Source organism: Schistocerca serialis, chromosome 2 (assembly GCF_023864345.2).
Source record: "Schistocerca serialis cubense isolate TAMUIC-IGC-003099 chromosome 2, iqSchSeri2.2, whole genome shotgun sequence".
NCBI lineage: Eukaryota > Metazoa > Arthropoda > Insecta > Orthoptera > Acrididae > Schistocerca > Schistocerca serialis.
Window position 1 is genome coordinate 320,783,344 of NC_064639.1, and position 288,358 is coordinate 321,071,701.

The window sequence follows — 288,358 nt, forward strand, 5'->3', positions numbered from 1 at the left end:
GGATGACAACAAAAGAGGCCCTTCTACGAAACAAGGTGGCTCCCCAAACTGTCACTCCTGGCTGTCGGATTGTATAGTGGGAAACAGTCAGGTTGGTATCCCACTGCTATCTGGGGCATCTCTCGACATGTCTACATTGGTCATCGGGGCTCAGTTTGAAGCGGAACTCATCACTGAAGACCTACTCCAGTAAATGAGGTTCCAGGCTGAAGACGTGCCTGGAAATGCCCCGGACAGAGGTGGGATACCAAGCTGTCTGTCGCCCATCGTTGGTCATTGAGGCTCAGTTCGAAGTGGAACTCATCACTGAAGACCTACTCCAGTAAATGATGTTCCAGGCTGAAGACGTGCTTGGATACGCCCCGGACAGAGGTGGGATACCAAGCTGTCTGTCGTCTGTCATTGGTCATCGGGGCACAGTTCGAAGCAGAACCCATCAATGAAGACCTACTCCAGTAAATGAGGTTCCAGGTGGATGACGTGTCTGGAAAAGCCCCGAACAGCAATGGGATACCAAGCTGTCTGTCGCCCATCATACGGCCCAACAGGCATGAGTGATGGCCTCAGGTGCCATTCCTTTTCATAACAGTCCCTCTTTCGTTGTCATCCTCGGCACCCTTGCAGCACAGTGATACGTCGACGATATTCTACGCACCGTTTTGTTTCCCTTCACGTTAAGCCATCTTGGGTTTAAATTTCAGCAAGATAATGTGTGCCCACACACGCCAAGTCTAATGCTTGTCTTCGTGCTTTCCGAACGCTACCTTGGCCAATAAGAACGCCAGATCACTCCCAGATTAAGAACGTTTCTAGTATTATGGGCAGGGCTCTCCAACCAGCTCCGGATTTTGCCGATCTAACACGCCAGTTGGACAGAGTTTGGCAAGATATCCCTCTGGAGGACATCCAACAATTCTGTCAATCAGTTACTGTATGCATTAGATCCAGTGATGGACCATTGCGTTACTAACTTGCTCTATTTGCAAAGCTCTTTCTCTTCAATATATCACTCAATTTTTTTGAAATATTAATAGTTTGTTTATCTATACATGTACATCACATCTACCGATTTTCGTCCCATTCGGACAATTCCTTCATAGTGTGTAGGTTTCTTTTTTATAGCGCTATCTCGTGTAAGACGGAGAAATTACCAGCCCCTTTTTGGCATTAGACAGCAGCGAGACTACAATTGATGGTTCTGCCATATTGCTACTCATGTTGGTCGGCGTCTCACGGCTGTCATGCGAATATTGAATCGATTGTTCAGGTAGGCTATGTAATGCATATGTGCATTTCCATCACGAGTTTAAGCCAAGTATTACGTACATTTATGCGAGTGGGAATGCTCAGTAGCAGCCAGGTTACATGTACATTTGACAATTAAGCGCCAGCAAGGAGCATTAGTGATGAAATCATAGGAGGTAATGTTGTGCAACCTTAGTAGGGACAGGATCCGCCTATTCGGGAGTAGGATCTTACAATCTGAGACAGTATTCCGAGACAAACTTCCGTCATAATGTCCGCAAACGTGACGTCAGATACGCCTAGCAACAGCGAGCTGAACGTCCATCGACTGAAAGTTTGGAAACGAGAGAAGTGTCCTTATTGGCAGAGGGAGAAAGGGGCGGGGGGGGGGGGTTTCTCTTGTCCTTCGGGAAGACAGGCGAGTTAGTAGCGATGCGCCACTCAAAAAGCACGGTCGAGTAACCGGGATCGGCTCCAAAAGAACGGCCGCGAGTAAATATTCCAGCTGTGAAACATGAGAGAAAGTGAAGGTTAGTTACCTTTGAACGCCACGTGTCGTGGTCAGTGTGTATCACGATTATGGAAAGTCAGAAAGCTGTTAATGTGTTGTAAAGCGTTGAATAACGGCGTAGCCAAGAGCCGCCATATTGGAAATTCTGTGAAGTGTGTTTCAAAGTATTTTCTTTATTAAAACGAGTATATTAATAATCGTTGTTGACATTTAACAACTGGCATCCCAAAACACTCCACTTTAGCAGGATCACCTACATTGAACCTGCGCCTGATCGCTGCTACTGTGTGACGAGGGACAGACTACCAAAGCAGCAAGACATCAGGTTAGTGATATAGAAATCAGAGAAGTAAAGCGGAGTAGCTTCCTTCTCGCTACAATGCCATTGCCACTGAGGTCGTTGTAGCCATAACGGCATGCAGGATCGCAACATGCACACACGATTAGCTCCCGAGAGGATGGACATACTGTTTGCTGAGCCTTCCAGGATCGTGTAGCTACATCACGTAAACTGAGTCAGGAAATGGGCTTGTTTGCAGCGAGGCAAGGATCCATGTGGACAATGTAAGCGTTTTTGCAGCACCACGGACTGCCGACGCGGTGACCATTGTTGCAGCTTATCTGCGTACAGCAGCAAGATGGACGTATTCGTGCACGAAGGCTCCAGCAAGAACGGATGTTGTCAGATTGTATCCGTCATCTAAAGGCCCATCACTTGGCGTGATGGCATGGGATGCCACTGCATACACATCACGTTCATCTGCACTTCGTGGAGACAGTAGTCTGGACAGTATGTGTTACATTTTAGCCAGGGGCTGTGCCCTGTACTCGAAGTCTCCATGATCTTATCTTACAAAAAGGTAAGGCAAGACAATATGTTTCTGGAGCTATCCAACTGACCTACCTCGATACATAGGGTGTTCAACTGGCCCTGCCCAACACATTCTCCAAATATCTCCACCCATTGAAAACATCTGGTCATGGGTTGTCTAGAGACTGCCTCTACTTGGCAGCCATCTCAATGATGAATTCTGGTACAGAGCCGAAGCAGTGTGAACATGGAATAACTTACTTGTATATGTCATCGAGGGTTAATTACACTTGATGCCCAACTAAGCTAGACCATTGTTGTTGCCACAGATGGCAACCCTGTGCACTGAATTTTGTAGCCTAAATATCTCAGATCACCTATAAATTTGACCATATATGAGGTGCGACAATAAAGTAATGAGACTGATTTTCTTTGCAAAATGTGGCAACCCTGCAGGCTTGCATAGGCACAATATTTTTGACCTTGCTCTATAAGCTGCTTCTAGTCCAAGCGACACATCGATGCAACTGCTCAGTCGTGAACTGTGTTGTAATAAGTTAACACACGTTTGTGTCTCTCATCATGGAAATGGAACCGCATAATATTGTGCAATGGTATGCCATTTCTTTTTGCGTTGAATTGGTTGAAAACGCGGCGACAACTTACAGTAAACTTCAGAAGGCTTTTGGAGAGCAGGTTATGTCAAGAGCTCAAGTTTTTTTTGGCATAAAATGTTTCATAAAGGCAGAACGAATGTTGAAGATGAAGATCGCAGTGGACGACCATGCATGCTTGTGTGCTTCTTTGATTCCAAGGGAATTGTTCTTAAAGAGTGGGTGCCTCCTGGACAAACAGTTAACCAATATTACTACAAAGAAATTTTAGAAAGACTTCATAAAAGAGTTCTTCGCGTCTGTACCAACATTGCTGATAGTTGGATTCCTCATCATGATAATGCGCCATTCCTTACTGCTCTGTCAGTACAGCAATTTTTAACCTCAAAACAAATTTCAGTACTAGCACAGCCATCTTATTCACCAGATATCGCTCCGTGTGACTTTTTCTATTTCCAAGAGTCAAAACGGCGGTCAAAGGACACCACTTCCAAACAGCGCAAGATGTCCAAAAAGCTGTGACGAGGGTCTTGGAGGATATTACAGAGGATGAGTTCCAGAAATGTTACCATCAATGGCAGAAGCGCTGGACAAATGAGTGCAATCAGAAGGGAACTACTTTGAAAGATACAACACTAAACTTGACTATAACGGTAAGCAACATTTTTTTCACATCAGTCTCATTACTTTATTGTCGCACCTCGTATTTCCTATTGTACTTAATACTCGGGACAAGTAAAATCTTGAAACTTCCTGGCAGATTAAAACTATGTGCCGGACCGAGGCTCGAACTCGGAACCTTTACCTTTCACAGGCAAGAGCTCTACTAATTTTTTTCCCATTGTGTTCATTATTGTTCGTTGTATTTGGACGCAGGGGACGTTACATGACATTCGTTGAAGTTCGTTGTTCATCCCTTCACTCAATTTTTTTCTCACAGAGACCAGCCAGGTCTCTGACCGAACACACTGAGCTACCGTGTTGGGGGCAACCAACTGAGCTACCCACCCTCACAGTTCTGCCAGTACCTCGCCTCCTAGCTTCCAAACTTCACAGAAGCTCTCCTGCGAACCTTGCAGAACTAGCACTCCTGGAAGAAAGGATATTACGGAGACATGGCTTAGCCTCAGCCTGGGGGATGTCTCCAGAAATAAATTTTCACTCTGCAGCGGAGTGTGCGCTGATATGAAACTTCCTGGCAATCCTGAGGACGGGTCGTGAGTCGTGCTTGGGTAGCTCAGTTGGATCTGGCACAGTAGCTCAGCGTGTTCAGTCAGAGGGTTAGCTACTCTCTGCAATAAAAGCCTGAGTAAATGGATCATTGATGAACTTGAACGAGTGTCTGGGACGTCCGCCCTGAACAAATGCAACGAACAATATCGAACAAAATGAGATTAAACAAGAAAAAAAAGATAAATAGCGTTTTCGGTCAGAGGGATAGCTACCCTCTGTAATAAAAAAACTGAGTGAAAGGATCACAGGAAAGGCTGAACGGGTGTCATCAGACGTCCGCCCTGAACGAATTCAACGAACAATATAGAACAAAATGAGATAAAAAAAGTAGGTAGAGGACTTGCGCGCGAAAGGCAAAGGTCTCACGTTCGAGTCTCGGTGTTGTAGACAGTTTTAATCTGCCAGGGAGTTTCATATCAGCGCACATCCCGCTGCAGAGTGAAAATTTCATTCTGGAAGTAAAACCTTATTTACTAGCCCTCCTATTGTTTCAGTTTTAATGGCCTTGGTTGTGTTCATACCTTCATAGCACATATGGGTCTGGAAAAAATCTTCAGCAATGAGGAATGAAAACGTTCTCTGCATAATATTAGTGGAAGGGAATATGTGACAAGAAGAAAGGACAGGATGATAGGACATCTGTTAATGTGAAGTTTACTATCTTTTGGTTCAAAAAATCGATTTTTTTAAATTGCATTTTTGGATTCATAAAACTGGTTAGAATCCTCCCCTGAAACGGTTTTTCCGAATATGAAACGGAAATGTTTGTTATTCGCGGTTGAACAAAAAAATGCACCTGCCTGAAATGGGCCTTTTTCACGCACCAGTTTTTTTCGGGAAATTCGACTTTGTAGCCGCGAAAAATTATTCTATGTGCTTGCCCATGATTAAAACTGATAAAGTGATCAACGAGTTTACGACGTACTACGGCTTGGCAATCCGACGGCATTCCAATTCGGTGGAACAAATGAAGAATGCAATTTGGGCAACGTATTTCTACAAGTGTTCGACGGATGACCACCCGCAACACCAAAATTGTCTGGCTGGGGAAACTTGTTGGTGCAAGTGGCGCATTGCAGAGGCTACTGGACATCTGGACGAATATCAACACGACCAACTGCTCTCCAAAGAAGTTCAAGAAGTGATTCATCCGACATACGAGGCCATTTCGGAGGACGAGTTATTGTACCGGTGCTTGGAAGGAAACACACAAAATGCAAATGAAAGTTTGAACGCATGTGTCTGGAAGTTAGCCCCCAAGCATTTGCATTCTGGTGCGAAGACTGCGGAAATTGCGACTTTCCTGGCAGTGAGCAGCTTAAACGAAGGTCATTGAGTCATTCTGAAGACCATGATTGCGTTGGACGTCACCCTGGGACTCAATTCGACGCAGTTCGCCAAGCATTCGGACGACCACCGGATTCAAGCGGACGAAAACCGCTTGTCACCGGCCGTACGAGCGGCTCTGGAGCAGCGCAGAATGGCCCAGATCGAGCAGAACGCCCTCTATGAGGAAGAGGAAGGACTAGTTTATGGACCCGGAATAGCAGATTGAACGTAAGTTGCATAATATTGCATTTATATACAGTTAAAACTTCAAACGCGTTTTTCTCGAAATGACTTTTTTTTATCTCCCGGTATGGTAACTTCAAATCTACAGAACCGATTGGCATGATTCTTTGTTTCCGACGAAGCTAACTAAATTGTCTAGGAGTTGTACCACTTTTATTCCAATCCATCAACTATAAATATTTTTACTTGGCCGACGAAGTCGAAAAATCGATGAAAAAAACCCTTTTTTTTCAAATCGCCGTCATTTTGTTTCCTATGGTCCAAATAACTTAAGCGAGCTACAACTCCTAAAGAATCTTATATACTTCGCTAACGTCAACTCAATTTTAATTTCAGACAAGCCGGCTGGCCTGTGACATACCGCGCGTGGAGATCTACATCGAAATTTTGTTTCGTTCCGACGGCACTTCCTTCTTTGCTCTCCGATATTTCCGATCGAAAAAATTCCAGTTTGTAGAGGAGATATTAATAAACATTTTGACCAAATTTGACATTGATATCTGTAACACATCCCGAGAAAAAATTCTCAAAGAACATGCTTTTTTCGGGCCAAAGATAGTAAACCTCCTCTTAAGACATCAGCGAATGACTTTCATGGTGCTAAGGGAGCTGTAGAGGGCAGAAACTGTAGAGAAAGTCAAGATGTAGGTTACAACTGCTAATCTGAGACGATAAGGTTGGCACAAAAGAAGAATTCGTGGAGGGCTGCATCAAGCCAGACAAAAAGAGAAGAGAGAGATCCTGCACAGAATCGGGATAAACTGCAATGACAGCTTATCGGCTGTGCTGTATATCTACAGGTAGGAACGAAAGAAGCGATAGAAAACTACAGGGAACCACTAATGTTGGTGGAGAATGTAGGGGGGGGGGGGGGGTTGGACAAAAATGTGGAAACACCAGAAACACAACACACTGCCGTGCCTCATACGGTGTAGGAAACCCTTTGTCATTTTAAACATCTTCCAGTCGTCTCGAAATGGTTAAATACAGGTCCTATATGATTTGCAAGTGAATCTTATTCCAGTATTCCTTTAAAATAGTGGCAAGCTCAAGGAACAATGGTGGAGGTGTAAAGCCATCACACACCCTTCATTTCAAGGTAGACCACTAAACGAGCTCCTCGTCCAGGCCGTGAAGGCCCAAGGATGTCTACCAGTCGCCTTGGAACGTCATGTGGATGCAATGTGGAGGGGCATGTCGTCATCACGCAACTTTCCCGTCCGCTTTGCACACTTTTAAGACCGTAGAGCCGCAACTACTCTGTCAAATAGCTCTACAGTTGGTATCACGAGGCTGAGTGCTTCTTGTACCAGTGCTCCCACCGAGGAAAAGCCTTGCTAGTCCCAGTAATAAAACCCGGGTCCTCTGCACTGCAGCCATCTATGTTGGCCACTCAGCACAGAGGCAGTCAAAGTAGACTACGAAGACTCAATAACGAGGAGAGACGGTGAGTTTGGTGACCAGGGGAGATGCAACAATTCGCCCTCAAGCTCACGAAACCAGCCCCGGACGATATGAGCCGTGTGAATAGGTGTCTTTCGTCTTGAAACACATCACGATTGGGGACCAAACACTCTAAAATGGGATGAGCCTGGTCAGCCAAAATGTTCACACAATCCTTGGCTGTAACGTGACCTTGCAGAGTACCCATGGGAACCATGGAATACGGCGACGTGGCTGCCCATACCATTACCAACACTCCAAAAGTTTTCATTCATGGGTAGTAAACTCGGCCAGAAGTTGGAAACAGTGTGCAAGACTCATCCGATCAAATGACTTTTTCCCATTGCTCCATTTATGGCTTTGGTACCGAGTGCTTGGTTGGTTGGTTGATTTGGGGGGGAGGGGACAAGACAGCGAGGCTATCGGTTACATCGGATCAGGGAAGAAAAGGGAAGGAAATCGGCCGTGCCCTTTCAAAGGAACCACCCCAGCATTTGCTTGAAGTGATCTAGGGAAATCACGGAATACCTAAATCAGGATGGCCAGACGGATTGGTTTAAATCGTCGCCGTCCGAATGCGAGTCCAGTGTGCTAACCAGTGCACCACCTCGCTCGGTTCATAGAGTGGTTGATGCAATATGGGGTCATACCACGTCACACCAAACAGGAGTTTCGATTTTTTAATGGATACATCGGGAGTAGAGTCATTGTGTTGGATTATTGCAGATTTATTGGCTCAGGGACGGACTGGCCTCCATATTCCCTAGTTTTGACTCCTTGTGACTACATTTTGTGGAGCACATTGTGAGAGACTGTCCACCGTAACAATCCCAACGGGCTGGACGAGCTTGAATCGGCAACCTGTGATGGATCTGAACCCATTTCCGTTAGGATACTAAGGGATGTGATGGTACATTTCATTGTTCGTGTGCACCACTTCCGTGCTGGGAGTGGTGAACGCTGCGAAAAGATTATCATGTGATTGCAAAGACTGCTTCTAACTATGCTCGCTGGCACTGTACGAGTTGCACAGCGTACAGCGACAGTTTTCGCTAGCTTTCGAACTATTTCGAAATTTATGTTTAACATTCTTACAGCTTTCGCAATAAACTTACCTTTGGCTGCACTCGTTCATTGATCTTATTTTTCGAGATATGTAATTTAGAAATCAAGGACTCCTTCGCTGAACACACTGCAACTAATGAGGAAAATAAAGAGACCATGTAAGTAAGTTCTTGTTTAACATATCCATCTTCTTACTCGCTGATCAAAGGACTTGGAAGAGCAGTTTAACGGAATGGACAGTGTCTTGAAAGTAGGATATAAGATGAACATCAACAAATGCAAAACGAGGATAATGGAATGTAGTCGAATTATGTCGGGTGATGCTGAGGGAATTAGATTAGGAAATGAGACACTTAAGTAGTAAAGGAGTTTTGCTATTTGGGGAGCAAAATAACTGATGATGGTCGAAGTAGAGAGGATATAAAATGTAAACTGGCAATGGCAAGGAAAGCGTTTCTGAAGAAGAGAAATTTGTTAACATCGAGTATTGATTTAAGTGTGAGGAAGTCGTTTCTCAAAGTATTTGTATGGAGTGTAGCCATGTATGGAAATGAAACATGGACAATAAATAGTTTAGACAAGAAGAGAATAGAAACTTTCGAAATGTGGTGCTACAGAAGAATGCTGAAGATTAGATGGGTAGATCACGTAACTAATGAGGAGGTATTGAATAGAATTAGGTAGAAGAGGAGTTTGTGACAAAACTTGACTAGAAAAAAGGAGCGGTTGGTAGGAGATGTTCTGAGGCATCAAGGGATCACCAATTTACACTCCTGTAAATTGAAATAAGAACACCGTGAATTCATTGTCCCAGGAAGGGGAAACTTTATTGACACATTCCTGGGGTCAGATACATCACATGATCACACTGACAGCACCACAGGCACATAGACACAGGCAACAGAGCATGCACAATGTCGGCACTAGTACAGTGTATATCCACCTTTCGCAGCAATGCAGGCTGCTATTCTCCCATGGAGACGATCGTAGAGATGCTGGATGTAGTCCTGTGGAACGGCTTGCCATGCCATTTCCACCTGGCGCCTCAGTTGGACCAGCGTTCGTGCTGGACGTGCAGACCGCGTGAGACGACGCTTCATCCAGTTCCAAACATGCTCAATGGGGGACAGATCCGGAGATCTTGCTGGCCAGGGTAGTTGACTTACACCTTCTAGAGCACGTTGGGTGGCACGGGATACATGCGGACGTGCATTGTCCTGTTGGAACAGCAAGTTCCCTTTCCGGTCTAGGAATGGTAGAACGATGGGTTCGATGACGGTTTGGATGTACCGTGCACTATTCAGTGTCCCCTCGACGATCACCAGTGGTGTACGGCCAGTGTAGGAGATCGCTCCCCACACCATGATGCCTGTGTGCCTCGGTCGTATGCAGTCCTGATTGTGGCGCTCACCTGCACGGCGCCAAACACGCATACGACCATCATTGGCACCAAGGCAGAAGCGATTCTCATCGCTGAAGACGACACGTCTCCATTCGTCCCTCCATTCACGCCTGTCGCGACACCATTGGAGGCGGGCTGCACGATGTTGGGGCGTGAGCGGAAGACGGCCTAACGGTGTGCGGGACCGTAGCCCAGCTTCATGGAGACGGTTGCGAATGGTCCTTGCCGATACCCCAGGAGCAACAGTGTCCCTAATTTGCTGGGAAGTGGCGGTGCGGTCCCCTATGGCACTGCGTAGGATCCTACGGTCTTGGCGTGCATCCGTGCGTCGCTGCGGTCCGGTCCCAGGTCGACGGGCACGTGCACCTTCCGCCGACCACTGGCGACAACATCGATGTACTGTGGAGACCTCACGCCCCACGTGTTGAGCAATTCGGCGGTACGTCCACCCGGCCTCCCGCATGCCCACTATACGCCCTCGCTCAAAGTCCGTCAACTGCACATACGGTTCACGTCCACGCTGTCGCGGCATGCTACCAGTGTTAAAGATTGCGATGGAGCTCCGTATGCCACGGCAAACAGGCTGACACTGATGGCGGTGGTGCACAAATGCTGCGCAGCTAGCGCCATTCGACGGCCAACACCGCGGTTCCTGGTGTGTCCGCTGTGCCGTGCGTGTGATCATTGCTTGTACAGCCCTCTCGCAGTGTCCGGAGCAAGTATGGTGGGTCTGACACACCGGTGTCAATGTGTTCTTTTTTCCATTTCCAGGAGTGTAGTATTGGAGGGCAGCGTGGAGGGTAAAAATCGTAGAGGGGGACCAAGAGATGAATACACTAAGCAGATTCAGAAGAATGTAGGTTGCAATAGGTACTGTGAGATGAAGAAGCTTGCACAGGATAGAGTAGCATGAAGAGCTGCATCAAACCAGTCTCAGGACTGAAGACCACGACAACAACATTCGCTGATATGGGTATGTTACTGCTGCATGGACTCAACAAAAGGAAAATCTGCCTAATCACAACACTTTATCTTTATGTGAAGGCGTAGGAAAACATCTACAAGAATGCGTGAAGCACCCTCAGGAGCCAGCTCAGTGCGGAGTCGTGATTAAGACACTGGACACTCATTCGGGAGAAATGAATTTGATGTCCGTACGACATTTCCTAACTCCATTAAAGCTGTCAGCATTTTCTGTGCCCGACTGAACTAGTGCTCTGTACCTTCTCGTCGGCAGAACGTTGGTCTCTGACGTTGCTTCGCCTTGACTCGCCTGCTGGTTTGTTATGTACTCTACATTACGAATCCAGAAACCTACCAACGATCTTGCTTATCGCTGACGTGTGCTGAAACGACTTAGTTGAGATCGTGGAAAACGATTTCGCAGTGTAAATCTCGCAGTGCTGACAACCTTTTGCATTGGAAAGTCGCTACTGTTTCCGCCAACTACGGTGACTAGCTGTTTCGTTTTCACGGCGCTAGCTCGCAACGCTGCGCGTACTAATCCTTCAAAGACCCTCTTTCATACTGCGTTTCGCACTTTCTGTGTGAGCTGCTCATTGAGGCGCTCTGTAAACAGACCTGACACAGGCAAACAATGCACCCCTTGATCGGTGAAATTCCGAGAACGCAGCTGTGACCGATTCTCCTCCTCCTCTGGTTACGGGCGCTTTCCTCGAACTTCACAGATCAAGAAAACATGGATGTGCACCGTAGCCACGTTGTTTTCTATTATTAGACGAGCACGGAAAAGTTCTTTTTGTCCTTCAGGCATACTGGTACTACACTACTCGCCATTAAAATTGCTGCACCAAGAAGAAATGCAGATGATAAACGGGTATTCTTTGGACAAATATATTATACTAGAACTGACATATGATTACATTTTCACGCAATTAGGGTGCATAGATCCTGAGAAATCAGTACCCAGAACAACCAACTCCGGCCGTAGTAACGACCTTGATACGCCTGGGTATTGAGTCAAACAGAGCTTGGATGGGGTGTACAGGTACAGCTGCCCATGCAGCTTCAACACGATACCACAGTTCATCAAGTGTAGTGACTGGCATATTGTGACGAGCCAGTTGCTCGGCCACCATTGACCAGACGTTTTCAGTTGGTGAGAGATGTGGAGAATGTGCTGGCCAGGGCAGCAGTCGAACATTTTCTGTATCAAGAGAGGCCCGTACAGGATCTGCAACATGCGGTCGTGCATTATCTTGCTGAAATGTAGGGTTTCGCAGGGATCGAATGAAGGGTAGAGACACGGGTCGGAACACATCCGAAATGTAACGTCCACTGTTCAAAGTGCCGTCAGTGCGAACACGAGGTGACCCAGACGTGTAACCAATGGCACCCCATACCATCACGCCAGGTGATACGCCAGTATGGCGATGACGAATACACGCTTCCAATGTGCGTTCACCGCGATGTCGCCAAACACGGATGCGACCATCATGATGCTGTAAACAGAACCTGGATTCATCCGAAAAATGACGTTTTGCCATTCGTGCACCCAGGTTCGTCGTTGAGTACACCATCGCAGGCGCTCCTGTCTGTGGTGCAGTGTCAAGGGTAACCGCAGCCATGGTCTCCGAGCTGATAGTCCATGCTGCTGCAAACGTCGTCGAACTGTTCGTGCAGGTGGTTGTTGTCTTGCAAACGTCCCTATCTGTTGACTCACGGATCGAGACGTGGCTGCACGATCCGTTACAGACATGCGGATAAGATGCCTGTCATCTAGACTGCTAGTGATACGAGGCCGTTGGAATCGAGTATGGCGTTCCGTATTACCCTCCTGAACCCACCGATTCCATGTTCTGCTAACAGTCATTGGATCTCGACAAACGCGAGCAGCAATGTCGCAATACGATAAACCGCAATCGTGATAGGCTACAATCCGACCTTTATCAAAGTTGGAAACGTGATGGTACGCATTTCTCCTCCTTACACGAGGCATCACAGCAACGTTTCACCAGGCAACGCTGGTCAACTGCTGTTTGTGTATGAGAAATCGGTTGCAAACTTTCCTCATGTCAGCACGTTGTAGGTGTCGCCACCGGCGCCAACCTTGTGTGAATGCTCTGAAAAGCTAATGATTTGCATATCACAGCATCTTCTTCCTGTCGGTTAAATTTCGCGTCTGTAGCATGTCATCTTCGTGGTGTAGAAATTTTAATGCCCAGTAGTGTACATATATGCGGAAACGGAGCAATTTATCTGACGACCGAAAGGGAATGATCATTGGCTTTCGGGACAAGAGTGGAAGCATTTCCGAAACGTCTAAGTCTGTAAACTGTTCGCGTACCACCGTGCTTAAACTATACCGTGCATGGCAAAATGGCGCTATCCAAAACCGGCTCCGAGGCAACTGTGGTGTACCAGGGGATGAACGACAGCTGCGGAGATGAGTATGGGCGAATAGACGTGCAACCGCTCAGACGAATAAAGAGGCTGCCAAAAGTGACTCCTCGGCGACCGTTCAGCGAAGATCGCTGCATAATGGGTCTCCGATGCAGGCGCCTGGCTCATGCACTCATCTTGATTGCTGTTCATCAGCGAGCAATGCTGGAATTTGCATGCCATCATCGCAACTGGACGCCCACGAAATGGCAACTGGTGCCCTACTCAGATGAATCACGTTTTATGCTCCATCGGACAGATGGATGATGGCGTGTACGACATGAAACGTCCGAAAGCAAACTCACTGCCCCAATCGTCGGAAGGGTTCAGGGTGGAGGAAGGAGCGTTACGGTCTGGGGAATGTTTTCGTGGCATTCCCTGGGTGATCTCGTCATTCTGGAAGGCACAATGGATCGACACAAGTATGCATCTGTCTATTCCTACAAGCTGCTTGTTTTCCCTCGGCACAATGGTATTTACCAGCAGGACAATGCAACGAGTCACAGAACTCGCAATGTACATGCACGGCCATCAAACTCCTCGAATATAACTCCAATTGAGAATCTTTGGGGCCTTCTCGACTGGGCTGTTTGTGCCACAGATCCTCAACCGAGAAACCTAGTACAGCTGGTCGTGGCACTGGAGTCGGTATGGCTCCACATCCCTGTTGGTACCTCCTGGAATGACAGTGACACTCTTATTGTGCTCCTCGCAGCGGTCTGCACTGCAAAAGGTGGTTATTCAGGCTTTTCGCTAATGGTCACATTATTGTGACTGGACAGTGTGTGTTCAAACACGCATTTGTGACGGTGTTTCTACATTTTTGTCCAGCGCCCTTATATGTCAAACAGAAACACAATATAGTTATTTGGTGCACTGAGGTCTGCCAGTCGAGTATCGGCTCATTTGACAGCCACTGGTACACACTGTTTCACTGGCGGCCACAGTGGCTGATGAAAATTCTTGACCGGTGTCCAAATGTTACGTCATCTTTTGTATGGTATAGAGTGAAAAGGATCCAGTTATGAAGGCCATATAAATATTTGCTTGATTTTCGAACTGCAACGATTAATCTCCTTTTGCGAGCATTTACCTGCAGAACTCGGCCATTATTTCTTCCAACTTGTGTTCAGTGCTAGGCACACTGGACGTGGCGCACTGATTACCACACATGACTTGCAGTCGGGAGGACAGCGGTTCAAACCACTGTCCGGCCATCCAGCTATAGGTTTCCCGTGGTTCTCTCAAAACACTTTAGACTAATGTCGGAATAGTTCCTAAGGAAAGAACATAGCCGAATTTCTTCTACTATTCGCACTTACGTACTTTCTCTGATGGCCTCGTCGTCAACGGGATATTAGACCTTAATTTTCTTTAGTTGATATGGTGTTGCATCTGCCGGACAATATCGTCTAAATGGTTGGAAGGGAAATCACCAACTTGACGTCATATTTTAAGAAGAAAATAGGACGCTGCTAAGATTTCAGGCCCAGCAGTCCATCTCACACGAACCTTTCGGCCAAAATATTGACAGTGCGCAGTAATGATCTTCTGAATGTACAGCGTTTACACCTAGCACTCGCCGGTTGCTTGTCACTGACTGCGCCTCAGTGAAACCACTACGAGCGCGATGTAAGTGGTCTGTGTCTATAATGTCGAAGAACCAACAAACAATAGTACTTTGTTCATTGTGTCAAAGCGGGTAGTTTATAACCAGTAACTGGTTGACTGAAACACTTTTATATGGCGACTCACAAATGCAATGTACATTAATGAAATGAATGACTCTGTCATTAGAAACGCAAATTGGCTCTGTTCAATTATTACAGATGTGCGTAACTTTCTTTGGACTGAAAAGCTGACACCGTTAAACTGAAGAACTTGCGTCATTTTTCACCGTGATTAAATTGTAAATCACAGATTATCAACTCTATTTCATAATAATTCTTCAGTTGTAGTCATTTTCATTTCGAACTAATATGGAATATACACACTGACGAGCCAATACATTATGATACCTGCCTAATAGCTTGATGGGCCATCTTTGTAATGCAGTGTATCACCGATTCTGCGTATCATCGATTCTACAGTTCTTTGGTAGATTTGGAGAGGTACGTGGCACCGGGTGTTTACGCACAAGTCATATAATTCCCGTAAATAACTGGTCGCTGATTTGTGTACGATGGTGTTCGATAGCGACCCAGATGTGAACCATCGGATTCACATCAGGCGAACGTGGTGGCCAAGACATCAATATGATTTCACTACAATGCATCAAGAACCACTGTAGTACGATTCTGGCTTCGAGACAAGGCAGTTATACTGCCGAAAGATGACATCGTCATCAGGGGAGATATCAAGCATGAAGGAATGTAGGTGATCCGCAGCTGACCTGGCGTCTTCGATTGCTGCCATACGCCCCAAGCAATCACATGAGAATGTCTTTCATAGCATAATGCTGCTCCCATCAGTCTGTGTCGATGGTGCAGCCGTTCGCCTGGATGACGGTGTTTTGGAGACGACCATCGACCTGATGTCGCAAGAACGTGATTCATCCGACGAGCCAACACGTTTCCGGTGATACGCGGTCCAACCTCGATGATCCCGAGCCCACTGCAATCGTAGCTAACGATGTCGTTGAGCCCTCCTGTGAACACGAAGGAGTCGTCCGCTAAGGAGCCCTTTGTTCAACAGTGTGCGCTGAATGGTATGTCACAAAACACAGGTGCAGTATCGGCTTTGTACTTTTCGCCAGAGGTGCCACAGATCGCCGTCCACCCTACTTTGCAAAGCAGACAAGTATCCAAACCCCACATTCTGTGAAGAATCGTGCCCGTGCAACCACTTAGAGCCTAGAAGTAGTTTCCCTGCCCTTCTACCATTTCCCGTAGTTGCTCAGGACAGTAGGACGTGAACAGTCGACCAGTTTCGTCATTTAGAGATACTCGTTCGCAGGCTCTGCGTAATAATAATCTGCCCCTTTGGCAAAGTCACTTATCTCAGTAGATTTCTCTATTTGCAGCGCATATCTTCGCTAGGGTAATCCCCCATCCGTCTCTGCTCGGCTTACATGCGTTTCTTACAGTGTCACGTGCCCGCAACGCCACGAAGCGGCATCCAACGTCACGGTGGGAAGTGATCACAATGTTTTGGCTTATCAGTGTATGTGCGTTAGGTTGACATATTAACTATTCTTTTCGCGTAAAACAACGTGTACTCAAAAAAATTTCAAGACCCTTCGGCAGACGTGTTCCCCCGGCATAGCCTTCCCTCACCTTCAAGATCCCGCGAACAGGGGGTTGGGGGGGGGGGGGGGCACTGGTTGTCACTCCTCTATACAGTACTTGGCGCTCGGGCATTAGGCGGCTGCAGTGGGGCGGAGCGAGTGACAGACAACCGGCGCGTGCGAAGTACATTCAGGTCACAACTGCATTCTGTCAGAATTATGGCCCAAATTTTCGCCCGAGATCGAATGTTGGGGCTGGTATCTTGGCAGTGTGGTTTTTTCTCCTTAAAATATGAGGTCAGTTTGGTGATGCTTTCTTGTTAGTTGAAGTCTGCTTGACGTGCTTGCTTGACTAAAGATATTCAAGAAAATTTCTTAGTCAAACAGACACGTCAAGAATCTGATAATGGTACCCACAAACAGCTCCTTTCGCTTTCGGGATGGTGGACATGGGTGCAAATAGGGGCTGTAAGGTGGAAGTGGACGTTTCTGTATTCGAAACATGCAGACGACCAGTCAGCAGCCACTTGGTAGTACTCCGCCTGTATCTGCTCTGTTGTTTATAAAAAATTAGAATCTCAACAGAGAGAAAGTAAACACAAGAGTCTAATTAGGCATTCGTTTTTTGAATGATGCCAGCAACGTAAAGGTGTACAAGACGTCCTCAGGCGTAAATATAGCAATCGCCCCTTTAAAGTATTTTGAAGCCGACAGTGAAATTAATGAGAGTAAAATAAGAGAAATCAGAGCTCGAACGGAGCTCCCACGCGCCATTCGAGAGTGGAATGGTAGAGAAGTAGTATCAAAATGGTTCGATGAACCCTCTGCCAGGCACTTAAGTGTGAATTGCAGAGTAACCATGTAGATGTAGATGTAGAAACTCTTATAAATTATTCGTCTGCTTATCATAAGCTTATTTCTTGAGTGCGGTATTTTTATGTATCCTTGACATTTTCGTGACGTTTCTCTTTTGTATACCATTGACACAGGTTAGTTCTGCCCTATCGCCAAAAATGAAAACTTTCTTAAGCAAATTGTGCACTCTGGTTCCTCCTCAAAAATTTACTTTTCTCTTGATACACTCTGTACACAGGCGACAGAAAGGAAACTGGTTCTGGTTAACCGTATCAGCCTAGTCGAGAAGTGGCGTAGGAAGTCGCGAATATTATAGCTGTCTTCTGGGGCGATAGCGTTCTTACGTGCAATACCCTTGACTACTTATCACCTTTCTTTCATTTCGCGGCGTATTAGAATAAACCGTCAGAGTTTATACTAGACGCTTACCTTATCAGTTTTCAGAGTGGTTCATAGTGGCGTAATCTGAGTAGGACCCAGCGGAGTATTAAACGACTTCTTAATAGTCACGTAATATTACAGCAAAGTGTTATGCTGCAACTGTGAGGCCACATGATGATGTCAGAATGATACTTAACCTCTACAAAGACTAAACACCGAGCAGTCAGGTCTGAGATAAACCATCGGTAATCAGTTGACGCTAATCACCGGTAATAAACGCCTTGGTTAGCACTACTACACTTATGGCTTGTTACTGTTTTAACACACTAGTCCACGCACCTAACAGACGGCAATAAGCCAATCTCATAATTGTTTTTGTGTAACTCACGAGAGGACCGTACCTTCTCGTCATTAGCGATTTCGTCCAAATGCGTGGTTTTCGCACCTGGCCAGAAATGAAGTGGACAGAAGTGGGAAATCCAGACGGTCAACCGTTTCGAAAAACTAGCATTTTTGGCGCAGGTCGGGCGAGGCATGACTCATTTACGTTAGCGTAATTCCCAGGCAGTGGGTAGCGCAGCGGAAAGAGTATGGAATGGTAATCCAAGGGTCATGGGGTCGAGTCCCTGCCGGCACGGTAGCACAGCGTGTTCGGCCAGAGCTACCCTCTGTAATAAAAAACTGAGTAAACGGATCAACGAAGAACCTGAACGGGTGTCATCGGACGTCCGCCCCGAACAAATTCAACGAACAATATACGAGGGTGGTAGTGGTGGTTGGTTGGAGGATTAAAGGGACCAAACTGCATAGGTCATCGGTCCCTTGTTTCATGAACACACAGAGCACAGTGAAACCATCCGGTAGTCATGCAAAACACAAGATAAAAATTCCAGGGGAAGAAAATCCCCAAGGTCAATAATAAAGAAACATGGAAAACGGAGCACAGCAACAAAAACAACAAAGAGAAGAAAGGCAGAAAGAAGTAAAACAGTTCAGCAGAGGAACGTGGCTGGCTGATCACGAAAAAAATAGGATGAGCCAGCCACTCTGCAACACGTTAAAACCTTCAGCCTAAAAGTTTAGGGTGGAGTCGAAATACAGCACAAAACAAATTAAAAGATACAGCTCAAAAGAGGGTGATGTGAAAAAAATTTAAATAGACCTATAAAAGCCGCTTGCGCGAATAAAACTTAAAACCCAATCTGCCAGAGAGACATTGTCACCTAAAAGACACGATAAATCACCCAGAAGGTTAAAAGTTTGCCTGAGGGCGGTTAAAAGAGGACATTCCAACAATATATGGGCCACCGACATGGTTCCACCACAGCTACAATGAGGGGGCTCCTCTCGACGCAGCAGATGACCATGCGTCAGCCAAGAGTGGCCAATGCGGAGCCTACAGAGAACAACAGAATCCCTGCGCGAGGCCCGCATGGAGGAACCCCACACAGTCGTTGTCTCCTTTACCTGCCGCAGCTTGTTGGGTACAGACAGAGTGCGCCATTCGTCTGCCCACATCCCAAAGACCCGACGGCGTAACACCGATCGGAGATCAGTTGCCGGGAGGCCGATCTCCAACGGCAGTTTGCGGGTGGCTTCTTTAGCTAACTTGTCGGCAAGGTTACATTGTAATGTTTACTTTTCCCTGAAAGTGTTTCTCTAAGTACGAGGGTTGCAGCTTAAATAGTGACAACTATTTTTTCACCACCGGTACAAAAGAGTTGCATGTTTGCACCTGTTACTGTCCTTCATAGTAGTCACCAGCGTTTTGTAGAACCCGTTGCCAGAGATGTGGAAGGCGTAGTATACCGTTAGTCTGTTCTGTTGATGGTGCGAATGAGGCGGTCTACTGCCTGTCGAATCTCTGGAATAGTTCTGAAGCGAATGCCGCGAAACCAAAACTGAAACGCCAATCTACGAATGGCGTCATTATGTGTCGCCGCGAAAGTCGAAAGTGCGTCAGAGCCCCGGTATGGTGAAAGTTATGGTGATTCTCGTATACGACTGTGATGGTATTGTCCTAACGCATTACGTTCCTTCACGGCAGACCGTCAATGCACGGTATTACTGTTCGTTTTTCGAGCATCACCTGCGACCAGCTTTGCGAAAGAAGCGGCGACACTTTCTACGCAACCCACCCAGCATTTTGCACGACTATGCGCGGACGCATACAGCGCAAGCTGTGGCTGCTCTGTTCGGTCGGTGGGACTGGAAAGTAGTGTACCATCCACCATACTCCCCGGACTCAAGTCCTTGTGACTTTGATTTGATTCCGAAGATGAAGGAACCACTTCGTGGCATTCGTTTCAGAACTTTTCCAGAGATCCGGCAGGCAGTAGACAGCTCCATTCTCACCATCAACAGAACAGGCTCTGCTAAAGGTATACTACGCCTTCCATATCGCTGGCAACGGGTTCTACACAACGCTGGTGACTACTCTGAAGGACAATAACAGGTGCAAACATGTAACTCTTTTGTGTTGGTTGTGAATAAATAGTTGCCACTATTTAAGTTCCAACCCTCGTAGAACAAAATGAGATCTACAAAAAAAAAAAAAAAAAGTCCCTATGTGGAACATATTTCATTTTCAATTTTTCCATTACTTTCACTGCTAAAACTTAAATTATCTCCAATATATTGTGTTTATTAATATTTTCGTGGGAGATGTGGAAAGGTAAGGCAAAGCAAAATTTGCGACGACAAATAAATTTTCAAGAAGGGATTGTAATTAAAGTGCAGAGGACTTCGTATTCCGTTAATTTAATTTTGGCCATCGAGCAACAGTCGGCAGCTGCACAAGAACATTAGCTTCCCGGTGCAGAAGCCAAGAGAATAACTGCTTGCCCTGTTTTTACAATGAACATCACCCCAGCATGTGTAACTAATCAACAGAAAAATAACAAAAGAAGCTAATTTTAGATGCTAGTTTTACATACGAAGCTCTCATGTACGCCTTACAAATCCTTCCTGGAAATTTAATTGCAGCCCCAAATTTTCCTTTGCTTTTAATGAAAATATTAATAAATCCAATATATTGAGCATTATTTAGGTTTATTTACTGTGCAAGTAACGTAAAAATTGAAACTTCCTGGGAGATGAATACTGTGTGCCGCACCGAGACTCGAACTCGGGACCCTTGCCTTTTGTGGGCAAGTGCTCTACCATCTTATTATTGTTATTATTATCATTATTTTTTTTATTTATTTAGTTTTAATGTCCCAGAAGAAAAATCTATATGAAAAAGAAAGGAAAGAAATTTAGGGCCGAAGTGACACCCACGTCCCTTCACTGGGAGTAATATCCTATCCCTCGAAACTACGTAAACCTGGGATTCCCCCCCACTTAGGGTGGGGGGGGGGGAGGTCATAAAACATGCTGCCTAGAAAGTTCGCAAAGTGCGTTTTATATTTAGAGTGGCGTCGCATGATTTCGTGTTGTTCTAGTAGATAATGCCAATAGTCCTTGCCCGATATCAAGGTCCGCGAAAGCACATAGTGCGATGCGTGTCCTCCAATCCAGCGGATTGCCGATGTTTTCTGTGAGAGTAAAAGGACAGCTCAGGGAAAAATAAAGCCTCCGTCGTGATAATGGATTCGTCGGTGCGTCGGAGGAGTGCCATGATGCGTTGCGTCAGCCGCCAGACATCCTTTGCCTCACCGCACTGCAGAGAATGTTCGTCGGTGTACTGCATGTAATGCAGTGTACTGCATATAATGCAGAGCGGGGAATCTACCATGCGAATGTCGTACAATCGTTGGCGGTTGACTATCTTGCGGGTGATTAACGTATACCAAGATGATCTCGCTGTCGTGGTGAGGAGAGGCGTATGGACAGCTCGCTAAATTTGTCACCAGTTGGGTATTTAAGTTCGACAACATTGCTGCCATGATGACGCCTCAAGTATCGATATATCTCACGGGTAGTGGGGATTCTTGTAGAAGGTATCTGTAACTGAACATAACTAAAATCAATAAAGAATAGCGCGACGTGAGTAAAAGGGGGCGACATTGTGCCTACCGCCACCGGCGGTTCAAAGGGCGGGGGAAGAAGCACGTCCAGGATCGCCGACATGATGGCTTGTTGCCGTTGGTTCCATGTTCGTAGCGTCGCTCGCAGGTATAGAGCTAGAGCCTTGTTCCGCGCGTTCATGACATTAAGTCCTCCAGAATGGTGTGGGAGAGTTAAAGTCTCGTATTTGATTTTAAACAACATCCCTTGGCTGACATAGTATCCAAAGACCACCCTTAATCTGTCAGCAATACCATGTGGCATGGGCAGTACCTGTGCCAGGTGCGGCAGTCGCGAGGCCAGATGAACATTATTGTGTTCCACCCTTTGGAGCAAGTCGCGGGTTCGGAGTGAATTGTTGCGTATGTGCAGTCGGACGTGCTGGAGTAGACGTCGGAAGCTCGCCGCCGCTGATTGCCGTTGCGATCGGGTGAACAATACACCTAAGCATCACAAGATGTCCACTGTCGTAAACGGACTGTGCAGAGCGTCCACCCCTCGTCCAATGTGCATAATCTTGGTTTTATTCATGTTGACCCTGCTTCCCGCAGCTACTCCGTACGTAGTAAGAAGGGTAACAACATTACTTACTTCGTTCTCTATTGCAAACAGCATCATCGACAAACGACATCCTTGTCTAACTGAGCTGCAAACAGGAATCGTTCCCACCTCCCTGCCATTGACTCTCACCGTTGAAGAAGCACCGCGAAGGAGGCGCATGAGGACGGCAATAAAATCCTGAGGTATCGCCATGCGTCGCATAGTTGAGTCAAGGAAATTATGGTTGATCCTGTCAAAGGCACGATCAGAATCCACTAATACGAACGCCTCTCGCATGCGACAAACTTCCGTCAGGGAAATTATGTCACGGTATTCGCCTAGGATAGAATGGATGTTGCTCCGAACGGCTAGACAAGCCTGGTCTGGTGGTATTGTCTTGGATATTACAGTCTTGAGCCTTGCCGCCAACATTCGCACAGAGATCTTATAGTCAGTATTGAGCATTGTCAGCTGTCTAAATTGATGGCCGCTGACACTCGCTGTCGATTTCGGTATTGGTATAAGCAGTCCCGCCATGAACTGCGACGGTACGTCTGTGCAAGGGCTCAATAACTCCTTATACATCAGCACCAACTGGGACATCATTAAATCCGAAAATGCGCGATAAAATTCTAGTGTCAACCCATCTGACCCAGGGGATTTATGCACCGCACCCTTCGTGAGAGCCCTCCGTATGTCATCTTCCTTTAGGGGCTCCAATAGCGCCTCTGCAACCGGACCATTCAGCTCCGTTTGAATCTGTCGCAAAATGTCTTCTATCCTATTGTCCGTCGGCGTCCCAGTGAAAAGGGGGCGGCAATGCTCCAGAAACCCAGCAGCAATGTCTTGTTGTGACGTCAAGGGCCAACCATTGTCATCAAGGAGCACTGTGACCAAGGATAGGCGATTACGCGCATGGCCCTTGGACACATGATGCATGCTAATACGTTCTCCATGGACGTTGTCCAAGCACCGAGCACGGATCGAAAGTTCCTCCAGTCGACGTCTCGTGATCGATAAAATGCACGCCTGAATCCGATGGACTTCCGCTTGACGCTCGCGGAGCACCACATAGTAATAATCTTGGTTTAGTTTTAGTTTTAGTTATGTCAGGTTCCGTAGATCATTTTCGCGGTTATTTTATCGATATGATGTGGAACAAGTCAGATTACAAGATATATATACACGCATGAATAGTGCTAGTATTAATATTACAGATTTTTTTTTTGTTCTACACATGCAACTACATCTAGAGGTACAATTTTTTTTACCATTTCTGAGACAGAAACTCGTCCATAGAGTAGAAGGAGTTGTCCAAAAGAAATGATTTTAAGCTAGATTTAAAAGTTGATCTGCTACCTGCCAGACATTTTGTGTTGTTGGGCAAACGATCAAAGATTTTTGTTGCTGAATAATGTACTCCTTTTTGAGCAACTGTCAGCTTCAATAACGGATAGGAAAGGTCATTTTTTCCTCTAGTGTTGTACGTATGTATATCACTGTTCTTCGCGAACTGAGATGGATTATTTGTAACGAATTTCATTAGCGAATAGATGTACTCTGATTTTGCAGTTAAAATACGTAACTCCTTGAAAAGGTGCCTACATGACGTCCTTGGGTGAACACCACTAATTATTTTCACTGCTCTCTTTTGTGCAATCAATACTTTATGTCTACATCGTGAGTTACCCCAGAAAACTATTCCATAAAACATTATTGAGTGGAAATATCCAAAGTATGTTAGGAGGCTGATCTGTTTATTACCAAGACTAGCGATTATACGAAGAGAGGAAGAAGCTGAACTTAGTTGTTTGAGAAGCTCAGTAATATGCTTCTTCCAGTTCAAGTTGTCGTCAATTTGAACACCCAAAAATTTGGAGCAATCTACCCTGTTAACTGAGCCCTGTTCATATGCTACATCAATTGTTGGTATGACTCTATTCTGTGTACAGAACTGGATATAGTGAGTTTTTTCAAAATCAAGGGAGAGTCCATTTTCTGAGAACCACTTAATAATTCTTTTAAAGACATCCTTCAGCTGCTTTTTCTGGAATGGAATTTATTATAACACTCGTGTCATCTGCAAAAAGTACTAGTTCCTCTTGCTGATGGGACTCCCTTTGTGATAATTCGCCATTTACTAGAATTTACCACCCTCCCAACATTATTTGTGCTATTGAGCACAACTTTTTGCTTTCTGTTCATTAAGTATGATTCAAAACAGCTGTGTGTATAGCCTTCAGTTCCATAAAACCTGAGTTTTTCTATGAGTATGAAATGATCCACACAGTCAAATGCCTTAGAGAGATCACAAAAAATACCATCTGGGGATAATTTGTTATTTAGGACTTGTACTATTTGATGGGTAAATGTGTAGGTAGCATTCTCAGTCAAATAACCCCTCCGGAATCCGAACTGTGACATGCTGAGTAAATTATTTTCACTCAAATGTGAGACTTCTCTTGAATACATAACTTTTTCGAATATTTTAGAAAATGAAGTCAGCAGTGAGATTGGTCTATAATTACTTAAGTCACTCTTGTCCCCTTTCTTATGAAAAGGTTTGACAGTTGCGTATTTCAATCTGTCTGGAAAAATTCCCTGTGCCAGCGAAGCATTACATATATCGCCAAGGACTCCACTTATTAAATTAGAACAACACTTCAAAATTCTCTTAGAGACTCCATCAACACCACATGAGTTCTTGTTTTTCAGTATTTTTTTAATTCCCTTAATTTCTGTGGGGATGGTGATGCTATTTCTAAAGGCCTAAAGTCCCGGGGAATGACATTTTTATCATTTTTTTTCTTCTTCAACTGAACCCTTTTACCTAACATTCAGAAAGTGATTGTTAAAAATACTATCAACTTGTGTATTATCACTCGCAACTTCATCATTTAGCTTTATTGCTATGGTATGCTGTGCACTGTCAGACTGCCCTGTCTCCCGTTTGACAATATTCCATATAGTTTTAATCTTATTATATGCATTATTAATTTCTGTCAGAACACATAAGCTTCTCGACTTCTTAATGGCTTTCCTTAAAACATTACATTATCTTTTGTAGTAAGCAAGTAACGTCGGATCCTGACTTATTCTGGCCTGTCCATATACACTCCTGGAAATTGAAATAAGAACACCGTGAATTCATTGTCCCAGGAAGGGGAAACTTTATTGACACATTCCTGGGGTCAGATACATCACATGATCACACTGACAGAACCACAGGCACATAGACACAGGCAACAGAGCATGCACAATGTCGGCACTAGTACAGTGTATATCCACCTTTCGCAGCAATGCAGGCTGCTATTCTCCCATGGAGACGATCGTAGAGATGCTGGATGTAGTCCTGTGGAACGGCTTGCCATGCCATTTCCACCTGGCGCCTCAGTTGGACCAGCGTTCGTGCTGGACGTGCAGACCGCGTGAGACGACGCTTCATCCAGTCCCAAACATGCTCAATGGGGGACAGATCCGGAGATCTTGCTGGCCAGGGTAGTTGACTTACACCTTCTAGAGCACGTTGGGTGGCACGGGATACATGCGGACGTGCATTGTCCTGTTGGAACAGCAAGTTCCCTTGCCGGTCTAGGAATGGTAGAACGATGGGTTCGATGACGGTTTGGATGTACCGTGCACTATTCAGTGTCCCCTCGACGATCACCAGTGGTGTATGGCCAGTGTAGGAGATCGCTCCCCACACCATGATGCCGGGTGTTGGTCCTGTGTGCCTCGGTCGTATGCAGTCGTGATTGTGGCGCTCACCTGCACGGCGCCAAACATGCATACGACCATCATTGGCACCAAGGCAGAAGCGACTCTAATCGCTGAAGACGACACGTCTCCAATCGTCCCTCCATTCACGCCTGTCGCGACACCACTGGAGGCGGGCTGCACGATGTTGGGGCGTGAGCGGAAGACGGCCTAACGGTGTGCGGGACCGTAGCCCAGCTTCATGGAGACGGTTGCGAATGGTCCTCGCCGATACCCCAGGAGCAACAGTGTCCCTAATTTGCTGGGAAGTGGCGGTGCGGTCCCCTACGGCACTGCGTAGGATCCTACGGTCTTGGCGTGCATCCGTGCGTCGCTGCGGTCCGGTCCCAGGTCGACGGGCACGTGCACCTTCCGCCGACCACTGGCGACAACATCGATGTACTGTGGAGACCTCACGCCCCACGTGTTGAGCAATTCGGCGGTACGTCCACACGGCCTCCCGCATGCCCACTATACGCCCTCGCTCAAAGTCCGTCAACTGCACATAAGGTTCACGTCCACGCTGTCGCGGCATGCTACCAGTGTTAAAGACTGCGATGGAGCTCCGTATGCCACGGCAAACTGGCTGACACTGACGGCGGCGGTGCACAAATGCTGCGCAGCTAGCGCCATTCGACGGCCAACACCGCGGTTCCTGGTGTGTCCGCTGTGCCGTGCGTGTGATCATTGCTTGTACAGCCCTCTCGCAGTGTCCGGAGCAAGTATGGTGGGTCTGACACATCGGTGTCAATGTGTTCTTTTTTCCATTTCCAGGAGTGTATTTCCCTCTTCCTCTTACACGATATCTTAATTCCCTTAGTAGTCCATGGCTTACTTGACTCTGTAATGGCTTTTTTGGATAACATTTCAGGAAAGCAACTTTCAAATATTGAGACAAATTTACGGTGGAATAAATTGAATTTGGCATCAGCCTAATTTTCTGTGTATACTTCATCCCATTCTACCTCTTCTAGGCTGCACTTCAAGCTCTGTATCCTGTTCGCATTAATAAGCATCCCTGCCTTGTATGAACCTGCCTGAATCCTGTAAGGTGCTATATGTGTTATTGCCATTAACTGTGCATCATGATCAGATAGCCCATTAACAACTGGGTACACATTAATTGTTCGTGCCTGAGCACTGTCTATGAAAATGTTATCGATAAGTGACCTACTATCCGGCTGCACACGAGTTGGAAAATTTACAACAGATACTAGATTAAAACAATCAAACAAAGATTCTAGCTCATTTTCCCTATCCCTATCTTTTAAGAAATCTACATTAAAGTCACCACAAATCACTAACTGCTTCTTTTTGTCTGATAGGTAGGTCAATAATGCCTCAAGATTTTTCATGAATAGCTGAAAGTTACTTTGAGGGATCTGTAGATTGTTACAATTACTATAGAAGTATATTGCAGTAGCAACTCACAAGCACATACTTCAAGGATCTGATCTACACAAAAGCTATTTGTTTCAATATTTTTGACTTTGTGTCCAGTTTTTATATAAGTCGCAACTCCTCCTTTTTCCATGTTGACTCTACATGAATAAGATGCTACTCTGTAAGCCCTTAAATTTAACTTCTCCATCCCTGCAGTTACATAGTGTTCAGAGAGACACAAAACATCTATACCTTCAGAATTTACCCATTTTTCTAGGTATACAAGAAGCTAATCTATCTTATTTTTCAGTCTTCTAATTTTCTGACGAAAGACACAGATTTTATTTCTTTGGATACTGCTACAGCCATTATGGCACTGTTCTGTTTTAATCTCATTCAATACTCTCTGTCTATAACCTGACTCTAACCTAAAAAATGTGTCCCTCCGACTCCAGTAATCACAGGTATTTTGTCTTGTGTGCATGTGGCCCCCCTTACATGTTCTGCAAGAAGATCAACTAATCTATCCTTCCTCCTCCTATTCAGGTGCAGGCCATGACTAGTGTAACGCCACAGGCACAGCACAGATATGAGATTTAGTTTCTGCCAACAATACCCCCCCCCCTCCCCCAGCGCTCTGTTAACACGCCTGCCAGCCGTATTAATCCAAGGCTGGTCATGGCGCTGCAAAACATCCACAAACCCCACACGAGTGTGAGCTGCTGCTGCACCTATTACTCCCAGGTCACACCTAATACTATAGTACGAACTGCTAGCCAGGCTGTTTCCTGCTCCTCCTATTATAAGAACATGGTCCTTGCCATTAAAATCTTTGTACGAGGCCCCTAGGTTTTCTGTAACCTGGTTAAGCTTAGCACTAGCTTTCACAATGCTTGTGACCTGGTACTCGACTCATAGCCTATCCTGTAGCAACTGGCCTACACCTCTCCCGTGACTGCTACCTAACAGCAGGACTCTTTTCTTTCTACTTGACTGTTGATTGTTGATCCCGCCAGATCGTGTTCAATGCGTGGCAGGAGCTGAAATTAGGAGTTTGATCCTTCGGTGTGAGAACACAGTTAAAATCCCCTCCTACCAAGATGTGGTCATATCTCCCATGGAATATGGGGGCAATCTCCTCCGAGTAGAATCGTACTCGCCCCCGTCGATTGTCAGATCCGGAGAGTGCAGAGATGTTGACGATACGAATACCGCTCACGGACATAGGCAAACACTGAGCCGAGGGGAGGTAATCGAGGTGGCACATCGGAAGCCTTTCCCGGACTATAATCGCTGTGCCACGTCCTCCATCTGGAGTCGGCGCTAGATAAGTGTTGTAACCACGCACGTCAGGAAAAGCAGCACTGCAGGTTTCCTGCAGCAGTAGAATATCCACGTCTGTGGCGTAAATCATGTCCAGGAAAAGTTGATCTTTGCAAGCGAACGTGCGGTGTTAATGTTCACTGTTCCCACCTTATATGCTTGGTCCGTTGTCGTTGTCATGCTCGTGTCATGTCATTGTGAACTCCAAGGGCTTTAGTCCACTATTCGTGCTCAGAGGGGCCCCCGCCAGCGGGTTGCCCTCCGTTGTTTTCGTTCCGTGGTGTGCATCCTGTAAGTGAGTTGCCATCAATCGGGGGTGCCAATTCCTGTATCTCATCGACTGGTTCCGCCCAGTCGCAGAGGTCATCAATCCCAGAAATGCCCTGTGATGTATTTCGACGTGGCTGCCGGGACATTGACCCTGATTCCTCCGTCGGCAGTGCTGGGTCAGTCGGTGTCAATGAAGAGGGACCGTCTGAGAGGCAGGACATCTGGCCACCATCTGAAGGAATCCTGTCAGGGTCCTCTACAGGCACGTGTTCCGTGTCAGACAGTTCTTCGGCTAGTGTAACTTCCGTGTCCCCTAGGCTAGGGGGAGACGTGTCACCCGAACTATGGCGACGCTTACGCTTTTTGCAACGCTTCGGCGATCGCTGTTTGCGTGCCCTGCCCTCTGCTGCCTCACTGTGTTCGTCGATCGTTCGTTGGTCCGTTGCTGGCGCCACTGTCTCGACCTCTACTTCCACGCCTCGTGCTACATGTTGGGGTGCGGAAGGTTCCTCCCTCATCTGACGTGGCGTGGGTCTAGGGGAATTCTCCGTGTCACCTCCATGCTCCCCTAACTTGGTCTGCTCTTGCATCAACATGTACTTGTCACGCTCCGAAATTGGCAACACCTCCCGGCGGGCCACCGACACATACGTCATCGGCAGTTAGCGTGGGAACTTCTCGCTGTGACGCTTCTCCATGTGGCAGTTGCATGACGTGGCGTTGTTTGCACTCCGCGCGGATATGTCCTTCTCCACCACAGCCACAACATGTGCGTGGCTGGACATCGTAAATCACAGTAGCTCGACATCCTTCAATGTATAAATAAGAAGGAGGAGGAGGATATTAGTGTTTAACGTCCCGTCGACAACGAGGTCATTAGAGACGGAGCGCAAGCTCGGGTGAGGGAAGGATGGAGAAGGAAATCGGCCGTACCCTTTTAGAGGAACCATCCCGGCATTTGCCTGAAGCGATTTAGGGAAATCACGGAAAACCTAAATCAGGATGGCCGGAGACGGGATTGAACCGCCGTCCTCCCGAATGCGAGTCCAGTGTGCTAACCACTGCGCCACCTCGCTCGGTATAAATAAGAAGGGATATGTTTGTTAAGGACGATCCGCACCTGTCGGACGCCGTTTAGCACGGGATAGGTGCTAAAACTTGCCCAGCGCTCTGGCGTATGACTGAGTACCGTTCCATATGGTCGCAGCGATTCAGTAACAATCGATTCTGGTACCTCAAACGGCAATTCAATGGCTTTGAGAGTGTTGAAATTTAAATCTTCTTTGAGCATCGGCGAGAGTTCAACACACGCACCTTCATCGGTCATCTTGACGTACATGGTACTGCTTACAATTGATAGGTGTATTCCAATTAGGTCTGTAGAAGATAAACGAACTTCTTCCCTCAAAAAATTCTCTATGTCGAAAGCTTTGGGTCTGGCATATTCGTTGTCAAACGTAAACTGGAGCGTAGTCTCTAAAATTGTGTGCCATGGTGAGCGAGTCAGACAACAACACGCGCGAGTAGCGGCGATGTAAACACATCCTCGTCCACGCGCGCCCGCGGCCGGGACAGCAGGTCCGTGCCGCGCCACCGCCTAAAGCAGACTGTCCTTCTGAGCTACCCAAGCACGACTTACGACCCGTCCTCACAGCTTCAGTTCTGCCAGTGCCTCGTCTCCTAGCTTCCAAATTTCACAGAAGCTCTTCTGCGAACCTTGCAGCACTAGCACTCCTGGAAGAAAGGATATTGCGGAGACATGGCTTAGCCACAGCAGAGTGAAAATCTCATTCTGGAAACATCCCCCAGGCTGTGGCTAAGTCATGTCTCTGTAATTTCCTTTCATCCAGGAGTTCTAGTGCTGTAAGGTTCGCAGAAGAGCTTCTGTGAAGTTTGGAAGGTAGGAGACGAGGTACTGGCAGAATTGAAGCTGTGAGGACGGGTCGTGAGTCGTGCTTGGGTAGCTCAGATGGTAGAGCACTTACCCGCGAAAGGCAAAGGTCACGATTTCGAGTCTCGGTCCGGCACACAGTTTTAATCTGCCAGAAAGATTCATATCAGCGCACACACCGCTGCAGAGTGAAAATCTCATTCTGGAACGTAAAAATTGATAATGGAAAAAGAAAAAGTATTTCTTCTTAAGGAGTCGCCCCCACGACCTTTAGATTACCATTCCGTACACTTACCGCTGCCTGTAAAATTCGCTAACATACAGTAAGTAGCTCATGCATCGCACGATCCAGGCCAAAATGTCATTTTTCTCGAAATTTTTGGCCATCTGCGTCTCACACTTCTGTCGCTTTCATACGTACCGGGCCCTGCATATACCATAAATTTGAACAAGATCAGTGATGACGAGTGAGCACAGTCCCCTTTCCAGAGCAGTAACATCAGAGGGTGAAGGACAGCTCACTTGAAATATTTGGGCACATAACGGTCGAACTGTGCGCGGAATCGAAAAGTAGCCACGAAGAAAAAGGGATAGCCTGCACAGAAACAGGACGTCCAATTTGTATTACTCCTCACGGCAACATGCGAGCGTTAGTCATAAGATATCAGTTACCACCTTGAAAAATTTAGCACCTTGAAAATACACGAGGGTAAAAAAGTCAGAAAAGCTTGTAACGGTCTTGTAGGGAAGGTTTTGCTGAGGAGTAACTGAAGAAAAAAATCGATACGTTGCGCCTTTTCTGACTCAATTAGCTTTGGAACTAGCCAATCAAGCTGTTGCGCGCGAAAATTCAAGCGGCTCGCCAGAGATTTGTCGTTAAACGTGTTCTCCATTTTGTTTCCTAAAACCGAGCAAGAGAGTTATACAAAAATTGGACATGGGACGGTAGTGCGGATCGAACCCGAACCAAAAGCTGAGCAGTTTCGTGCACAATTATCTACGCCATTAGAACAGTTGGCGCTAATTGCATACGGTAGGCCACTTGAATTTGAGCACACAACGGCCTGATTCGCTAAATTCAATGCTAATTAACGCTGAAGCGACGCCATGTATCGAATTTTTTTCTTAACAATTATTTCTCAGCACATCCTACACCTCAACACCCTTAATTGCTTTGCAGACTGCTTCTGACCATCCTGTATAAAGTTATGAAATAATGTTCTGTTGTTTATAGGTACCTGTGTGCAGGCAGGGTACACAGTGAAATCCCTGTGCCACAATACCTGCAATACCTGTGCCGCCAGGCCGCTAGATCGCCAGAAGCGACATAAAGAAATAAATAAACAAAAAATGTTGGAGCCTGGTGATGAAGTGGGGAATCGTGCAGTAATTCGCTGAGTTTGAAGGGGAACAACAACGCTGCAACAGTCAATTCTGAGTTGGTGAACGACAACAATGGATCATCGTTATGTGACGCAGTGGTTAGGTAGTGCCGGCGCTTCCAGCTTGATCAGGCAAGTCTGGAAGTCGATGAATTACATAGCAGACCATCTCTCTATGGAGAACCGGGAGTAGCAGAGGTCTGGTGCTTGAAGATCGGCGTATGAAAATCCAGGCGGTAGTGGAACAAATGAAAATCATTCATGGATCAGTTTTCATCATCAGGCATGACTTTTTAACATGATATACGTCGTTACCCGCTGGGTTCTGGGACTCTTCACACTCACTCAGAAAGCGCACCTAGCCGAGGCATGGTCGTAAATGCTGCAGCTGTGTCAGGACAATCCAAATGCTTTGGCCGACTGATCACCGGAGAAGGGTTCTGGGTGTATCACCATGATACCGAGACAAAGGGGCAAAGCGAGCGGTACATATGGATCCAGTACTGCCGAAAATGGCGAAGATCCATCCATCATCGGGCAAGGTCATGCTGTTTATTGGTCCTAACAGATTATGCCCGTAAGGAGAAAACCGTCATTTTAATGTACTACGAAAATCTTCTTATGTGGTTCCGGGAGGCTGTAAAGACGAAGCACTCAGGAAGCTTTCAGATGGGATGGCTTTACTCCACAAGAACTCCCCAGCTCATTCTGCGCAAAATATAGTCACACATGTTGGTTCGTTGTGCGCAGACTTTGCAACACGTCCGCTTTGGTGGAAGGTACGAGGCGTACCCCTATTGAACTTCTACCCCGGAATATTCTACAGCACAGAACCATTCTTCAGTTACATTACTGTAGAATGTTACACAACCGAAAGCCTATTCGCAGATGACTGATAGCGGCCCTCAGCAGCGGAAGCTTAAGTTGACACTCCAAAATATTTCCTATCACGTCCCACATATATGAATATGGTAAAAATATCTTCTGAGATGACAGATGAGATTTTAAGTAGCTATAAATTTATCGCACCAATAGGAAATGACATTGGATATGGAATAACATAAACAACAATGATTACATCCAAGTTCTCTTATAACGATATGAACTGTGTGTACTGGTGCACTTCTGACAAAGCTAAGGGGTGGGTGGAAAATTCACTCCTACTCCGACATTAACTATGATAATGCGACCTGGTTGAAACTAATTAATTGACAGTGATTCCGAATTGCAAAAGTGCTACCTACCACGAAATGCAAATTGTACACCGACTACTGCTGTTTGAAAGCACTCATCGGAATGCTCATCATTCCCCAGCTGGAGTCAGCAATGCAGTGAATAGAGCATCTCTGTGTCGACTCGAACGTTGGCCTTCCATCTCGTTCTCCACTACCAAGTCCCAAGCCCTCGCCTGCTAAGGCCCTTAGGCGAACACTCGATCTCAAAACCTTCTGCAGCCTAAGCCCGAATCTTACTGGTATCTTGGTCTCCGCCCGAATGTCGTCTCCATCTCTTCACTATGCTTTTCCAAAATCATTCCATGTAGGGTACTCTCAAAAAGCTGAAACAACCAACAGCAATACGTCAGCATTTTCAGACGTCAACCGCAAAATTCTCCACCCTCCGTACAGCTTCCCTCCAGAAGACGGGCAAATTCTCCTTCTCCAATGCTACGTGACAAGGAATCGATGCCCACCAGCACGTCCTCTGACGTCACAGTTGGCGTCCCAATCAAGAAACTGTTACTCCGCACGCGTGGGAAGCAGCTGGTCGAGGGTGCCTACGTGATTCAAGGACGCGAGAGCTACCAGGCGACATTGTGAAGGGCGTTCTGCCGTGCTAGACCGTTTCTGCCATCCTAGTAATGTTTTTCACGATCCTATCGAATACGGATCTCGGCAGCCTCGAGTTTCAGAAGAACACTCTCTTCCCAACCAGGAACAAGTATCAAGGCATCGGGCCGTCGCTGGAGTAAAAAAGTTGTAAAAATTCTGACTGAGCTTCTGGGACAATGCACTGTGGCCTGCTAAGAGCTCCTCTTTCCGTGTGGCCAGGAACCCCTCCCCCCCCCCCCCCCCCACCTCAGCTCGCCTTTGTACGCCAGTGTGAGTTCCACTACGTGAAAGAGAAGAGGCAGCAGCTGGGTCTCTTACGCCCATCCAACATACATGCGTTCGCACATCCCCTTGTTCCACGATGTGAACTTTTCTTCGCCTAGCCGCAGCCGTAACTGTCCACCAAAACATAAATGCAATCCCATCACCTCTAATAACTCGACGTAATAACCTACTAATGAACTCAGTACTCAACCACTGTCAACTTTCCTTAGTTGCCGGCCGCGGTGGCCATGCGGTTCTAGGCGCTTCAGTCCGGAACCGCGAGACTGCTACGGTCGCAGGTTCGAATCCTGCCTCGGGCATGGATGTGTGTGAAGTCCTTAGGTTAGTTAGGTTTAAGTAGTTCTAAGTTCTAGGGGACATATGACCTCAGATGTTAAGTCCCATAGTGCTCAGAGCCATTTGAACCATTTCCTTAGTTAAACAATGGTAATGCACTGGAATGCTGCTATAATTGTTCACTCCTATACGTTGCACATTAGCAATAGGCCTATTTCGGCATTATCGCCATCTACAGGCTATCTACAACCAAAAATGCTTTGTTAAAAGTTGTAACATTATAACTAATAACAATTTTGTTTTACTTACTTCCATACTGCGTCGTGGCGGTGTTGCTGTCTGATAATCTTATTGTTGCATAGGGTGTTTCCAACTGCAGTCAAATTTTTAAATATTTAACTTAATTACCTCTGTTAATTGTTGTTGCTCGCAAATGTAACCTAGGTCTTTTATCGCTTGTATACACTCTTGTGGTTTTGACAGCTGCAACTGACAGGATGGTTACAGTTTGTTTATTCATTGGTGTATGTATCGTAATTATCTATGGCGTGGTATTATAAACTCTGTTGTGTTTTTGTAGTGTGTGAATATCTATGTTTTATTTTATTACGACTAACCCGAATCGAGCTATGATTTCCATAAAATATCTAGAATATTTTTACGTTTTAGGTCCGTTTGTTCGTTTAAAATTTTATCAGGGTCTGTTCGTGAGTGTATATAGATTTCGATTTCTTCCAAAACGTTCATTTTAAATTCCTTTGGTGTTACATGTAAGATTTTCATTGCCTTTATTATGAGATCAGCTTCATGATTTTCTGTTTTTAGATGGTTGAAGAACGTGGATTCGTTTGTGTCACTTATTCTTGTGTGTTTTCCGTACCTGATTTCAAAGTTTCCGCCTGTCTACCGTATTCATAATTTGTCATAGATTTCACAATTTGTTTTATATGTGCCTGTTTGTACGTGTAATGGTGGTTTTGCTTTATCCGAATGGATTAGTGTTTTGAAATTGTGTCTGGTTCTGTAAGCGAAATTAACTGCTGTCTTCTTCAGTAGGATGTGTTCAGTTCGTTTGATATCTGTCCTACGTAAGTTAACGGTATGTATTTGGAATTTGGGTTTTTTTCTCGTTCATTTTATGTCCCCATGGATCTTAATGGATTTAGGTTTATGGCGTCTGTCTATAGTTTTCTCACTATGATTGGATCAAAGTTATTTTGTTGAGCTATTTCTTTTGGAATGGCTGTGTGTTTGAAAGGTAAATTTATTAGTCTGTTAATCATTGTGTTAAAATATGCTTGTTTATGTGTTTTCGAGTGGCAAGAGTTTGCTTTAATAATGGCTGACGTTGTGTGGTTTCGGTGTATTTCAAATTTGTGCTCATTGTTACTATTTTTGATTGTCAGATTCAAAAAATTTATAGTTTTATTGGTTTTAGGTCATCAGAACTCGATACAAGTACTCTAATTGCATATGTGTTCATGGTCTGAATAATTAGAGTGAAAGGCATGCGATCCCAAAGAACTTACCACCTTTCAACTTCATCTTTGACTTCAGCCCGGGGAAAAATATCCACTGGCGTCAAATCAAACGGAGGTGCAGGTCAACTGATAACGCATTCACGTCCTATCCAATGAACTTTCCTCGCCACTAGGGAGTAGTGAGTCGGCTTCCCATAGTTCTGGTACCAAATGCATCTACGTATTTGAAGTGGTGCTTCCTCTGTCTGCTACCCAATACAGTAGAGCGTCGATTATCCGAAACAATGGGTTTGGCTAACTGATTTTTCGGATAACCGATCGTTTACAAAAATAAGTGTACCATTATCACGGTAGCAATATGAAACAAAGAAACTAGTGTATGTATTAAACACGTAACTGCATGTATTTTATATGTATTACAACTATTGTACATATCTTACATAAAATGATCATGTACTATTAAAACAGCTCTACAGTTTATGAAAAGAAGTCCAAAATTAACTTTTACTACAGAGCTGAGGCATACTTTTTTGATGCTAAGTATCGCTCATGTCTTAAACACAGCAACTGGACATCACACTCATGTTTTTCAGACCACTTAATGCCATCTCCTTTGATCCTTTTACGGTAAGGCTGTCGCAAGTCTCTTCCTCCTCATCGGAGAGGTCTTGGTCGTCGATGACCCTAGTAACGACATATCATCCCTCAGTAACTAATAATCAGGACTATCGGCATCAGATTCCATCCAGTCTTGAAGGTTTTCTGGTCCACGATCTTCAAATCCTGAAGGGTCTTTAATCAACCCAGCCAGTTGTCTGAGGTTCTTGCAGTGATAAGTTCGCCCCTGATGGGAGGAGATGATTTCAGCCTTTTGCTAGAGTAGTGTCCTTCACAGTACCCCAGGCATCTGGAATCGTGTTCACAGTGTCCTTCAAGTTAATTCCGGTGTACACTTTCTGAACTGCATTTCACATCCTTGCCCAGTCATAAATACACGCAGCAATGGCTTTCTATATCGTTTGAAGCTTTCAACTGTTCCCTGTTCCATCAGTTGAAGGACTGAAATAACATTGGGATGCAAAAAAATGACTTTCTACTTTTAGCTTTTCTTTCCATTGAAAAATTTGAAAGATGACTTGGGACGTTATTAATCAATAACAAAACATTTCCAGGTTTACCAATTGTATGCTGATGTTTTTTGATTACAGGTAAAAGTATAGTGTCATATTATCCTCTAAAATGAATCATTATCCATGAATGCTTTTGATTCTTGTAGATGACAGACAATTTTTTTAATTCCGTAAAGCACCGCGAATTCTTAGACATTCCTATGACCAGCAAGGGTAGCATATGCCTTCCAGTAACATTTCTGTATACCAAGCGGTGATGCGAGATTTGCTTGCCTTAAAATCAGGTGCTGACATTTCTTTCTTGGAAACTAGGGATTTTGTTTGGCATTTTCTTCCGTTACAAACCAGCTTCGTCTGGATTGGAGACAATGGTTTTGTTATAGCCCTCCTTAGCAAACAGTCTGTTAAAATACTCTTTAAAATATTCACCTGCTTCAGTATCAGGCGATAGTTCTTCATCTTGAATGTCCGATTCTCTAGCCCATGACTAGATTTGAAACGCACAAGTGAAGGGGTAGCGTATATATCTGAGCACGCGAAAGCTCACACGCTGCTAATGGGGGACGACTTGTCAAGTAAGTGATTGTTCATTAATAGGAGGAAGAGGAAAAGAACTGCGACTGCAAAGAAATAGCGGCCGCTGGCTGAAGCGTATGGCGCGCTGATTTAAATTTACGGATTGGAACTCTCTCGGTTAACCGATGTTTATGTTGATCGATATTCGGATAACCGAGGCTCTATTGTAATGCATATTTCCTACATACCGATTTTCATGATTTATTAACTTCGTCGGTGACATACCCTTTGAAGAAAGACGTCGCATCAGAATCACGAAGCAGAATTCCACGCGTATTCCGCAATCCCGTTAGTTAATCTGCCGGTGGAGTAACGCATAATAAGGACGGTGTGCACAGCATACGAACAACGCTGGATTGATTTGTTCCAGAAGCATTGGCAATTTCTCTGAAGCTGCTATGCTGAAACATCTATTTCGTTCGCTGCGCTCGTTGCAGATTTGCTCCTTACCCTTTGTGTGGTACTTCAATGCCCTTCAAATAATTTTTTGCACATTCGCTGTTTTGTCATTCTCGTTATACACCGTTTGTCGGGATACCTTTATGCGTACAGCTCAACAGTTAATTTCGCGTTTCCTGCGCATTCTTTGTAAACATGTAGCATATCTAGTTTCCTTTGATTTGTGAAAGACATTTGTTCGTTCAAACTAACCAGGACTCCACACACGACAACGACACAGACAGCATGAAAGCCACATTCTCTCTATACTCTTTTATAACGATATCGTGCTGGTGTATCACTATTTCCTACTTATTCGACGTGACGCATTTCTTTATTTGAATATGAAATTATGAACTTCTTCATAGGACAGCTATCTGTTACGTGTTCAAAACAGATAAATTCTAAGTTCTAAATACTGCAATTACTCCGAAATTATGACTTGTATTCTCAAGAGTGAAACGTCGTTAATTGGTGTCGTGTAGAATCACAATACTAGCAGAAGAAATTACTGTAGTCTCACATAAAAAAGCGAAGTTAATGCAGATATCTTCGTAAGAAACAAAGCTATGAAAAGAGACAGTAAATCGTATAGTGAAAACTTTCTCATAGTTCATCTGGGTAAAAACATAATTAGTTCTGCAAGGTTCGCAGGAGAGCTTCTGTAAAGTTTGGAAGGTAGGAGACGAGATACTGGCAGAAGTAAAGCTGTGAGAACCGGGCGTGAGTCGTGCTTCGGTAGCTCAGATGGTAGAGCACTTGCCCGCGAAAGGCAAAGGTCCCGAGTTCGAGTCTCGGTCGGGCACACAGTTTTAATCTGCCAGGAAGTTTCATAATTACGATATTTCAATGGGTTCCGGAAATTTTTGAGTGTAGCTGAATCAGCTTATATGTATCTAGCTTACTAGCAATCAACAGTTTCGCTTCAAAACGATTATCAACTTGAAAAACTTTTTAACAGTATGGCGGTTTCTGGACTTACTTGTCGGCCACTGCCACGGTGCGGGGGATTCCTTCATAACCAAGTGCTAACTACGCGAATTTAAGCAGTTTAAACATTGACAAAAGTTATGCAACCTACTGCAACTGAGAAGTGGTGTCATTAACATGCAAGCGCTCACTGAACCGCTTCAGCACGCGAAACATTGTATGATTTAATCGTACGTTTTTGAATGCACTCGGCTACCTTATGATGATAAAAAAAATGTGCTTTTTGTACAACTATTTTAACGCATTCAGAAATTTTTCACGACGTTTCCATTAATGGATGTTTTTATTTGATACTAAAACTAAGTTGGACAGGAAGGCGTCCTTGGCGACTGATTTCAGGCAGCTCCTCTTGTTATACACTGTCTGAGGATTAAACTTTCATTCATTCATTCACACATCTTGTTCAGTAAATTCCATCACGAAGAAGAACTTTCAGGAATATGGAACGAGTCAAGCCATTCATTAACGGCTGCAAGCAGCCACTGCACGCTACTTCTGTGAAGTGTATTAAAAGCAACTTCTGATTTAACGGCAAATCATTAGGGAAGCTAAGTTCTAGTTCCGTCTCGTTCAACAGGTGGCAAGTGCATTAGTTTACTCTCCCTGTCGTGAAGGTGCTGGTTTCAAGTATGGAGTCTGCACCAACCTCACACGAAACCAGCAAACAAGTGGTTGTGGCGACTGGATTTCAGTTGTCAGCGAGAAACGGAACCGCAAAACACCAGAATGTGATAAGTGGAAGCCCCACGTTAAGCCTGGTCTACACGTAACGTAATGACGTCAGTCTTGCATGACCATGAAAGATTTGTCACATAAAACGTTACTTATGGACAGAAGTTTGATAGCCTTGCATGAACTGAATGAAGTTTGACAAAGTCGCAAAAGACCGATGGGTTAGAGGTTTGTGTACATGCAAGCCTGCCGACAAGACGGTTCATAGAGATGCACATCAGTCTGTTAATTTCATAGTGAAATAAAATGATACATTTACGACACTGGACTCACGAATTTTTCACGGAGTTCATAGAGCTGTACCAAAGTTTTCGTTTCCTCGTCTCAGGTAAAAAAATCTGAGGATTACAGCGACCGAGACAAGATGAACCAGGTGTACGCCGCTTTAAAAAAAAATGGCTCTGAGCACTATGGGACTCAACTGCTGTGGTTATCAGTCCCCTAGAACTTAGAACTACTTAAACCTAACCAACCTAAGGACATCACACACATCCATGCCCGAATCAGGATTCGAACCTGCGACCGTAGCAGTCACACGGTTCCGGACTGCGCGCCTAGAACCGCGAGACCACCGCGGCCGGCACGCCGCTTTAATTAATAACTACAAGGAAGTGTAACCTAAAGCAACAAAAGAGTTGGTCACCAAAAAGATCAACTCTTCTGGAACAGTTTACTGCAAAGAGAGGGCTGGAATAATAGCGTCCACGCGGTCTGGAGCTGGAACGGAAGAAATTTATAAACATTCTTTGCGGTACTTCGCTTTACTTTCCTAGTTGAATGTCGAAGACTAACGCCCGAGAAGATCACGGTCAAACATAGAAAGCCATTGAAACTTCTTGCAGATTAAAACTGTGTGTCCGACCGAGACTCGAACTCGGGACCTTTGCCTTTCGCGGGCAAGTGCTCTGCCATCTGAGCCACCGAAGCGCGACTCACGGCCGGTTCTCACAGCTTTACTTCTGCCAGTATCTCGTCTCCTACCTTGCAAACTTTGCAGAAGCTCTCCTGCGAACCTTGCAGAACTAGCACTCCTGAAAGAAAGGATATAGCGGAGACATGGCTTAGCCACAGCCTGGGGGATGTTTCCAGAATGAGATTTTCACTCTGCAGCGGAGTGTGCGCTGATATGAAACTTCCTGGCAGATTAAAACTGTGTGCCCGACCGAGACTCGAACTCGGGACCATTTCTGGAAACATCCCCCAGGCTGTGGCTAAGCCATGTCTCCGCTATATCCTTTCTTTCAGGAGTGCTAGTTCTGCAAGGTTCGCAGGAGAGCTTCTGTAAAGTTTGGAAGGTAGGAGACGAGATACTGGCAGAAGTAAAGCTGTGAGTACCGGGCGTGAGTCGTGCGTCGGTAGCTCAGATGGCAGAGCACTTACCCGCGAAAGGCAAAGGTCATGGTTTCGAGTCTCGGTCGGGCACACAGTTTTAATCTGCCAGGAAGTTTCATACCAGCGCACACTCCGCTGCAGAGTGAAAATCTCATTATAGAAAGCCATTCATTGTAACCATGAACCTGATGCTCACGGGAAATACGTAACCAATAAATTACATGATCTTATACGGAACCAACATATATTTGCGCGAAAGCTCATTAATGATGTTATTTTTTAAGCTGAACTGAAAGCATTAACAAAAGACTTTACAGTTGTTAACACTGCTGGTGCTTGCAGAGGGCGGAGTATAGTGCAGCAGAGTGTGTCTTATAACTGTCGGGGAAATCTCTCCAGTAGCACAGTGGGTTATGTACAAACAAATGATCCAGTTTAGCCTATTACTAGGTAAATTAAGAATATAATAACAAAAGATAATCCCTCAAGCTTACCAGGAATTTCTAAATACTTTAATAACTTCCGAAATGATACCTACAATTATGCAGAAACTAATCAATTTATGAAATATTTTCTGCAAATAGAAGTTCCGTGTAACTCCGGCCAGTCGCTAAAGGCCTTAATGTCGCGGTGAGTCTCTCGTAGACACCATCGTCTTTTTAAATTTCCTGGGATTAAAGGCTTTAAATGTGTGCAGAACGTTTCTGTATCCATTTGTAAATAATCGCACAAATCTTCTGTTTCCTGCTATTGCTCTCGGAGAGGATTCACATGGGAGAATGTCCCTCTCCTCAATTATAACAACAACAACAAAAAATGGGAAAAAAGCTTAGCGAAAGTTTGAATAGAGTCGCTGCGCGATTTGTGTCTATCGTGCCGTCAGTCTTGAATGATCGTGCAAGACTGACGACAAAAGTGTAGACCAAAGAGATTAGAGCCTCCTCGGCGTAGACCAGGCTTTGCTACACGCAAACGAGGACGACAGAAGCGCTGTTAGCGTCGTGGCAGCGACTTTGAATACGAGAAATATGGCGAGAAAATCCGTACTACTAAATAAGCTATTTAACGTAATTTCTTAGACTTTCCTCGCGATTTTGTGACATCTATTTATTTTATTTATTTATTTATTTATTGTTCCGTGGGACCAAATTAAGGAGAAGTCTTCATGGTAATGGAAAGAGTCAATACATGAAATTATAACACGATAGTAGAAGCAGATAAAATGAAATATAAGAAACGTATTCAGGCGACAATTCGTAAATTTAAATAAAGAAAATCAACAATGTAACACTGGAATTTGCTTAATTTTTTAGCTCTTCCAGGAGCTCCTCGACAGAATAGAAGGAGTGAGCCATGAGGAAACTCTTCAGTTTAGACTTAAAAGAGTTTGGGCTACTGCTAAGATTTTTGAGTGCTTGTGGTAGCTTATTGAAAATGGATGCAGCAGAGTACTGCACTCCTTTTTGCACAAGAGTCAAGGAAGTGCATTCCACATACAGATTTGATTTATGCCTAGTATTAACTGAGTGAAAGCTACTAACTCTTGGGAATAAGCTAATATTGCTAACAACAAACGACATTAAAGAAAATATATACTGTGAGGGCAATGTCAGAATTCCCAGACTATTGAATAGGGGTCGACAAGAGGTTCTCGAACTTACACCACATATAGCTCGAACAGCCCGTTTTTGAGCCAAAAATACCTTTTTTGAATCAGAAGAATTACCCCAAAAAATAATACCATACGACATAAGCGTATGAAAATATGCGAAGTAGACTACTTTTCCTGTTGAACTGTCACTTATTTCAGATACTGTTCTAATGGTAAATAAAGCAGCATTTAGTTTCTGAACAAGATCCTGGACATGGGCTTTCCACAACAGCTTACTATCTATCCGAACGCCTAGGAACTTGAACTGTTTCGTCTCGCTTATAATATGCCCATTCTGTCTGATCAAAATATCGGTTCTTGTTGAATTGTGAGTTAGAAACTGTAAAAACTGAGTCTTACTGTGATTTAGCATCAAATTATTTGCCACAAGCCACGAACTTATTTCATGACCTACATTATTTGATAATGTTTCAATATTACACACAAGATCCTTCACTACCAAGCTGGTGTCATCAGCAAACAGAAATATTTTAAATCACCTGTAAGGCATATCATTTATCCAGAATTTATATAAATAAGAAACAGCAGTGGCCCCAGCACCGACCCTTGGGGAACGCCCTACTTAACAGTGCCCCATTGGGACTGAACATCACTACCACTCTCAATATTGCGGAGAATTACCTTCTGCTTTCTGTTCTTAAAGTAAGAGGCGAACCAATTGTAAGCTACTCCCCTTACTCCATAATGGTCCAATTTCTGCAGTAATATTTTGTGGTCAACACAGTCAAAAGCCTTCGTTAAATCAAAGAAAACACCTAGCGTTCGCAGCCTTTTATTTAGTCCGTCCAAAACCTCACAGAGAAAAGAGAATAAAGCATTTTCAGTTGTTAAACCATTTCTAAAACCAAAATGTACATTTGACAGCAAATTATGTGAATTTAAATGCTCCAGTAACCTTGTATATACAACTTTCTCGATAACTTCAGCAAACACCGACGGCATAGAAATAGGTCTATAATTGTCAACATTATCCCTGTCTCCCTTTTTATAAAGTGGCTTCACTATCGAGTACTTTAATCGGTCAGGAAACCGACCACTCCTAAAGGAAAAGTTACAGATATGGCTAAGTACTGGGCTAACATACATAGAACAATACTTCAGTATTCTGCTAGATACCCCGTCATATCCATGAGAGTTCTTGGTCTTTAGTGATGTAATTATTAACTCAAATCTCGTTGAATCGGGTGTACTGTCGGTGGTCTGCGTTTATCTAACACAATATTTCGACGTCGTACACGGCGTCTTCATCAGGTGCTTCCTGTGACTGAACGACAGGCTGACCGTGTCCCGTATTTGTCTGGGGACATAACAACATAAATATGGGACACGGTCAGCCTGTCATTCAGTCAGAGGAAGCACCTGATGAAGACACCGTGTACGACGTCGAAATGGTTCAAATGGCTCTAAGCACTATGGGACTTAACATCTGAAGTCATCAGTCCCCTAGACTTAGAACTACTTAAACCTAACTAACCTAAGGACATCACACACATCCATGCCGGAGGCAGGATTCGAACCTGCGACCGTAGCAGCAGAGTGGTTCCGGACTGAAACGCCTAGAACCGCCGGCCACAGCGGCCGGCTGACGTCGAAATATTGCGTTAGATAAACGCAGACCACCGGCAGTACACCCGATTCAACGAGATGTCAAGCTATTTAACATTTTTCATTTACTAATAGACTACGTGGCTCAACTATAAATCATAAAGTGCGCGTCTCTAAATCGAAAGGTTTTTGTGACCTTGCAACATAACATGTTCGAGAAATCTCAATCAAAAACTAAGGTTAACTTCTTGTGGCTGGTGTTCACAGTCATATACAATTTTGTAAATGATGTCGTGGTCACTTTCTGATTCTAAAATTATTTATTTCATATACATCTACATCTACATGATTACTTTGCAATTCACAGTTAAGTGGCTGGCAGAGGGTTCATAGTACCAGATTCAAGTTACTTCTCTACCGATCCAACCTCGAACAGCGCATGGGAAAAACTAACGCTTAAATCTTTCCGTGCAAGCTCTGATATATCTTATTTTATTGTGATGATCATTTCTCCCAATGTAGATGGGAGCCAATAAAATATTTTCACAGTTTCAGGAGAAAACTGGTGATTGAAATATTGTGGGAAGGTCCTGCCGCAGCGAAAAAAGCTTTTGTTTTAACGAGTTCCACCCCGATTCGTGCATTATATCTGTGGCAGTGTCCTCCCTGTTTCACGATAATACGAAACGAACAGCCATTCTTTGAACTTTTTCGATGTCCTCCGTCAATCTTATCTGATGCGGATCCCACACCGCGCTCACAATACTCCACAAGAAGACGGACAAGCTTGATGTAGGCAGTCTCTTTAGTAGATCTGTTACATATTCTAATGTTCAGCCAATAAATCGCAGTCTCTGGTTTGCTTTCCCCACAACATTATCTATGTGATCGATCAAATTTAAGTTATTAGTAATTGTAATCCCTAGGTATTTAGTTGAGGTTACAGCCTTTAGAGACTTGTGTGATTTATCCTGTAACCGAAATGTAGAAGATTCCTTTTTCTACTCATGTAGGTAACCTCACACTTTTAATTATTTACAGTCAATTTACACTTTTTGCACCTTACAGATATCTAAATCATTCTGCAATTTGCTTTGATCATGTGATGACTTTATAAGACGCTAAGTGGCAGCATCATCTGCAAACAATCTGAGAGGGATGCTCATATTGTCTCCGTAATCGTTTACGTAGATCAGGAACAGCAGAGGGTCTATAAGACTTCCTTGGGGAACACCAGGTATTACTTCTGCTTTACTCGATGAGTTTCCGTCAATTACTACGAACTCTGACCTTTCTGAAAGGAAATCACGGATTCCTTCGCACAACTGAGATGATACTGCATAGATACATAATTTGATCCGAAGTCTACTGTGAGGAACGGTGTCAAAACCTTTCTGGAAAATCTAAAAGTATGGAATCAATTTGGCATTGCCTGTCGACAGCACTCATTACTTCGTGAGGATAAAGAGCTAGTTGCATTTTACAAGAACAATATTTTCTGTATCCGTATTGGCCATTTGTCAATACATCGTTTTCTTCGAGGTAATTCATATTGCTCGAGCACAGTATATGTTTCAAAATCCTACTGCAAATCGACATTAGTGATATGAATCTGTAATTCAATGGATAACTCCAATTTCCTTTCTCAGGTATTGTGACTTGTACATATTTGCAGTCGTTTGGTACGGATCTTTCTACGAGAGAGCAGTTGTATGTAATTGCTATGTAAGTGTGGAGCTATTGTATAAACTTTTTTTTTTTGAAGTTTGTGTTCTGCCTTACGGCAGGTTTTGTCATGGGGGAAGCCTCGTCAGGAAGGTCCACCGCATGAGCGTCTAGGGGAGTGATTCCTGTGGTGGTTTCCCGGTGCCTTCCGCTGATGATGATGAAATGATAATGAGGACAATACAACAGCCAGTCCTTGAGCGGAGAAAACTCTCCGACCCAACCGGGAACCGAACCCGGGCCCCTTGGCGTGGCAGTCCGCCGCGCTGACCACGCAGCTAACCGGAAGGACGCCATTGTATAACCATACTTTGAAAGGAACCTGACTGGTATACAATCTGGACCAGAGACCTCGTTTTTTCTGTTTAAGCGTTTTCGATAAACCGAGGATATCTGCTTTAAGTCACTCATGCTGGAAGTTGTTCTTGATGCGAATTCTGGAAAATCCAATACTGTGATATCGACCGTGCGGTCATTATCAGGTGGAAATAATTGGACCTTTGCACATGTCAAAAACTAAATATCATCTCACATTTCATGACACAGAAGCTGGTTTCATCACATTGTGTTTCCTTATTAAACTTCTTGTGTGAAATTCAATCTAAATTGCGTAGTGAGTATGTTGCTTATATTCTGCTTTATTTTTGCGTGCACATATGTTATTGGTGAAGTACGAGATTTGGTGTTTGTCTTTGTTTCGTATGAAACAGAAGTTGTTGCCATCACATAGTGGTATGTGGACATCGGTTTCACCCATAGATTCGTGTGTGAACTGTTCCATTTAAATGCATTGTAAGTTTACTGCGAGCGTTTATCGTACTTTCTCAGATGTAGTGGAGAACTTCATGTTAACAGCTTTTGACAAGAATGGTATTCAACTTCATTACATCTTGACATTTGGTAGTTGCCTGGCAATACGGGCGAGCGATCCCCAATACTACTATAGAAGCATGGGGCGGCCGGTATTGTCGTCGCGTTCAGAATCTGTTCCTAGAGATGGGCGGGGGCGGTGACTTGGGCTCTGTGTGTGTGTGTGTGTGTGTGTGTGTGTGTGTGTGTGTGTATCTTGCATCCAGCGCTTCCCTTAGGGCCAATGCGAGGTGTTTTTTAGTCTTCGCGCTATACGGCCGGCTGTGTGTTTACGGAAAATATATGTCAGTACCGCTGCATAGCGAACGTCGGCAGGGATTCTGTACAAAGTTGCCCATGTTCTTATAGTGCCCTTAATTGATTTCGTGTGTGGTTGGTTACGCTTGGTTATAAGTCTTCTAAGATTACTTAGTGAAATCCTTGCAGTAGTATAGGGTGAAGCAAACTGTACTGTGATTTTACACTAAAGAGCCAAAAAAGCTGGTACACCTACCTAATATCTGAGCATTCAGAAGTGCCGCAACTTGACGTGGCATGAACTCGACTAATGTCTGAAGTAATTCTAGAGGGAGGTAACACCATGAATCCTGCAGGGCAGTCCATAAATCGGTAAGAGTACGAACGGGTGGAGATCTCTTCTGAATAGCACATTGCAAGGCATCCCAGATATCCTGAATAATGTTCATGCCTGGCGAGTTGGTGTCCATCGGAAGTGTTTAAACTCAGAAGAGTGTTTCTGGAGCCACTCTGTAGCAAATCTTGACGTGTGGAATGTCGCATTGTCCTGCTGGAATTGCCCAAGTCCGTAGGAATGTACAATGGACATGAATGGATGCAGACGATCAGACAGAATGCTTACTTATGTGTCACCTGTCAGGGTCGTATCTAGACGTATCAGGGATCCCATATCACTCCACCTGCACACGCCCCACACCATTACAGAGCCTGCATCAGCTTGAACAGTCCCCTGCTGACATGCAGGGTCCATGGATTCATGAAGTTGTTTCCATACCGATACACGTCCATCCTCCTTTTTCTTCTTCTTCGGACTACAGCCACTGGTGGGCCTTGGCCTCCTCAACAATCTGCCACCATATATCTCTGTTCTCAGCTTTTTTCTTCCATCCAGGAATTCCCATCTTGGCAAGGTCAGCCAGCACATTGTCCATCTATCTAGCTCTTGGTCTGCCCTTCCTTCTGATGGAATACAGCCTGGCATTCACTATTCGTTTGGGCATCCTGTCTTCCGTCATCCTCTATATATGTCCTAACCAACGTTTTCTTTGAGATTTGATAAATTTCGCTATGTCTTTCCCTTGTATAAGCTCTTGTATTTCATGGTTGTATCTCATTCTCAAATCTTCTGCCTCTCTCACAGGCTCATATATTTTTCGTAAGATTTTCCTTTCAAATGCCCTTAGGCTTTTACTTTCTGCTTCTGTCATTGTTGACGTTTCTGATCCATATGTGGCAACAGGTCGCAAAAGGGAATAGTACACTCTCAATTTTGTTGGTCTTGTAATTAGAGAGTTCTTGAGTATCTTTAGGTTTGCATAGTAGTCTTTGTTTCCTGCTTGTATATTTTCTCTGATACATTGTCTCATAATATTATCATTTGTTAGGAGGACACCTAAATAATGGAAGCATGTAACAGCTCTACATTTCAGCGTCGGTGTTGACGGGTGCAGGCGAGGCGTAAACCTTTGCGTGGTGCAGTCATCGAGGGTACATGAATGGGCCTTCGGCTGCGAAAGCACATATCGATGATGTTTCGTTGAATGCTTCACACGCTGACACTTGTTGATGGCCCAGCATTGATATCTGCAGCAATTTGCGGAAAGGTTGCACTTCTGTCACGATGAACGATTCTCCTCAGTCGTCGTTGTTCCCGTTTTTGCAGGATCTTTTTCCGGCCGCAGCGATGTCACAGATTTGATGTTTTACCGGACTCCTGATATTCACGGTATACTAGTGAAATGATAGTACTGGAAAATCCCCACTTCATCACTGCCTCTGAGATGTTGCGCCTCATCGCTCGTGAGAAGACTACAACACCACGTTTGAACTCACATCTTGATAACTTGCCATTGTAGCAGCAGTAACCTATATAGCAATTGCGCCAGACGCTTGTTGTCTTATACAGTCGTTGCCGACCACAGTGACGTATTCTACCTGTTTACATATCTCTATATTTGAATACGCATGCCTGTATCTGTTTCTTTGGCGCTTCATTGCAGTTCATCTGTAAGACAAACGCGTTTTGGGCTAAATTAGCCTAACAGTGATGGCTACGTTATTATTTCAGGTTTTCATTTCATTGTTAACTTCCAGGACTCAGCTTGACAGACTAAAGCCCAGTTATTCTTTGCATTGTGTGCTCGAGGTTCTAAGCGTAATTTATCAATTTTTGGTATCTTTAATGCTGGCTTTTCATTCATGATCTTTTGTCTGGTTCATTGTAGATTCGTAAACCTTAATTACTGTATGAGAATTATACACTGCGCAAAGGTAACTTTTTCGAAACTCCTTAACTGTCTCCCATTGCCACGCAGAAGTTTTAAATTTGCCTCAAAGGTTCCTACAACAAAAGGGCAAAAAAGGTGGCGCAAAAGGGTGGCGCCCTACGACGTTATACTCGAGCTCGGCAGCTCTTCAAACAACAAGGCGTCGACACGTGAGGAAAAAAAAAAGTCCAGAGCCCAGAAGTTCCTGTGAAGTGTAAGGTGGGTTAATGATCACACATTGGCACCAAATTTCTCCACAATTCTAACCAACGTCTCCGTGGACGTATCAGACGATGAGGAGATCGTCACACCTCGTATCACTCATATTTCACTCCTTTTGACGCCTCTGCGGTGGAGATTGGAAGCGCGACCCTCAGCGTTGAAATCGTGCGGTTTTCTTACGGGTGGCCGGTCAAAATATTTCAGGCACACAGACGCTCAAATTGGGCACGAATAGGCATCAGTGGGTCCGCAACTCGTGGTCTCTCCGTAACGTTCTCGCTTCCTGAGCACAGGGTCCCACGCTCGATTCCCGGCAGGGTCGGGGATTTTCACCCGCCTCGTGATGACTGGGTGTTGTTGCGCCGTCTTCATCATCACCATTCATTCCCATTACGGTCGGAGGAAGGCAATGGCAAACCACCTCCACTAGGACCTTGCCTAGCACGGCGGTGCGGGTCTCCCGCATCGTTCTCCTACGCTCTGTGAAGGAATATGCGACTTCATCATCATCATTAGGCATCAGGGGAGTAGCAAAAAGGGCTTAAACGAAACCACTCGTTCCCGTGGAGCGTTGATTCCCATACATTTAGTGGTCTAAAACGAACCACTCAACTGAATGGCGCTACGCTGGTGCTGTAGTTCACGCTAGCGGGCGTGTAGAATCAGAGGGGTGTTGAAGGTGTTGCAAGCGTGCATGTGCCTGGGAATCCGTCATTGGCTGGTTTTGATCAGATGACACTGCTTGTAAAAACCAAAAAGTCTGCACGATCGTGGAGGCTCGTCACGCTGCAGAGCTGGAAATCCCCACTGTTTTGTATGGATGCAGACCGAAGACCTGTGTCGCGTCACTTTTTTCTCTATGTAGGCCTGGACGCCAGTTTTCACAGGGCGCAGAATGCGAAAAACTGCCAGAATATGGCAGCCAGGTGCCAAGACCGAACAGGGCTTGGGCTGTGGCTTGTGCCTGCTATGAGCGGACGCTTCACCCCATCCCCCTCGCCTATACCTCTGAAAGATGACCTTAAACTCCCAGGGGAACCTCACCACACACCAAGACTTTGGCCTGGATCTGTCTACCAACCCTGGGTCATCACGGACCCAGCTAACATACAGAAAATATCGCTTGCAAAACAGCTACTAGGAAAGAGAAGGAATCAATACAAAAGGTAGATGGCTTAATCCTCGCAATCGCTGACGTTACTTATTACAGGCATTAACTATTTTATTAATTGTCAGAGAACGACCTCAGATTGTCATGAATTGAAATCTGATATGAATGACATATGAGATGTGACAGTCCAACAATGGACTGGTGCTTAGCCGGCCGATGTGACCGAGCGGTTATAGGCACTTCAGTCCGGAACCGCGCGACCGCTACGGTCGCAGGTTCGAATCCTGCCTCGGACATGGATGTGTGTGATGTCCTTAGCTTAGTTAGGTTTAAGTAGTTCCAAGTCTAGGGGACTGATGACCTCAGATGTTAAGTTCCATAGTGGTTAGAGCCATTTGAACTTGTGCATATCAACTGTCCACGCTTGAGCTCCCGTACAGCACAGAGGCCAGCGTTCATTGTCTCCGCAGTGTTTGTAACATGAAGCGAGAGATTTAAAAGTGATCCGATCTTCAAACGTATTTTATATCCAAATGGTACATTTCCAGACATGTGTTCCTTACCAAAACTTTATCTATAAAGTCCCCTCCATCACACCTAGAAGCCTGCAATAGCAATTCTGGAACACCACGTATATTGGCAAAGTAAATGACTGTTCAGTCCAAACGTAAGAGTTACCACGTATGTTGTCAAAGTAAATAACTGTTCAATGCAAACGTAAGAGTTACACGGAATTTACATCCCCAAATCTAAGTATTCAGAGTAGAGAAAAAAGTGACGCGACACAGGTCATATTCACTATTCTCGATTAAATCTCACTTTGTCACAGAAAGGGGTGAACTATGCTGCCACAAAAATCTTTGTATTAAAAGTCTGACAGATAGCCAACCAACATTTAAAAGCAAATTAAAAGAATTTCTTAATGACAACTCCTTCTACTCAATAGATTAATTTTTAGATATGAAGTAGTGACTGTAAAAAAATTAATTGATTAATTAATTAATTTGTGAAAAGAATACTTATGTTAAAGTGACACGTTCCACATCATTACGATATGTTGTATTCATGATCTATGGAACAAGGATTAATGTATGTATGTATGAATATTTGTATCAGATAAATTGTAGATAGTATGGCTAACGAGGCACTCTTTTAATTTTTTTTTCATTTTCCTGCCTGATGTCTACCGGATAACAGTTTTAAACTTTTTTGCGAGAGTTTAAAATGAAAACACCATTCGGAAAACTAGATACCTTTGAATAGTCTACATGGATATTCCAGAATGAGATTTTCACTCTGCAGCAGAGTGTGCGCTGATATGAAACTTCCTGGCAGATTAAAACTGTATGCCGGACCGAGACTCGAGCTCGGGAGCTTTGCCTTTCGCAGGCAAGTGCTCTACCAACTGAGCTAACCAAATACGACTGACGCCCCGTCCTCACAGCTCTACTTCTGCCAGTACCATTTTTCATGGATATTTTTTTACCTCTGGTATCGCGGTTGCGAATTGCAGCTCTCACCCTGATTCTTAATTTTTATAGACCTCAAATACCATTTGTCAGCTTATTTATTGCCACGTAAGTGTAAGAATCTTTAGGTCCCCGAAGAGGCATCTGCAAGATGTTTAGTTACCAAATTTAGACAAAATTCCTACTGTACGTTTCTGTAGACTGAGAACTGTCTTGACCTTAGTGGCATGGCCCCAAAATAGAGTGGTAGCGAATGAAATTCTCAGAAATATGCCGGCAATTCTGTTTCCAGGCCAACACAATGAGAGCTATTTCTAACGGCAGACCAGGCAGAATCGGGAATTTTGGTTAACCAGGTGCTGCAACCTCAGTTCTTTGTCCATCTGGATAAATTTTCATTTGTGGAACATCCAGAACTGTTCTGCAATATGTTCGTGGTGGACAAATCCGCGATAGTTGTAAAATACTTTATTGACTGAAGTCGTGCACGACAGAAGTCGCTATACACTACCACGGTTTCGGGGTCTTAGCCCCCATCATCAGGTGTATCTGAAATATGAAGTAAAACGACAGTTGCAGCCTACTCCATTAAGCAATTAAGAAATTTTAAAAACATTAAAAGATTGACATTTAGAAACTGAAAAGCAGATAAAATGATTGAAGAATAGCCTACCTAGCACTAGTAGGACGTCATGCCATGCCCTATCAACTAATAGGCTGATTCAAATGGTTCAAATGGCTCTGAGCACTATGGGACTTAACATCTGTGGTCATCAGTCCCCTAGAACTTAGAACTACTTAAACGTAACTAACCTAAGGACATCACACACATCTACGCCCGAGGCAGGATTCAAACCTGCGACCGTAGTAGTCGCGCGGTTCCGGACTGAGCGCCTGAACCGCTAGACCACCGCGGCCGGCCTAATAGGCAAACATCTACCTTCGGTGTACCTTCAATTAACACCCCAAATTGTGGCTGTGAAGAACTCCAACTTGCAGTCACAAACGTATAAGTACGTGGTATCACGTAACATTCCGCCAGTGCGGACGGTATTTGCTTCGTGATACGTTACCCGTATTAAAACGGACCGTTTACCAATTGCGGAAAAGGTCGATTCGTGTTGATGTATGGATATTGTGATCAAAATGCCCAACGGGCGTGTGCTATGTATGCTGCTCGGTATCCTGGACGACATCATCCAAACGTCCGGCCGTTCGCCGGATAGTTACGTTATTTAAGGAAACAGGAAGATGTGAAACGTCAACCTCGACCTGCAACAAATGATGATGCCCAAGTAGGTGTTTTGGATGTCCGGCGGTTGAAGCGGTACTGAATAGCATATTTCATGACAGGTGGGTTGGTCGTCGAAGCACCATACCATGGCCCGCACGTTCACCAGATCTGACGTCCCCGGATTTCTTTCTGTGAGGAAAGTTGAAGGATATTTGCTATTGTGATCCATCGACAACGCCTGACAACATGCGTCAACGCATTGTCAATCCATGTGCGAACATTACGGAAGGCGAACTACTCGCTGTTGAGAGGAATGTCGTTACACGATTTGCCAAATGCGTTGAGGTTGACGGACATCATTTTGAGCATTTATTGCATTAATGCGGTATTTACAGGTACTCATGCGTTTTCAGAAATGATAAGTTCACAAAGGTACATGTATCACATTGAAACAACCGAAATAAAATGTTCAAACGTGCCTACGTTCTGTATTTTAAATTAAAAAACCTACCCGTTAACAACTGTTCGTCTAAAATTGTGAGCCATATGTTTGTGACTATTACAGCGCCATCTGTCACAAAGCGAAAGAAGTGGTCCAACTAAAACGTTCATATTTCTTTACGTACTACACGAATATGTAATAAAAATGGGGGTTTCTATTAAAAAAAAAAAACGCAGTTCAAAATGGTTCAAATGGCTCTGAGCACTATGGGACTTAACATCTATGGTCATCAGTCCCCTAGAACTTAGTACTACTTAAACCTAACTAACCTAAGGACATCACACAACACCCAGTCATCACGAGGCAGAGAAAATCTCTGACCCCGCCGGGAATCGAACCCGGGAACCCGGGCGCGGGAAGCGAGAACGCTACCGCACGACCACGAGCTGCGGACAAAAACGCAGTTGATATCCGTTTGACCTATCTAGCGGGTCAATCATAGCGCCATCTGGTTTCCTCCTTCAAGCTAGTGAGTTTCGTGCTTTGTAGTTTTTTTTCGTTCGACGCTTATTTCGTGAGATATTTGGCCCGGTCACGATCAATGGACCACCCTGTATAGCGACTTCTGTCGTGCATGACTTCAATGAATAAAGTATTTTACAAGTGTGGTGGATTTTTATTGCCATGAACACTCATCTGGATGCCTAGGAACATCATATATGCAGCCACAGCCTGTATACATTTGATACCTGTAAATCACTTCCATTTGTCAGGGATAGCATATATGAGTATTACCAAGATTGAGGGTGACGCCTGTTCCAATTGTAAGACTGGCTGTGTTTGTTATGGATGTGTTTGGGTCCTTCATCAGTATAATTACACTCGTGTCGTCGGCAAACATTTCTGTTTCCAGAAAAGTCTTCCAGTGTCCCGGGTAAATAATTCATGTAAGTCAAGAACCGGAGCGAACCAAGCACGAAACGTTGTGGAACACCATGTTTAATGTTTCCTCGTTTTGAAATTAGTGTTCTTCATATCATTTCATTTACTAATATGATCCTCTGCTTTCTATTGTTAAGATACGACTCCATCCATGCAAGACGAATGCCGTACCATTTTGTGATCTACTCAATCAAAGACCTTGACAAGATCGCAGAAAATGCGAAGACGGTCATTTTACTTTGTTTACTTCTTCCATAACTGAGTTCGTGAGATCATAAATTGCTTTCTCAGTAGAGAAGCCTTTAATTATTACTTTTTTTATTCTTTTTGGCGAGGAGCGGGGCTGCCGAGTTAGCACAAGATTTTATTACTTTGGTTGAAATGTGATCATAGGCGGGATCAGTGATCTAAAGACTTTTGTGATCTGCCTGACTGATGATTTGACAAAAGTGATGGTTATCAATGGACCATGCAATGCCCTTCATAAGGAATCCAGTTTCCCCACATCCTCTCTGAAAGCAACAGCACGAGATTGTTAGCTTTAGGAGGCTTATGACTGACACCGCGGGGAGAGCCTACCCCAGGTAATATAATAGAATCACTTTTACTTTATTGATAAATTTGACAGATTAAATTTGGAGAAAGTACCCAGTGTTACAAGAAAAATCACAATGTCTTGGGACGAGTGAAATCTTCCTCAATGCGTAATACCATGTTTTCATACCGAACTTTTCATCGATTTTCCTCTCTTTAACAATTCTCCAAGTCTTCTTAGTTTTTCATTATTTCTGTATGTCTTTTCAAAATCCACGAAGTCTCTCTGGATACCTTGATGGACCACACGTATTTTTTGTAAAGGTCAAGATTTCTGGTTTGATTCCCAACCCAGTACGAGGTTTTAATCTACTAGAAAGATTCTTTTGTGATGTCTATAAGGTAACAAATTAGTGGAAAAAGTTTAATACATTTTTAGAGCTCTGGAAAGGTTAGGACGACAGTTTTGCGGAGTCAACAAATCATGACCTGCTTCTGTGCATATGTAGACCTGTCCTGCTGTGAAGAGCTTCGATTCCTCTTACCTGAGGTATAACACCGTAAAAAACAGGAGTGGCAGGCAGATTTACGATGTGGTTGTTTTCGAGGGCTGACAGTGAATGAGTGCTTGGAATAAACGTGACCAGTGCCTGGCGACACCACGTAGCTCTTTCGCATTCAGAAAGTTTCGAAGAAGCAGCTTCTACCTCTTGGGCACATCCTGCTGACTACTGACTACTATACTGTGCGTTTTTACGATGTTGTCGGGGAAAAGTTTTTCATTATCTCCGTCTATCTTTTCGAAATCCGGGAAGTCTCTCTGAATACCTTGATGGACCACACATATTCTTTGTAAAGGTCAAGATGTCTGGTTTGATTCCCAACCCAGTGAGCACATTATTTCAGTATATACTCAAACTGTTTTTCTTTATTAACTATATCGGTTTCGACCTTTTCAGTCATTATCGGTAGCCCATCATGTTTCTTGCCAAAGACCTTATCGCAGTGATAACACCTGTTCCCGTCAGATCACCGAAGTTAAGCGCTGTCGGGCTGTGCTAGCACTTGGATGGGTGACCAACTGGCCTGCCGAGCGCTGTTGGCAAGCGGGGTGCACTCAGCCCTTGTGAGGCAAACTGAAGAACTACTTGATTGAGAAGTAGCGGCTCCGGTCTCGTAAACTGACATACGGTCGGGAGAGCGGTGTGCTGAGCAACTGCCCCTGCATATCCGCATCCAGTGACGCCTGTTGGCTGGGGATGAAACGGGGGCCGGTCGGTACCGTTGGGCCCTCATAGCCTCTTCGGGCGGAGTTTAGTTTTTAGTTGCATCACGTTTCGTGGCCGATAGCGGCGTCAGGGAATTATAGGTCAGATTGTGATATGAGGGAACATATCCTCAAAGCACCTGCTACTGTCCTCGTTGAAGTCCAGCTTGAGTTCAGCGTCCTCTGTCTCTGAATACCGTCCTCCGCTGTGTTGAAACTATCGGAGGATGTCTAGCCTATCGCTTTCCGCCAGACAGTAAAATATTTGGGGAAATCTATATCTGCAACGCCCACCACTCTTCAAGAATCAACATAAAAGCCTTCAGATTTCGTATTTCGTGGTTACGACTTTCAACACGAGAGGAGGCAGTGCACTGCGTTTTCAACTTATATGCCAGAAAGAGAATGCTTATTATCTTCTTTGCTGTAAGATAACTGTCGAAACAGGCAGTGTTAGATCGGAAAAAGATTAAATAACATTTACCGAAGGTCGCAAACACACGTAATATTTATCGTCCAAGTTTGGGACCTCACAGTTTCAGTTTTTTCGTTATGACAACTAACTAGCACCTAGATGAAGAATTCGTTCTGAATTTTTAGCTTTCGTAAACTTGAAAGAACTTGAGTATACTTCCTGTATAGCAAGTGAGATTTCGCAGTTGTTTGCTCACTGGACTCGCATTGGGCGGAGAGGGGGGCTGGGGGCGTCTAAATCCCCGTCCGACAATCCAGTTGTAGGTTTCCGGTGGTTTCCCTAGATCGTTTAAGGAAACTGCCGGAATGATTCCTTTAAAAAGGACAAAATCGATTTCGTTTTCAATCCATCCGCGATCCAAACTGGCGCTGCCTCTTTGAAGACCTCGTTGTCTATTGGTCGTAAAGGACTGATGTTTTTTCCTTATCTCAAAGAACAGTGATATTAAAAACACAAGTAAAAATAAAAAAGCTGACAGTGGGGTACGGCACATGTGTCCAACTGCCATAACTAAACTCTTCCCGATCAGGCCGGTCCAACGGTACCGACCGGCCGCCGTGTCATACTCAGCCTATAGGCGTCACTGGATACGGATATGGAGGAGCATGTGGTCAGCACACCGCTCTCTCGGCCGTATGTCAGTTTCCCTGACCGGAGCCGCTACTTCTCAATCAAGTAGCTCCTCAGTTTGCCTCACAAGGGCTGAGTGCACCACGCTTGCCAACAGCGCTCGGCAGACCGGATGATCACCCATCCAAGTGCTAGCCCAGCCCGACAGCGCTTAACTTCGGTGATCTGACGGGAACGGTGTTACCACCGTGGCAAAGCCGTTGGCCAACTGCCAGAACAATTAGGAGAAAAAAAAAACGGTTTGTTTCTTGGTTTGAGAGGGTAAAGAGATGAATCGAAAATACTGGGGATTATATGGAAAAAACAATACACGTGCGGCTATGCAATAAAAAAACTAAACTCCTCCCGAACAGGCCAGTGTGTTTCCAAATTCCCATGAAATGCTCTGTGAGTTCGTAATGGAGGCTAAGAAGGTATCATTCTCAAAGGAAAATATTTGAGTGAACGCAGTGTTCCAAAGCTTCAGAAGAAACCATACAAAATAATGTATTTCAATCTCAGTCGTCTGCGCGGCGAGAGATCTGTATTACTTTGGTAAATATTTCCGTTTTAACGAACTAATTAATGGGAGAGACTGCCCAATACTAAGTGTTAAACGACATATACATTCTGAATGTGTTACACTGTCCTTTTGTCGTATTTTCTTCCAATATCGTACGGCATACCGTTCTACTATTACAGAGGCTTTTTGTGGTCTTCAGTCCAAAGACTATTTGATGCACCTCTTCACGTTACTCCACCCTGTGCAAGTTCTTCATCTCTGCACAACGAGTGCAACCTAGATCTATTTGAACCAGCTTACTGTAGCCAAGCATTGGTCTCCCTCTACAATTTTCTAACCCCCCCCCCCCCAACCTCCGCCACCAAACTTCCCACCATTACCAGATTTATAACTCCTTGATGCTTCAGGATGTGTTCTGCCAACCAGTCCCTTCTTCTAGTCAACTTGGGCCATTTTTTTTCCACAATTCGATTCAGTGCCTCCTCATTAGTTACCTTATCTTCCCATGTAATCTTCTGTACTGCCACATTTTAGAACCTTCTATTCTCTTCTTGACTGAACTCTTTACCGTCCACGTTTCAGTGCGGTACAAGCCTACACTCCAGAAAAGTACAGAGACCACTTCCTAACAATTTATATTCGACGTTAACAAATTTCTCTTTAACACAAACGCTTTTATTGATATTGTTAGTCTACATTTTACATTCTCTCATATTCAGCTACCGTCACTTATTTCCTGGCTAAATAACAAAACTCATGCACTGTTTTTAGTGTCTCATTTCCCTGTCTAACTCCCTGAGCATAGCTTTATTTAATTCGAGTACATTCTATTAACCTTTTTTTTTTTTAAATTGATTGATATTTATCCTATAACCTTTTCTCAAGGCACTGCCCATTCCGTTCAACTCATCTTGGAAGTCTTCCTTCGTCTGTGACGGAATTACAGTGTCATCGGCAAACCTAGAAGTTTGAATTTTTTCTCCTTGAATTTTAATTATCTTTCCAAATTTTTCCTTGGTTTCCCTCACAGCTTGTTCAGTACACAGACTGAAGAACGTCGAGCATAGGCTACAGCACTGCATCACTCCCTTCTCCATTGCGGACTTCTGTTATCCTTTAATATCCTTCGACTCTTATAACGGCAATCTGGTTTCTGCATGTTATAGAAAACCTTTCCCTGATGCCGTCAGAGTTACAAATAATGTTTATTCTCAAAAACTTTCTTTAAATTTACGTATGTTTAACTTCCGTCAGTCTATCTTCCAAGATATGTCGTACGTTCATTATTGTCTCGTGTGCTCCTACATTTTGCTTGAACCCAACCTGATCTATTCCGATACCGTCTTCTACCAGTTTTTGCACTCTTCTGTAAACAATTCGTGTCAATATTTCGCAACCGTGACTTATTAAACTGAATGTTCGGTAATACTCACACCTGACAGCATTTTGCATTCTTTGGAAATGGAATTATTGCATTCTTTTTTAAGCGTCAGGGTATTTTTTCCGTCGCGTATACACTACTCGTATTTTAGTACCTTTTGCATATTTCATCAAGTACTAAACAAACTAGTTCAGAAGCCACGCTACAGTTTGAAACTAATTAAATGCGTGCCTGTGTCGTGGATTTCTTGGGGGGGAGGACGTAGCATGTTACCTGTGTGCAAAGTCGTCGATAGAAGTAGAAGTAGAGATAACTTCAAGTTTACCACGGGGAAGTGCGTTTGCGTCCTACTCTTAATGTCGTATGTTAATTACATAACAGAAGTGGCCGTACGGTTCTAGGCGCTGCAGTCTGGAACCGCGAGACCGCTACGGTCGCAGGTTCGACTCCTGCCGCGGGCATGGATGTGTGTGGTGTCCTTAGGTTAGTTAGGTTTAACTAGTTCTAAGTTCTAGGGGACTAATGACCTTAGAAGTTGAGTCCCATAGTGCTCAGAGCCACTTAATTACATAACAGACACTTAATACTAATCTCATGCCTTTTTTGCAGGTAATGCAGTTATCTGCATCTAATTACTGTCTGTAAAAGCTGCACATATATCCAAGGACATCTTGATCAGATTTAAAAGTGGTGCAAAGATTTTCAGCTTGCTTGAAATGTACAGAAATGAAATATGTGCACATTATCAACTCATACAAATACTTGAGTGTGACATTCTGTGGGATACATAAAGTGGAATGATCACATTAGTCGCAGGTAAAGTAGATGTCTGACTCCGGTTCATTGGTAGGGTACTAGGAAAACGTAATCAGTCCTCTAAAACACTCGTACACCCCAGGTTAGAATATTGCTCAAGTGCGAGGGACCCATATCAGAAAAGATTTGATACAAATAAGCACCATTCTTTCTCTGCTCCAACCCTAAAAAAAAGAAGAGAAAATCATCTGGTGCAGTGGAAATTATCTACTGCACTTTACAGTGATTCTGAGTGAGCAGGTATAGTTGTAGACGTAGGTAAAAGATCGTTTGCGATCATAAGTAAAATTTCGGTTTAGCAAGATATGGGGCAAAATACAATCGAGCACAAAAGAAGTACCATCGCCATTAGTACAATACATACAGATTCGGGTGACGTGCGTGTGATCGGGTGTATCTGCATGAATGTACATTTTACATGGGCTGTTGAGTGTCGCACTTAGCCGCTAATCTTAACCATATTACAAGAAGATAGTCTCTTATCGGCTAACAGATTGTGTGACGCTACCTTACATCAGTTAGGACAGACACGTCATCTGTGAAGTCTTACCTCTGATAACGATCCATTGTGCTTTAATTCACTTGCTGACTCGCTTCCAGCACTGAATACTGAGCACAAGTGAAATCGCAGCTACAAAAAACAGCATGAGCGCTTTATGCTGCTGTTAGCGTGAGCTTTTCTTTCTTGACTTTATATTCATTAAAAGATTGGGTCGACTGATTAGAAAAAAAAAATCAAAAATGTAGGGAACCGTAATTCAATCATAAGAACCACACGAAAATGTGAAGTGTTTTGCTACACTACAAAAAAAATTTTGAGCAACGGTAGGTCACACAAACGGAATAATTTTGTTGTTGTTAACGATCAGTTTTAGAATAGCATGACATTATTTTCTGTCGTGGAAAATTCGTGACCGGAGTGATATATTTTATATTGTTTATCAAACGACGATTCAGCTGTCAACAGCAGTTATCCCCATGTCAAATCCACAGACTTAATGACCTCGTGAACTGAGGCCAAGTATTATGTGCTGACTAATTTGTGATTGTTGCCGTTTAGTAGACAGTATAAAAGGCACCAGAGAGGCAGTTCTGACGTTGCGGTTGATAATGGAAGCAAGGTTGAAGAAAAATCAAGATACGCTCATAGGATTCGTAGACCTAGAAAAAGCGTTCGACATTGTCAAATGGTGCACGATGTTCGAAATTCTGAGGAAAATATGAGTAAGTTATAGGGCAATATGTACGAGAACCAAGAGGTAACAATAAGACTGGAAGACCGAGAACGAAGTGCTCGGGGATACAGTCCTTCTGTTCAAATCTACGTACACATCAAAGAAGAAATGACGGAAATAAAAGAAAGCTTCAAGAGTGGGATTAAAATTCAGGGTGGATGGAGATCAATGAAATGATTCGCTGATGACATTGCTGTCCTCAGTGAGAAAGAAGAGAAACTGCAAGAGCTATTGAATGGAATTAGGGTCTAATGAGACAGAATATGGCATGAGAGTAAACTGGAAGAAGACAAAGGTAGTGAAATGAGAATAGCGAGATACTTAACATCAAAATTGGTGACCGCGAACTAGACGAAGTTAAGGAATTCTGCTACCTTGGAAGCAAAATTACCCATGATGGACGAAGCAAGGAGGACTTAAAGAGCTGACGAGCTCAGGCAAAGAGGGCATTCCTGGTCAAGATAAGTCTGTTGGTATCAAACACGGACCTTACTTTGAGCAAAAAATTTCTGAGAGTGTACATTTGGAGCACATCTTTGTACAGTAGTGACACATGGACAGTGAGAAGATCGGAACAGAAGAGAATCGAAGCGTTTGGGATGTGGTGCTACAGAAGAATGTTGATAATTAGGTGGACTGATAAAATAAAAAATCGGCGAAGAAAGGAACATATGTTATTTTATGCTTTTTGAATTAACTTTGTGGTGTGCTATCAAGAGCTTGCATGCATTTAAATGTGCAGTCAAGAATTATTAAAGTCATCTAAAATAAAACTTCCTGGCAGATTAAAACTGTGTGCCCGACCGAGACTCGAACTCGGGACGTTTGCCTTTCGCGGGCAAGTGCTCTACCATCTTTTATTTTTTTTTTTTAATTGAACAAACGGAGAGTACATATATATATACATACAAAGCAAAAGTTCCTCAAGGTACCAGTTAAACATATACAAATGAGTGTTAGGTAAACAAATTATTAGAAGAACATGAAATACAACAAATTAGAATATATCCTGTTCTCCTTTTTTTGTTTTTGTGTTTTTCTTTTTTGTTTTTGTTTAAAAATTTGTATTGAACAAACTAAAAGTACATACATATTCACTATGCAAGAGTTCTTAAAGGTACCATTTAAAAATATACAAATGACTGTGAGTTAAACAAAAAAATATATTAAAAAAGAAAAACATTAAATACAACAAAATATAACATATTCTGTCTTCTTCCTTTTTTAAAAATAAAAAAAAAATTGTGTTTGTTTTTGGTCGATGCATGAGAACGTGGATAAGGGTGTTGCATCATGTGACAGGTAGGCATGGTACACCCCAGCTTTGAGGGGGGTCAAAGAAGACGCTGCGGAGATAACCGGCAAAAGTTTGTCGGTAAGATGGTTTTTGGGTGAGGGTGCTATGCGCGGTCACAACTTTGTACCAGAAGTCAAGGACTGTATGCGGACCACTCCGAAAGAGATATTCTAAAGCCTGTCCTCGAAACCAGATTAGGGTATGGTGCTTAGCAAGAGGGTAGTGAAATGTCTGGGGCAACAACAGGAAATCCGGGGTTACCGTCGTTGGCGGGGCACGGAGGTAAAAGCCCACGATTCGTTGGATGAGGAGCCATATGTTTTGTTTCAGGGGGCACGTAAGACGGTGCTCGTCGGTGTCTTCGAGCTGACAGTCAGGGCAGAGTGGGGAGGTGGCCAGTCCTATGCGACAAAGTCGACTATTAGTCGGGAATTTCCCATAGATTAAAACATACCAGAGTGCAGACACAGACGACGGTAAAAAGTGTGCATGCACACACCCCCAAACCGTGCGCCAGTTAATGTCAGGATGCTGCAGCACCATGGGGTCGCAAGGGTTGGACAGCATAAACAAACGATAATAATCTTTTGTACGGGGAGGACGGGTGACTGGAAGATCGGCCCGAACGTAGCTGAGTTCTATGAAACAATTGGCGACGTAGTACAATAATGGAGAAATAGGTGCCACATTGATCGGTGGATCGAGAGAAGCTGGTCGGAGGATATCTAAGAGACTGCGTGTTAAAGACGGGACCGGCCCCTGCCAGTGCCGCAACAGAGTGTGGACAAAGAGTGCAGAAGAGCGTGCCCGCACGTTGATGAGTCCGAGGCCACCTTTTGCAGGAGGCAGTGTTAGAGTGTTGTAGCGGACTTTGAAAAGTGCCCCTGCTGACACGAAATATCCAAAGGCTAATTGGATGCGGCGGCCAAGGAGTAACGGCATTGGGAGGATCTGGGCGACGTGTACCAGTTTAGGGGCGACATAGATGTTGACATAGGACACACGTTGGAGTTGGTTTAAGTTACGGTGCACTTGACCGCGGACATGGTGCCGAATCGACTGTAAAAGCCGCCGGTAAGCCAGGGCCATTGTGCGGTGTGTGGAGCTCGTAAATTCGATACCCAAGTAACGAAGGGTGGCACTGACTGGGAGTGGGGTCGGCACCATAGCCGGGAGGCCGCGCCCAATGTGCATCATAGTCGATTTACGGACATTAAGAATGCTACCAGAAAGACGTCCATACTGGTGGATCCATTGGATGGCGTCATTGAGTTCCGTGGAGGAGCAGGTGAGAAGGAGGAGATCGTCCGCATAAGCCCTACAGTGAAAGGTGTGGTCACGCAAAGTGAGGCCCTGCAGTCTAGAGGTAAGTCCAGTGATGAGGGGCTCAAGTGCAATGGCATATAGTAAAGTAGACATAGGGCATCCTTGACGCACAGAGCGGCGTATAGGAATCGGTCCTACAAGCCTCCCATTGACTTGTACCATCGAGACCGCGGGAAGGAGTAACCGGCGAATGGCATCGACAAAAAGCAATGGGAACCCCATACGTGTCGCCACCATGAGGAGGAATGGGTGTCGAACGCGATCAAAGGCACTCGTGAAATCGACGGATACCAGTGCTGCACGAAGGCGACAAACCGACGCCAGTGCAATGAGGTCACGGCATTCTCCTAGGGCTGTTTGTAAGGTGGCCCCACAACCACGTGCAGTCTGCTCAGGTGAAAGGACCGTAGGTAAGACGGTGCGTATGCGCGCTGCTAAGAGGCGTGCATAGATTTTATAGTCTGCATTCAGTAGTGTAAGGGGGCGATATGCAGAGACATGAGACCCTCCCTTCGGTTTAGGCACAGGTAGAAGAATGCCAGTGACGAATTCAGGTGGAATTGGGAAGGACGGAGTAAAGAGTTCCTGAATCATTTCCGTCCAGCGAGGAAGCATTAACGTGGTGAACGCCCGGTAAAGCTCCACTGGGAGACCATCTGGTCCGGGTGATTTGTTCTTGGCCCCTTTGTTGATCGCATCTACCACCTCTTCTGCGGTGATTACAGACATCATGGACGTTGACTCCGCTACGGTGAGGGTCCGATCAGGGGAAGGACGGAGATCATCAGGAATGGGCGTCGCCATCGGTTCATCATCATAAAATTGGCGATAATGTTCAGCAAAGGCGGACACGACTGCCGCCTGTGTTGTGTGGTGAACACCATCGGAGGTCGTGATGTTGGGGACGAAAAGCCGACGTCGACGACTATGGTCGGATGCGGCATGGATTGTGGATGGGGTTTCGTCGTGGAGGAGGTCTTGTCGTCGGGAACGCACCACGACACCATGCAGTCGTGCACGTTGAAGAGAGAGGAGACGAGCTTTAGTACGTTGTCGTTCCCTGTGGGTGTCAGGTGATGGAGGGAGCGCATCGAGCTCACGGAGGACGGCGTAGTGAAAATTTGTGGTGTCTCGATGCCATGCTGCTGCTTCCTTGCCACATTCTATGAAGGCCTTTCTGATCGCAGGTTTGGCACATTTGAGCCACCAATGGAACGTGGATGTGTACTGCGGAAGGCGTCTTTCGCAAGACGCCCATGTAGTGGCAATACATTGTCGTCAGTGGGGATCATTAAGGAGGGAGGTATTAAACTTCCAGTAACCTCTGCTGCGCCACACTGACTGAGGTGGCAGAGCCAGGGAGCAAATGACGGCGCAATGGTCCGAAAATGCGAGGGGCCATCGTTCAGCTTGGGCGACTTCATTGCCGAGGTGAGCAGAGACATAAAACCGGTCCAGTCTGCTCGCAGAATGTGCTGTATAATGGGTAAAACCGGGGGTATTGCCATGAATTTTCTCCCAAACGTCCACTAGATGAAAATCTTCGATTAGGGTGAGCAGCGCCGGGCATGGCGAATAACCAGGTACTTGGTCCTACGGATGGAGGACACAGTTGAAATCGCCTCCCATGATAAGGCGATCATAGCGTCCAGAAAACAGGGGCGCCACGTCATGTCCGAAGAAAGTGGACCGCTGCCGACGGTTCGTGGAGCCAGACGGAGCGTAGATATTGATGACGCGCGTGTCGAAGATGGTAACAGCCATGCCTCTTCCACAGGGAAGGATTGTCGTGTCCGTGAGTGGGATTCCTTCGCGTATGTAGAAAGCCACTCCAGGCCCTGATTGATCACATGTGGACGTGTATGAGTCGTAGCCGTAGACTGGTGGTAGTGTGGCAACGCGTACTTCCTGAAGAAGGGCGACGTCGACGTCAGAGGCCCGAAGCATGTCACTTAGGAGTTGCAGCTTGGGTGCAGTGCCGATCATGTTGATGTTCAGTGTGGCAAACCGGTATGTTTGTTTCAGTGGTGGTGGGCGCGCATCTACCATCACCAAGGGAAGTAAGAGGAGGGCACCGACAGGAAGTCCCGTCCCATCAGCTGCAATGCCTCGCTTTTGATGTTAACAGGCAGCCTCGTCCGGCGGAGGTAACTCATCCGGAGGAGGGGGCGTACCTTCCTCAATGTCGTCGGCCCATGCTCCTGTGCCGTGGGTCTGTCCAATGTCCATGGGCATTGCGTCGTGGTGAGAGAGATCTGGAGTTGTCGGCGGGGAGACAGGCGTCTCAACCGGCGCACCGATCGTAACATTGTGCATGGCGACCTCCATAGTGGTCCCGTCCTGCGAAACGTCTTGTTCATCGTGAAAGTTGTCCGCCGACCTCTGCGTGGAAATGTCGGCTGCTTGGGTGTCGTCTTAGTCGTCGCGGGTGGCAACGCTCTGAGAGCCCGTGGGTGAACGGGGACGGCGTTTGCGCCTACGTGGCGAGCGTTGTTTGCGCACGTGTTCCTCAGTGTCGGACGACGGCAAGGAGGAGCGTCGACCTGGTTCGAAGGCGTCGGTGGGTACAATGAAATTGTCAAACAGGTGTTGTGAAGATGTACTGGTCTCCTCAGCGTCCGGTGCGGGAGCCTGTTCGCCGGCAAGGTTGTCAGGTGGGACGTCCGTTGGTGACTGGGACGGTGGGACGTGCCGATCGGAAGGACCGGGCGACGGACTGGACGAAACTGTAGACGTGGCAAGAGCCGCTGCGTAAGTGACCGGTAGGGCGGTCATCGTGGGTGTGACGGACGCTTCCGATAACGGGAGCTGCGCGACACGTCGTTGAATGCATTCAGACCGTAGGTGACCTTCTTTCCCGCAACCGGAACAGGTCCGAGGTTGGCCGTCGTACATTATAATGGCACGGCAGCCTCCGATACGTAGATAGGAAGGCACGTGTTTCTGCAACTCGATGCGGACCTGTCTAACACCGTTTAAAACTGGATAGGTCTGAAATTGGACCCATCGTTCGGCAACATGTTCCAGAACGTTGCCATAGGGACGGAGCGCCTCGATGACGACGTCTGCAGGTAGTTCGAACGGCAGTTCGAAGATCCTTCTCGTCCGTGTGCCGAGACCTGCGTGATCGACGGTAACGGGTCCGACGTTGCCGTCGGAATGACAGAAGCGCAGTCCACGTTTTGCCTCTTGAAGCACCTTGTCGCACGCCGCATCGTTAATCATTTTGACGTAGACGGTACTGCTAACTATGGACAAGTGGATACCAATTAGATCCGTTGGTGGTATTTTAACTTCATCGCGTATGAATCGTTCTACCTCCAGGGCCTTGGGTCGGGCGAAGTCGGAACAAAAGTTGAAACGTAATGTCTTCTTCCGATAGTTGTGCGCCATGGTGGTCTAGAAGGAAAACGGCACTTACAGCGGCCGAAGTAAACACAAACACACCGTGCGCGCCTCGCCCGCAGCGCTCTGGCGCGTGACCGCCTCGCAGCACTGCCGGCGGCAGACTGAATTATTAAAGTCATCTAAAATAAAACTTCCTGGCAGATTGAAACTGTGTGCCCGACCGAGACTCGAACTCGGGACGTTTGCCTTTCGCGGGCAAGTGCTCTACCATCTGAGCTACCGAAGCACGACTCACGCCCGGTACTCACAGCTTTACTTCTGCCAGTATCTCGTCTCCTACCTTCCAAACTTTACAGAAGCTCTCCTGCTTCGGTAGCTCAGATGGTAGAGCACTTGCCCGCGAAAGTCAAAGGTCCCGAGTTCAAGTCTCGGTCGGGCACACAGTTTTAATCTGCCAGGAAGTTTCATGTCAGCGCACACTCCGCTGCAGAGTGAAAATCTCATTCGGGAATCATCTAAAATAGTTAGTCGCTCCCTGCCGGAGACGACTGCTGGCACTCGTAAGACCTGCAGTGTCACGTACTCTGACGTACGCGCCACGACCCATTTTTCCCATGGACCTCGACGACAGTCCGCAACTATATCGAATGCTTTCCGCGAAAGTCGAGGAACACATCAATCTGGGCCCCTTTGTCTACGGTGCCCTGGATTTCATGGACGAACGGAGCGAGATGAATTTCCCAACGAGATCCATGTTAGTTTCTGCACAGGAGACTTTTATTCTCCGGAAACGTCATAATGCGTGGGCACGAAACATGTTCCATAACTCTACACCAGAATGACATCAGCGATATAGGCCTATAATTAAAGGCATTTGTCTGACGACCCTTGAAGAAAATGGGATTGACCTGCGCTTTTTTTTCAGTTTTTGTTGCACCTGAAACCTATGATAAAATGCTGCTAGAAGGGCAGCAAGTTCTTTCGCACAATCACAGTAGAACCTCATAAGTATCTCATTCGATCCAGTTGCCTTTCCATTATTAAGTGTTTGTAGATGCTTTTCTATTCAGCGATCACTTATCTCAGTATCTGCCATTACGGCATTCCTGCGATGATGAGAAAGTTTAACCGTATTGCTACCTTCCGCTGTGAAACACTTTAGGAAGACTGAATTCAGTATTTGGGCCTTATCTCCGTTATCTTCTGTTTCGGTACCAGTATGGTTCAAATGGTTCAAATGGCTCTAAGCACTATGGGACTTAACATCTGAGGTCATCAGCTCCCTAGAACTTAGAACTACTTAAACCTAACTAACCTAAGAACACCACACACATCCCTGCCCGAGGCAGGATTCGAACCTGCGACCGTAGCAGCCGCGGGGTTCCGGACTGAAGCGCTTAGAACCGCTCGGCTACCGCGGCCGGCACCAGTATGGTCATTGAGTGACTGAACAGATGATTTAGATCAGCTTATTGACTTATTATTGTTTATCGTGTCAAAAGTATATATATATATATATATATATATATATATATATATATATATATATATATATATATACTCCTGGAAATGGAAAAAAGAACACATTGACACCGGTGTGTCAGACCCACCATACTTGCTCCGGACACTGCGAGAGGGCTGTACAAGCAATGATCACACGTACGGCACAGCGGACACACCAGGAACCCCGGTGTTGGCCGTCGAATGGCGCTAGCTGCGCAGCATTTGTGCACCGCCGCCGTCAGTGTCAGCCAGTTTGCCGTGGCATACGGAGCTCCATCGCAGTCTTTAACACTGGTAGCATGCCGCGACAGCGTGGACGTGAACCGTATGTGCAGTTGACGGACTTTGAGCGAGGGCGTATAGTGGGCATGCGGGAGGCCGGGTGGGCGTACCGCCGAATTGCTCAACACGTGGGGCGTGAGGTCTCCACAGTACATCGATGTTGTCGCCAGTGGTCGGCGGAAGGTGCACGTGCCCGTCGACCTGGGACCGGACCGCAGCGACGCACGGATGCACGCCAAGACCGTAGGATCCTACGCAGTGCCGTAGGGGACCGCACCGCCACTTCCCAGCAAATTAGGGACACTGTTGCTCCTGGGGTATCGGCGAGGACCATTCGCAACCGTCTCCATGAAGCTGGGCTACGGTCCCGCACTCCGTTAGGCCGTCTTCCGCTCACGCCCCAACATCGTGCAGCCCGCCTCCAGTGGTGTCGCGACAGGCGTGAATGGAGGGACGAATGGAGACGTGTCGTCTTCAGCGATGAGAGTCGCTTCTGCCTTGGTGCCAATGATGGTCGTATGCGTGTTTGGCGCCGTGCAGGTGAGCGCCACAATCAGGACTGCATACGACCGAGGCACACAGGGTCAACACCCGGCATCATGGTGTGGGGAGCGATCGCCTACACTGGCCGTACACCACTGGTGATCGTCGAGGGGACACTGAATAGTGCACGGTACATCCAAACCGTCATCGAACCCATCGTTCTACCATTCCTAGACCGGCAAGGGAACTTGCTGTTCCAACAGGACAATGCACGTCCGCATGTATCCCGTGCCACCCAACGTGCTCTAGAAGGTGTAAGTCAACTACCCTGGCCAGCAAGATCTCCGGATCTGTCCCCCATTGAGCATGTTTGGGACTGGATGAAGCGTCGTCTCACGCGGTCTGCACGTCCAGCACGAACGCTGGTCCAACTGAGGCGCCAGGTGGAAATGGCATGGCAAGCTGTTCCACAGGACTACATCCAGCATCTCTACGATCGTCTCCATGGGAGAATAGCAGCCTGCATTGCTGCGAAAGGTGGATATACACTGTACTAGTGCCGACATTGTGCATGCTCTGTTGCCTGTGTCTATGTGCCTGTGGTTCTCTCAGTGTGATCATGTGATGTATCTGACCCCAGGAATGTGTCAATAAAGTTTCCCCTTCCTGGGACAATGAATTCACGGTGTTCTTATTTCAATTATATATATATATATATATATATATATATATATATATATATATATATATATATATATATATTGACACAAAAGAAGACCAAAAATTGGACACTTCAAGTGCATTTGGTGTAACTTTCATACGCTCTTGCATGGTGCAGGTGGTTGGTGCTGAAGGAAATGGTTGTTAGTCTGCTCAACGCCACACTGGCAAAAAACTGAGTCCACAGAGAAACCCCATGTCCGCAGATTGGTCTTGCATCTCGTTGTGTTTGATCGTAATCTATTGAGAGACCTCCATATCGGCCACTTCTCCGAATGTCCAGGGGGAAGTTCTTCCTTTGGAGCCATCCATTCTTCCAAATACCGGCATTTCTCCCGCTATCGCGAGATCCTTGCCGCATGTGGATTCTCGATGAGAGCCTCAGTAGCTGTCAAGAAGCTCTTTCTTGATTTCAGCCTAGGATGTGCGGGCTGACGACCATATAGTGGACGGGCTTCCTTCGTTGTGGTCTTACTTTTCTCATATCTCGCAGCTACCTCACGTCTGATTTCAGGAGGAGCTATGCCAGCGAGGCGATGGAGTTTGTCCAGAGGAGTAGCAGCTTAGAGCCACATCTACGTTTCTGGTATGACTGGACTTGTACCATACCGAACATGCATATTCAGCAGTGGACTAACGTAGAGCAAGCGCGCTTTAGCGCACAGTGCATGGATTAGCACCCCATGATGTATTTTCGCACTATTTTATTTCTGGCTGCCACTTTCTGTTTGGTGTTTAGGCAATGCTTCTTACATGTTAGCGCGCGATCCAGAGTTACTCCAAGATATCTGGGAGTAGGATTATGTTCGAGTACGATGCCTCCCCAGGATATATTTAAGGATCTATTTGCCTGTTTATTCTTCAGGTGGAAAGCGCAGGTCTGAGTCTTGGCAGGATTAGGTTTCAAGTAATTCCCATGATAGTAAACAGTGAATTCTTCCAAAGATTTTGTTAGCGTATCTTCTACAGTCTCAAAACAATACGCCTGAGAAGTGATAGCGCAGTCATCAGCATAAATAAAGCTTCGAGTTCCTTCAGGGATAGGTTTATCGTTGGTATAGACGTTGAATAATAGCTGCGCAAGCACGCTGCCTTGTGATAGCTTATTTACTTCACATGGCACAAGGATAATTTGTCAGATCGGTTGATAACATTTTGCTTTCGAACTCATTAAATGTGTTTCGTATTCTCTCCTTACACTCAATTAGTCTTCAGGTTTGGCAACTAGGCTTTGACTTCGTTTAAATCTGTGATGAATCTTTCTAACACGGCTATTGATCCACGGCAATGCTTCTCCATCCCTCAAAATCTTTGTCAATACATACGGATATAGTTGGGTTGGGTTGTTTGGGGGAAGAGACCAAACAGCGAGGTCATCGGCCTCATCGCATTAGGGAAGCATGGGAAGGAAGTCGGCCGTGCCCCGTCAGAGGAACCACCCCGGCATTTGCCTGAAGCGATTTAGGGAAATCACGGAAAACCAAAATCAGGATGGGCGGACGCAGGATTGAGCCTTCGTCCTCCCGAATGTGAGTCCAGTGTGCTAACCACTGCGCCACCTCCCTCGGCCACACACGAGTGCAATTACTTTTGCATACTGATATACCACACACAGACGGTGTCACCTCTAGAAATTTTTATAGTATGTTTCTCTCTATGCCTCTAAAAATCCTACTACATTTATTCAGTGTGCACTATCTTTTCAAAAGTATCTGGACACCTATTAATGGACATTAATATGGGATGTGTCCATTCTTCTCCTTTATGATGGCTTGAACTTTCAGTGGGGTGTCTAAATGTTTGTTGAGGAATGGCATCTCATTCTTCCTTAACAACCCAAACCAGTCCAGGTTGTGATATTGGACGATGGGCCTCGGAACGAAGTCACGTTATAACTTATCCTAAAGATGTTTCATTACGTTCATATTGAGACTCTGGACAGGCCAGTCCATCTTGGGGATGTTACTGGACGCAGTCGATTGCCTCACAGATGCTGCTTCATGACAGGGTGCATTGTCATGCTGATACAGTCATTTTCTCCGATCTGTTTCTCTACTGTACCGCGTATATTCATATTCTTCCACATTTCGAATTTTCTTAAGCGCAATAATGGGACCATATCCCAACAACGAAAAACACCCCAAGCCACAACAGCACCTCCTCCATACTTCACTGGTGGCACTACACTTAAAGGCAGGTAGCGTTCCCCAGGCATTCACCAAACCCAAACCCCTCCATCGGACTGCCATAAAATATAGCATGATTCATCGCCAAATCACTTGTCCCCAGCCATCCATTGTCCAGTGACGTCACTCTTTACACCACCTCAAGCGTCGCTTAGCATTGACTACAGAAATGTGTGGCTTATGAGGAACTGATCGACCAAGGTACTCCATTCTCTTTAACTTCCTATGCGAAGTCCGGGACTGCTGTTAGGACTTTGGAACTCACGTGTGATTCCTTCTGTTAATTTCAAGCAATTTTTTACAACGACCCTCCACAATGCTCAGCGGTTGCCTGTTTTTGTTTGGTATAGTTGTTCATTCGCATTTTAACTTCACGATCACTTAATCAAAAGTCGACTTGGAGAGCCTTAGAGGGGCTGAAATGTTCCTGATGGATTGGTTACTCGGTTGAGATCCAATGACTAGTCCACGTTCGAAGTCACTGATTGCTCCTGAGTGGCCCATTCTGCTATTACTGCTTCTCTACTGACAATACAATACTCCCCGTCTCCTTTTATGCTCTTGTGACATCCAGTGGTCAATTCCGCATTACATAAATGTGTCCAGATACTAATGATTAGAAAGCTTAGCTTCGTAACTCATGGACTTGCTCGCACCACCTTCGATCGAGTGAGAAGGCATAATGATAAGACCTAGACTTACACTATGTGATCAGAAGTATCCGTACACATGGCTGAAAATGACTTACAAGTTTATGGCACCCACCATAAGTAATGCTGGAATTCAATATGGTGTTGGCACACTTCACTTCCTTGATGACAGCGGGATGTCGGTGTTCCAAAACAACCAGCCTATTACAGGGATGTTATTGTCGTGTAATTAATCCGCCACAGGCCGTGCATTATGAACATGTGCTCGATCGTATTGAAAGATGCAATCAGCATCCCCGAATTGCTCTTCAACAGTAGGAAGCAAGAAGGTGCTTAAAACATGTGTAGGACTGTGATGTGGCAGTGCCACTGAAAACAACAAGGGGTGCAAGCCCCCCTCCATGAAAAACACGACCACACCACAACACCACCGCCTCCGAATTTTACTGTTGGCACGACACACGCTGGCAGATGACGTTCACCGGGCATTCGCCACACCCACACCCTGCCGTGATTAGTCACTCCACACAACGTTTTTTCACTGTTCAATGGTCCCATGTTTACGCTCCTTACACCAAGCGAGGCGTCGTTTGGCATTTACTGGCGTGATGTGTGGCTATGAGCAGCCGCTCGACCATGAAATCCAAGTTTTCTCACATCCCGCCTAATTGTCGTAGTACTTGCAGTGGATCCTGATGCAGTTTGGAATTCCTGTGTGATGGTCTGGATGGATGTCTGTCTATTGCACATTACGACCCTCTTCAACTGTCGGCGGTCTCTGTCAGTCAACAGACGAGGTCGGCCTGTACGCTTTTGTGCTTTACCTGTCCCTTCACGTTTCCACTTCACTTTCACATCGGAAACAGTGGACCTAGGGATGTTCAGGAGTGTGGAAATCTCGCGTACAGACGTTTGACACAAGTGACACCCTATCAACTGATAACGATCAAAGTCCGTGAGTTGCGCGGAGCGCCCCATTCTTCTCTCTCACGATGCCTAATGACTACTGAGGTCGCTGATATGGAGTACCTTGCAGTAGGTGGCAGCACAATGCACCTAATATGAAAAACGTTTGTTTGTGGGTGCCCGGATACTTTTGATCACGTAGTGTATTTAAATTGCAATATTAAGTCGTGCAGGAGGTCTGCGACCTAATATTTGACTACTGAGCACGTCTTTCTCACCGCTTTTTTGTCGCTGATAACAACAGTTCACTTGTTAAAACTTTGTTTATTCACGCGTTTCGGGTATAGCGCATCATCAAAACATCAGATAGAAGAACTTAATGCAGAGTGACGTGTCACTTGATTCAATCTCAACTGCTGAGCCCTATTGGGATCATCTAACACGATACTTTGTATTAGGTTCCTTTATCTCGTATTCTGATATACCCGAAATATGCAAACAAATAAAATTTTAACAAGTAGACTTGTTATTAACGCTCAGAAAGTGGTGAAATAGCGTCACTGTACACTCAACACGCGTTCAGAGTAATGACGGTTCGAAACAACGACATCCAGATTTACGTTCTCCGTGATTTCCTAAAATCGCTTAACGCAAGTGACGAGATAGTTCCTTTCAAGAGGACAGGATTATTTCTTCCCCAGTTCGAGCTTGTGCTCCGTCTCTAATGACTTCGCTGTTTTTGTAACGTTAAATCCTTCTTTTCTTTTTTTTCTGCAAGGAATATGGTATCATAGTCACTGTTGTTGTTTAACATATGTTGCGTATTAGACAAACGCCTTTTATTTATTTTAAGATACATCTCATGATGTTCAGTACTTGAACGCTGAAAACGTGTAAAACAAGGACGACATTAGACTGTAATAAAAGACATTAGGGGAAAACAGTATATAGGTGCATATTTTCTCTACGCTCAAAAAATATAATTTGAGTAGTTATTCAACAAATTATGATAGATAGCTGTTATTAAAAAGTATTAGAATGTTTACAAACAGTGAACTTTGAAAAACAGACAATATAGCTGTAGATTAAAAGTACACGATGAGAGCATCGAGGTTGGCTAAGAGTTCTCGTTGGGTTAGAATATTATTAACTCAGAAATGTGTGAATATGAACAAATGTTGAATTTTGTTTCGTTTACTGTCGCAAATCCTGTACACATGCATAGTCTTGTGTGATCTGTCATTCCAAAAGGACCGCTTCTGTTAGGTTACAGTGAGCAGCAGAAAGCAACTCTCATTGTTTGGCTCTTGAGTGCTGACTACCAGGAAAGCTTTGCCAAGCAGATATCTGCCTTAACGTGCAAGTCATAACAGGTTGGAAGCTGAGCGTTACTCGAGGGTTCCGCAAGATCATGTTGTACACATCTGGCTCATCGGAAGCATGGGGTGGCCGTTATTGTAAACTCTCATAATTCTCTGTTTCCAATTGAAATGTAAAGGAAGAACTGATATGTCCACGGTACTATTTCTTTCACTCTACAACCACACGTCAGAACCAGTTGCTAGACTGTAACACTAACAAATTCATGATCATTGTATGGGATGATGCTAATAGGGGGACTTTTGAGATGCTCCGTGAAAGTCATTTGCAGCTGGTAAGGTTATAGAACACAAGACATTAGCAAAACGCTGTCGGTATGGAACACTAGAATAGGCAAAACCGTATTTACAAAATATAAATGTTTTACAAAAACAAAGATAGTTTGGTCAAATGCTTTCAAATTGTAGGAAAGAGTAAAAAATAGCCGATTACGAATTTCAAAAAGATTGGAAAGGATTTAAGAAAGAACTTCATCCCATCTTACTTTTCCCATTCGCTTACTATCCTCTATGTATAACTATTCGCCAGTCCATCAAATTCCTATCCTTTCTGGCCCACAATGAACATTTCTATATATCGTATAGACTACCTACATCGCTCAAATTCGGTTCCAACAACCCTATCGATTCTCCACAAATTCCCCACACATCCAACATACCTACTCATTAATTCCATGACCACTCCACGCCATACAGCGCTACAGAACCAACTCGACTTTCCTATCAAATTTTCCTCTCCAGGTGTGGATCAGTAGTTTATTATGTGTATCAAAAAATTGTTCAAATATCTCTAAGCACTATGAGACTTAACATCTGAGGTCATCAGTCCCCTAGACCTAGAACTACTTAAACCTAACTAACCTAAGGACATCACACACATCCATGCCCGAGGCAGGATTCGAACCTGCGACCGTAGCAGTGGCGCGGTTCCGGACTGAAGCGCCTAGAAACGCTAATTTTTAGCGTCAAGAAATGAAAACATACATACCGGTAAGCGAGAACAATTAATGAAGCGTTTCCGGGTGTTCAGCTGAGTTGTTTCCATTTTATAGATAAAAAGCCTAGAAAACAAAAGAGATCACATAAGCGAGGGCAGTGTTTTACTGGACAAGCTGTGGATGTTACGTGAAAACCATTTTCACATAACACGTTACGTGGACTAGCATGACCGTCGTTAGCGCGCAGACATCAACTCTCGTGTAACTCACCTATGGTCCTTACAAAGCTGCGTGGTTACGGTATGCAATGCAGTTTCGTCGGGCGGGATCATCGGACACTACCTTTTCAAAAATCGCAACCGGTGTCACTATGGACTACCTTAACAGTCGATCAACGCTTTAATCTCTCGTGTTTTATTCATTTGGCCCGAACGCGAGGTATGTGATGTATGCAGCAGAACCGTTGCAGTCTTTCTTCTAATACATTATAGACGAAATTTCTCGTTGGATTTCTCTAGAGATTCCGATTTACTTTTCATCAACATTTCTGTTCTGATGGTCTGTTATGACCCTAGCAACGCGTCTCTGAAACCATTCCATGCCGGCTTACGCCTACTTATCGGGGCTCCAAAAACTGGAACAATATTCAAGAACTGGTCACACAAAATGTTACACAATTTCCTTCGCTACGTACTTTCAAAGAACCCTGAATCTAAAGGCTCGCGTCCTGTATTCGCCTTCTTTCACGTATTATTCCAGTTAGTATTTTACACCTTGACATTTAAGCGATGTGACAGGCTTCAGAAGTTTGCCACTGATCTTGTAATCGAATCTTATCGGAATCTTTCTCGTTGTTATGGCCATTACCTTGCTGTTTATGAAATGACAGCGGAATGAAAAAGCGAAAGTAGAATCCGTAAAAGTAACTTATTAGCCTTCTTGAATGTGAATGTTTTCCATTTTTTGGTGTACGCTATTTTAAAAGACTCACACAAACTCAGTGATTCTCTTTCCGACTCACTTGCTGTCTAGCGTATACACGTGTCATGTAACAATAATGGATCATACGTGAAGCGTGTTACTCATAGTATCTCGTTTCACCTCTATGCAGATTTATAAAAGACGCCCATAGTTCGACATTATGAAGGTTTTTTTTCTGAAAATTTATACAACTTTGTGGTACATTGGGTACACCGCGCAATCAGGCTGTGATACAGCAGATTCTGCCAAGCTTAATAAGATGTTGACACTCGAGCTGTCTATAAGCATCACAATTTTATTCTAAAATTGTTGTCCATCACAAATACATCGTCTAATGAAAAATGCGGATTTTATTTAAGGTAATTCTTGGTCACTGCTCAAATCACGTGAATCTTTACAGTGTAACCATGACTTGCATATTCTAGTTTACAGTATGATTCACGGCAACCTTGACTGCAATGTTTGGCCGGCAGTGGAGAGGATAAAAAGCAGTGACGCCGTAAAACGACAGTACACACGCTCCGGCTCTGCACTGCGTTTGTAGTCGGTTGCTGTGCGCAGTTCGATAGTCATTTGTATTCCATTTCGTGTTGTGAATGGAAGGACGCAGTGTTTGGGCATAATTGTATTCTTGCCAAATCGCCGCCTTACGCCATTAATTGCGTCATAGTGATTTGCGTGTGGTTTGATACTACGGCGTGAGCTACAACATTAGGTCACACTTTATTTATTTGTGAAGTTTTGGTGCATTGTGTCAAAAATTATTCGTCAAACCTACTTTAGAAGTGCGGAAATTCAGCTGATAATGGGCTTACTGACAGAAGGCAGTCCATTGACTTGGGAAGAAACGAAAGCGTTGGCCGGACATGTGAGAAAACATGGTGTTACGCAGTTTATAAATTTATTTCACCGCCTAAAAGATCGTCAGGGTGACATACTGAAATGGGGAGATGAGGTAAATATTGAACTATACGTAATAATTGTTTTGTTTGAATGTGGCGTACAATATTAACGATAATTGGGGTTGACGAATAATCTGATACATCTCATACAATACTTGTCAAAAATCCACAGGTAGAATACATGATAGTAAAGTTCGATGACGTAAAGAGGGAGGCGAAATTGTCACTTCGTGCTGACGATGTTTTGCCGAAATTGCAAGAGAAAGAGCATCGTGATCCAACGTAAGCAAATCTTAAGTTGGCCAATTCTCCTTCCTACTTTGTAAGACAACTATCACTGAATTTTGTATCTTAAATTTCAGAGGAGTGAAATCGCTATGGAGGCCAGAATATGCGGCGTATATGATCGAAGGCACTCCAGGGAAGCCTTACGGTGGTCTTTTAGCTCATTTCAATATTGTTGAAGCCAATATGAGACGTAGACGTGAAGAAGCAGAACAGTATTTGAAAGAAGGGGAAGTCGTAATGTCACTCACAAGTTTTCCAAGGTATTATTTACTCTGTCCATATGTTTGTTTATAGTTACAGTCAAAACGAATTAGCCTTCAAAAAATATCCTTCATAGAGTGATGATAGGAGTCATGAGTATTTTAAGATATTTCCAGTCAAATAGATTATGTGACACTGAAGTATCTATGCTGAAAATAAGTGTTCAAATCTTTGTTTGGGGAAGATACTCCTACATAAGTCATGAGGAAAGCCCCTATTAGGAGAAAGCAAAACATGCATGTGGAAAGATGTTCTAGTTTTAATTTGAAACATATCATGCTACATTATGAGTCTTTGTAATAAGAACACATTAATGTTCTGTTGGTGGTTGTTAAATATGCTGCTCATTCACTGAAATGTGTGTACACAGTGCTCGGAATTATCATCTTGATGCTGAAGGATCAGTAATTGCTATCCCTTCCCCATAAGTGACCCTAAATAACTTTCTTTTAATTGCAAATGAAGGAAGAGCCATTAGCATTAGCTGTTACTTTCCTCACATTGTAATGTGGTGAAAGAACTCTCTTGTTTCCTTGCTGTTAACAGCATAGTGAATTGAGAAACAGAGTATTGTGCATCAAGGTTGTAAAATATAGAAAGCTCAAGCAGCATATTTGTTGTGGACTGTCCAGAGTATTTTATATCTTGATTCTTAAATATTCAATAGTCATTGAATTTAATATGGACAATTTTGTTTATTTGTACAAGGTAAAGTTGATCAAAAACAAATAGTTGTCAAAAGACAGAAATTAAATATTTCAGCCGGAGCTTTCTCAAAGCTGCACTATGTAGCTTGTGTAGATTGTTGGAAACATTTATCCTCTACATTTTTTTCTGTGTTATTTGACATGCTGCACAGTGTCATACTAAATTAGGTCAAATAACATGTAATGCTAGAAATACAAATATCTTTCTTTTGTGTTTCATAAAGTAGCTCCTATGAAATAGTCGGTAGTAAATGTCTATCTGTTAGTTTTTGAACCAAAGACAAAAGAATTTAGTCAGTCTAGTCCTTTACTTTGGCCTCTTAATGAGTTTTCGATGTCTCCAGTTGCAGCTCTGTGCTTAATTTAAATTGTGGTGTGGCATGGGCTTGATTGAGTTTTGTTTGCCGAAAGCCATCTAATTTCTGCATCTTATAATATGCTGTAACAATTTTTGATGACAGACCTAACAAGTCTATAAAATAGAACTGGAAATTGTTTTACCCTGATTTTGATATTGGGTCATTCCATGTCAATTCAACCAATTTGAGAAAATGTTCCAGCTGATAGTCCCAGATTTGGCTGAAATTTAGCACCACAATGCTACCAAGTGTGGAACACTCATGTACAAAATTTCCCCTGCCAATTAGTTCCAGAATTATGGCTTGTGAAAGAAGGTGGCGTGACCCGGAAGTTGCAACCCGCATCTGGCAATCTAACTTCAGTCCCAACTTCAGCTCTTAATAACTTTGGAAGTATACCACACACTCCAGTGAAATTTTACAAACCAGTAACATCCACTTAGAGAACACACACTATGAATCAAAACACCAACAACATATTTCTGAGGGAAAATAAAAAAATTCCAAAATGTGATTAAAAAAATGTAATACATTAAAAGGTACATATTGTAGGTGCCCTCTATGCCAAATATAATTCACTCAAAAAGGGTATAATTTTTTTTTGTGGTAGGCTTAATGTGGCCTAAACACACACAGAACTCATCATGCCCATATCAATCACAAAACCTGAGTTACATGCACAGAAAAAAAAAAAAAAAAAATTGAAAAATTACCTGAAAAACATGGATTTTTGAAGTGTGGTAGCACAAAAGGGACAAGTGGTATCCAAGCCAAATTTCAAACACTGCATAAGTAGACCATAATATAATATGTGGCAAAATTTCAACATGTTATTGCAAGGCATTTGTGTACAATTAAAGTTGACAGAGATGTAGCCTATTTGGTTACGTTTCTTTTAACACGATTTAGCAAGTAATAGTGATGATGCAGACAGCTTGTTTCAGATAAAGCTGCAGCAATTGTTGGGAACCATTAGGCAACAGAAAGTTAAACAATGGTAGTTTTCAGGGACAGAATGAGTCATTGTTAGGCAGGAACAATAAAGGAAACAAGCAACAATTACAGGTTACTCATGGTTTTAAGATTCTAGTTCAGACTGGTCAGTACTGCTGTGGAAAGTCAGTATGGAGGCAGAAGAGTGTACTAGTGGTCCTTTTGTTCAAACAAGTTGCGGTATTGGTAGAGGACAAGCATCTGAATGTCATAAAACAACATATGGAACAAAATGTGGCATTCACTTTGTACTGTATGATCTGGATGAATCTGAGCAAGATTTGTTGCTATGGAGGTCCGGGATACACCCTGTGGGCACAAGAAGTACATTTCCAGGAAACTTTAGTGTTTGTTATCATCATATGAAAGTGTTTCTGGATAAGTATTCTTTCCTACAAAGAAGTTGTTTTTATCCATTTCGGTTTCATGAGAAGACAGTGAAGTGTAGCCTCAGAGAAATTGATATAAAATCAGTATTGAAAGTGAATCAGTGCATGGGACTTAACATGAAACCAGAACAGAAGTTATGTTCCAGGTGTGTTACACTGCTAAAAAATGAAGAATATTCTGATAATTTACATGACAGTGACGAAGAGTATCAACCACCTACAACCACAGCGGATGAGCAGTTAAATACTTCAGTGACTGCTCTTGGTTTGTCTCCCATGAAGACACACAAATTTGGGAAAAGAGACAGGCCCAGCTATGGTAGAAGAAAATTACAAGAAGCTCAAATGGAATTAAAACACAAAATAGCTGACACACTAATGGTGGAAGAGGAGAAACCATCTGCTCCAACAGAACAGAAATCATGCCAGAAATGCTCTGATTTGGACAAAATTGTGCGTGATTTGAAAGAAAAATGTGCCATATCCACACGCCAGAAAAAAGTAGCTATTCTTACCCTTGCACCTTCCAGCTGGTCTATTGACTACACTGCAAAGGAATTCAGTGTTTCTACTTGTATGGTAAAGCAAGCTAGGAAAATAAAAGCAACCCAAGGAGTGCTTCCACAACTTCAGCAGGCTCAGGGTAAGCAATTGAGTTGAGAAATAAAGGTGCTAGTGTCAGAGTTTTATGAAAATAATGACTACAGCCGAATAATGCCTGGAAAAAAGCCTATGTAACGGTGAAAATGGGAAATGTATGTGTACAGATGCGAAAAAGACTGTTGCTATGCAACATATCAGAACTATATGTAGAATTCAAGGAAAAGTATCCCAATACCAAAGTAGGTTTATCATCTTTTTTCAATCTTCGGCCAAAATGGGTTGTGCCTGTAAGTGCAAGGGGCACATACAATGTTTGTGTATGTGAGACCCATCAAAATGCTAAGCTGATGCTTGCTGCTATAAAGGATTCTGGTCTGAATTACAAAGGTGCAATGAAGCTGCTAGTGTGTGACATCAGTTCCTACCCATGCATGATACACAAGTGTGAAAAGTGTCCTGGTAAGGCAAATCTTGCAGAACACATGAACAACAAACTGTAGAACTCCTTATGGATGACAAACTTGTTTCTTATAAACAATGGACACATATGGATCGCACAAGTCTTGAAACAAAGCGAAGTACAGTGGAAGATTTTGTTGAAATATGTTGTCAAAAAACGGACAAACTGACCACACACAGCTTCACAGCAACAGCACAATCAGCTTATCTCCAGTTTTGTAAGGATAATTTGAAACAAGATGAAATTATAGTAATACTAGACTTTTCTGAAAATTATGCATTTATAGTTCAAGATGCCGTCCGAGGATATCATTGGGACAACAGTCAAGCAACTCTCCAGCCATTTGCAATTTACTATAGAGGTGAATCAGATGATGTGTCTGTCATGAACCTGTGCGTTTTTAGTGACTGTTTAATTCATAATGCCATTGCAGTTCATGCCTACATTTGCACTGTCATGGCATATGTGAAAAACAAGCTGCCTCACATACATTTTGCGAAATACTTCAGTGATGGGGCAGCTAGTCAGTACAAAAACTGTAAAAATCTCAATAATTTATGCATGTGTTACCATGATTTTCAGATTCACACAGAATGGAATTTTTTCGCAATAAGTCATGGTAAAAATATATTGATGGTATTGGTGCTACCATTAAGTGCATGCATCACGAGCTAGTCTGCAGCACCCTACAGAAGGTCACATTCTAACACCTCTTCAATTATTTACCTGGGTACAGAAAATATCTCTGTCGTACAGTCCTTCTATGTTTTGAAAGATGAGGTGAAATCAGTCGAAGAGTTGCTAAAAAGCAGACTAGAACACGTTAAAACTGTTGCGGGCACAAGGAGCCATCATCGCTTCTCTCCAGCGGACTCTGACAATGTGCAGATGAGCAGACTGTCCCGTTATAACTATAAGTTCATGCACAATAAGTGTCTTCACAGTGTGTCTGCCTCAGGATTCAGAAGCAAAAGTAGCAACATACAACCAGGTTGCTATGTTATTGCTGTTCATGATGACAAATGGTACTTAGGATGTGTTACAGAGTGCTGTGAAGCAAAAGTTGATGTACTTGTGAACTTCATGGCGCCAGCGGGACCAGCAAGATCATTTCATTGCCCACGTTTGGCAGACAGGTTTTGGATTCCTTTTGAACATATTCTTATTACAGTTCCAGTTCCTACCACAGTGTCAGGAAGACAGTACAATTTGCCACTCAATGTACAGAGTACAGTAGCTAAAGTGTGGGAGAACTTCTGTTCGAAGCACAGTCAACTGGTTTTTAGCAGTTGAGGTGCAGTAAACATTAATGATAGGTTGTGTTAATCTGTCTATATGTTGTTGCTTAGTGATTAAACAGTTGTGGGGAGAGGATAAGAAGAGGCAGATCAGTTTATGATATGTTTTTAGAAAATTGTGTTGTGGAACAATGGCCACATCACCAAATAAATCTGTCAACTTCCATTGTGTACAAATGTGTTACAATAACATGTTGAAATTTTGAGGTAGGCGTATATATTATTATGGTCTACTTATGCAGTGTGTGAAATTTGGCTTGGATACCACTTGCCCCCTTCTGTGCTACCACACTTCAAAAATCCATGTTTTTCAGGTAATTTTTCAAATTTTTGTTTTTTTCCTGTGCATGTAACTCAGGTTTTGTGACTGATATGGGCATGATGAGTTCTGTGTGTGTTTAGGCCATATTAAGATTACCACAAAAAATGTGTACCCTTTTTGAGTGAATTATATTTGGCATAGAGGGCACCTACAATATGTACCTTTTAATGTATTACATTTTTTTAATCACTTTTGGAATTTTATATTTTCCCTCAGAAATATGTTGTTGGTGTTTTGATTCATAGTGTGTGTTCTCTCTAAATGGATGTTACTGGGTTGTAAAAATTTCACTGGACTGTGTGGAATAGTTCCAAAGTTATTAAGACCGGAAGTCGGGTCTGAAGTTAGATCGCCAGGTGCGGGTTGCAATTTCCGGGTCACGCCACCGTCTTTCACAAGTCATAATTCTTGAACTAATTGGCTAGGGAAATGAATACTTTATACATGAGTGTTCCACACATGGTAGAATTAGTGTACTGAATTTCAGTCAAATCTGAGACTAAGAGCTGGACCCCTGATTGAACTGACATGGAATGACCCTATTTTGTGTCAAACTAGGGATGTGGAGGCATGGAATCTGACTAAAGGTTGATCTTGTGGGCTTTCTTTTATGTTGAAGTGACTTCTGTCTTAAACTCTCCAGCCTTAAAGAGCCTCAGATATCATTCATGTGGTATGAAACATGCAAAATAATACTATGAGTTGTTGTTGATTGTAGGATATTTTCATAGCCAGTGTACGTAGTACTGAATATGGTTAAAGAAGGAAAAAAGCAGAGTTGCTGACGAAGAGTGTATGTAGAAATAATGATAACAATATGTGTAACATAAGAATTGGAAATGAGTGATTGTGGAAGAACTGAAAGATTGTCTCATCTTGGAAGCACCATGTGTGCATGAGTCAAGACAAGAATGATATCTGAAGTAGTTGGCACACACCAAGAAAACTTTCTGCAATAAGAGCTCTACTCATATCCGGTATGGAAATGAGGAAGTAGTTCATAAAAGTTTAGATCTGAAGCATAACATTGGGTAAAGAGGAAAATTTGATTCTAGTGGATGGCTTTGACAAATGATGTAGGAAACGTGTGACAAGCCTTAAACAACATGGCAACTGTAACATGGTATCAGTGGTGATTTTTACAGATCAGTTTCACACAACCAGGCTTTTTGCTTTCAAATTTGTTAGTTTTGCCAATTAACAACCAAACTGTCACCTTCCAACCTAACCTCGACTTTGGACTAAGCTACAGATTGCTTTGCTCCACAACCAGGTTTTTTGCTTTAACATCCATCAGCCAAGGTCTCTCCACACCAGGAGTAGATGTCGCAGTAGCCAATAGCGTTACACGATAGGTGAAAGCTGACGACTAATATCAAATATTCATATTGACCCCAGCATTGTGTGGAATTGCAGTGTGAATAATCAGATGCCTATAAAAGGAGGTAGAAGTATGTGAAATGGTGAATGTTAAAAATTAAATGAACAGGTAAAGTATGAAATGAAGTAGTATTGAAACGAATAGGTAAAGGAAAAAAGTCTATGGGAAACCTTTACCAGAAGAAGGGAGTCATTCAGGATTACGTAACCTGTTTCTGCTGGAAGGAGCAGTCGAGTGGTAGTGGTGGTGGTGGTGGTGGGGGGGGCATTATGAAAAACTTATTATAGAAGATATTGGATGTAGTTACATAGAAGTGGAAGGATTACTGCAAGTTAAAAAAAAGAGGTACGGAATTAACCCTGTTGAGGACTTCAGAGAGAGAGAAGTCCAGCATAAAGTATTTCAACATTTGAAAATTTGATACCTGATAACATATTTCGTAAGATATATGATGACCACGTTATAGTTGAGGCCACAGAAGAATGAACTTTGTAATATTACACTACCATTGGGTACCTTACAGCCAAAAATAAATACAACTACTGATCACGTCAACTCAATTACATTGATTCAGAGATCAGTATGATTTAAAAGGATTTTGTGTGTAGCAGCTGCCATCATCCTAAAACTCTTAACTTCATCATCTTGCAAAATTTGAAGAGTAATGTGATTTTTATCATGCTTTGATTCACATGGTATGAAGTATCTCGTTAAACTCCAAAGTTGACAATGTAAGTATTGTGACACTGTTGGAAGAATGCTCCTGTGAGACTGTTGATACAGCCTGCATAAAGAATGATGCTATCGGAAACTTCTCTTTCCGACCACAAGATATGACACACAGCTGAAACTTACATAGTGTTTCCTTTGATTGCAAACACTGCATATAAAATCTTTTTTTAAAAAATTGGGATTTTTTTTCCTATTGAATTCAGATAGTGATACATGCTTTGATTAATTTATGTGGCATCAATACAATAGTGCACTTAATATGTAAAGCTTGAAAATTCTTTTATTGTAAGCAAATGTGCAGAAGTTTGGATTACAGGAAAGTGGTGCATCAAGATATGGACAGTTTCATAGTCTGTCAGTGTAAAATATTTAGCTAATCTACAGTATTGTGGAAAAACAACACTTGTGGATCTTGCAGAGGAAACAAAATATTTAGGATATCCTAAAGGAACACAATAACTGGTTGTAGGAATGGATGGAATCAGCAAGTAAAAAGTTTTTGGGGCTGTACCAAGTTGTTGTTGAGGTTGTTGTAGGTGTTCGTGTCATCGTCTTCAATCTGCTTACTGCATCCATACAGTTCTCCATGCTAGTCTATCCTGTGCGAGCCTCTTCAGCTCTGGAAAACTATTGGAACATACATGCCCCTGAACCTGCTTACTGTAGTCGAGCCTATGGTTCCCTCTACAAATAGCCACCTCCTCCTCCCCCCTCCCCTCCCCTCCCCTCCCCTCCCCTCCCCCCCCCCCTTCCTTCTCCCCACATTCTTCCCTCCATAAGAATATTGGCTATTCTTTGATATATCAGAATGTTTCCCATCAACTGATCCCTTTTAGTTTTGCCCAATGAAATTCAGTGCCTCTTCATTAGTTATCTCATCCACCTATGTAATCTTCAGTATTATTCTCCAGTAGAACATTTTAAAAGCTTCTATTCTCTTCTTGTCTGGTGTATACTATGTTTTGATTAAATTTATATGTTCGTTCATGTGATATTGGAGTAGTCACACACATCACAACCATCCGTAATCATTTTGATTGTAGTTCTGCTGGGTTTGAGATTTGCAAATGAATATGAAAGTTAACATGAATGTAACAGTACTTTGTTAAAATAGTTCAGTGGATGCTATTGATTTACGAAATTACTTACACAGCTAGTTGTGAGGAGGACTACAGTTTGATGTGTAATTTACTCTAAAATTACTCCTAAAATTAGTAGTACAATTGTGGAAGGAGCATGATCTACTCTTCTCATTATTCTTCCAAAGATCTGGTGACAACTTGATAACTGCATTTCTGTGCTTGTGAGCAATCAGTGTATACTATCTTTGCCTTGGGGTATGTTGTTGGATGTGATGGTACTTCTTGCACATCAATGTTTATTTTCTAATGTGTGTCCTAATGTCTTAATTAGTATTTCATAGTGTCATGTCTTTGCATGTCTCTGTGTCTTTGATATCCATGTCTATGCGGAATGTGCTTTGCACTGGTTATGGGAGGCAAATTGGATATGTTTGTTCCTGTTGGGATAGGAAATAAACTTGTTGAAGAGCTTGCTTAACCAGATTTTGCACCCTGAACTAACAATGCTCATCAGCAGACACACAGCAAAAGCCTTTTGTAAGCAGTGTTAAGTGTCTCACAGCTATCTCCCTCCCAGTTGATTCACTGACATCATAACATTGTCAGTTGGTTCACGGGCATCGTAACATTGTCGTTACAGAGTTAAGAGCTGCTGTTGGTAATTGCAATACACTTCAACTGTATGAATGAAAAATATTGACATAATGTGAAAATCATAAGCAATTAATATAGTAGCAATTAACCCTGCAAGTGTCTCAAACTTCTCCTCAAATTATTGGGGAGAAAATGTCAATGTACAGTTAGTGTAGCCAGCTGCTATGCCCTGACAGTCCCCCCCCCCCCCCCCCCCCCCCCCGTGTGCGATACGCGCGTGCGCCCGATCCACCCACCCACCCCCCCACCCCCCCCCACACACACACACACACACACACACACACACACACACACACACACATATATATATATATATATATATATATATATATATATATATATATAAAGAAAGATGATGTGACTTACCAAATGAAAGTGCTGGCAGGTCGATAGACACACAACCATACACACAAAATTCAAGCTTTCGCAACCAACGGTTGCTTCATCAGGAAAGAAGGAAGGAGAGGGAAAGACGTAAGGATGTGGGTTTTAAGGGAGAGGGTAAGGAGTCATTCCAATCCCGGGAGCAGAAAGACTTACCTTAGGGGGGAAAAAAGGACAGGTATACACTCGCGCGCACACCCACACATATCCATCCGCACATACACGGACACAAGCAGGCAAAGAGTTTGGGCAGAGATGCCAGTCGAGGCGGAAGTACAGAGGCAAAGATGTTGTTGACAGACAGGTGAGGTATGAGCGGCGGCAACTTGAAATTAGCGGAGGTTGAGGCCTGGCGGATAACGAGAAGAGAGGATATACTGAAGTGCAAGTTCCCATCTCCAGAGTTCTGACAGGTTGGTGTTAGTGGGAAGTATCCAGATAACCTGGACAGTGTAACACTGTGCCAAGATGTGCTGGCCGTGCACCAAGGCATGTTTAGCCACAGGGTGATCCTCATTACCAACAAACACTGTCTGCCTGTGTCCATTCATGCGAATGGACAGTTTGTTGCTGGTCATTCCCACATAGAAAGCTTCACAGCGTAGGCAGGTCAGTTGGTAAATCACGTGGGTGCTTTCACACGTGGCTCTGTCTTTGATCGTGTACACCTTCCGGGTTACAGGACTGGAGTAGGTGGTGGTGGGAGGGTGCATGGGACAGGTTTTACACCGGGGGCGGTTACAAGGGTAGGAGCCAGAGGTTAGGGAAGGTGGTTTGGGGATTTCATAGGGATGAACTAAGTGGTTACGAAGGTTAGGTGGACGGCGGAAAGACACTCTTGGTGGAGTGGGGAGGATTTCATGAAGGATGGATCTCATTTCAGGGCAGGATTTGAGGAAGTCGTATCCCTGCTGGAGAGCCACATTCAGAGTCCGATCCAGTCCCGGAAAGTATCCTGTCACAAGTGGGGCACTTTTGTGGATCTTTTGTGGGAGGTTCTGGGTTTGAGGGGATCAAGCTTTCGCAACCAACGGTTGCTTCATCAGGAAAGAGGGAAGGAGAGGGAAAGACGAAAGGATGTCTGCTTGTGTCTGTGTGTGTGTGTGTGTGTGTGTGTGTGTGTGTGTGTGTGTATACCTGTCCTTTTTTCCCCCTAAGGTAAGTCTTTCTGCTCCCGGGATTGGAATGACTCCTTACCCTCTCCCTTAAAACCCACATCCTTTCGCCTTTCCCTCTCCTTCCCTCTTTCCTGATGAGGCAACAGTTTGTTGCGAAAGCTTGAATTTTGTGTGTATGTTTGTGTTTGTTTGTGTGTCTATCGACCTGCCAGCGCTTTCGTTTGGTAAGTCACATCATCTGTGTGCAACTAGAGCTCAACATGTGCAGGGGCTAAACTTAATAAATTTCGTTAGTAAGTGACTGCGTCTTGATATAGAGGTACAGCATTAAGATTGAGTTATTATTCGTATATGTATGTACGTCAGGAGGGCTAATTACTGCTTCAAGATTTACTACATAATGATGAATAGCCCTTTATTTTCTCTTCTGTATTATTTTGTTAAACTCCTCATTGCCTTCATTTGCTTTCCCTTGTTATTTTAATTAATGGTAAGAAGGGTTCCCCTTCAGTTTTGCCCTTAACCGTTTCGTTAGGTGCCAAAAGTGAGGTAAATCATTTAATACTAATTCAGTATCTGGAAATAACTTGGCCCACTGCGTAGAACTAAGCGTATTTCCCCACTTGTTCCTTTAACTGCTAATACAGGATTGTTGTATGTGCTGAATGACTGTTCAGTAATTCCCTACGCCGTCATATTGTTTAACTTGTGTGCATACAGCATTTCTTACACTGAGGTATGTGGTAAGGATGTTCAAATGAGATTTGACTTTGTTTGCATATAAATTATTCAATGATAAGATACTTCTCCAGGTTCTGTTAATAATTTTTTGAATTGCTTCTTTTCACCTTCATCTAAGACAATAATTTATTACATTTTCTTACCTCTTTTTGTTGGTAAATTCTATTGTCTGACATATTAATTACCACACCATTTTCTGCTATCCAATCTGCATCTAACAATACCTTCACATTCATACCTGTAACTACTAATGTAACACTTTTGATATTTGTGTCCATTAATTTCAAAACTAATTGAAATTATTTATTTCCCAAAATTTCTTTGAAATAGTGCGCGTCTCTGATCCAGTGTCGAGCAAAAAATCTACAGGCTCTCCCAATATTGATTCTCTCAATATTGATATTGAAATTTTTGTTTTGGTTTTTTAACGTTCTTTCAGTAATTCGTCCCTTAAGAAGTTCTTGTCTTGGTATCTCGGAAAGGCAGTGTAGTTATAGTTATAATGACGTTGAAGGGGCTGATGGTTTAGTCATTATAGCTGATAGTTGCACAAACTGGCTTTTTGCTTTGGTTTCTGATAAAAATTTCATATCTGTAAATTTTAGGCTTCCATAGAGGTTAACACTTACAAAAGTTGAAGAAAAACACTATACTTACAGTATTTACAACATACAATTTGCGGAGCAGGACTAAAGAGGAATTTTTCTTATGTTTATGCAGTACACACAGCAATAAAATGTCAACAAAACATAATAACCTTAAATATGTGAAGAAAGAAGTAGCAACAATGCAAATTGTCCTGTAATGTCGAACGCTTTCTTGGATAATGAATGAGATAAAATGTTGAGCATGTTTAAAACTTACTGTAAGTGCTGTATAGTATAATAGTTGCGAAAGACACAACTTTGTTCCAGTTACTGTATTGCAAAAAGTAACCAGGAGTAGCAAAATGAAAAGACAGTATTCTGTTCACAAATTACATGAAGGGCTACACTTTCTCTTATGTTTCTCTTTAAAATGTTATAAAAAAACTTGATATAACTGCACCTAACACATGGAAAATATCTAACACGCACTTCCACAGAAGATCAGTAATGAATACACTATTATTCCTCTTCTGAATGTTGAGAAAACAACAAGTATTGGAATTTAATTTTTTACAATCGCATCAAAGACAGTGTTGTATAGTTTTTTAACCAGTTGCTTTAACTTTAAAACACATGCTACAGTATACTGCCCTGCTTAAGGTAATAATCAGTTATCTTTGTTTGCTTTTTACATTTCCGATGTGCGAACATATTTTTCATTTTTAATGCCACATTTGAAACCAACAATCTGCAGAAAACAAAATAGGTGTACATTGTTGTTAGTAATTCACAAATACTTTTCAAACAAAACTGAATGTTGGGTGTCATAACTGATATATTTGTCCTAAAAAGTGATAAAAAATGTTATTTTATACAATAAGTGAAGTCATATTAAGTGATTTTTTAAATATAGTGTTTGCGTAGGGTTTAGGTAGGACTGTTATATTTCACTGTTATAGCCAAAACATCTTTAAAAGCAATGTTGCTATCAACAGTATAGACTTAGTTGTTTCAGTTATGTGGAGGGATGGTCCTATAATTGGACTGTTACTTCTCTCCTGTGTTTCTTCTCTATTATTACTCTGATTATTTCTAGGTGTGAAGCATGAAATTTCTTTGTCTTTCACTGCCTCCTCTGTATCGGTTGCCCTGATAACCACACAGGTTTCCCTTCTGTTGCTTATTTCGTAAATAATGGTTTTGATTTCTATGTGTGTTGTTGTTGTTGTTGTTGTTGTTTCACCTTTCATCTATTTATCACACAGGATTAGTGTCTGTCTTCTCTTTGGTTTCTGTTTGATGTAAATAATTGACCTGGACCAGCAACTCCAGTAATGGTTACGGTTTCCACTATTGCATGCTGACTAACAAGCTATCTGTCACTCAACCAGGTAAATGTCTAATTAGTATCTCAATATGATGCACCTCAGTTATCATTTCATCGAGGTACATGGCTCGATTTAAATGGCATTCTATAAAATTCCTGTAACTGCTCCACAAATGGCTAGAGAGGAAATATAGGGATATAGAAGCATGCACTGATCAGCCAGAACATTTTGACCAACAACTTCTATTGATATAAACCCATATAGGTGATAGCAGCGTCACCTAGCAAGGAATGACTGCTAGTTTGACACACACACACACACACACACACACACACACACACACACACACACATTCACATTGTGTGTAGTATTGGTGAGCATGCTGTCTGGGGAAGGCACACAATGTATCTGAGCCTGACTGAGGGCGGATTGTGATGGCTCAGAGGCTAGGCAATTTCAGAAATTGCACAACATGTTGTATGTTCGAGTAGCGCTGTGGTGAGTGTCTTCAACATGTGGCAAAACAAAGGTGAAACTACACCCAAACGTTGTGGGGTTGGGCGGCCATCGCTCATGACAGATGTTGGACGTCATAGACTGGGTCGACTGGTAAAACAGGACAGCTGGCAGTCTGTGGTGCACCAACATCAGACTTAAATACTGGGCAGAATACAAGTGTGGGGGAAAACACAGTGCACCGAACATTCCTAACGATGGGCCTCCACTGCCGACTATCCATCCATGTGCCAATGTTAACACCATGACATCGGCAACTATGACTGAAATGGGTATGTGACCATCAGCATCGGACGTTGATGCAGTGGCAGTGTGTTGCATGGTCAGATGAATCTCGATACCTCCTTCATTGTGCTGACGGGAGGTGCGAATCTATCTCCCTCCCGGGCAACAGCTCTTGATACCTGTACTGCGGGATGGAGACAAGCTGGTGGCAGCTCCATTATGTTCTGTGAAACAGTCACATGGGCATTTGTGGGTCCAGTGGAGCTCATGTAAGGCACCATGATGGCCAAGGAGTGTCATACACTGGTTGCAGAACCACATATACCCCTTCATGACGGTCATGTTTCCCTACAGCAGTGGCATTTTTCAACAAGATGCTGTGCCTTATCACAAGGCCAGGAGTGAGGTGGAGTGGTTCAAGGAATACAGTGGTGAGCTCCAATTGACATGCTGGTCCTGTCAACTCACCAGATCTGAACCCGATTGAACGCATCTGGAATGTGATTGAACAGGGCATCAGAATTAATCCCCCACCCCTTTGAATTTATGGAAATTAGGCGACTAGTTTATGCAGATGTGGTGCCAACTCCCTCCAGCGACCTACCAAGGCTTCAGTGGTTTCATGCCAAGATGCGTTGCCTTTTTCTATCTGTGCCAAAGGTGGACATATTGGATATTAGGTAGGAGGTCATAATATTGTGGCTGGCCAGTGTATATCACTGGGAGAAAGATAGATACTGCCTGCAGTAAAATTAAAGAGGCCTTTGGAGAAAAGAGGAGTAGCTGTATCAATATCAAGAGCTCAGATTGAAAACCAGTCTTAAGCAAAGAAGGGAAAGCTGAAAGGCGGAAGGAGTATAGAGGGAGATGAGTGGAACACTCTCTTTGAATTTCTGAAGGTAGAAGGGTTAAAATAGAGGGGGCAAAAGGCTATTTACAACTTCTACAAAAAGTAGGTGGCAGTTACAGAAGAGTGGAGGGGCATGAAAAGGAAGTGGCGATTGAGAAGAGTGGGAGACAGGGTTGTAGCCTGTCCCTGATGTTAATCAGACTGTACATTGAGCAAGCAGTAAAGGAAACCAAAGAAAAATTTGGCGGAGGAATTAAAGTTCAGGGGCAAAAAAATAAAAACTTCGAGACTTGCCAATGACACTGTTATTCTTCTGTCATATTATCTACAAACTTCACTTTGGATGTTGTATTTCTTAATGTACCCTTGATTAGATTTTCTGGTCTTGTTGTCCACCTTCATTTTGTCTGGTGGGTTAAAGTGTGTTCCTGTATCTGTAGAGCTGTAGGCCTTCTTGAAGTCAGTGAATGATTTATTGTAAACCTGATACATTTTTTATCATCCCATGAGGAAGTAAGTCCACTTTGAAAAGATTTTAAAAATATCACTGAGTGACATTTCGCTTTTGGCTTACATTTAAGAAAATTGGCAGCCGCACTTCTTTTCAAATCATTTGCTGGACTTTTTACCCATCAGTACTCTTACTAATATGACTTTTTTTATAATTTTAACTGTGCACAACTCAAACCCAACAAGCCGTGAGCTTCGTGATTTCAATCGGTCAGTGGTTGCTTGATACAGCAATACAGCATGACCACTGAGCTATTTGTATACATCAGGAGAACTGATTACTGGTCAGGATTTACTATATAATGACGAATAGCTCTTTATTTACTTGTCAGTGGAGATTTACTTTGTAAGTACATGTATTTTTCATGTGCTGGCAATAATCCTACTTCTGCCAGTGATAATATTTTTAAATCACTGTGCTGCTGTTATTGCAGTTTTACTCCAGCAGACCTCTTTGACTTTATGTTTCTCTATGTAATAAAATTTAAATATAAAACTAAATTCATCAGCCTGGACATTACGCATCTGACTACTATTTTTGAAAATGGATCCGCTCAGGGGCTCAGCATTTGTATGTTGCATAAGGGCTTGGTGGCCCCGGGGTTCCTGAGCAGGGGACTGGTAAGGGCCACCAGTGATGCAACGGTGGAATATTGTGTGTTTTGAAGAACAGGGGTCTTTGCTTCATTGCCTGGACTGTGAGGAAGGTACACACTTCTATAAAAAAAATAAAAAAAAAAACCCCTCAACCTCAAGGTGTGCTACGTGCTGATGAGGTGAATGGCTGTTGAGGTGAAACAGTCTCTAGCAGGCAACCTCTGGGGCACCTGCTGCCCCCCAGCTGTATAAGGCTTGCTCAGGCATGCAGGGTTCTGCATGGGTCAACAGTTGTTTCCCTTTGTTTCCCTAGTGTCTAGTGGGATGCCAATGGAATGGTTTTATCAAACTACTACTCCTGACGGGACGGGTGTACTGTCAGGTAGTACCTACGCCTTGTGATCAAAGAGAGCTCGGTTGGTCAGTCCTTCTGAAAAGAAGTCTCAGAATCATAGTAACAGGGCATTAGTGCACCATAACACTTTCATTGTAACCAAGTGAAGAGGGGGAACCTTTGAGAATGTCTCCCCTTTCTGTATTCACAAGGCATTGGAAGGTATTGTTGGTCCTCTAAAAAGTGTCAAATGACTTCGTAATGGAACACTTCTAGTTGAAACTGCTAATTCAACCCAAATATGTAAGCTCCTGGGTTGTAAGGCCTTAGGTGACTACCCAGTCGAGTCTGAGTTACATAACATTCTTAACTTTAGTAAGGGTGTGGTTACCTGCTCTGATATAATGGAGGTGGACTCTGCGGAGTTACATGAAGAATGGAAAAATATGGGTGTCACGGAAGTGCAGAACTATATGAGGAGAGTCAATGGCAAGTTGGAAAAATCAGCAACAGTTATTTTAACATTTAGTACTCTGGAATTACCTGAACATATCCTTGCAGGTTATATCCATCTTAAGGTTCGCCTGTTTGTTCCTCATCCAACGCGGTGTTACAGATGTCAAAGATTTGGCCATACCACTATGGGATGTAATCGGAGGGCAATGTGTTGCAATTGTGGAGGCTCAGCTCACAAATCAGGCAATTCTTGTACACTTTCTCTGAAATGTGTAAACTGCTCCAAGGATCATTCAATGTGGAGCAGAAAGTGTGTGGTTTACAACGAGGAAAGGAAAATTCAGGAGTTGAAAGTCAAGAGACGCATACTGTATGTTGAAGCTAAAAAAGCTTTCAAAGCTATGCAACCTCCAGTTTTTGCTACTTCTTTTGCTTCAGCCCTTAAGATGCCAATCGCCAGGTGTGATGCCTCACCACAAACTCAGACCACAGATTCAAGTACTAGCACATCGCTTGTCAGTTTATCTGTTGGGGAAATGCACCACTTGAAACTGAAGTCGTTCAGAAGCTGTCTGCAGTGGGCTTACCACCTAAGCCACATACCACTAACCACCATCAGAAGCCACTAAGCTGTCCCCGTAACCCAGGCAACCATTTCCTCCCATCAGTAAAGAAAAACATCCTTAAAAAAGTAGTTCCAGGTCCAAGAAAGCGGCAGTTAAACCTTCAGATTGGTGACCTTTCTCCCTCTCTGATGGGGTACTATGCTTCGGAGGACATGGACTTACAATTGGAGGAACTGGAGAGCCTGGAACTGGCTTACGTTCCACCTGACCTCCCTGGTAAATCACCGCCTCCAAGAGAGAGAGAAAAGAACAACCATCACTAAACAATGGCTTCCACAGGGACTTCTGAATTGCAGTAGAATTTAAATGGATATAACTCACATTTGGAAGAATTACAGCTCCTTGTCCAGGAGAAATGGTTCTGCACCCGTTTACAAGAAATGCATCATAAAGCCATCAACACACCTGCATTACAGGGTTACCACCCATACAGGAATGATGATACTACTGGGGACAGGGCTAAAGGTGGAGTGGCTGCTTTCATTGATGGCAGATACCACTCCTCTCTTGTCCCTCTTACCACAGCCATGCAAGCAATTGCCTTGAAAGTTCTCGCACTCTTTAATATCACAGTGTGTTGTTTGTATCTTACACCTAATGATGCTTTGGATGCAGATGCTCTGGCAGAACTCTTCCGGGCACTCTAATGCCCATTCCTCCTTGTGGTGGATTTCAATGCACACAATGTGCTGTGGGGCTCGGCTACCTCTTGTTCCAGGGATTGGATGATCAAGCGACTTGTCCATTCAGAGAATATCTTCCTTCTGAATGCGGGTCAGATGACACACTTTTCCACAGCTACAGGGTCTTTTTCAGCCATTGACCTTTGTTTTTGTTCTCCAGCTATTGCAGACTCAGTTCAGTGGGAAGTGGCTCCAGATATTTACATTCTAGTGACCACCTTTCAGTGTGGATTCATCTGCTGACTAGGACTGTGGCTGACAGGAGACCATGTAGATGGATGATACAAAGGGCAAATTGGTTGCAGTCTGGTTGACAGGCTAGTTTTGAACAGAAGGATTGTGCACAGGAGACAGTGGCCCATATCACTTGTGAGATCCAATGAGCTGCCACAAAGTCCCCCCCCCCCCCTCCCCCCCGCAAGCCTAGAAACCATCTCAGGCTTGTACCTTGGTGGAGTGACAACTGTAGATTGGCAATCAGGTTCAGATGAACAGCTCTGCAGAACTTCAAACACTGTACAACTACAGAAAACCTTCATGCCTTCAGATCTGAGAGAGCACATGCGAGGCGAGTGATAAAAGAACGGAAGAGGGCTTCCTTGAGGGAATTCACAACTTCCATTAATCAGTCCACTTCCACTGCGCAAGTTTGAGAATCAATAAGATGGATTTCTGGCAAGGGCAGTACACATCCCCTTACGGCCTTTTTAAGTAATGGGGTCTTTGTGGACATGCCAGATGATGTGGCTCAGGTTTTAACTGAACACTTTTTTACTGTTACTACATCATCCAGACAAGCTCTGCTTTTCAGATGTTCCTTAGGACTGCAGAAATGAGGAAGCTCAATTTCTTCTCCACTAATGAGGAAGTCTAAAACCTTCCGTTCTCCATGTGGAAACTGGAATCAGCTTTGTTTGCAGCCAGACACTGTTCTAGGAACTGATGAGATCCATTGTGCCATGCTTCATCATCTGTGCCCTGGATTGGAAGGACTTCTCCTCTTGTTTCAGTCTGGTTTGATGGACAGTACCCCACAACTTAGAAGGAGGCAATATTAATTCCATTCTGGAAACCAGGCAATTACTGTAGCACCCATAACAGTGACCATTTACCAGAATGTAGCCCTTACCAGTTGTATGGCTAAGACTCTTGAACGCATGGTCAACTGCTGCCTCGTCTGGCTGCTCGAATCGTGAGGTCACCTGAGCCACTCCCAGTGCAGTTTCAGGCCCTATATGTGCTACCTTTCCACCCTTGGCTTAATTCTACTGGAGACGGTGATATGGGAGTCCTCCTTACGCTGGAACCATTTTGGTTTGTGCGGTTTTTTTTTTTTTACCTCAAAAAGCATATGACACTACTTGGAGGTACAACAACTTTCACCAACTTCGGACGCCTGCCACTTCTTATCCAATCCTTTCTTGAGGACTGTCATTTTCGATATTGTGTTGGCGATGCTTTGTCTGACTGCTGTGTTCAAGAGAATGGTGCCCCCAGCCAGTGTCCTCACATTATTTGCCATCGCTATTAGTGGTATTTCCTCTGCAGTCAGGAGCCCTGTCAAATGCCCTTTGGTTGTGGATGACTTTGCAATCTTCTACTCATCCTCTGAACTTACAACAACATTGAGGCAGCTACAGCTGACCATTAGGAGGTCGGAAACCTGGGCCAGTACATCTGGTTTTCATTCTCAACTGAGAAGACTACATGTGTCAATTTTAACTGTGTTCATCAAAGTTTTAACCAACCAGTGCTCACAATGGGGGACAATATTTTATGTTTTCAAGAAATTGTGCATTTTTTGGGTTTATTATTTGACTCGAACTTAACTTGGCTCCCACACCTGAAAGACCTACTAACAAAGGGCTTCCAGTCATTGAATAATTTGAAATGCCGTAGTGGAAAGACATGGGGAGCTGACAGGTGCCGCCTCCATTTTTATAGAGCATTTGTTCGATCATGTTTAGATTATGGCAGCATAGTCTGCGGATCAGCCCATCCTTCCTACCTTAGATGCTGTCCACCATGAGAGCATTTGGATATCAGCTGGAGCCTTTCGGACCAGCTCTGTTCCGAGTCTGTGTGCAGAGGCTGGTGAAGATCACTCTGGATTCGGCAATGTATCCTTTTGGCTCGACAGGCACTGAAAATCTCAGCATCACCTCAGTCATTGACATTTAGTTTAGTGGTCCAACCCTTCTTTGAACGGCTGTTCGGGTATCGGCCTCATGTGACCAATCCATTTGGGATACATGCCACAGACTGTCTCAAGGATATGGATCTATCAGGCATCTAAATACACAGCCAAGGATGGAATGCATTGCTGCCTTAGTGTCTTCAGAGGCCCAAAGTGATTTTAAACTTGACACAGTACAAGACAACTTGTACTTCAGATTTTATTTTCACAAAATTGTTTTCATCCATTTTAAGTATGTACCACAGTTTTATTGTTGTTTAAACAGATGAATCCCAGCAAGAGATTGTCGGTTGTTCTGCTGTTTTTCCTGACAGGATTTTTAAAGTGCATCTCCCAGAACAATTTGCAAATTATGATATGGAATGATATGGCATTCTGATGGCACTGGAGAGGGGTCACAGACATCACAGTGCAAGGTTTCTTGTCTGTTCAGACTTGCTTAATGCACTGCAAGCACTTCACCAAATGTATCCAGTAGACCAACTGATGATTCAGCTTATGCATGACCCCTTACAATGGCTCCAGCACTGCGACCAGGAGGTGGTCTTTTACTGGGTACTTGGCCACATCGAGATACGGTGCAACGACATGACTGACCACTCTGTGAAGTTTGTGGCGTGTCACTTTCAGTTCAACGTATTGTGGCAACAAGTGTCCTGTATACTGATGTTAGGGCAGCCCTCAGTCTCAATGGAGATCTGCCACCCTCGTCGCAGATACTGATTCCAGTGTTACAAGGGTGGTGAAATTTTGTGGACTGTCAGTGCTCATTCCTAAATTGGTGGGGAAGGGAGGCAGACTTTAATACATTATAAACTGCTCCACATGTGGGGGCAGCCTTCGTCCCCACCCATGAGATTAGCATGCTGACTTTTTCTCAGGGTGCTGATAACCATGATGTCGAGCACCCCCACCTCAAATCATCATCGTCATCATCATCATCATCATGAAAATTAGTAACTTATCTTTGAATGAATCTGAATTGCTGCTAGAACGTGACAAATATTGGAAGCCTTTTCACCAAATACTTCTTTATAGTGAACCATTAACTGGCATGTAGTTAATAAAACTTCCTGCTTCAAAACCCTAAAATGAATGTATACTTGTTCTTTCTTTTTTGACTGTCTTTAAACTGAACAAAATTCTAGTGGGCAATCAATTTCTTTTCTTTTATACTTTATATTATACATTACGTTGAAATTGTAATAACATAAAACGTAGTTATCATTTTTGTTTGTGCCAAAATGGTAACTAAAAAATTCAACTATAGTCACATAGGGTCGCTAACTACATATTTAAGTCCATCTTTTAAATTTAACACAAATAACGGTTTTATTATTTCCTTTTCATACTCTCGTGGTATAGTGTTCTGAGTCACTTAAATATTTTGTTCCCCATATGCCTTTGCCTAGTGGTTACCCTATAGAGCAATAATGCAAAAAGCACTTCTGCCTGAAGACACCCAATTTAGTTTACCAAACAAAAATTGCTAGGCCACCACAGGTGCAAACCTTCTGTCCTATTCTCATCCCAATAAGTAACTACATGTAATACTCTGCTCAGAAGCTAATCACACTTATTCGGCATGGCGAAAGTGTTTTCTTTCAGAAGTATTTTATGCAAACAGCTATATATGAGCAACACTCTAGCTACACGTCTTCTGTAGACCTAAGACAATAGGTGTAACAAAAGTCTTAAACAAACTCTTCTGTACATAGTATGGGAAAAAAAGCAAAGGCTTCACAATTTGTGGCCATATATCTACTTTTATATACACTGTTTTGGGGCAGCTCTGTGGCGACAACTTGTCGTACTGTCTGCCAGTTACTGCCATTTCTGCAGCCAGATAGGATGCGATTATCATTATGGCCATGAAACATTATCTCCATATTCACATAAAAAAATATTACAACATTTGAATTGCACACTTATCATCTTAATAACAATATTCTCTCTGCTCGTGTACATTCCTCGATGTATATGACTCTTGGAGTGAACAGCCTAGAATATACAATATTATGACATATGGTTGATGACATGGAAGTTTTGGTCTGGCTGTGAGTCATGCACAGATAGCTAGATGGTAAGGCAATCGCTTGCGATAAGTGCGAAGTCTGGGGGTGAGTCCTGGTCCGGCACAAATTTTGATTGTTGTCATTCCATTCAAAAGTTTAGGAAAGTGTTCTGCATCTATTTTTATTGCATATTTTTGCATTAAGGTATTAATTTCAATTTCTGTAAATTGATAAACAGTACAGATCATTCAATAAATGAAAGAATCTAATCTGACAAGAGAACAACACTTTGGCTACCAAATTGTGATGAAACTGGAACAACTTGAGGGTGCATATTTTAAATACATCTTGCTACAGACACACACAATTTTCAGCATTTAGGACATCTTGCTTAATTACTCACAATCCATGTATTATGGCATAACAATCTTATATAAGTGTAGTCATGACTTTAGTGTTTTCAGTTCATAATTTTACTGTAAAGAACAGGGAATGTTTGAGACTTTGGCCATAATCAAATACTTTTAGAGGTGACTGTTTGCTACTCAGCTCCTTTATATAGAATATTTGTCTTTGTCCTCACCATAAGTGAAATGTGTTAACATAAAAATGTATGAACTATTAATCATTTCCAATGTGTGTTTCTTTTCAGTCATGAGTGTTGAATAATTGTTGTTGCTAATAACAGATGACATGTTTTATTTAGGCTGGGTTGCCCAAACTTCACAGATCCTCCGACAGTTCCTACTCCAAACAATGGAGCATCACATTCGCTCTTCTTTCCTGATGATGTAATTTTTCCAGGCCATCCACGATTCAAAACTCTCACAAGAAATATAAGGGAAAGAAGAGGAGAAAAAGTTGCAATTAACTTGCCAAGTAAGTTGCGAATTTTGTAGGCAATGATATCTGTAGGCTACTGTTAAAAAATTATGGAGACTCTTTGTAGTATACAGTAAACAACACAGAGACATTTTTATGTTAATGAGAGGTTATGTCTATATTGTATACTACTCAATATTCTATAATGGAATATTTATAATATAAAAAAATTACAATGACATACCAATTCATTACATTTCTTCTTTGCCTCCTAGCATATACTCCCAACAAATGAACACACAAGGATATCAGAGTCAAAGGATCTAATTCTGAATAGGGTTTTCAGAGCTCGGAATAACTGTTGTATATGACTAATCAAAGGCTGATGAGACGAGTATCCATATGCTACAGCACCTCAAATGTTATTTCATACAGTAATATCTCTCTGAGATTATCAGTTTTGAAAGACATGAAGATTGGCAAATTAAACAAGTTAACAAAAAGCTGGATGTTAATGGAAAGAGAACTGGCCAATAAAAATAAACTCCACTTCTTTAACATTTTTGAAATTGTTCTACTTTTTCTTTTTCACTTGAAACCACTTTGGATGAAAATTAATGACATCTGAACTTCTCAGCACAACTTTCTGAAAAGTTAATTTCCATTCTCTGGGAATATGTTAGTGTAATTGATTTCTGTGCTTGCAGCATAAAGTGTTACGTAGTTCTAGATCTTCCAAGTCTGCAGTTGTTTTCTTAAGAGTCAGTACAGTTGATCATGCGAAAAAGGCATGGCATGTGTGTTTATTTCATTTGCTAGGTATTTTTACACAGTTTTTTTAAAAGTTTGGTGATGGTTATTTCATACAGCAGTTTCTTGCATGTAATTGCTATTTTCATCTTTGCTTTTCACTTTAGATAGCTGTCCAGTTTTAACTCTTCATCCCAATATTTATTGTTCCTGTACTCTATGCTGCTAAAGTAGATCATAGATACAAGGTGGAATAGCAGTGCTGATTTACTGTAGTGTGAAAATTAAATGACAAAATGGAAGATTTTTAGAAGAAGAATAAACCTTAATTTGCTCTGTAAGGTTGGCAAGTTTGCCTAATATGTTCTTCAACAGACATTTTATTCAGAAAAAGTTCCTTTTCATCACTCTTCATCGTTTCTTGCATTCAGTTTGAGTGTCGGCACTGCCTTTCACTTCTGTTTGGATATCATTCTTGTCATAATCCTCTTCATCACCAGTTGTTTGACATGTATTGCTGGATAAAGAACTTCTAGACTTTTCTTCACATTGTGTTTCAACTGTACACATTAAAGCTGCCATTTTCTGATGTTGTCCCCCCCCCCCCCCCCCCCTTTCCATTAGGTTGTTGTCAGTCTTTGCATGTATCTTGGAAGAAAGATGTATCCCATTTAATTTTGTTTAATTTCTGTTCCAATTCCACCAACCTTTGTTTGGATTCTAAAGTTCTGTGTTTATTCGTCCTAAGTAAAAAGTAGTAGAACCAACTGGTTTTTTAAGATTTTTGCAATTGTCTGTGTAAACAGACTCCATGTGGCATGATGCAGGCACAGAAGTAACTGGGTAAGCCTTACAATCTGAAGCCATTGTTTCAACTCTCATAGTCCACCACTCTCAATACTCTTTCGGACACACTCACAGGAATACTCCTCTCTCAGGAACTGAAATATGTCAGCAGGGCAGCCAGTAAACTTGCCCATAATATACTATAACCTGAGTCACAAATGATGGCCATCAGATTTAGGCTTGTTCTGTGTACCTGCATCGCACATTCTTCAACAGCCAATGAACGTACAATAGTGATCAAAGTGGCCCTGCTGTGAATGATGCAGCTGATGCAAATGTCAAATGTGATCATAGTGAGTTGTTTAGTGAACTTTTATTCCATTTGTCATGCTTTGTTATCGCTGAGGATGGTGGTAAGTGACAAATTCTACATAAGCAAGTGAGAGACATAATTTGCAGGATTCACACTTTCTTAAAGCACGAAAGTTATGTATGCACATACTGAAACTGTCACTTGGAGCCAGCAACATTACAATCCCCACCCGCACCTTGACCTGTGGTACCTGTCATCATCGTGAGTCGGTCTGTAGCCAGCCAGAGCCCAAGAGTTTGGCAAGGTACCAACACAGTGCTACACTTTGCAGTCTCAATTGTGCATTGCAATAGTTTTCAATAAATTCATTCAGAATTACATTTCCTTTGACAATCTTTTGAAGACTATTGCACCAAAGCACTTTACCCTTAGCAGTAGCATTTTGCTTTGGCTAGAGTACAATTACTCTGTCCATGGCTCTTGTGTGCTGATGTTAGTCTTAGCCAATGTAGCCAGTGAGAAACACTGAATCTAGTGATTTCTTTTGCTGGAAGATATGGATTGATTACATTTGTTTTTGACACGAATGGAAAAGGCTAGATGTGCTAACAGCCTTGTAGTGTAGCCTGAGATGTAGATTAGGTTGGAATGTGACAATTTGGTTGTGAGCTGATAAACCTGAAGAATGTAAATGGAGGAAACCTTGATCTGCTGATGGACTAACATCTGTAATCCAAGGCCTAGGTCAGGTCAGTATGTGACAATTTTCTTGTGAGTCGGTATAGCAAACGAATGTCAACATGAAAATAAAGTTTCTGTAATAGATTGGTGTTTACTGTAGCTCAAGACACTTGTCTCATTGCAGCAATTCAAACAACAGGAAGTCTAAGTTGGAATATCAACAATTATGGAAATGATAGATAGCAACTCACTGTTAAGATGACAGGAAGAGTTGCAAGGCACAATGAAAAAGACTATTACACATTAAGCTTTCAGTCGAAACCTTCATCACAAAACACACATGCGTTCACACAAGCAAGCACACCTCTCTCTCTCACACACACACACACACACACACACACACACACACACACATCACCATTATTTCTGGCTGCTCGGGCCAGGCTGAAAGTGAAATCCATTGAAGGAAGCAACAATCGCTAGTGGGGCAGGATAGGGTGATGGATAGGAGTTTGGTGAGGGAAGGGGAAAGAGGTAGCAGTGCCGTATGGCAGAATGTGTAGGAACTAGAGGTGGCAGACAGAGCTACCTGGTGCAGCATCTGGAGGCTGTGGAGCAGGAGGAGAAGGGAGGATGAAAGAAGGGAGGCGAAAGGAAAGCAGCAAAGGAAGGAAAAAGATCAGTAAGTTTAATAGAAAGCATCGCACAATGAGGATGAGGACGTGAGTTGGGAGGAGGTCATAGGACAGTTGGGTAGAGACAGTTGGGTAGAGACAGTTGGGTAGAGACAGTTGGGTAGAGACAGTTGGGTAGAGGATATGGGGAAGGTAGGTTACTGTAGCATGAGGGCGGGATGATTTTGGGAGTGGAGAATTTGTTCTAAAGATAACTCCCATCTGCAGAGTTCAGAAAAACTGGTGGTAGAGGGGAGGATCCAGGTGGCCTGGGTTGTGAAGCAGCCATTAAATCAAGCACATTACAGTCAGCAGCATGTTGTGCTAAATGGTGGTCCACCTTCCTGTTTGCTGAAGCTTGGCAGTGGTCATTTGTCTTGGTGGATAGCTGGTTGCTTGTCATACCAATATAAAAAGTTGAGCAATGATTGCAGCAGAGCTGGTACACCACATGGCTGCTTTCACAGGTGGCCTGGCCTGGCCTATGGTGGGGTACAATAGGCTTGTGCAGGAATGGCCAAAAGCTTGATGTGTAACGGTCTTTTCATTGTTCCTGTCTGCAACTCAGTCTGTGATCTTAATGGTGAGTAGGAATTTCTCTTTTCCATAATTGTTGATATTGCAATAATTTCCTTGTATGTTTTATTTCTGAATTGCCAAAAATTCTGACAATGTAGTTGAGTTTTAACCTAATAGTAAACTATACCAACTAATTATATTTATGACCCATTGGAAATTATGAGCAAGAATTCTGATTGGCTACTGACTTGTGAATCATATTCAGTTCCCATTCTTCATAATACGAACTGTTACCAATATCAGCATGCAACCCAATGGTTGTGGACACTGAAGGTACACTTTTATCCTTTGGTTCTTGCAGTAAACCCTGTTCCTAACAACTGGACCTGTCAATGGTGTGCTTCTGGGTGTTCAGAGTAGTTCTTTCCATTTTATGCAAAATATTTCATCGTCCGATCCTGTCATTGTCTTCAGGTGCTGCTGTGTGCTCACTATTGGAGCACACACAACAGTGCAACATATGGCACCTGCAAGGATGACTGGTTTGGTCATTGTAATATTGTGCATAAAATGGAAACAATTAGGAATCACACAATTAATCACACCGAGAAAATCTGAGAGGTCACAACTGGACATGTTATCAGTAAAGTTATTCATTGACTGTAGATGCCTTAACTTTTTACTGTTTAAGTAATACTGAAAGGTATCAACGAGAGAGAGAGAGAGAGAGAGAGAGAGAGAGAGAGAGAGAGAGAGATTTTATCAACTAGAAAATCTGTAGTGCTTAACAAACCAAAATACCTGAAGGTCACTCTCTTGGTTGTGAGTTCCATTATAGTGTGATTTTGCAATTCGCAATGGAAGCGGGGGTGGGGGGGGGGGGTCATTTATAATACAGGGATCAAGCTTCAGTAGTTCATGCTGCTGAACGAACTTTAAGTATATACTTTGGTAACTTTACAATGTTTCACAAATATTTTATTCATGTTCTTTTGTACACAAATGAGTATGCATCAATTGTTCAATGGCTACATAAAACCTTATGCTCAGGGTTCAATCCCAATTGGTCCAAGGATTTTTTTTCTGTCTCATTTTGATTCTTTCACTTCTTTGCAATCATCTTTTTATACGAAAAATGTCAAAATGCACTGTGTTTTGGGGTTCATGTTAAACTGTAGTTCCGTAGTAACTGGCAGGGTAAGTCTGTTTGAAGGTCAGACGAGGGCGAGAGCATACCACCTCCAACAGGGCTGTGACTGGTAAAGCATTTCAGTGTTTTAACCAGCATTTGTGATGAGGGCAGCTTTATTTTAAGCCTCTGAGTGTACATATAGATTATTGATGCATTTATGCCATTTTTTGTATTGAGGTCATTTACATGTTAATTGTCTAGTGGTTTGGTAATGAATTTTGTCATTTCAATATCAGTAATTTGCACTTAGAGTTTGGAGGCAGCTCTAGAAACATAAATTAAATCAGCTGTTGATATCGTTTGATGTTTGTGCTGGTGTAAAAAATGACAGCCAGGTTTCTCTTTTTTGTCATATCTTTTGCCCTCCTTTACAATGACTTGTGTTGTTTAGTGATTGGTATGTGGTGATGGTGCAATAAGTAATGAAAATATCTTGTCTCTTTGTTTCGATACCATTATATTCAGTTGATACCTAAGGTGAGAATTAGAAATTTTTGCATAACGTGATTGTATCGTGTGGTGGTATGCTGAATGAAAAATTAACTTTTTTCGTTATGCTGTGATTTTAGTTGCTCAGCTCAAATTCATTATAGAAAAGATACTTGCCTGTGTTCAACATAACGAGTCTTGTGCTGTCACACAAACATACCTATTTTCATGCACTAATTTGAGAGTCGTGTTGTCATGTGTTCTGGATTTGTTATGACTGTTACAGTTCAAAAATTATAATAATGTAACGGTACATCATCTTTATGGAAGTGTAGTAATATTCTCAAATATTGTGTTTGGAAACTCTTGTAACTTTAAGAACTTATTGTCTTTGTATTCATCAGTGTAAAAACTATGTTAGTATTAGTAAGACTAGTAATGTATTTCCCATTGTTTGAGGACTCGGTTGAAGTGTAAATTATACCTCATAGTTGTTTATATAAAACACAGGTTTTTCTGAAATTAAATAAGCCATTTGAGATGTTTGATAATTATATCACTTAAATAATAATAACAGTAACCAGTTAAGCAACATCATGGGTTTGTGGGTTGGAGGTGCCCGATGAAGAGCTTATCAGTACCAAAGCAGCAGTTGTCATAATCCCTTAACTGTTGTGGCACTACTGAGACTAGACCATATTGGTAGTGGCTGTTTAGGGAAGAGGTTAGACACACAACCAAGGTTCCAACCATTTATTTATTTATTTTAAAAAACACCACAGTAAAAATTGTGCATTTGTTGTTTTGAAACAAAAATACCCCTGCAGAATTTACAGTAGCAACTTTACCACTTGGAAGTGCCCATTACATTAACAAGACAACTTCTTACTATCACAAATTTGACAGAACTGATTTTAAAAGGAGAAGAAACTCTGCAAAAAATTACCCTTATGTTAACAAATGAGATAAAATACTGACAGATGCCTTTAAATCACATTTGATTAAAACTTCAGCCGTCCAAAAGAAATAAAAAAAATCACAGTGGGGAAGAGTACAATACATAAAAGGGTTGCCCATGTCGGCAACGTATCTGTAGTAGCTCACTCTTACTGCAATTGCTCCAAATTTGCTTCAGCAGCTCTGCTGATCGGAATCTATTACTTTTGGCTATTCACATCAACAAAAACTCAAGTCCGTGGCCATGCCCCTTATTCACATGAACAAGTTTGCTTTCTTACTTAAATGCAGAACATTCCTGGGAACATAAGTACTGTAGGAGCAATTCAAATGATTGGTTTACACACACCCACAGCACCGTTTTGCAGCAAGTAATCTCAGACGAGATGTATGAAATAGCAATGCCTGTGCTATTAAGGAGTACAATGCAGTGTTCCTTCAGACATGGATGCGTGTCTGAAGGAACACTGAATGATACTCATTCACAACACAGGCACTGCTAATTTGTATTTATTCGCCAGTACCAGGGCCCCAGCTCTAACTAAATATGCCCGTCCTGGATCAGAATATGCATAACATAAGAGTGCTGGAACTTTGGGTGTGACTGTGATTTGTGTAGGACAGCTGAAGTGGTTAAGGTGACTGTTTACGTAAAGTGGGAAATCCAGGTTTGAGTTACAGTCCGGCTCAGAGTTTCATTGTCGTCATTCTAATATACAGCTGACAAATATTCGTATTGACAGTTGCGAATACATTCCTGTAAGATATCATGCTCCACTAATTCCTTGCAATTGTGAGAGCGAAGCCAGAAAGGTAGTCATGAAACAGTCACATGTAATTGATAATTGTTCTAGTCTGACAAGGTGGTATCCATATAGGAAGAATCCACAACTTGCCCTGTCCTATGTACACACATAAAATGCCACCAATGCCTGACATACAGAACATACCATGAATATACAGTCACATTGAGTCCACTTAGTTATAACATGCTTTGGTATGGAGTGAACCAACGATCATATATTCATATCCATCACATGATGCTGGACACACCAGTTATGCTTGACAGAGGGTCCTAATGCTCCGCTCGAGGGTAAATACTCTTAGTATTCTTGCCATTACATTTGTCTCTTGCACTACTTCTACTCAGAAGAACTAGCACCCTGTACTACACAGACACTTCTGAAACTTAGGTGACACACAAACAACTATCCAACAGCCACAATCAAGAGCAGCAACTGTACCATTCGACTCACCTTTGTGCTCGCTCAACATCAAAGTCCAGTGTACTCACAAAACCCACTTCATATCTCTGTTTCAGTGGTGGTACCAACATTTGTCACACTATTAATTTCAGTTCCTGCGTCTTTTGTTTCTGAAACTTAGCGATATCACGGCGTACTCGCTTGAAACAATTTTTTCATCAACTATTTATTAGCAAAAATCCAGTTTGCATCTCACACTTTTTTAATGAAAGAGGAATAGTCCTTAAATGTTGCTGTTCAGGATTGATTCTGTTGAGTGATGATGTTTACACCAAATACTTGCTGTAAAAAGGTGAACTCTGATTATTGAAGCCCCATAAAAGACAGCTGAGAGTTTTCCACACATTGTCTGAACAGAACATTCAAAAGCATTTTATTTAGCTTTTTATATTCTCCAAATAATGAGTACCAATAGATTATTTTATTTATTCATTTATTTATTTTGGTTCATCCAAGGATGATAGGAATTGTCATGGCAATACAATGAAAAATAATAACTCGAAATATAAATGTACATGAAGTACATGACTATGCTCTATAAAGATAGGACAGGTGGTTGGTTGTGGCCTTGTTGAAGGTAACATCCTGGGATTTGCCTGAAGACACAGAAAAACCACACAAAATCCAAATCAGGATGGCTGAACAGAATGAACTCCAGCCTCCCAAATATGAGGTCAGTGTCTTAACAGCTGCACTAACTCATTTGGTTTGTTCCTTTTATACATTGGTCTTTGATTTAAACACATTTGTATAAGATAACTTGTAATATAAAACATTATTTTGCTCTTTGTCACACAAATTAAGGACACTCACTGATGGCTTCTGGAGCATGAAGGTGCTGCAACAACCATTACATTACCTCCAGTCTGATTGGAAAACTTGACTCCTAGGTCACAAATATTCAACTATGCTCCATGTTTGTCTTCCTGTCCTTCCCTTTGTCTACCTGCAATTTATTACACACTGCCCAATTGTAAACACCCTTAAAGGTTTCATTTACTTTCTGTAATAGGAAGCTATTGTGTTTTATCTGTGACAAAAATGTTACTGTCATCAGTGAAGAGAACTTTTTCTCTATGCCTTATACCACCTGGAAAGTCATTGACATTTGTTAATAGAATTTGACCAGATACACTTGCCTGAGGAACATCTATGTTTGTGTGCTTCTTGTTTGACAATTGGTTTTACTAAACATTTATCATCAGTCTGATATGAGTGTGAACTTTTCTCTACCTTTTGCAACTTGCTTCCCAGAAAAGACTGGAACCAGTTGTTTGCTATTCCTCTTAGATTTAGCATTTCTTGCGTGTTTGGTAGTATTTTATGGTCAACAGTGTCAAAAGCTCTGGACAAGTCTAAAAATCTGCTTATAATACAGTCATCCTTGTGAAGAGCTTCAAGTACCACTTTTGTAAACTGTGTAATGATCAGTAATTGTACTTCTTCCACTTCGGAAACCGATAGCCTATCTTTCATGACAGGTTGTTATTTTTAAGACTGAAGACAGTAATGAAACTGGCCTTCAGCTATCAATACTGTCCACAGTACATCTCTTTAGTAAGAGCACAACTTTGGAAAAATACTTGAACTGAAGGTCATGGACGTATAGGCTATACATGCACCTCTTCATCTACATCTGCTGACTTCTTATTTTTTAATTTCTGTGTTGTCTCCCTGACTTAGAGCTCTGTTGTGGGAGAAATGACATCATTGTGCTTGCTGTGTAAGTTTGCTACATTTGTTTGAGGAAGATTTTGCTGTAACTTATCAACAACACCAGAGAAATAGTAATTTACAAAATTTGCTAATTCCTGATGGTTTTCTATTATTCTAACACATCTTTGATTTGTATATTGTTATTCTAGTACCTGCATTTGTCCATATTCTAAATTGTTTGATAAGTATGAATAATGAATATAAAAATTGTAGTTTTCATGATTACAAGTAACATAAAACTTGAATTGTAGGGATGTTATTTTGCTGCTGTGACATCATTTTCCTCTGCCGTGACAGATAAATGATACGAATCTGAAGGGAAACATAACGATAACATGTTTAAAACCAAGTTTTGCAGTAGATTGTAGAGAGAGGACGTGACTTGGTCATACTGTGATGATACCAACCATATTTTTAAATAGTTAAATCACTTGCACATCTTCCTTCTTTACAATTTATAAGGTTTCAATGGTTGTTGTATGAAAGGTAAAGAGTGAGGAAATATTTTGTTGATGCAGAGAATAGGGAAATGAAATTTAATAATTTAATAACAAAGACTTACTTAGCATATTAAATTTTTCATAGCATATCCACAAACAGTCTACAATAAAAATGCTCACAAGTGATCTTATAATTGTCTTTAATTGTTGTTGAATATTTGTACACATTTGTTAAATATTTGTGTCAAGTTTTTGTTTTTTTGACTTTAAGTTATGGTAGTTGTAGGAAACTCTGCAAGAATTAGAATTCTATTTTGGAGGTTTCTCATATCAGCTGTGTTAATTAGTAATGGTGGTAGCAAATCACTGTTTTAAACAGTTCGCTCTCATAAGTAGGTGTGTGATACAAACAAAATTTCTGTTGAAAGTTTCCTGTTATTCCCACATATTTTCTTCTTTGGGATATGAAAGTTGTTTTGTAGTTAAAATACATTGACCAAGCAAAACTAATTGTTTTTTTAATATGTGACAAAATTAACTCTGGAAATGAATAGTTGAAATATGTATAGAAGGGCAAGCAGATTTCTCTTAGTGACAGGACAGTGTTAATACTTATTGCATGGTGAACATATGTTGTGTATCTGTTGGTTTACAGTATTTAAAGACAAGCACACACCGTCACCTTTCAAGGAGGAGCTGAATGATGGAGAGAGCTCCAGAGCAGCTTTACCTGACCATGTGTATATGGATTGTATGGGTTTTGGCATGGGATGCTGCTGCCTACAGCTCACATTCCAAGCATGCAACATTAATGAAGCCAGAACTTTGTATGATCAGCTAGCACCACTGTGTCCAATAATGGTAATATGCTACTTTTTGTCTGGCATATTTATGTGCTTCCAGTTAGTAGTATACCCTTCTAACATCTTCAGAGTAAGCATAAAATTTCAGTGTTAAAACAGATATTCCTGTTAGGGTTATAAGGAGACCAAAAGTGTTACATATTTTGATATCTGGAATGCGAATAATGCAAAGAATAAAGGTAGTGCCTGACCGTGTAGTTGAGTTGGTAAGCTGTTAACAGTCACATAAACAAGATTTATGTTGTCACTTAGCTCACATTGTCTGAAAGCTTAAAGACAATTTGTCTTTTTGATGTGTTTCTTGAGTGCTCAGTGCCTCATCTAAATGGTAAGTGGGCATAATTGCAGTTCTAATTAGAATACCTTTAATTGCAAAAAAAAAAAAAAAAATAAAAAAAAAAAAAAAAAGATAAGTAAATGTGCTAGAGATCGCTGATATTGAATTGATGGATATCTGGCAGTGTTGCATTATACCTGAAACATCAGGAAGTGGTATAATCAGGTGTTTGGAGACATAGATTCCAAAAAGATTCAGAGAAGCTAATAACTTGGAATAATGACTGTCACCAGTAGGACTGATGAAGTGAAGTGAAATAGCTGCATACAAGGGGTGAGATAAAGTGTTGACGGGATCATTAAAATGTAGGAGTGAGATCAGCTAGGACACACTTATCATAACTGTACTATTCATTCTATTCGTAATTGCACATTTTTGATGTGTTAGCTATGCTGTTGCATATTACTGTATTTAATTTCACTACTGAAGCTGTTTGCTGTTTATGGGAGGGATGGCAGCAACCCTTTCTACCCCTCTGAATCTGTATGGGGAATTGTACTTATTGATCAGGAATTTACCTATTTCTAATTTATTACTTTATTTATTTATTTCATTTTTTTTTAATGTTAGGTGTCCTCCTGTACAATCATATGCTAGCAATTTTGGTTTACTGGTCTATAACTATTGTTTCGTCTTGTGTGTGTTCTATACTTTCCCAGGGATTTCAGTAAGTGAAAGTTAGAGAAAACTGGAGACTGAAGATTACATATTTAAAGTCTAACAACCAAATCAGATTCATGTGGTGGTTGTTGTTTTCATAATCAGTTTACGATACTTGGAAGACCATAATTTAAGTTATTATTTCATAATTGTTAAATATTTCGTAGGTATCACGTATTATAATGGCAAAAACTGATGACCGGAATAGTGCAGCAGTGACTAACTGGGAAGGAGTTTTTAATAAATGAATACTGATGAGAAACTGAGCTTTAGGTAAACAAGGGAAGGTTAATAATCAAGTGTACTGAGAAGAATACACTGGGATATATCTCCAATGTAAATTCAAGTGACAACGCAATGCGGTAAGCAGTAGTAGTGTTGAACAAACAAGATACAGAAAAAAAAGAAATTTGAAAGGGCTCTGAAAAGTATGTATATTTAAAAGTATTTAAGTACTGAATAAGACTTTGATTGCAGTTCAATAAATTCAATTGAATGTAGTAGTAATCTAAAGAACTACATTCTAGAAAAGTATGTATAGGCAGTGGTAATGAGTTTCCATATTGATTTGCTTGTTGTGTTTAATCATCTGTAACCTTTTGCTTAATTTAATAATGCTATTATTAATACACGATAACAGTTGAAAGATCACTCCTTTTGCTAAACACAGGCCAGTGTGACATTCCATCATATAAAAGGTAATGTCCTATATCTGCTTAGGTTTCTCACTGTTTCCTTCTCAGCATTTCACTGCAGCTATTGTCATCTGTTTGACTTCACAAGAGATAGGAATCCTTTGCACAAGCCCAACAGGAAGAAGTCAGATGGTGACAGATAAGAGGTATTAGGGATAACACATTATTTGACAATGTCTTCAAGAAAAGGTATTAGTTTTACTTGTGAACATGTGACAAATTTCAATATCTTATTGGAGGTAACTCTTAGTCACTCTGAAATCTCTGAGTGACAGATGTGATGAAAATGATTCACATCCACTTACTATTTTGTTGCATACTGCCTGCAAGGCACAACTGATTTACTGCACGACAGACTGTTCTGGGAACTGCTATGTGAGTGTGTTATTATATTGTAGTATAGACCAATGTTTTTGCTACTGTTGCAAGTGATTTGCATCAGGAAAGTGTTCAGGGATCAGTTTAGCAAGATGAATGAATGTCTTGTCTGTGAACCAGGTCAGCGCAATATCAATTCTTTTTATGGTAGTAGTTTGTTTGGAAACATTCACAAGTGCCAGGTTTCTCTCTCAGTCTTTGGCATATTTCGTAAGTAAAGGCTAAGTCACACTATAAAAGTTTCTTCTCTTGTTGCTGCCTTCTTATATGAAGAGTATAATCAGCCCAGTGAATTGAGATGACGTAGCATATAGATGCTTTTGTGTGGCAGGTCTCAAAAGAGTCTTATAAATGGAGTAGAAACGTATGTAAGAAAACAAGACTTTGTTGGCCTTAAGCTTACACATAGAGCCAGTTCATAGGTACATAAAATATGCTTGAGATTTGATAATACACAATTTAAACATTTTCAGAATGTAAAAGGTAAGGAAACAGTTTGTAACCTACCACACAGTGATGCATCACTGGAAAGACAACCATGTTATATTATTTTAAATTAACACCTTTCATTCCTCTATGATAATATAGCATTTGTAGTTTCCTCGGTTTTTATCATACCTAGTTTCCTTTTCACTCTCCTGCAAGTATCGTAAACACAACCCCCCCCCCCCCCCCCTCCCTCTCTCTCTCTCTCTCTCTCTCTCTCTCTCTCTCTCTCTCTTTCTCTTTTAACTCAACCTCTTCTTCAAAATATCAGTGGGCTGACCTGTCCATTTAGGTTTTACAATTCTTATTGCATGTAGCTACTTTTTTAAAATAGAAGCAACAACAATCTCAGAAAATTTATAATTTCTATTGAAAAATAGTGAAATAGTGTAACCATGTCCATTATCATATCTGTAGTTTGGAGAATTGCTATCCACGTTGTCGTCATATATGCTAAAGCTCAGTGAAAAAAGTTTAACCTCTTTATATTTGTGAAAATTGGAACAGTAAGGGTAGTCAAGACTGTGAAGTGAACTTGGTAATTCATATGATTAGGATTAGAGAACAATATGTGATCTGTGATGTTAAAAATTTGGTATTTAGTGAAGTCGCCAGAGTGGCCGAGCGGTTCTAGGCGCTTCAGTCTGGAACCGCGCGACCGCTACAGTCGCAGGTTCGAATCCTGCCTCAGGTATGGATGTGTGTGATGTCCTTAGGTTAGTTAGGTTTAAGTAGTTCTAAGTTCTAGGGGACTGATGACCTCAAATGTTAAGTCCCATAGTGCTCAGAGCCATTTGAACCATTTGAAGTCCCCGTGTGCTGCAGTGAAGGCCTGTAAACTTCATTACACAGAATCATTCAAGGTGTGGATAAATACCTGTGGCATCTTCCTTCTTTTGGTTTGTATAAGACAGCAGAAAACACCAACAGTGTTTGCTAGAAGACCGGGTCTAACCGTTTGCTTACCAGCACTATCCTGCATATTTTTGATAGGCAAATGGTGGTAAATTTGTGTGACAAGGAAGCTGTCTTACACAAAGATCTTTGAAAAATGTGCAAAGTCACTTTTGAGCAACACTGTGCAACTGAATAAGGCATGTGAAATTACCTGAAGGAGAAAGACTTCAGGCTATAAAACCTCTGATGTGTAGCGGTCACTGTTAAGTGTTCCCTGATGCATAGTTGTCAAAATTGCGTGTCATATCCAAACCAACAGTGTTGCAGCAGCTGTGCCTCTCAACAGTTCAAGGTTCCAGATTGCATTCTTAATTGTAGGTTCTGAGATGTACTTGACCATCACTATAGATCTGGAAACTGTACATTGACTGCTGTAGTGTAGAGTAACAAAGGCGGTCTTGATGAACTTCGAGGTCAGTAGGAAAGAGAATGTCATAAGGTCTGGTAACATGAAAGACAAATGTACTAATATAGAATCTTTAAGGCTCTCAGGAGTGATTCATGGAAATGTAAGTTGTGGTACACAGCATGTTCAGTGATGAATTTTAGAATCTTGAGTTATTTATTTCTATTGTTCTCCCAACATCACAGGTTAACACATAATTACTCAGCGTGGTGAGGTTGTTAGATTATGTATTCAGGATTTGTTCTGCTACGCACAGTGGATGCTGATGGCTTGGTTTTTAAAGAAACAGTTTTAAATAGTTTCTTTAACAGTAGTTGTCACCAAAGACAGCTGAAATAATGAGTGCTTTCAGCTCTCCTCTTCACTCTTCAGTTTCATGTGCCACATGTTTAGTTTAATATATATTCTGAAAACCAAAAATACTACTAGCTGCACTAAATTTTAATAGAGACTACTACTTTTCTGGTGAGTCCATGCCGAATTAATGTAAAACTTGGATGTCTGAAAACCATTCTGTTACATGATTCAAGCTAATAGTGTCATGTTCAACAGCCAGTAAATGTCGTCAAGCCAGTATGAGAGCTCATACCAGACTCGACTACAACCAATGTATATGAAATTCAGTTATTCCACCATTAGGATATTTCTTCATGTAATTTCTCTGTGGCCTATGTTGGAGAGGCTCCCAGACATGAATAATGACACCCCAAACCATGGAGTGATGATCCGTGCACCAAAACATCAACACCTATTCTCAGTTGTATTTTGTCACTCCTGTTGTCCAGAAGCCTATACATATGTATTTAAAGATGTCGAGATAAGTACCAAAGTACAGCAAATAATAAGGTAGTTAAATTTGCTTTCTTAGTTAAATAGGATTAGGTCTCAGTCAGTTATATTTAATGTACATGAGTTCCGTCCTGCTACTATTTTGTTGATGAGACATGATTCTTCTTTCCTATGACTGCCATTTTAATTTCCTCAAGAAGCAAAATTTTATGAGGTAGTAAGATCACATTTCAAATTTGATCAAGAAGTCCCTACCAAGAGCTGTTGTTGAGACTCTAAAAACAAGTATTATGCATCTTTCGGATATCAGATTTTCAAAATTGACTTTACACATCTGGCATCAAATACATTAGAATAACCTTTTAAATGATATACCAAATGATGCACTGTAAAAAAGGAAGTTGATATCTTTGCAGTTTTTTTAATTTAAAATTCTACCTCTGAATTGGAGAAAAACCTCACTCATACTGTGAATTTAGCAGTAAACTGAATACAATGTTTGAAGCTTTTAATCTGTAAGCACACCTTCAGCTGTTTAATTATATGTAACAATAAAATATTTCTACAGCTCTCCTACATGAATCTTGCTGTTACCTGATGTGACAGTTTGAAGCTGTAGAACAGGGGCTACGTAAGAAGCTTTTTGGGTCTGGAGAGATGATCTATGTCTGTTTCTAAGTGTATGACTGCTAGGTGTCCCAAAAGAACACCATTAACCCTTAATATAGTGGTCGGGAAGGCAAACTGATTGGTTTTCAAGAAGGAATCCGTATTCAGAAACGCACACAGCCTGCGTACTAAAGAGCTTCGAAGGTGGAGAACGAATGGTTCCAATTCATTTTGATGTCTGAATTCAGAAGATATGCCACACTACCCTTTAGCCACCTGTGTACTGCGTACTGTGGATGGATGATCGGATCATAACAACATTCCTGTGAGTGCGCTACATTCCTCCACACGGCCCTTGTGCACATACTACTACGAACCTTGTGTGTTCTGCAAGAGCAGTAATGTTGTTAACAGATGTGTGACATGTACCAGTACACAGCTGCAGAAATGACCAACGTGATGCTTGCATATGGCAAAGCAGATTGGAATGGGAGAGCTGCTGCAAGATTGTAAGCGGAATGTTTTTGAGAAAGACAGACCACTACACTAAGGGTTGTTGGTGTTCAAGCGGAATGTTTTTGAGAAAGACAGACCACCACACTAAGGGTTGTTGGTGTTCTTTTGGGACACCCTGCAGAAACAGACAGAGTTTATAATTTGTGGCCATTGAGAGACACATAAGAGAAGCTGGAAAGTTGCATATAAGTATTTTCTGCCTGATGTGTGTCCATGGTGCAATAAAGCAGTAGCATTTTGTGCTTTGTACTTGCAAATGCTATCCTCAGTCTACTGTTTGCCCTCTGGAATGAGCCGAAATGTGATGCGGGTCATCCGTGCTCAGCTTGAACACTGTGGTTGCAGCACGTGCTGATGGTGTTTGAAGAGGACACAACAACCAGCACTTGGCAGGTGGCACAGGTGCTGCACATGAGTAAAAGTGCTGTGTGGCATCTTGTCCATTGACACTGGCTCCTTCCATACCATCTGCAGAAAAGCCAAGCATTATGGCAGGAGGACTACCCATGATGGGTACAGTTTGTGCAGTGGTATTTACAGCAATGCAGTCTAGCCACAATTCCCGAGATTCTTGCTATTTGGATAAACACATGTTTACTAGAGACAACATATTGAACTTACACAACACGCATGTTTGGGCAGATGAAAATTCACATGTGCAGGTGATTCAGAATCACCAACACAGGGTCAGTTGTAACATCTGGACCAGGATAATTGGGGACCGTATCACTGGGCCATATCTACTGCCAGAGAGACTAACAGCACCAATTTACCGCCAATAGAAATGTTTTGCCTGCTCTATTGTGTGTAGTGCCATTAAATGTTTGTATGGACATGGGTTTAAAACATGACGGAGTCCCATTACACTTTGATGTCGATATGTGGTATCACAGCAATATCTCATATTGGTTGGGGTGGACCAGTTCCATGGCCAGCAGTCACCAGATCCGACAGCTTTTGATGATTTTCTGTGAGGTAGTGGGAAGAGCTTGGTGTATGGCACAAATGTAACATCAGAAGAGGACCTTATTGCTAGTGTCCATGGGGCAATTGAAATACTTCAAAGACAACCGCACGTATAGTGGCTCGTGTGTGAGACTCAGCACCGCCGATGTAGGGCTTTGCATTGATGTAGGAAGTGTGCATTTCAAAGCCTGTTTGTAATGTAGACAGCATGATCTGCTGCTCATGTTGGGTTTATTGACTTAAAGTCAAATGTACACCCATCTCGGATTCATTGCTCTCCAGCACCCAAGCTGTGCCTTTCTTGATATGGGTTCTTTTTTGAAAACTGATCAGTGTTCCTTCCCACACAACATACTAAGTGTTTTCAGTGTTTCTTTTCTAGGCACCCTGTAATTTTAGATGTATGTTTGTTCCCAGAATGATAGCCATATTTAATGTTTTACGGTAGTAATTTATTTGTACATTAAATAAGTGTGTCTAAAGTTAGTTGCATATTTTTGAAGCTAACACTTTTTTGTCAGTGGCTTCTGCTCCCACTCCTTGGAAAATATTTCAAGTTTCGTAACATGTTCCTCTTCTGTTGCATGTATTAGCAGACACACAGACAAAGAGTTGATGTGTATATTAATTGCAGAATTTGTTTTCTTGAGACTGATGAAAAATAAACTCCTATATAGGGGTGTGGCATGAGTCCTAAAGGGAGAAAAATATGCTGATCATCTGAACCATATGAAGCAAAGATTCAGTGAAATGTAATAAGATTAAAGTAGTAGGTTAAGGAGTTGCAAAATAGTTACAGTGGGTGGGGCTTATTACACTCTTCCATTGAGATGTTAAAAGGGAAATCAAGAAAATGAAAGCTTATGGCACATTATCAACTTCTGTTAAGGTGCCTTTGTAGAGTTCTGTCCCATTGTTACAATCATTTATTAGACCTAGACTATTTAGGTGCTGCACTTTTTGCACAATTTTCTAGTGTCACTACCTTTACCCACACATTTAACTCTTAATGACAGATTTCTTCTACCCTAGTTTTGAAACCCACTGCTGCATGTTTTGGGTTTGGCCTGAAATTGCCCGACATTTTGGTGTTTGAAACATATTGAAAGAGACGGATACATCCCACTAGACCACAAGTGGATTGTTATACAGAAGAGTTAGTTTGAAAATTTCCATTAATTAATAAAAAAAAAATATTTTTAATCATGGCTATGAACTGCAAATATCAGTGACATTTCATTGGTGTATTTTCGTGCCTTAATCACGTTGTTTTTGTAGAATATTTTAAATTGCCCACATACCCCCCAAAGTTGAGTACTTTTCTTCTTGATTATATCCCAATAGTAAATATGGTCCTTCCTCCCCCCCCCCCCCTGTCTCTCTCTCTCTCTCTCTCTCTCTCTCTCTCTCTCTCTCTCTCTCTCTCTCTCTGTGTGTGTGTGTGTGTGTGTGTGTGTGTGTGTGTGTGTGTGTGTGTGTGTGTGTGTGTGTTTTTCTCACTCACTCTGTCTGTCTGTCCTTCTCCCCCTCTTTCTCAAAAATAGCTTTTCATGTTTATGGGCTTAGGCATACTTTCTTTCATCATAGTCTGAAATGTTCCTGCCTCCCTTCTCAGGGTATTCAGCATTATTAGACCATTTGTTTTGACAGTAGTAAGCTTAAAATCTGATCTTCAGTCTCCTCATCACCCTCCATCTTCAAACTCACATTCATTCTGAGAAAGAGAAGAAAGATACTCTAGAACATTCTTGCCTTTCTAGTGATTTATTTCTACTGAAAGATTTGCTATTTACATGTCAGCCGTGGTTCCAACAGTGCTTTCTGCAAGAATGTTTTGACACTTGGTGGTGTATAATCAAGAAGTAAATGTAATTTGGTAAAGCAAGACATTGCTGTTACAAATAGCAAACCAAAATAACAATACAGGGTGTCCCACTCAAACCTCCCTGATTTCAAGGACCCAGGAGAGAAAAACAACAGTAGATACGACAGTGAAAAATGCACCACATTGTAGAGCATCTCAAAGACTTTATATTCCCACGTCAGAAGTGCCAAGTATCGTTGCCAGAGTGCAGCATGGTCCATGGTCGCATGAAATGAAAATGGCGACTCCACAGCAGAACGTGCAAGCAGTAGTGTGGTTTGCAGAAACAAAATCGCCGATTACTGTGCAAAGAAATTATCGTCGTGTGTATGAATGTGATCCATCTGAAGTGAAAACAATTAAGGAATGGTATAGGAAGTTTTTGGCAACAGGAAGTGTTCCAAAACATTCTGGCGGTGCACATTACGTAGTTTTAGAAGAGACAGTGGAGGACATCAGACAGATGTTTTTCAGAAGCGCACGTAAGTCAATTAGTCAAGAAGCTAGACAACATGATGTACCTCTGTCAACATTGAATCATGTAGTTCACCATCGTCTTCATATGTGTGCTTAAAAAATGCAAATTCTGTAACATCTGACGCCGAATGACAAACCACACCGACACCAGTTTGCTGCCGATATGTTGCAGTGTATTGATATGGATGCCAGCTTCCTGGAAAGATGTTAATTCTCAGATGAGGCAACCTTTCATCTATCAGGAAGGGTTAATAGGCATAATGTTCGGATTTGGAGTTCACAAAATCTGCATGTTGTCATTGAACATGTTTGTAATAGCCATAAACTAAACGTCTGGTGCGGGCTAATGCACGACAGGATTGTTGTATTGTTCTTCTTTGCGTAGCAAACATTGAATGGATCAGTGTATCTGGACATGTTGAAGCAGTTTGTGTACCTTCAGATACAAGACTTGCAACTCAACATCATTTTTCAACAAGATGGAGCTCTGCCACATTGGTCTACGGCTGTTCGCAAGTTCCTGGATAGGAAATTTTCCAGTCGTTGGATCGGATGCGAAGGACCCATTGCCTGGCCACCACATACGCCTGACATTATGCCACTTGATTTCTTAATGTGGGGATTCTACATCTACATCTACATGGTTACTCTGCAATTCACACTTTAGTGCCTGGCAGAGGGTTCATCGAACCATTTTCATACTACTTCTCTACCGTTCCACTCTTGAATGGCGCGTGGGGACAAAAAAAGCACCTAAATCTTCCCTTTCTAGCTCTGCTTTCTCTTATTTTATTATGATGATCGTTTCTCCCTACGTAGGTGGGTGTCAACAAAATACTTACGCATTAGGAAGAGAAAGTTGATGAAATTTTGTAAATAGATCTCGCTGCAAAGAAAACCGCCTTTCTTTCAGTGACTGCCACCCCAACTCGCGTATCATATCAGTGATACTTTCACCACTATTGTGCGATAAAACAAAATGAACTGCCCTTCTTTGCACTTTTTTGATGTCCTCCGTCAATCCTACCTGATAAGGATCCCATACCGCTCGGCAATATTCCAGCAGAGGACGGACAAGTGCAATGTAGGCTGTCTCTTTAGTGGGTTTGTTGCATCTTCTAAGTGTTCTGCCAACAAAGCGTAGTCTTTGTTTCGCCTTCCCCACAATATTATCTACGTTGTCTTTCCATTTTAAGTTGCTCGTAATTGTAATTCCTTTGTATTTAGTTGAATTGACAGCCCTTAGATTTGTGTGATTTCCGTATACCCAAAGTTTATCAGATTTCTTTTAGTATACAATTGGATGACCTCGCACTTTTCTTTGTTTAGTGCTAATTGCCACTTTTCGCTCCCTACAGAAATTCTGTCTAGATCATTTTGTAATTGGAATTGATCGTCTGATGATTTTACTGGACGGTAAATTACAGCGTCTTCTGCAAACAATTGAAGTGGGCTGCTCAGATTATCACCTAGATCATTTATATAAATCAGGAACAGCAGAGGGCTTATGACACTACCTTGCGGAATGCCAGACATCACTTCTGTTCTACTCGATGATTATCGTCTATCACTGGGAACTGTGAGGAAATCACGAATCCAGTCACACAACTGAGACAGTACTCCATATGCATGCAATTTGATTAATAGTCGCTTGTGAGGAACGGTATCAAAAGCCTTCTGTAAATCTAGGAATATGGAATCGATCTGAGATCCCTTGTCAACAGAACTCATTACTTCATGAGAATAAAGAGTGTTGCACAAGAACGATATTTTCTGAATCCGTGTTGGTTATGTATCAATAAGTCCTTTTCTTCAATGTGATTCATAATTTTAGAGTACAGTATATGCTCCAAAATCCTACTGCAAACTGAGGTCAGTGATATGCGTCTGTAATTCAATGGGTTACTCCTATTTTCTTTCTTGAATATTGGTGTGACCTGCGCTACTTTCCAGTCTTTGGGAACAGACCTTTCGTCAAGTGAGCGGTCGTATATGATTGCTAAGAAAGGCGCTATTGTGTTTGCATACTCTGAGAGGAACCTGATTGGTATACCATCTGGACTGGAAGACTTGCCTTTCCTAAGTGATTTGAGTTGTTTCGCAACACCTAAGATATCTACTTTTATGTCACTCATGCTAACAGCTGTTCTGGTTTTGAATTCTGGTATATTTACTTCGTCTTCTTTTGTGAAGGTATTACAAAAAACTGTATTTAGTAACTCCACTTTAGTGGCACCATCATCGGTAAAATTTCCATCGCTATCGTGCAGTGACTGTATTGATTCTTTTTTGCCATTGGTGTACTTGACATATGACCTGAATCACTTTGGGTTTTCTACCATATTTTGAGACAATATTTCATTGTGGAAACTATTAAAAGCATCTCGCATTGATGTCTGCACAAAATCTTGGGGATTTTGCGTTCTTCTGAATTTGGCATGCTTTTTTCGTTCCTTCTGCAACAGTGTTCTGACGTGAAGGACCGCGTGTATGCGCCCAAAGTGGGCATTATTCCTATGTTTCAGCATTGTGTAACTAATGTGATTGCAACAGTAACAGAGGAAATGTTACAAAGAACTTGGCAAGAAATTGAATATAGACTCGATATTCTTCGTGCTACAAATGGTTCACATGTAGAGGTGTATTGATGATAAGTAGATAAATTATTTGAGATGCTCTACAATGTGGTGGATTTTTCATTGTTGTATCTACTGTGGTTTTGTTTTGTGGGTCTTTGAAATCAGGGAGGTTTGAGTGGAACATACTGTACTTGAGAAAAAAGTCAGAGGAAACAATAAAGTATGCCCATCTTTATTATTTTCATAAATAAATTTTGAAAACACCTGATGACGCAGATTAAAAAATAATCTCTGTGCTGATTGTTTGCAGAGTGCGTCTCTCTTGATGATTCCATGAGCGGAATCAATGTGAGGATCAGTATGTCTCATACACAGGTCTGAGTGTAGTTTGCAAGTCTTATGGCACTTTTCTGTTTGTTTATTTTGTCTGCAATAAAGATGCCAGTGTCCACAAAATGAGCACTGGGGAATGCCATTAAACAGTTATTGCTTATGGTATTCAGGATTACAGATCTGTTATAAGATAAGGCATATTTAACATCTCATTTGCAACTGGTGAAAGCACCAACGAATTCGTGTTTAATACCATACGGAAAGTGCAAAACACCCCAAGAATAAGGAACTGTAACATGACAACATGATGGTGAGACTGATCTTGATTGGTTATTTAATGGAACCTCCAAGACCAAAAAGAATTTTTTTTTTACAGTGATGGAATGTGGCTTCCCAAACTCAGAAATCCTGCTATAAAATCTTATCTAGAGATGTATATTGCAAAAGCAGTTTCCAATGAGAGTACTTCAAAACGTTATGTCTTCAGAAACTATATGAAGAAAGTGTCATAAATCAGACTAGTTGCAGCTGATGATACAGTGTAGTTTAGTCTATAAGTAACCACTGACTGATATAAAAGATATGTGTTGAATACTTCAGTGGGACCCTGTAATGGGAAACAATTGAAACACATGCTTTATTAACTTGGTTTCTTGAGAAAACAGACAATGCTATTATGGTAGAAAGTTTTAACAGTGTGTATTTTGAAACATCCTGATGGGTTAAAATTATATGCTGGTTCAGGACTTGAACTCGCAAGCGTACCTCATGCAGGCAATGCTCTTATTAACAGAGCTACCTGTGTACGACTCATGACATGTCTACACAGCTCTGCTTCTACCAGTACCTCTCTCCTAATGGAAAGCATGTTTTGTGTTGTGGTCTGATACAGTGGAATGTGATTAAATATGGATAGTGTGTAGGGATCAAGCTTCTTGCATGGTACTTGCATTTTCCATTCTAAGTCCATGTCTGCAACTTAAAACATGTGACATGCATCGTGCAAGTTATTCGTCAACTTGGGGGAACATTAAAAGAGAAGTACTCAAACATTAATGAATTTGTACGTTGCATGGAGAAAATCCTGAAAAATTAGCTGCTTCCAGGATATAAAAGCACGTACAAATTACAAGTATTTCTTTACCACCTTCCCCCATCATCCGTACATGGTGTACTCTGTTGAAAGCTGCATTGTGTGTGTAATAATTTTCATTCTGTATGTAGGTTTTTGTATGCAGATGTAAGAAAGACTAAAGAATTACCCTGTAAACAAGAACTGCAAGATGAACTTTGTCATCCAAGGACACTGCTTGGTGGAAACAACTGTAAGAAAACTGCGGGAGGGGTGTTTTGAGAACGAACTACAGTGACACATTTTGACAGATATGAAGGATGTGCAGAATTTATTGGAAAATTGAAGCTCATTCAAAGCTTGGCCAAAAACTCATGATATAGTTTTGAACAAGAATATCGATTACCATTTAAAAACAAAGTATCAATGGCAGGCAGTGGAAACCTCATAACTCCTCTGTCTGTGAAAACCTTGTAATTCCAGTAACCAGTAACTCGATTATCAAAGGAAGATTTGAAAGTGCATTTTTTAATCTATAAATAACTGGGCTTCTACTACATAGTTACACATGCAGCAAAACTATCTGTATCACTTCATATATTTTTTAAAAAGCCATTTTTGCTTCTCCTGTAATGTCTAACAAAACGGAGTTACAAGCTTTTCATTCCCTACTATTGATATGCTCCTTTGAGGTCAGTTGATGTAGAACTTGCCTTTTCTCTTTACAGATATTGGCCAAGTGATCGCTGATGTCACTCCCCTCCCCCCTCCACTGCAAGATAAATTGTTTCAGCAGTTTTCTTAGTTGAGAGTGGATTAGGTCAGTGTGTTCAGTAATGAGATTAATTTGATTTTTCAGTGATTGAGTGATTTCTTGTGAGAAGTTGATGTTTTAATGACTTAAACTTGCATTTCACAGCAAATTTTCATGTTTGGAGTTGGCACATTTTCTGCCTGACAACATAGCACCTGCTTTGCGTCCATTTTCTCTCTTCTTTTTTCCACCTAAAACTCTTATTTCTAATCATCATCATGAAAATGATAGTTGCTACTTGCCATATAGCAGAGATGCTGAGTCGCAGATAGGCACAACAAAAGGCTGCCAGAAAATGAGCTTTTATCCTACAAGGCCTTAGTCGAAAATAGAACACACACACACACACACACACACACACACACACACACACACACACACGAGACCACAGTCTCTGCCAGCCAAAGACAGACTTTTTGTTGTGCCTACCTGCAACTCAGCATCTCCGTTATATGGTCAGTAGCAAGTATCCTTTTCGTAATATTGTTACATTCCATCCAGGATTTTCCATTGTTTTATTTCTAATCATCACCATCTTCAAGATATGTACTTGGTTAAGTGCTGTAGCTATCTTTTTTGTTAGTTTGGTGCTTCCATACCTTGTGTTTTCATTCAGTCGATCAATCTGTTATCGTGACTACTGGCTAATTTCTAGGGACAATAGCGTGACTATGTTTCGATAATGTGCAGTACTGACAAAACCTTTGGTCCATGTATGTGCATACCTATCCTTTTTTTTCCTTTTTGAAATTGTACTACCATTTACATTCCACTAGTAACTCGTTCACTGGGAGTTATTTAAGTGGCTCTGAGGACTATGGGACTTAACGGAGTTATTTAAGTGTGGATCCCTAATTTTGACATTGTTTTCAGTTGATAGGTTCTTGCAGGCAACTAAACTGTTGACTGCCAGCTCAGTATATTCGCTTCTTTGACTTGTACTTGGCATTAACCTTGTTATGATTAGTTTTAAATAGGTCTCCAGTTCTTTTGATAATGTGGCAGTACAGCTACATAAGATTGCTTTATCCATAAGTTTTTGTAACTTGCCAAACTTCTGGTACCTTGTCCCTTCCAATATTCCACAACTTTCTTGTGAAGTATTACTCGGATTTCATCAGTTTGTGGTTTTATAGAAAAAAGAGTATCCTTTTTAATTTTATCATTGTAAATTGGAAGATACTCTATTTGGGTCAAAGGGATGTGTATTAATTGTAGATATAATGACTGAAAAAACTGTATATTAAGATATGAGAGAGATTAGAATTTAGTGTTAACAATAGAGTTCTAAAGTAATTTTCTTTTCTCCTTTCAGTTAGCCTTCACTGCTGCTAGTCCTCTGTATCGAGGTTATGTGACTGATGTAGATTGTCGATGGAACACAATATCTTGCTCAGTCGATTGTCGAACAAAAGAGGAAAGAGGATTGGAACCATTAAAGCACTGCAAATTCCAAATTCCAAAGTCACGATATGATTCCATAGACTCATACCTTTCACCAGAAGGAGAAAAGTAAGTCCTATTATTTTATTTAAAAACTGCTTTTGTAATGAAGTAATTATTAAACTACAATATGAAATAACAAGCAGGTATTTAAGAAACTGAGGAAGCAGCAGCTTTTTTTCAAAGGGGCATCTTTCCTTCTGATTTGATAGACTGCATTTACAGTGTAGAAGTACAGACAGTATAAATCATGTAGTGGTAACTTACTGTTAACACAGTGTACAGATTATTTCTTAAAGTAGCTTCTATTTTGTTAATATGTTTGTTGACTCATTCCATATCTAATATTTTTATGCTTGTGATGGGATCGACAGAAAGTGCAAATGGATGGATGAAAAAGAAATAAATATAAAATGTAAACTTTCATGGCTGGAAAAGTCACAATTATATAACTACACATAGCATTATTACAACTGTGTGTGGCCGGATCGGATTCATATATCAAGAATTCGGCACATTTTTTCAGTGACATAAATGACATAGTGGTACAGCCGGAGGACATATTAGTTAGTTTAGATTTAGTATCGCTATTTATCATGGTTCCACTCATTGAAGCTTTGCAGCAGCAGAATTGGATTTTTCTTCAGGAAGTTGCAAAACTGTTCAAATATTGCCTCAAAACCATTTATTTCGTATGGAACAATGAGTTCTATTAGCAGACGGATTTTGTCGCAATGAGCCCCTTAAGCCCAGTTATAGCAAACTTATTTAAGGAAAAATTTGAGGTGCAGGTGTTGGAAACTGCTAACAAGAAACCAAAAATTTGGTTCCGGTTTGTGGATGTTAAGTTTGTTTTGTGGTGGCATGGCAGGGAGGAACTGGATTGTTTTCACAAACATCTCAATAGGATCAGTCCGAAGATTCAGAGTACCATGGAGTAGGAGGCAGGAGGAAAATTGAATTTTCTTGATGTGCTAGTTTTCAAGACAGAAGATGGTAACTTGGGGTACACAGTTTACTGAAAACCCACGCACACAGACCATTGCCTACACTGGGATCTGAACCACCATCCACAGCAAGAGCGAGGCATCATAAGAATGTTGGCAGATAGAGCAAGGAAAATCTGTGAACGAGAGCTGCTTGATGCAGAATTAAAACAACTCTCCACTGCGTAGAAAATACAGCAGTGCTCAAGTGCCAGTGAAATTAAAAGTTTTCTTGCCTTTCATTAAGGACGTTACTGATCACATAGGAAAAATCTTGAAAAAGTGAAATGCTGCACTAATATACAAAACCAACCAGAAGATACATCATCACCCAAAATTGGCCAAGGGTGGTCGCCAGCTGCTGGAAAAAGCAGGAACTTATAGGATTCCGTGTAGTTGTGAGGAGATGTATGTGGGCACTACAAAAAGAACGGTCAAAAAACAGCTAGAAGAGAACAAGAGCAATTGCAGAAGAGGGGAGATAGACAGATGAGCTGTTGTGGAACATGATTTGTAGCTGGGAGACCACCACACTTATTTTGATAGGACTCAAATGCTGGCAGCCACAAGCGGATACCATGAAAGGTTATGTAGGGAGGCCATAGAGATTGTGAAACACCCCGGGAATTCAGTAGGAAGGAGGAGGGCGTGAAATCAGGATTCTGGTGCTGAAGATGATGTGTACTAGTCTTTCACCAGATGACTGCAGTCGACGGTGGCCAATTGCACTTGCACATTCCAAATGTGATGTCACGCCACTGCATGGAAGCGGAATTTAGCTGTAGTCAGTAGCCAGCCAGGGTGTGAATCAGACATTTAAAGAGCTATGATCTGTCTTGAAAATGTTTTCTGCAGTTGGGGACAAAACATTGGCTGGTAAGGTGAAATCCATTCGACCACAGCATAATAGCCCAGAATGTTTTATTAATTGTGACCTCTTGGGGTTAAGACGCAGGTGGTGTGTGGTCTGGAGGAGGCACTGCTGGGGAAGGCAGTGGGTCGAAATCCTTATGCATTGCTGCAGGAGGCCCAGGCAGGATGAGGCTTCATAAAAGAGGGATGAGCTCTACCTGATGCTCGGGATACTGTAATCTCTCATTACTCACAACGCAGTCCTCTCGCCACCATATTGGTGCCAGCACAAGAACTGACGCCACCAGGAGACGTGCCCATCCAGGAACCAGATGACCATCATCTGTCGTAGCAACTCTACTCGCCTCCTTCTCCTACGGACGCGGACACATCGCCCATGTCTCCTGTTACAACAACCAGACAGATGCAATGGGCAGATTGGTGCACGGGGCCCCAGCAGATTCGACTGTGTGTACTTGATCTGTGACTTTCATGTATTGCGTCTTCCTTGAAATATATTTGTTCAACTTGATGTTATCACAGTTATAAATTATAATGAATATTATTTTATGCCTCTTCTGTTTAGGTACATCTGTCACAGCATTAATTTAATTTTTTGTGGTTGTGTTGCTTGTTTGTAAATGTTTAGAAGTTTGTTGCCAAGAAAACTGTAAAAAGGTTCATGTTCTGACAGGAGTGTCTCCGTGTACACAGCATTATTAGTGTTGGTCTTTTGTAGACCAGTTGTCTGTTTTCATTTTCCATGTTTTAGCACAAAGTTAGAAATTTTATTGCAATTTTTCGTAAGGCTGTAAAAAGTCTTCTTAGTGCTGCTGAACTCTGTCATAACCTCATTGCAGAAGCAGTGGCTTGAATTTTATGAAGCATTCTCATTTTATCTTCTAAACTTGACTATTTGTATTTACTTCTAACACTCAGCTTGAGTACTGTATTATACTGTACAACACTTTCAGGTTCTCACAGAAGTGGAATTTAACATAATTCATCAAGTTGGCTTCAGTACGCAAACTGAGCAGGCTTTGACTTTGTTGATTGCTTATGACCAACATACATATGTTACTCATTATCAGCCACAGGTGAATAAAATGGGCAGGAAAGAGATGTGTTCAGTGTTTTACAATAAATAAGCTTGGGTAGATGATGTCCAGTAGAGTGCAACGTTCAGCTTCAAAAAAAAAAAAAAAAAAAAAAAAAAACCCCTCACCCTAATTACCATGAATATCGAACTAGGCAGGGTTTGCTGTAGACACGATCAGGACTTCTGTAAACGCTGCATGCTCTGAAGATGAAAGACGCCATTGAAAATGTTTAATATACACTAGTCTTTGAAGATAACATGTGACTCTTTGTTTGTCAGGTATGATATTTTCCACTTGTGATGTGGCCTTGCTGCAAACCTTTATTCTGCTGTTGGTGTCTCCTTGAAGAAAGTTTATTGGACTGCTGTAAAACAGGTGATACAGGAAATATACCAGTGATGTATGCCACACAATTTTTAATTAACATGGCTTTTGCCAAATTTATTGTCACTGTGTAGGGTATGATGACTAGTTCCAGTTCCCACAACAAATAATTTTCACAGGCAGGCACCTTCACTGTACTACTCATTAGTGAGGTATCAACAGAATGTTCATAATACACATTCTTAATTAAATTATGATGCAACCATAATGTAATTACATTAGTTTCAATCAATGCAGGCAGTGGACCCACAATATCTCTTGATTGATAAGTGATACAAGTAAATGAAAGTTCACGTTGGTGCAGTACAAAAGTGGGGTCCAAATTATTCGCATGTTAACTCAGAAGACACTCAGAAAAGTTAATACAAGTTATTAGATCAGTTTAATATATTAAGTGAGTCACACAGATACCCTAAGTGTCAGAATATGGGCTACAGGCATGTCCTTGTTATGCAGACTTGTGACGTAAATGTTACTGCTGAGATTTCCGAGCCCACACTTTCATAGAGATCTTAGCGAGTTGAGAGGCTTATACAGACTGGAGATTTTTGGGTGGGTTTGGCTTATAAAGACTTGTGTATGAACATTTTGGTGTTTTGGAAACTCTATAATGCTTTGAAAAACTGATAAGTTAGATTTTACCAATTGGACTGAATTGTTTGTTTGAGTAATAATTTTGTTTACAAAATAAACACTTTGTTAGTAATGTACAAATTTGCAGAACTAATTTATCTTCATTGTCAATTACCTTTTTAGGAGTACAGCAGCCATTGATAATCGATGCAAATTCTTGGTAAATTGCTTAATTTATTTGTCCAGGAAAATTAGAACAACAAAAGTATAATCGGAAATTCTTCCAATCCATATGTGGCATACAAACCAGTGCTTAACAGTGTTGGTTAAAAACAGTCTTGGTTGCAATTTTAGTTTTTCTATTTTTCAACGACACATTCTGCCTTATTTAGGTATTTTCAGGTTGTCTACATAGAAAACGGAGAACAAATACATCTATTTAAGAATCGCGATTGTGTTGTGCAGACTTGTATAACCTATAAGCATGTATAAACAGATCAAATATTGTAAGAGCAAATACCAAATACCTTAATTTCGTATTTCTTAGAAGAATCCTTTAGTCAGTGTAGCCAAAAGGTATCGTCGAGTATATCAGGCCAACATCGCCTTCGTTAAACTCAGTAAAAACTAGAAATATAAAATAGTAAAATCATTACCTTTTCTAGATGGAGGTGAGAGGCACCAAGCTACGCATAACAGGTTACCGTTCACAAGAGCGAGTAACAGAGTAAGATGGGGGCTCAGGTAGTAAGCATAATGCACCACAGCGTCGTGTGCTAGTACTGAAGCCTAATACAGAATCACCTCAATAGGTGGCGCTGCAACGCAGCATTGACAAGAATGCGAGATCATAAACTGGATATACAAACCCACTAAAACTTTATAAATGTAATGCACATAAAACATTGATAAGATGGAATTACTAGGGGCAACACCTGTGCAATAACTTATCCTAAAATTTTGCCAAAGTAAAATGTAAATGAAGGCAGTAAATTTAAAATGAGAAGACAAGGTGTATAATACGACACACAGATGCAGTACATAAACAGATTTTTTGTATCATATACCACTAGAACGAGAACATTAGAAACACAGGACCGTAATTTCAGATAAAGGGGCTGCCCATATAACACTCAATACTGCACCATTCGGAGCTAGGACTTCTAGCAAGAAAACGTTTTTTATAAAAGACAAGTAAAATTATTAGGCTTAAAAAATACACACAAACGTGGAAGACAGATGTTGTGCAGGTAAACTCCCCCCCTCCCGGTGTATGGATTTTGTTTTTTACATTGAAATGTATAAAATGTGTTATCATTTAAAGCAACAAACTCAAAAGTATCCTATTTGAGTTAAAAAAACCCTAATGGCTTGGCTAAGAAGACGACATAAGACCAGAGAGGAACAGGGCTCATATTTAGGCAGAGTTACGAGAGCTCCAGGATTACATTAATAACACTGATTTCATAACTTCTAAAAAGGCCTGATTGGCACCAAATAGTATAATTTCAAACTTGTGAATCTAACAGATGTAATGGCATAAATAGAAACTGTGGTTTTGTATGTTTCTTAACTTCAGTACCAATGACCTTTTAAGATAATTGTTTTGAGGAAAATTAGAACTTGTTACTGTGAAAGATGAAGTTTCTGCTTCCTGCTAGTATTTGTCAGCATGTCTAATATGACAGATGTGATTTGATTTATGCAGAGAGACAAAAGCAACAGTGATCTCATCCCATTGTTGGTCACACTGAAACGGAGTTTATTGTGCAGTTTCACTCCCTGTGATTCTGCTAAAGCTAACCACTACCCTTAAGTAGTAGTAGTAGTAGTAGTAGTAGACCCATTACTAGACAGTCCAGTCACATTAGTGTGACTGTCACATGGCTTCAGCTGCCAGAGACTGTGTGTGTGTGTGTGTGTGTATGTGTGTGTGTGTGGGGGGGGGGGGGGGGGTCATGTCTATTTTCGATAAAGGCCGTGTTGCCCAAAAGCTCACTTTCCGACACGCTTTTTTTCGTGCTCATCTGCGACTCAGCATTACACTTTATGGTGAGTAGCAACTATCCTTTTCATAATATTGAACACCACTTATGTTGAGCATCAGTGTGCAATAACCACTTACAGACAGCAGTGGTAGCACTAGCAATGGAGGGTATATGAAGCATCTCAGGAGGGGAGTGCGAGGGTGCAGGGGGGGGGGGGGGAGGGGGGGATGTGGAAAATAGTGCAGTCATTGTCCTATTGTGGAAACGGAGTGATTTGTCTGACATCCAAAAGGGCATGATCATTGGCTTTCAGGTCAAGGGTGGAAGCATTTCCTAAATGGCTAAGTTTGTTAAACTGTTATTATGCCATGTGTTAAAGTTCATGATTACAGAACGTCTCTTGAAATGTTGCTTCAGCTTCATTAGTTTGCCATGTTTTTGTTTTGGACTGTAGTCCAATATGCTCTGAGCTGCCACCAGATCTAGCTTCATAGTTTTGAATTTACTATCGCCTTAGTGGTTGTTAGGTTCCGGTCCAATAATTGGAATCTGTCTGGGCCAGTCTTATCAGCTTGTTCATTGTCACTAATTCCTGAGTGATCAGGGACCCACAGCAGGTTTATCCTGTTGCTTTCCCGTAGTTATCCTAGGGCTTCATGGCATTCTACAATGATCTTTGATCTTGTTCCAAGGGTTGATAGATACTTCAGAGCAGCTTGGCTGCCTGAATAAATGTAGATGCTAAAATCCCTTAACACATACACAAATTCTCCTCTGATAGTGGATATTTCTGTCTGGAATATTGTGACCAGCTTCCCTATGGAGACTGCTTTCTCTCTAGTCTGGCTGTACCCTGTATACTACAGCTCCAGTGTGTACCTCTGTTTTTGACCTGTCAGTAAATCAGACACTGTCTCCTGAAGATGATGTGGTTCATTCTTCCATTGCTCCCTTCTTCAATTGTTACATTGAAAGGTTAATTGAAGCAGATGGAAGTTACTGTACAGTCAGCCAGCATTTCCCTGACCATTCGTATATTTTCCACACTCACTATATTTGTGAGAGATTCTGGATATCCTAAAGGAATCCAGTTATTTACAATTTTTAACCGGTATGCCCCTGCTGCTGCCTGCAGTGTAACCCAAAGGTGTAATGGGGGCATGTGCAGCATGGTCTCCATTCCAGCTGTTGGTGTGCTGCTGACTCCGCCTGTTGTGGCTTAGCAAGCCAGTCTTCCCTTGCAAAGCTTATAAACAACCATCTTCTGTTTTGTTTTATTCCATCTTACTGTATTTCCATAAATTATCATAGGTTGTACTACAGTGATGTATATCCAGTACAAACTCCTTGGATTTAGACACCAGTTTTTTCCCATAGCTCCTTCTAGTGCTCATAAGAGTACTGTTTGCCTTGGAACATATAATCCGTGTATGAGGAGTTCCATTGAGCAGTTTGAGTTTCCAGTGTGTGTGCTGGATTTGCTTCCTTGTAAATGGTACTAAAACAGTTTTCTTGGAACTAACCCTTATAAACTATTTTCTGCAGCAGTTTTCTACAAATCTAGTGCATATTATGCCGCTGTTCTAACAGTACTAGCAAATTTGCCAAGTATTACTATGATTTAACCATCTGTGTATCCTTGACAAAAGTAGCCTGTAATATTTAACTTGTGGCCAAAGCTTTTGTCCTTTCTTCAGGCCTAACTATGCCAGTTATGTACTACTTGGCCCTGTACCTACAAGATTAGAATTGTAAATTTTCACATAAGAGTGATCTGCTTTATATTTTTCGTAGTATTGTTTATCAGTTTTAACTATAAAAGGACATTAGCTTAAACGCCTGGTGTGGTTATCACCACATTAGATTAGATTCAGTTTTCATTCCATAGACCCAAAAAAAGAGATGATTATCGAAAAGTTTTTGAAAGTTTGTTTAAACAGTGCTTTATCTGAAACAAAGTTTTTAGTGGTTCCCGGCAATTTATTGAAAATGTGTGTCCCTGAATATTGGACTCCTTTTTTGGACCAAGGGAAGTGATTATAGGTCTTTTATGTAGACCATTCTTATTCCTAGTATTGATACTATGTATGTAGTTATTGGTTGGAAATAGAGATGTATTACTTGCAACAAATTTCATTAAGGAATAAATATACTGAGAAGCAGTGGTTAGAATATAAAGTCCCTTTAACAGGTTTCTACATGATGTTGAATTTACACCACAAATGATTCTTATCACCTGCTTTTGCACCCTAAAGACTTTTGCTCATTTTGACGAGTTGCCCCAAAATATGATCCTATATGACATAATAGTAAGCAAAGTATGCAATTTTTTTTTTACATTTATATCTCCTACATCTGACATCATTCTCACTGCAAATACAGACTTGTTTAAGCAATTCTGTGATATGCCCTTCCCAACTTAATTTCATTATCGAGTTGTAATCCCAGGAATTTAACACTGTCAACCTCTTCGATGTGCATGTCTTCAAATGGTATACAAATGTTGGAAGGAAATCTCTTACAGGTTCTGAACTGCGTGTAGCGGGTCTTCTCAAAGTTTAATGACCGTGAATTAGCTTTAAACCACTTATTAATGTCAGTGATAATTTGATCAGCAGCTATTTCTAAATCTGTACTTGACTTGCTACTTATTGCAGTGTTTGTATCATCTGCAAACAAAACAAACTTAGCATCTAGCAATGTAACAGATGAGAGGTCATTAATGTACACAAGAAAAAGCAATGGAATAGAGATGGAACCTTGAGGAACACCACATGTAATTAATTCCCAGTCAGATGAAGACTGACTGCTTACTGCACAGGTATTTCGCAACGACACCCTTTGTTTTCTGTTTGATAGATAAGACTCGAACCATTTCGCAGCATTACTGGTGACACCATAATATTCGAATTTACGTAAGAGAATAATGTGGTTCACACAGTCAATGGCTTTTGACAGGTCACAGAAAATGCCAGTAGCCTCTAATTTATTATCTAATGAATTAAGTACATTCTCACTGTAAGTGTAAATAGCTTTCTCTGTATCAGAATCCTTAAGAGATCCAAATTGTGGCTTGGACAGTATATTATTTGCAGTCAGATGCTTAAGGACACACTTGAACTCAAAGCTGGCAAAAGTGAAATTGGTCCATAGTTTGATGATACCTCTTTATCCCCCTTCTTGTAAAGAGGCTTAACTTCAGCATATTTTAGCCAGTTTGGAAATGTTCTGCTAATAATAGATCAATTACACAAGTAACTTAAGATAGAAGTCAACTTGCATGAGCATATTATCATGCCCACTGAAATACTTAGATTTTAAGGATTTTATGATGGATGCTACTTCTTTGGGAGACGTGAGTGTCATTCCATTTTACTAAGTTATTTTTAAAGACTGATCTCGGATACTCCATTGCACTGTTCACCTAACCTGATAACCCCAAGCTGTCAGTAACAGAAATGAAGTACGTGTTTAAGAGGTTTGCAACACTGCATACATTTGTTACCAAAGTCTCATTTATTTTTAGAGCTATCTCTTCCTCTTCCTTTTTGGCCCCACCTGTCTCTGTCTTTACTATATCCCATACAGTTTTTATTTTGTTACCTGAAGTAATTATCTTTATCTCATAATAGTGCTGCTTCGATTTCTGGATTACTTGCTTCAATATTTTGCCGTATTCTTTGTAATGCATTACAATTCTAACATCGGAGCTGTTCCTAGATACTCGATACAGTCTCCTCTTTGTCCCACATGATATCTTTATTCCTTGTGTAATCCACGGTTTATTTTTTGACTTCTGTGTGTGATTTGAGTTATCTTTAGGGGAAAACAATTTTCAAAAGTGGAGGTAACTTTATTACTGAATGCTTTGTATTTTCCATTCGAGTCAGAAGTATTGTAAACATCTATCAGTTCATGTCTTTGAGCAATTTCCTGAATTTCTCAATTTTTGACTTATTTATTACCCCCCCCCCCCCCCCCCCCCTCCCCTGTACTCAGATTTAATAGATTTGTTTGTCCTGACAAGTTTAAACATTTAACACAAGATGCTGCATATCATGATCATATAGCCCACTAACTATTGGTTTGTGATACGACTTTTTTCCCTACATTTGTCTACAAAGATGTTATCAATGGCAGTCTCAGAGCATTTACATATCCTAGTAACAAAGTTCACAGTAGGAACTAAATTGAATGATAGTGTTACTAACTGCAGTAATTGTTCACTGACAGAGTTTTTCAATAAATCCACATTAAAGTCACCAGCAACCACTATTTCCTTGTTTTTATTTTTTATTTTTTATCATGAGATGGGACAACAGAGCTTCCAGATTTTTTGTGTAGATGTTAAAATTTCCTGAAGGTGATCTGTATATACCTACTACTATAAAGGACTTATTATGAAATACTACTTCTGTTGCACAAGCTTCTAAGTGCTGCTGTGAGCAAAATTTATTAATATCAGTATTCTTCAAATCAAAACGGTTTCTGTCAAATGTGGCAACTCCTTTCTCCATATTTTCTCATTGCTTGGATTGTGTTACCATCCTCCTTCCGTGAAGTACATCCTGGATTAGTTGGTATTCTAATGAGGACTTTATGAAGTTTAGTGCTAGTAACTTTTTCTTTCAGTTCCTCATAGAATACCTTCCAGGAAAATAGCTTCGCTAGCTTGATTGTCAAGTTCTGTTTGACAAAGGTGCCCTGATATTTTGCCCATTGTCCTTTTTTCCTTACAAGGCTGAACAATCTTCTTACCTGCTTCTTTTGCACTCACAGATAGCAGTTCCACCAAGGCATTTTCCTACTTGTGCAATTCTTGGTGTTCGGGCATTTTTCTAAATATGAGGTCGTGATGGCGGATGTCACTATGTCTGCCATTTCCTCAAAATATACTGGGTTCTGTATTGAAGTTCTGACTTCAGATAAGCGTGGGTTTACGTCTTTCTTATACGAGTCCCAGTCTGTTTCCCTAGGATTCTTGTAGGGCATGGTTTAACACCCATTTCAACCTCAGTATATATATTTCTAAAACAAAGATGATGAGACTTACCGAACAAAAGCGCTGGCAGGTCGATCGACACACAAACAAACACAAACATACACACAAAATTCTAGCTTTCGCAACAAACGGTTGCTTCATCAGGAAAGAGGGAAGGAGAGGGAAAGACGAAAGGATGTGGGTTTTAAGGGAGAGGGTAAGGAGTCATTCCAATCCCGGGAGCGGAAAGACTTACCTTAGGGGGAAAAAAGGACAGGTATACACTCGCGCGCGCGCACACACACACACACACACACACACACACACACACACACACACACACACACACACACACATATCCATCCGCACATACACAGACACAAGCAGACATTTGTAAAGGCCAACCAGCAGTTGTTCATTCTACTATAAACAGCTATCTACCAATCTCCTCACTTCCTGGGAAGGAGAAGTACTGTCCTCAAAAGGAAGATAAGTTGAGGCCAATACTGTTTCCCTCATTCTTCCTTCCTCGTATTTAATCCTGATGGTCACTAAGTCCCTGGGACAAAAGTCCAGCATCGACATAAATTAAATTCCATTCTTAATGTACAGACATGTTCGGTAGGAGCTTTAGATTTCTGACATAAATCAGTTTGTCTCCAGTTCCTCAGAGACTGAAACACCCCCTTTTTATAGATGGGGTTCCTGGATCAGTGTGACATCCACCTCTCATCTTCCAAGAAGATGACTAAGGGTGGCAGTTTATCTGCAACAGTTGCAGCCTCCACCTTGTCACCGTGGTCATTTCTGATCTCTTTGAGTATCCTGATGATAAATGGTGAGAACCCTAGGTACTATTTCAGGTCCTGTTCTTGCATTGCTGCCAGGGATTTTTCACAAACTTCCACCACAAGGATTTTGCCATGCGGTACAACAACGTTTTGGTTGATTATCCCCCCCCCCTCCGCCGAACCCCCTGTGGAGCCCTCCATTTGTGCACTCTTATTTTCTTGAATGGAGTCTTTGGAGGAATATCGTTAAGGAGTTTTGGTACCCACATTGATACCTTTGTGATCTTGAGAGCTCAGCCACTCTCTTGGTCAGCAGCTTCGCCTGCTCCCATGGAAATATCTTTGACATCATCTCCTTAAACCTCTCTGCTGTTCCCATTCCCTCACAAAGATAAGAACACCTTTGCAAAACAGGTCCTCCTGTCATCTGTGGTACCACTATTTTTAATCATCATTGTCGTCATCCTATTGGGATAGCACTGAAAGTCATATCTCTGTTGTCACAAATATTTGACTGTTTCTTCCAAATGTGTTGCGATATCTGAGGTTGCGGTTACTCTGGAACTGAGAAGTTAGTCCCCCCCCCCCACACACATACATTGATATAGTGCATTTTGCTTCAATATTGATGTGAGAATGTTACGATGTCTCTTTCCTACGAATATATCATCTGCCTGTCGAGAATGTTACGATGTCTCTTGCCTACGAATATATCGTCTGCCTGTCAGTCTTTCGTTGACTGTGTAGACCCAGCAGCTGACACGCACCTAATTGTTCCCTTCGTGCCGCATGATGGGCAACGACAACATTGCTTACGAAACATATAAGTACACCACTGGCCTCCATCCACACTTAGCATCTCCTGCAGACATGTTGCTATTGTTGAGTATTTGTTCAATTTTGAGGTCAGTTTGATTCTGAGTGCAGACAGTGTCAGGCAAACTACATCTGAAACATGGTAGATGTTCATAAAAAGTCAAAGTACACAGTATACTTTCCCGTGGTTGGCTGCTCGATGAAATTTCCGCCTGCTCAAGACTCCCCTCCCCACTCTCATCTAGTTATCAGCCAAGCTATGTCACCTTTCACTCGTCCCGCGACCTAGTGAAGTCTGTTCATACTATCTCCACAAAGGGTCTGTCCACTGCAATTTATTGTCACAACAACAGTTACTATCAGTGTAATATGATTTGTGTCATTTGTTAGACATTTCATTCTGGATCATTTCTCCTTCCTGTTCCATCTGAATATCATCATCTTGTTCTAAACCTGATAAAAAGCTGGTAATTTTCTCCGGTATTCTGGTGTGACAGACCAAATTTCTAATTTGCAACCTACTTGGTAAATTGTTAATTTCTCATAACCAAATAAAATATTGACTTGGGATCAGAACCGAGTAATGGTTTTTGAAGGACAGGATTTTCGCCTTTGAATGTTACTTTTACTTAAAAAGCAGCATAAATGTGTGTATACAGTATGCTTAAATTTATGAGAATATTCATTGCAACCCTGTTCAGATACAAAAGAGTTTGCAAGTTGATAAAAATGTTGTTTTCTCCTGTGTGTCACAAAATTGTGAATCTTTAAGTACAGCAGTATATTGTTGTAATGGCTAGTTCATACTTTCTTGCATATCCCTTGCACTAGCGATGCGAGTCGAATGTCACATTGTCATTCGAGCAAGGTCGATACTGTATCGAGCACTACGGCGTATCAGGAAATCTCAAGCCTATTCAAATGCAAGTATTGTTCATATGCCCTATCCTTTGAGATTGTTCAAAATAAATTAGAACAAAACCTCAATAGCCAAAGCTTCACCTGTAAATGTAAGATGGCCCCTATATTAATCTATTAAAGAATGTGAAAAACATTGACCTCAGCAGCAATAGTTTAATCTGCAATACGAAAGGAACCCATATTTTTTGAATGACAGATTTGGAGAAAGACCTCAGTCTTATAATCAGGTAAGTACGGTAATAAATTATAATAATTCTATATGTAAACATTGTATTATTGAGCTGTTTTGGTTGAACTGAATTTTATTATTGAATAATAATACCTCCTTGTATAAACTTTTATGTAATTGACTAGAGTGGTCTAATGAAGGCAGTAAGTAATAAAAAATATTTTGTTTATTGATTAGGTACAATGATGTCCCAGTAGTGAAGGATGAAGAAATTTATGAACAACTTCTACAAGCTGACATAGACCCTCTTCTTGCACAGCATATTGCACACTTGTTCATTCGCGATTCAGTTTCACTCTTCAGTGAGAGGATCCATCAAGATGACAAAAATGATACTGATCACTTTGAGGTAAGCTATTGTTAACTTGCCTTTACTGTCACTGTTATACCAGGGTAAGATTTTTGGAAGTGTAGACCTTGACCTGGAGTAATTGACTTAACAAAACTAATCATTGTTAATGCACTGGATATTAGGGAATTCCTACTTTATTCTGTCTTATTGAAATTTAGTTCAATGTAAAAACTTCTGGCAGGCTTGTCTAGTACCTACTGGCTTGTGTTTTTGTGTAACTTCAGTCCTAAATGAGAATACATTTGAAGATCAATTAGATACCTGAGTGTGACATAGTCTGCTCAAATAGATCCTGAGAGAATTACGTGAGAATGACATATTACATACAACTCTTTTAATTTTTCATTGATTATCAGGAAACAAATAACATTTTGGTTCTTACAGTCATAGAATATCTTTGCATAATTAAAAAGCCAGATAAAAACCACTATAGTTAGTGAGATTTTGTAAGTTCTTGATAACCTTTTAGGAGTTACTCAGGAAGTTAACTTGTAAATACTTGAGATTTGGTATCATACTCTTTGCTGCCATTTAAGAGTGCCGCCATGAGCCAACAAAGCATCCTGGAAATAACAGTTGACTCATATGGCCAGAAAGTACAAAATATACTTCGTGAAAGGGGGAGGGGGATGTAATGGTGGTAATCTTCTACAGAGATTAGCTTGCTGAAGTTATTATTCATGGATTAAATGCTAGTAAGTATGCCATAATGGTCAGAATCATGATTGACCTGAGTGTTGCAGATGATAATTTTTAATGCAAGCATTATAAAAGTTGTAAATTATTTACATGGGTTGAAGTGGAACATTAGGTTTACTTCATTTGCCTCTTCACTTAGGAACTGTCTAAAGCAACATTCAGGTCTTAATGTTAGTTTCATGTGAGACAATGGGAGTGTGATTACGAAAGTTTACGTAAGGGTGATGGATATTTATGGTTGTGTGTGAGCAACTGGCTGTGATATTGTAAAGTAATTAGGCAGCACAGCCCATAGGAACCCCAGGCGAAGCAATTTTCTCTCAATCATCGAGAGAGAAACATAGACTAAATGTAGAAGGAAACACTGTTGCATTATGGAAAACAGCAAGGACAATTATTTCAAGAAGTTACGCATGTTATAAACTCTTTCATAAATGTACTGATTATTGGAAACCACACTGAAGGAACTCAGGGAAATGTAGAGGTGACTATTGGTGACTGTCACAGCGTTGGGTTCAAATACCGGTATACCAATCTACAAAAACATTGCTGTTACTGTCGTATCCACTCTGTTTTCAGCATAGTAACATGTATCATGGTTAAAAGTACCAGAGACTTCATTTTTTGAGAAATAATTCCTGGAACAGTTGTTTATCTACATTAGTGGCAGTGTTACCATTCCTAAGACTAATAAACTACTGAAGACCTATTTTCTGTGTAATGTGTAACTGCTCATAGCAATTTTCTAAAGACACTTTAACATTCTCATTTTTCATTTTGTAAATATTTCTGTTATCTGCTTGGATTTGATGATTTTTGTTATAGATACAAGCTGTATGGTGTCTGAAGAGTGTTCTGCATAGTTGTTACTTTACCAGAATCAGTAATTGTTAGGAACAGATTTTTTTGTTGTTGCTTGGCTTAAGGGTGCATGGCAGTGTTGTCTCGGGTATAACATAATAATCTTGAAAAGTCTATATTAGTTATTCTTACCCAACACTTTTTGGAGAACCCAGGAAGAGATGCAAAAGTTCAGTAGCCAATTCATATTTTCAACATCAAACCATGGGATGCCCTCTCATTACCTGACTAGGTGTACCAATGTTTGTACATTGTGGACATTGGACAGTAATGAACATCTCCTCAAAGGAGGAATTAATATGTCAGAGAGTAATATCAATGTGGAGGTGAATTAACAGGACTTTTTTATGTGTTAGTGAGTGAAAAGAGCTACTCCATGAGTGGGAAGTGGCCTTCACCACCTGCTGCTTGTTGCCTACCACTTCAACATTTTTCCTTTCAATGACACAAGGCCATGAAGGCCACTGTGAGTATTTTACAATTCTCCTTATCTGCTCCATCTTACAGTTTGACATGACTTGGTACCCAACAGTGTAACATCTCCTTCCTTTGATGCTGTTTACAAAGGTAGGTCTCTGGGATGTTCAGATTTCTCTGCTCGTTACATGTGTTCGGTCATTTGTAGTGCACTCAGGAGATTGGAGCAGATAAGGAATTTCATAACTTGAAGACTCCACATCTGATTTAAGATAACACGCATATTTGCATAACAGATGATGAATTCATTTGATAATTTGATCTTGAGGGAACTATCAGGGTAAACTACAGACCAGGAATGGTAGTCCTCTGCTTAGAAACATCAGATGTACTAGCATAAAGTGTTTAAAATGATATTGTTTTACAAATAAGGTACTTTCTCCCTTACACCATAGGAGGTGGTACACGTGCATCTAAGCTCTGCAAGCTTCCTTACTGTGTATGGTGGAAGGCATTTTTGATACCAGTATCATTCCTGCTCTTTCCTGTTCCAGTCACGAATGGTATGTGGGAAGAATAATTGTCAGTAAAGCTCCCTAAGACATCTAATTTCCTTGATTTTCTTGTTGTGATCATTTTGTGAGATATTTGAGGGAGAGAGTAATATGTTGCCTAACTCTTATTGGAACATAAACTCCTGAAATTTCAGTAGTAAACCTCTCTGTGATGCACAAAACCTCTTGTAGCATCTGCCACTGGAGTTTATTGAGCGTCTCCAAAATGCTCCCGTGCCAAATAAATGATCCAGTGATGAAGTGCACTTCACTTAGATGGTCTCTCTCTCTCTCTCTCTCTCTCTCTCTCTCTCTCTCTCTCTCTCACCCCCCCCCCTCCCCCTCCTCCCTTCCGCCATTAACCCAACTTAGGTAATGGTCCTAGACTGATGAACAGTACTGAAGCATCGTTTAAATGAGTGTTTTGTGAACTAGTTTTTCGTGGGTGAATTACACTTCCTTCAAGATTCTCCCAGTCTCTGTCTGGAATGTGCTTTTCCTGCTGTTTGTTTTATGTGGTCATTCCACTTCAGGTAACTCAAGACAGTTGGCTACACATTTTTCTTTATGGTAGTTACTGTTTCCGGTGATAAACCCACCCAGATAGGTGAAGCAGCCACAGATCAAAGAGGTAAATACTGGGCTGATACCCTTCTACTGCATTTTCTAAATGTTTGTGGACATGAGATTTACACAAGATACAGACAGTTAGGGTACACAGATTCCTATTGGGGAAGAGTAGTGATATCAGGAAGGGCATTTGACTACCAGATGCCAAAACTGATGTAACTCTAAGACAAACAAAGGAATTATCTGAATGGGGCAGAAATCAGTAGATGTAATATACATGTACAGACAAACAAATAGTTATAATTTCAGAAAAATTGTATGATTTATTCAAGAGGAAGAGCTTCACAAATTGAGCAAGTCAGTAATGTGCTTGTTCACATCTGGCCCTTGCAAGCAGTTATTTGGCTTGGCATTGATTGACAGAATTGTTGGATGTCCTCCTGAGGAATGGTGTACCAGATTCTGTCCAATTGGTATGTAGATGGTCAAAATCCTGAAAGGGTTGAAGGGTTCTGCCCATAATGCTCCAAACATTCTCAGTTAGGGAGGGATCTGGCAACCTTGCTGGCCTAGATAGGGTTCGACTAGCACAAAGACAAGCAGTAGAAAGTCTCCCATATGCAGGTAGCTGTTAGCTTGCTGAAATGTACACCCAGGATGGATTGTAAAATATGAACTATCATGGCCGGAAATGTCACAGTTAATAAAATTTTCCAGGATATTGTGCCAAGGTTGAATGGGTTTCACCTTAAAACCTGACTTTTTGTTCCGATCTGCAGAGGACATTTTCAAGGGGGCTCGTCACACTTTTGAATGTCCGATTCACAGCCTGGCTCACTGCTGACTACAACAAAATTCCGCTTCCACAATCTTCCGCACAGTGGTGTGATGTAGCATGTTTTGAATATGTGAGTGCAATTGTTGTTGACTGATAACATCCACATTTGCTATCTTCCCACGCTGGAAGACTGGTACACACATTCTTCACCAGAATCCAAATGTCATTCAATTTCACGCCCTCCTCCTTTCTATTGAAATTCCTGGGGTGTTTTACAGTCTCTATGGCCTTTCTGTACAGCCTTTCATGGTATCTGCTTGTGATTGCCAGTACTTGAGTCTTATCAGAAGAATGTTTTGGTCTTGTGGCTACAAAGCATGTTCTGCAACATCTGAGTTTTCAACTGTAGTATCGGCAGACTTGCCAACACTACGTACACTAATAGAAAGAGGCGGCCAAGATGCACGCGCTAACTCACGCAGGGTGGCGTGAGGTCTGAAACAGGATACGTAATGAATGCTATAAAGAAAAATACGTAGCTGCTGGAATACTTAACTTTAATCCATCATTTGTATACAGCGTTCTTGATGATACAAGTGAGACACTCTCTAGATAAATGCAATGTAATGCTAATGGCGCCTTGCTAGGTCGTAGCCATGGACTTAGCTGAAGGCTATTCTAACTAGCTGCTCTGCAAATGAGCGAGTCTTTGTCCATGTAGTTGCTAGCAAAGTCGTCCGTACAACTGGGGCGAGTGCTAGTCCGTATCTCGAGACCTGCCTTGTGGTGGTGCTCGGTCTGCGATCACTGACAGTGGCGACACGCGGGTCCGACATGTACTAATGGACCGCGGCCGATTTAAAGCTACCACCTAGCAAGTGTGGTGTCTGGCGGTGACACCACATCAACCTCCCCTCTTCTGTACTTGCCCTTGTGCTTTCTAGTTGTTTTTTGACAGCCCTTTTTGTAGTACCCACCAACAAAAGTGAGGCATCATAAAAAGTTGGTGGACAGAGAAAGGGTAGTCAGTGAACCAGAGCTACTTGACACAGAATTACAACATCTCACCAATGCACTGGTCAAGAATGGTTATTCGTTCGCTGGAGTGAAAAGAGCATTAAGACCACTGTGTAGAAATCATAGCTCTGCTCAAGTGCCAGTGAAATTAAAAGGTTTTCTGCCCCTTTATTAAGGAAGGGACTCACTGCACAGGAAAAATCATAAAAAAGCAGAACATCATGGTGATCTACACACACCCACATGGAAGGTAGATCACCTAAAATTGGTCAAGGGAGCTCGTCAACAACTGGAAAAAGCTGGAATTTATAGGATTCTGTGTAATTGTAGGGAGGTGTACGTGAATACTACAAAAAGAACTGTCAAAAAGTGACTAGAAGAGCATAAGGGCAATTGCAGGAGAGGAGAGATTTACAGATCAGCTGTTGCAGAACATGCTTTGCAGCGTGGAGACCAGCACATTCATTTTGATAGGACTCAAGTATTGGCAACCACAAGCAGATACCATGAAAGGCTATACAGAGAGGCCATATAGTTTGTAAAACACCCCAAGAATTTCAATAGGAAGGAGGAGAGCATGAAATCGAATGAAACTTGGATTCTGATGAAGAAGATGTGTACCAATCTTCTACCATGGGACGATAGCAAACGTGGATGATGGCAGTCGACAACAATTGTCCTCACATGTTCAAAACATGTGACATCACACCAATGTGCGGAAGCTTGTGGAAGCAGAATTTTACTGTAGTCAGCAGTGAGCCAGAGTGTAGAATATGTCGATGTACTGCTTTGCTGTTAGTGTGCCACAGATGACAACCAAAGGGGTCCTGCTGTGAGAAGAATGGCACTCGAGACCATCGTTTCTGGTTGTTGAGACTTATGGCAGGCAATAGTCATGGCGTTATCCTACTATTGTTCGGGACGTCCTCCGAACACATCTTTGGCCTGGAATCTCATTGACTGGAGCAGAACTGTCTACAGTGTTGAGTCGAACTTCGAATTGAGCCCCAATGACAAGTGAAGACATGTCTGGAGATGCCCCGGACAACGATTGGATACCAACTTGAATGTTGTCCCCCATACAGGTTGACAACCAGGAGTTAAGGTCTGGGTTACCATTTCTTTTCATAGCAGCACCCCTATGGCTGCCATATGTGGCACTCCTACAGCACAGTGGTATGTTGACGATATCCTGCCAGCTGTGTTGTTGCCCTTCATGGCAAGCCATCCTCGGCTTACATTTCAACAAGTCTGAACACGGCGAGAGTGCTTTCCAAACCCGAACTAGGTCAGCAAGGTTATCGGACCTCTGCCCAATTGAGAACGTTTGGAGCATTATGGATAGGTCCCTCCAAACAGCTTGGGATTTTGACAATCTAATATGCCAATTGGACAGAATTTGTCATGATATCCCTCAGGAGGATATCCAACAACTGTATAAATCAATGCCAAGCCATATAACTGCTTCCATAAAGACCAGAGGTGGACCACTGTGTTACTGTCTTGTTCAATTTGTGAATATCTTTCTCTTGAACAGATCCTCCAATTTTTTTTAAAATTGTAATAATTTATTTGTCTGCATATGTAATCACATCTAACATTTACATTCCATTCAGATAATTGCTTTGTGGTGTGTTGTGCTTTTTTTCTATGTTGTAAGAGTATATAACAATGCTGAACATGTAAGGAAACTGGGAAAGGCAAAATGGAAAAAAGAAGAAGAAGGAGGAGACTGAAACTTCCTGGCAGATTGAAACTGTGTGCCGGACCGAGACTCAGACTTGGTACCTTTGCCTTTCGCAGGCAATTGCTCTACCAAGTGAGCTACCCAAGCATGACTCAGGACCCATCCTCACAGTTTTAATTCTGCCAGTATCTTGTCTCCTATATTCCAAACTTCACAGAAGCTCTCCTGCAAACCTTGCAGAACTAGCAATCCCGGAAGAAAGGGTATTGCGGGGACACAGCCTGGAGAATGTTTCCAGAACGAAATTTTTACTCTGTAGCAGAGTGTGCACTGATATGAAACTTCCTGGCAAATTAAAACTTTGTGACAGACCAAGACTCGAACTCGGGAACTTTGTCTTTTGCGGCAAGTGCTCTACCATCCGAGATACCTAAGCCCGACTCGGGACCCATCCTCACAGCTTTAATTCCATCAGTCTTGTCTCCTACCTTCCAAACTTCACAGAAGCTCTCCTGTGAACATTGCAGACCTAGCACTTTACTCTGAAGAAGAAAACACTTCCAGTGATTAGTCACCGATAATGTAATTAGAGTCGTGGATCTTGTGGCACATTTATGTGCAGTGTGTTACATTTATTTGCATTCAGGGTCAGCTACCATTTCCTTGCACCAATTGTTGATCCTCTGCAGATCGTCTTGTGTTTCATTACAGTCTTTAGGTGTTGCAACTTCCTTGGGGTACTTAAGAAATAAAATTTACATCTTTGGTTTTGTTCCATTAAGGCTGACTGTTGCATTCTACGTGCAAGGGAGCCTTGTATCCAGTCAGAAATCTGGTCCAATACTCGGCAAGTTTGTGATTTTGTTTGCCAAAACAATGGTGTGAACCTGTGTGAAATACATTTCGGAAAGCAAGGGACTAGGCATCAGCCTGAATGCCTTTGTCTGTGGTGCTATTGATCTCATGTACAAATGGACTGAGCTGAGTGTCGTAAGTTCTGGGTTTGCAGAATTCATGTTGACTGTTGTAAATGAGATATTCATTCTCAAAAGATGTCTTAATGTGTGATCACAAAGCATGTTCCATAATTCCACAACAGATTGACAACAGCAGTATAGGCCTATAATTATTCGAGTCTGCCAGATGACCCTTGTTGAAAACTGGAATAACTTGCGGCTTATCCAATCACTAAGTACACTTTGTTGCTCCTGTGTCTTACAAGTGTCTCATCCAGTTCAGTTGTGTTTCCACTGTAGAGCAATTTGTTTCATTTCTATTATACTATTGGCTATTTCAATATCTGCCGTTGGCATTCGTGCAGTGATGAAAAGGGGGAACCCTATTACGATCTTCCATGGTGAAAAGATTTTGGAGTAGTTCACTCTTCATTGTCATCTTCTCTTTCAGTGCCGGTATAGTCACTGAGTACTGAATAGTTGAGTCCAATCCTCATTTTGATTTTACTTAAGATAAAAATTTCTTAGGACTTTTTCAGATCATTTTGGCGTCGTGCAGCTTCTGTTCTGTTTGCCTGAGAGGTTTTGACTTCACGTAAATCAGAGTTGTGGTGGATCCTTTCCATCTGTCATATCACTTGGTACATACTTGTCTAATGCATATTGTACAATGCTTTTGAGTTTTAACCATTTGTGCTCCACAACTTTGTCTTAAGAGCTGAATATTTGATGTTGACCACTTGATACTGTGCAGTTTGAAATCAATCACTCTTATGAACAAATAATACTATCCATACCCAGAGTCACTGATACTACCGCAGCCCCCGATCACATTTTGTTCCTTGATGTTACGTGTTTCGAAAAGTTGTGTCTGGACTTATTAGGGCTCAAAGACATTGCCGTAAACATTGGTTCTTTAACTGTATTCTCAAACTAAGTTTCAGGCAAGACATTCAGAACAATCTTGCATGACTCCCTTTCTCTGGCATAAGTTGTTATGCAGACTCACCCATTCTATAGCTGCCAAGTTGAAGTCTCCAACTGTTATGGTAGTATGATCAGTAAACTTTGTAGTGATATTTTTGAAATGTCTCTAAAGTCCTCTCCTGCTACAGCTTCTGATGTAGGGGGCCTTTTATAGCGCCCAGTTACCACATTTCATCTGTCTTTGGTGTATATCTTTACCTATACTTTTCACATTTGGCATCTGTAGTAATTTAACAAGGTGCTATGGAGTTTGAAATCAGTCCTTGATGTTTTGAGGGTTCAGTGTGGCAGATAGCTCCACCTCCGTGCAATGAATGCAATCTGATACACGCTAAATGCCACTAGGTCACCTTTCACATTAACCACAAATAGTTTTTAGGAATCAAATGACAGCACCAGCTGCACTTTTATTTTTGCTTACCACAACTGGTTTCAGCCACCAACACTCTTCTCCAGTGGTTACATGTCTTATCATGGAAGTACACAAACTGAATGATGTGTAGAGTTCTGTCTGCAAAAGTCTTGTATTAAGCTTGTATTTTGTTCACCAAATGACAGTGTGGAATTGTATTTGAATGCCTTCTGGAAGAGTTTGTCTATGTACTATGATGACGATAGACATGCAACTGTCCCAATAAGTGTTTTTCCTTTACAGCCATCCATCCCTTAGGAATACAGCACATCTTTAGGTTCAGGTTTACTTTCTAATAGTGTGTCCCATCCTCTGGACATGTATACTTCAGCAAAGATCCTTATTCACAGTGTTGTTGTTGTTGTTGTTGTTCACAGCACTCGTTGAATATCTCTCAGATTTTGTGATATTACAGGACTAGTGACATTAACACTCTTCCAGCTTGAGAACTTGGCTGCCCCAAACCCTTAATTAAACACTTTGGCAGGCTTTCCTGAAGAGCTGCTTGTCATTTAGAACAACCCAAGTTAAATGGGGTGTGTAGGCGATTTGAAGGGAGGGGGCTGGCATGTATACCACAGGTGTCGTAAGTGTTATGTTTCTATGAACAGTCAGTCAGTAGCCAGTTCACCTGGGTTTTAGAAATTCTAGAGGTCAGAAACTGTTTGGTTGCAATCATAGATAATATTAAAAGATCACAGGTGATGATGTTGCTATCCCAAGAAGTGGGCTAAATTGGAGGGAGGTTGTAACGTCTTTGTAAATATGATGATCAGTTTCAAATAAGAAAACGATTGTTCTGAAGGCAGCCTTACCATTATTGTTATTGATACTCTTGAGATGACTGGAAACTGAGACCAGAGGAAATTGAGGTCTGGACAGTTGTTGGAACAACAGGTATGTTGGAGGGAGAGTTCCCAACTGTGCAATTCAGAAAATGTGTTTTTAATGGAGCAGGATCCAGAGAGCATGGATTGTCAAATGACTGAATTGTATAGAGTAATGTGCTCCACAACACATTGGTCAGTTTGCCCCTTAGTTGCAGTTTGGTAGTGACCATTCATCTAGATGATTGTTTAGGGTTACGTTGTTGTGGTCTTCAGTCCTGAGACTGGTTTGATGCAGCTCTCCATGCTACTCTATCCTGTGCAAGCTGCTTCATCTCCCAGTACCTACTGCAACCTACATCCTTCTGAATCTGTTTAGTGTATTCATCTCTTGGTCTCCCTCTACGATTTTTACTCTCCACGCTGCCCTCCAATACTAAATTGGTGATCCCTTGATGCCTCAGAACATGTCCTACCAACCGATCCCTTCTTCTAGTCAAGTTGTGCCACAAGCTCCTCTTCTCCCCAATTCTACTCAATACCTACTCATTAGTTATGTGATCAACCCATCTAATCTTCAGCATTCTTCTGTAGCACCACATTTTGAAAGCTTCTATTCTCTTCTTGTCCAAACTAGTTATCGTCCATGTTTCACTTCCATACATGGCTACACTCCATACATATACTTTCAGATACGACTTCCTGACACTTAAATCGATACTTGATGTTAACAAATTTCTCTTCTTAAGAAACTCTTTCCTTGCCATTGCCAGTCTACATTTTATATCCTCTCTACTTCGACCATCATCAGTTATTTTGCTCCCCAAATAGCAAAACTCCTTTACTACTTTAAGTGTCTCATTTCCTAATCTAATTCCCTCAGCATCATCCGACTTAATTCGACTACATTCCATTATCTTCGTTTTGCTTTTGTTGATGTTCATCTTACACCCTCCTTTCAAGACACTGTCCATTCCATTCAACTGATCTTCCAAGTCCTTAGCTGTCTCTGACAGAATTACAATGTCATCAGCGAACCTCAAAGTTTTTATTTCTTCTCCATGGATTTTAATACCTACTCCGAACTTTTCTTTTGTTTCCTTTATTGCTTGCTCAATATACAGATTGAATAACATCGGGGAGAGGCTACAACCCTGTCTCACTCCCTTCCCAACTGCTGCTTCCCTTTCATACCCCTCGACTCTTATAATTGCCATCTGGTTTCTGTACAAATTGTAAATAGCATTTCGCTCTCTGTATTTTACCCCTGCCACCTTCAGAATTTGAAAGAGAGTATTCCAATCAACATTGTCAAAAGCTTTTCCTATGTTTACAAATGCTAGAAACGTAGGTTTGCCTTTCCTTAATCTTTCTTCTAAAATAAGTCTTAGGGTCAGTATTGCCTCACGTGTTCCAACATTTCTACGGAATCCAAACTGATCTTCCCCGAGGTCAGTTTATATCAGTTTTTCCATTCGTCTGTAAAGAATTTGCGTTAGTATTTTGCAGCTGTGACTTATTAAACTGATAGTTTGGTAATTTTCACATCTGTCAACACCTGCTTTCTTTGGCATTGGGATTATTATATTCTTCTTGAAGTCTGAGGGTATTTCGCCTGTCTCATACATTTTGCTCACCAGATGCTAGAGTTTTGTCAGGACTGGCTCTCCCAAGGCTGTCAGTAGTTCTAATGGAATGTTGTCTACTCCCGGGGCCTTGTTTCGGCTAAAGTCTTTCAGTGCTCTGTAAAACTCTTCACGCAGTATCGTATCTCCCATTTCATCTTCATCTACATCCTCTTCCATTTCTATAACACTGCCCTCAAGTACATCGCCATTTTATAGACCCTCTATATACTCCTTCCACGTTTCTGCTTTCCCTTCTTTGCTTAGAACTGGGTTTCCATCTGAGCTCTTGATATTCATACAAGTGGTTCTCTTTTGTCCAAAGGTCTCTTTAATTTTCCTGTAGGCAGTATCTATCTTACCCCTAGTGGGATAAGCCTCTACATCCTTATATTTGTCCTCTAGCCATGCCTGCTTAGCCATTTTGCACTTCCTATCGATCTCATTTTTGAGACGTTTGTATTCCTTTTTGACTGCTTCATTTACTGCATTTTTATATGTTCTCCTTTCATCAATTAAATTCAGTATTTCTTCTGTTACCCAAGGTTTTCTACTAGCCCTTGTCTTTTTACCTACTTGATCCTCTGCTGCCTTCACTACTTCATCCCTCAAAGCTACCCATTCTTCTTCTACTGTATTTCTTTCCCCCATTCCTGTCAATTGTTCCCTTATGCTCTCCCTGAAACTCAGTACAATCTCTGGTTCTTTCAGTTTATTCAGGTCCCATCTCCTTAAATTCCCACCTTTTTGCAGTTTCTTCAGTTTTAATCTACAGTTCATAACCAATAGATTGTGGTCAGAGTCCACATCTGCCCCTGGAAATGTCTTACAATTTAAAACCTGGTTCCTAAATCTCTGTCTTACCATTATATAATCTATTTGATACCTTTTAGTATCTCCAGGCTTCTTCCATGTATACAACCTTCTTTTATGATTCTTAAACCAAGTGTTAGCTATGATTAAGTTATGCTCTGCGCAAAATTCTACCAGGCGGCTTCCTCTTTCATTTCTTAGCCCCAATCCATATTCACCTACTATGTTTCCTTCTCTCCCTTTCCCTACTGATGAATTCCAGTCACCCATGACTATTAAATTTTCGTCTCCCTTCACTACCTGAATAATTTCTTTTATCTCATCATACATTTCATCAATTTCTTCGTCATCTGCAGAGCTACTTGGCACATAAACTTGTACTACTGTAGTAGGTGTGGGCTTTGTGTCTATCTTGGCCACAATAATGCGTTCACTATGCTGTTTGTAGTAGCTTACCTGTACACCTATTTTTTTATTCATTATTAAACCTACTCCTGCATTACCCGTATTTGATTTTGTACTTATAACCCTGTATTCACCTGACCAGAAGTCTTGTTCCTCCTGCCACCGAACTTCACTAATTCCCACTATATCTAATTTTAACGTATCCATTTCCCTTTTTAAATTTTCTACCCTACCTGCCCGATTAAGGGATCTGACATTCCACACTCCGATCCGTAGAACGCCAGTTTTCTTTCTCCTGATAACAATGTCCTCTTGAGTAGTCCCCGCCCGGAGATCCGAATGGGGGACTAATTTACCTCTGGAATATTTTACCCAAGAGGTCGCCATCATCATTTAATCATACAGTAAAGCTGTATGCCCTCGGGAAAAATTACGGCTGTAGTTTCCTTTTGCTTTTAGCCGTTCGCAGTACCAGAACAGCAAGGCCATTTTGATTAATCTTACGAGGCCAGATCAGTCAATCATCCAGACTGTTGCCCCTGCAGCTACTGAAATGGCTGCTGCCTCTCTTCAGGAACCACACGTTTGTCTGGCCTCTCAACAGATACCCCTCCGTTGTGGTTGCGCCTACGGTACGGCTATCTGTATCGTTGAGGCACGCAAGCCTCTCCACCAGCGGCAAGGTCCATGGTTCATGGGGGGTTATATGTTTGGAGAAAACTCTGTCGTTTTTACATGGTAAATGGCATTGCAACTTTCACAGGTTCCCAGCCTCTTATGGGACAAGAAAAGTAAATGGCAGAGCCGGAATAGAATGGTGGATGGATGTACAGTAGTGGTGCTGCACTTGGATCGTTGAAAGGCATAAGACATATCGCAGGAGGAGTTGCTAGCAGAAAGGATGTTAATACAGATGCAGATATACTTTAGTTTAGTTTGGCAGTGGAGTCCCACTTTGGGAGGTGTGGGGGTGTAGTAGGGAGGATTTTCATCATTTCATAGTACAAGGTGATGTAAACCATGGCAGAGAATGGATGTGGGCCGACATTAGACACTGACACTATACCTCTTAAACCACATTCCTCCCCTATTCCATTTTCTTCCTTCTTACTGCCATTTCCATTTCTCAAACCTAGCCAAGATTGCTATTTGTCCAGCTAATGCCGCAGTAGTGAGAGACTTTTGCCACGTGTGTGAGAGCTGTGTCTGTATTTGTTAGCGCTGAAGAAGGGCTTTGGCCAAAAGCTTGGAAGTTCATCATCTTTTAAGTACTTCTGTTTGAGTAGTGATCTGTCCTCGTATATATTTCCATCTTGAGTTTCTTGTCAGTTTCAGTTTTTATTTCATCATTGTAGTGTTTTATGTGATACACACTAATGGTAATTTTCATGTAATACACACTAATGGTAATTAATTTTTAAAATATTACTGCTTTAGAACTGTTCTTAATTTTGCTCTATTTGCTTTTTCAGAACATTCAATCCACCAACTGGCAGACTATGAGGTTCAAGCCACCACCACCAAATTCCTCTATTGGTTGGCGAGTTGAATTTAGACCCTGTGAAGCTCAAATCACAGATTTCGAAAATGCTGCTATTGTTTGTTTTGTTGTTCTGCTCACAAGGGTAATCCTGTCATTCCGACTGAACCTAATTATTCCTATTAGTAAGGTAGGTATTAGCTTTCCACTGCTGCTCTAACATCCTAGTGTAAGAAGGTACTTTTCCGATACTTTGTATCTAATATGCTTAATGTATATTCAATCTGTAAAAGCATCACACATTGCTATTAAAAAGGGCGCGCACACACACACACACACACACACACACACACACACACACACATTCACATTGCATTTTTTTAAAACTTTAGACCAGTATGTGTTTTTTTTATTTTGATAATATTTTCACTGCACAACAGTGTATAATTTTTTTTAAAAAACTGCCATGCATTAAGTGATGACAATATATTATTTGTTTGAATAACACATATGGTCTGCCTTCTGTTGAGAATGAGACTTATTTGTTCAAAGTGACTTTCGAAATCAATAAACGAACATGATGCTCCTTTGAAAGGGCACAGCTGAATTCCTTTTCTATCTTTAACCATTCCAAGTGTGTGCTCCGTCTCTAATGTCCTTGTTGTCAATAGGACTTCCTCCCCCCACCCCTCCCTCCTCCTTCTCCGTCCAAACCCCCAACTCGACCATCTACCATCTGTAGGTCAAGACACCCTCATTTTGTCACAGTGACAGTGACCTACAAATGGAAACTCACTGAGTTTCAATAATGCTGACACACAGATCCATAGAAATGCTACGCAGTGTGAAGAGGGCCTGAAAATGTAGCATTTGCTTTTTCCAAAATTAGCATCTGGTATTGGCAAAATTAGCATTTTTTTATGATATACATGTACAAGCTTACAAGGTTGCCTTGCCACATTCGTGAAGAGAAGCCTCAGTGCTTTGAAGTAGAGTGTTAAAAAAAGCAGATATTGAGAAGTTTTTTTATTTTACACAAATTTCCAAGGTTTTTTTTATTTTTTATTTTTTTTATTTTTTTTTAAGTGACTGCATTTTGACTTTCGACATGATCCAAATACACTGTCTTACAAAAAAATGAAGCACCCAGAAAGGGAGGAGAAAACAAAATGAAACCTAAGGGGTTGGGTATGTGATATGTTTTCTGTGGTCACAAAATAGAGACAGATTTAGGAAGTGGTAGTATGAGCTCAGTTACCCCTATGATGTTGCACTGCTCTGGCTTGATTAAATGCAGTGATTCAGATGGGAAGGATATTAGAAAGCCATTGTCTGAGGCAAGCTGGCACACAATTGTTGTGACTGATCCTTGATATCCTAAATACTGGCAGTGAGTCAGAGTAGACATATGAGCTGGTCTACCACATGTTCCATCAGCAATAGATCTTGTGAATCTTGCTGGTCACAGGTTTACCTCTTTATTACACCAACATTTCGTAGAGACGCCATGCCATGTATAGATGAGTACTGTCCTGTTGTAAAAAGGACATCACAATACTGTAGCATGGGAGGTAACACTTAAGGATGCAGGATGTCAGTGACTTGTTGTCAGGGTTGCCTCAATCACTACCAGCCATGACATGAAGTCATACCCGACGGCTCCCCACACAATGATACCATGAGTAACACTGTGGTGCCTCTCCAAAACATAGGGAGAATGGGTCCTCATTCTAGGTCATATTCATCAGTTAGTGCCATCCAGGGTAGTGCAGAAATACGATTAATCGATGAGCACAATGCACCACAATTCATCAATGGTTTGTGCTTTTTAGTCATACAGAATGTTGCTGGGAGTCTGTTACTTTTTTTTGGACAGTAGATGCAGATGTTAAGGTGTTACGATGCACTTGGAAGTGATCTTCCCTTGTGGTGTCAGATGTGATTGGGTGGAACTTTAACAGTGACTACACCTGCCCTCTCTTTCCTGTGTAGTACAATGTTGGGTCACTGTCACATCTGAATGCCACACAGATCTAGATATTTATGCTTCAACCAACTAGCCAAATGGAGACCCACAGAGAAATCCCTTTCAATTTCTCAGATGCTGATAAACTGTCTCACTTGAGTATGCAGCATTTCTGTGTCCTCCACAGCGATCACTCAACATCTGATGCTGTTCATGCCCCTTATATTTCCTGCCAGGCCTGTTAACTAAACTAAACATGAACAACACTAATGCACTTTGCCACAGGGAACTCAGGCTCTTTAATTATTTACATACCTGCTGATTGTGTGTACCATGAAGTTACACTGACATCCGATAATGTCTTCTGGGTGCTTCGCTTTTTTTATCAGATACCGAGCAGTTTTTTTGAGAGGTTGGCAAGCATTGTAAATGATGTAGTTTAGGCCCAACCTCCACTGGTATTTTACACAAGCATAGTTCAAAACACCCCAAACCTAAAACTGTGATGTTAAAGTGTCCACAGTTTCACATAACACGAACTTGAGTTAGCAGACAAATGTAAGTGTTTCTTTGTTGTAAGATGTTAGATTCCATGGATGCTCCATAACTTTCCATACATGGCATGTACCTTACAGAGACCATTCAATCACCCACCATTTGATGTGTGTAACTTATGAGAGCACTGATACGTCATTGCGTTCATGCATAGGTGGTTCTTTATTCTGAAAACGTATTCTTATGCACATTCTCTTTCCAAATTGAGCTTTCCCAGATGTGCAGTACCAGCGACTGGAATATTTGTTACTTTTTTAATATTTGTATCCAGGAAATACTAACTCTAATAAAATATTTGACCATGATACAGTTGGCTATGAAATAGCACTTACTACATCAATCTGTACTCTTCATTGTCAATGTTTTGATGGCTTTTGGAACAGTGTCTACACCAATAGCACAACATTGCTTTGCTTTCTCATTATTCTGGCATATATACTAGGCATAACTGATGACGAATCACTGGAGGCACTCTGTTCTGTTCATTCAAAAATTTATTACATACCTAATCATGCAGTTGTCAAAAGAAGTGACCAGGTTCCTGCAAGTACTATGGCAGTTGTGTTGGTAAGTGATTAAGTGCCAGACTATAAGTCCTAAGGCCAGGGGTTGAATTCCCAGGTGTTCTTAGTATTTCATCTGTCACTTACTGCTTATTTCACACCTGGCAATGATTCTAATTGTGAAAAATGCATTGTGACATAAATTTCTCTTTCCGTTGCCTCGCAGGATTCATTGGTGCACTGTGATAGTAATTGTTACATGTTATGTGCATGCTGCCTTCCAGTAATAGCACTATTTAAGCATTTGCTTGGTTTGGCCTTTCTCTCCGTGACCTCTCGCTGGCCCTGTTAAGATAAGGGTGACTTACAGTTGAAAGGTGCTTTTTCCCACGTACACAATTGGACATTCTGTCTGATCAGCTATGTGCTGCAGATGTGTTGCCTTGGAAGCTGACTTGGACATGGGCACAGCATCCTGCTATTTGTAGATGTGCCTGAAGATGGGACTGAGTCTCTGAAACTTGGTAGTGTAGATTTCTATCAATAAATAACTGTGCAACAGTTGTGGAACAAATGCACTTTGGTTTGGAGTCTCATGTTAAACTGTACATCCACTCGTAACTGACTGGGCAAGTCACTTCAAAATTTGGAGGAAGTGTAGGGCATAGGGCCATGCCCATTAAAGCACTGCAGTGTTCAACTCAACCTTTGGATTGAGTACAGCTTTACTTAAGAGTCATTCCATTCCAAGTGACCCAGGAAAAAAATAACTGGTTGCTCGACCGTTGCGAGTTGAGACCGAAATGGTGTATTGTTGCAGGAGCATCTGGCACCCATAATGTTTCGTTTGTTTGTATCGCCAGAATGTAAAGTTGATGATAGATGGGGCCAATCTTATAAAGTTGACTACAAAGAACTTTTGAAAGTTCTGGTTTGCAATATTGACAGTTACAGTTGTATGATCATGGGAAAATGTGAAGACTGTCCAGGCAAACATGCTCTATGTTTGAAGAATTTTAGAACAGAAAAAACAGTCAAGATAGGTTTATTTAATCTTTCACCTGTTCTAGGTCTCGTCAGACAGTCTGGGAAAATTACAAACTAGTGTAAATGTATGTTGCTATTAGAGGCAATGATAAATGAATAAATTAAAAATAACAAGAGGAAGACATACACCAACTGGACTGTAGAGCACAGGTCCACATTAGTGCTCCAGGGGTTGGTGTGGGGTATAAATTTCAACTCGTAAAATATTGCATTGTAACTGAGCTTACTGATAAAAATTCTTGCTAATCGTAACCAAGATGTTGAATGTAATTAAGAGTCCCATAAATCTGGGAGGTAAGAGCCAGATAGCCACTGTCAGTGCATCGTTAAATCACTGATAACATTCTTCGTACTCGTAACTGAGGTGTTAAATGTGATTAAGGGTCCCAAAGAACTGGGAGGAATCAGCCAGACAGCTACTGTCAGTGCTCCATTACATCACCTCAAAGCAATATGAAAAAAGTTAATGACTGTAGGAAAAAGAGCTACTAAGGCGGGCAAGGGTATCTAACTTGGGCAAATAGGCATATTCAGTGAGCAGAAAAAACTCAAGACTGCTAAATACAACCATATAATGGCTAGGCCAATAAACTTTTGACAGATGAATGGGCACTAATAAGAATGAAAAAAAAAAAACAGCTAAAATTGTAGTAAAATATGAAGCAACAAAGCCAGAAGCAGCCCTAAACTGGAAAATTAACTGTAACGATGCTAACTTACCCGTGAAGAAACTGCCCCACGAACACAAATAAGGTCTGTTTACTGTCGACCCCCCGCCACCCCCACCCAATGAACCATAGACCTTACAGTTGGTGGAGAGGCTTGCGTGCCTCAGCGATACAGATAGCCGTACCGTAGGAGCAACCACAACGGAGGGGTATCTGTTGAGAGGCCAGACAAATGTGTGGTTCCTGAAGAGGGGCAGCAGCCTTTTCAGTAGTTGCAGGGGCAACAGTCTGGATGATTGACTGATCTGGCCTTGTAACACTAACCAAAACGGCCTTGCTGTGTTGGTACTGCGAACGGCTGAAAGCAAGGGGAAACTACGGCTTAATTTTTCCCGAGGGCATGCAGCTTTACTGTATGGATAAATGATGATGGCGTCCTCTTGGGTAAAATATTCCGGAGGTAAAAATAGTCCCCCATTCGGATCTCCAGGCGGGGACTACTCAGGAGGACGTCGTTATCAGGAGAAAGAAAACTGGTGTTCTATGGATCGGAGTGTGGAATGTCAGATCCCTTAATTGGGCAGGTAGGTTAGAAAATTTAAAGAGGGAAATGGATAGGTTAAAGTTGGATATAGTGGGAATTAGTGAAGTTCGGTGGCAGGAGGAACAAGACTTTCGGTCAGGTGAATACAGGGTTATAAGTACAAAATCAAATACAGGTAATGCAGGAGTAGGTTTAATAATGAATAGGAAAGAGGAGTGCGGGTAAGCTACTACAAACAGCACAGTGAACACATTGTTGTGGCCAAAATAGACACAAAGCCAATGCCTACGACAGTAGTAAAAGTGTATATGCCAACTAGCTCTGCAGATGACGAAGAAATTGATGAAATGTATGATGAGATGAAAGAAATTATTCAGATAGCGAAGGGAGACGAAAATTTAATAGTCGTGGGTGACTGGACTTCAATAGTAGGAAAAGGAAGAGAAGGAAACGTAGTAGGTGAATGTGGATTGGGGGTAAGAAATGAAAGAGGAAGCCGCCTGGTGAAATTTTGCACAGAACACAACTTAATCATAGCTAACACTTGGTTTAAGAATCATAAAAGAAGGTAGTATACATGGAAGAATCCTGGAGATACTGACAGGTTTCAGATAGATTATATAATGGTAAGACAGAGATTTAGGAACCAGCTTTTAAATTTTAAGTCATTTCCAGGGGCAGATGTGGACTCTGACCACAATCTATTGGTTATGAACTGTAGATTAAAACTGAAGAAACTGCAAAAAGGTGGGAATTTAAGGAGATGGGACCTGGATAAACTGAAAGAACCAGAGATTGTACTGAGTTTCAGGGAGAGCATAAGGGAACAATTGACAGGAATGGGGGAAAGAAATACAGTAGAAGAAGAATGGGTAGCTTTGAGGGATGAAGTAGTGAAGGCAGCAGAGGATCAAGTAGGTAAAAAGACAAGGGCTAGTAGAAAACCTTGGGTAACAGAAGAAATACTGAATTTAATTGATGAAAGGAGAACATATAAAAATGCAGTAAATGAAGCAGTCAAAAAGGAATACAAACGTCTCAAAAATGAGATCGATAGGAAGTGCAAAATGGCTAAGCAGGCATGGCTAGAGGACAAATATAAGGATGTAGAGGCTTATCCCACTAGGGGTAAGATAGATACTGCCTACAGGAAAATTAAAGAGACCTTTGGACAAAAGAGAACCACTTGTATGAATATCAAGAGCTCAGATGGAAACCCAGTTCTAAGCAAAGAAGGGAAAGCAGAAACGTGGAAGGAGTATATAGAGGGTCTATAAAATGGCGATGTACTTGAGGGCAGTGTTATAGAAATGGAAGAGGATGTAGATGAAGATGAAATGGGAGATACGATACTGCGTGAAGAGTTTTACAGAGCACTGAAAGACTTTAGCCGAAACAAGGCCCCGGGAGTAGACAACATTCCATTAGAACTACTGACAGCCTTGGGAGAGCCAGTCCTGACAAAACTCTAGCATCTGGTGAGCAAAATGTATGAGACAGGCAAAATACCCTCAGACTTCAAGAAGAATATAATAATTCTAATCCCAAAGAAAGCAGGTGTTGACAGATGTGAAAGTTACCGAACTATCAGTTTAATAAGTCATGGCTGCAAAATACTAACACGAATTCTTTACAGACGAGTGGAAAAACTGGTAGAAGCTGACCACGGGGAAGATCAGTTTGGATTCCATAGAAATATGGGAAAACGTGAGGCAATACTGACTCAACGACTTATTTTAGAAGCTAGATTAAGGAAAGGCAAACCTACGTTTCTAGCATTTGTAGACATAGAGAAAGTTTTTGACAATGTTGACTGGAATACTCTCTTTCAAATTCTGAAGGTGGCAGGTACAAAATGCAGTGAGCAAAAGGCTATTTACAATTTGTACAGAAGCCAGATGGCAGTTTTAAGGGTAGATGGACATGAAAGGGAAGCAGTGATTGGGAAGGGAGTTGTTGTTCAGTCTGTATATTGAGCAAACAGTAAAGGAATCAAAAGAAAAATTTGGAGTAGATGTAGATGTAGATGTAAAATCCATGGAGAAGAAATAAAAACTTTGAGGTTCGCCGATGACATTGTAATTCTGTCGGAGACAGCAAAGGACTTGGAAGAGTATTTGAATGTGATGGACAGTGTCTTGAAAGAAGGATATAAGATGAACATCAACAAAAGCAAAATGAGGATAATGGAATATAGTCGAATTAAATCAAGTGATGCTGAGGGAATTAGATTAGGAAATGAGACACTTAAAGTAGTAAAGGAGTTTTGCTATTTGGGGAGCAAAATAACTGATGATGGTCGAAGTAGAGAGGATATAAAATGTAGACGGCAATGGCAAGGAAAGCGTTTCTGAAGAAGAGAAATTTGTTAATATAGAGTATAGATTTAATTGTCAGGAAGTCGTTTCTGAAAGTATTTTTATGGAATGTGGCCATATATGGAAGTGAAACATGGACGATAACTAGTTTGGACAAGAAGAGAATAGAAGCTTTTGAAATGTGGTGCTACAGAAGAATGCTGAAGATTAGATGGGTTGATCACATAACTATGAGGAGGTACTGAATAGGATTGGGGAGAAGAGGAGTTTGTGGCCCAACTTGACTAGAAGAAGGGATCGGTTGGTAGGACATGTTCTGAGGCATCAAGGGATCACCAATTTAGTATTGGAGGGCAGGGTGAAGGGTAAAAATCATAGAGGGAGACCAAGAGATGAATACACCAAGCAGATTCAGAAGGATGTAGGTTGCAGTACATACTGGGACATGAAGAAGCTTGCACAGGATAGAGTAGAATGGAGAGCTGCATCAAACCAGTCTCAGGACTGAAGACCACAACAACAACAACAACTACTACTACTACTACTACTACTACTACTGTGGACGTGCGCTGTCATACTGGCGAGTAGGCTGCCAAGCAAGTCTCAAGGCCCCACCTTCTCTGATAGTGCTGCAAGCCAATAGAAAAACAAAAAAAAATTAACATCTCCTTTCACAAAGAAGACTGTGGAGCTGATGCAGAATGGCATTTTGTTTCATCTTGCTATGGGAAGAATGTGTACGGTGGCATCTGGGGCACACTAAAGTGAGCTGTCACAAAAGGTAGTGTGCAGTGGACCTATGAGAACCAGATCATGACACCTCAAGAAATGTTTAAATTCTGTAAAGAGCAAGTAAAAGAGATTACCTATGTGTTTGTAAAATATGAAGAAATACAATAACTCTACACCAATATCTTGGAGGGAAGATTCAACATTTGTCAGAACATTAAAGGCAGCAGATCTTTTCATTGTTTTATACGTTGGTCTCACTACCTTAAGTGTAAGCTTACATCAACATCCCATGATAGTGAACTTCAACAATGTGGACACCTTGTGCCACTGACACTTCAAAATAAGATCATAGTGGCTTCTTTTTATGGTGAACATTGGTGGATTGCCAAAGTTGATAATATTGACTGTCAAAACCAAGATGTACGTGTTACATTTTAGCACCTACCAGGCACAAGGACCTCGTTTAAAAAAATTGAAAAGGATCAGTTCTGAGTGCCTATTAAAAATGTACTGAAGAAGCTGTCTCCCCTGGAATTTACAACTGCGACAACGAACTTTTAACATAATGGCCAGTGTAAGTTCTTTAATGGCGTGCACATAGAAATAAATATTTGCGCCATTTCCGTATGCCAAAGATATCGCAGGGTTTTATGATTATATCTATGCTGATAGAAAATAGAAGAACAGAAATGGCAATTATTTTATGTAACTCATTTAACTTTTTTTAACCGATCTTGGCATCTGTCGGTCTTCTGAGTTGGTGCGAGAAAGGTATATGTAATCGAATTGTCTCAGTATTGTGTTAAGTAAAAGTTCTTTATGTGGGAGTCACAAGTTTTTCATTCTACTACTAAGCTACAACCTAATCTAATTTCCTTCTCCCGATGCAACGAAGACCCTCATTTTAAAATTCAGCTCTACGGAGAGGACGTTAACTCAAAGAAAAAAAATAGCTACTGCAGCCATGCTGGCTTTGTTGGACATCATTGGGGAAAAAAGGTAAAAACCAAGTTGCGCACCAGAAAACAACAGGAACTAACATTCAGGTAATGTTTCAGAATTGCTGGATAATCGGGCATTAGGAGTCCAATGACTAAAGAAAATACATCACATATCAGTGTGTTATGTATTCGACCTTGCCAGCATTAAGCTGATAAGAACAGATACTACAGTTTGATCTTGGCCAAAAGGCCGAGAAGCGACATATAAGACATGCATCTATACCTGCGTGTGTTTCTGGAAGACAATTTTTGGTGCAGCTTCCCATTAATTAGAGCATATATCTCTCTCCCCAACCAGTGGAGCCCAAACTGAATGAAGATATTTCTCTGTTGTTCAACGAACAATGTAGTAAATATATATATAAAGTACAAGATAATGTAATTAGTCGGCTCATGAAAAAACAATGATCATAAACATTTTTGGGTTACGTAACTGATACACTTTACCCATTAAACCAGATATGGCAGATATTAAGAAATGTATTTTTGACTCATAGTGGTAATTTTTTTCGTAACTTCCCATTGCATCTCAAAGTTGAAATTTACACTGAAGTTTGATATCATGAAGGTCTATTATGTATGTAATTTTCAGATTTTTATGTGGTCCCTTAACAAAAATATTGCACACTAAAGAATGAAAAAATTAAAAAAATCTGTTTTTTAAAATAGTGTGTTTTCTAGTGTGAGCTTCTCACCATTGATAGTCGGTAACATATGACTATACTGTTCAAAAATTGAGTTTTAAATTTGCAACCAATAACTTCGAGCCATTAAAAATATATTAACGAATACATTCAGCTAACTGACTATGGTTTTAATTTATAGTCCAGTGTGTGCTAACCTAAATGCCTCGTATTTGAAAGGTCTGTGGCAACTCATTACTGAATAATTTAAAAAACTGCATATGCTTGTAAATGTGAAAGAATGCTTATGGCCTGGAACAAAAATGGCTGCTGTTTTTAAATGATACAATAAAAATTTTCTAAAAACATTTTTGAGGGAATTCACCCAGCGAATATCAGTTTTTTCTGAGATTCAAACAACCAGTGCTGGACCACTTGGTATGAATTGACCCTTAAGCCTCTGATTATACATATGGCTTAGTTTGATTTTAGCATGCCATTAGTGATACTGATGTTACTGACATGTTTCCATTTCATCATCAGGAATTTACACTGTGTCTCAAGGCTGTTCTAGTAACATAAATTAAAAGACAAAAAGGTCATCATTGGCTGTAATACCATCTGTATTTTATTGCAGATCTAGATTTCAGCTAACAGTGGTGCTGTCATCAGTGTGTTATAGGTACTTGTGTAGGCTCAGCACAGTTGCAATGACACATATTGTAATACAACAATTTTTATGTATCGCTCGGGGCACAGTTATTCCATGTAGTCAAATCTGACAAACTTTTTTGAACTATTTTCAACAAGCTCCATTACAAGATTTGTAATACTACATTGTGTGTGTGTGTGTGTGTGTGTGTGTGTGTGTGTGTGTGTGTGTGTTGTGGTGTAGTGTAATGTTTGTGTTGCATGATGATGATGATGATGATGATAGAAGGGAGAGGGTGAAACCCAGTGCTGGCACACAGCCTACTCGTCATGAATAGCACAAAGAGGACTGCCAAGCTTAACGTCCCCATCTGACGGTTGGATCACCACCAACAGTTTCACGTGCCTTTACTTCATGAGACACTTGGAGATGTTTGGTATTTAAACCAGGACATTGGCACAAAATCTGTTGATCAGGAACTTTACACCACCACTTCTCCTCCCCTTACCATTCAAAAAGTACTGGCAGTGAAAATTTATTACATCACCAGGATTTGAACCGGCTTACCCTGTGTCAAGCGACCTCAGCCATAGAGGCGGGTACCTGATAAATTAAATCAGTTGTTTCCATTGCTTGAGCTGTTCTATAAAACTGTTCCTTAGCAGTAATTAATTTTATTTCTCTCTTCATTAGCGGTAAATCATATTACCTTAAAATAATTTTCATATCCAAAGGTTTTGGTTGGAACTATGTTTTACAGCACACAGCTCCGCATCTTTCAGCTCCTTGATACAAAATTGACCAAAGTAGGATAGCTTCTAGTTTCCACAGTTCATTGTATTCAGATAATCAAAGCAAGTTACAGTAGTTATGTAATAGCAGTCATAGTATCAATGTAATGAGGCAACAATGCTATATTTGCTGTAGAAGTCAGCTTAAAATTCCCTGTGAATGTTATCACTATTTGGTATGAAACACTGTCATTGAGAGTACAACAGTAAGAAGACGCTGATAGTCTTTTAATGGCTGTGCAATGAATGAACCACAGTGTGCTTGCTTTCAGCATTAAATGTATCAAAATAATTGTGTAGCTTACATGGTAGGGGATTTGGAATATGAATGTAAAGCAATTGTTTCCAAAGAAATTGGTAAGATCGGGTGGTAGTAATTTTAAAATCGTTATCAAAACTGAAGGGGCAAAAAGTATGAAAATGGGGAAAGTAATCCTATTAATGGCAGACTAGTAACTTATTGTGAACATAGGATGCAAAATGGCTTCAGTGGACAATGTTTTAGATTATGGGAAACAAAAATTTCAGTATCACAAGTACTGAGTTCTGGTGGTTTTTTATATGTGTCTATAGCTTCAGTGGACAGAACTGATTTTCAATTGTGCCAGTGACAATGCTAGCTCTGGTCAAAGTAAACACAAACAAATAAATTAGGTCATTGGTTCCACAGCTCTTTAGTGTACGCTGGTGCTTGAAAGAAGTATTTCCATTGAAAAGATCTTACTGGTAGTAGCAAAATGAAAGATTAGATTTTATAAATACAACAAACTTCACACACACACACACACACACACACACACACAGTGAGATACTTAAGTGAATCAGTCTATTATGGATAATTGTTAACTCATGTCAGATATCTGAGTGTAACCTATCTTTTGAAGACGTGCTTTTTTTCTTATATATTGTGAAATATTTTTATTTGGAGCATCTTGCATGCATTTCACATTACATACATTTTTGCTCCCCCTCCTTTTCACATTGGGTGGGTTCCACCTTGCTTGAGTTGTAATTGATCAGCTCCCACTTCCCAATCCCCCTAACCAATCTCTCTTTCCTTCCTGAGCAAAGCAATGTTGTTTTGAAAGCTTGAAGTTTTTGCTGTGCTTTACTTGTTTCTGTAGGCAATATTAGGAGCTGTGCCTTTCTGAAAGTGAGTACAGTCTAGTATTTGTGATTTTTAGAAGTTTTCAAAAATTTTGTCATCAGCTCCATGCTAGAAGATTGTAAAAGTCCAGCTATAGCACTTAAGAAAAGTGATATAAAGAAACCAGTTGTATTTTGTTACTAGTTTTATTTTTTGAAATTTGTGGCAAATTTATATTTTGCTGCTTCTTGTGCTTGATTTCTTATTTATTATTTAATTCTCAGGTGGATGAAAATATGCAGAAGGCACAGAAAAGGGATGCAATTAGGAATGAGAAGTTCTGGTTTAGAAAGGATATCACCACTGAAGATTCTCCTACAGTGGCCACGTCTTGTTGTCAGAAAACAGAGTGTAATGTTTATACACAAATGACAATTGATCAGATCATAAATGGGAAGGTGAGAATGTGTTATTGCTATCTTAAATTTTGTAATTTGAAGTCATAAGCAAAAGCCATAATTTGTAAAAGTGTCTGCAAACTGAGGGTAGTCACAACACTTCAGACATGTCATAAGCTTGATTTAGGGCAGAAATAAAGTTGGTGTAGTTCCAAACCATTACGAACCATTAATTTGATAAATGAGAAAAGTATGTCAGGCATGTGAAGTGCTTTTGCTACAACACACATTTAGAACCATATAAATCAGTTCCAACATGCAAACTATCGCTTCAGTTATTGCTAATCTTTGGCTTATGATACCTCTTTTTCTCATGCACTGTCATCCCAAATAGTGCAATATTAAAACAATCCTCTAGAGGTGTATTGTTCATGCAAGGGTGTCATTGCTTTGCACAAGACAGGGTATATTGTATCAATTTCGAAAGGTAGAGATTTTAGGGATTAATGCCCTGTCAATAATGAAACAATTAGAGATGGAGCAGTAGCTTGAGCAGGGTGCAACTTAGTAGAAAATGAACTATGACAGTTTCAAAGAGGCCATCCTGCCACTCACATGAATTGATTGAGAGAAACCACAGAAAACATATATTTGGATGACTGAATAGGGGGATTTCTATTGTGCTTCTCCGACAGTGTCATTTCTCATTGTGATTAGCTGTATTCAGAATTTTATATCACTATGTGAGTTGAAGAATAGTGACAGAAATGAAGAAAATGGAAGAGGAGAAGTAGTGTCAGTAGCAAAATTGTACATCAAGAACATGAAATGATCTAATAAGTGTCTGTGATCAGCTGAAAGTCAGTTATATGCCACCTATCAAGCAAAAGAAAGAAATGTCTTGGCTCCGTCCAACAACCATGCTAAGCCGCAATAAGTGGCAACATTGGCAGCTCACTTCCATGCTCTATTGCATGATAGACACGATGGAGCAAATGATGCAGCAGATGGCTGCAGTAATGAAGGTAACTGCAGAAGCAGCCAAGACGTTAGCTGGTCAACAGTGGGCGGCATATCCCAGCTGCTGTGAGTTTGCACATGTGCAAGCATCACAGTTGGTTGGCCCACTAACCACCACAACTAGCCATCAAGCTTCATCAAACCAGGAAGCAGAAGGGGACCTCCATAAGACACCCACAGTGGAGATGTCGTTAAATTTTGGGTGCTTCAGATAAACGAAGCAATTTGGGAATCTCATTTAAAACTTAAAAAATCTGATTTCTGCTGTTCATTTTCGCACCAGAAGTGCACAGGAGAGCAGATCACTAATGGACAACATATTTATGGGTGATCATTTGATGATTGATATGAATGTGTTTAAAGTCATGAATTGCTTTCTGGCTGTGATGCACAACTAACCAAATACAACTTCTTTGAATACAATGAAGTGATATCATGGAATACAGTTATTGGTGAAAAGACAAGAGAAAGTTTATAGACAGTCTTACGAGAAGCTGACTGGAGTGTTTGTATAGAGTAACAGATTTCAATTCTAAGTTTGATGTATTTATTCCCACCGAAGCAAAATATCTCACATTATTGCTAATATTGCAAGTAAGTCCCTAAATCCTGTTTGTCACTTATATGCAGCATATCCTGTCATACATTTTAGGTTATTATCAAAGGGTATGTTTCCAGACAGACTGAACTATGCTGTACACACACACACACACACACACACACACACACACACACACACACACACACACACAGCTTTACAAGAAAAGCAATAAAACAGAGCCTGAACTCAAGGAAAGTCACATCTAAGCCCTACACTTTTGTGTTATGCATAATAGCAGACATTGGAGATGAAATTGTCATACAGTTGACTAACTTTTCGTGTTTTTTCTCTAATTTCTTGTGATGTCATATTCTGTGGCATGAGTCATTCCCTGTCAGATCAACAAAGGTGCCAACCCGACCCTCTTCGATTTTTCATAAAATTTGATGTGTTCATTGCACATGTCAAGAGAATAAAAAATACCAAATTACAGAATTTTATCACAAGTAAGACAAGAGTAATGGCCCCTTGAAGTTCTAAAAATGTATGGAAAATTTGACAAACATTGCTGTAACATCTGTTCTAATAAAGATAGAACAATGAACCAGGTAATTTTGAAAAGTTCTTGAAACAAGCTTTTCAATGATATGCAGTTTCGTCAGGTTTGAAGAATGTACACAATTAAGGTCAGTGCAGTCACCTGCAAAATTGATGAAAAAAATATGTTTGCTTCTTCATGTTACAGTATATGACAGAGTAAAAAATCGGATTGGGGTGACAAAGGGATTAGGAGATATTAATTTATATACACAGAAATGTGTTTCATTAATGCAAAATAAATTGTATTCAGACTCCAACAATATGACACAAAGCACTGAAAAACGTGTTTATTGTTAAAAAGGTGGTGGTCTAACATAGCACAGTAAGTTAGTACAGTCAACAGCAAGCATTTAAAAGATGCAATGTCACACACTACATCATCTGACCTTCAGTTATGCAAAAGATGATATAGCCATCGCAGCTGAACACATACTTGAAAGGCACAGTAAACAGGTTCAGATTTACAGAAACAAATATGACAAGTGTATCATCTAGACTTACTATGCCTCAGTACTGGGAAGCAACATATAATACTGTTTGTGCATATTTTGGTGAAAGGAAATATGTTTGCCCTGCTACTGTTGTCACATCTACTGTTGTCACATCAAGGAAATGGGATCTCATGAAGCTAGTCAGTGACACTGAAAAAGTTAACACTATTGTGTCATGTTTAAGATATCCTGATATTATAACAAAGGAAATGTGATCATTTGCACAGTTTTCTGGATGTCTATAATAAACAACAAATGGGTGAGTGGTGGCCTGTGCCTTGTTCCTATGAAATCCCTGGACCTAATGCTGCAGGAAAAATGCACAGTTTTCAGCAAAGTCACATATTTCAATGTATTCATTGTCACCAAGTTTTGTAGAAATTGGGAGCATTGGGTGCCTGTGAAGGAGTGCAACAGGAGATTTTTAATTTGTCTGCATAGTTTTCCAAGAAGTCATAACAGATGCTACACATGTCTGGAGAGTTGTTCTATCAGTACATTTTCATAGGTTGTATGTTACTTCATCAATTCCATTTTCATCAAACAAGTTTTTCAGGTGTGTCATGATAGAATGTGTACCTGGGAAGTTTTGACATGTGGGCATCTAGCATTTTGGCTGTGCAGGATAACAAATGACCCAAGCTAGACAGTGTTTGTAGGTGCTAAGTTAACATCACATGTCAACTCCTTTAATCTGGAACCTTCCAACATGAGCTTCACATTTTAGTGAATACTGCAAACTCACTCTCTCTTGGTACCACATGCACCAGCCAAAACACAGTTCTTGGTTCACAAATGGCAGAATTTTGATAGTCCTATTTTCAGTCCTGGATGTTCATCTTGATACACTTAATACAGGTTTCCTGGCACTACTCATTTTTGTTTATGAATCCTAGAAACATTTTCTGTGACAGAAACAAAATCCTTCTTCCCAGTTCAATAGTGGCTTATATTGTCTCTCTTTGTAGAATTCTATGACACCATTAGCGGTTTGTTCAATTGAGACACATTTAGGTCGTGGATTGGGAGTTGCTAAGATACCACATTGTTTGACTAATTGTTTTGCTTTTCTCATTAAATAGTTAGAGGCTCCAAGTTCATTTTCAGTCCTTCAAATGCTCAAACTTTTCAGAAATTTCAGAATTTCAATCTTTCACTGCTTGTGGTGCAGGTACTGAATTTCACTTTCAATTGCATTATCATTTTAGATACAACATGTGTTTCTTAATCTGCGTACTCTTCCACACTAGGTACTTATTTACTTCCGAATACCTCATATGCGTGCTTGAATTTTTTCTGTGCATTTTCTTTCTCTCCCACCTACTTCTTTTGCACTGGGGACTCGCTAAGAGATACCGAACTGTCATTTAATGCATCTAAAACAATTTTTGGGGCTACAAGTGTATCTGACTCACCTAAGAAGCTATGCAGGTTTGTGGTTTCCTCTTGTTTCCATGTAGTTGGGCCAGCCGCAGGCCATTGTCCTTGAGTTAATATTTTTCTACATTTATCACATATTTTGTAGTTTGTTGTTATGCCACTGACCATACCAGCCATCCATATGTGCACTTTATGGAGATTTCTTCCCTGAATGGATTACAGCAATGCATGATGATCTCAAACTCAGTCTTGAAGGTAGATTTGTATATAATTACAATGCACATCATCTTTTGCAGCAACTATCTGTGTACATGTAGCACCCATGCTGCCATCCAATATTTGATAGCTTGATATTGGCCTGCCTACATTGTTACCTTACAGTGTATTCTTATATCATCACCTTTTTTTAACAATAAACATGTTTTTCAGTGCTTTGTGTCATATTTTTGGAGTCTGAATACAATTTATTTTGCATTAATACAACACAGTGCTGTATGTATAAATTAATATCTCTGAAAACAATTCTCATCCCAACTTGATTTTTTAATACACTGTATAGTGTAACAAGGTCAAGGTTAAGGTCACTGATTTTCATTCTCTTGTCATGTGCAATGAGCACACCAAATCTTATGAAAATCGAAGAGGGCCAGGTTGAAAACTGTACTTTTCTGTATTGATTTGTCATGGAATTATTTGCAACTCTTCGCTGCGGAAAAAGTGTTTATTGTGCAGAAGTGCGTAATATTGACTGTATGTTGCATCTAGTTTAGAAACTTTGTAGACACCTCTTCAAACAGTTAAGGATACCAACATCATCACCACACATTACATTATTTTATTCCTTGAATTGTAATGCTTTGAAAAGTTTCATCAAAATTGGTAAATTTGATTAATTAATTTCTTCCACTGTTCAAAATTTATCTGCATGTTTTCTGTTAGGTTGAGGTTGTGCAGTGACTCTGCCATGTTTGTCTTCGAGCAGAGTGCAAGAACACATCATTAGTAACCTGTTTTCCCAGTGCCACTGACTTGATAGATTTTGTTAAACTTGTCTCGGTGTCAAGACTGTTCAGGATTGAAAAGCAATTTGTGCACTGGTACCTCATAGTAATGCAAGATGTCTCATTTCTATTCTGTCAGTATATGCATGATGTTATAGCATTTGAAAATGTAAACTGTATGGTATGGAGGAATACCTTGTAAGATTACATACAGAATATTTGTATTTAGATTATATTAGGTATACTTTTTGTTCCATGGATTCTTAATGAGGAGGCCCTCAAGGAAGTAGATTAAATGACATGTCTTTTGATAATGATATTTTCTACAGAACCATCGTAGGTTTTCAAAAAGAGATAATAAAGCAAGAATCCAGGTAGTTTTATTTGTTGGAGATTGCTTGTACAGACGAATGTGTTAATAGAGTACATAAGATGACCAATGAGCAAAATTTCTTTCTTTTGGCCTTCAGTGTCAGGTGTGATTGATGGAGTGGAGTGTTGTGAATTTGTAATTTTCAGTTACATCTGGGACAGCACCATCCAGTGGCATCACAGGTATAATGCAGGATATTTTATAATATTACTTAATAACTGTCAGTTCTTCTCATTTGTAATGTGAATATACAGCACAACACTTATTAAAAAGAAAACCTACATGATATTACAGTTTTGGATCTCTCATCCCCACTTCCACCCCACCAGAGTAATTCGTTTCTCATCATTTTCCATTCATGGATGTTGGTAGAAAAATGAAACAAAGCTTCCCTCATAGAAGTCGTGGAATTCTTTCAATGAATAATACTGCATTGTTTCATCACACATTTTGTGAAGATCTATCTCCAGATTACTACTGACTGTAACAATTACATGCTTGTGATCTAAGCAGTTGATATTGATACCTTTTATTCAATTTTAAACTATGCATTATATTTGTTTATGCTTTGTCAACTGCTGGTTATTATATTGAACTCGACATTTCCCATTTCACAAAAATTGTCAATAAATTCTGAATGGTGTTTTGAATGGTCTTGGAGACCTTTCTGCACTGTTTACTTATTTATAAGTACTATTAACAGCACAAGTCTTCACAAAATTGAGGAAGCCATAGTTTACTTGATGTTTGTTTCTGGTGAAAGCCCTTGTTTTCTAAATGATGTTAAAGAGTTCTGTCTCTCAATAAATTCTTAGCCCAGTTCTGTTGGTCAGAATTATTGTAAGCATCTTTTGTGTATCAATGGAAGAATGAATAGCTGGATATACAAACAAGCTACACCAGGTGAAGCCTACAATGAGGCCAAGGCAGATATAATTACAGTTACTCAGCTGGAAAGAAGTGATCCTAACAAGACGAAAGAGTATGGCCCTCCATTATGACATGAAAAAAATCGAACAATGGAAAATCCAGGATGGAATGTAACATCCCATCTCCTACATGGAGAAGAAACTCCAACTTGTGGTGCTTCTGACATGTTGGGTATTTTGCACAACGTCTTGTCTGATTTTGTGGTCTCTTCAGGGGGTGGGGTTGAAACAGCAGAAATTTGCCAGCTTAGCGACTGCAACTTTGAGTTGAATGTGCAAATAGTTTTTTAAAGTTTTCCATGTTACCTCGTATTTTACCCAAATTATTAGGTACAACTAGAATATTAGTTTCAGAGTGGCTGGTTGAATAGGAGTTGCTTCATTTTCAACTTTTTGATGTACTAACCTATATCCAATTTATGTTTACGGTGCTTCATCTGATCATTGTAGACTTCGCATGGAAGACAAAAATAAATTGTGCCTTTCCACACTGCAGTTTGTAAGATCTAGAACAGTGGTTCTGAACCTGGTCTATACCACCCACTAATTAATGATATGAATTAATAGAGGGAAACATTCCACATGGGAAAAATATATCTAAAAACAAAGATGATGTGACTTACCAAACGAAAGTGCTGGCACATCGATAGACACACAAACAAACACAAACATACACACAAAATTCTAGCTTTCGCAACCAACGGTTGCTTCATCAGGAAAGAGGGAAGGAGGAGGAAAGATGAAAGGATGTGGGTTTTAAGGGAGAGGGTAAGGAGTCATTCCAATCCCGGGAGCGGAAAGACTTACCTTAGGGGGAAAAAAGGACGGGTATACACTAGCGCGCACACACACACATATCCATCCACACATATACAGACACAAGCAGACATATTTAAAGACAAAAAATATGTCTGCTTGTGTCTGTATATGTGTGGATGGATATGTATGTGTGTGTGTGTGCGCGAGTGTATACCCGTCCTTTTTTCCCCCTAAGGTAAGTCTTTCCGCTCCCGGGATTGGAATAACTCCTTACCCTCTCCCTTAAAACCCACATCCTTTCATCTTTCCTCCTCCTTCCCTCTTTCCTGACGAAGCAACCGTTGGTTGCGAAAGCTAGAATTTTGTGTGTATGTTTGTGTTTGTTTGTGTGTCTATTGACGTGCCAGCGCTTTCGTTTGGTAAGTCACATCATCTTTGTTTTTAGATATATTCCACCCACTAATTATTATTATTATTATTATTATTATTATTATTATTATTATGTGCTTTAATAAAGTTACTTCCTACTTTATAGGTCACAACTACTGTGGAACTGGTGGGCAGTTAGAACATTTTATTACTAACAGAGGTACTAAAGTGGGTGGTACATGAAAATGGTTGACTATGCCTGACTGACATGGTTAAAATAATTTTGTGTTTTGTTTGAAGCTATTTATATAAGTTAAAAGCACAACATGATGGAGGAGGGTGATAATGATATTTATGTTCAAAAAATAAGATTTAATTTGTTGCATATGAGGTTCAGTGAATATTGCTTCTAAAATTCCATTTGAGTTGATGGTTTGGACAGTTCTGCAATACTTGCACAAGATTTGTCATGTTTCCATTAACACTATCTCCTATATTTCTGTTCTCACTGCATCCTGGAATTTTAAACGGAGCTCTCATTAGGTTAGGCAGTGTTGATCTCAGGGCATCACTTATGACAGGCACTATGTTAGTTGCCACCTGCCACATATGACTGTCGCCAGTCATAAAGTGTAGTGCCACAGTGGGCTCACATTCAGGAGGATGGCTATTTAGTTCTCTCTATAGCTATCCAGGTACAGGTTTTCCATAGTTTCCCGTGCATCACATAAAGCAAATGCTGTGATGATTCCTTTGAAAAGGACATAACAAATTTCCTTCCAGATCTTTTCCCCAACCTGAACTTGTGCTCTGTTGCTGATGGCCAACTTGTCAATAGGACGCTAACATCTTCATTTTCTTTGCTTAGATTCTCTTGCGAACTATTTTGTCATTGATATCACATAGCCTGGGACTGACACACAGATTTCTGCTTGCCATTAACATTGTCAGCATTGTTTGCTGCAACAATGTGATTAGCTGCTGTAAGAATGTGTTAATACTGTTTGCCGAAGACATCCAAAGTGAAGTGAATATTCACCATTGAAGATTTGAACATACTTAGTTATCCTTCTTCAGACATCCATTCATTACTGAAATTGCTGAAAGTTGTGTGAGTTTAACTAGCAAAATCCTCAGAATTTTATATAAAATATTGAATTTCATTTTGAAATAATGGAGTTCAGTTTAGTTACACATATCTTTTAAATAGCTCCATATGTGTCATGGAATTTAAATTAGGTTTATTTGTTAATGATGTAACCACTCATTGCTTAAGCGAAGAGTAAATGTATTTCTGGATGTTACAAAGTAGTTTTGATTGTTCTGTAATTGGGAAGGATTAGCCACCATTTTCTTCATTTTTTTAATTAGCTGCATACTGCAAGATCCATCGTAGCTGAAAATCTACTATGTTATATTCCTGTACATTATTTTGTACAGAAAAAATGTTTCCTTTTTTAAATTGTTTCTCATCAAAAATATATCGGTACACTGCTGATCTTTGGCACTAGAAAGAAAAAAAATTCCATATTCTATGAGATATGCACCCAGTTACTTAATAGCAAATGAAGTGGCTGTACTAATGGGAACATGTGTGTCTCAATGGTTTCTTGAGTAAGTGCCAGACTACAAATCCAAAGATCCTGTGATTTGCCCCTAGTTGATCTTATGGCCGTTTTTTCTGTCACTTCTTCTTTCATCTCTGGCAGTGATTTGCCAGTGTGAAAAATACCCTGATGCACCATTGTTCAGATTACATGTTTAACTGCAGTTCCTCATATTATTGATTGGGAAAGTCATTTCATAGGCTAGAGGAAGGCAAAAGCAAACTACCTCCAAAAGGACCATGCGTAGTAAAGTGCTGTGGTGTTCAAACCTTTTAATTGAGGAAACCTTTATGTAAGTGGGCATAGCTCAATAGATATTACCTCAAATTTTAGTACTGCTGTTGGCTGTGGTAGAGTTGCTGTTTCTAGTGTTCATTACTCATAGCTGAGATGACTCACTTTGCATTTGAATAGTTTTGGCTTCACTTTTAGGTTGTGAATGACTGAACTTTCTGTGAAAGAGTCTGACAAATTTTGATTTCTATCTCCTACAATACAGGGAACCTGCTTATCTTTTAATGACAGAAAACCCTTTATGCTACAATGGGCAGTCTCTTATTGTAGTTGCTGTTGTTGTAAAGTGTATGGCGTTTATTTATCTCAGTGCCAGCCATATTACCATTTTAAATACTTACCTCTGGAAGTTATATATTCTGACTTGTATAATGAATTCTTGTTGAGGGCAAGAACAAAGTGAAATGAACATTCTCTTATATTCCAACTGTAATTAACTTTCATAATAATGGGAAACAAAGATGTGTCCATACAATTAGTGATACTGATTTAAATGATGTTTAATTTTGAGCGGTAAATTGAGCCTCAGATTACTTTCAATCTGTAAAAAATGTTCTTTTATTTCATAGGATGGTGAATTTCCTGGCTTGATTCCACTGATTAACAGTTACTTAAGTGGTATGGATGTTGATGCAGATACACATTGTACAATCCAGCAGTATTTGAAGTTAATACAGCGGAGAGCCTCAGGTGAATTACTCACTACTGCAGCATGGATGAGGAAGTTTGTACGCACACATCCTGATTATAAGTAAGTCCACATAGAAAGAAAAATAACACATTTTCTACTTGGAGAAAGACATATAGTGAAGCTGTACTTAGTATTCAATGAAAATTTCAAGTAGTACAAGAAGTCACAGTGGAATTCTGTAGGACAATATATTTTGAAATGCAAAATTTATTCTTCGTACCAAAAGTTATTTTGCAGGTTGCAATGTCCACATATGGAAAAGAGGTGTGTACCGGAAGCAGTAGTTTAGTGGTCACTGCATATAGGTTCCGAAATTAATACAAATAAGGAGGTGAAAATGAACACAATAAATAACTTCATGTGGAGAAAAAATGCTCAGACTGTGATGGGATGCTCTTGAGACCATAGGGAGAGTCTCCAGAAGATGTACAAGTAGGGACAAAAAAAGTTGAAGCAGAAATTTTGTGCTTTTATGCCATGTGGCGAGCCCTTTCTTTTCCATTGCAGTCTTTCTGGAAAAAGTGACTGTAGATTTGTAAGGTTGGCAGTGTTACATACCAGGTGTAGATGTATGAAACCAGAATTTGGTTGCAATAATTACTCGTCTGTGTTTGAAACTGATAAAAACAACATTTTATTCAAAATAATCTCCATTGTTATTGTACATTTCTCCCACGTCTCTGGCAGGCTATGAATGCCATGGTAAAAAAAAAAAAAAAAAAAAGTTCTTCTTTTGAAGCTAACCAATCAGTGAGCCATTTTCGTACATTTTAATACGAATTTAAGTGTTGTTCAGTGAGAGCATGCCCCAGTGATGCAAACAGATGATAATTGGACAGAGCCAAGTCTGGAGAATAAACTGCATGCCCTAGTATTTCCCAATTGAATGCTTCGATTGTTTCCCTGACCCGTTTTGCTGTGTGTGATGGGGCATTATCATGAAGCAATATGACTTCATGTTGCCTTTTTCCACATTCCAGTCGTTTTTCATGTACTGCTCAGTTTAAATCGATCATTTGCTGTTGGTAGCAATCAGAAAATGGTTTCAACAGGTTTTAGCAGCTCATAATAGATGACACTCTTCTGATTGCACCAAACAAAGAGCTTTGTCTTCTTTCTAAAGCAATTTGGTCTTGTAGTGGATGTTGACGGTTTGCCTGGATCCACTCATGATTTACGACGCTTAGGGTTCTCAAAATATATCCATTTTTCATCACCCGTCACCATTCGGTGCGGAAACTACTTTCTTTTGTACCTGGCGAGCAGTATTTCACGAGTGGTCTTTCAATTTGCTTGCTGTCGTTCATTCAGTTCATGCAGAACCCATTTTCCCACTTTCTGCACCTTTCCCACAGCTTTCAATCAAAGAGAAATGGCTTTCTGCATCACAATCAATTGTTCTGCTAGTTTCTGTTGAGTTTGAGTAACATCTTCATCCAATAAGGCCTGCAATTCGTTGTCTTTGAACTTTATTGATGGTTTCTCATATAAAAATCACCACTTTTGAATTTTTTGAACCACATGAAACACTGTTTTTTCTCAAGAGTATGTTCACCGAAAGCTTAGACAAGCATTCTATGCGATACTGCAGCAGTTTTCTTCAAATGATAACAGAAAACCAATGCTGTCCGCAAATCGTAGTTCACAGGCACAAAACTCAACAGGTTTACGGGTCTGAGACAGATACCAATGTATGGAACTTGGGTTACTGTTTGTTGACATTCGTCATCAGCCATTACAGGAAGTGCATGGCACTGCAGATGCGGTCTCATGGGCCCTACACTGATGACTAGCGCCATCTATAGGGAAATTCCGGCTTTGTACTTCTACATCTGGTATTCAGTGTGAGCTGTGCATTGCATTCTATTTTTGGAAAAGTGTGTGTGTGTGTGTGTTTGTGCACACGTGCGCACACTGCTTTTACTTTAAATAATGTCTTTTGGTTGGTACTGTGTCACATAAAGTCCTGATGAACTGTAGTTGCATATTAAGAGTAGTCTTGGTGTAGATTAATTTTGACTGCAGTAATTGTTTATTTCAATTCTAATCCTTCTAATTCAACTCTATTAGACTTGTGCTACTGAATGAGACGGCAGAGTGATAAAACACTAGATTTGCGTTTAAGAGGAGAGTAGTGCAAATCCCTACCTGGACATCAAGGTTTAGGTATTCTATGCTGTCCCGAAAATTCATTAAGGCAAGTGCTGTGGTGATTCCTTTGAAATGGACTTTCATGATTTCCTTCCCTTCCCCACTCAAGCTTGTATTCTCATCTCTAATGTCCTTGTTGATGAGCTGTTATACCTTCATCTGATCCTTCTTCCCTTCCTTCCTTCCTTCCACACTTGTGCTATGGCTTTGACAAAATAATTCAACAAACATTATAAGAAAAGGAAGATTAGGGTTTAGCATCCTGTTTGTGGTGACTGTGCATTTTTATTGAGCTCTTTCTTCACATAGTCATCTCAGAAATGACTACTAGACAACCCATTTTCTTTAGGAACAAACAAACATTTTGGTCTCGTACTATCAGGCAATGAGGTGCAATGTGTGAGGGCATGCTGAAATGCATCTGAATTTTTTTAAATGTGAAAACTCTTACTGCTTTTAAAATAAATAAAAAATTGTATTTATTTCTCAACTTAGTCACTGTGGTGATGAACATGTTTCTCCCGGTTAGAGACCAGATTGTTGGTACCATCACAGCAAAATGTTTGACTTTGTTGATGGAGACACAGCTTCACTTTTGCTTGCACCATTTCATCATTATCAAAGTGAAGTCCTTGAGCGTGTTCTCTGTTTTGGAAACAGATGGATATTGGATGGGGCCAAGGTAGGACTGTATGGAGGATGATTGATGACAGCTGTTACATCTGCAACAATACAACACCTTGAGTTCACTGTCAAGTGTGGTCTAGTATTGTGCTGAAGGAGAGGCTGCTCCCTGTATTGACGAGCTCCTCGAATCCAAAACTCAATTACAGCACTCTGTTTCCCACACACCAAATAGTGGCATTACACATTGCCATGTTACATGCTGCAATCTGGAGTTATGTAGCAGCAGAGGACTGCAGAGCTGTAGACAAGAATAATAAGGATGTAGAATGTTAATAACTTTGTTTTTCTTAACCAAGTGGGCACACTGGTTTTCATAACACAAGCAGGTGCGTGAAGTACTTTTTACACATGTAAAGAATAGTGCTCTTTATATTACTGAGAGGTAAACATGTAAGAGCAAAGTCATTCATTAAACAGTGATAAAATAAACTTGCATAAAATGCGCTAAAGCTCTGTTCAATTAAACAATAATGAAATAAACTTTAATTATATCACTTTGTTGCCATGGACAGCTGTTACCCCACACTAAAGATCCAATTGAAGCATAAGATTCCAGCATAAGATCCCAGTCAACTGCTTATTTGATTCTTCATTATCTTGTAGACAACTGCCTCAGTGTGGGATTGTCAATTTGTATAATAATAATAATAGCAATAATGAACCCTATGCCCGCCCACAATGGTAACGACACTGCTAGCCAACTGGAAAATGATTTAAATCCAAATAGAGGTGTTTTGCAGGATATGCTTCCTGCAACCACCCTAGAAGGAAAACAAAGACAGAGGATGAGATGGTCAGATGAAGTTAACCGACACCTCATGTTCTGTTATTACCAAGCAACAAACCTAGGAACCAACACAACTGGATACAGATCACAAGTATACACAACATTTATTACCAGATACCCAGAATTAAAATTTTTAACAGAACAACGACTAGCTGATCAGATCCGTGTAATAATCAAAAATAACAGGATACCCCAGTCAGAATTAGAAAACGTCAAACAACAAGTACAACAAATACTAGAACAAAATAATGTGCAATCAGAAGAAGAAGAAAATACAGTAATGGACTCAAACATTCCAGAGCAAACAAACGAAGAACAACACGCATCAATTAAACAATCAGAGGAAAACGAAATCTTAAGACAGCCACCAGAACAAGCACAAATAGAACACGAAGTGACACACATGTTAGATATAGAAGAAAAATTTCAGCTGACATATATAGAATACAAAGACACAGATACAGACATTAGACCATTCTTGCATAGACCGCCAAATAACTCACAAGTCGAAACAATAATAAAAACTATCAACACAATCATACACAACAAAATAAATGAAAACACAACTATGGAAGAGTTACAACTACTAGTTTATATAGGTGCACTCACTACACTAAATATACACACTAGGCAGAGATCAGAACCAACCCACACACAGAAGAAACCCACAAAACCAGCATGGCAACACAGGCTACAGATCAGAATAGAAAAACTGAGAAAAGACATTGGACAGCTAATACAATTTATAAGAAATGAAATGTCAGATAAAAAACGAAAAAGGTTAGGTAAAATCTCACAACAAGAAGTGATAAAGCATTAGATGAAAAGAAGCAGAAATTACAAGCATTGGCCAAACGACTTAGAAGATACATAAAAAGTGAAAATAGAAGGAAACAAAACCAAACATTCAACACAAACCAAAGGAAATTTTACCAGACAATAGATAACACACACATTAAAATAGACAATCCACCAAACATAACAGACATGGAACCCTTCTGGAGCAACATATGGTCAAACCCGGTACAACATAACAGGCATGCTCGGTGGATACAAGCAGAAACAGACACATACAAGATGATACAACAAATGCCTGAAGTGATAATTTTGCAACATGAAGTCACCCAAGCAATTAATTCTACTCACACTTGGAAAGCCCCTGGAAAAGATAAAGTAGCAAATTTCTGGCTAAAGAAGTTCACCTCAACACATTCACATCTAACTAAATTATTTAACAGTTACATTGCAGACCCATACACATTCCCTGATACACTTACACATGGAATAACTTATCTGAAACCTAAAGATCAAGCAGACACAGCAAACCCAGCTAAATATCGCCCCATAACATGCCTACCAACAATATACAAAATATTAACTTCAGTCATTACACAAAAATTAATGACACATACAACACAGAACAAAATTATAAATGAAGAACAAAAAGGGTGTTGCAAAGGAGCACGAGGATGTAAAGAGCAACTGATAATAGATGCAGAGGTGACATATCAAGCTAAAACTCAACAAAGGTCGCTACACTATGCATACATTGATTACCAAAAAGCTTTTGATAGTGTACCCCACTCATGGTTACTACAGATATTGGAAATATACAAAGTAGATCCTAAATTGATACAGTTCTTAAACATAGTAATGAAAAATTGGAAGACCACACTTAATATCCAAACAAATTCAAATAATCTCACATCACAGCCAATACAGATTAAGTGTGGAATATACCAAGGAGACTCATTAAGTCCTTTCTGGTTCTGCCTTGCTCTGAACCCACTATCCAACATGCTAAATAATACAAATTATGGATACAATATTACTGGAACATACCAACACAAAATCACACATTTGCTATACATGGATGATCTAAAACTACTGGCAGCAACAAATCAGCAACTCAACCAATTACTAAAGTTAATAAAAGTATTCAGCAGTGATATAAATATGGCTTTTGGAACAGACAGATGTAAGAAAAATAGCATAATCAAGGGAAAACACACTAAACAAGAAGATTACATATTGGATAACCACAGCGACTGCATAGAAGCGATGGAAAAAACAGATGCCTATAAATATCTAGGATACAGACAAAAAATAGGAATAGATAATACAAATATTAAAGAAGAACTAAAAGAAAAATATAGACAAAGACTAACAAAAATACTGAAAACAGAATTGACAGCAAGAATCAAGACAAAAGCTATAAATACTTACGCTATACCAGTATTGACCTACTCATTTGGAGTAGTGAAATGGAGTAACACAGACCTAGAAGCACTCAATACACTTACACGATCACAATGCCACAAATATAGAATACATCACATACATTCAGCAACAGAAAGATTCACATTAAGCAGAAAGGAAGGAGGAAGGGGATTTATTGACATAAAAAACCTACATTATGGACAGGTAGACAATTTAAGAAAATTCTTTATAGAACGAGTAGAAACTAGCAAAATACACAAAGCAATCATTAATATAAATACATCGGCTACACCACTGCAATTTCATACCCACTTCTACAGCCCTTTAGATCACATAACATCAACAGATACGAAGAAAGTAAATTGGAAAAAGAAAACGCTACATGGCAAGCACCCGTATCACCTAACACAGCCACACATCGATCAAGACGCATCCAACACATGGCTAAGAAAAGGCAATATATACAGTGAGACAGAAGGATTCATGATTGTAATACAGGGTCAAACAATAGACACCACATATTATAGCAAGCATATTATTAAAGATCACAATACCACAACAGATAAATGCAGACTTTGCAAACAACAAATAGAAACAGTAGATCACATCACAAGCGGATGTACAATACTAGCAAATACAGAATACCCCAGAAGACATGACAATGTAGCAAAAATAATACATCAACAACTTGCCATACAACATAAACTAATAAAACAACACGTTCCCACATACAAGTATGCACCACAAAATGTACTGGAGAATGATGAATACAAATTATACTGGAACAGAACCATTATAACAGATAAAACAGCAACACATAACAAACCTGACATCATACTCACCAATAAAAAGAAGAAATTAACACAACTAATCGAAATATCCATACCCAATACAACAAATATACAAAAGAAAACAGGAGAGAAAATTGAAAAATACATCCAACTGGCTGAGGAAGTCAAGGACATGTGGCATCAGGATAAAGTTGACATTATACCGATTACACTATCAACTACAGGAGTCATACCACACAATATCCACCAGTACATCAACGCAATACAGCTACATCCAAACTTATATAGACAACTACAGAAATCTGTAATGATTGATACATGTTCAATTACTCAAAAGTTCCTAAATGCAATGTAACATATACCGTACAGTTAAAAGGAAGTCATGCTTGATCAAGGTCCACGTCACTTTCCATTTTTAACCAGACCTAAGGTCTGAGAAAGGAAAGAAGATAATAATAATAATAATTGGTGCACTTTATACCCAGGCACACTTGGTCGAGGGTTAAAAAGCTTCAAGTTTTCACAAGAAAATTCCGAAGCATTGCTTTTCAGCATTCCCTAATAAAGATTATTTTGTTGAACAGAAATATTTATGTATAAGGAAGCAGTAGGACGTGTTGCACCATTAAATGAATCTGCAAGGACCAGGAAGCTACTTGTTAGTAGTGATTTTATTATATGACATGTTGTATAATATCTGTTTGGAAGCAGTGTGTGATGTGCAAGACCATACTTGTGTACATTTGACACGTGTTTGGAAATAAGTAAAAGTCCCTGCGTAACATGAAACAGATTTCAAATGTGAAACATACCTCAGCAACACTTATTTGAAAATGGCTTAAGGCCAAAACTGGCCAGTAAAGTGAAATATATACATGGTGCAATTAAGGCAGTTTGTGTTACAAAACTGACTGCCTACAGTGGTTTTAAAACAGCTTCATCGTTTAGAAGTCAGTGCTGTGTTATATTTTAGTTTCCAGCACATCATCAGATTGTGACTATTGAGTACTTGCATTGCCTAAAAATGTTCTAATTCATTTTTTCGGTCACTCTCACTCTGAGTTAAGCCCCTATTTGAGTAAAAAATGGTTCTCAGACAATAATTAAAAAAAGATTTGATTGGAAATAAAATAAATTATTAGTGCAATAGTTGAATTGATTACGCAGAAAGCAAGTTTGTTGCAGAAAATAACATTTCAACATTTGATTTTTGTCTCCAGGTTTGATTCTGTTGTGTCAGAGAAGATAAACTATGATCTGCTAAAGACACTTTATGGCATTCAACGAGGAGAAATTTCCTGTCCAGAATTGCTGGGAACAAGCACTCAGTCAAAAACTCAAGACTCAATACCTGTAGTTCTGGAAAGAGCTGAAAATGGTAAGCGTAAGTGGTAAAAATTAACTAAGGAAAGCAAATTTTGCTCCGAAACTGATTGCTTCAGTATAGAGTTCATTCACATTCCTTATTGATGTTTGTTGTGCTATCACAAAATGAAGCATCAGTTTTACTGTGTTATTAACTGGACATTGTACCCTAATCTTCTTCTTTCTTTACTTTCATTTAGTAGTTTCTGAAAATATTGGAGCTTTAGCATTTTTTGTTGGCTTCTTTTTCATTCTTATTATCTCTACTTTGCCATATTTTATTAATTACCATTTTTTAAAGTTTGGGATCTTTTTCTTATTTGAAGGATATCAGAGTGTCAGAATTGGTATTCTACTTAATTAAATTCCCATCAGATTAAGAATTACTAAAACTGATAAGATCAATGATACTGACTTAATTGCTGCGTAGGTCTAATTTGTTTTCACTGCGGGTAAAATTTTGGAGGGGGGAGGGGGGGGGCAGAGTAGTCATTGTATATCAGTATTGTTGTTTGGGAATGAAATCTTAAATTTGCACTTTCTTGTCTGTGTATTTGGGAAGGTCCTTGCATTTGAATGATGTGAATTGTTGCATATGGATGGCTCACACATCTGCCTTTGAAGGAGAGATGCTCAGACATTTTGAAGCAGATCCAAGTAGAACTTCTCACTGTTGTTGTTTTAGTCATCTTGAATCTGAAGACCCATTTGCTGCGGCTTTTCGTGAAAGTCTATGCTGTGCCTGTCTCTTCATCTCTGCTTAAATACTGCAACCTACCTCTACTTGAACATGCTTACTGCAGTCAAGTCCTGTTCTTCCTCTGCTGTTCTGGCTCCACCCCCCCCCCCCCCCCCTCCCACAGTTCCCAGTTCCCTGCATTACCACATTAAATATTCCTTGATGCCTCAGCATAGTCCTGCAACCAATTCCTTCTTTTAGTCAAGATATGCTATAAAACTCTTTTTCTCCTCAAATTAATTCAATTCCCCTTCATTGGTAGTTAGATCTACCCATCTAATCTTCAGAATTCTTCTGTAACACCACACTTCAAAAGATTCTGTTTCCTTCATGTCTATACTATCATCCACGTTTCACTTCCATATACGCTGAAGCGCCAAAGAAACTGGTATAACCATACATATTCAAATACAGAGATATGTGATCATGCAGAATACGGTGCTGCACTCGGCAACACCTATATAAGTCAACAAGTGTTTGGTGCAGTTATTAGATCAGCTACTGCTGCTACAATGGAAAGTTATCAAGATTTAAGTGAGTTAGAACATGGTGTTGCAGTCAGTGCACAAGCGATGGGACACAGCATCTCCGATGCAGCAAGGAAGTGGGGATTTTCCTGTATGACCACTTAACAAGTGTACTGTGAATATCAGGAATCTGGTAAAACATCAAATCTCCATCATTACTGTGGTTGGAAAAAGATCCTGTAAGAACGGGACCAACAGTGACTGAAGAGAATCGTTTAATATAACAGAAGTGCAACCCTTCCGCAAGTTGCTGCAAATTTCAATGCTGGGCCATCTACAAGTGTAGCATGCAGACCATTCATTGAAACATCATCAATATGGGCTTTTGGAGTCAAAGGCCCACTCGTGTACCCTTGATGACTGCACAGCACAAAGCTTTACACCTCACATGGGCCCATCAACACTGACATTGGGCTGTTGATGGAAACGTGTTGCCTGGTTGGACGAGTCACGTTTGAAATTGTATCTAGTGGGTGGACGTGTATGGGTATGGAGACAACCTCATAAGTCCATGGACCCTCCGTGTCAGCAGGGGACTGTTCAAGTTGGTGGAGGCTTTGTGGTGGTGTGGGGCATGTGCAGTTTGAGTGATAGGGGCCTGTAATACATCTAGATACAACTCTGATGGGCGACACATACGTAAGGATCCTGTCTGATCATCTGCATCCATTCATGTCCATTGTGCATACCAAGTGACTTGGGCAATTCCAGCAGGACAATGCGACACCCCACACATCCAGAATTGCTACAGTGTGGCTCCAGGAACACTCTTCTGAGTTTAAACACTTCCTCTGGCCACCAAACTCCCCAGGCATGAACAGTATTGAGCATATCTGGGATGCCTTGCAATGTGCTATGCAGAAGAGATCTCCACCCCCTTGTACTCTTAACATATTTATGCACAGCCCTGCGGGATTGATGGTGTCAATTCCCCCGAGCACTACTTCAGACATTAGTTCAGTCCATACCATGTCGTGTTGCAGCACTTCTGCTTGCTTGTGGGGGCTCTACAAGATACTAGACAGCTTTACCAGTTTCTTTGACTCTTCATTGTAGAACTACACTCTGACATACTTTCAAAAAGGAGTTTCTGAAAGTTATGTTTAATATTAACAAATTTCTCATTTTCAGTAACTTCCCATAACCTTCTCACTCAGGCCATCAACAGTTATTGTGTTGCCCAAATAGCACAATTCATCTATTACTTTTGTGTATCATTTCCTAATTTTCTAATACTAATTTCCTTAGTGTGGCCTGATCTAATCCGGCTACACTTTATTATCCTTTTTTTACTTTTGGTTATGTCTCTCAAGACACTATTATGTGCAACTGATAAAGTCAATGTCATTGGTAAACAATAAGGTTCTTATTTATTCTCCCTGCGATTTAATCTTTTTTTTAAATTTCGCCTTTGTTTCCTTTACTCTTTGCTTTATGTGTAGATGGAACAACATGGAGCATTTGCTATAACCCTGCCTCCACCCTCAGTTTCTGCCACCCTTTTATATACTTCAACTCTAATTACAGTCGGCTTTCTGCATGAATTCTAAATAGCCTTTCACTGCTATCTGTATAATTTTTAGTGTATTCCAGTCACAATATGAAATAGCTATTTATAAATGCTGTAAATATGGGTTTGCCTTTCTTCAATCTGTCTGGTAAGATAAGTCCTGGTATCATTATTTATCTGCATGTTCCTACATTTCTATGGAATCCAAACTGATCTTCCCCAGGTCACCGTATACCAGTTTTTCCATCCTTCTCTAGATAATTTGGAGCCATGACTTTTTAAACCTATGGTTTGGTAAATTGAACACTTGTCATCAGCTGTTTTCTTTGGTTTCTGGGTTATTAAGTTCATTTTAAAGTCTGATGATATTTCACCAGTTTCAAATGTTGTCTGTTCTAGGTGCCTTGTTTCAACTTACATCCTTTGTACGAGCCATGTATATCTTCCTTTGACCTTTTAGCCTTCTCTCCTTTGCTTAGTACTGGGTTGCCATGAGAGCTCTTGATCGTTATCCGCCTGCCTCTCTTTTCTCCAGACATTTCTTTGATTTTCCTGTCAGTGACATCTGTATTTCCTACAGTTGTGCAAGCTTCTAACGCTTTGCGTTTTTTGCTTTAGTCATTCTTGCTTTGTCGCCTTGCATTTTATGTCAGACAAATTTTTTAGAGATCTGTATTCCATTTTGTGTGCTTCTTTTTACATTTTTGCATTTTCTCCTTCTGTCAGTTACACTTAACATCTTGTGCGTTGTCAAAGGATTCACACTGAGCCTTGTCTTTTTATGTAGCTATTCCTGTGCTGCATTCACTATTTCACCTCAGGACTACTCATTCATTTTCTTCTGTATTAGTTTTACTTATTTCTGTCAGTCATTGCGCATTACTGCCTCTGAATAAAAAGTTCTCGGATTTCGAACCATGTCAAGTGATTAAAATTACACAAACTGAGCGCTCCAATACTATTGTGAAGTAGTATGACTACCAGTGAGCTGCAGATATGCCCTTGTATACAATAGCTGCCAGCGGCAAAGTCACTGGTGTTCGCAGTATTGCCATTTATGGGCATATGTTGACACAGCTTTCGATGTGCCCACTTCAGTTGCATGATTACTGGATTGCACGTCGTGCTGAGCTGCAGACTGCCATCTGTATTTAGGATGTTATCTGTGATTTTTATTTCAATGGCATCTTTAATTCAGTCCCAGAAGCTGTAAGTGAGAACCACAATGGAGGTTTTGTCAAATCTTATCCAGTGATTGTTTTCTAAAGCATGCCTAGCTAAAGCGGATTTCTGAGGATAGCATACTTGATAAAATCTATCGTGCCCCTTCCCATGTGTGCTGATTGTCTGGTAAAATGGCCAACATTTGCAAGATATCTTGTAGACACCAGGGTGTTCAGAGACGTGCTGCATCTTCAAATGGTATTAGAAATTGCAGATTTTTGTCAGAGGCCTCTACAATGGGGCAGAAAGGAAAGTTCAGCCACCTTCCACAACACAACAGTGCAGACTACAGATCCTCAGAATGAACCCTCCCATCATCTTGAAGGCGAGAGATATTGACATGGGTGCAATGTAGACACATAAGAACAGTTAAAACTGTAGAATTCATTAGCTGATCAGCAACTCCCATCCACGCAGCAGCATTTCAGAGTGATATGTTTCATTTGTGAGTTCTGAATTTTAACCACAGTTTATTTTATAGCTTCTCCGACTTTATATTGTATAGGGGCTGTGTTTGCTGTGTTCAGATGTGAGCTGAGTTAGTGACCTCTGCTCGCAGCTCCAGGTGCTGGCTATAATCGCACAGCTGAAGGATATTACCAGTGGCCATTGCTGTAGGAGGCTGGATGTAGAAATAAAAGGTACATCCAGCAAGGTACTCGTGTCGCCTGATTGGTACACTACTGTGTTCCCCCTTGCTCTTACCCGCATTGAGGGTGGCACCTCACCCATGGTCGAGTTGGAGGGTGTTTCAAGATGTGGCAGGCAGCAAAAGACTTTTTGGGGAGCTGATCGAAGGATCTCCCCATTTCATCTGACTAACAGGTTCTGAGCACTGTCCGTGGCTGACAAAGGCCCTAGGCCATATGCAGTTGATCACCCTGTTCCAGAGGAAGCCTTTCGAACCGCAGGATCTGGGTATTCGCAGAGGGTGGGCTTACAGATGGTTGGGGGCTCCAATATCAGGCATATAATGGAACCCCTTAAAGAAAAGGCTGCCAAGGAGAGGAAGAAATCCAGTGTAAACTCTGTGTGAGTACTGGAAGGAGTCATTCGAGATGTTAAACAAGTGCTTCTGGATACCACGGAGAGCACAATGTGCAGCCAACTACAGGTGGTGACCCATGTCGGTAATAAGGATGTGTGACACTTTGGATCAGAATAGATTCTCTTCGGTATCGGCAGGCTAGATGAAGTGGTAACGCTTCCAGTCTTGCTTACAGGATGAAGGCAGAAGTCACACTCTGTAGCACCTTTGACAGGGTCAACTGCAGACCATTGGTATAAAGCCAAGTGGAGGGTCTGAATCGGAGGATCAGATGGTTCTGCGAGTGTGTAGGATATATCGATTTGTGCCATAGGGTGGTGGCGTTTTGGGTTCCACTTCGTAGGCCAATTGTCAACTGCACACAGGAGGTGGCTACATGGCTAGCAGTGGCTGCGTGTAATGAACTGGGCTGTTTTGCGAGGTTAGAGGGTCTCAGGGGGGAAGTGCAGAAAGGGCTCCAATTTCAAAGGGTGCGAGAAGAGTGCAGGAAGATTGTAGACATAGTAACAATCAGTATTGTAGTTGTACACTGTTGTAGCTGTGTGGGAAAGAAACTAGAGTTCCAAGTGCAAATAGAAAGCACTGCAGCTCAAATCATTATAGGTATCGAAAGATGACTAAATCCAGAGACAAGTTGAGCTCAAATTTTAACAAATGACGTAGTAGCGTTTAGAAATGTTAGATAAATTACGGTTTGTGGCAGTGTTTTTGTTGCTGTTAGAATATATTTACCTCGTAGTGAAGTTTGAGTAGATAGTTCCTCTGAGATGGTGTGGATTATACTTGACAACCATAATAAATTAATAGTGGGTTCTGTTTACCAATCTGCCCCCGCACCCCCAATACTTGATATAGTTGCTTAACAGTTCAAAGAAAACTCGAGTTGCATCACAAATAGACAAATAACATAGAAGTAGATATCCTTGTTGTAGCAAAGCAGCATCAAGCAATCAATAAATACAAATCTTCCAGTCCAGGTAGCATGCCATAAAGGTTCCATTCAGAGTATGCTGATCCAATAGCTCATATTTAGCAATCATACACAAAACTACTCACTCAATGAAAGATCTGTATCAAAAAACTGGCAGTTGCACATGGCACACCAATACTAAAGAAAGAAAATAGTAGTAATACGTTGAATTACAGACCCAGATCACTAATTTCAATTTTCAGTAAGATATTGGAACATATATTGCACTGACTTTATAAATTACCTTGACGGTAATGAATGGTCTGTTGTCACACAATCAGTGGGGATACAGAAAAATCATTCTTGTGAAACCTAAACAGCTCTTTACTTTCAAGAAGTAATGAGTGCTGTTGACAGGGATCTCAATTTGCTTCTATATTTGTAGATTTTCAGAAGCCTTTGATGCCAATTTTCACAAGAGACTTCCAATCAAATGTGTGTGTCTAGGGAGTATTGCATCAGTTTTGCAACTGAATCCCTTATTTCCTCTCAGAAATGTCATGCTATGTAGTAATCGATGGAAAGTAAAGTAAAACGGAAGTGATATCCTGTGTTCTCCAAGAAAGTGTTATAGGCCCTCTGCTGTTTCTGATTCATGTAAATCTATTTTACCTACCCTTTTACCTATTAACCTATTACCTACCTATTTACCTTTTATATATACCCTATTATATATATATACCCTATTGTATACCCTATTAACCCGAGAATAAGGCGATCCTGAATGTAAGATGCCCCATTTTTCGAAAGGCTTCGTGGAAAATTTATTTTTTACATTTTGTGAATTAGAGATAAAAACTGTTTTATTGATATAAAGTATCTGCCAAAAAGTTAATATTATATATCTCCAAACTTATGCTATTTATTGATGGTCTACATTTTGATAATACTAGGGGAAATAAAATAAACAAAAAGGAATGATTATACTAATTATTCAGATTGTTTCCTTTTCTACCTTTTTTATTTACTAACCCAGTAGTCTGTGGTATCACATTTGTAATCATCACCATCCTAATGGAACAGCTGCAAAATTTATGTCTTCATTGTCAGAAATATTTGACAGTTTCTTCTCGATATGTTGCTATTTCTGAGGTTGTCGTTATGGTGGGACCTGAGAAAACAGCTGCTTTTCTTCTGAACACATATCAAATTTTTCTTCTGTACTGACACGAGAGTTTACAAGTCTCTTGCTTCCAAACATATTGCCCGCCTGCTGCTCTCTCATTGGCATACACAGCTGACCCACATCTAGACACTTATTTTCTCCTGTAGAAATGAATACTACTGTGGAGTGTGCGTTCAGTTTTAAAGTCAGTCTGATTCTGACTACAGATGGATTCCTGCAAACCACAGTTTAGATGTGGTAGATGTTCATAAAAAGACAAATTATGTGGTACAGGTTCCCATAGTTGGCAACACTATGAAATTTGCTGTTCGCTCTCCACTTCCAGCCCAGCAATCATCATAGCTCTAAGCTGACCTGGTGTCACTGTTCCCCTTTCGTAGGGCTGAGCTTGAGCAACTGTGAAAAACAGACTGCATTATCTTCTAGTGTGCAGGTCACACATAATAACACCAGCTAATATGTAATAAAAGATCCCAATTACGATTCATTCTCATTCTTGAACTTTTGCATGTCCTGTGATCTGGTGACGTTTCTTGGTTCTATCTTCACAATGGTCTTGTCGCTGTAATTTATTCTCACGATAACAATTACAGTCAGTTTAATGTGAATTATTTCCTTTGTTAGACATTTCTTTGTGGATTAATTTTCCTTCTTGTTTCAACAGAATGTCTTCATGTTATAAATCTGGTAACATTTTTACCCGGAATTCTAGTACATGAACAGTAATCAAATTTCTCATTTGCAGTCCACTTAATAAATCGTTTTCATGTCCGAATTAAATATTGGTCTGTGTTCGAGATCAAGTAATGTTTACTGGAGGACACCATTTCCATTTTTGAAAGTTATGTTTAACTAAACAGTGGCATTGATGCCCATATATGGTATCCATATGTGTTTGAGAACATGAAACGTAGACCTTTTCAAATACAATAAAAGTTTACAAGAAGATAGAATTTAGTGCTGTTTTCTCCTTCATTTCACAGAATTGTCAAATTTTAATTAGAGCAATAGACTGCTGTAGGGGCTGGTAGTTTCTCGCATGTATCTTATATTAGCACTCCCTGAGTCAATGTCGTGATTGTTCGAGCAGCATCATGTTGTATTAAGTGAAGTGCTTCATCATACTAGGAAATCTCGAACCTGTTGGAATGCAAATAACATTTGCCGAGCCCTGCCCATCCGAAGTCTTCAAAATAAATATAACCGTGGCCTCAATAACCAAAGCTTCATCTCTGCATGGAAGACGACCCCTAAAAATGTAAGACTATCCCTATATAGTATGCTAAAAAATGTAAAAATGTTGATCTCAGCAGCAATAGTTTAATCTGTGAATATAAGAAGACACTGTATTTTTTGAGTGACGAATGTGGGGAAAAAAACCTCATCTAATGAGAAAAGCCGTGGTTTCATCCACAAGATTACAAAAAGAAATCTGTTAAATTTCGATTAGATGATAAATCAAAAAAATCTAAAGGCTCGTCAATGTGACTAAATACTTATCAATTGCAATCGTGATTAACTTAAGCTGGAATGATCATGTAGATAATGTTGAGGCGAAGACAAACCAAAGACTGCATTTTACTGGCAAAACAGGTAGAAGAAGATGCAACAGGTCGACTAAAGAGACTGCCTACACTATTCTTGTACATCCTCCACTAGAGTATTACTGTGCTGTAGGGGATCATGACCAAATAAGATTGATGGAGGACGTGATAAAAGTTCAAAGAAGGGCAGCACATTTTGTATTATCACGAAATAGGGATGAGAGTGTCCTGGATATGATAAGCCAGTTGTCGCGACAATCATGTAAAAAAAAAAAAAAAGGGGGGGGGGGGGGCCATTTCTTGCTGCGGCAAGATCTTTTCATGAACTTTAAATCGCCAACTTTTTCTCCTTTGAATGTGAAATTATTTTATAGTCATCAACCTACATAGGAAGAAATGATCACTATAATAAAATAACAGAAATCAGAGCTTGTATAGTAAGATTCAAGTGTTCATTTTTCCCATATGCTGTTAGAGAGTGGAACAGAAGAGAAGATGGTTCAAAGACCGCTCTGCCAGGAACTTAACTGTGAGTTGCAGAGTAGTCATGTAAATGTAGAAGAAAGGTCTTAATTTTTGCATCTTTGTCATGGGATATTCCTGTGTGTGATACAGTAAGTGGCTTTGAACAGGCAGTCCGCAAGCTCCCAGATGAACAGTAGGCAAAATTTAGGGTGTAAAGAGCCATATTCTCATGACGCAAAGTTACCGGCAGCCATCATTACCAGAACTGAGCACAGCAGTCTGCTAGCACTACGAAATGATGGAAGGATTGTGGTCCTTCCTGCTGACAAGGGCAGTGCATCCATTAATTTGGAATAAGTGGATTATGATGTGAAGGTACTTACTGCAAACTCCCATGCAGCCCAGCATTGACAATAATGAAGAGGACATCAGAACCTCTCAAGTGCTTTTTGTGGAAAACAGTGTGGCCAAAAATAGTCTCGTACAGGCACCTACACCACCAACTGCTTATGCTTTATGGAGGATCCACGAGGACAGGTCACCATTGCACGTCATCATATCCACCATTGGTTCACCAACATACAAGTTGGCAAAGTACTTGACCCGTCTCCTTGGTCCACATGTGTGAGACTGCGAACTCAGTAGATTTTATCAGCTGAATTAACAGTCTTAGAGTTGGTGAGGGTGACCTTATGGTTAGTTTCAGTGTGGTGGTGCTGTTTATGAATGTGCCTCTAAGAGTCTCTTTTAATCAAGTATTGAGTTCTTTGTGAGTGACATGGGTTGAGCTGTTTAGGCGCACTCTTAGGTCTTCTCAGTTTCTGTGCAACAGCCAGTTTATGATAAGGTGTTTGGCATTGCATTTGGTAAGCTGTTAGCTCCGTCTTCTTGGAGAAATTTGAGGATGTTGCCTTTGCCATTAGAGCCTAGTTGTTTCTTTCAATAGACTGATGACATACTCGTCATTGGACCCTATGGGTATGAGAAACTTGACAAGTTCTTGGAACACCGGATTGGCATTAACAGTAACATCCAGTTCGTGATGGAGGTAGAAAAAAGATAATACACTGTCCTTGCTCAACATCCTCATCTGCCGCAAACAAAATGGATGCCTTGACCACAGCATCCATAGATAACCTACCCACACTGATCTGTTAAGTGGTTGCCGTCACTCATCATCACCTGGTACATAAGCATACGGTCTTACAAACTTTGATGCACCATCCAAGAATGATTTCAGATGCTGATAGCCTGCCTCATGTGCTGAGAAACCTAAGCGAGGTCTTCAGGAACAACAGCTATAACGTTCATTAAATAAATGAAGTGATTTAAACAAGAATCACAATAAGATCACTAACGAGGAGCAGGGAAAGAAACTTGCTTTCATGCCATTCTGTGGCTCTATGTCAAGTAGTATTAGCTACCCACTAAAAAGAGACAAACTAAAATCAATCTTCAGGTCCCTGACAAAAATCTGTCAATTGCTGAGACCAATTAAAAGATGCAGCAGGTATTAGAACACTTGGGGTCAACAAGATATCTTGAGAGTAGGGCCAGTTTTATGTTGGACAAAAAGAATGCACTTTGGAACATTGTAGGAAGAAGCATGAGATGTTTTATTGCGTACACTACCCTAAGAAATCATTTCAGCTGAGCCTTCTGTAGAAAACAGTCATCAGATAAAATTCGACAGGACCTCTGTTTTGGCTTGCTCTAATCTGGGGCTGTGTAATTAAAGACACCACTGAAATAAAAATCTTCGATAACACCCTAAGTAGAGGGTGATGCGGGATCTGTTGATCGTACGATTCAAGCAGGCCCATTGAAAGCCGTGTCAACATATACCCATATACGGTGATGACGTGAACACCAATGACGTTGCTACTGGCAGCTATTATATAAGGGCATACCAGCAGCCCATTGACAGTCATACCGCTTGACAGTATGACAGTGGCGAAGGAGCACTGGGCTGAAAGCTCGCATAATTTTAATCACTCTACATGGATTGAAACCAAAGAACTTTTTGTTCGGTGTTATCACTGTGAGACTTTGCATTCTTGCACTAAATAACCTTAGTTATTATAACTTATTCAGGTCCGATTGCCTTTGCTACTTTTTCTTCTCTTACTGTGACATTCCAGTCCCCTAATCACAATTTAATTTTCATCTCCATTAATGTGCTGAATATAATCTTTTATTTCGGCCTACATTTTTTCAGTCTCCATTATCTGTGGAGCTAGTAGGCATTTACAGGGTGGATTGTATAAGATGTAGCACTCCATTTATTTTGAGAATGATTAAAGATATAAGAACAAGATATTTAAAAAATGATAGTAAGCACAGGTGGATGTAATTTGATTGCATGATAAATCCTCTTTTGTTTAAACTGAGATATTGAAGAAAGTATGGTTTTTTAAGTTCAACAATATACCCTTTTTACCAGCATTTACCCCCCATGAACCATGGACCTTGCCGTTGGTGGGGAGGCTTGCGTGCCTCAGCGATACAGATGGCCGTACCGTAGGTGCAACCACAACGGAGGGGTATCTGTTGAGAGGCCAGACAAACATGTGGTTCCTGAAGAGGGGCAGCAGCATTTTCAGTAGTTGCAGGGGCAACAGTCTGGATGATTGACTGATCTGGCCTTGTAACATTAACCAAAACGGCCTTGCTGTGCTGGTACTGCGAACGGCTGAAAGCAAGGGGAAACTACAGCTGTAATTTCTCCCGAGGACATGCAGCTTTACTATATGATTAAATGATGTTGGTGTCTTCTTAGGTAAAATATTCCGGAGGTAAAATAGTCCCCCATTCGGATCTCCGGGCGGGGACTACTCAAGAGGACGTCGTTATCAGGAGAAAGAAAACTGGCATTCTACGGATCAGAGCGTGGAATGTCAGATCCCTTAATCGGGCACGTAGGTTAGAAAATTTAAAAAGGGAAATGGATAGGTTAAAGTTAGATATAGTGGGAACTAGTGAAGTTTGGTGGCAGGAGGAACAAGACTTCTGGTCAGGTGATTACAGGGTTATAAATACAAAATCAAATAGGGGTAATGCAGGAGTAGGTTTAATAATGAATAAAAAATAGGAGTGCAGGTTAGCTACTACAAACAGCATAGTGAACGCATTATTGTGGCCAAGATAGACACAAAGCCCATGCCTACTACAGTAGTACAAGTTTATATGCCAACTAGGTCTGCAGATGATGAAGAAATTGATGAAATGTATGATGAGATAAAAGAAATTATTCAGGCAGTGAAGGGAGACAAAAATTTAATAGTCATGGGTGACTGGAATTCGTCAGTAGGAAAAGGGAGAGAAGGAAACATAGTAGGTGAATATGGATTGGGGGGAAGAAATGAAAGAGGAAGCCGCCTTGTAGAATTTTGCACAGAGCATAACTTAATCATAGCTAACACTTGGTTCAAGAATCATAAAAGAAGGTTGTATACCTGGAAGAATCCTGGAGATACTAAAAGGTATCAGATAGATTACATAATGGTAAGACAGAGATTTAGGAACCAGGTTTTAAATTGTAAGACATTTCCAGGGGCAGATGTGGATTCTGACCACAATCTATTGGTTATGAGCTGCAGATTGAAACTGAAGAAACTGCAAAAAGGCGGGAATTTAAGGAGATGGGACGTGGATAAACTGAAAGAACCAGAGGTTGTACAGAGTTTCAGGGAGAGCATAAGGGAACAATTGACAGGAATTGGGGAAAGAAATACAGTAGAAGAAGAATGGGTAGCTCTGAGGGATGAAGTAGTGAAGGCAGCAGAGGATCAAGTAGGTGAAAAGACGAGGGCTAGTAGAAATCCTTGGGTAATAGAAGAAATATTGAATTTAATTGATGAAAGGAGAAAATATAAAAATGCAGTAAATGAAGCAGGCAAAAAAGGAATACAAACGTCTCAAAAATGAGATCGACAGGAAGTGGAAAATGGCTAAGCAGGGATGGCTAGAGGACAAATATAAGGATGTAGAGGCTTGTCTCACTAGGGGTAAGATAGATACTGCCTACAGGAAAATTAAAGAGACCTTTGGAGAGAAGAGAACCACTTGTATGAATATCAGGAGCTCAGATGGCAACCCAGTTCTAAGCAAAGAAGGGAAGGCAGAAAGGTGGAAGGAGTATATAGAGGGTTTATACAAGGGCGATGTACTTGAGGACAATATTATGGAAATGGAAGAGGATGTAGATGAAGATGAAATGGGAGATAAGATACTGCGTGAAGAGTTTGACAGAGCACTGAAAGACCTGAGTCGAAACAAGGCCCCGGGAGTAGACAACATTCCATTAGAACTACTGATGGCCTTGGGAGAGCCAGTCATGACAAAACTCTACCATCTGGTGCGCAAGATGTATGAGACAGGCAAAATACCCACAGACTTCAAGAAGAATATAATAATTCCAATCCCAAAGAAAGCAGGTGTTGACAGATGTGAAAATTACTGAACTATCAGTTTAATAAGTCACAGCTGCAAAATACTAACGCGAATTCTTTACAGATGAATGGAAAAACTGGTAGAAGCCGACCTCGGGGAAGATCAGTTTGGATTCCGTAGAAATGTTGGAACACGTGAGGCAATACTAACTTTACGACTTATCTTAGAAGAAAGATTAAGAAAAGGCAAACCTACGTTTCTAGCATTTGTAGACTTAGAGAAAGCTTTTGACAACGTTAACTGGAATACTCTCTTTCAAATTCTGAAGGTGGCAGGGTTAAAATACAGGGAGCGAAAGGCTATTTACAATTTGTACAGAAACCAGATGGCAATTATAAGAGTCGAGGGGTATGAAAGGGAAGCAGTGGTTGGGAAAGGAGTGAGACAGGGTTGTAGCCTCTCCCCGATGTTATTCAATCTGTATATTGAGCAAGCAGTAAAGGAAACAAAAGAAAAATTCGGAGTAGGTATTAAAATTCATGGAGAAGAAGTAAAAACTTTGAGGTTCGCCGATGACATTGTAATTCTGTCAGAGACAGCAAAGGACTTGGAAGAGCAGTTGAACGGAATGGACAGTGTCTTGAAAGGAGGATATAAGATGAACATCAACAAGAGCAAAACGAGGATAATGGAATGTAGTCAAATTAAATCGGGTGATGCTGAGGGGATTAGATTAGGAAATGAGACACTTAAAGTAGTAAAGGAGTTTTGCTATTTAGGGAGTAAAATAACTGATGATGGTTGAAGTAGAGAGGATATAAAATGTAGACTGGCAATGGCAAGGAAATCGTTTCTGAAGAAGAGAAATTTGTTAACATCGAGTATAGATTTAAGTGTCAGGAAGTCGTATCTGAAAGTATTTGTATGGAGTGTAGCCATGTATGGAAGTGAAACATGGACGTTAACCAGTTTGGACAAGAAGAGAATAGAAGCTTTCGAAATGTGGTGCTACAGAAGAATGCTGAAGATAAGGTGGGTAGATCACGTAACTAATGAGGAGGTATTGAATAGGATTGGGGAGAAGAGAAGTTTGTGGCACAACTTGACTAGAAGAAGGGATCGGTTGGTAGGACATGTTTTGAGGCATCAAGGGATCACAAATTTAGCATTGGAGGGCAGCGTGGAGGGTAAAAATCGTAGAGGGAGACCAAGAGATCAATACACTAAGCAGATTCAGAAGGATGTAGGTTGCAGTAGGTACTGGGAGATGAAGAATCTTGCACAGGATAGAGTAGCATGGAGAGCTGCATCAAACCAGTCTCAGGACTGAAGACCACAACAACAACAACAACCAGCATTTAAAAGTTAACACATGTTACTGGGTGGCATTGAAACATTCCACAAAAGTATCAGAGAAATGTGCTAAAAGTGAAAGCCAAGGTGGCCAGAATTACATGTTGTGGTGCAAAAACCAACAAGTTGGGCCGCCATACCAGTTGCTGTCGTCATACGCAGCAAGAAGATAGGCTTATCTTACAAAGGTGAAACATAATTCCTGTTGGTTTTATATTTTATATGACAGTACATGGCCAGCTACATGGAACTGTACTAAAAATAGCTATTATTCATTTACCACCCCACCGTATCTTTGGGTGATAAAGGCTTTTCACTGTGGCTGAAATTGTTAGTGGTTGCTTTGTCAGATGAAACTACCGTCACCATTAAAAATGAGGCTCATCAACAAGTACAGGTGAGTGTTGTTGTTCATCTCTCACGTGTCTGTCTAAAGGGCTACCTTTACTTGTGTTTCATGCTGTGTGTTTTACTTGAGCTTCTGGGGTGGTGGTGGTGGTGGTGGTGGTGGTGGTGGTGTGGGGGGGGGGGGGGGGGTTGAGGGAGGAGAGAACACCCTTATATGTTGACCAGAAAATGTGAAATGGTATGATGGTGTGGAATTGCCATCAATAATTTCGATGCGGTATTTTCTCTTCACTGGAACTGCTTTGCCGGGATTGTTGCTGTATGTAAAGTGATGCATAACAAGCATGGGATATTTGATTAGGTGCAGCAGAATCTCATACTCTGTTGCTGCAGTTGCACTGAGTTTTGTTACTTTCACGTTTAGCAACTGTTAAGAGAGTGTGTAAACAGTTGCAGTAACTCTGGGTTGCATTGGTGCTAAACTGGTTATACTCATATCTCCTTGTAGACCAATGTTATTAATACGAGAATGCTGAAGGTAGTGCCTTTTCCTCCAAACATTTAATGAAACACCATGTATTTATCATAATGAAGTGTCTAGTAAAGTGATATATACATACATTTGCAATTAACTGAAGGCCCCCCCCCCCCCCCCCCATGTAGCTGTAAAGTGTTTTGTATGTTCATTAATTGTTGCATATTTAATAATTTTCTCATTATGCTAATGTTCAAAGTGGATGTTTGTTTGTTTCAGGTCTGATCAGTTCATGTGGGTAATAGGATGATTTGTTTGGAGTGCAACAAACAGACCAAGCTGGCCTTGCATTTTGTATGTCTGTTTATAATATAGATACTGAACTAGCCATTCTTGTGTAAATACATAGGAAAGGAGATATTTTTAAGGTTCTGAAGACAACTTCAGTACTTTTTGTTACAGATATACACTTGTCTAGTACCTGTTTCCATTGTTACGTAGAATTTATAATGGGATGTCTATAAATGGTGCTCTTGAAGGAATGCAAAGTGAACTCTTGTTTTTAAGAGTGCAGGTCTCTCTTAAAAAATCGGTCATTCCATTATACTTTCATTGTATTTTGATTTTATACTTAAAAGCATTTTTGTTTCATTTGGACATTATTTATGTACCAAGTATATTGCCAATTGATAAAATCATGCAATGATTTTAAGGGATCAATATATTTTCAAGTTTAAATCTATTACGTTTTATGTAAATGACTGCATTTTTAAAATCCCACCATTTTCGCTATGTTGTTGCGACCTGCAGTTAAAACTGACAGTTACTGTAAATGTTTCCTACATCATGTGTACATGGATTATGAAGTGCTTAATAGGATTTAATTAATAGTGTCTACTTGGCCACATAGTATTCACAGCTTTTTAACATTAGAATTTAAATACATTAAAAACAATGTTTTGGTTAACTTTTAAATATGTGTAACGTATTCTGAAGAGCTTTCCAACTGTTCAAAGGAAAGTTAGCTACCACTTACGTAATTTCATAGAAGTGTGAAATACAAGAAAGTTTTTAATTTAACATAACTGTATGCCACATTTTGCATCTCAAGCAGTGAACTTCATTATATTTTAAATGTGGTGCTTTGCCTGCTACTTAATGATATTTGTGGATGAGTTTGATACATGGGCTACACCTTAATTGATGGCACAAACATTTTTAAGAATAGGCACTTATTGTTGCACATGTGCAGCATCAGCACTTTTGAAGAACTGCATTATGGTGCTCATTAAATTTTTTAAAAGAAAAATTAATGGCTCTCAGTAATTCCTTGCTTATGTTCTAATAATGTAATAATATTAATAAAAAATGCCAATTCATTCCAATTTGATAAGTCATTCCATAAGGCCAGATCTTTCATACTGTGTTACTGAAGAAGTGTGCCGCAGTTCTAATTGATTCAGCTATTACTGTCATGAGAAATACTAATAGCAATGAGAAATGAACATCAGAATCATGTTTTAATCCATTCCATTAATATATTCATTGTGGGGACTGATTATACAAAAAAAAAGAAACAAGAATTTGTGTTATTGTGGGTAACCTGTTATAATGTTTTATGAAGATGATTTCTTTAAAAAATGTCTCATAAATGTAAAATTCATAGTCTGATTATCTGGTAATGCTAATTGATTCACAAGTGTCTTCAGTGTGTTAATTTGCGTGTTAAGTTTGAAAGACATTCCATTTGAGAGATCTGTTGATCTCTGCTTCACAATGAATCCACCACATCTCTCAGCAATATCAATATTCTCCCCCTTCTACTATTTCCTTCCTCTCCTACTATGCCCCATCCCCACCCCACCCAAAAGCACACACACACACACACACACACATGACAAAATAGTTATTCTTGTGAAGCTGTGAATTTATTTGTCATGTTAATGTTCATCATGTACAGGTGCTTTGTATTATTTTTTAATTGTTGTTCAGGAACATTGTTTCTGTATAGAAAATGTACACAATTTTTTCACTGTGGTGCAGCAGTTTTATCTTCTGCAGATCTAGTGAGATGAACCTGTCAGTTTTACTCACTGTTTTGTAAACAAAAGATGAATATATATACATATATGTGTGTTGCAAACTGTTATTTTGTATTTATTTGTACTATTTTAAGATGAAGTTAATATATTCTGTGGCATAAAAGCAGGAATAGGTTGGCTAGAAATATATGGTTTCTTTTCGGCAGCCATAATCATCATACTGTATGGTTGATAAGGGATTTCCCAGTAGTCATAGTGTTCCTTAACATCTTCGTTGTTTGTTAAACTTGAACAGTTGAGAAAATTCCAATTGCTGAGTCAGTTGACATTGTAGGCAGTTGTGAATAAGATTGTATGCCATTTGGTAATATTAATATGCTAACTAACATGGAAAAAGTGGGATATTATAATCAGAAATGCATGAAGGTAATTTATTTCATGTGTGTAGAATGCAAACAACTGTTAGAAGCAAAGACAGGAGACTACAATTTTTGAGTCATCGGAGACAAACAAATGTGCTGCTGTTCTGTCAGAGGTATGAGCTCATGAGCTAGTAATAGGAATGATGAGGAATGTATTTTGTGCGTGCAATGTCATCAGTTTCCTCTCAGCCTGTGTCAACATGCTCCACATGTGCCCCCTCCTGCCAGGTGACAACTCTGAGCACATATTGTGGTTTGACATAGGAGCCCCCACCTCTACCATCTCCCCACTCTCTCTCTCTCTCTCTCTCTCTCTCTCTCTCTCTCTCTCTCTCTCTCTCTCTCGATTGTGTAATATTCACTGTGTTTGTGTAATGGTGCCCATGCTAAAGATTGAATACAACTACAATCCATACTAAAGATTACAATCCATACTAAAGATTGAATACAGCTACAATGTACACCAACACAAAAATCAATATTCAGTGTTTACCGTACACCTGAAGCACTTGCAATAAACTGAGTGAGCATCATTAGTTGTCGCAGAATTCACTTCATATCCCCAACAACCATCTTGTAAACTGCACAGTGCTCTAGTTTCTACAATGTAACAACATTTGCTACTGCGCCAAAGACAGGTGCTTCAACAAGGGAGGCAATTTTTTTGGAAAATCAGGAATTCTCTAAGTATTACATTTTACATGGAAAAATTGGGGAAATCTCAGCGGGTTTTATAAAATCTCGGGGGATTTTGTGTTTTTTAACCTAGTCTTTTTATTTTAATTTTATTGAGCTTTATAAATCACAATTGTTGAAATACTTAATACTATATTTACCTGATTATAAGACAAGGATCTTTCCCAAATCATCATCCAAAAGATAGGGGGGTTGTCTTATATTCGCAGGTTTAACTTTTGCTGCTGAGGTCAATGTTTTTACTTTGTTTAATGGTGATTATAGGGGTCATCTTACATTTTCAGATGAACACATGGCCATTGAGGTTTCGTAGAAGTTATTTTGAAGAATTCCGAAGGATAGGGCGTAGCAAACAATACTTTTGTTTGAATACACTTGAGATTCCTGATATATCAAAGCACTCAGTACAATGTCAATCTGGCTTGAACAATCGCTTGACATTTGACTCGCTGCAAAGGATAGTTTAGGAGGTATGAATTATCCACTACAACAGTCTATTGCTCTGGTTAAAAATAGACAATTTTGTGAAACACAGGAGGAAATAGCATTAAATTCTATCAGCTTACAAACTTGTGTTGTATTCGAACCAGTTCTCAAGGATCTATAGATACCGTGTACAAACATTCATGTTACTTTTTAAGTAAGGCTAACATTCCAAGGCAAAAATGTTGTCTCCCGAAATCCATTACTTGATTCTGAACCCAGGTCAATATTTTATTTGGTTATGGAGAACTAATGATTTACCAGGTGGGTTGCAAATGAGAAATTTGGTCGCTGTTCACGTCTTGGAATACTGGGGAATAACATTCTCAGCATTAGAACTAGATGGTGACATTTGGATGAAACGAGAAAGAAAATTATTTCACGATGAAAAGTGTAACAAATGAAAATCGCATTAAACTGAAAGCAGTTGTTATCACAAGAATAAATTACAGTGGGAAAGCCCATTGTGTAGATAGTACCAATAGATATCACTAGATTGTGGGATGAGCAAAAGTTCAAGAATTGGACTGAATCGTGATTGTGATCTTATTTTTACATACATGTTGCTGCTGTTATACATGATCTGTACCCTAGAAGATACTGTCATCTGTGTTTCACTGTTGTTCAAGAAACACACCACTATGGGATGGTTGGAGGGGGAACAATGACACCAGCTTGGCCAAGAAATGAGAATTATGAGGAATATAGAGAGGGAGGAGGGTGTTGTGTAGGCAGCAGATTTTGCCGTGCTGACAACTACGGAATGTACAATGTGTACTTCGGCATTTTATGAACATTTACCATGTTTAAACTGCAGTTTGCCTGAATCCATTTGTACTCTGAATCAAAGTGACTTTAAAATTGGACAAATGCTCGACAGTAGCATACATTTCTGCAGTAGATGGTGAAAGTCTAGATAGAAACTAGTGAAGTACTTAGTGTTTTGTACAGCAATGCTGTCGCCGCTCATCATGAGGTATCACCGTAATTATGGAGTGTGTGTCAGCTGCTAGTTCTACACAACCAATGAGAGAGCGGTGGGGAGTAATGTGTCTGGAGGCAAGACACATTGTAACATTCTCACATCAGTATAGAAGTGAAATCCACTATTTATTCAGAAAAAAAGAAAAACATCTGTGTTCTGAGGTCCCACTATAATTATAACTTCAGAAATTGCAATATATTCGGAAGAAACTGCCAAATATTTGTGATAACAAAGGTATAATATTTACAGCTGTTGTGTTAGAATCACGACGACGATGATTTAAAATAGTGATATCACAGACGACAGTCTAAATAAATAAAAAAAGGCAGTGAAGATAAAATAGGTCAATAAAAGTTTGTAATTGTGATTGTTCAGAATATGTTGGAAAAGTATATTTTTCTCAAGGAGCATCTTAAAAAAAAAAGGGGGGGGGGGTTGTGTCATCATATGTTCAGTGTTGTCTTATACTTGAGTAAGTACGGTATTTCAAAGTGTGTCGGTTAAAGAATATTATTCAGTATGAGTTATCGATATCTAGTATGTCCCCGTTGTAATGAAAGAAAAGCCATTATGGTGATGTGGTGTGCTGTAACTAACAAGTTGCAACATCAGTGGGATAAGATAGGATATGTTCTTATGTTAAGAATTGTGCCTTATTTTCACCAACAGTTGCTGGGTTTGCTGAAGAAATCCAGTTATATTGTTCTTGATTGTGATGAATCCTTGCCTAAACTTGGGGGAAGCACACAAAAGGATGTAAATACAAGATTTTAGAATGAAAAAGAGATAACGATAAGACACCATACTTGGCTATTCCAGAGCTACCAATCTTTTATCTGCATTTATTGATTTGTCAAAAGACATACCAAAGGGGTAAGAGTCTACAGATTTCAATGAATTTACCAAATTTGAATTTGCTGTTTCTGAAATATAAAGCACATTCAGCAGAGTTTAAACCACTTTACATTTGTGGATGTGGGCTTCTTTACAAGCTTAATGCTTTGAAAGATGCAATCAGAACAACACATTGAGACATTGCATTATTTTTGAGAGCCTTGTGAAATTTGTTCAAGAATTTCTCAGACAGGAGAGCATAATATACTCAATATTCAGGCTCCACCAAGTCTCCAAAAAATTTGTTGTACAACAGATGGCTGGAGAATTTCCCAGTTCCTCGAAGAGCAACTGATGTAAAATCAAACATGAAAAAATTCATCGAGGGTGTGCAGAAGGATAAGGATGAACTGAAGAGTGAAAGTTCATGAGTAAATTTATTTATTGGTCCATTGCTGTGTCTCAGAATTGCTATTTTCAAGTCGTCAGTGTATGAAATTGAACCATTCTGAACGGAGTACCATACAGATGCTCTGTTTTCCACACAGCTCTAATATATACAGTAAAGATAGTACTAGGACATTTTATGCTGCTGTAGATTAATAGGGAAAATTACATTGATGAAGTTAGCAGATGCCAGGTAAGAAAAACAAAACTGCTGTTTGCAAAAAACACAATTCTGTATTTTAATATCCATAAAGAATTAAGTAAAACCTGTCCAGATTTAAAAACTATCAATATTCTTTAATTTTGACAAGAATTTAGGACTAGTCTTCAGACATTTGTCATCAAACTTAATAACAGGTCACCCATGAAACCTGTCCATTGACACTCGCCATTGTGTGTCTTGACGTGGTTTGATTGTGTCAAACACTTGTTTGGCAAAATCATGTCTTGAATGCTGCTTTGAGTTCATCCCCTTTCAAGGCTCTAAGGCTGTCTTCAGATATGTTGCATGACAATCTCTTTATTTGCACATCTAATCATACACACAAAAAAAGAATTTTACGAATTTTGCCAAAAATAGATGCTACATTTTCAGGTCACTAGTTGGAATGATTGGGAATGAAATTAATATATCACCTGTAAAAACCATTAATTCTCAGGATGCTTTTGTTTTCAAGTTTGAGTAGTCATCCTGTTGAAATATTTCGAAATTTTTTAGACTACAGCTACATGTCTGAAATGCTTTGAAACATGGATTATGGCGAGTGATTCTGACAAGTGACTTTTCATCAAAGTGCTAATTTCCTGCTACCTGTAGGGATAAATTTTACTACATAACTTCAAGTTACATTTGTGTCTCCCATCTCATGGTGCTTATTGGTTGTGGAATGTGTTAAGAGAATAGAGACTCATGGCAGCATTAGGTGTGTGAGCAATTATTAAAATGGGTGTAAGCAAAAGTGACACCTCTCATTCTAAAACTTCTGTAGGCCTTTGTAATGTAATGCTTTGTCTTCAATTGTCAGTATAATTACCCTGTCACAAAGAGCTTTTTTGTATTAATTACATGAAATAAATCCATAGGCACATTGTTTAGTAATTCTGATTTTTGCTCTCTCTCTCTCTCTCTCAAGAATTTGATTTTGATAGATTTTATATTTATTCCAAATATGAACATATGATTGTTGACTTTGAGTCATAATGGATGCAGGCACTTACCATTATCTCGTTAAGTAGATATTCACGTTTTATTTCAGATAGTGTCAGTAGTGATTTTGCTTTCTGTACCTAAAATAAAAAGAAAGGTAAAAAATGGTGCAGAGGGGATGAAAGAAACTGCTTGCAATGTGAAGCAGTTTGTCCCATACATTAGCAAAGAATGGTAGCATTTGTAACACTTTTTTGTTTAGGAAGTAACAGGCATTACAATGTTATCCCAATCTAAAGCAAACACGGAAATTTGCGTGGAAGAAAAGAGGAGTTTCATGTCTGGAGTTGGACATTTTCATGAAAATTGACCAATCTCATTGTACTGAAAGAGACTCAGAATTCTACAGACGGAGGGGACAGGAGGCAGAAATAATGTAGCATGAGGGTATCCCAAAGCACCTCATAAATATTGTCTTGTTCAAATTGTGTTTCGGAGCAGACTAGCACATAAGGTATATTATATTGCCACAAAGCCACTACACTGAATATGGGGAACTGGAATGCTGTGCTTCTTTGTATGAATATAACCAGTGCGCTTCTTTGTATGAATATAACCAGTGCTGTTCTTTGAAGGTTAACTGTAACTACACAGTCAGAATATCATGGGCAAGAGTGTACCTAGGATGTGAGCTATGTTGGAGCAACTAATATTAGTTATGCGGAAAGTGGAGACGTAAAAAAACAGCCAAAATTCGTACCAACTGGAACTCAAAACATAATTCTGTTACTTTATAATATATACCTACTACTCAGAGAAGTGCATTATTTAAATAAATGACTCTTCGAATAAACAGATAATGTTAAAAAAATCACAAATAAATTATTCATAGATAAAACGATTATTCCTCTCTCTGAATACAAGTAATACTGCTTATATACAAGTGATTGTTGCTGTATCTCAATGTAGTTCGTTTTATAAATATTTTATTAATGCTTTGTAAAGCAATCTGCATTGGCTGTTTAGTGGGTAAGTTCCCAACTGCAAAGCAGTGGGGTACGATCCTCCATTGCTCTAGAATTTTTTGTCACTTATCACTTCTCTCCGATCTAACAATGAGGAAAATACCAATTCAGGTGGCGGCCCTGTGACGGGCTGGATGAGTCTGTTACAAGGTCAGAGAAAAGCAAGTGGCGTCACTCCAATAGAACAATTCCAAGTAAAGCAGTCCAGTGTTCCAAGCAACCTAAAGGCTGAGCACAGCCTTACAGTGTCACAAATGTAACATAAAATTTCTTCGCAGGTGAATGGCCTTAACAAATTGCACTACCCATGTGATCCAATATAACTGACTCTCCACGTGCTGACAGCATGTCCTCCTCCCCCCCCCCCCCCCCCCCCTACCCTCCATCTAAGTAGGAAGAGATGAGAATGCAACCACCCAAGGAGCCAATCTGCAATACCTTTCTCAATCATTCCACGATTGCTAATGATTGCTAACACTATCGAATGTGGGCATCACATTTGTATAACACGCAATTTTCTTGTATTTCTAATGATACAAAACTTGTGAATAAAGTAAAGATTCAGTGGTTGGTAGTGACTAATACCAACAGACTTTAAAGTATCCGAAGACAACATTAGCCAAAGAGCATCAGAAAACTACGCAAAAATGTCATGCATGCTGGACATCCAAAGTCATCTGAAATAATGGAAAATGTATTAGGACTAACTCTGAATAAGCTTTGTGTTACAAGATGGCATAGTTTTTTAATTGATATACTTCTTTGTAGTTATTTGCCAAAAACTAGAGTGAAATTGAATATTTCTTGAATTTTTACCTAAGCGGATGGTAACTTTAGAAGTTTTCCTTCTTAATCCCGAAATAAAGACTAACTCCTTGGCATGTGTAGGATGTACCTTTCTGTATTCCACAATGGCAATTGTTTGAAAATCGAGTAAACTTCCTGACAAGATTTTTGAAAAAGCATGGTTGTGAAAACTAATATAAAAGCTGCGAAGAGTACAACTGTTTAATAAAGGACAAAAAATTAGGGCTATAAATTTCTTTGGGTTTCAGATTTACTTATTTTTTGTAACCCGTTTTATTCACAAGTAGCGAACAATAATTTTTACTTGTACTCATTCATCACTCAGAAACATTTCGCCCAACTCTGTTACTGCTTACCTGAATGTACGTAGTTTATATGAGATTTGTGCTTATTATGTTGTTGCCAGGAAGGCAGAGTTCAGATACATGAAAATAACACAAGCAAAATCCATTGTGAATTTTAGGTGCTAAGCTACTGGAAGATTTTTGAAGCATGATCCATCTGAGATTTTCAGTTGCAAGGAGAATTGAGGCAAACAGACAAATAGTTCCAATATTTCATGAAAAATGGCTCTAGGTGTACTCATAACAAGTCAGTATTGATTACATGTTCTGTCTTTCCTCAAACTTTTGCTGATGACATACAAGAATCTGTCAAAGTGGCAGGCTGCAGCGAAAGTTCAGTTTTCTAATATGATAACTTATAGTCTATGAGTAGTGTCTTTGAATAGTAAAGAAAATGTCATCAGTCCCAGGTTCAAATCCAGACATGTTTAAATTTTGAATAAAAATCATCAGCATTGGTGGCTGAAGACTTCCGGCATAAGAAGTCACCGTTGTGGATGGGATTGGTTCAGGAGACTCTCTTGCTCTTAGGATGGAAAACTGCCCCAAAAAGGAAGAAAGAGTCAGCAATGATCAATGGCATGAGTATGCAGAAGGCAGTGGAAACCACTACATTAAAGATACTGATTGGGTGTCCACAGGACATGTGGCCTGTAACTGAAAAAGTGTCATGATGATCTGTCCACTGGCAAAAGATTTTGGATGACACCCATTCCGATCTCTGGGAGGGGACTGTCAATTGGGAGATGACCATGAGAAAAAGATAGACTAACCAATGAAGGGATAACAGTCTACAAGTGAGAGCACGGAAAGTCGGAAGTTTTGAACTTAGCAGGAAAGCTATCAATCTCAAAAACCAAAATGAAAAGACTCAATCTATATATAGTGGATGTCATTGAAGTGAAACGGAAAGAAAATATTGATTTCTGGTCAGACAAAGTTAGATTAATATCAACAGCAGCAGAAAAGTGTGGAAAGGTAGTAGAATTTGTTATGAATAGGAAAGAAGGGCAAAGACTGAACTGCTGTGAATAATTCAGTCATAGGGTTGTTCTATTTGATCTGACAGCAAACCAGTGCCGACAACAATAGCTCAGGTATACATGCCAATATTGCAAGCAGAAGATGAAGAGAGAGAGAAAGTATGTGAGGATATTGAGAGGGTGATTCAGTATGAAAATCCAATAATCATAGTGGATTGAAACACAATTGTAGGGTAAGGAATAGAAGAAAGTGTTATGGAAGATTATGATGTATGCTAGTGGTAGTCAATATGCTCAGTGGCCATTATAGCTTTCATTGTGGGCAGTAGGCAGCTGGGGGGAGGGGGGGGGGTTAAAGTTATTTTGATTAGGTTATCATACAATTTTGCCATAGTATTTGGTAAGTAATTATTATTATTATATATTTCAACTTGCTGCATCTCTGCGTTATAAATTTTATAACATGAAGGTACTCCTCTGCTTTATAAATCACCATTACTGTGGAACTGATGGGCAGTCACAAAATTTTACTACTAACAAAGATACAAAAGTTGTCTAGACAGTAGAAATAATAGAGGAGAAAGAGAAATTGAGCTCTGCAGTAAATATCAGATGGTAATAGCGAATACTCTGTTCAAGAATCACAAGACAAGGAGGTATACTTGGAGAAGATCTGGAGGCATAGGAAGATTCCAGCTGGATTACACCATGGTCAGACAGAGATTTAAAAATCAGGTATTGGATTCTAAGGCTTATCCAGGAGCAGATGTAGATTCAGATGATAATTTAGTAATGACGAAGAATAAACTGAAGTTTATGAGACAGGAAGAATCAGTGTGAAAGGAAGTGCAGTACTAAAGTACTGCGAAACGATGAGATGCATTTGAAATTTGCTAAGGATGTGGATACTGTGATAAGGAATATCACAATAGATAATTCAGTTGAAGAGGAGTGGACATTTCTAAAAAGGGCAATCACGGATGTTGGACAGACATAGGTACAAGGAAGGTAACGCTAAAGAAACCTTGGGTAACAGAAGGAATACTTTGATCGACAAAGGGGGAAAGTACAAAAATGTTCAGGGGGAGACAGGAATACTACAATATGAATCACTTAGAAACGAACTAAATGAGAAGTGGAGAGCAGCCATGATGAAACGGCTGGAGGAAAAATATAAAGAAATAAAAAAAAATAACCGAAAAATGATCGACGGAAGGACAGGCTCAGTATATACAAATGGCAAAACAGCTTTCCGTGAAATTAAAAGCAAAGATGGTAACATTAATCCTGCAATGAGACTTCCACAACTAAACACACAGGAAAGAGTACACTGAAGGCCTCTATGAGGGGGAGGACTTGGCTGATGATAGTAGAAGAAACTGGAGTCGATAAGTAAGATGGAAATAGCTGGCATCAAGAACAGGTTACCAATTCTTACTACACGAATCTCTTAGGAGATACACTCCTGGAAATTGAAATAAGAACACCGTGAATTCATTGTCCCAGGAAGGGGAAACTTTATTGACACATTCCTGGGGTCAGATACATCACATGATCACACTGACAGAACCACAGGCACATAGACACAGGCAACAGAGCATGCACAATGTCGGCACTAGTACAGTGTATATCCACCTTTCGCAGCAATGCAGGCTGCTATTCTCCCATGGAGACGATCGTAGAGATGCTGGATGTAGTCCTTGCCATGCCATTTCCACCTGGCGCCTCAGTTGGACCAGCGTTCGTGCTGGACGTGCAGACCGCGTGAGACGACGCTTCATCCAGTCCCAAACATGCTCAATGGGGGACAGATCCGGAGATCTTGCTGGCCAAGGTAGTTGACTTACACCTTCTAGAGCACGTTGGGTGGCACGGGGTACATGCGGACGTGCATTGTCCTGTTGGAACAGCAAGTTCCCTTGCCGGTCTAGGAATGGTAGAACGATGGGTTCGATGACGGTTTGGATGTACCGGTCACTATTCAGTGTCCCCTCGACGATCACCAGTGGTGTACGGCCAGTGTAGGAGATCGCTCCCCACACCATGATGCCGGGTGTTGGCCCTGTGTGCCTCGGTCGTATGCAGTCCTGATTGTGGCGCTCACCTGCACGGCGCCAAACACGCATACGACCATCATTGGCACCAAGGCAGAAGCGACTCTCATCGCTGAAGACGACACGTCTCCATTCGTCCCTCCATTCACGCCTGTCGCGACACCACTGGAGGCGGGCTGCACGATGTTGGGGCGTGAGCGGGAGACGGCCTAACGGTGTGCAGGACCGTAGCCCAGCTTCATGGAGACGGTTGCGAATGGTCCTCGCCGATACCCCAGGAGCAACAGTGTCCCTAATTTGCTGGGAAGTGGCGGTGCGGTCCCCTACGGCACTGCGTAGGATCCTACGGTCTTGGCGTGCGTCCGTGCGTCGCTGCGGTCCGGTCCCAGGTCGACGGGCACGTGCACCTTCCGCCGACCACTGGCGACAACATCGATGTACTGTGGAGACCTCACGCCCCACGTGTTGAGCAATTCGGCGGTACGTCCACCCGGCCTCCCGCATGCCCACTATACGCCCTCGCTCAAAGTCCGTCAACTGCACATACGGTTCACGTCCACGCTGTCGCGGCATGCTACCAGTGTTAAAGACTGCGATGGAGCTCCGTATGCCACGGCAAACTGGCTGACACTGACGGCGGCGGTGCACAAATGCTGCGCAGCTAGCGCCATTCGACGGCCAACACCGCGGTTCCTGGTGTGTCCGCTGTGCCGTGCGTGTGATCATTGCTTGTACAGCCCTCTCGCAGTGTCCGGAGCAAGTATGGTGGGTCTGACACACCGGTGTCAATGTGTTCTTTTTTCCATGTCCAGGAGTGTAGCTTCTGTGTGTGATGAGTGTCGCATTTGTTGAATGCTATCTAAAAGTAATTGAGGTACAAATTCTTAGCATTGTTTTGTCTGTTTTAAAAAGAACCAGACCAAGTTCTTTCCAGATAGACAATAGTAATATGTTTGCCAACTAAAGTATTGGTTGCTTCTTTGTTCACTATTTGATGACGGTGTGCAAACTTAAGTAAAACTTCAAATGGGTACCCATTTTATGAAAGTGTTAAAACAATGAGTGGTGATCAGGTTTTCATACTGGTACTGCAATAACGTTTCGTGAAAACAAATAAAATTATTTACTAAATTTTCATAGTTCGGGTGATCCATTATTGCAAATGAACGAATGAAAAAAGAAACAAAGTCTTTGCTTCCAAAAATAGCGTGTATCCGTTATATACTCGTATTAAGAAAAGGGGAAAAAGCCCAAGTAACGCACAGAAAAAGAGAGAAAGGGGCCAACAGCAAATGCAGGTTTCCTGATACCCTCCTGATGGTATTTAGAAAAACGGCAAAGATGATTCTAGTGTAATATGGCGACTGAAACACTAAAGCTCGAGCCAAACCGGAATACTGTGCGAAGCATCTACATCCTTGAGGGTATGCAACTCATTAAGCACCACAGGGCAGCTGTTAGCGTATGCGTCAGTAGAATGGCTTCAATGACTAGGTGGCAAACCATTGCTCTACATGTTCATCAAGGATACCAGCTTTCCAAAGTCTCTGTCTCCATATGAGGGTCCAAAGTCTCTGTCTCCATATGAGGGAAGTCCATATGTGGGAAGTCAGGCTAAATTGTCTCATCAAAACTTGATCAAAAATTCAATGTAGAACAGGTAAGATTTCGTGCTGTCAAAGAATCTGAAGGTAGCTGTTACTTTACATAAATATTGCACACTGAGTGACCGAAAACCGTGAGAAGTCAGTGGATGTGATGTTCATAGCGACTCTTTCCCCCTCTGCCGAATCCTAAGCGACACATTTGTCTTCCCATGCATTTCTGGTAGAAATGGGTTCCTGACACTCCGCACTCAAATTGGCAGCGATGTGATAGGCAGTAGACCGTCGATCGCTTTGTATGGCCCTGTGGAGGTGACGTAAAGTGAAAGTCCATACGCCAAACACACGTGGTCGTCCTGTGTGGAGGTCTACTCGTGTTGGAACACTATATCTTGGATACTGAAGAACCAACCAAGACACTGTTGGAACTTGAATTGTTGTGTAATCTCTGATACAGTATGACCCACACGTCTCACGTTCAGTTCTAAGTTGGTTAGCTCACAATTTACTATGAAGTTCAATAGACAGCTGCCTGCAACGCACTGCTGAGATAACGTTTACACTCTCACCATACACTGCATCTAGCTGCAACGGGCGCATGTCATCACGGCATATCTTCAAATGTGACAACCTTTCTCATGACATTTGGCCTCTCAGCTTAATTGTTGACGAAAAGTAACAATTGAAAAGAATGATATTTCAGTTTTGGGAAAGAAATATGCGTGAAATTACAATGAAATCCAGACCATTGGCTGCTTACAGGCGTTGATAAATATCAACGGGGACGGTTGAAAATGTTCGGAAGAACAGATACCATCTTCATATAGAAATATGCGTTTCCGTCTCAAGAACAATTATCGAATGCAATTTCAGATAAGTAATTATGTGTGCACTCACCTGTGGGAACAATGGAGTGTCAATCATGACTGGGAAAGTCACAGGCCTTCCATTCCATAAAAGGTGAGATTCACAGGTCTATAGAGCTATTTCACTGATGTCATTTATTGAAGAATGACATTACAAACTTTGTGACAGTATATCGTGACTTTTTTGGAAAGTGAACAGCTCCTCTCCAGATACCAACACGTATTCTGCAAGCACCTATCGCGTGAAACTTGGCTTTCTCTGCTTGTTCATGGGGTAAAGAATGCTGTGGATAGTGGTGCGTGTGTCTAGACTTCTAAAAAGGGTCCGATACATTACTGGAACGTTGCCTAGTTGACAGATTACGTAGTTGGTCAAAATGTTTTGCTCATCTCTGATTAAGGACTGCCTACTTTTTTCTAGTTGTGGACTGTATATCATTTACTGAAACAGTGTCTGAAGTTGGCAAGTACCACATTAGCACAAGACTGCAATATTTGGTCAGAAGACGCCCATTTAGCCAGAATAGTTCCTTCCTTCACACAGCCTACGAATTGTAAAAACTCTCTCGTCGTTTTTACCCTGCAAACGATAACAGGAAACTAACTTATACAGAAACGTTTAGTGTGCTTTGTCTGGGATAGGGCGCCGCAGAGGTTGAATGTCCACTGGAGGAAATGGACCTCGATAGCCAATAGAGGGCACTGCGGCCGCGTTGCGCTTGAACGCTGAGCGTGCCACCGTCTGGCCAGGTGAGTACACCAGCCACGGTAGTTCCACGCGGCTTCGCGGCTCACAGCCCAGGCAGTTCAGAACTCGTGCTTGATACCTGAGGGTCGACATTCACTGTGCTAGAGCTGTTGGATATCTACCTTGTGTGCCACGTGGTAATTCTCCCTGCTTGTCTCGGATTTGTCTCCCCACTGCTCTTGATATTGTCATCATTGTGGCGACTGCTTTGCGTAGCGCCTCATGTCAAAGATTGTTTGTCATTGTCCTGGGCTATTGTCTTGTCCATACACTGTCTGTTGCGTTTCGTTCTCCATACCATTCAGCTGGGTTACTCTTTCGCAGATGACTCTCTCGCGCGGGGTGGCCGAGCGGTTCTAGGCGCTACAATCTGGAACCGCGCGACCGCTACGGTCGCAGGTTCGAATCCTGCCTCGGGCATGGATGTGTGTGATGTCCTTAGGTTAGTTATGTTTAAGTAGTTCTAAGTTCTAGGGGACTAATGACCTCCGACGTTAAGTCCCATAGTGCTCAGAGCCATTTGAGCCATTGACTCTCCCGCCTGTCGGCTCCCTCCGTTCCTGCATTCACCAACAAGCGCATATATATCTGGCTACCATGCGTGTACCAGTGGCGACGAGGGAAAAGGAAGTTGTTAATTGGCATGGTCGCTCAATTGGCTCGCTTGCTGGAACAGCAGCATCAGTTAATGCACCATCAGCAGCTCCAGTTAGATTTGTTACAAAAATCGCTTCAGATTCAGATGAACAAACTCAGAGTACATGAGGCCCAGTTGGACCAGCCCTCAGCGCCTCCTGCTACTGACGCCTCCATACATCCTTAGTCATTCTCACCTTTCAGTGACGCTAAGGAGCACTGAAACAGATACTTGCATCGTGTGATACAGCATTTCTCGGACTTTCAAGTCATGGATGATTCAGTGCAGCGATCGTAGTTTTTGTCTTGGGCTTCGCCAGAAAAGCTCTTTCTGCTCCAGAAGTTGGTCCCTCTATCAGACCTTGTCACGTTCTCGTTTCAGAAGATTTGCGCTCTGTCGACGAATTACTGTTCCCAGCGATACTGTGTGACTGCCTTCAGGCTCGAGTTCCATCAGTACTATAAACAGCCGGGACAGTCATACTGCTCTTGGGTCACTGACTTGCAAGGTCTCAGCCGAAAATGCGATTTCACTTGCGCCATTCAAGGCTGCAAGACTTTGTACGCAGACTCCTTGATTCTTAATGTGATGGTCCAGCTTTCACCAGGTCTGGAGGTCTGCATTGTGGCGTTGAAACTAGATAACCCCTCGTTGGAGGACATTTTGCGCATCACACACTCGTTCGAAATCGCACAGGCGGCTAATAGACGCCTAATGGCGAGGTCAAAAGTCGTGGCAGTCCATGCACTCCCTCGCGCCGCAGTTGCATGACATCTCCCCAGGAGCGTCCGCAGTTCGTGGTCTTGCGGTAGCGTTCTCGTTTCCCGTGCCCGGGGTCCCGGGTTCGATTCCCGGCGGGGTCAGGGATTTTCTCTGCCTTGTGATGACTGGGTGTTGTGTTTTCTTCATCATCCTTTCATCATCATTGACGCACGCAAGTCGCCGAAGTGCGTCAACTAAAAAGAACTTGCAATACAGCAGCCAAACTTCCCCGCAAGGGGCCTCACGGCCAACAATACCATACGATCATTTCATTTTTCCCAAGCAGCTCTGTAGTGATTCGTCATTGTCTGATGTCTCTGTGGCATCTGAGCCTCCAGTCACAACTGGTCGCAGGTCACAAGGACTCCTGTCTTTGTACTCAAAGCGCTTTTCCACTCAGTCCAGAGCAGATGGTCCAGATGGGGGGAGGGGGGGGGGCAAGGGCAGCACACTCTGTGATGAAGAAGGGCACCTTCGATCGGTGTATCACAGCTGTAAGAACCACTTCTGACTGGCCCCACACGAAAACATCAGGACGCTGTACATGCCCTGCAGTCTGTAGTTGCACTGGACGACCATTTCATGCAGAAGTTGTTTCTCACACACTTCATTTATGATGAAAATGTCTGTTTTCGGAGTTGACTCTGGGACCACATCTCTCTGTGTGCTGGCGTAAGCTGTCGCCAGCACACCGGTCGGAAAAGACGAAGCGCGAAGATCGATTAGTAGGCGCTGGATCAATCGCTCCTATCACGAGAGAGGCCAGAGACACACCTACAAGCAACATTCCTCCAATGCCCTTTCTACATCAAGTATTTAGGCCGCCGCCGCCGATGACCGGAGGGCCTCGCTTACCTCATTCATTCACCCACTTTGGCGTCTGTCAGTTTACTTGAAGAGTAGGCTTAGTTCATCACAGGTTACGACAGTACATAGCCACCAGATTAGTGAATATAGTGGGACTATTACTGAAGAGCTTCTACCACAAACATGGACTCCACTAAAGTTAAGTAAATGTTCCAGTTCATATAAATAAGAAACTGTATAAATCCAGATGCGCAATTGTGATGTAGAAAGAGGATACCGGCCACCCATAACAACATTCTCTTCCTTGCAGTACACGACTCAACAGTGGCGAACGAAGATAATTCAGTGCCGATCGAAGATAATTTGTCTGAAGATTTTGCTAGCTTCTCTTCTGTTTTAGCTTGCAGGGGTTATCAAGTTGAAGTGTTTTTGTATGCTGATTTGTTGTTGTGTTCTTGCATGTATTCCAGGAGGGAAGCTAATCAAATTTCTCTTTTCAGAGTCTTTTCTTGCCTTTTGATATAAAGTAATTATGTAAAACATGAATTCCCCACCCCCTCCACCCCCTGCCCAAGCGGCTCAGCCGCAGACTGCCTATGTTTTGGATCTAACACAAGCTTTTCAGTTGCAGAACCAACAAACTGCTACCCTACTGACGACGGTAAAACTACTGGCTGCACAAAGCCCGCCCGGTTAGCCGTGCGGTCTAACGCACTGCCGGCCGGTGTGGCCGAGCGGTTCTAGGCGCTTCAGTCTGGAACCGCGCGACCGCTACGGTCGCAGGTTCGAATTCTGCCTCGGGCATGGATATGTGTGATGTCGTTAGGTTTAAGTAGTTCAAAGTTCTAGAGGACTAATGACCCCAGATGTTAAGTCCCATAGTGCTCAGAGCCATTTTCTAAAGCATTACTTTCCGGGTGGGAAGGCGTGCCAGTCCCTGGCACGAATCCGCCCGGCGGATTAGTGTCGGGGTCCGATATACTGGCCAGTCTGTGGATGGTTTTTAAGGCGGCTTTCCATCTGCCTCGGCGAATGCAGACTGGTTCCCCTTGTTCTGCCTCAGTTATAGTATGTTGGGTATTGCTGCACAAACTCATTCTCCACGTACACGTACACCAAATTACTCTACCACGCAAACATTGGGGTTATACTAGTCTGGGGTGAGACGTTCCCGGGGGAGTCCACTGGGGGCCGAACCCCACAGTAACCCTGGGTTCGGTGTGGGGTGGCGGTGGGGTGAGTAGACTGCTGTAGCCTGTTGTGGGGTTATATACCACTGCGGGCTACAGCGGGAACAGAGCCTCTCCATCGTTTCTACGTCCCCAGTTCCATACAATACAATACAATGGAATGTTCACATAGCTTCAGTTATAGATAAAGCTGATGGCAGACTGCAGTTTACTGTTAGAATACTAGGAAAATGCTTTCGTCTACAAAGGAGACTGCATGTAGATCACTCATGTGACGCGTTCTAGAATACTGCTCAAGTGTGTGGGACCTGTACCAAATAGGACAAAGAAGGGCAGCACAAAATAAATTGTCACAGCTTTGTTCGACCTGTGGGAGAGTGTCATGAGGAACTAAACTGGCAGACACTTGAATATACATGCAAATCATCTGGCGAAAACGTACTTATTGTTCGACAGTTTCTAGTATCAACTTTAAGAATGAATATAGGAATGTACACCGACGGAAAAAAATCCCAACACCAAAAAATTATTAATGTAGAATAATGAAATTTTGGGAATACATTTATCTAGGTGACATATTTAAATAATTAAGATTGCAGGATCACAGATTAATATACACGAAAGATAAGCCATTGCAAATGCCAAATGCTGATACATTAATAACAGCTGTAACCGCCAGAATGTTGAATGCAAACATGCAGGCCTGCACCTCTTGTATTGTACAGGTGCTGGATGTTAGTGTGTGGGATCGAATTGCATGGCTGTTGCACTTGATCAGTCAGTACAGGGACGGTTAATGCTGTTTGTGGATGACGCTCGGTTGTGATCTGATGATGTGCCGTATGTGCTCTACTGGAGACAGGTATAATGATCGAGCATGCCAAAGCAATATGTAAACACTCTGAAGAGCATATTGGATTACAACAGCGGTATGTGGTCGAACGTTATCCTGTTGGAATAAACCCCTTGGAATGCTGTTCGTGACTGTCAGCTCACCAAGTTGAGTCACTAGACTGACGTACAATTTTGCAGTCAGGGTGCGTGGGATAACCATGAGAGTGCTCCTGCTGACATCCAAAATCATACCCCAGACCATAGCTCCAGGTGTAGATCCAGTGTGTCTAGCATGCACACAGGTTGGTTTCAGGTCCTCAACTGGCCTTTCCTAAACAACGCACAGCCATTGCTGGCACCAAGGGAGAAACAGCTCAGTTCACTTGTCAACATGCCGGAGGCTGTGTTCAGTAGCACATCGAGCATCATCTCGACAGGCTTTAATGCAGGCAGTACTGTCAGTGATGCAGTGAAAAGTACTTCACATGCGTGCACCTTCGTAGCAAACAAATCCCCCTTTAATTAGTCCCACAAACAGAAGTCGAATGGGGTTGGGTTGGGTGATCTGGCAGGCTGGTTAGTGCATCCACCATCCCCAATCCACTTTTGAGGAAATATGTTTTTCAGATACTGGGATACTTGTCTAGTTCAATGAACCGGTGACCCCATGATGCTGTAGATACATCTGCCATCATTGCTCTAATGTCATGTCTTACTGAAGCGCAGGTAAGTCTTCTATCAGGAAACATGTGTATGCTGCAGCTGTCATGGGATTTGCCAGGAACACTAGCCCTATCACCAGGTCATGTCAATCATACCTCATCTGACGTTCACTGAGAACCTAACTTGGAATCTTGTTTCCCTAATGTCTTGTGGCTTTTCCATCGCCCATGCATGAGAATTGCGGGTGTTCATAATACCACTGTGTGTAGACGTAGCCTCACCTGTAAATAAAGCGTATTGCATGATGTATCTGTACACGGCCAACCACTCATAAAATTGTTGTATGCGTACTGAGTCACCTGGATGCAGATGTTGCACAGGCTGCACATAAAATGGGTTTAAGTCCTCGGAATTTAACGTATGTCCACTCTCGTTTTTGGAATATCGAGCTGACGGCTAATGCGCCGTTTTCCAGTTGTGGAGCTCCGTTGCTCCATTTCAATAATCTCGTCCCTTTCCTGACATTCTGATTTTACATGTACACTGGGTAGTGTTCCCAACTCACGTTGTTGTTGTTGTTGGTTCAAATGGCTCTGAGCACTATGGGACTTAACATCTGTGGTCATCAGTCCCCTAGAACTTAGAACTACTTAAACCTAACTAACCTAAGGACATCACACACATCCATGCCCGAGGCAGGATTCGAACCTGCGACCGTAGCGGTCACGCGGTTCCAGACTGTAGCGCCTAGAACCGCTCGGTCACACCGGCCGGCGTTTTTGTTGTTGTTGTGGTCTTCAGTCCTGAGACTGGTTTGATGCAGCTCTCCATGCTACTCTATCCTGTGCAAGCTTCTTCATCTCCCAGTACTTACTGCAACCTACATCCTTCTAAATCTGCTTAGTGTATTCATCTCTTGGTCTCCCTCTACGATTTTTACCCTCCACGCTGCCCTCCAATGCTAAATTTGTGATCCCTACCAACCGGTCCCTTCTTTTTGTCAAGTTGTGCCACAAACTCCTCTCCTCCCCAATTCTATTCAATGCCTCCTCATTAGTTATGTGATCTACCCATCTAATCTTCAGCATTCTTCTGTAGCAGCACATTTCGAAAGCTTCTATTTTCTTTTTGTCCAAAATATTTATCGTCCATGTTTCACCTCCATACATGGCTACACTCCATACAAATACTTTCAGAAACGACTTCCTGACACTTAAATCTATACTCGATGTTAACAAATTTCTCTTCTTCAGAAACGCTTTCGTTGGCATTGCCAGTCTACATTTTATATCCTCTCTATTTCGACCATCATCAGTTATTTTGCTCCTCAAATAGCAAAACTCCTTTACTACTTTAAGTGTCTCATTTCCTAATCTAATTCCCTCAGCATCACCTGATTTAATTCGACTACATTCCATTATCGTCGTTTTGCTTTGGTTGATGTTCATCTTATATCCTCCTTTCAAGACACTGTCCATTCCGTTCAACTGTTCTTCCAAGTCCTTTGCTGTCTCTGACAGAATTACAATGTCATCGGCGAACCTTAAAGTTTTTATTTCTTCTCCATGGATTTTAATACCTACTCCGAATTTTTCTTTTGTTTCCTTTACTGCTTGCTCAATATACAGATTGAATAACATCGAGGAGGGGTTACAACCCTCACTTCCTTCCCTACCACTGCTTCCCTTTCATGTCCCTCGTCTCTTATAACTGCCATCTGGTTTCTGTACAAATTGTAAATAGCCTTTCGCTCCCTCTATTTTACACCTGCCACCTTCAGAATTTGAAAGAGAGTATTCCAGTTAACATTGTCAAAAGCTTTCTCTAAGTCTACAAATGCTAGAAACGTAGGTTTGCCTTTCCTTTATCTTTCTTCTAACATAAGTCGTAGGGTCAGTATGGCCTCACGTGTTCCAACATTTCTACGGAATCCAAACTGATCTTCCCCGAGATCGGCTTCCACCAGTTTTTCCATTCGTCTGTAAAGAATTCGCGTTAGTATTTGCAACTGACGTAATGTTTGAAAAACCGTGGGAAATACCCTGGATAGGGGGTTTGTCGATCGGGGAAACGTCTCTGGTATTCTGTCACAGCCGTACAGGCACTGCTATTACAGTACGCACACACAAACAATATGTCTGCGTATTCTGCAAGGATGAACGTATGTGGCAAGTGGTATTCACGGATTCAATAGACTTGCTCAATCAGATAACACTCAAGCACGACACACACACGGCCTCATGACTGTTCACTGTAGTGATGGGGAGCTCGTGAATGAGTCGTTCAAATGAACGCTTCACTCCAGTGAAGTGTGAACTAACCACTCAATTTCAATGAACTGGTACTTCAAACTCTTCACAGATAGCACACTCCACACTTTTTTCTAGTTCACTCACTCTCTTCCCTTCTCCCTCCCACAGTACATCGGCGCTACGTCGCTCATTCTCCCTTCACTTCAGTCCTCCCTCCACTGGCTGTCGACGAATTGCGCGGTGTTTGTTGGGAACGATAGGGTTAGGACGGGTAAGTGTGGTGAGGGGCGAGGGGAAGGCAGCGTCAGCTGCTTCCTGCAGTGCTGTGTGGGCACCCACAGCCAACATGAAAATAAAATGCTTACCTTGTGAGTCTGGAACTGAAGCATGCGTGGAATCCACGCTTGAAAGATAATCGTTCATGTAGAAATGTTTATCTCGTACACATTATTGAAATAATTACACTAAATGTCAATTTGACGATTGTCCTAATTAAATTTAAAAAAAGACACTTATATATATTTATGAATAAACATCAACGGATTTGGTGAATGTTCAGAGCTTTCCGTTTAAAAACATGATTTGTTCCACTTTTTTTCCTGTCAGGCGATTTCTTCTGTCAGTTATAAGGTATCCTGCCTTCGAGAACACTCTTTCACACGGCGTCGAGGTTGCGACAATACACAGTCGTATTTTTGCAAGTTCAAAGAGCGAGGGGTACACTGACAGCCGTTCAGACCACCACTGAAGTGGATTGCCTTGTCTCTGTAGCAGGGGCTCTTGTAAATATTTGTCCACCTCCACTATTGCAGCAGCTCTTGGGTGTGGATTACTCTGCAGCCTGGAAAACACTTCATCAAATTCGAGCCAGAGACTACTAGTAGATTCAGTGGTTGGAACTGAGATTGTTGCAGTAGCAGTGGGTGTGTTTCTCACAAATTTCTCACAGTGCCTGTTCAGGTTTAATTTCATCTTCTCAGCAGAATTTTTATCAGAAAAACCATGTAATTTGAACCGGGATCCAATGCAGTTGCTTCCTCGAAAATTGAATTTTCCTCTATATTTCTAAATCGTCGTTTTAGGTCTTCAGCTAACTTTCCGGCCATCCGTTGCACGTCTACATGAATTTCAGTGTTATTAACAAACCTGCAACACCATTTTTTCAACGAGCGACTAAGGAGTACAACTGACAACATTTTCACTTGACATTTCCTCAGTGCAGTCTTTGAAAACTTTCAACAGGTCACAGGCTTGTGTTACACTCCCAATGTCCTCTGCAGTCAGATTTGGAAGATCCGGATAATTCAGAGTGATAACTGTCATTAGGGAATTCTTAACCTCGATTATTCTTCGCAGCATATCATAGGTTGGATTCCATGTTGTAACAGTGCCCTGTTTTAGTGTCAGAACTGGCTCTTTTAACTGTTCCTGCATCTTTTTCAGTTTCGTGCAGGCCTGCGAACTTCTTTTAAAAAATTCAACAATTTTTTTTACTTTATTCAGAATGGGTTGAATGTGCGGAAGCCCATTCTGAACAATTAAATTGAGTGTGTGCGCAAAGCAGGGGATGTGTTCCCAGGCTGTGAGTCTTATAGCTGCCACAATATTAGCAGCATTGTCGCTGACAACACACACGACTTTTTCTTGAATGCCCCATTCCCTTGTGACACGTAGCAGTTCTTCCTCGAGTTTTTCTGACGTGTGGCTTTCGTCATATTTAAAGCACTCTAGGAGGGAAGGCGACAGCTCCAGATCTTTAATGTAGTGTGCTGTCACCGACAAATAACTCTCATTTGTAGTTGAGGTCCACCCATCCATTGTCAGCACAACCGCTTCCGCATAATTAATTTTGACTCTCACAATTTCTGTCACCATGGCGCACTGTTGTTGTTGCAGTGTGTTGGAAATGGTCTTCCGAGACGGCATTCTGTAAGCACCATTCAGTTTGCCTACAAAACTTTGGAAATGTTTGCTTTCCACTATGTTGAAGGGCAAATAATCCTTTACAACAGTCTGCAGAAGTGCAAAATCTATCTCCTGATTTCTTTTGTTAGAAAGAGGTTTCGGAAAATACATAGGTAACGTTCCGTGATATTGATGTCTGCTGTCTGATAATGAAGTGATACTGTTATTTTCTGGCACCAACTGCTGTTCGCTTCTGGCATTTGCTGATGTTGGTTCCGGATTGTCCGGGTTTTTTGTCCAAGAAATATCGGAAGATGCAGGAGCAGGGGGCGCTAAGCGCCTGACAATGACACTGTTGGATGCAGCACTCGAAAATGACGCGCTATATTAAATGTATTTCCTTCTTTATATGAAATACACTTAGAACAACAATTACCCTTTGCTTTCCCATCACCTAAATCGGCGAAGAAACCCCTAATTTCACTACTTTTACGCGATCGCGAGTTGCTAGCCACTGTATGAGAGTGAAAAGACACAAAAACTGCTTTCCAAAGAAAATAAAGAGGAATTTTACCTGAAATCGTACCAGTGACTACAGGTGACAGTTTACGTTTTGAATTTGGAGGGTTATTATTCTCAACAAAAATAAAATCTACAGGAAAACTTCTGAATAATTACTTAACGTAGGTATATAGACTTTGTAACAGTGGTAAACATACTCATTCTATTTTGCATTAAATTTTAAAAATGGTTCAAATGGCTCTGAGCACTATGCGACTCAACTGCTGAGGTCATCAGTCGCCTAGAACTTAGAACTAATTAAACCTAACTAACCTAAGGACAGCACACAACACCCAGCCATCACGAGGCAGAGAAAATCCCTGACCCCGCCGGGAATCGAACCCGGGTGTGGGAAGCGAGAACGCTACCGCACGACCACGAGATGCGGGCCATTAAATTTTAAAAGGAACATAAAATTGGACTGCATTTCGTTGGTAGCCCTAGTTTTCAGTCCATGAATACAACAAATAAGGTTTCACTTGGCAGATAAAGACTTTTTTGGGCGCTTTATGAGAAATTGTCGAGCAAGATTAAATGTAATACCTTCTTTATATGTGACAGGTTTCTCTGTTTATCTTTCCTTTGTCCCCTTCGTCCATGCTCTATTAACTCTCAGACACTGTAAGAGCGTAAAACGTTGCGTCCACGTTAGTGCATAGTTCGGCCATCTGTTGGTAAAATTATGAAGTATTACGAAGCTTTATTGTACGAGCGAGGCGAAGCGAGCGTAGCCGCGGCTGAGCGGCGAACTGGGCAACTTCGCCAGGCTTCCGTACTTCATGAAAGAACTACTTCATTTGAACGCTTCACGGCAAAGAGTGAAACGAACGAAGTAGTTCACGGGAATGAACGAGTTCGACCCATCTCTAGTTCACTGATCGAACCCACGATTACACTCAGGGTACGTCTGCAGCTGTTTGTCTTATTGTTAGTGCAACGTTACAGTGCTGCTATCTGTTGGAGAACCCACACACCTGTTGTAGGATGGATCTATCGTCTTTCACACCGTTATTCTGTCCGCCACAGCATTACGGTAATTAATATTGACATTTGTCTTCGTATCCATTCATGGATGGGTGTAGATTTAATTTCACTCCAGTTCCGTAACGATCGAAAATCGGACACATGTTCATAGGACTTTTTTGGTTTATTTTCACATTTAGAGTCACCCTCAACCCGTTACCCCACCCCATGTGTGCGTGGCGGGGGCAACTTTAAAATCTTTAATGGGAACCCCAGTTTCTTTTTTGCAGATTACGATTCTACGGTAAAATCTACATACGTTTTGTCTGAAGCATTTTCTTCTTTTCGCTACAGATGACTCTGTAATCGGAGGAATAGTAATGGGTACACAATCATAATTTACGACATGCTAGTTAATGGCCCTTACATATCCGACGATAAGTGAGATCCTACCTCCATGCTGCGCGGACAGAATTTCATAACTTCTAATTGGAACGTCATTCGCAACGTTGTATTCTTCCTACATACTGAACAGGAGACTACTCGAAACACCATCGTGGCCGTGTAGCGAACTACGAAGTATCGTAATAGGCAGTACACATTACACTGCGACTGGAGATCCCTTATCGTGTGGGCGTAGAACAGATAGCGGCTGTAAACATTACAATACTTGCGCATTGTTTATTGCCTGGACACCTCCTATCATTTGGAGAATAGACGTATAAGTGGACGATGAATTTTGCAACTACAGAACAAAAAACCGAAATGATCCTGATTTACGGGGAATGTAGGAGAAATGTTGAGGCTGCAGTTGCCTTGCAAGCCGAGTGTTTCCCAGAGAAAGCTCGCTCTAGTTCGTTCTTTTACAAGTTTGTGAACGCCTTTATGTCTGATAGCAGCGTAAGACTAGCAAAAGGAAACGGAGCAAACGTGCTACAGGAGAAGCTAATGAAATAGCTGTACTAACAAACCCATTGATAAGCGCCCAGCAATTACACCATGATTCCAGCGTGTCCATAGGTAGTATTGTTACAATACTGCATCGTCATAAGTATGATCCATACCACGTCTCACTGCATCAAGAACTTCATGGCGCCGATTTCCATAACTAGGTAATGTTTCGTGAATGGGCACGTCAACAAATGCAAACGATCGCCACGTTCTTCGTCAAGGTACTATTTTCCGATGACTCTACATTCATAAACCACGGTAGCGTTTACCGGCAAGGCATACATTACAGGAATGTGGTGTGGCATCATGAGATAGAAATTCACTGGTCCGTGTTTTACCGACGGCACGTTGAATGGGCGCAAATATCGAACGTTATTGGAACAGGAGCCGGCCGAAGTGGCCGTGCGGTTAAAGGCGCTGCAGTCTGGAACCGCAAGACCGCTACGGTCGCAGGTTCGAATCCTGCCTCGGGCATGGATGTTTGTGATGTCCTTAGGTTAGTTAGGTTTAACTAGTTCTAAGTTCTAGGGGACTAATGACCTCAGCAGTTGAGTCCCATAGTGCTCAGAGCCATTTTTTTTATTGGAACAGGAACTACCGGTACTGTTGCAGGATGTCGTTCTGGACTTTCGGCAACGTAGGTAGTTTCAGCGTGACTGTTTCTCAGCGCATTACGCAATTGAAGCACGGTAGGTATTAGAACGTGTTTACATTGGTCGGTGGATCGGCAGAGGTGGCCCTATAAATTGGCCTGCTGGGTCGCCGGATTTCTGTAGGTAGGGATATTTAAAAGATAAGGTGTGCCAGCAAGTGCCAGCAGGCCGTGAATACATGATCGCTTGCATCAGAAACGCCGGTGCTGATATTCCCGGAGGTATGCTTCTGTCCTATGTGCGGTCATTTGAAAAGCGGATCACTAAGAGGACTGAAGTTGGCGGTACTACGTTTGAACACCTGCTCTAACTGGCAAAGCAGAGTCACATTCACCTCAAGCAACGGCCACAGTGACGCGTTGAGTAATTTCCTGTTCGATATGCCCGAGGAATACAACGTTGCGAATGGGGTTTCCAATCAGAAGTTATGAAATACTGGCCTCTCCTACTCCCACAGACTGGAGGTGGGATCCGGCGTGCCATTGGATATTCTAAGGCCATTGAGTAGCATGTCGTAAATTATGATTGTGTACCCTTTGCATTACTCCGATTACAGCGCCGTCTGGGGCGAAAGGAAGAAAATGCTTCAGATAAAACGTATGTAAGATTTTGCCATAGAATCGTAATGTACAATAAAAAATAATAAACGGATTTCTAAATTGCCCCCAGGTGGGGGACGATTGTGGTATCATTGGATGTTCTCCTTCGAGACAAACAAATTGAAATTAAAACTTTTTTGGGCCCGATGTGTAGTTTTCGAAATATTTAATGTCTTCAGTTAAAATGAACACCCTGTATATGCGCGCGCGCGCACTCGTGTGTGTGTGTGTGTGTGTGTGTGTGTGTGTGTGTGAGAGAGAGAGAGAGAGAGAGAGAGAGAGAGAGAGAGAGGGAGAGAGAGAAAATAATCTAGAATAAGTTGCTGAACTTACTGCAGAGCTGGCTGGTTCCACATCATTGCAAGAGGTCAAATTGTGAAGCACAGATCATAAAAATAACTATCATACTGTAGCATTACTTTTCCTCAGCAGTAGCTGTCGATACCAGTATCATTTTTCCAATTTTGGACAGATCAATATTATCTCAGTGGCTTTTCTGAAAACTTCCTTACAATTTTGTACACACTATGTTGTATTTCAAGCTAAAATTGATGAAAAGGAATTACTTTATTTTCTGTGTTACAGGATCCCTTGCAAGTAGACCGGCTCCTCTCTCGGTTTGGTTCTCAGGTGATGTTTACACAACGTGACGATTGTGTTAGTCCAGACCTTCATCCAAATACGGCGGTCGGATATATTCCTGTTAGAGGTTACAATCTTCCACCCGAAGTGGACGATATATTTCTTAAGGCGCCATTGCTTCCTTATGGAGTTGTTCGGCACATCTCGCTGGTCTTCTTAACATCGCTTGCAGTGTTAGAGTGGTATCCGAACCGTAGAAATGTGTCTTAAAAATAATATACCTTCGCACCTGAATGTTTGTGGTTACCGGATTCACGTTATGTATGCAGGGCAAGAAGGAACCCGCTTCCTTTGTAACGAAAGTAGCCATCTCAGATCCAACCGTCCGCGTCGTGTTCCGGTGTTAAAGTCGTCCTATGAAAAACGTCGTCCATTGATATTAGTTGAATTAATGTCTTCGCAAACTGGTGACAGTACTTCTCCATCATTAGAGGACGTTGGTGAGACATTGTACCCCCCCTTTCCCTCCATCCATTCCTCGTGACTTTCCGCCGTCGCCGGCACGATCAGATACGGCCCCTGCTGCCTTCAAGGCGCAGGCACCGGTGGCACAATTTAAGCCCTGGAGGGCTCAGTCGCCTCTCCGAGAACGTGGTGGTGGAGGGTGTTTCTTCCAGTGGTGATGCTTTGAATACTGACGTTAGTACGGTCCTTGTTTCGTCAGTGATGACGAGGCTGGTTCTGTTGATGTTGAAATGAATGTTGCATGTGCGTCCTGTCCTCCATTCGTATGAACGTTTGTTCCGGTGGGTTCCGACGATTTAACGGAGACATGCTGTTCTGCCGTTACAGTATTCTACTGAAATCCCATCCCTTCCTCAATCTGATATGATGAAGCAACAGGTTACTGCAGATTCTCTTCCGGGTAATCAGACGATGCGACAGCTTCAGACGCTGCATTGTCTCTCTCCCTTCTTTATCTGATGATGATGTTCATCGCTCCCCGTTGTGTTGCTCTAATTCTGTTGAGAGGAGTGGGGACGCTTCCCTCCCCGCAGTGGACCTTGATGAGCCCCATACCCTTCCGCGTCAATATGTTATGTTGCCAAGGAGTGGTGTGGGACAACGTCAGTGCAGCGCCGCGACGACAAAAACAAAGCGAGGAATCTGCACCTTCCGGTGGAGAGGATTCAAATCCTATACCCTCGTGTCTGTCGTTTGCCAGTGCTGTAGAGAGATGGACGTGATGCGAACATTTTTTTTCTAGTTCTACTTTCATGCCTAAATGTGTTAACTAATGCAGGCGTATACGTTTCTTCATTACGGCTTACTGCGATGGTACGGTTTATTTATGATTCCCAATTTGACGTAGTGTATTTGTAAGAAGTGTTGCTTGATGTGTTTTGGATGTTTATAATGTTGCACCAAAATTCTGCTGGCATGGCCGTGATTTATAGGGGCGGTATTCCGTTGACAGATTCTGTAACGGCGGACGACCGTCAGGGTGTAGGGCGTCGTTTTTACGGTCTCCCCTTCATTTTTTTTTTTTTAAATTCTCCATCTGGATCTGGTCGTACATATGACCGCTTGCGCCTTTAAAAGGAAGATTCCATTTACTCACCTCGTCGAAATCCGCGAAAAATTTTGATGGGGGGGATATTTCAAGTGTGTCTTACGTCCTATGGATCAGACTCGCAATTAATATCGTGAACTTAAAGATATAATGACGTCATTGTGTCTACAAGATGCTTGGATCTGCAGATATCCCACATCAGTGCGTTTCACGAATTCTACAACTACTTCTAGAAATCGACTGGACCGTTATTATTTGTCTGCTTCCCTATGTAGCCAAATTTTTTCAATTGATGTAATTCCTGCCCCCTTCATTGACAACTGCGCTGTTTCAATGACGCTTAACCAAGCCTAGCGCCGGGTACGTCTTTCTCGCCCTATTTTGAAGCTGAGTATTTTACATCTGGCGGACCCACTCTGGATTATATCATTGCTGCCGTGTGGGGGCGGGCAAGCTGCTCCCAAGTGCGTTATCCCTCAGTTATAGAATGGTGGGTTGCGATTGCCAAACCTCGACTTCGCACTACACTCATGCCTTTAGCGCCAGTAAAGCGGCTGAAATGGAGAGTACTGGGGATTTTATTATGCTGTCCTTCTTGATCTTTATGACAATGCTCGAGACGACCCTTTAAGAATTACGGAGGTCCATCACGTGAAGGCGAAACACCTGCAACTCAAAAGACTACAATTAAATGGTCTTCTTTTGTGATTCCAGCCACGTTCGATTTCCAGAATGAGTTGGCTTCTCTGTATGATGAGTTGGCGTCTCTGTATAATATAATTCGGCTTCCAACGCGATCACAAAAGACGTGTCTCATTACTATTCGTTCTACAGATTAACGTGAGTGGTCCTTTCAACCTGATATAAAGTACGAATTTTCTCGGTAGTTTTCCAATCTTTACACTGGAGTGGCATCAAGCGATATACCGTCTGCAGATTTTATTTCTCTCCTTGATAGTTTTGTTACGCCAGCTCTCCATGATGAGATTTTGGCAGCTTTTCACAGTGACGAGATATCTGATACTGTAGTTCGCTTTCCTTCCCGCAAATCGCCGGGTTTGGATGGGCTTCCCAAAGAATTCAATGTTCGCTTTTGGCCTTTGATAGAAGATACGATAACATCTATGGTGAATGCAAGGGGTACACATCCCGCCCGCCTTTAAATTGTTTTAATTCGCAAAGAGATGGAACATCTGTCCGTGGATCAAGTCCGACCGATAACGCTACTCAATTTTGATTATAAACTGTACAGCTAAAGAAACTGGTACATCTGCCTAATATCGTGTAGGGCCCCTTCCAGCACGCAGAAGTGCCGCAACACGACTTGGCATGGACTCGACTAATGCCTGAAATAATGTTGGAGGCAACTGACACCGTAATTCCTGCAGGGCTGTCTATAAATCCGTAAGAAAACGAGGGGTTGAGGTCTCTTCTGAACAGCACTTTGCAAGGCATCCCATATATTCTCTATAATGTTCATGTCTGGGGAGTTTGGCGGCCACTGGAAGTGTTTAAACTCGGAATAGTGTTCCTGGAGCCACTCCGTAGCAATTCTGGACCTGTGAGGTGTCGCATTGTCCTGCTGGAATTGCCCAAGTCTGTCGGAATGCACAATGGATATGAATGGATGCAGGTGATCAGACAGGATGCTTACGTACGTGTCACCTGTCAGAATCACACGTATCAAGGGTCCCATATCACTCCAACTGCACACGCCCTCCACCATTACAGACCCTCCACCAGCTTAAACAGTCCCCTGCTGACATGCAGGGTCCATGGATTCATGAGGTTTTCTCCATACCCGTACACGTCCACAATTTGAAACGAGACTCGTCCGACCAGGCAACATGTTTCCAGTCGTCAACAGTCCAATGTCGGCGTTGACGTACCCAGGCGAGGCGTAAAGCTTTGTTGCGCAGTTATCAAGGGTACACGAGTGGGTCTTCGGCACCGAAAGCCCACATCGATGATGTTTCGTTGAATGGTTCGTACGCTGATACTTGTTGATGGCCTAGCATTGAAATCTGCAGCAAGTTGCAGAAGGGTTGCACTTCTGTCACGTTGAACGATTCTCTTCAGTCGTCGTTGGTCCTGTTCTTGCAGGATCTTTTACCGGCCGCAGCGATGTCGGGGATTTGATGTTTTACCGGATGGTCGTACGGGAAAATCCCCACTTCATCGCTACCTCGGAGATTTTGTGTCCCATCGCTCGTGCGCCGACTATAACACAACGCTCAAATTCATTTAAATCTTGATAACCTGCCATTTTAGCAGCAGTAACCGATCTAACAACTGCGCCAGACACTTCTCTTATATAGCCGTTGCCGATTGCAGCGCCGTATTCTGCCTGTTTACGTATCTTTCTGTTTGAATACGCATGCCTATACCAGTTTGGTGCTTCGGTGGAAAATCGAAGCGCAGAGGATAAATAGCCGCTTGCTGACATTTTCAAGCGTTATCAAATTTGTCCCCGGGTCGTACTCTCCTGAATACCGCTGCTAAATGTTGTGATCTTGGCCGGCCGAAGTGGCCGCGCGGTTCTGGCGCTGCAGTCTGGAACCGCGAGACCGCTACGGTCGCAGGTTCGAATCCTGCCTCGGGCATGGATGTGTGTGATGTCCTTAGGTTAGTTAGGTTTAATTAGTTCTAAGTTCTAGGGGACTAATGACCTCAGCAGTTGAGTCCCATAGTGCTCAGAGCCATTTGATTTTTTTTTTGTTGTGATCTTATCTCGATTGCTTACACTGTTCTTGTGTCGGGAGCTTTACTTTTTGTTGAGTTTAATTATGTGTTTTACCGAGTTAGTCGTGATTTTCTGTTGCGAGTGTTGACGGATTTTGGTTTTAAAGATGCCGCACGACGGATATTCACCACTCTAGTTACTGGTATTTAGGCGTCTGCTGACATGAATGGTCGTTTTAATCCACCATAGAAGTGTATCAAGGTGTCCTGCATGAGAGCCCCCTTTCTATGTGGTTATTCGCGCTACTTCTGGAACCCTTACTGTCATCCATAGCTGACCGATTGGTTGGCTAGTCGTTATTGGGAGAAACGTTCATCGTTCGCGTATATGCCGATGACGTTGTGGTACTTCTTCGTACTGATGACGACATACTGGTACTCAAGGACGCTTTAGATGTCTTTTGTAGTCTCACGGGAGCTGAGATTAACGACCGGAAGTGTCGGTTACTCAGTTTTCCGGTATTTGACACGGTTGAGATTTCACGGGCTGTTGCGGCCGCCCGCCATCGATCGTTGTGTCTTATAATTGATCATTGTCCGATGAAGATGACTAAGTTAAACTGGAAGTATGTCACTGACAGGGTTCAAAGAAAGATCCTTGAACACGAGCATTGCTCCCTTTCCTTACATCATGAGGTCTTGGAAATTTATGTGTTGAGCAAAGCCGTTTTTCTTGTCCAAATTTCTCCCCTTCATACGATGATGTCCCGAAAGCTACAACGATTGTCGGGCAAATTTATGTGGCAAAACTCTGTTTTTCGGGTGCGCTATGAGCTTATGGCGAGACCCCGGCTGAATGGAGGTTTGGGCTCCCTAATGTTTGGCCCAGAGCTTCTGCTTTATTTCTTGGATGCACTATCTTTGCGTCTTCCTAATCACGTACAGCTTGCCATTTTTGCCAGTGTCCGACCTGCGGGCTTAACACCTCCAATAGATGTTGGCTGAATAAATAATAAATTAAGATATATTCGTGATTTTTTCCTTGATGCCAGTTATTTTGCTGTTGATATTCTTTCCAAGTCGCATCTCTCTGTAAAAATGCTTTTATGTCGCTGGACGTTTCCAAATTGCTCTTCTTCTGTGGACGTCCTTCCGCCAGAGACGGAGTGGAAAGTTGTTCGGTCTTCCGATGGAAGTGGCGTCCTCTTGGTACCAAGTCGTTCCTAAGCTTCTCCTCACCAACGTTCGACTTTTTTGCATTGGCCTCAGTGAGAGATGGATACGGTGTATCATCGGTCGGTCGCCTGCGGACACAGACATTGGAGGTGGCTCCGCCAACAATTGGCCTTTCTTGCCAGGACGACGGAAGCGGCAATCTCCACTGAGATTCTCCTGTGTCCAGATTCAACCTTCTTTCCAAGAACGACGAGCTATACGGTTACGTGGCTTGTTCGACATTACGTGGTGGGGAGCGGTTATGACCCGGAGCCTTTTGCCTTTTAGCAATGTATGGTTACGGCCCAATGTCAGGCTGCTGGCCGATCGTTGTCCCGGGTGCCTCGCATATAATGCATTGATACAAAATCTGCTAATTATAAAATCGCGTAATTCTCCCTGTATTACATAGCCAGTGTGCTGATGCGTTTCCACAGACATTTCATACGCCGTAATCGAGAGTATTACTCCAACAAAGCGCAACTAATTATCTACAAAGCGATTGCGCCGCTGTCAGTGGCTTTTATTGACCTAAAGTGCTCGTAAAGTGATTATAGTCACATTAAATGGACTCATGTAAGGGGCAAGATCGTTACCACCTTGTTGTTGTTGTTGTTGCGGTCTTCATTCCTGAGACTGGTTTGATGCAGCTCTCCATGCTACTCTATCCTGTGCAAGCTGCTTCATCTCCCAGTACGTACTGCAGCCTACATACTTCTGAATCTGCTTAGTGTAATCATCTCTTGGTCTCCCTCTACGATTTTTACCCTCGACGCTGCCCTCCAATACTAAATCGGTGATCCCTTGATGCCTCAGAATATGCCCTACCAATCGATCCCTTCTTCTAGTCAAGTTGTGCCACAAATTTCTCTTCTCTCCTATTCTATTCAGTACCTCCTCATTAGTTATGTGATCTACCTATCTAATCTTCAGCATTCTTCTGTAGCACCACATTTCGAAAGCTTCTATTCTCTTCTTGTCCAAACTAGTTATCGTCCATGTTCCACTTCCATACATGGCTACACTCCATACAAATACTTTCAGAAACGACTTCCTGACACTTAAATCTATACTCGATGTTAACAAATTTCTCTTCTTCAGAAACGCTTTCCTTGCCATTGCCAGTCTACATTTTATATCCTCTCTACTTCGGCCATCATCAGTTATTTTGCTCCCCAAATAGCAAAATTCCCTTAACTACTTTAAGTGTCTCATTTCCTAATTTAATTCCCTCAGCATCACCCGACTTAATTCGACTACATTCCATTACCCTCGTTTTGCTTTTGTTGATGTTAATCTTATATCCTCCTTTCAAGACACTGTCCATTCCGTTCAGCTGCTCTTCCAAGTCCTTAGCTGTCTCTGACAGAATTACAATGTCATCGGTGAACCTCAAAGTTTTTATTTCTTCTCCATGGTTTTTAATACGTACACTGAATTTTTCTTTTGTTTACTTAACTGCTTGCTCAATATACAGATTGAATAACATCGGGGAGAGGCTACAACCCTGTCTCACTCCCTTCCCAACCGGTGCTTCCCTTTCATGCCCCTCGACTCTTATAACTGCCATCTGCTTTCTGTACAAATTGTAAATAGCCTTTCGCTCTCTGTATTTTACCCCTGCCACCTTCAGAATCTGAAAGAGAGTATTCCAGTCAACATTGTCAAAAGCTTTCTCTAAGTCTACAAATGCTAGAAACGTAGGTTTGCCATTCCTTAATCTTTCTTCTAAGATAAGTCGTAAGGTCAGTATTGCCTCACGTGTTCCAACATTTCTACGGAATCCAAACTGATCTTCCCCGAGGTCGGCTTCTACCAGTTCTTCCATTCGTCTGTAAAGAATTCGCGTTAGTATTTTGCAGCTGTGACTTATTAAATACACCGTAATCGAGAGTATTACTCCAACAAAGAGCAACTAATTATCTACAAAGCGATTTCGCCGCTGTAAGCAGTTTCTGTTGACCTAGTGTGCTCGCAAAGTGATTATAGTCACATTAAATGGACTCATGAAAGGGGCAAGACCGTTGCCACCTTACAATGTAGAATATTTATGCTGATAATATCACGTATTCGAGGACTAAATGCTGTTTCAAACAGTACTACAAAGATTCACTATTGATCTGACATGCATTTAGGGTATTCTACTTATGTATGTTATGTATATACTTATTGTACTGTATAGGTGTATCAAATTTGGTGCAACCTAAAGTGCCAAGTTAATTGCAATATTAACTAGAGGTGTGTAACATTACGAGTATATAGGCCAGTTAATTGTGCACCTAGAGCTAGTATTGAGGGGAGGTGAATTTATTTGTGCGTCTGAGGACTAGCTGTGCAGCCCCAGTGCTGATTGCGTGTCGCGTCTGGTACCGGCAGCCAGGTACAGAGGAGAGTAGCGTCGCCAAACATGGGTAAATCTCAAGCTGGGGTTTTGGGCAGCTGTAACTCTCATGGCCTTTGTGCAGAAGACAATGCTTCACGAAATGGCAGTGTGTCATACAAGCCAAAAGATGGCTTCTTACGGCTCTCTGAGATAATTTTTCCGAAAGCTAAGGTGCATCCAATGATGCAACAATATTTTTAACATGCTTTAAACTACAGAGGTTAATATTTCACAGTAAATGAACATTATTACAATGAACCTATCAATTACAACTTTTAAATGCTTCGTACAATTTCAACATACGATATCTCAGATGATAGCATTGCACTGTGACTGTCATCCCTGAGAGCCACGTATGTATATCTATTTTATTTATTGATTTACGACGTCTTTTATACCATTTTCATTATTGAAATGTTTGTCAGACCGTTGTATACTCCACAAATGGCTCAAATGGCTCTGAGCACTATGGGACTCAACTGCTGAGGTCATTAGTCCCCTAGAAGTTAGAACTAGTTAAACCTAACTAACCTAAGGACATCACAAACATCCATGCCCGAGGCAGGATTCGAACCTGCGACCGTAGCGGTCTTGCGGTTCCAGACTGCAGCGCCTTTAACCGCACGGCCACTTCGGCCGGCTTGTATACTCCACAATTACACAGCAATTGTGTCATACTTCTGTATTTATTTAATCAACTATTTTGCCAGTAACTTTATTCAAATTCTGATGGCAAGTGTTATTAAAAACTGTTTTGCCAGTAACTTTATTCATATGTTGACGACAAGTGCTATTAAAAACTGTGCTATTTTAAAAATGGTCAGTCACATGTGTTAGTGGACATCACAATTGAAAAGAGAATCAAAAGACACTTCTGTCAAGAAGTCAATCGGTTAAAAAATTTAACGACGTTTCTTTGTCATTTAATGTGAGTGTACTTGCGCAAGTATATTAGCTTATTTATCTACGCACAAACCTTTATTTGTAATTATTGTGAATAAGCTGAGTGTGACTGAATATTTATTACATTTCTTTATTAAGATGTTGCTCTAATATATTAGTTTAGTCCAGTAAGTGTTCAAGCTGGATCAAATCTTGTCAGTAGAGCTTAAGAACGATGTACAATTTTTTGGTGAGGACGGCCTACAGCCAATGGAAAAGCAGACAGACAATGGAAAAGCAAATACTACGGGAGTCAAGTGAAGACTTGGAAGAGCTCAAGGGAACGATTCTTGCACTTTGTGTCGAGTGCTGGAAGACGGCAGAACTGCCAATGGTAATGTGCATGATCCAGTCATACAGATGACTGATTCTGTGTGGTGAATGGCCGCTACAATACTTTAACATTTGAGGAGTCTATAACTCATGAGAGATATAAAGGTGCCCCACAGGTGGACTCTAATTTTTCCACTAGTAATGTGGAACTGAGAATAGACATAGTATGAGTTACTTTTCTTTGTTTCACTTGCGATAATTTGTAAGCCATCATTTTGAACTCTGAACTGTTTTAAGCTGGTGAATATATCATGTAGTTTGATTACTAAATGTTCTTAGTTTTCGCATATCTTCGATGACTACTTAGTTTGGGGATTTTGCTACCATTCTCGTAACGCTCTCTGCGTAACTGTAGATCACTTTCCGTTTATATGAGATGCGCTTTCTTGAATAATAATAATTCAACATAATTCTCTTTCGTATACATCAGTTACAGACATTAGAGCAGAACCCTCTCTATTAAATAATTCATTTAACTTTTATTTTGTACTTCTGTATATTTTATTAACTCGCAATTCTAGACAGTGCATAGAGTATTTGACTGCAGGATCGCAGCTACAGGTTATTATCTGCAGTGAATTAGCTGTGGGGCATGAAAACAGACGTGACTGACTCGACCCTAAGCCTACATTGAGCTATTCTTTTGAAACAGAGCTGTGCATTATCCAGGTACCAAAATTACGAGTAACCACAGGTAAAGAGGAAACTGGTTTTCTCGTATGGGAATCCTCTTGTTTTTGATTCTCTTGCTCATATGTGTGGCCGTGCGGTTCTAGGCGCTTCAGTTTGGAACCGCGTGACCGCTACGGTCGCAGGTTCGAATCCTGTCTCGTGCATGGATGTGTATGATGTCCTTAGGTTAGTTAGGTTTAAGTAGTTCTAAGTTCTAGGGGACTGATGGCCACAGATGTTAAGTCCCATAGTGCTCAGAGCCATTTGAACCATTTGAATGGTGCTCATACCATGTTTATGCAACAAACACGATAAAAATGATAGAGGAACTTTCATGTACAATTATTCTAACACATACTGAACTCTGGACAAGCAATTGCAGCTTTCAGTTGCCACTGACGCGAATTTCCCGCTGATGGCGTAACACCAATCAGAACCGACCAAGAGCGAGGAATACGTATGTACTTAACACGAAAAATATTGATGCACTGAACAGAAACGGCTTTTAGTTGACAGAAATACGAATTTTTGGGCTTCATAAACAATAAAATAAGAAGTAACTAATCCTAAGCTGTGTGATATTTATAATGTCCGTCAGAGATGTACGGTCACAAACAAATGTATTTAGTGTCTGGTAGGATCGGTGCCACAAGAAAAAGATTTCGTATTTACGCAAGAAAACTAAATAAAAAACTCGGCGGAAAAAGAAGCAAATGAAAGTACACAGTTTCGTTCCAGTAATAATGACAGAGCAAACTGGTGGTCAATAACAAAACTGCCTGATGTGTACTTTTCGGACATAAGTTTCAATTTGCGCGTTGCTCATCATCAAGGTGATTGGCGCCCAAATCTTAGAATACAGTGAGAAAAGAAAAAATAGTAAACTGATAAATATTAATGCTGTAGTTCCTTTGGGCTGTGAGTTTCTTCTTGTAATAGGCGAGAATTCTTCCTTCGCTGCTGGCTTCAGTAACGATCAGTAACAAAAACTTTATAGATGCTTAAGATGGGAAAACGCGAAGCACAGAGTTGAAACGACTAAACGCGTCGTAAAAGAGATTTCTCTTTTTTCATTTCATAGTTCTCTATTTGGTAACCGTTTACACGCTGAGTGTTACGTTTATTTGCAATGTTCATTGTCCGTGTATAGTCTCTGGGCTTTAGAATAATTGTGATGTCTAGTGGGATACTTGCCTGAAAGGAACGAGTTTCCAAGAAGGACAAAATAAAATCAAAGAAACAAAGATTAATATCCAACACTGTGTGGAACAAGAAAGAGAGCGCTTTTTCGACCCAAAGTTAATACCCGAAGCAAGGAACAGAGCGAACTGGTGGTGAAATTATGAAGTTGCCGTGGTTTCACTGCACAAGCGCTCGTTCTACTTCCAAGCGAACATATTCACGGAAATCTGGCGCCCAAGTCTTCCGTTAGGAGATGGAGAAAATATGTTGGCAAATAAACAAATACTGGTATGTTATGGTTCTGGAGGATTCCTCCGTACGTGAGACGAGAATGCTCCGTAGCTTGAGAAAAAAAAATTGGGTACTTTTTTCCGTGTAAGGAACATGAATGCTTCTGGGCTGGCGTAATATCTATCAGAAAAGATCAGTAGCAAAGACTTTATAGGCTCTTAACCTGACAAATCTCGACGCACAGAGCAGAAACGACTTCTACATGTCGTGAACGTGTATTTACCCTACTTCATAAACCACTCGCAAGTAGCTAGCTCCCACCTACGTCTTATATTTATTTGTGGTACCTGTCATCGTTGTACAGTCAAGCAATTTAAAAATAATTTAGCGTCTGGTGGAACCGATGACTCAGAGAAACGAGTATCTTAGTGTACCCAGTAAAACAAAACCAGAATAAAACTTCACCGCTATGTAGAACACTTATGGGTACGGTTCCGAGCACGAAGCAGTGGCTGTACAAGCTAGTTCTTAAATGACATGGAGTTGCTAAGATTGTGCTGCAGATGGAGGAGAAAATGAAACGAGAGCAAAAAAACATTCTACGTGGAACTTGTTAGAATAATTCTGTCCGTGTCGAACTTATAGCGTACATTGGTGCTTAAATTGCAAATCAGACGTAAACTACACTCACCGAAACATGATACTGGCGCACTCGCCCGTGGTTCTCTGATGCAATAAAATCCCGGATGTATACATTCCCCTGTTTAACTTCCCAGTCGCGCAGCAGTTATGGTGGCTTCTTTCAGAGTATTTACGGCATATGTCGTACTTAAAAAAGGGCAAGATGCAATCAAAAGTCTCAAGGGGGACTGGCCCAAATGTTCGAAGAATTTTAACAATTGTAATGAGCCCGACCAACAAAAATCGATACTATTATATTAATAATTATAATTATATAAAGACAAGACGTTGGTTAACGTTGTTACCGAAAATCTTGAAACGCTATTAAACGATTTACTTCAAATTTTTACACTATGCTCTAATAAACACTCGGTTGGACCTAGGTAATACATTATTGTAGTGTTTATCATATGTAAATATACATACATGTTATAAAAAATGTGTACATGTATGTTTGTGTGTATGTATGTTCCACATCTCCTCCTAAATCACTAGAGCAATTGCAACCAAACTTGGCAAACATATCCCTTGCTGTCAGGCAACGATCGTTAGCTGTCATAGTTCAGGCGATATAAAGCCATAATGAGATGCGTGAAAAAGTATCGCATCATGCATGCATGACGTTTACTTCTGTGCTACAATTTCATTCGCAATAAATTTTGCAGACAGCGTGCACATATGCCGCTATATGCACCTGCAAAAATGTACCATGGTAACACACACAGTGCAGGAAATATGACGTCATAAACACTAGGATGCGTGACAACTGCCGCATGCGCATGATGTTTAAATTTATTACTGCTTTGCTACTACTTCTGTTAGCAACATATTTTACAGATAGTATCCACATATGCCGCCCGATGTACCTACAAAATTATATCATTGTATGACGTATAGATCAGGAGATATGACGTCGTTAACACTGAGATGCGTGAAAAAATGCCGCATTATACATAAAGTTCAAATTTATGACTTCTTTGTTAATAATTCTATTCCCGACATATTTCGCAGACAGTACCCACATATGTTGCTGAATGTGCAGGGTGTTTCAAAAGTGACCGGTATATTTGAAACGGCAATAAAAACTAAACGAGCAGCGATAGAAATACACCGTTTGTTGCAATATGCTTGGGACAACAGTACATTTTCAAGCAGACAAACTTTCGAAATTACAGTAGTTACAATTTTCAACAACAGATGGCGCTGCGGTCTGGGAAACTCTATAGTACGATATTTTCCACATATCCACCATGCGTAGCAATAATATGGCGTAGTCTCTGAATGAAATTACCCGAAACCTTTGACAACGTGTCTGGCGGAATGGCTTCACATGCAGATGAGATGTACTGCTTCAGCTGTTCAATTGTTTCTGGATTCTGGCGGTACACCTGGTCTTTCAAGTGTCCCCACAGAAAGAAGTCACAGGGGTTCATGTCTGGCGAATAGGGAGACCAATCCACGCCGCCTCCTATATGTTTCGGAGAGCCCAAAGCAATCACACAATCATCGAAATATTCATTCAGGAAATTAAAGACGTCGGCCGTGCGATCTGGCCGGGCACCATCTTGCATAAACCACGAGGTGTTCGCAGTGTCGTCTAAGGCAGTTTGTACCGCCACAAATTCACGAAGAATGTCCGGATAGCGTGATGCAGTAATCGTTTCGGATCTGAAAAATGGGCCAATGATTCCCTTGGAAGAAATGGCGGCCCAGACCAGTACTTTTTGAGGATGCAGGGACGATGGGACTGCAACATGGGGCTTTTCGGTTCCCCATATGCGCCAGTTCTGTTTATTGACGAAGCCGTCCAGGTAAAAATAAGCTTCGTCAGTAAACCAAATGCTGCCCACATGCATATCGCCGTCATCAATCTGTGCACTATATCGTTAGCGAATGTCTCTCGTGCAGCAATGGTAGCGGCGCTGAGGGGTTGCCGCGTTTGAATTTTGTATGGATAGAGGTGTAAACTCTGGCGCATGAGACGATACGTGGACGTTGGCGTCATTTGGACCCCAGCTGCAACACGGCGAACGGAAACCCGAGGCCGCTGTTGGATCACCTGCTGCACTAGCTGCGCGTTGCCCTCCGTGGTTGCCGTACGCGGTCGCCCTACCTTTCCAGCACGTTCATCCGTCATGTTCCCAGTCCGTTGAAATTTATCAAACAGATCCTTTATTGTATCGCTTTTCGGTCCTTTGGTTACATTAAACCTCCGTTGAAAACTTCGTCTTGTTGCAACAACACTGTGTTCTAGGCGGTGGAATTCCAACACCAGAAAAATCCTCTGTTCTAAGGAATAAACCATGTTGTCTACAGCACACTTGCACGTTGTGAACAGCACACGCTTACAGCAGAAAGACGACGTACAGAATGGCGCACCCACAGACTGCGTTGTCTTCTATATCTTTCACATCACTTGCAGCGCCATCTGTTGTTGAAAATTGTAACTACTGTAATTTCGAAAGTTTGTCCGCCTGAAAATGTACTGTTGTCCCAAGCATATTGCAACAAACGGTGTATTTCTATCGCTGCTCGTTTAGTTTTTATCGCCGTTTCAAATATACCGGTCATTTTTGAAACACCCTGTATGTGCACAAATATATCATCGTACGTCACATAGTTCAAGAAATATGACGTCATAAACACTAAGACGCGAGAAAAAATGCCGCATCATGAATGAAATTTTAATGCATTTATTCTTTACTACTAAGTCACTTTTACAGTTGAGACAACTTACGGAAATCCCTGACACGTGGCAGCACTTCTGACAGCTTTCGGCTGGGAAGTGCAAACGGCTGTGGACGAAAACAACAGCCGACTATAGAGCTATGAAGAGGCATTGCCAGAGAGATGTTTACAAAATTGTGTTGTAAATATGAGAAGCAGTTGCGTAGAGCTTACAGAAACTGTACATTTCTAATTGTACAGTACGGATACTTTTCCGTTTTTGCATGTTTGCTTTGTTTCTACGTTTTTATTTTAAAATTTCCAGCTCGATTCCACAGGTGTTTTTCTTTTCAAACGTTGTTTTCTGACGGCTAAATGAAATGCTGAAACTGTTTACCATTAGGTCTAACACAAGCTTCTAAATACCTTATCATGGATTATCTTACTCGTTCCCATATTGTAGGTTCTCCTGTATTTGCTGAAATCCTTCTTGAACACGCTGACGAAGAATTTCAACATTCGCAATGTCTTGAATTCTGTATGTCCTTTAAATTCCCCTAAAAATAAAAGTCCACTGGATTGAGATCAGGAAATCGTGTAGGCCAAGACGTTGCTGTCCTGCGACGTAATGTATAGCCAGTCCTAAGTCTGGCTAAAATACGAAGGGTCTTATTACTAAAACGGTCGGAAAATCCACAGCTATGATGTTTGTGGTGGGAAACACCATGTTGACGTCACAGGTCACAAAAGTCCACGACACAACGTATCTCCGGGCGGATAGAGAATCTGGGAACTGGCCATTCTGCTGTCACTTTTCGGTTTGGCAATAGTGTGACGTGTCGTCCAGTGTTGATAACACATTTGAGCCAGTATGGGATGCCTTGTATATTGGACCAGTGAAACTGTAATTAATTCATTAGACAATAAATTACAGGCTACTGGTACATTTTGTAATCTGCCAAAGGCGGTTGACTGCGTAAATCACAATATCCTTCTAAGTATGTTAGGACACTGAGTGTAACAGGAAATGCTGCAGAATGGTTCCATTCCCAGAACTCTGACAGGAAACAAAGGGTATCATGAGGAAAGAGACATAACCTAAACTATACAGCACCAGCCAACTGGGAACTAATTACATGTTACGTTCCACAAAGTTCCATCTTACGGTATTCGCTTTTTCTTGTGTATATCAATGACCTTTCGTCAGTAACATCACCGGGTACCAAGTTTGTTTTGTTTGCAGATGATACAAACATTGCAATAAGTAAGTGTAATCTTAGAAAGCTCGATTAATGAAATTTTCATTGGGATTAATAAATGATTCCCAGCCAATTCTTTTCAATGAACTTTGAAAAACACATTACATGCAATTCGGAACTCGTAAGAGTATATACCTCAAGTATGATGACAAGCAGATGGAAGAAGTGGACAGTGTTAAATTCTTGGGATTATCGCTTCATAATACATTCAACTGGGAGGAGCACACCACAGAACTAAAGGAGCGTCTAAACAAATCTCTATTTTCAATGCGGATGTTGTCGGACATAGGGAATATAAAAAAGAAAAAGCTTACTTTCATTCCATAACGCTGCATAGATTTATTTTTTGGGAACTCATTACTCCAAGCTAAAGTTTTCTGGATACAAAAACGTGTTATAAGAATTATTTTTGGTGTGAGCTCAAGAACATCCTGCAGAGGCCTGTTCAGGGAACAACGGATTTTAACAACTGCTTCCCAGTATATTTATTCATTAGTGAAATTTGTCTTTCAAACCAACAGCTCAGTTCATGGAATCACTACTACAAATAAGAGTAATCTTCACAAAGATTTAAAGTCACTTACTTTGATCCAAAAAGATGTCCATTATTCGGGAAAAAAAGGCTCTGAGCACTATGGGACTTAACATCAATGGTCGTCAGTCCCCTAGAACTTAGAACTACTTAAACCTAACTAACCTAAGGACAGCACACAACACCCAGTCATCACGAGGCAGAGAAAATCCCTGACCCCGCCGGGAATCGAACCCGGGAACCCGGGCGCGGGAAGCGAGAACGAATAACTTGTCAGCAACTGTGAAAATTTTAACTACCAATACAGTTCAGTTTAAAATGATACTGAAGGATTTATTGGTAGCCAACTCCATTGATGAATTTCTTAGTAGATACAACAGACGTGTACGTGTGCGTGCATTTGTGTGTGTGTGTGTGTGTGTGTGTGTGTGTGTGTGTGTGTGTATTACCAATAGTATAGAATAATGCGAATATTAGTAAAATCTGACTTCTGTAGAAATTGAGTACAGTAAAGCGATCATTGTAAATAAGTGTTGTAAAATGATTCCTCTAATGAGTGTTTATTATCCCATAAACGAAAATTAGTTAAAAATTTTGTTGCTCATTCCCCATCCATGACGATCATGGATCTGGGAAGGTTCATTAGCATATTTGTTTTTCGTTGTAAATATTTATTGTGTATTCTGTTCTTCTGACATGTTCTTCACCCTGAAGGATCTCCTCATTATGGATCAACTATAACGAAAAATATATCCAATCTAATTTAATCTTATCTAATTCAGTGACCAATTTCTCTGCCAAGTCTCGGAGAATCGTAGGCAGAAGGCATATTGTCCACTGTGAGCTCGAGATTTAGGTGGATAATGAATCCCACTCGTGGAAATAGCAGGTTGGTCGAGACGGTGGTATGCACTCGGAATTTTTACTGGAAGATTTCCTTTGAGACGTGGGACAGGCGCTGCTGTGGGCTACTGAACCCACGGGGTTCAACCGGCTGCAGATCGTAGCTCGACTAGAAGTGGAGCCCCTCCACGTCCGCATTAGCATGGTGACCAAGACAAAACGTTTTACAGTCACCTCTGCGAAAGGATTAATAATTAACTGTATAGATGAGTCACAGGATGCGGGACTGTGGCGTTATCAGTACGTCTGGATAAGTACCATGTACGAGGATAATCCCAAAAGTAAAATTTTTTATATGTACGTAGACCTTTTTATTTCTACAATTGTCTACGTCAGTTTACAGCTTGAACATTTAGCTATTTTTCGACATAACCACCATTTCTGTCGATGCATTTTTGTGGACGCTGTGGCAGTTTTTGTATGCCCACGTCATACCAGCTCGTCGCCATGCTTTCAGAATGTTATGAACCTCTTCTCACCTCGTCGTCGGAGCTCAATCGCTTTCCGGCCAAATGTTCTTTTAACCTAGGGTACAGGTGATAGTCAATAGGCGTCAAGTCAGGACTATAGGGTGGGTGGGTGATTGTGTTCCACTGAAACTGTTGCAGGAGAGCAACGCTTTGCCGAGAGATGCGTGGGCGAGTGCTCTCATGGAGAATGTGTACGTCCTTGCTCAACATTCCACTTCTCCGATTCTGAGTCGTTCGTTTGAGTTTTATCAGAGTCTCACAGTACCTGTCAGCGTTAATTGTCGTCCTAGCGATTCAGCTCCGATGAGAGGTAAAAAAAGAGGTTCATAACTTTCTGAACAGCATGGCGGCGAGCTGGTATGACATGGGCACACAAAAACTGCCACGTCGTCTACAAAAATGCATCGACAGAAATGGTGATTATGTCGAAAAAAAAAGCTAAATGTTCAAGCTGTAGGTTGACGTAAACCATTGTAGAAATAAACAGGTCTATGTACTCATAAAAAAATAGGAGACCTTACTTTTGGGATTACCCTCGTAGGTACCATGTAGGAGATACTACACAGAAAGAGATTAAGTGCCAGGACAAGCGCTTTGGAGAACAAAAACCCTCTGCGACAGTCTGGATAGGTAGTAGGAATACTGCCGGATTTATGCTGTCAGAAGCGACAGTTAGAAAATTTTAGTAGTGGTTAGGTTAGCGTAGTGGTCTTGCGGTAGCGTTCTCGCTTCACGCGCGCGGGATCCTGGGTTCGATCCCCAGCGGGGTCTGGCATTTTCCCTGCCTCGAGATGACTGGGTGTTGTTGTGTCGTCTTCATCATCATCATTCATCCCCATTACGGTCGGAGGAAGGCAATGGCAAAACCACCTCCGCTAGGACCTTGCCTAGTACAGCGGTGCGGGTCTCCCGCATCGTCCCCCTACGCTCCTCCGGGTAACACCATCATCGTCATCATCAGGTTAGCGCAGTAGCTGGGCACCGACTATTTCTCCTGGGCCAGTTTCAGCGTCAGCGTACCCGTAACATGCCGAAGTTTTCGTCTGAGAGATCAATTTGGTCATAAAATCGGCCGGTCGTTGTACAGAGTCGTGGTGGCTTGTTTGCGTTTCGTGTTTTTTTTCAGCTTCGCTGTTGTTGCCGGTTTGTAGGCAGTATGAGCTCAGCTGGCGGTGCCAGTCAGATTTACTGACAACACACGGGTTCATCGTTATTGTTTTGTCTGTACGCTTACTTTAAGACTGCCATAGACGGTTATTTGTCCCTACGGAAAAGTGTACGTAACACGTGTTGGCACGAATGACGCTTCGCACGTAGTTCCTGAGACTTGGGTTCTAATCCCAGAGCCATGGTGAAGCACGGATCGTTATTTTCAGCATAGTACCTAGAATCGATCGTGGCCATCTCATTTGGAACCAAGTAGCCTAAATCAGAGGCTAAGATAACTCTGCGACGATCTCTGATGCGATTTTATGACTGCCGCTAACGTGTGGAGGATTTTGCCGAGAAATCGTAAGTAGCTATGATCACCAAGCGGACCGAAATCATCCGTTCAATTGCTCACTGACCTTCCTTGCCCCGAAACGGAAAATGTCAGAGAGAAAGCAGAAATAATTAATTCGGTATTCCGAAATTATTTCACTTCGGCAAATCGTAAAATAGTTCGCCAGTCTACTATCAACAGAATGCAGAAATGTCAGATATTTATATAAGTGACCGCGGATTTGTAGATAAACTAAAATCGGTCAGTAGCGGAATAGCATCTGTATACAGATTATGCGAAAGGACAGAGACCCTTGTCACAGTAAATTATCGTGGTACGCTGAAGCAACAAAAAGTACCAAGCGTTTTGAAAAACCACGGGTCAATCCTGTTTTCAAGGAACGACATCGGGCAGAGACACATTATTATGACCTCAATCGCTGACGTTAATTTGTTGTAGAATTATAGAACAAGTTTTATACTCACGCATGATGACCTTTTCGGGGAAGGAAAACTGCCCTCTATAAAAAAAAGTCAACATTGATTGCGCAAACAAGGTTCCAGTGGCATTCAGATCGCTCTATTAGATTTTAAGATCCAGAACAGAGTAGACACTGCCGCCGAGTTCGATGCCGTGTTCCTTGACTTCAGGAACGCTTTTGATACAATTCTGCCGAGATCTCGTATCGAACCAGATGTGTGGCTGGATTCAGGACTTCCTAGCAGACAAAACTACATCAGTATCTGTATCAATACTCCACAAGCCACCTGCTGGTGTCTGGTGGAGGGTACTTCTAGTATGACTATCTGATCCCTCCCTTCTCTGTTCCATTCGCGAATAGCACACGGGAAGAATGATTGTCAGTAAACCTGTATTAGCTCTAATTCTCGAATTTTGTCACTGTAGTCACTTCGCCGATGTACGAGGAAGTAATACACTCTAAGGCCAAAGAAAAAAAAAAAAAAGCGACGCACCACAAAGAAATTGTCGGAATGGGACGGAAATCAGTAGATGTGATGCACTTGTACAGACAAACTAGTGATTACACTTTCAGAAAAATTGAAGGATTTGTTCAAGAGAAAGAGCTTCACAAATTGAGCGAGTCATAACACGTTGTTAAAAAATGGTCCAAATGGCTCTGAGCACTATGGGACTTAACATCTGCGGTCAACAGTCCCCTAGAACTTAGAACTACTTATACCTAACTAACCTAAGGACAGCACACACATCCGTGCCCTAGGCGGGATTCGAACTTGCGACCGTAGCAGAAGCGTGGTTCGCCGGCCGGAGTGGCATAGCGGTTCTAGGCGCTACAGTCTGGAACCGCGCGACCGCTACGGTGGCAGGTTCGAATCCTGCCTCGGGCATGGATGTGTGTGATGTCCTTAGGTTAGTTAGGTTTAAGTAGCTCAAAGTTCTAGGGGACTGATGACCTCAGAAGTTAAGTCCCATAGTCCTCAGAGCCATTTGAACCAAGAAGCGTGGTTTCGGACTGAAGTGCCTAGAACCGCTCGGCCACAGCGGCCGGCACAAGTTGGTACACCCCTGGCCATTAGGTAAGCAGTTATTCTGCTTGGCACTGATTGATAGAGCTGGTGGATGTCCTCCTGAGAGATATCGTGCCAAATTCTGTCCAACTGGGGCGTTAGACCGTTAAAATCCCGAGCTGTCTGGATGACCTCGCCCATAGTGCTCCAAACGCTCTCAATTTGAGAGATCTGGCGATCTTGCTGACCAATATAGGGGTTGGCAAGAAGAAGTAGAAACTCTCGTCATGTGCGGGTAGGCATTATCTTGCTGAAATGTGAGCAGAGCGTCGCTTGCCATGAAGGGCGACAAAACGGGGCGTAGAATATCGCCGACGTACCGCTGTGCTGTTAGGCTCTGAGCACTATGGGACTTAACATCTGTGGTCATCAGTCCCCTAGAACTTAGAACTACTTAAACCTAACTAACCTAAGGACATCACACACATCCATGCCCGAGGCAGGATTCGAACCTGCAACGTAGCGGTCACACGGTTCCAGACTGAAGCGCCTAGAACCACCAGGTCACACCGACTGGCTGTGTGCTCTAAGGGTTCAGTGGATGAAAACCAAAGGTGTCCTACTATGACAAGAAGTGGCACCCCAGACCATCACTCGTAGTTTTAGGGCCGTATGGTGGGCGACAGTCAGGCTGTTATGCCACCACTGTCCAGAGCGCCTGCAGACACTTCTTCGATATGTACGCTCAACGATTGGAGTAGAATTGTCTTCAGTGGAGAGTCCCCTCTCGGGTCTGAGTCCCAATGTACAACGAACAATGCTGACGAAAAAAGTATATCAAAGCGAAAATAAGAGTAAGGAGAGCAATGAAAGATGTGTTCAATGACTTTGAAAGAAAAACCCATCTGACTAAAAATCCTAAGAGGTTTTGGTCTGACATAAAATATCAAGCGAATCGAAATCATCTGATCCAGTGACCGTGCTGACAGCGAAACGAAAGATAACAGAGACAAGGCCGAAATACCGAATTCGTTCTTCCGAAATTGTTTCAACGCTGATCGACGTACGAACACCGAAATGGCAGATATTGAGATAAATGACCTCTATATACACTTATGTTCATAAATTTAGGATAATTGCAGACTGTGGTGCCACACAACGTGGCACTACACAAAACTGGCGCTAATAGCATAGGCACATAGGGAACATACACGACACAGATCTGTAAGTCCACGGTATTGGTGATAAGTTGAGAAAACCGTCCCGAAACACATGTGCTATGAAACGCCACTGTTTCCTGCGCATGTACGCCGACATCAAAAAATGTTCAAATGTGTGTGAAATCTTATGAGACTTAACTGCTAAGATCATCAGTCCCTAAGCTTACACACTACTTAACCTAAATTATCCTAAGGACAAACACACACACCCATGCCCGAGGGAGGACTCGAACCTCCGCTGGGACCAGCCGCACAGTCCATGACTGCAGCGCCCTGGACCGCTCGGCTAATCCCGCGCGGCGCCGACATCAATATGGGATATGATCACCATGCACACGCACACGCACACGCACACAGGCCGCACAACGTGTTGGCATACTCTGGATCAGGTGGTCGAGCAGCTGCTGGGGTACAGCCTCCCATTCTTGCACCAGTGCCTGTCGAAGCTGCAGAAGTGTAGTATGGGTTTGAAGACGTGCAGAGATACGTCGACCGAGAGCATCCCAGATGTGCTCGATGCGGTTTAGATCTGGAGAACAGTCAGGCCACTCTATTCTATTTCTAGGTACTTCTCCACGATGACAGCACGATGGGGCCGTGCGTTATCATCCATCAGGAGGAAGGTGGGACCCACTGCACCCCTGAAAAGGCGGACATACTGCTGCAAAATGATGTCCCGATACACCTGACCTGTTACAGTTCCTCTGTCAAAGACATGTAGGGGTGTACGTGCACCAATCATAATCCCACCCCACACCATCAAACCACGACCTCCATACAGGTCCCTTTCATTAAGGAGTTGGTGCCTGGTTCCTGGTTCACGCCAGATGAAAACCCGGCGAGAATCACTGTTCAGGCTATACCTGGACTCGTCCGTGAACATAACCTGGGACCATTGTTCCAATGACCATGTATTGTGTTGTTGACACCAGGCTTTACGGGCTCTCCTGCGACCAGGGGTCAGTAGAATACACTTTGCAGGTCTACGGGCGAACAAACCACGTCTGTTCAGTCGTCTGTGGACTGTGTGTCTGGAGACAACTGTTCCAGTGGCTGCGGTAAGGTCCTGAGCAAGGGTACCTGCAGTATTCCGTGGCCGTCTGCGGGCACTGATGGTCAGATATCGGTCTTGTTGTGGTGTTGTACACTGTGGATGTCCCGTACTGTAGCGCCTGGACCCGTTTCCTATCTGCTGGAATCGTTGCCATAATCTTGAGATCACACTTTGTGGCACACGGAGGGCCCGTGCTACGACCTGCTGTGTTTGACCAGCCTCCAGTCGCCCTGATAACGTCATCAATATGTGTTCTTTGAGCCATGTTCAACGCACAGTCACCATTAGCACGTCTGAAAACGTCTGCACACTTACTCGCTGCACCGTACTCTATGCACCAACACACCTCTGCGTCGTATGTGGACTATTGCCAGCACCGCCGTGCGACGATAGCAGGTCAAATGCACGGCATGGTCATACCCCGAGGTGATTTAAGCCCGCAAACCAGAGCGTTGTTTCACCATGTATCAGCATTATCCTTAATTTATGAGCATGAGTGCAGAAAAGCAACTACAATCGCTTAGTAGTGGAAAGACATGAGGACAAGATCAGATACTTGAAACATTCTATTGGGATTATGCGAAACCACTTGCTCTCCTGCTAGGTCACCGGAGCAACGAAGAGTACATACTGACTGGAAAAAAAAAGCGCAGGTTATTCCCGTTTTGAAGAAGGGTCGTAGGACAGATGTGCATAAGTATAGGCCTAGATTGCTGACATCAGTGTGTCGTAGAGTTATGGAGCATGTTTTATGCTCACGTATTTGACGTTTTTGAAGAGCAAAACTTTCCTCCACAAAAATCAACATGGACTGACTAAACAGAGATCTTGCGAAACTTATCGCGCTCTGCTCCTCCGGGAGATCCACAGTACTGTAGACACCAGCGCTCAAGTTGACGCTGTGTTCCTAAACTTAAGGAAGGTATTTGACGCTGTTCCGCGCTGCCATTTAGTGAAAATAATATGAACCTACCGAGTGTCGGCCAGAAGTGTGACAATATGAGACATTTCCTTACAGAGAGAATTTAATTTAACGAAACAAAATCGACAGTTGGAAAGATGACTTCAGGAATACATCAAGGATGTGTGATAGGACCGTTACTGTTTACCGTAAATATAATATAAATGATCTAGTAGAAAATTTCAGAAGCTCCACAAGTCTACTAGATGATGAGGCGGTTGTCTAGAAGAAGGTAGCAACGCCAGTAGCGATTTGCAAAATGACCCACTGAAGGTTAATGAATGGTGTATGGACTGGCAGTTGATCTCGAACGTAAATAATCTAACGTATTGCGCATACATGAAAGAAGAAATCCATTACTATACAACTACACCACTGGTGTCAACTGGCTGGAAACAGTATCCACCGTAAAATATCTAGGAGTAACATAAACCAAATAGTGGGAAAAGCAGATGCTAGACTGGCTTTCGTAGGAGGAATCTTAAGGAAATTTAACTCATCCACGAAAGAAGTGGTTTACAAAACACTTGTTCGATCGATTCTTGAGTATTGCTCATCATTCTGGGACCCTTGCTAGGTAGGACTGATAGAAGAGAGAGAGAAAATCCAACGAAGAGTAGTGCGTGTCGTCGCAGGATCTGGTAGTCGGCGGGGGAGCGTTACATACATGCCCATCAAACTCCAGTGGCAGACGGTAAAATAGAGGCGTTGTACATCACGGAGTGGTTTACTATTGAAATTTATAGCGAGTACGTTCCGAGGAGAACGGGCAACATACACTCCAAGAAAATAAAAAAAGATATATGAAAAAAGTCTCACTACGACGGAATTATCTAAATGTGACGGAAATCGGTAGATGTAATGTACTTGTATAGACAAACAAATGACGACAATTTCAGATAAAACGGATGATTTATTGACGAGAAAGAGCTTCACAAATTAAGCAAGTAAATAACGCGTCGCTCCACCTCTGGCCCTTAATGCAAGCCGTTATTCGGTTTCGCATTGACTGACAGAGTTGTTGGATGTTCCCCTGCTATACTGTCCAATTGGTGCATTAGATCGTTAAAATCCCGAGATGACTGGAGGGCCCTGAAGTTTTCTAACAGCTTTATTGAACCATCGTAGGTCTTTCACATCCCTCAAGATCTTGCTCGGGACGTACTTGTCTAAGGAACGCTGAACGATGTTTTTGATATTTTTACATTTGTGCTCTGCATCTTCGTCTTAAACATTGCATTTTTGATGTTGTCTACCCAGATACTCAGCAATTTGTATCCTATCACTCTTGCTAAGTAAAAATATTTTCCCACCTTTCTTAACATTCGTTGTAAGAGCGTAGTCATAGTTGCTACCACAGCCTTATGTTGTATTTTAGATGCTACTGCAGTTTACTAATTTCGTGTTGACCGTTCCTACTTCTGATATGCGAGGACGACCATACTTTGAGGATAATGTGGCTGATGTTTCTTCAGTTAGGTAACCATTCATCTCTCATCCTAAGCGGGGATTTCTCTAACCTAAAAACTCTCATGTACGCGCTACACGCACCCTTCTACACTAGTAGCCGCTTCCCTAGTAGCCGCTTCCTGTGTGTAGTGTACATGTTACCTATTAAGATGGACCCTACAGTTTTCCACCCGATAGCGGAGGTCGAGAAATTCGCGTCCTGTACCGCCGCAGGATCATGTGAGCCTCTGGTTTAGACTTTCCACTCTCCTCCAAACCAGATGACCGCGATCGACTCTGGGTACGATGATACAAATAATGTGCTTAGCCTCCACCCTGCGTGAGATTCTAGTTGCCTTCACCAAAACAGCCATCTGCTGAAAGGAACCAAGGATGGCCGTAAAACCCATCCGGTAGGCGTCATTCGTGCCGACACGAGCCACGATTTGCAGCACGTCTCGGGCTAGAACCTCCCCGCCCGCTTCCCTTCCCCGGCAAACATACGGAGAGCATTCTTTCCCGATCAGCTCGCTATTTTCGTGAGGTTCTCCTTAATTCGCTTAACGTTGGAGCTCCCAAATACTAGCTACCTGCCCGCTGCACTTCTCCGGACGGGGCTGACCCAACAGGAGAGGCGTCCCGTGCTGCTTCAGAAGTATTTTCAACACTGGATATCATCTCGTACCTGACGCTAAGGACACAACTGTGGGGTTTGTTCCCACAGTCACCTCCCGCCCAGAGACGTGCGAACACACTACCGTCAACCACTCACTATCGAGTGTACACAGACCAGGTGGAGTTGGGTATCAGAAGACGCAGCGACAACGGTGTTACCGCGGGATTCCAACGGCACCAAAGGTGTTGGAGAGCTCATCACTGGCGGCTCGATGTCGCTGCATCTTCGAGCAGTGGCCTGAAACCTCTCGACTGTGGCCAGCACATCTTCCTGCTGTTTGTAGACAACGGAAAATACTCCTAGTGTCAACACACGACAAACAGAGTTCCTGTCCATACCATGCAGTATTAGAAACTGTATAGTTACTCACAAATACAAAAAAGCAGGACTAACTGAAATGAACAAACAATCTCCCTTAGGATAGAAAATTACCGGTTTGTGGCCTTACCGAGACTGGGGTGTACACAAATGTGAACGAGATGAATAAATAAACTAAAATCTGCCTTGCAGAGTTTTCTCCAAACACTAAGATCGCAAGATCCATAAGTTCTTAAAACAGAAATAAATTTCACTACTGAATACGGATGGTCCAATGGTGACCTTGACTGGAAACTCGAAAGTCTAACGTCCATCTTAGACTAAAAAATAATTTCATAAGTACTCTCCACATCCTAGACGTAAAAATAATTTCATAAGTACTCTCCAAATGTCAAAGAGGTGTTTCTGTTAACGTCGGAAGCTCCACGAGCCCTTTTGAAGATCATTCTGTTATCTATAGACAGGCTGTAACGCCAAATGACTGCATTGAAACGCAGGAAGACCTACAGAGGTTCGAGGATTGGTGCAGGAACTGGCAGATGACAGGAACGTAAATAAATGTAGCGTAGTGCACACACACACACACACACACACACACACACACACACACACACATAATAACAGAGCAGCAGGAGAAGATGGTATTATTGTCGAGATCTGGAAGCTCCAAGATGAAAACATCACCAAGCAAATTTGTGAGATTATCTCAGAAATTTGGGTCAGAGAGAAGTTGCCAGAGGAATGGAAATGTGCTTTGATCCATCCCCTACATAAAAAGGGTGATAAGTCAGATCTAAATAATTACAGAGGTATTTCTCTAGTATCAGTCACATATAAAATTCTCTCAAAGGTGTTATTAAACAGACTAGAAGCACAAGCAGATCCGCAAGTAGGGGAATACCAGGCAGGCTTCAGAAGAGGGAGATCAGGAATAGAACAGATCTGGAACGTGAGAACACTTTTGAAAGTCAGACAGACAAGAAGCATTGTAGTTACCTTTGTTGACTTTAAAAAAGCGTACGACTCCATAGACCGACAAACGCTCTTTGACATACTGGAAGAATATGGCATCGACAGAAAAGCCAAGGCAATTATACAAGAGACGCTCACAGACACCACCTCAAAGATTAAGTTCATGGGAGAAATTTAGGAACCCTTCCAGATACACACAGGTGTCCGACAAAGAGATGGGTTTTCACCAATCCTGTTTAACATAGTCTTGGACAAAATTGTCAAACAATGGGAAGAACAAGTTAAGGAATACAACTAGGAAGAACACGTGAAACAAGAACTATCATAAAATGTCTGGCATTTGCAGTTGACATAGCCATACTTAGTAATAACACACAAGAGGCAACGGAAACACTGGAACAGCTACATGAAATAGCTGCCAAAACAGGTCTACAGATATCTTATGAGAAGACTCAATACATGGAACGACAAACCAACAATGTACACATCATGCAAACGATGTATGGATCCATAAAAAGAGCCGAAAAATTTAAACATTTAGGGGAATACATGCAAATAGGAGGATGAAACAACGCATCCAACATAGAACGAACAGAAAGACTCCAGAAAGCATACAAACTCACATGGTCGCATTATAATAAGAAAAGCATATCAAGACAGGCCAAAATTAGTCACTACAAAACAGTTGTATTACCGGAAGCACTATATGCGTCAGGAGCGACTACAATTGGAGCATCAGGCATTATAGAGACAGAAAAAATAGAACGCAATATTCTCAGGAAAATATTCGGACCAATACACAATGATGGCATATGGCTGAAAAGACCTACCAATGAGTTATACCAACACACTGACAGACTCACAGACATGATCAGAAAACGCAGACTAAATTTCTACCTACACATACAGCGAATGGACAACACAAGACTTACAAAGAGAATCTTTGATGTAGTAAAACATTCAAGCCTTAAAACAAATTGGTATCATGAAATAGAGGAAGACATAAGGCAGCTGCTGATCAACAAATGAATGATAAAAGACAGAAAAGAATTCATAAACAAAATTAGGAATGCAAAATTTATGGTAAATGAGAAGAGGAAGACGGGAGCATTATGGACGGTACAAAGAAAACAAGAGCATAGTCAAAGGATGAAGAGATTTTGGGAAGAGAAAAGGAAGGAAGGAAAAAAGTGAAAATTGTGTCATCATGAGATATTTGAGTTCAAACATGTCCATATGGGCAAAAATGATGCGGAGAGATCCATTCATTGTAGTAATCGTTCGGATCGACCTAAGATAGGAAAAGCAGATGCCAGATCTACCGGAAGAATCTTAACGAAACGGAATTCAAGAAAGGAGTTCATTATAAAACACTTAGTCGACCGATTCGTGGACATTGTCCGTCAGACAAGGGGGAGGAGATCGAGAAGCTCAAATGACGATACGTAAATCCCCATAGAGGGTTCATCGAGTCACCTTTAAGCTATTTCTCTACCATTCCACTCTCGAACAGCGCTCGGAAAAAGCCAACACCTAAGTATTTCCGTGCGGACTCCGATTTCTATTATTTTAGTACGACTATCATTTACCCCTAGGTAGGTTGGCGCCAAAAAGATATTTTCGCATTAAGAGCAGAGAGTTACTGACTGAAACTTCGTGAAATATCTTGCCACAACGGAAAGCGCCTTTTTTTAATGATTGCATCCCAACTCGCATATAAAGTGCATGACACTCTCTCTCGTTCATTTAGTAACCACGAAAGTTTTATGGAGATGATCAAAAAATTCCAGCTAAGGAGGCTACAAGAGAGGGCTTATGGGTAGACAGAGAAGTTGATTGTTAAGATTTCTAGAGCTCTCATTCCATAAAGTGTCGAGCAACACCTACCCCCACATACTTCTCGTGAAAAAACTACGACGAGAGAATTAGAGAAATTAGAGATCATACAGAGGTATTCCGAGTCGTCATTCCTAGGCACCGTTCGCTAATGGAGCAGCGAAGAGAGAAATAACAGTGATACCAGAAATGCCCTCTAGCTTGCTGAACAAAGATGTCGACGTAGATTATCATATGCGCCAGGTTTAATTTAGACAAAAGGTTACGTTAAAGTCTTGTTTCATTCCAATTTGTCACTTATTGTATACCCACTTTTAAATGAATATATGACTCATCCTAACGGATAATGCCCCTATGTTCCTTCACAGGAATCCATCTTCTGTATTGGATCCGGACTAAGCCTGAAATGTCGCTATCAACACCATGACATTCACTACGTGAGCTGTGCAATTCAGACGTTGTCTTGGACTGTTTATTAGATAATTAACTCAGATTCTCAGTGAATGACTTGTGAAACAGTCGCATCCGAAAGAGGTTATATGATAAATGAACCCCAGTATAAAACAAACGGTGTCATTAAATACTTGGATTTCACGCAAATTTGTTTCATTGTTTGTCCATAAAAAGAATTTCACGTGCTTCGTTTCATCTTTAGCTCACGACAAATTCAATTAATATAGCATTGTGGGAATGGTCTGCGAATCTCCAAGGACCCTTATTTAAGTTAGTTCTATTCTACAGACATTATACGTTATGTTAACAAGATTGATATTTTCTGAGTCATCCGATTAATGATGTGAATTACAAATGAAACGAAGCTATGAAGGTTTTTTAACACATGATTTTATATAATATTGATAACTGTATTATAAGGGAGCATAAAAAGACGAGACATTGTGGGTAGAAATTATATTCGTGAAGTTTTTAATGAAATGCTAAAGTAATAATTCAGTGATTTACCTTAGCCTGAGATAGTTTTAACCACAGATACGGTGGAGTGTCCAGCTCTGCCTACTTTCTTATGTTTCGTCCTCCCGTAGTGGAAGACGAACATTATTATTTAGCAGACTTAAACTGCTGGCTGGATTAACAGTCTATAAAGAGCGCGAGTGTAACCAAAGTTCCGACTCACTGATCGTTAGCGAAAGCATACGCAAATGAAATGAAGTTATTGTTGTAGCAGTTTGCTCAAGGAGCGGTTATAATAGGCTTAACTACGGAAGAATCTACGAATAAAATAGGAATTTTTACACGCCATATGCTCAAATATATCATCCAAGTCTAAAAAGAAGAAAGTAAATAGAGGGCTAAAGTTAATAGTTTATTGTTAGTTAAAAGACAATATTAAAACTTTTAGAAGAAGTGGTGTTCCCAAATCTTGTCCTAATTCTGTAGTCAAATTACTTTTTATAGTATCTACTACATAGTTAACGACCTGTCCATTGTGGTATATGGCCGATAACTCAATATTATGCAAGGAGGGGATCTTATAAAAAAAACTGGCGACTACATGGAAGGACAATTAATTTTAAATAAAATTTATTTACATTTGTATTTTTCATTTGTCTAATTCAGGAATTTTCGTAATTTGTTGCATGGAACGCAACTCGGACTACAGAAGAACCAGAGAGAAAGTGAAAACAAGGGAAAAACTCAGAAAAATAAAAAAAATTAATTCAACAAAAATCTTCGCTGGGTCTGGACGTAAGTTCATATTAAAAAAAATTCCTTTACAGTTGTAAATTCTGCACTTAGTCTTAGACATATTTATTTTGCTTTAAGTAACAACTGGCACACAGTGAGAATTACATGTAGAATTTTTAGTAAATTTTTACGGAATTTTCTCTAGTGCAATGGAATGAGTTAGTTGTAGGATCGATTGTTGAAACTAGCTCTACGAGATTTTTTTATTAACGTTTACTCACTGTTGTGCACAATTTATAAGTAGCGCAAGAGTATATCACATTTATTTTCAACATTCATTACTATCTGTAGGAGAAATTATGTTTATTCTTAATCTGAAATTCTATTTTTTTGATTTTACCACTAATGTATGCAGCAGAATTGAAGTTATGCCAGAACCTGAATACTGAGATATAAGTCTTGGAACGAAGTGCAGCTGTGCAAGATCCACAAAAAAGTGATACATTGTTAAAATTAGAAGCCACTGTGGTGTTGTAACCATCATGGGTTAAAGGCAAAAAAGACAGATGTGATTACAACAGATAAGAGCCTATGGCTTAGAAAGTAGAAATGATATTGCGATGGCAGCGGAATAGAACTGCATCACCCAGAAAAACTAAAAAATAGTACCACCACAGATCAAGTCATATTAAGTCAAACAATTGCGCGATTTATCACATTGCTTGGAATACATGAAGGTAGAGATCGACAATCAAAATGATAAGAAACTTAATGATCAAATTTCCAAAATAAAAGAAGAAATTTCCAGTTTAATGGAACAAAGGAAACATGAAATTCCACAAACAATAGATGCAAAACTTCTAACATTACAAAAATCACAAGCTGAACAACTCAAGCGAATATATGATAAAGTGTGAACCACATTCCAAAGCCATTTGAAGGAAACGAAAACGTATGTGTCCAAATTGGTGGATAAATAATTGAGTAAAATCTGAGTATATCATGAAAACGATGTTGACTGTATCAAAAAAGAGATTACTATCACGAATCATCAAATTGAGCAACTAAAGAACAATTTAAAATTAATGGACAAAGGCGTGTCTGTCTTCAGTGAAGACATTGTGTCTTGTATACAATTGAAACGAAATAAGGCATAATCTGTTTGGTGCTAATATGCCGAGAAATAGTGGAACATCCAATATATCTTATTCCATGTGGGAAATTCCTTGTTTTTCTACCTATATAATGAAGGGAAACACGATTAAGGGAAGACAATTTATTACATTTACGCTAGGATGGGCATTAAGTCATTTTGTGGCACCATTACAAGTCTGCTGTGGAGATGCGAGATTATCCAACACTCTGAGGCACCGATGCATCAGAAGAATGTACTACATATGATGTTCTCCACAAAAGCTTTCTTAACAAAATACTGGTCGAACAGTCACCAGGGACCACGATGCAAAGAAGTGTTGAGTCCTGTTACATATAACAGGAAGCAAGGCAGTTTGCACGCTTACTTTGAGAAATACCTCAATAAAATCAAATACTGGGATCAGGAAATGTCCTCTACCCACTAAAGATAATGAAAGGAAAAACGTTGGGAAACGTTAATAACTGTTCCCAACATTGATGTATATGAATTTTTATCTATGAGTGACGTATTACATTTACTAGGAAAATATAGGCAATCTGTCGAGAATAAATCTGATACCCAGAATAATAACGACAAAAGCAATCACCATAGAAAGAATAGGAACAACAGGCAAAAATATGTTCAAAACCTCACAGGATCATCAATGGCCGCCTACACACGAAAATTAATGAGATGAGAGACATGGAAAACCTAATGGTAAGAAAAACAAATCCTGTTGAAACAATTACCAAAATAGGGAACATGATTATGATCATTGGTCCAGTGAGACCGCTGATCGGAATACACAGACAAACTAACTGCGACTACACAAGTTTTCCCCAGTGTGTCAGTTGCTAGAGAATAGCGGAGTATAGATTTTAATGTAAATATGCTATGGTACAATTGATTTAGTTTGCATGTGACATAAACTGCAATTTACAGAGGACACCAGAAAAATACATAAATTCGTAAATGTGCAAGAAGAATACAAATAAAAGTTACAGACAGATTAAAATATGCAAGGAAATATATAAACATAAGTACAAATAATGATATAAATATACATATAAAGACATGTATGTCTTAGCCAGTGTACAACAAAATAACATGCACATCACAAACATATGTCCAGAATGCTAATATAACCGATGGCCTCTTTGCTTGCATTCAGTGGATCAACAGTCTAGCTGTGGTACTTTCTAATAGGGCATAAGGATAACATAGATGTATGTGATGGCTGCAGAAAGTACATGAAGACTGTCCTGTGTTAGAGGCACATAAAAGACGACTGGAAATTGCAGCTCAAACAGAAGGCACATGCACAGTGGCAAAATGGACTTGAAATTACTTTAATTTTGACTGCCTTATTCTGGGTGCAAAAAGGTGTCTACTTTACCTGTCAGTGCGCATAGGATACTCGGTACTGTAGGTACACAAAACAAGGCTGTCAAACTGCAGGATTGTTTAGAAGTAATACTTAAAGACTAAGATGTGAAACACACATTCCTTATTATTGAGAGCCTGGTAGGTGATTGTATACTAGGTACTGATTCCTTGACAGAGAAAGATTAATTGACAGACTTCTCTGGAGGAAAATTGTCTTACAACTGGCTGGGCAACCTCCAGAGCTAGACCTGTTAACTTCAACTGAAAGCCTTGGCTGATCCTGTTCTCAGTTACAGGTACGTATAGTGAGGACCAAACATGGAGCAACACTTCTACACACCGCTGACACTGGGAGTGTAAAGTCGAACCAGAGCAGTGTGGAACATGCAGCCATCTGAAAGGCATTCCAACTACCTTCACTGATATGTTTTATGAAAAGCCAGACATAATAAATTGCTACAAGTGCAAACTTGACATTGTGTCAATATACCATTCAACTGTCATCCTACTCTGCCCCTTTGGCAAATACATTATCCAATTCTAAAGAAATACAACAGGTGCTGGACTGGGGTAACACAGAAACTTCTAAGAGGCCTTACGCCAGCCCACTCCTAGCAGTAACAAAACCCAGTGGCACGACGTTTGGTACTTGATGCAAGAGGCGTTAATAAGATACTGGTACCAGTCAAGACTAAGCCAGAAATCATAGAGGAGCAGCTGCAGAAGTTTCATGGCACGAAATTCCTTAGCACTGTTGATTTAAAGCGTTCTTAGTGACAAGTTCTGTTAGAGCAGAATTCTAGAAAATTTAAGGTTTTCATATTCACAGGTAGGAACTTTCAGGAGAAAGTTTTACCTTTTGGCCTGTCTGTGAGTTCAGGCACATTTATAGCCACCCTTGATAATGTTCTTAGACGTGAACATTTAGAACAAGTCACCCTTTATATAGATTATTTGTTAATAGCTACTGCCACTTGCACTGAGTACATAAGTCTTACCCAGGCACTTTCGCAAGTTTTGAGGAAAACAGACAAATCTACAAAAATCTAAAACTGGCAGTATTATGAAAAGGATGAATTGCTACTCACATATAGTGGAAATGTCAAGTCACAGATAGGCACAACAAAAGGACTGCTAAAAGCTTTTGGCCAAAAGGCCTTCTTCTGAGTTAGAAAACATACACATACACTTTCACATAAACACGTCCAGACACACACGACCACATTCTCGGGCTGTCGAAGGCAGGCCAAGTTCAAATTTCTTGGACATGTGGTTACACAACAAGGTATCCTACCAGATAAAATAAATGAAGAGCCACAATCAGTTTTCTGTGTCCACAAGTCTGGAAACAATTAAAATAATCTATAATCCTATATTAATTGTATAAAACATTTGTTTATAATCGAGCTCCCAACAGTTATGTGTTAACCAGTTTGCTTACGAAGCATGCTAAATGGTAGCGGTCGACAGGCTGTCAGTTGGCTTTGAAAATATTAACAATGTAAGTGTATACCAATACGCCTTGAATTAAAAAAAATAATATCGACAGCAATTGAGAGATTTATACTAAATAAATTAGCAAAAGACGGAGGTGATCCTTCATGGTATACAAAACAGGTCATAACACTGTTGCAGAAACAATGAGAAAATCATGCGAAATTTAAACGAACGCAAAATCCTAAAGAATGACGATCTTTTACACTAGCACGGACTTCAATGCGAGTTGGTTATGATAGTTTCCAGAAAGAAACTTTGTTTCGAAATGTAGCACAAAATCCATAGAGATGCTGGTCGCATGTAAAGTATGCTAGCGGCGTGACACAATCAGTGCCTTCTCTGCACAGCAGCAGTGGAAATACAATTGATGACAGTGCCGCTAAAGCGGAGTTACTAAACACAGCCTTCCGAAATTCATTCGCCAAAGAAGATGAAGTAAATATTCCAGAATTCGAATCAAGAACAGCTACCAACATGAGTAACTTACATTAGATGTCCTCAGAGTAGTGAAGCAACTTAAATCACTTAATAAAACAAGTCATCCAGTTCAGATTTGTACAAATTGAGTTCCCTTCAGAGTATTCTGGTGCAATAGCTCCACACTTAACAAACGTATGCAACAGCTCGCTTGATGAAAGATCTGTACCGAAAGATTATGAGTTATCTCGAAGAGAAGGATCTATTGACACATAGTCAACGCGGACTTAGAAAACATCTTTTCCGTGAAAGAAAACTACCTCTTTACTCAGACAAAATGTTGAGTGCTTTCGACAAGGGATTTCAAATTGATTCCGCATTTCTAGATTTACAGAAGGCTTTTGGCACTGTACCCCACAAATGGTTTGTAATCAAATTGTGTGTTTATGAAATATAGTCTCAATTATGCTACTGGATTCGTGAGTTGCTTTCAGAGAGTTCACAGTTGGTAATAAATGATGGAAAGTCATCGAGTAAAGCGGAAGTGATTTGCGGCGTTCTCCAAGGTAGTGTTATTGGACCTCTGCTGATCCTTATGTATATGAACGGCTTAGGAGACAATCTGAGCAGTCGTCGTAGGTTGTTTGCAGATGATTCTGTGGTAAAGTCGTCTCCAAACAAACTGCAAAACGATTTAGGAAAGATATCTTTTGGTGCGAAAATTGGCAGTTGACCCTAAATAATGAAATGCGTGAGGTCAGCCACATCAGTGCTGGTTACACGATAAGTCAATCAAATCTACAAGCCGTAAATTCAGCTAAATTGAAAAGAACACACAGAAAATGTTGTGGGGAAAGCTAACCAAAGACTATGTTTTATTGTCAGAATACTTACAAAATGCAACAGATCTACTAAAGAGTTTGCCTAAACTATGCTTGCCCGCCCTCTTTTGGAGTATTGCTGCATGCTATGGGATACTTACCAGATAGGATTAACGGAGCACATTGATAAAGTTAATAAAAGGGCTCCACGTTTTATATTATCGAGAAACAGGGGAGAGATTTCATGGACATGATACAGGATTTGGGGTGGAAATTATTAAAACAAAGGCGTTTATCGTTTCGACGGTATCTTCTCACGGAATTTCAGTCACCAACATTCTCCTCCAAATGTGAAAATATTTTTTTGACGCCGACCTACATAGGGAGAAACGATCATCATAATATAATAAGAATCAGAGCAAGCGTTCACTTTTTCTGCACACTGTTTGAGAGTGGAATAATAGAGAATTAGGGCGAAGGTGGTTCGGTGAACCCTCTGCCATATACTTAAGTGTGATTTTCAGAGTAGCCGTGTAGATGTACATGTAGAGTAAAGATCAAAACCAGTCTGTCAGATGTTTGAATCCTTTAACATAATGGCCTGAGTTTCGACATTTGTCCTGCAACAGATGCCTCACATGTCGGTATAGAATGTCATCTGGTACAAACCAGGGTAGTGGAAAAGTTATGAAACACACTATAAAATTTACGAGCTTCATTCTAAACAGTTGCGAAAGTGCCTACTTAACAACCGAGCTTGAAGCAATATAGGAATTTAAGCGATTTCACTATTATCTTATTGGCCACCACACGAAGGTTTATTGTGAACTTTAACCCTTAAGCTTCTTGTTTCGCTGCAAGCTCCTGCATCTGTGACTAGCTCCTTGGTTTGCTGTTGCTACAGGAATATGATTTTGAGATAGTACATGTAAAGAGTTCTGATGATGTCGTAGCCAACACTTTGTCCAGACTATTTCAAGAGCTACACAGTGACATGGAGAATGACTCCAAGTTTCAGTCATGAATGGCACCAAGTACAGAAGTACTTTCTAGATTTATGTAAAAAATTTTACAGGATACTGATTGCTCCCGGTATAACATTAAAGAAAGATTGTAAAATGGAGACCAAGATCAGTTTGCAACAATATATTGTGCTACAGAAGAAATCAAAATACCCAACAGTGGCAAGTGTGCATTTCGAAAGAAGCTAACGGAAACCTTATCTGGCACATGTATTAGACGTTGTGCCACTTTGGCAGCCTCTAAAGTGCTAAAAAAGTGAACGAATATTGTTACTTTTCGTACATGCGCCAGAAAAAAAAGCATGTTCCATCTATCGGAAGACGAAAACCTCAATTCTTTGCTGCAAAGGTTTATTAGACCCCATTATTCCTACAAAGACATTGATACTTGTTACAAAAAACATTTAAACACCATTGTTTGGTACAAAGGCTGGAGTATGACACGTTGTGGCACTGTTATGTGTTCAGCAAGTATCTAAGTATGTATGCTGCCTGCAAAGCAACAAGCACAGCTCTCATTCAATACATACAAACTGACTATTTTGTTGTTGTTGTTGTGGACTTCAGTCCTGAGACTGGTTTGATGCAGCTCTCCATGCTACTCTATCCTGTGCAAGCCTCTTCATCTCCCAGTACCTACTGCAGCCTACATCCTTCTGAATCTGCTTAGTGTATTCATCTCTTGGTCTCCCTCTATTTTGTAAGGGTTGGAAAACCTGAGATACTGCTATCAGACTATGGCACACAGTTTACTTGCAACAAGTGGAGAGCCCTCTTGCAGAACAATGGAGTAAAACAAGTTCTAATATTCAAATATCATCCCTAGGGAAATTCTGTTGTATGTCGTTTTCGAGAACTATCTAGATTTGTGCACGCATGTATTTCATCGGAACTCATACAGACAAAGCGAACTGACGATTTAGAATCATACAGACGAATAGTCAATGACCTTTCAACCACATGTCACATGAGCTGTTGTTTGTTAATCCAGAGAACAATGAAACGTGCGAACACATCACAAATGTCGAACACAACTGACAATCTTATGCTGACAGATTACAGGAACCATTAGTGAACTTGATTTAGAAAATATGGCAAAGGAAGCACTAATCTGAAAGACATATTATACATATTTGCGAATAAAAAGTTGATGATTTGATCTTAATTTACAACCATCCCAAGATCTCACTACTGAATACGAAAAGAAAGAAATGGGAGTTAGAGTGGCCTGATCCAACTGATATGAGAATCCAATTGATATGAATTTCTCATCAAGCATCGTACCTACTTAGCTTTCCCAAGTCAGAAAAGATAAAAGGGCTATATCTGTATCAGGGTAAAAAACCTCACTTCAAGTAAACTGTTACAGGCAACAAAAGAAGTGTCTTCTACTGTAAATAAATATTTTTATGTAATACACGCACTACCATGTAGCATTAGTATGTTTTTCATGTATTTTGTTGTGCTTTTGTTCGGTATCGGTAACACGCCAAGTTGGTCCACGTTTAGAAGTTGGCAGCAACCATGTGACTGCACTGCCAATCTGCAGCTGGCTCTGAGACACAGCCTCCTCAGCCCATGTGGCCAGCATCACCATTCAGCCAACTTGAAAAGATGCTCTGTGTCGTACCTGTCAGTTCAGCTGAGTTCAGATCTGGTTATCTGGTCTTATCGTTGTGCCTTGACGCTCAACCACTATTATTATTGTAGGTATATGGATTCAGCACGTCTGATGAACTTGCACTGCTTATTGATCTGGACTTTGCTACTGGAATTCAGGCTGAGTAAAAGAAGTTTATCAAACACTATGTGTGCGTGTTATTATTTTGCTCTGTGTCACAGAACCCACCAACTCCTTGGTAGCCATCAGTGGGACAACCAAACATTTGGCGACAAGGATGTTTCCCACAGGTGTTCAATTGTATTTTCTTGTCCGTCGTGCAAACAACTGGAGATGAGGAAAAACTATGTTTGTTTGCTGCTTCATCCTACTTCTCATCAGTATAAACACTGGCGACATAATATTATTGATTGTTTTTCTTTCTACTAAGTGCATTATTGTGTGTATTTCTTGCAGAATTGTGGACATTAATCGTGTGTGCCACCACACTGCTTCAGCGTTACTGTGCGTGAGTGTTTCATCTGGCTGTGGTCTGTGTACATTTCAGAGGTTCATATTTCTCGTGACTTTAATTCATACTTTCTTTCAGCATAGCTTAATGATTGCACTTTATTTGTGTACAAAAGTTGTTTTTCATGTGTTTGATCATGCCCAGTCCCCCAAGAAAAACTGTCAGTAAGTCAGATTGTTCAGTTTCAGTCGCAGCAGATGCAACAGCTAATGGAAATGGTGGTCAGACTGCTTGCTGCGCAAGAAAACACAGCAGCAACACCCGCAACAGTGCCACAGGAAGCAGTGCGTGTTCCCTTGCAACCATCCTGGGCATTTGATTCTCAACAAGAAGAACCACACACAGCTCGATTCACACTTCCAGGCACGTCGCATTGAAGGTAGGGACAGGCAACCATATTTCCTTGCAGATTTGGTACAGCCGACTGTTACAGTTCCTTCTCGTATGACCTATTTGGGCAGCATCATACTTTCAGATCATACCCCCAATAATTATCTTCCCAGTTTCAGGAATTTCTTTCACATGCTCTTATATGGAGGGTTAAAGTGTAATAAAGCCAAGTGCTCCTTCTTCAAGACTGAGATTGAATATTTGGGACATGTTATCAACGGTCATGGTATCCAGCCTTTCCAGTCACATCTAACTACCATCTTGGACCTCCAGCTCCTCAGAGTGTCAGTGAACTCCAGACTTATTACATTTTCTTCATCCCACATGCTGCGAAGATCGAAGCTCTACTGCATTGTCTTTGATGAAAGAATGTTCAGTTTGAGTGTACTAGGAAGTATCAAGTTGCGTTTCAGAAACTGAAGGGTTGTCGAGCGTCGCTGTTCGGCACATATTAATCCCGCTAAGCCATCTGTGCTGGCAGTTGATGCATCCACTTATGAGATTGGCGCTGTTCTCTCACAGAGTTGGACCAATGGACAGGCTGATTGCCTTCACGTCCAAACTACTCAACAAAGCAACTCAACAAAGCTACTCAACACAGCAACTTTCACCTCATTGTTCAGTCCTCCAAAGCCAGCCCATCCTCACATGGCGCAAAAATTGCAGCGTTGGTGTTCACTCCTCCCCAACTGTCAGTGGAAGTGGGAATTCGTGTACAGACCAACAGCTAGGCATTCGAATGCGGGCTCTCTTCCTCACCTACCAGTCAGTACTGGTTTGGCGTTTGACGCTTTCAGAAGGTTCTTACTTTCATCCTGATGGTTTTCCCGCCAACCACCGAGTGATCGCTCAGGTGATAGCTATGGACCCCAATCTAAGGTTCCTTTCAGTACCTTTGCACCAGTTGACCATGTTCAATGAAATAGATTAGCAATTCAGTCATACATCGTGATTTTACGCTCTGGCACAGCAAGTTGTCATCCACTTGCGTACAGATAAGGATCAGTCCTGCATGGTTGTGCCATTGTTGATTGAGAAGGAAGTTGTTCATCTTCCCCATTGGGGCATTTTATGCACTAAGCAACTTGCTGATGCCATTGAACATGGATCAGCATGGACGCACAAACAGAACAATTAACCTCAAATATCGAGTATGTGTGGAACACTAGGCTGCTTCACCACAAAAATTATTCTATTGGTCCAACCCCCATCACCCCCTGGCAGTAATTGTGTATTGACTTTGTGTGTACTGGAACTCTCGTAGGCTTCTTGCTGTATATGCCTTCAGCAAGTTCAGTTCATGGTGCCCATGCATTCCTCCGCAACAACTAGTCCTATTAAGCCTCTGAAGTCAATATTTTGCATCGAAGGTTTATCAGAAGTACTGGTTTTGTGCAATGGACCACATTTCACATCAGCAGAATTTCAGCAGGTTTTTTGAAACCAACGGCATCAAGCATGTTACGACCACACAGTTCCACCCTCAATCCAGTGGTGAAGCAGAAGAATTTCAAAGCAACAGATGAACAAGTTACTTACCTCCCATGCGTGGGAGCAAGCTTTAAAGCTCTTCCCCTCGTCATACCGTTCTCAGACACAGAACGGCCTGCTATCACACGACACTGCCGCATCCTCTGGCCTCTGCAGTGGTTGGCCCCTTTCTCCACAGTGCTCTAAGTTTAATGTGCATGATTTGGTCTTTTTCAGTTTTTTTTTCAGAAACAGGCGCTCAGAATGGGGCGTTATTACCAGAGTCTTGCGCTGCTTATGTTGTACAGAGTCCCATTGGTTTTTGTGGGGTGTGTGATCCTGCCATGTATGTTTCATTTACAGAGTCGGTGACCATGAAGACCCCACAGCCTCAGCTGCGTTTGTCTCCCATTGGAGCTGTGCCAACGATACCATACGTGGATCCAATGAATATCGACGCAGCGCTGTCACAATCACCGCAACCCGAGCAGCCCCAGATGCGGGATGTGGGCCGTTTCCACTCTGCTGCCTTCAGGTGGGTTGAAGATGCTCTGTATCTGGGTGTGGGTGTGCACCATGTTGCTGGTTTTTCAGCTGAAGTTTCTAGCCACTGGCAAGACAAATATTAGAGTGCAAGCAGGAGATTGTCATCTGCAGAAATTTCGACTGCTGTCCCCTCGGTATTACCCGCATGTGGACCTGTCCCCACCTCTCGCCAACGATCCATCAGCGCCAGTAAATGTCGATAGTGAGAAGATTTGGGATAGGAGGAACGTGGTATCTTTCAGTATAACTACCACGTCTAGCCAGTCCACGTTTAGAAGTTGGGAGCAACCATGTGATTATACTGCCAATCTTCAGCTAGCTCTTAGACACACTCTCCTTAGCCCATGTTGTCACCACCACCATGATGCTGACTTAAAAGGACGCCTCACATCACACCTGTCAGTTCAGTTAAGTTCAGTTCTGTCTGTCTCGTCTAATTTTGATACTTAGCCTCTGTTACCATTGTTAATATGAGGGCTATTCGGAAAGTAAGGTCAGATGGCGGGCAAAATGAAAATCACAGTGAACATCCGATGAAGCTTTACACAGATATGTTGGGCAGTGTGTCTAGTGTGCCCATAGAACGCGTCACGTCGCTCTTTTCAGTTCTGAACACACAGTGAGCACGTAAACACACTTAGAACAACAGTGTCTCCCATCAAATAGGAGGTCGTGGTGTGAGATTTCGCCTGATGTCGTGCAGCCCACATAACATAACTGTCATACGTTTCCTTCTGCATGACAAATTCTCATCGCACTCTGAAGGGGCAATGAAGATGCTCCTGAAGCGTTTTCGACGGGAAGTGTTTGACCACCCACTATAGAGCCCGTAATTGACTCTCCCTGAGTTTCATCTCTGCTCACATGAATCGCTAGCTATGAAGACAACGTTCCGGCATAGACAACGAGCTTAGACCAGCGAAGAGAATTGACAGGAAGCACAGGCAGGTTGCTTCTATGACGAGGGTATTGGAAAGTTGGTACAACGCTACGACAAATGTCTAAATCGGAGTGGTGACTATGCAGAGAAGTAGCTGGAAGGTGTAACTAACTGTTGCAAATAAAACACTTGATTTTCACAGTGGCTTCCATTTTGCGACCGATCGGATCTTACTTTCCAAATAGGCCTCGTATATGGACTCTGCCCGTCTCATAGACTTGCACTATTTATTGATCTCGATTTTTCTAGCGGAATACAAATTAAGTAAAAGAAGTTTATCCAACAGTATGTGTGCATCTTATTATTTTCCTCTCTGTCACAGAATCTACCAATCCCTTGCCGACGACCAGCGGGATGATCAAATATTTCTGTTAATGTGTAAGATGTTTTTGTCGCCCGTGTGAGTGCGTGTTTAAATGAATATAGTTAGGAGATTTATCTGTTGTTTAGTTGGACAACTTTTTATGGATAACCTGTACTGTTGGAGTAACGTTATGGGGGCAAGATAGTTAACTTTTTGCTCGTCATATACATCCAATAAAGATCAAATACGATTATGGACTATATGTCAATAGCTTACTATCTTGTCCAAATCTGAAATGATTATGCTCTGTTGTTTTCCTACAATTTCGAGTGAAAACTCAGTGCAGGGTTTGCATAAGAATGACAGATAGTTACATGTGACAAAGAGCTATAATTTTCTGGTCTAACATGCAACCATGTAACGAATGAAGTAAATATGGGTCTCTTTTTCTTTGAATTTCTGAATACTTGCCTTGAAGAGCAAGAGGTGCAATAAGAAATTGACAGCCAACATGAATACGTTCCACTCATTTTACTTTTAAAGTACATTTCGTTTGCTGTATCAAGGTTATTTACATTGTACATTGACGCTTAAATTTTTGTGCTTGTTGTTGGGAACGGTGTTTATTATGACAAACATTTCTCAGAGGCTTGCGGTATTTACTAAAGTGTCATTCATTTAAATCACGTCATGCAGGCACGCATGTGCGAATTGTGCTGCCAGTAATAAACTGATATAAAGCTTACTGGGCCCTTAGAATTGAAATGTGGAATCGATTGACTGAGTTTGGGTTACCACTACAATATTTTTATATTTATTGATAACATGAGTAAATAGTACCATACAGATACAGGTTTGACTTGATAAGACCAACCGTCAGAACCACCGGAATCATAAATGAGATGCTTCCAAAATAAAATATTAACAACAGCAACAAAATATTAAAAACGCAGATTAAATAAAACTTTAGTGAATTTGCATCATGATTAAAACAACAACAGCATACGAAAATGACCGGTACAAGAAAACTTCAGAAATATATTGAGTCTAAAAGCTGAAATGTTTAGCATAAATACTATAACAATTAAGACCATTACCGTAGAACCTCAGACCATATTTCCACATGCAGTGCACAAGAAAATACCACAGAAACTATCCTGAAATGGCTCAGTATTAGAAACAGTACACAACCATGTGTTATTCTGTTAATAACATAAGCTACTGATGGCGCAGAAGAAAAGTATAGCGTCGTCGTTAATTATAACATATAAAACCATTTATCAAACCGTATGTCCATGCTTGTCTATCTCCTGCCTATGCTATAAATTTTTTCATTTATTATTCATCTTCTTCAACATCATCATCATTGTACTCATCTTCTTCCTCTCCTCCAATGTCTCTACCTCATTCTCTGGTTTCTACATTCATAAATAGATTATTTTCTTTCGCTTTAGCATCTTCAGCTTCTTTGTCTTGGTCTTTCTTTTCCTTCCCCCTTTGGAATAGCTCCCTTCTTGAATGAGTCTCTGTAGCGGTTGAGCAACGAATTTAAATGCTTTTGCCTGGCATATCCATCTTCAGCTTCCGTTTTTTGCAGCAAAAACAGCTTCTTACAGATATTTCATCGAGATTTCAACACCCGAATTTTAAGACTAATTTTTCATCCAATGGACTTTAAAACCATGTTGCTGTTATTGACAACCATAGCTCAGTCAGCATTTGAATTGATTATAAGCAAACGTCTCAGTTTATACCGCAATATGGAACTGATAACATGTAACAGGTGATGTCTTTCCCCTAAACAAAAATACAGTTATCGGAATTGATATGATAATGCCATTAATTAAATAACCATCTTTCCTTACGACTAGAAATTGTATCCTTCCTCACTCCTTGATCATTTACACATTTTGGGGAGCGCGTTGATTGTCACATCAGGGGTAACGAGATCGCTGCTTACATTCCTCAAATTACGTTTATTTTATTTGAAAAGAATAATTATAGCAGGACTGTCCCAAATTAAGTAATTCAGAATTTTGCTATATGTCTGACATACAAGGACTTGCTGAAAAATAATGCCATCGAATTTTTTGTGTGAAAATTCTTAAAGCTTTTTAAATAAAAAACTTTATTAGTCTTCTACAATTCTATTCATCATGTCTACATACTTATTTCTTTGCATAGTCACCCTGACTACGAACGAACCCAATGAGAGACCAGGTTTGTTGATACTGCCACTCTAGAGTCTTTGACTTTGTTGACGTAGCTACTACCTCACATATGCTTGTACCGGTTCACCACTATCAAACTGAAGTCCTTGAAGCTGTTCTTTAAGTTCTGGAAAGAGATGAAGATCAGATGGGGCCAAGTCGGGACTCTATGGAGGATGATCGATGACAGTGAATCCAAGGTGCCGGATTGTTTCAGTTGTCGCAGCGCTCGTGTGTGGACCGGCGTTTTCATCTAAAGGAGAGGGTGCTCCATGTGTCGACGACTTATTCGAATCCATGCTTTCAGTTTTCTGAGGGTCTCACATGCTGCTGCTCATGCACTGACATAGTTACGTTACATTCCGCCATGCTACACGCTACAATTTCGGAGCCTTCTAGAGGCAGGAGGTTGCAACTTACGTCAGCGAAGTGGAAAAGTCACCAAGTAATATGCATGACGTGTAATATCTCAACTGATGCTGAAAACAGAATAAAAAATTTGGAGGTACTACTTTTCAGCGCGTCCTCACAGATAAAAGCCGTCTACACCATAATAGTGACCCATAAAAACGAAACTTCCTGGCAGATTAAAACTGTGTGCCGGACCGAGACTCGAACTCGGGACCTTTGCCATTCGTGGGCAAGTGCTCTACCAACTGAGCTACCCAAGCACGACACACCCCGTCCTCACAGCTTTACTTCCGCCAGTACCTCACCTCCTACCTTCCAAACTTTACAGAAGCTCTCCTGCGAACCTTGCAGAACTAGCACTCCTGAAAGAAAGGATATAGCGGAGACATGGCTTAGCCACATCCCCCAGACACACAGTTTTAATCTGCCAGGAAATTTCATATCAGCGCACACTCCACTGCAGAGTGAAAATCCCATTCTGGAAACATCCCCCAGGCTGTGGCTAAGCCATGTCTCCGCAATACCCTTTCTTTCAGGAGTGATAGTTCTGCAAGATACGCAGGATAGCTTCTGTAAAATTTGGAAGGTAGGAGGCGAGGTACTGGGGGAAGTAAAGCTGTGAGGATGGGGCGTGAGTCGTGCTTGGGTAGCTCAGTTTGGGCCAAGTACATCACCACATCCTTCGCCGACATCGACACTATCGGGCCACTTCCGCGAACTATTTACAGAGTATTTCCACCAACCCGCCTCAGAGCTGGAGTCGCAACGAACCGTGCCAGCCAGGACTGGACGATACCACGTTCCCCTTTAATGGTCAATGACAGAATGCATTTTGTTCTGATGGCGCGCCAAAGTGGAGCATGGCGCGGAAAGTATTCCAATTTTATTTCACTTCTCTTTTCTCCTCCTCTTCTAATTTTTTTTTTCCTTACATGTTTACCCTTTTCACGCATAGCTCTCTACCTGCAGCCTATTTGTTTTCTTTCTCCTGTGCCCCCCCCCCCCCAAATAAAAACTTAAAAAAAATTGGTTTGCTGCTGATGGTGAGACTGTATACTCATTTACGTTAACAAAATAAATAAATAAATAAACAAATAAAAAATAAAAAAATAAAAAAAGAAGGCCGTTGCGGAAATATAGCTATCTTTTATGTTTTACGTTTTCAAAGGCTATTGTGTTATTTTATGAAGAACGTCGTCTTTTATTTTCATACACAAGAGGTTTTTATTTGTTTTCTCCTTACCTGAAAAAAAATGGAAAAAAAGTTGGTAGAGCACTTGCCCCAAAAAAAAAAAAAAAAGTTGGTAGAGCACTTGCCCGTGAAAGGCAATGGTCCCGAGTTCGAGTCTCGGTCCGGCACGCAGTTTTAATCTGCCAGGAAATTTCATATCGGCGCACACTCCGCTGCAGAGTGAAAATCTCATTCTGGAAACATCCCCCAGGCTGTGGCTAAGCCATGTCTCCGCAATATCGTTTCTTTCAGGAGTGCTAGTTCTGCAAGGTTCGCAGGAGAGCTTCTGTAAAGTTTGGAACGTAGGAGGTCAGGTACTGGCGGAAGTAAAGCTGTGAGGACGGCGCGTGAGTCGTGCTTCGGTAGCCCAGTTGGTAGAGCACTTGCCAGCGAAAGGCAAAGGTCCCGAGTTCGAGTCTCGGTCCGGCACACAGTTTCAATCTGCCACGAAGTTTCATATCAGCGCACAGTCCGCTGCAGAGTGAAAATCTCATTCTGGACGCATAAAAATGTTTGCCTTCGTATATTCTTGTTTCTTGGAAGCAATGCAATCTAATATAGAAATCGTAACTGGTAGCGTTTCATGGAACAATTTTTTTTTCCTTTAATGGGATTCGATTCCCTCCGAAGGGGGCGGGCTGGCAGCAGCTTAGTACGCCGCTCTTCAGCCTACAGAATTTTTTATTTTAAGTGAAGGTAATAAATAATAAAAGCAGGCGTTAAAATCGGTGACTTAATGGTAAAAGGGCGGAAAATTGTGGAACTTAAAACATAAAACAAAGGGGTGGCGATCCTAATAAAATACACAGGAAGCAGACAGGTAAAATAACAGACAGACAATTAAAAAACACGGCGACAGTCTGGTTTCTGTTCTCAAGAGATATAAAAATCACACCCAAGCGACAGCATGATTTCTGTTCTCAACACTTTGGAAGAGACGCACAACACTGAACACTCACTTGAACACTGCACTAAAAAGTTGGCACAAATATGACGCACCACAGCCGAGGGCGGATGGGGGGAACCTGGACAGATGATGGGAAAGAAAAGGGGGAAGGAGAGGAAAAACGAAGTGGCGGGAGGGGTCGAACTATTTTTCATCGCCCTTTCATGAGAATGTGGAATATCCAATACCATTCCAGTTTTCAAATACTTGCTCAAGAAATTTATACGCTGAAGAGATTTGGAATATATAGGGTGATTATAATTAAAGTTAAACTTTCAAACCGGTTTAGAAGTAACATCATTCTAGAAGTAACATCACTGGTCAGAATGACGTGAAATTGCAACGGAATATAATCAGAGATGGGGGGAAACGTATGGCAGAAGAAAAATTAATAGTTACAAAATGTAGCAATAGCTGGTGCTGTAAGCATCATAATTTAATAGTGGTCGACTATAAATGAGAAATGCATCATACAACAATGCCTAAGGTGTACATTTGCCGTTAAACAACCTGTACTACTCAGTATGCATGGGGGTACAGGTGTGATGCTGTTAGTTACGTTCGCCCATCCAGCACGGCAAGGTCATATCACATAGGATGGGAAAAATCGGTGTTTAATTGTTCTGAGGCTAAAAACCGCATTAAAATCATCAATCACATCGGTTTTTAACTGTCCTGAGGCCAAAAACCGCATAAAAAGCGTCAGTTACATCGGTTTTTAATTTTCCTGGGGTCAAACACCGCATGAAAAGCATCAACCGAAATCAAATCAGATTATTAATTTCATGTGACTGGCGCAAAACATGTTCAACATGCTGTCCGCCGTTTTCTGCAAGAAGTTGAAATCGAGAAACTGCATGTTCCACAGCTGATCGAAGTTTTTCCGGGATCACGTTCAGAATGTGTTGCGCAGTGCGTGCCTTCAATGCAGCTAAGTTTGCAATCGGAACACTGAACACAACATCTTTCAGATAGCCACACAGCCAGAAGTCACACGGATTAAGATCAGGCGATCAGGACGGGCAGGCTGTAGGGAAATGGCGGCTGATAATTCGAGCATTTCAGAAGTGGCACTTCAGCAGCTGCTTAACAGGATTTTCAATGTGCGGAGGTGCGCCGTCTTGCATAAAAATGATCCCATCCACACACCCATCCTGATGGAGATTTGGAATGACGTGGTTGCGCAAAAGACACTCATAGCGCTTACCAGTGATGGTACAGGTAACAGGATCGGAGGCAACGGTCTGTTCGGAAAAATATGGCCCTATGATAAATGAAGCACCATAAATCCGCACCACATAGCGACATTTTCAGGATGAAGTGGTACTGGTTGATTTGCGTGTGGATTTTCCGTTGTCCATATTCGACAATTCTGTGTATTGACATATCCTGTCAGATGGAAGTGGGTTTCGTCTGCCCACAAAATCTTCCACGGCCAATAATTGTCCTCTTCCATGCGAGCAAGAAATTTTATAGCAAAGTCTCTCTTGCTGGCACGTCAACAGGAAGCAACTCGTGCGCATGGATAATTTTGAATGGATAGCAAAGGAGGCTGTTTCGTAGGATTTTACACACCGTGCTCACGGGTATGTCCAATGTTCGGGCAATTCTCCGTGCATTACACGTTTGCACACCACCACTCGTCTCCCCCTGTATTGCTGTGCCCATCGCTTTCACTGACGTCGAATCAATTCGTTTTCTACCAGGCTGCATACCAAAAGAACCCGCCTTTTCGAATTTCCGAATCAATTTCTCCAGACCCACGGCAGTCATCGGACCAAACCCTTCAGTGTCCGGAACTTCTGCAGAGCGACGTGTGCACAGTCACCATTCATGTAATACAGCTTTACAAGCAGAGCGCGATCCTGCCTTGAGACAGTCATGGCGAACTTCGCAGAAGCGAAAGGAGGAAAAGCCGTGTACCCGGCGAGTTTATACCAACTTCAAAGGGTCGTGCGCATGATGGGTGTTTTCATTTACGTTTTCTGACACACACAGCGCCATCTATTGGTCAATTTTTACACCATTTGTTTTTTTCTGCCATACGTTTTCCCCCATCTCCGATAATATTCTGTCGCAATTTGACGTCATTCTGACCAGTGGTGTTATTTCTACAGCGTTTTTAAAGTTTAACTTTAGTTATAATCACCCTGTATATTCTTAAATTTGAGACAATTTTCATCAAGGAGAACGTAAACAATTCGTTTTTCCACAGTTGAAAGGATCAGATATAATTCATCTAATTGTATCTGAAAATAAATACCCCTTTCTGCGATTCCATGGTTGTAATCCACCTGTAACAGGGCTGATGCGAAGCTGAAGCGCTTGTTTCTTGAAGCACGTGTTCAAATACCTTAACACTTCTGCCTTGAAGCAACCAATTTATAAGAGCACGGTCTGGATTCCATAACATCAGTCGTGAGGTAGAAACCGAGCGATGAACAAGGAGACGAAGCAAGATGGATCTCTCTTTACTCGTGTGATTAACGACTTACACTTAGAATTTCATATGTCCGTCTACTCATATTGCAGGCCAGAAATAAAGTTGATGAAATTACTAAATAAGGGTGATGCGTGCAACGAACATTACATCTCTTAAGCAACACAACCTGGCTGAATGTCAGACAGACATTCAGCAACTGTGATTCTGCCTGAAAAAGCATGCCGAAAAGTGAAACCAAAATACAGTACGCCTAGTAAAAATTAGCTGAATTAGCCGTGACTGGTGCAATGAACCATGAAGTTAAAATGGGGATGAGTATGAAAAGGATGAAGAAGAAAAACACAGAACATGTAGTGAACAAAATAATTAAAACATTTTACTGTAGACTTACGTGTATGAAGCCAGGCAGTAATCTCAAAGCACTGTGAAAATTGCTCGTAAAATTCCTTTATAACTTACTCCAATCCCCGAAACGGGTGGAATATTAGCTCTCATTAAAATATTTCCTGCTTTATATGCACTTGGACGATTAATTGGAAGTGTGACGGTGATTGCTAAAAGCTGTTAATGGTGCAATAGCTGTCAGTGATGCAAAAGCTGCTCATAAAGAGCTAGTTGGGTTGCAAAGACATAATCAAACTGTGGAGGCAATAGCACTTAACGAAGGGGAGGACCGTTTTTACGGACATGTAGAAAAACCGGTTTTGATCCTTATTTGGCAAGAGAAAGTTCTCCTTAACCAGTAGTTAACAAGACTGCTTACTAATACTGATAATATCATGATAACAATCTCGAAAAAACACATTTTTGCAGTTGTTTAAGAAAAACGCTTTTTTAGAAAAGCCTAAAAGATACCAAACTGTGATAATTAACCTCCAGACAGAAAGTGAATTTGGTTCACTTTGGGTATCTTACAAGGGAAAGAGTAATGTAATGTTTTACTTCGACAGCTTCAGCAATTTACCACCTCGTTCAGAAATAGTGAGGTATTTCAAAGACTATACAATAAGGTATAACTACAAAACATTTCAATCACAAAAGTCAGAGATGTGGCTACCTTTGTTTAAAGTTTCTGAAATCCAGATAAATTAAAAAGTATTTTAGCACATGCTGACAGAATCACAATGGACGGCATGATGTAACATTTAACCTATCAGGTATAAACTCGGTTACAATTGCTGTCTTTAACCTCAGGTTAAATTTGTCTCATCACGCATACAAAACCGTCTTGCTCATTTATTTACCTACTATTCCATACAGAATATTACGTCTAGATACAATAACTTCTACTTTTTCAATCCGATAGACTATTAGGAAATTACGGACTAAGTTACTTTAAACTGTGGAACTTATGAACACCATGACAATATTTCCTCTTTGTTGAGGGAGATGAAGTCATACAATATTAAGAATGACAACGAAGAAGTTCCGACGAAAATTAAAAAAATAAACTTAAAACTAAACATCACAGTAAAACTTTCAAACGATGTGAGATGGGGGAGTGGTTTATTCAGTTGTGATTAGATGGCTTCAAAGTAATAATTACCAACAACTAGGGGCGACAGACCTACAAAAGTTGAAGTAACGTTATATGCCGATTTTAGGCTGTATAATAATTCAGTCAGTTCTAGGTTTTGAGAGAAATGTGATTGGAAAAGAAACATTAAAGACAGGAGAACATCCAGTAAATATTCAAATCGTTAAAGTCCTATGCACTGACTATTAACATTTCTAGAGGTTCATTCAACAATACTGTTCCTATACATACTTTACATCAGTTCTGGTCTGCAGTACCACGTGGATATAAGATTGTGGGACCACCAAATTCATCCATGCCTGTTGCTGTTGTGGTAAGATAGGTTTCAGAATTAAGTGTATCAATCAGAGATCAAGACGAAAATCTTCTAGATTTCGTTGGAGAAGAGATAGCTATTCTATTACAGGTGAGAAAACGTAATGGGAGTTGTGTACAGACAGTATGTTATATCTGAAAAGAAGAAGACAAATACGAAAAAGAAGAAGAAGAAGAAGAAGAAAGTTACAAAAGTTGTGACTCATTGCAGTCGAGATATTCTATCACACTAGGATACACAATGCTCTAAATACTAACATCAATCTCTGTAAGCTCTCATTCGACACTGTGCTGAGTGAGGAAGAAGAATAAGATGAACTTCATATTGAATGTGAGAGAAAAAAAATCTCGTTGACAACTCTGGTACTCGCTTTGAATATCGTAAGTATAAACCGTTTAGTCAACCAGTTCTTGATAACGACGACTTTTTACCGATCGTGATACAAAATGAAAACATTTCCCTACTGCCAAGCTAGAGTCGTCTGTATACTGAAGGAAGACCTTTCGATGAAACAGGAGTGCAGACAGCTGCCGACATTGACCAAAATATAAATTGTGCACTTCACTTGCTTTTAGAAGTTCAGTATCCTCTGAGTAACCAAATTATTGATCATGTGGTGCAATACAGGAACTGCAGTGCCAACGAAAGGATATCCATTGTTTATACCAACAGACACATTTGCAGTACAGAATGCTGGCTGAGGAACGAGAAATGAACTAAAAGAATTTGTTGATTATGATAGACACTTTTAACTTTAGTATCACGCACAGTATGTCACTCGGGTTCACAGGGGATTGCAGAGATTTTTAAACGCTCGCCATTGACTTGCACTGATTCGCTGCAGACAAGCCACTAATTGTATTTTCCCAGACAAGGCAGACAAAAACTCGAAAACTGTGCTCGAAAGAATGTACTGGGAAATTTGAGAAAAACGAGAATTGGAGAAAGGGTAAATACAATTACGGAACATCTTAAAAATGATCTGTCAGGCATTCTGTCATCGGGATTTAACTGAACGTGTTGCACTACGAATTATTTCATGGATGTGGCGAATTAAATTCAAGACAGCTCTCGAAACAGAAAAGTAGGTAATTTTAGCCCTTCACAGAAACAGGAAATCGATTTCCTATGACAGTAGCATATTAGATGGAATAAACATAACAAAGACGAAGGGAGATCTGAATTCGGCTAAATAACCTGAAGAGAACTATTCAGTCGATTGTAGCACGGAGGATACTGCAGAAGTATATGAAATTTAAATATTGTAATTTTCAATCGCTGTGGTATGAAGAGAAGAAGAAGAAAAAATCCACTCATGAATCGTACAGAGCTCCAGAAGTGTCCCATACATTTCACTGAATTTCTGCATCAAGGTGAAGAAATACTGAAACCGTCTGCCGTTGATATGAGAACTGAAACGCCAACAAATACACTGTTCCCAGAAATAGGACAGCACACTGATTATTTACGATTCTGTTATAGAAATGACACATTTAACAATCTGGGTAACAAGGCGTACCCATACATCAGAAATTTAGTGTCGTAAGAAACATTGTACATCTGAATGTTGCTGGAATGAGGAAAGCAGCCGAAATTGTGAAGTAAACGTCCAAGGTGTGGTTTTATTTTCCGGGCTCTAAAGTGGAATGTAGCGATAGCACGTATGCTGATAACGCTTTTCTCTCAATTTCTACATCGTATAAGCATCTGGATGCTGTAAGTAAGTTGCGACTAAGCTCTCCTCTCAGATATCTTCTCACCGCAGTTGTGTGTACGTTGCAGGAGGCAGACATCCTACTCAATGTAACGGAAACTTCTCTCATGCTTGGGAAGGGACATTCTTTTTTTGTATGTGTTTCCTTTTCCAGAAGCATGCACACCATCGTCTTCGATGGCCAATGGCTCCGCACCAGAGAATGTGAGTCTCTTCCGAAGGAACTTGCTTTTCAGATGTTAGGTGTAGCTCGTAGTAGTGTAGTTGCTTCTAGCAATTTCCTTCTATACTGAACAGTGCTCTACTATGAGTTGGACACAGCTTCAGCAAAATTTTAAATGGAAAATCACCCCCGCCCCAGTATTGGGTCAGCTGGCGTATCGTTGAAGACGCCACTGAATAGTTTATGCTCAGTTGCTCAGTTATACCAATAGATTCTCGTGGGTTCATTAAAGGTTTGGAGAAAGTGGACTTGTAGCCAGAATATGACGAGGCTTATAATGTGCCTGTCGACGGCTCGTACAGCAAAATGATACAGGAACTTGTTGCTAGACCATATGCAACCATTTATTCGGCTGCAGCAACCTGAAAATGACCTATACCTTCCGGAAGGCAATATACGTGTCCAGTTCTCCCGAATAGTATGAGAATGGTTCGAGGAATGTTCCACTGGTCCTAAGGTTGTTCTGACGTTACCACGGGTAACCTGACGTAATTCATACTGAGGACGTCATCGAGCCAGATTTGGACCGACCTTCGACAAGTCTCCGCGAATCGTGGGCGATGATTGAATGGTTGTGGATCAGAACAGTTTCCCAAGCCCTGCATCTCCATCTATGTATATGCTCTGCAAGCCACTGTGAAATGCATGGAGAAGTGTATTTACCATTGTACTACATATTAGGGTTTCCTTCTGTTCCATTCGCGTTTGGAGTGCAGGAAGAATGATTGCTTAAATAGCCTCTGTGTGCACCGTAATTAGTCTAACCTTGTATTCGTGGTCCCAGTGGGAGCGATACGTGCGGGTTGAAGTATATTCCTAGAGTCATTAATTAATATTGGTTCTTGAAATTCCCAATTAATGAAGTTAATTTTTAGACTTGACGCAGATTTCGATACCGCTAACGATATCTTCTTCTTCAGAAGAGGGAGTTGCCACCAAAAAAATTATTTAACGACAAAAACTGATACCTTGCTCCGAATTGTGAATATGAAGTAATTACAATTCCTAAATGAAAACAAAAATTATTACTTACTGGAATTGCTTTACGTAAAGCATGTTACATCCATAATGAACTAAGGCGCTCAGTTCTCATATAGACAATGCGATTAAAATACATTGAAACTATAAAATTAAAACAGGTATGTCATTGAAAAGACAAACGTCAAACTAAGCAAGTAGCAACTGCCTGTATCGCTTATGTACAGAAAGCATCACGTATCGGGGGCTGATGCAGTAATACAGGGTGTTACAAAAAGGTACGGCCAAACTTTCAGGAAACATTCCTCACACACAAATAAAGAAAAGATGTTATGTGGACATGTGTCCGGAAACGCTTAATTTCCATGTTATAGCTCATTTTAGTTTCGACAGGATGTACTGTACTTTCTCGATTCTTCGCCAGTTGGCCCAATTGAAGGGAGGTGATGTTGACTTCGGTACTTGTGTTGACATGCGACTCATTGCTCTACAGTACTAGCATCAAACACATCAGTACGTAGCATCAACAGGTTAGTGTTCATCACGAACGTTGTTTTGCAGTGAGTGCAATGTTTACAAATGCGGAGTTGGCAGATGCCCATTTGATGTATGGATTAGCACGGGGCAATAGCCGTGGCGCAGTACGTTTGTATCGAGACAGATTTCCAGAACGAAGGTGTCCCGACAGGAAGACGTTCGAAGCAATTGATCGGCGTCTTAGGGAGCACGGAACATTCCAGCCTATGACTCGCGACTGGGGCAGACCTAGAAGGACGAGGACACCTGCAATGCACGAGGCAATTCTTCGTGCAGTCAGAGAAGTTGCTGCTGTACAAAGTAACGTTGACCACGTCACCGTATGGAGGGTGCTACGAGAGAATCAGTTGTTTCTGTACCATGTACAGCGTGTGCAGGCACTATCAGCACCTGATTGGCCTCCACAGGTACACTTCTGCGAATGCTTCATCCAACAATGTGTCAATCCTCATTTCAGTGCAAATGTTCTTTTTACGGATGAGGCTTCATTCCAACGTGATCAAATTGTAAATTTTCACAATCAACATGTGTGGGCTGACGAGAATCCGCACGCAGTTGTGCAATCACGTCATCAACACAGATTTTCTGTGAACGTTTGAACAGGCATTGTTGGTGATGTCTTCATTGGGCCCCATGTTCTTCCACCTACGCTCAATGGAGCACGTTATCATGATTTCATACGGGATACTCTACCTGTGCAGCTAGAACATGTGCCTTTACAAGTACGACACAACATGTGGTTCATGCACGATGGAGCTCCTGCACATTTCAGTCGAAGTGTTCGTACGCTTCTCAACAATAGATTCGGTGACCGATGGATTGGTAGAGGTGGACCAATTCCATGGCCTCCACGCTCTCATGACCTCAACCCTCTTGACTTTCATTTATGGGGGCATTTGAAAGCTCTTGTCTACGCAACCCCGGTGCCAAACGTAGAGACTCTTCTTGCTCGTATTATGGACGGCTGTGATACAATACGCCATTCTCCAGGGCTGCATCAGCGCATCAGGGA

At 41.4% G+C, this 288,358-nt stretch overlaps 1 protein-coding gene and 1 pseudogene across 1 annotated transcript; one reads left to right on the forward strand and one right to left on the reverse strand.

The window, feature by feature from the left end:
* Positions 1–78,431: 78,431 nt before the first annotated feature.
* LOC126457122 (glutamate--cysteine ligase catalytic subunit) lies at positions 78,432–204,965 on the forward strand. Its single transcript, XM_050093179.1, has 12 exons — positions 78,432–78,915; positions 79,035–79,144; positions 79,225–79,410; positions 102,265–102,437; positions 112,758–112,963; positions 128,219–128,415; positions 142,145–142,316; positions 156,400–156,597; positions 169,179–169,352; positions 179,226–179,407; positions 187,204–187,361; positions 203,349–204,965. The coding sequence occupies exons 1-12, from the start codon at positions 78,766–78,768 to the stop codon at positions 203,369–203,371; spliced, it is 1,929 nt and encodes a 642-aa protein (XP_049949136.1). The 5' UTR covers positions 78,432–78,765; the 3' UTR covers positions 203,372–204,965.
* On the reverse strand, positions 165,820–165,943 carry LOC126458720 (U2 spliceosomal RNA; annotated as a pseudogene).
* Positions 204,966–288,358: the final 83,393 nt, after the last annotated feature.

Bases quoted from the DNA above. Each gene is read 5' to 3' on its own strand.
- LOC126457122 (XM_050093179.1), top strand. From the start codon at position 78,766: ATGGGCTTACTGACAGAAGGCAGTCCATTGACTTGGGAAGAAACGAAA. The intron at 79,145-79,224 runs GTAAGCAAATCT...CTTAAATTTCAG, and splicing joins AAAGAGCATCGTGATCCAAC to AGGAGTGAAATCGCTATGGA. The intron at 169,353-179,225 runs GTGAGAATGTGT...TTTATTTCATAG, and splicing joins ATCAGATCATAAATGGGAAG to GATGGTGAATTTCCTGGCTT.